At 37.9% G+C, this 288358-nt stretch overlaps 2 protein-coding genes across 2 annotated transcripts in view; both read right to left on the bottom strand.

The window, feature by feature from the left end:
- The window catches only part of RCHY1 (ring finger and CHY zinc finger domain containing 1), a 55307-nt gene extending 51525 nt beyond the window's left edge, over positions 1-3782 (bottom strand). Inside the window, exons 1-2 of the mRNA XM_053703309.1 lie at positions 3670-3782; positions 1067-1186 (exon numbers count right to left, since the gene is read on the bottom strand). Of these exons, the coding sequence (XP_053559284.1) occupies positions 1067-1186; positions 3670-3747 (198 nt within the window). The 5' untranslated portion in view covers positions 3748-3782. The remainder of the gene's footprint in view (positions 1-1066; positions 1187-3669) is intronic.
- A 50876-nt stretch (positions 3783-54658) lies between these two features.
- Positions 54659-263511, bottom strand: CDKL2 (cyclin dependent kinase like 2). The gene is made up of 13 exons (XM_053703308.1): positions 263403-263511; positions 249120-249319; positions 160509-160703; positions 149469-149647; positions 148279-148391; positions 146264-146403; positions 142469-142557; positions 131675-131804; positions 118944-119245; positions 115154-115247; positions 93992-94127; positions 89750-89856; positions 54659-54949 (listed from the first exon to the last, which is right to left on the bottom strand). The coding sequence occupies exons 2-13, from the start codon at positions 249285-249287 to the stop codon at positions 54890-54892; spliced, it is 1713 nt and encodes a 570-aa protein (XP_053559283.1). The 5' UTR covers positions 249288-249319; positions 263403-263511; the 3' UTR covers positions 54659-54889.
- Between the last annotated feature and the right edge of the window lie 24847 nt (positions 263512-288358).

Raw genomic sequence — 288358 nt, 5'->3', positions numbered from 1 at the left:
TTTCTTGCATGAGTAAGACACATTTTAAGGAAGATTGTGTATTAGACCCACACCGACATTTACTCACAACAGAGATTATGCTCCTTGATTGATCTAATTGTTTCAGATGAGACTGTTGTTGCCTCTCAAATGAAGTCTTAGGGCAATAGCCATGTGGGGTTATTAAAGGATAAGACTATCTTTGGACATATACATATTATTAAAGGAGGATTGAAAACCACTTTCTTTATTTTATATATATATATATATATATATATATACATACATATATATATATATATATATATATATATATACATACACATACATATATATATATATATATATATATATATATATATATATATATATATACACACACATACACATATACACACATATATACATATATTAGTTTTGATAGGTAAATAAAAAAAAAAAACAAGGCTTTATTTCTGTTTAAAATATAGTGCTTTAACAAAGTATTAGTTTAAGGGTGTGCACACTTATGCAACCATTATTTTATTTTTTATTTTTACTTCCCTCCACCTAAAAGATTTTAGTTTGTTTTACAATTAAGTTGTACAGTTTATAGGTCACATTAAAGGTGGAAAATGTTCTGAAATTATATCTCTTTGTCTCGTTTTTTTTTTACATCACAGAAACATGACATTTTAACAGGGGTGTGTAGACTTTTTATATCAACTGTATGTAACATGTAACCCAACGTTTAGTATCCCTTTAACATAAAGCATTTTAGTGAACTCTCCTTAATGAGATACACAGTTCCCAAGGTAAAAAAAATCCTTTAAAAACAATCCCTGAGGGACTTTGTAATGCTGACAAGGAAACTTATAGAATCTTGCAAGACCAGAGAGCTTTAAAGAATCGGGCCCATAGTGATTCCCCATCGTCCTGCCCTCTGATTTCACAATAACATGTATGCATAATTTACAGTTGGAAGATAGCATGTAAATGCCAACATATAAAATGACTCTAAAATTATCTGTGCTGTTTAGATGTCCTCATATTTAAATTGGCAACATTTTCAGCATTAAACAGTGCAGAGCCAGAGACACATACTTACATTCTGAATGAATTTGCATTTTACACACTGAACTTGAGTTACTTTAAATCGATCCATCTTATGAGTTTCTTTGCTGTCATGGCAGAGGCGACAGGTATAAAACTTACCACAGCAAGGAGCCTGAAATAGAATTGAATTTATGAGAAACAACAATTTTTTACAAAATTTAACAATGATGAAAATAAGAACTTTTTTTCGATGCATTTGTACTGTCTGTACACATATACAAGTTTGCTTAACTCAAAGTTAAAGAGACAGTGTACAGTAAAATTGATTCCCCTTAAAGTGTTTCTAATTACTTGAGAAACAAGCAGCAGACTATAAATGTATATGAAATTGCTCCTTTAAGTTTATTTTTGATATGGAATATATGGCTGTGTTCTTTGACACCACAACCTATTAAAATAGCTTGAACTTACAGATATATCAAATCTTATTTAATCACTTTATATACACAAATGCTTCACTATCATAGCTCTGTCTTTATATCAAAGACAAATACAGGTAGCCCTCAGTTTACGCCGGGGTTAGGTTCCAGAAGGAATGGTTGTAAATCGAAACCGTTGTAAATTGAAACCCAGTTTATAATGTAAGTCAAAGGGAAGTGAGGGAGTTAGGTTCCAGGCCCCTCTCAAAATTGTCATAAGTAACACCTAAACATTATTTTTAAAGCTTTGAAATAGAGACTTTAAATGATAAACAGCATTTTAAACCTAATAAAATAATCACACAACACAGAATATATAATTAAACTAAGTTAAATGAACAAAAACATTTGCTAAACTGCATTATAAACCTAATAAAATAATCACACAACACAAACTTTACTTGCATTTTTCTGCAAACAGTTTTTTCTATGCATTTCAATCTGGACTGATTTATAGTCAGGAAGATATTGTTCCTTTGAAAACTGCTCGATAGCTCAGGTCTAGTTATACTGATTCATTTTAGCTTGCTTGGCTTGCATATCTTTGCTGCAACACAAGCGGACAGCTCCACCTACTGGCTATTCTCAATGCTCTGAATCGGCTTAAATTGAACCGTTGTAAACCGAGGGCCACCTGTACATAGAGAGAACAATTAAAAATTAACAATTACTTACCTCTGCTACCTCCCACTGGGAGTGTAATTCTTTAACTGCCTACTATACATAGCTTTTTTATAGCCAATATATTGACATTTCAATATAGGTGGGGATACCAAGGCAAATGCAGCTATTTCAAATGACAAAATAAAAAGGTAAAATGTGCTATTTGTAAACAATTTAATACACTCCAGCAGATAAAATGGAAAAGTGGGAACAAATTAAAGGGTGAAAATGGTTACAGTACACTGGCCCCCCATAAAATACTATAGTAATGGTTACATTACTCATGTTACATGTGCAAACATACAGTAACTACAAACCAGATTTTTTTTAAAAAAACGTCATGTTTACCATCACTTTAAAGGGACATAAAACCCCAAAAATGTCTCATGTTTTAGGTAGAACATAAAATTATAAACAACTTTCCAGTTTACTTCTATTATCAAATTTGCTTCATTATCTTGGTATCATTTGTTGAAGGAGAAGCAATGCACTACTGGTTACTAACTCAACACATGGATGAGCCAATGACAATCGGTACATATATTCAGCCACCAATCAGCAGCTAGAACCTAAGTTCTTTGCTGCTTCTGAGCTTTAATAGATAAACCTTTCTGCAAAAGGATAGCAAGAGAAGAAAGCAAATTAAATAATAGAAGTAAATTGGAAAGTTGTTAAAAAATTGTATGTTCTGTCTAAATTGTGAATGTCTAATTATGATTATACTGTCCCTTTAAGGCAGTGATTTTTAACCTTTTTTTTACCGTGGCACACTTTTTTACATTAAAAAATCCTGTGGCACACCACCATCCCAAAATTTCATATGCAATAGGAGTATATTTTTGCAATAGGAGTGCCTCACCTAAGGCAACAGGCATCATCAACACACAAAGGACAATTCAGGTTAGAGTCTCATGAATACTTTTTAAGAGGGCTCCTCTAAAACTCCTCCACTGATAATATATAAGGTGTACAAGCAGGAAAGTGTTTTAATTGTAGCCAAATGCTTCAGGAAAAATATGTATAACACACTTTATGCTAAAAATAACAATCTTGTTGCATTAATTAGCATCTAAACAGAATTATATTTAAATTATTATTTATGCACGTTTCGAACACGTTTATTCGAAATATACACGTGACCCATATCATGTGAATTCGCAAATTGTATACGCCAAAAAAACTGGTTTATAAGCACGCAGCACTGTATATCAGCAAATGTATCCGTGGCCTATACGTGTATAATGTTTACGCCTGTTACAGAGAAGAAGCTCACACGTAATAATAAAAAAAAACATTTAAACGTTGCCAGCAAAAAATAATAATCACAAACATAAAATGTGGCTGACAGAGAAAACAGAAGCGGATAAGTGCAGTGTAGGTCAAAGGGAAAGGGTACTTTAGGATCAGTGGAGCCCAGCAGACAGTATACTTCTGTAGTAATACTGACACCAGACTACAGAGTCTATTATTGACCACACTCTGTCACCTCCCTAGATACCAGCGTATAGCTCACCCTGAGCAAGCAGCCCCGCGAATAATGCTCGCAGCCGTCTGGCACCCCCGGTATTCCTTCCTGACACACAGAAGCCATGTGTGTGACTGAACTGAGGAAACGGAAACTTGAGGGAGGAGACATGGACGCTTGTGAAATACCCAACCAGCTTTCAGACGTCTCAGACAGTGTTGCTGCAGCTGTACAAAAATATGTTGTGTTTAGGACGGTATGATATGCTCGCTTCTCGTTCGTTCTTGTGATACACAAATATAATTTCAGCAGGCTGAGGGAGATTGTGCGGTGCTGTGGGGTAATAAACCTTTTTTGTTTGCAGGTTGGGTAGTCAAGCAGATAGGTTGTAGTGTAGTGCGGCAGAAATTGTCAAGTTAGCTCCTTATTCGGCCAGCCTCTTATTCGAATGCTGAAGTTAGCTTACTATTTACTAGCATCCTATTCAGGATAGCTTCTTGTTCATAAAAAATAATTATTTATTAAACATCAATTACCAAAGTTAATATGATATTAATCATGAAATTTGGTACCAAACGTGGCACCATAATTTCCATTCATTTCAATGGGAAATTCTGAATAAGGTACCAATTTTTTACTCTTGGCTCACTCACATTTGGCTTGTTTTATACTAATTGGGCATCCCTCTATACAAGAAAAAGTGGTAAAATCTTAGTTTAGCGTTCTAAATTATTTTCTCAGCCATATCTTATTATTTTCCTACAAAAACATAATTTATGTAAGAACTTACCTGATAAATTCATTTCTTTCATATTAGCAAGAGTCCATGAGCTAGTGACGTATGGGATATACATTCCTACCAGGAGGGGCAAAGTTTCCCAAACCTCAAAATGCCTATAAATACACCCCTCACCACACCCACAATTCAGTTTAACGAATAGCCAAGAAGTGGGGTGATAAAAAAGTGCGAAAGCATATAAAATAAGGAATTGGAATAATTGTGTTTTATACAAAATCATAACCACCACAAAAAAGGGCGGGCCTCATGGACTCTTGCTAATATGAAAGAAATGAATTTATCAGGTAAGTTCTTACATAAATTATGTTTTCTTTCATGTAATTAGCAAGAGTCCATGAGCTAGTGACGTATGGGATAATGACTACCCAAGATGTGGATCTTTCCACACAAGAGTCACTAGAGAGGGAGGGACAAAATAAAGACAGCCAATTCCTGCTGAAAATAATCCACACCCAAAATAAAGTTTAATGAAAAAACATAAGCAGAATATTCAAACTGAAACCGCTGCCTGAAGTACTTTTCTACCAAAAACTGCTTCAGAAGAAGAAAATACATCAAAATGGTAGAACTTAGTAAAAGTATGCAAAGAGGACCAAGTTGCTGCTTTGCAAATCTGATCAACCGAAGCTTCATTCCTAAACGCCCAGGAAGTAGAAACTGACCTAGTAGAATGAGCTGTAATTTTCTGAGGCGGAGTTTTACCCGACTCAACATAGGCAAGATGAATTAAAGATTTCAACCAAGATGCCAAAGAAATGGCAGAAGCTTTCTGGCCTTTTCTAGAACCGGAAAAGATAACAAATAGACTAGAAGTCTTTCGGAAAGATTTAGTAGCTTCAACATAATATTTCAAAGCTCTAACAACATCCAAAGAATGCAACGATTTCTCCTTAGAATTCTTAGGATTAGGACATAATGAAGGAACCACAATTTCTCTACTAATGTTGTTGGAATTCACAACTTTAGGTAAAAATTCAAAAGAAGTTCGCAACACCGCCTTATCCTGATGAAAAATCAGAAAAGGAGACTCACAAGAAAGAGCAGATAATTCAGAAACTCTTCTGGCAGAAGAGATGGCCAAAAGGAACAAAACTTTCCAAGAAAGTAATTTAATGTCCAATGAATGCATAGGTTCAAATGGAGGAGCTTGAAGAGCCCCCAGAACCAAATTCAAACTCCAAGGAGGAGAAATTGACTTAATGACAGGCTTTATACGAACCAAAGCTTGTACAAAACAATGAACATCAGGAAGAATAGCAATCTTTCTGTGAAAAAGAACAGAAAGAGCAGAGATTTGTCCTTTCAAGGAACTTGCAGACAAACCCTTATCTAAACCATCCTGAAGAAACTGTAATATTCTCGGTATTCTAAAAGAATGCCAAGAAAAATGATGAGAAAGACACCAAGAAATATAAGTCTTCCAGACTCTATAATATATCTCTCTAGATACAGATTTACGAGCCTGTAACATAGTATTAATCACAGAGTCAGAGAAACCTCTGTGACCAAGAATCAAGCGTTCAATCTCCATACCTTTAAATTTAAGGATTTCAGATCCTGATGGAAAAAAGGACCTTGAGACAGAAGGTCTGGTCTTAACGGAAGAGTCCACGGTTGGCAAGAGGCCATCCGGACAAGATCCGCATACCAAAACCTGTGAGACCATGCCGGAGCTACCAGCAGAACAAACAAGCATTCCTTCAGAATCTTGGAGATTACTCTTGGAAGAAGAACTAGAGGCGGAAAGATATAGGCAGGATGATACTTCAAAGGAAGTGATAATGCATCCACTGCCTCCGCCTGAGGATCCCGGGATCTGGACAGATACCTGGGAAGTTTCTTGTTTAGATGAGACGCCATCAGATCTATTTCTGGAAGTTCCCACATTTGAACAATCTGAAGAAATACCTCTGGGTGAAGAGACCATTCGCCCGGATGCAACGTTTGGCGACTGAGATAATCCGCTTCCCAATTGTCTATACCTGGGATATGAACCGCAGAGATTAGACAGGAGCTGGATTCCGCCCAAACCAAAATTCGAGATACTTCTTTCATAGCCAGAGGGACTGTGAGTCCCTCCTTGATGATTGATTTATGCCACAGTTGTGACATTGTCTGTCTGAAAACAAATGAACGATTCTCTCTTCAGAAGAGGCCAAAACTGAAGAGCTCTGAAAATTGCACGGAGTTCTAAAATATTGATCGGTAATCTCACCTCCTGAGATTCCCAAACTCCTTGTGCCGTCAGAGATCCCCACACAGCTCCCCAACCTGTGAGACTTGCATCTGTTGAAATTACAGTCCAGGTCGGAAGCACAAATGAAGCCCCCTGAATTAAACGATGGTGATCTGTCCACCACGTTAGAGAGTGTCGAACAATCGGTTTTAAAGATATTAATTGAGATATCTTTGTGTAATCCTTGCACCATTGATTCAGCATACAGAGCTGAAGAGGTCGCATGTGAAAACGAGCAAAGGGGATCGCGTCCGATGCAGCAGTCATAAGACCTAGAATTTCCATGCATAAGGCTACCGAAGGGAATGATTGTGACTGAAGGTTTCAACAAGCTGTAATTAATTTTAGACGTCTCTTGTCTGTTAAAGACAGAGTCATGGACACTGAATCCATCTGGAAACCCAGAAAGGTTACCCTTGTCTGAGGAATCAATGAACTTTTTGGTAAATTGATCCTCCAACCATGATCTTGAAGAAACAACACAAGTCGATTCGTATGAGATTCTGCTAAATGTAAAGACTGAGCAAGTACCAAGATATCGTCCAAATAAGGAAATACCACAATACCCTGTTCTCTGATTACAGACAGAAGGGCACCGAGAACCTTTGTAAAAATTCTTGGAGCTGTAGCTAGGCCAAACGGCAGAGCCACAAACTGGTAATGCTTGTCCAGAAAAGAGAATCTCAGGAACTGATAATGATCTGGATGAATCGGAATATGTAGATATGCATCCTGTAAATCTATTGTGGACATATAATTCCCTTGCTGAACAAAAGGCAAGATAGTCCTTACAGTTACCATCTTGAACGTTGGTATCCTTACATAACGATTCAATATTTTTAGATCCAGAACTGGTCTGAAGGAATTCTCCTTCTTTGGTACAATGAAGAGATTTGAATAAAACCCCATCCCCTGTTCCGGAACTGGAACTGGCATAATTACTCCAGTCAACTCTAGATCTGAAACACAATTCAGAAATGCTTGAGCTTTTACTGGATTTACTGGGACACGGGAAAGAAAAAATCTCTTTGCAGGAGGTCTCATCTTGAAACCAATTCTGTACCCTTCTGAAACAATGTTCTGAATCCAAAGATTGTGAACAGAATTGATCCAAATTTCCTTGAAAAAACGTAACCTGCCCCCTACCAGCTGAGCTGGAATGAGGGCCGCACCTTCATGTGGACTTAGAAGCAGGCTTTGCCTTTCTAGCTGGCTTGGATTTATTCCAGACTGGAGATGGTTTCCAAACTGAAACTGCTCCTGAGGATGAAAGATCAGGCTTTTGTTCTTTGTTGAAACGAAAGGAACAAAAACGATTATTAGCCCTGTTTTTACCTTTAGATTTTTTATCCTGTGGTAAAAAAGTTCCTTTCCCACCAGTAACAGTTGAAATAATAGAATCCAACTGAGAACCAAATAATTTGTTACCCTGGAAAGAAATAGAAAGTAGAGTTGATTTAGAAGCCATATCAGCATTCCAAGTTTTAAGCCATAAAGCTCTTCTAGCTAAAATAGCTAGAGACATAAACCTGACATCAACTCTGATAATATCAAAAATGGCATCACAGATAAAATTATTAGCATGCTGAAGAAGAATAATAATATCATGAGAATCATGATGTGTTACTTGTTGCGCTAAAGTTTCCAACCAAAAAGTTGAAGCTGCAGCAACATCAGCCAAAGATATAGCAGGTCTAAGAAGATTACCTGAACACAGATAAGCTTTTCTTAGAAAGGATTCAATTTTCCTATCTAAAGGATCCTTAAACGAAGTACCATCTGACGTAGGAATAGTAGTACGTTTAGCAAGGGTAGAAATAGCCCCATCAACCTTAGGGATTTTGTCCCAAAATTCTAATCTATCAGACGGCACAGGATATAATTGCTTGAAACGTTTAGAAGGAGTAAATGAATTACCCAATTTATCCCATTCTTTGGAAATTACTGCAGAAATAGCATTAGGAACAGGAAAAACTTCTGGAATAACCACAGGAGCTTTAAATACCTTATCCAAACGTTTAGAATTAGTATCAAGAGGACCAGAATCCTCTATTTCTAAAGCAATTAGTACTTCTTTAAGTAAAGAACGAATAAATTCCATTTTAAATAAATATGAAGATTTATCAGCATCAACCTCTGAGACAGAATCCTCTGAACCAGAAGAGTCATCAGAAACAGAATGATGATGTTCATTTAAAAATTCATCTATAGGGAGAGAAGTTTTAAAAGATTTTTTATGTTTACTAGAAGGAGAAATAACAGACATAGCCTTCTTTATGGATTCAGAAACAAAATCTCTTATGTTATCAGGAACATTCTGCACCTTAGATGTTGAGGGAACTGCAACAGGCAATGGTACATTACTAAAGGAAATATTATCTGCTTTAACAAGTTTGTCATGACAATCAATACAAACAACAGCCGGAGGAATAGCTACCAAAAGTTTACAGCAGATACACTTAGCTTTGGTAGATCCAGCACTAGACAGCGATTTTCCTGTAGTATCTTCTGACTCAGATGCAACGTGAGACATCTTGCAATATGTAAGAGAAAAAACAACATATAAAGCAAAATTGATCAAATTCCTTAAATGACAGTTTCAGGAATGGGAAAGAATGCCAAATAACAAGCTTCTAGCAACCAGAAGCAATAAAAAATGAGACTTAAATAATGTGGAGATAAAAGCGACGCCCATATTTTTTAGCGCCAAATCAGACGCCCACATTATTTGGCGCCTAAATGCTTTTTGCGCCAAAATGACGCCACATCCGGAACGCCGACATCTTTGGCACAAAATAACGTCAAAAAAATGACGCAACTTCCGGCGACACGTATGACGCCGGAAACGGAAAATAATTTTTGCGCCAAAAAAGTCTGCGCCAAGAATGACGCAATAAAATGAAGCATTTTCAGCCCCCGCGAGCCTAACAGCCCACAGGGAAAAAAGAGTCAAATTTTTGAAGGTAAGAAAAAAATGATTAATTCAAATGCATTATCCCAAATATGAAACTGACTGTCTGAAAAATAAGGAAAGTTGAACATTCTGAGTCAAGGCAAATAAATGTTTGAATACATATATTTAGAACTTTATAAACAAAGTGCCCAACCATAGCTTAGAGTGTCACAGAAAATAAGATTTACTTACCCCAGGACACTCATCTACATGTTTGTAGAAAGCCAAACCAGTACTGAAACGAGAATCAGCAGAGGTAATGGTATATATAAGAGTATATCGTCGATCTGAAAAGGGAGGTAAGAGATGAATCTCTACGACCGATAACAGAGAACCTATGAAATAGACCCCGTAGAAGGAGATCACTGCATTCAAATAGGCAATACTCTCTTCACATCCCTCTGACATTCACTGCACGCTGAGAGGAAAACCGGGCTCCAACTTGCTGCGGAGCGCATATCAACGTAGAATCTAGCACAAACTTACTTCACCACCTCCATCGGAGGCAAAGTTTGTAAAACTGAATTGTGGGTGTGGTGAGGGGTGTATTTATAGGCATTTTGAGGTTTGGGAAACTTTGCCCCTCCTGGTAGGAATGTATATCCCATACGTCACTAGCTCATGGACTCTTGCTAATTACATGAAAGAAAATTGGCGTGGGGGTTCAGATGAGGGCTACGAACAATGCTGCAATGTTTGTGTCTCCAGGAACAAAAAAGGGGAGCCCTATTTTGGGGTGTAAAGTCCCTGTTTTCCCCATAGACTTTACACAGCCAGCCAGCTCTGCTTACCTACATGGATACATCGGGGCATATTTATCAAGCTCCAAATGGAGCTTGATGCCCGTGTTTCTGGCGAGCCTGCAGGCTCGCCAGAAACAGCAGTTATGAAACAGCGGTCATAAAGACCGCTGCTCCATAACCCTGTCCTGCTGCCCAAAAAGGTATAATCTATACAAAAAGAGTACATTTACACCTCAGGTACATAACAGCAGTCTAGACACATTCATGAAATTGGTTATGTCTGACATTAAAGAATTAGAAACAAAAGTAACCAAGGATAGAAAAAGGAAAAACTTGAATTTATCTAAGGTTGAACGAGAGGCCATTAAAACTATTAAACAAAAAGATAATTAAATCATAATTAAAAGAGCGGACAAGGGCGGAGCCACCATAGTCCTAGATAAAGAGTATTACATAAATGAGATTCTGACACAGCTACAAGATACTGCCACTATCAGAAATTAGACACCAACCCTATTTTTAAGATCCAGAAAGAAATTAAACGTATTATTACCAATGCCATTAGAGCAGGTATCATTGATAAAACAATGGGAGAATATTTGTATAGAGAACATCCAAGAACCCCCATTTTTTATACTGTACCTAAAGTACATAAAAATATGCAAAGTCCTCCGGGGCGTCCCATAGTCTCCAATGTTGAATCTGTATTCTCTAATATTGCTGTTTTTTTGGATAAATTGCTGCAACCGTATGTAGAAAAAATGTCCTCATACATTAAGGATACAAGTGATTTTATCAGTAAATTATCCACATTAGAATTAGACTGCTCCAAATGCATAATTTACACACTAGATGTAAAGAGTTTATACACCTCAATAAAGCATGAGAGTGGCATTGGTATAATAAGACAAATGTTAATAACATCAGGGGAATATAATTTGCAACAAATTGATTTTTTTGAAGAATTACTGAGAGTGGTGTTATTTTACAATTATTTTATTTTCAGGGACTCTTGGTATATACAAAAGAAGGGAACGGCCATGGGGTCTAATGCTGCCCCATCATATGCCAACCTTTACATGAATTTTTTTGAAGAAAAATGTGTTTATAGTAACCAGCTCTTTCAGAAGTATGGCGCCACCTGGTTGAGATTTATAGATGACATCTTTGGCATATGGTGGGGCAGCAGGGACTCCCTGGTCCGCTTTGTGGATAAGATCAATCATGAGGTAACAGGCCTGGAGTTCACTTTAAATTTAAGTGAAGAAAGGATGGTGTTTCTAGACACTGAGATATACAAAAAGGGTACTGAATTGAAAGTTGATATACATTGCAAAGAAACAGATCGCAATACCCTTTTAAGGTATGATAGTTTTCATAATAATAGGTTAAAGGACTCATTACCTAGGAGTCAACTTGTTAGGGTGGACAGAATTGTCAGTGAGCAAGAAATCAAAAAAATCAGGTTTAAGGAAATGGGCAAAAAGTTTCTAAATAGAGGGTATCCTGCAGTGCTTATTAATCAAGAGATACAAAATGTACATAAAGTAAGGGATAAAGATAAAGCAAGACAAGCTAAAGATGACAAATTAATCTTCATATCCCAACACAATGAGCACAGTAATAAGATATCTAAGATTATAAGAAGGCACTGGCATATCATCCAGGAGTGTAATAAAGAGATAAATGTATTGCAGAATAAACCAATTATGGCCCACAAGCGTGTTAAAAATCTTGGAGACTTTCTAGTAAAATCTGACTTAGGATCTAAACGACCAAATAAAGAAAGGTACATCACTGAGAGGAATGTTGGTTGTTATCCATGTTTAGGGTGTGGTAATTGTAATTCTGTTATCAAGGGCAAGGAATTTGTACACCCTATAAATGGTCATAAATTTAAGTTGAAATCACATTACACATGCGAATCCACATATGTGGTATATATAATTAAATGCCCATGTGCCCGTATCTATGTAGGTGAAACGACCCAAAGCATGAGAAATAGACTCAATCAACATAAGTCCAATATTAGAAAGAAAGACGATAAGGCTCCTGTAGCTTGCCACTTTGTGGAATTTGGCCATCAAATTAGCCAACTTCGTTGGCAAATAATAGATCAAGTGGGAGTGCTCAGAGGAGGAGGTGACAGAGAAATGTTTCTGAAACAAAGAGAGGCATTCTGGATCCACAAGTTGGATTCTATGTACCCTAAGGGGTTAAATAGAGAATGGGATCTGTCGGTCTTCCTCTGAGCAAACTCACTGACAATATGATGTTAAAAATCATCTTATTTTATGTCTGAGTTCCCCTCTACTTATACTCTGGATTGTTTTATCATGAGTGTATTCCTAAGGTTTAGGGTTATAAATCAATTAATAGTTTATGCAGGATAATTTTTATATCTCGTTCTCTGGAGGATTAAAATAAAGAAGTTATACATTGTAAAAAATAAGTGTTTTGCTTAAAGGCTGTAAATTAGAAGAGTTGCAAAATCGAGATGTAATTATATTTCTGTAAGTGTACATCTGCTTTTTACCTGTGTTTTGTAATTTACCTGTTCTTTGTGTAAATATATTGTTTTTATTTTTTGTGTCTCTATCTATGGATGGCAGAATCTACATACTTAAATCACAATTGTATATATATGTATAAATAAGAGATGAAAAGGTTAATCCAAGCACAAGGTGTGTTACTTTGGATCCTGAATGTGATTGGTTGACACTGCCTTTAAATTAAGAGACAGGTGCATTACTGTGTATGCATGATTAAGAGACTGCAGTCTCGAAACGTCGCATACCTGTCTTGTATGCTTTTAAACATTTAATAAAGAAGATTCCTTTTATTACATTGGTGCTGTGGACAGTTTCGTTTGTTTGACATTGTGGAGCTGGAGGTCGCCAGCTTGACCAATTTGCACCAAAGCCTAGGAAGGCATTGCCCTGTGCCGGTCTCATCTTACAGTGCTCTGAGCAGGCGGACAGACATCGCCGGAAATTAACCCGATCAAGTACAATCGGGTTGATTGACACCCCCTGCTGGCGGCCCATTGGCCGCGAGTCTGCAGGGGGCGGCGTTGCAATGCTGAATACGGCGAGCGTATTGCTCGCCGTATTCAGCGAGGTCTGTCGGACCTTATCCGCACTGTCGGATCAGGTTTGACAGACCTTGATAAATAGAGGCCATTGTATCAAACCCTCAGCCTACATCTTTTTATACATTTGTAACTATTTACTGTACACCGACACTTAAAGCAGCCCTCTCAGTAACAACTGTACAAACTGCTGAGGAAATAATGTTCACACAGCCCGTAAAGGGCAGGATAGCACCTGGTCACACAGTCTTAAATGGACAGACAAAAAAAACCACACAGCCTTGAAAGGGTCAACTAGCACCACACGCACACAGTCTTAAAGGGACAGATCGCAGTAATGTTCATGCAGCGCAACCTTAAAGGGCAGCTCGACACCTGCACACAGAGCCTTAAAGGGACATATCACCGTAATGTACACGCAGCGCAACCTTAAAGAGCAGCTCGACACCTGCGCACAGAGCCTTAAAGGGACAGATCACCATAATGTGCACGCAGCGCAACCTTAAAGGGCAGCTCGACACCTGCGCACAGAGCCTTAAAAGGACAGATCACTGTAGTGTAAGGCGCTGTGCTTTGTGTGTGGATGCATACTATCGCTCTCTTTAAAACTATGCGTTTAACCACTAAAGAGTGTGTGTGCCTGTACCTTAAAAACTGTGTGTGCAGGTGCCAAGCTGCCCTTTAAGGTTGCGCTGCGTGAATATTACGGTGATCTGTCCCTTTTAGGCTGCATGCGTGTGGTGCAAGTTGTCCTTTTAAAGGCTGAGAGTGCTCTGTGTGTTTGTGTGCGTGCACGTGCCACTGTCCCGTTAAGACAGAGCGTCTCTTTAAGGCTGCGTGCATCACATGGGGATGCATACTATCGCTCCCTTTAAAACTGTGCGTGTAAACTCCCTAAAAGGTTGTGTGTGCCTGCCCCTTTAAGACTGTGAGCAGGTGCCAAGCTGCCCTTTAAGGTTGCGCTGCGTGCACATTGCAGTGATCTTTCCCTTTAAGGCTCTGAGCGCAGGTGTTGAGCTGCCCTTTAAGGTTGCTCTGCATGCACATTACGGTGATCTGTCCCTTTAAGGTTCTGTGCGCAAGTGTCGAGCTGCCCTTTAAGGTTGTGATGCATGTGCATTACGGTGATCTGTCCCTTTAAGGCTGTGTGCGCAGGTGTCGAGCTGCCCTTTAAGGTTGCGCTGCGTGCACATTACGGTTGACCCTTTCAAGGCTGTGTGGTTTTTTTGTCTGTCCCTTGGTGCTATCCTGCCTTTCTTTCATGTAATTAACAAGAGTCCATGAGCTAGTGACGTATGGGATATACATTCCTACCAGGAGGGGCAAAGTTTCCCAAACCTTAAAATGCCTATAAATACACCCCTCACCACACCCACAAATCAGTTTTACAAACTTTGCCTCCAAGGCAAGGGAATTATATGTCCACAATAGATTTACAGAGATGCAAGTCTCACAGGTTGGGGAGCTGTGTGGGGATCTCTGACGGCACAAGGAGTTTGGGAATCTCAGGAGGTGAGATTACCGATCAATATTTTGGAACTCCGTGCAATTTTCAGAGCTCTTCAGTTTTGGCCTCTTCTGAAGAGAGAATCGTTCATTTGTTTTCAGACAGACAATGTCACAACTGTGGCATACATCAATCATCAAGGAGGGACTCACAGTCCTCTGGCTATGAAAGAAGTATCTCGAATTTTGGTTTGGGCGGAATCCAGCTCCTGTCTAATCTCTGCGGTTCATATCCCAGGTGTAGACAATTGGGAAGCGGATTATCTCAGTCGCCAAACGTTGCATCCGGGCGAATGGTCTCTTCACCCAGAGGTATTTCTTCAGATTGTTCAAATGTGGGGGCTCCCAGAGATAGATCTGATGGCCTCTCATCTAAACAAGAAACTTCCCAGGTATCTGTCCAGATCCCGGGATCCTCAGGCGGAGGCAGTGGATGCATTATCACTTCCTTGGAAGTATCATCCTGCCTATATCTTTCCGCCTCTAGTTCTTCTTCCAAGAGTAATCTCCAAGATTCTGAGGGAATGCTCGTTTGTTCTGCTAATAGCTCCGGCATGGCCTCACAGGTTTTGTTATGCGGATCTTGTCCAGATGGCATCTTGCCAACCATGGACTCTTCCGTTAAGACCAGACCTTCTGTCGCAAGGTCCTTTTTTCCATCCGGATCTGAAATCCTTAAATTTAAAGGTATGGAGATTGAACGCTTGATTCTTGGTCAAAGAGGTTTCTCTGACTCCGTGATTAATACTATGTTACAGGCTTGTAAATCTGTATCTCGAGAGATATATTATAGAGTCTGGAAGACTTATATTTCTTGGTGTCTTTCTCATCATTTTTCTTGGCATTCTTTTAGAATACCGAGAATTTTACAGTTTCTTCAGGATGGTTTAGATAAGGGTTTGTCCGCAAGTTCTTTGAAAGGACAAATCTCCGCTCTTTCTGTTCTTTTTCACAGAAAGATTGCTATTCTTCCTGATATTCATTGTTTTGTACAAGCTTTGGTTCGTATAAAACCTGTCATTAAGTCAATTTCTCCTCCATGGAGTTTGAATTTGGTTCTGGGAGCTCTTCAAGCTCCTCCGTTTGAACCTATGCATTCATTGGACATTAAATTACTTTCTTGGAAAGTTTTGTTCCTTTTGGCCATCTCTTCTGCTAGAAGAGTTTCTGAATTATCTGCTCTTTCTTGTGAGTCTCCTTTTCTGATTTTTCATCAGGATAAGGCGGTGTTGCGAACTTCTTTTGAATTTTTACCTAAAGTTGTGAATTCCAACAACATTAGTAGAGAAATTGTGGTTCCTTCATTATGTCCTAATCCTAAGAATTCTAAGGAGAAATCGTTGCATTCTTTGGATGTTGTTAGAGCTTTGAAATATTATGTTGAAGCTACGAAATCTTTCCGTAAGACTTCTAGTCTATTTGTTATCTTTTCCGGTTCTAGGAAAGGCCAGAAAGCTTCTGCCATTTCTTTGGCATCTTGGTTGAAATCTTTAATTCATCTTGCCTATGTTGAGTCGGGTAAAATTCCGCCTCAGAGAATTACAGCTCATTCTACTAGGTCAGTATCTACTTACTTTTACTAAATTCTACCATTTTGATGTATTTTCTTCTTCTGAAGCAGTTTTTGGTAGAAAAGTTCTTCAGGCAGCGGTTTCAGTTTGAATCTTCTGCTTATGTTTTTCGTTAAACTTTATTTTGGGTGTGGATTATTTTCAGCAGGAATTGGCTGTCTTTATTTTATCCCTCCCTCTCTAGTGACTCTTGTGTGGAAAGATCCACATCTTGGGTAGTCATTATCCCATACGTCACTAGCTCATGGACTCTTGTTAATTACATGAAAGAAAACATAATTTATGTAAGAACTTACCTGATAAATTCATTTCTTTCATATTAACAAGAGTCCATGAGGCCCACCCTTTTTTGTGGTGGTTATGATTTTTTTGTATAAAGCACAATTATTCCAATTCCTTATTTTATATGCTTCGCACTTTTTTTCTTATCACCCCACTTCTTGGCTATTCGTTAAACTGATTTGTGGGTGTGGTGAGGGGTGTATTTATAGGCATTTTAAGGTTTGGGAAACTTTGCCCCTCCTGGTAGGAATGTATATCCCATACGTCACTAGCTCATGGACTCTTGTTAATATGAAAGAAATGAATTTATCAGGTAAGTTCTTACATAAATTATGTTTTTAAAGCTGTGTGAACATTATTTCTCAGCAGTTTGTACAGTTGGTACTGAGAGGGCTGCTTTAAGTGTCTGTGTACAGTAAACAGTTACAAATGTATAAAAACCTGTAGGCTGAGGGTTTGATACAATGTATCCATGAAGGTGAGCAGAGCTGGCTGGCTGTGAAAAGTCTATGGGGAAAACAGGGACTTTACACCCCAAAATAGGGCTCTCCTTTTTGTTCCTGGAGACACAAACACTGCAGCATTGTTGGTAGCCCTCATCTGAACCCCCAAGCCAATTTTTGTAGGAAAATAATGAGATATGGCTGAGAAAATATTTTAGAACGCTAAACTAAGATTTTACAGAAAAAGTTAAAATTAGGTTGAGCCAAATTATATTGATCATTTAATACGGCAACAAACTTGGCACCTTAGTATCCATGCATTTCAATGGGACATTCTAAATAAGTAACCAAGCTTTTACTCTATTAAAACCAACTTGGCTCACTCACATTTGGCTTGTTTTATACTAATTGGGCATCCCTCTATATAAAAAAAATTAAATCTAGCCTGAGCCAAATTATATTGATCATATAATATGGCACCAAACCTGGTACCCTAATTTCCATGCATTTCAATGGGAGATTCTGAATAAGTAACCAAGCAATTTACTCTATTAAAACCATCTTGGCTCACTCACATTTTGCTCGTTTTATGCTAATTGGGCATCCCTCTATATAAAAATATTAAATCTAGCCTGAGCCGATTGATATTGATCATATAATAGGGCATCAAACCTGGTACCCTAATTTCCATGCATTTCAATGGGAAATTCTGAATAAGTAACCAAGCAATTTACTCTATTAAAACCATCTTGGCTCACTCACATTTTGCTCGTTTTATGCTAATTGGGCATCCCTCTATATAAAAATATTAAATCTAGGGGGCGTGTCCAAGCAGCGGCTCTAATCAGCCGCATTTTCTGGAGCTCTGGGTGAGTGGGTTATAAGCCGCTCAATATTAACTCACAAATACAGCTTTCAACAAAAATGCAAGTTAATTTGTGCACCTAAGCACTATACAGATCGTTTCAACGACTCTCAGCTGTACGAATGATCCCAGAGGTGGAAACGGACAATTGTGGCCTGTACTAGCGGCGAACACACAGGCAGCGCTTCCCCCCCGGCTGTCCGGGGTGTTTCACCAGAAACAAACCTAAGATAAACCCATCTTATCATACTGCAGCCTTCTCAACATTTCTTTGGTTGTCCCGGCTGAATCGGCCATCCGTATACGCCAGATAACAAGAAAAAGAAAGGAAGGGAAAGGTGTAAAAATGTCGTCGACTGCAGTAGACACGAGGAATGGCACAACCCTAGCATCAACAGATCGCACACTGCTTAAATTAGAGTTGCTGTTTCAGAGATCAATAGATAAGGCTCCATCGGAGCAGGAACTGCTCCACCTGATGCAGAAAATCCCACCGACATTACCGAAGCATCCAGTGTTACTACAACTAAAGACCCCGGAGTGCGGGCTGCCCTTGGGGCCCGGGAGGGCCGCGCAACTAAACACACAGCTGACACTGTGAGACCGCTGGGGGAGAAAGAATCACAAAGAAACCATCTCACTCATCGCCGGACATCCTAAGGCACAACAGGCTTGCCCTCATCTCTGGCTTAGCATCTGTGCAACTCTCTCCCGCGACTCACGCCATAAGAACAAGCCATGATCTTACCAACAATAAAGGTATGCTGGTACATACTCTTGAGATGCCACCCCCAAGGGGACCCCCTGACATGGCAAAATCACTTTCTTCACCCTTATCGAGGGCCGGGTCTGGTCGGGTGCCCCAGGGTCTTGGGGGGGGGCCTCGGCGAGCCGTGACTTCAATGCTCTGTACAAACAAGACTGTGATCAGATCGCTGCTTACCTTGCAAGGTCCCATAGAGACTTGGAGCATTTCCCCTGTGCCATTCGATACATCATGGCACTCAAAGGTGTCAAGCACGCCACTAAGCATAGTTTATTATGCCTAATTTTTGTCCAACAGTTGAATTCTGAAACGGTAAATGTGTTGCCCTTTTGGGCCCCTAAATCTAGGCATGCTTATTGTGTTTGACATACCTAGTCTATAGGCAATAGAATGTTTTGCAACTTCCCCACACTGTTCACAATATGAAAACCATGTTTATCAAGGTATTGTTTGGGCTAGAGCCTTATGAATTTTGTTTTTCTAGTAATGCTGCATAACAAGTCATTAGTCTTTGAATTGCCCTAACTACTTTACATACAAACATGTCAGTGGTATTCCTTTATCCACTTATAGTTATAAACTACATGTCACATAGAGTAGCTCACTCATCTTGCACTGCCTGTGGCCGAGGCGGTGTGGGACAAATATATGCATAAATCCAACAGACATGGCTGCTAATTTATCAAGAGGAGCCACCATACCCATTCAGGGGAGCTCAGCTTCAGCTACCTTTAGGTTTAAGTTACCACTAACATAGGATACAAAAGATGGGGTAGCAAATATTAGTACATCTGAAGGTTGAAATAAGTAATTACCTGTTATGTTAAAGATGTTGCCTTACCTCACGCCACTTAATCAAGTTCTGGTTGTTTGTAGTATTTTTCTTTTTGTATGTTTTTTTCTCTTTGTATTATTCATCTATATCAAGTCTGACCTTATCTTAGAAATATTTATAAAGACTGCAATTTTCTAACAATCAGTCAGCTACCCCTATAATATCAACTTTGACTTCCTTATTTAGCGAGATCCAAAAGAGGTCTCTACAACTGGGGTATGGAAAGAACACCCAGCAAATACAGCCCATATGTCCTGCTTTTGGATATGAACAGTTGAATGAGTGAAATCACAGGAAAAAGGACTTGATTTATTTACCTATGAAGCAACTTGCAGTATATGCATATGTATCTACATTTTGTTTGAATTGCTGAATTTAATATTTGCTGTAAACTATTACATTTTTTTTTCAATAAAGCTCTTTGAAAATCAAAAAAAAAAAAAATATATTAAATCTAGCCTCAGCCGATTGATATTGATCATATAATAGGGCACCAAACCTGGTACCCTAATTTCCATGCATTTCAATGGGAGATTCTGAATAAGTAACCAAGCAATTTACTCTATTAAAACCAACTTGGCTCACTCACATTTGTCTTGTTTTATACTAATTGGGCATCTCTCGATATAAAAAAATTCAATCTAGCCTGAGCCAAATGATATTGATCATATAATATGGCACCAAACCTGGTACCCTAATTTCAATGCATTTTAATGGGAGATTTTGAATAAGTAACTAAGCTTTTACTCTGTTAAAACCATCTTAGCTCACTCACATTTGGCTTGTTTTATGCTAATTGAGCATCCCTCTATATAAAAAAAATATATAGCCTGAGCCAAATGATATTGATCATATAATATGGCATCAAACTTGGCACCCTAGTATCCATGCATTTCAATGCGAAATTCTGAATAAGTAACCAAGCTTTTACTCTATTAAAACCATCTTGGCTCACTCACATTTGGCTTGTTTTATGCTAATTGGGCACCCCTCTATATAAATAAAAACCAATCTAGCCTGAGCCAAATTAAATTGATCATAAAATATGGCATCAAACCTGGCACCCTAGCATCCATGCATTTCAATGGGAAATTCTAAATAAGTAACCAAGCTTTTACTCTATTAAAACCATCTTGTCTCACTCACATTGGCTTGTTTTATACTAATTTGGCATCTCTCTATATAAAAAATTTCAATCTAGCCTGAGCCAAATGATATTGATCATTTAATACGGCATCAAACCTGGCACCTTAGCATCCATGCATTTCAATGGGAGATTCTAAATAAGTAACCAAGCTTTTACTCTATTAAAACCAACTTGGCTCACTCACATTTGTCTTGTTTTATACTAATTGGGCATCTCTCGATATAAAAAAATTCAATCTAGCCTGAGCCAAATGATATTGATCATATAATATGGCACCAAACCTGGTACCCTAATTTCAATGCATTTTAATGGGAGATTTTGAATAAGTAACTAAGCTTTTACTCTGTTAAAACCATCTTAGCTCACTCACATTTGGCTTGTTTTATGCTAATTGAGCATCCCTCTATATAAAAAAAATATATAGCCTGAGCCAAATGATATTGATCATATAATATGGCATCAAACTTGGCACCCTAGTATCCATGCATTTCAATGCGAAATTCTGAATAAGTAACCAAGCTTTTACTCTATTAAAACCATCTTGGCTCACTCACATTTGGCTTGTTTTATGCTAATTGGGCACCCCTCTATATAAAAAAAAACCAATCTAGCCTGAGCCAAATTAAATTGATCATAAAATATGGCATCAAACCTGGCACCCTAGCATCCATGCATTTCAATGGGAAATTCTAAATAAGTAACCAAGCTTTTACTCTATTAAAACCATCTTGTCTCACTCACATTGGCTTGTTTTATACTAATTTGGCATCTCTCTATATAAAAAATTTCAATCTAGCCTGAGCCAAATGATATTGATCATATAATACGGCATCAAACCTGGCACCTTAGCATCCATGCATTTCAATGGGAGATTCTAAATAAGTAACCAAGCTTTTACTCTATTAAAACCAACTTGGCTCACTCCCATTTGTCTTGTTTTATACTAATTGGGCATCTCTCGATATAAAAAAATTCAATCTAGCCTGAGCCAAATGATATTGATCATATAATATGGCACCAAACCTGCTACCCTAATTTCAATGCATTTTAATGGGAGATTTTGAATAAGTAACTAAGCTTTTACTCTGTTAAAACCATCTTAGCTCACTCACATTTGGCTTGTTTTATGCTAATTGAGCATCCCTCTATATAAAAAAAATATATAGCCTGAGCCAAATGATATTGATCATATAATATGGCATCAAACTTGGCACCCTAGTATCCATGCATTTCAATGCGAAATTCTGAATAAGTAACCAAGCTTTTACTCTATTAAAACCATCTTGGCTCACTCACATTTGGCTTGTTTTATGCTAATTGGGCACCCCTCTATATAAAAAAAAAACAATCTAGCCTGAGCCAAATTAAATTGATCATAAAATATGGCATCAAACCTGGCACCCTAGCATCCATGCATTTCAATGGGAAATTCTAAATAAGTAACCAAGCTTTTACTCTATGAAATCCATCTTGTCTCACTCACATTGGCTTGTTTTATACTAATTTGGCATCTCTCTATATAAAAAAATTCAATCTAGCCTGAGCCAAATGATATTGATCATATAATACGGCATCAAACCTGGCACCTTAGCATCCATGCATTTCAATGGGAGATTCTAAATAAGTAACCAAGCTTTTACTCTATTAAAACCATCTTGTCTAACTCACATTGGCTTGTTTTATGCTAACTGGGCATCTTCTGAAATTCACCAGTTTTACTTTCATCTTATTTACGTACATTGGGGTTACATGAAAAAAATACATACACAATAATTAAAGTGTGCTATAACACAGCCTGGTTCCACATGAATATTGTTTGACTTAGAAGCATGATGACAATGCATCTGAGAGCAGTCGCTTTATTCCTTTACACTTATCACTACATTTGGATATTGGTTATGACACAAGGTAAGTAATTTATTGGCATTAAAGGGCCAGTAAACATAGAAAATAATGTTATATAATTATATAACATTATTTTCTATGTTTACTGTCCCTTTAATATTTATCTAACAGTGCTTTACAAACAAGCCTTTTTTAAATCACGTTTATTAATTTGATCAGGTGTATATCCTATGGTATTTAATTATTTTAAAAGGCATTATAATAAATTCAAGTACACAGTATGGCAATATGTATCCTATGAGAAGCATGTTTACTAGCCATAAAGGTGTATTTTTTTACTGACATTCTTATTAGTTAATGCTATATAATAGGGTTGCACCAATACCATTTTTTTAAGACCGAGTACAAGTATCGATACTTTTTTCAAATATTTACCGATACCAATTACCGATCCTTTTTTTTGTGTCGTGACAGTTTATCAAGTACAATACAGATTAATGATTTAAGATCGCTTATTTATAATTATGAACTGTATCTCAAAAGACATTTTGAAATAATAAAACAGTTTTATGTGCTTGTTGTCACAAAGTTCACAGAACATGTTTATAAATAAAAATATTACAATAACATATATGAATAATAACAACAATAAATAACAGCTGCAGCAGCTGGGTCTGGAAAGCTACAATTTAAAGGGGTGATTACTGGATGCAATTGGGTTGTAGGGTGCCTATATAACTCATCAATCTGACATTTGTACTTAAAGGGCCATAATACCCATATGTTTAAACACTTGAAAGTGATGCAGCATAGCTGTAAAATGCTGTCTAGAAAATATCACCTGAACATCTCTATGTAAAAAAGAAAGATATTTTACCTCAAAAGTTCCTCAGTAGCCACCTCCCATTGTAAAGGATTTCTAAGCAGCATTTTAGTATGTTTGTCCCGGGACATCCGAAGGGACTAGCATCGTGCACTCTCATATTATTTCACCAATCAGGTAAAGGAAGCTTACTATGAAATATCATTGAGTTAAGTCAAATCTCATGAGATCACAGTAAGAGTTCATGACCTCAGCACTGCTGATGCTGATTGGCTGCTGTTCATTTCTTCATTTTTTTAATTTTTTTTACCTGCAGCTGGGAGCTGCTGAGTATAACTTTTTACACAGATCTTACTCTGCTGAGCTGAGGAAATTGTGAGGTAAAATATCTTCCTTTCTTACATAGAACTGCTCAGGTGATATTTTCCTGTCAGCTTTTTACAGTTATACTGCATCAGTTTCAAGTGATTTAGCATATGAGTATTATGTCCCTTTAATACAAAGTAATATACAGTAATTTAATTCTGAAAATAATATTGGGGAAGGAGTATCCCAGTAATACCCTTTGAGAAAAATGGGGCATTTGCATTCTACTGACTCAACAGAAAATAGGGCTGGTTTTCATATTTTTTCAGGGCTGCTTTTTATTCCCAGTCCAGCCCTGGCTAAGAATGTTCCTCAGAGTACAGCATGTTTTGAACATAATTGTGCGAGATGAGAACTAGCAGTATAACAGGCAAGCTAGCAATTAGAATCATTTTTCAAAAGTTAGTGGCAAGTTCATATTAAGGAACAGAAGCATCTCTGCATGTTCAGCTATAAGTCTTTTCTGCTATCAGGGATGTTTGACGCTAAGCTGAACAGTTTTTCACTTTTCACACTACTGCATGGGTCAGAAAGATATTTTTGGGCCATTAACTCTCAGTTTATTAACTGCCCAGTACTTCAGGGGTTTGTCTGAATGAGGTACAGTGATCTCTCCCAGGTAGGCTTCCAGCTGTATAGTAGCAGCTTTTGGAGCACTGCTCTGACATACAATAATACAAATAACAGCCATTTGTATTGGCAGAACAGAAGTGAACAATTTTTTTTTTTTTAAACTTTTTTTATTGAATTTTTACAGGGGAACCTGGACAACGCCACATAGCATTATACAATATCAAACATCATAAGGCAAGTTGTAGGCAGCAAAATGCAGTCTTAGCAACGTCATAGAGTCCACTTGGAGGCCAAAAAGTCTTTTCATGAACCATGTGGGGCGGCCAAGCCCTCTGCATTATTATAACATGTAAACAAAACAACAATTAAAGCAAAACACAACAAAATCAAAAACAAGAAATAACCACTGGTATTGATTGGTTTGAAGACCCAGCATTTTTAGGTATAACTGAGCGCATTGAGGGAAGGGAATAGGGGGGAAACAATTCAGGAGGTACTGACTGCACAACAACCAAGTTGCTTATTAACACACATGTAAGATCTTTCCTATAGGCATGTAGTATTGTGCCTATTCAGGCCCTCCATATGGAACTATAGTGCTTGCGCTCTGCAATCAAATAGATAATTGGGTGGTATACTTTCAGCCATAAAGGTAAGCAATGTTAATACCATGTGACATATAAATATATGTATGCATCGACGGATGGTCTTGGTCACTAATCTTGGGTCTAGTCAGACAAGCAGTGGTCCATTCATTGCGTCTGTCATGTGAAACGTTAGCTAAACCTGTTATATCGTGTCAACTTCAGAACTCGTCAGGCACCAACGGCCATGGAGATTTTCATTAAGCATAAATGTATGTTGGAAAGGACCCAGGAGTCTTTCCTGTATTCCTCTCGGTAAATACAGTATGTATGGTTCCCACTTGTTTAAAAATGTTTTTATTCTGGCCTCGCGGTCTCCGTGTACATCTACCTGTTCTGTCAGGAGCTGCTGATACAGTACGTGAGTTAGTTTTTTGAAAGGAGGTTCCCTATTCTTGGCCCAATATTGTAACATTAATTTTCTGGCCATAAGTATGACTAGATTGAAAAACTTTTTATGTCTAGAGGGTATGTCAATGTCCTGAAAGAATAGTATGTTTGCTGCGGCCAGTGTTATATTGGTCTTAAGCACTATTGTCAACCAGAATTTAACTTTGCTCCAGAATCTCTGCATTTTAGGACAGTCCCAGACTAGATGTATCAGGTCAGGGGTGGAGGCCATGCATTTGGGACATATATTTAACGCATCTGTAATCCATTTCGCTCTAAGTTTGGGCGTTATGTATGCTTGGTGTAGAAATTTTACCTGTGTTTCTCGTAGATTCGAAGACAGGGTAGCTGCTCTAACAGCTTGTATGCTATGTGTGATGTGCTCTTGCGTAACTTCAGGGATTCTTTGTCCTTGCCATTTAGTCACTATGTCCTGCATTGTTTGTGTATCATTGTGTGCTACAATTAGTTTATAAATAGGCGTGATGGAATGTATTCCCTGGGAGGCCAAATTACAAAGTGTGACAATTTTAGTCTGGGTCTTATCTAACAATGGTAAGCCCTCAGGCAGAAGGTTCTGGACATAATGTCGACTTTGAAAATAAGCAAATCTATGCGTGTTGGGGAGAGTGTATTGCGCTTGAAGATCTGAAAAAGGAAGTACCTGGTGTGTGGTAGGGTTAAGCAATTGCGCCACCATCTTTAGCCCCTGACGTTCCCAGAGTTTAAAAACAGCCGTTGTGTATCCTGGTATGAAGTCAGGATTGCCCTGTAGTGGTAAGTATTTGCTGAATGTAAACTCCATTCCCCATGTTTTGCAAAGTTTAGTCCAGGCCCTCAGCAGGTCCCTAAATAATATGTTTTGTTTTACATGCTGGGGGAGGGTTGAAAGCCGGGTGTGTGGCAAGAAAATAACGGGCTGAAAAGTCAGTTGATAAGCGCTCAGTTAGTTATACAACAGGGGTTTCCTCAGGGCAAAAGCTTTTGCCCTGAGGAAACCCCTGTGCTTTCTGGCTGTCACGTGGGGGGTGAAACGTACGTCGGCAGTGACGTAGGAAGTGGAGATGGACGTGCATGAAGGACAGATCGCTGTGGCGTCCACGCTGTGCTAAACCTAGCATGATGGCGAATTGAAGCCTATTCATACACAGAAACCAATTGGAAATTCTATCACAGGAAGCTAACACACGGTTGTATAACTAACTGAGCGCTTATCAACTGACTTTTCAGCCCGTTATTGTTTGGATATCAGAGGGTGTTTTGATGCACCATTTGTACACACGGCTCCAAGTTATGGGACATACTTAAGCTATTTAAAGGGTGATCTACCTACACCGCTATATTAACCACTTGTGTACAATTTCTTTACTTCTATCTGGCATTTTATGCATCAAGTATAATGGGTTCAAAATGCTCTTTATTTATCATCAGTATATATGCAACTGTGAAAGACGAAAAAAGATTTGTTTTGGGGTAGTCCTAACATAGATCCAGAAAGCAATTATTCATGACACCGGATACCTTTAACTTTTGGTGGTGCCCGCTGAATACTGGAGTTGTTATCTTCTATCCCCATAACTTTTTCTTGTCTTTAAAAATTATTGTATAAATTAACATATGCATATTGCTTAGTGTTTATCTTTACAGTTAGTCTGTATACTCTGGGGTTAAGAAACATAGATCCTGATTCATTATAACATGACACCTGATAACTCTCATATAGCTGGTGGTGCCCGCTGTTACTGGAGTTGTTTCATTGGCCCCCTACAGACTATACTGCTCTCTTTGAAATTATTTTAAGGAGGTTTATTGCACAATTTGGCCAAATTTAGGTAAGGTGCACATTATTTAAGCATTACATCTTACACTTTATTCAGTCTTTTAAGTGTAATTTGCTTGTTGTCTAATTTATACATGAGCTGTCCTGACATAGATCCTCAATGATCACTATGGTGGCAGATTTTACGCTTACACGTAACCACCCACTAGTGGAGATGTTGTCAGTATAGACAGCTCATTTCTTTTTAGCTTTTTTGTTTTGCTCTGTGTAATCTACAATAAAACTGCACAGTGGAATCTGTGCTAATGCATTTGTCCAATCACGTTTCCTGATTCATTGGTTCATGTGTTTTTTCATTGGTTGGTATTTTTCTGACTTACATAGACTCTGGGTGACATATGGGAATGTGGTGAACGAGTTTAGATCACACTTACTGCTATCTAGCGGAGCTTAGAATTTTGCTGAGCTATTTATAAATAAAAAATATGTGCTGAAATCCCTGTCTATTTTTATAGCAACCTAATTGCGGTTGCTGTATAACTTCCTCTTTTTTATATTGAATATCTAAATAATTTAAGGGTCTGCACATTTGCTATTTTTCCTTCATATAAGGTTTTGTATCACCTGGGCGTTGCCATATAGTCCAAGGTAAAGAATTTAATTTTGGCTTTACTAGCCTCCCTTTCCCTATCTTATCGTTACTTATATTCAGGTGGTATAATTTATTAGTGTCAATATGCAAGTGGATCCCTAGATAAGTGAAAGTTCCTGAGGTTACTTTTAAGTCAGTACCTTGTAGTGGGTTTTTTTGGGAGTTAAGTAGCCATGTCAGTTCGGATTTATCCGTATTAACTTTGTAGCCTGTGAATTTGCCAAATTCGTTTAGTATGTGTAACAAGTTGGGTACATTGACATGTGGGTTGGGGACATACAACAGAAGGTCGTCAGCATAGAGGGACAGGTGTACGGTTTGCCTATGAATTTTTAGGCCTTCGCTGCATTGACGGATATAACATGCTAGTGGCTCTATTGCTAAGTTAAAGAGTAAAGGGGACAGGGGGCAACCCTGTCTGGTCCCTCTCTCCAAGAGAAATGATGGGGATAACTGGCCATTAATAATTATAGAAGCTGATGGTGATGCGTACAGCTGTTGGAGTATGTTAAGAAAGTTTCCAAATATGCCAAATTTTTCCAAAGAAGTGTACAAGTGATCCCACTCTATTCTATCAAACGCCTTCTCGGTGTCAATGGCTAGAAGGCAGGCGTCAGTGTTGGGTTTCTGTGAAACTGTGTAGTGCTGGTTATTATAGTGGGATATGACGGCTAGCGTCTTTCTGATATTGATCACTGAAGTGCGGTGTTTGATGAAACCAGTCTGGTCAGGATGTATGACTTCCGGTAATAAAGCTGCCAACCTGTCTGCTAAAAATGTTTTGAATAATTTATAGTCGCTGTTAAGCAACGATATCGGTCGGTATGAGGAGGGTTGTGTATGGTCTCTGTTTGGTTTCGGGATTATGCAAATGTTAGTGTCTGTGAATCTCTCATCTGGAATGGATTTCCCTAGTAGGTAGTTAGAATATGTGATGGCTAAGGTTGGGGCTATGTCTGTGCTGAGGATCTTATAGTATTCAATCGGGAGGGCGTCAGGGCCTGCTGCCTTCCCTATTTTCGAGTTTCCAATAGCACGTAGCACCTCTTGTACATGTATGGGAGAATTAAGGCTGTTTCTTTGAGTATCCGACAGCCGGGGTACTGTAACCTTTTGCCAAAACGTGCTCTTGTCTTCCCCACTTATATTCTGTCTAGTATATAGGGATTTGTAATAGGCTGTGAACACGTGCATAATATCTTTAGTGTCTGTCTTGAGATGGTCCCCCGATTTAATTGCGGTTATAATGGACTTGGGCGTGTGGAGTCTCACCAAGTTTGCTAAGAGTTTACCAGCCTTGTTGCCATGACGGTAAAACCTGCCTTGCCTATGTAGGTTAAATTTATGATCAAGAATCTGCAAGTGTATCTTTGTCCTTTTTAACAGTGTAGTATCTTTGGCGGTTTAACTCCGTGGGGTGAGCTAGGTAAGCGTTATAGGCAGTAGTTAAATCTGATAGGAGCTGTGTCTGTCTTTTGAGATTTAAAATGATGGGCTGTGTATGCTGTGATTTTGCCCCTAATGACCGCCTTGGAGGCATGCCAAAACAGATCCGGATTTGTGCTGTGCTGCTCATTATCAAAAGTGTATTCTAACCAGTATGCCTTCAGATGTTGTCTAAAGTCTGCATTGGTATATAGCTGGGAGGGAAACTTCCATGACTGCTTGTGGGATTCTGCTCTAAAAGGCTGAAGCGTTAATTTTATGGGGGCATGGTCTGAGATCGTAATTGGAAGGATAGATGTGCTCAGTATGCTGGGAGTGATTTGAGGGGAAGTAAGAAAATAATCTATTCGGGAGAGGGTGTGGTGCGTCTTAGAGACACATGTGTAGTCCCGCTGGTCTGGATGTTGAGATCTCCATAGGTCGTGTAAGCCCAATCCATCTCTAAACATAGCTATAATTTGCGTTTCTTGTTTGTGTTTAAAGTGGGTATCCTTTTTGGTGCCAAGGTGGGATGGGTCAAAAAATCTATCCAATGGATGGGCTTGCGCCATATTAAAGTCTCCCCCTACTATTACTGGCGAGTCAGAGTGTTGGGCAAGAAGTGATTGTAGGGATGCCCAGAAGGTCTGGTCAGAGTGATTTGGACCGTACACATTGCACAGTTGGAAAGTGTGAGTGTGGACATGTAGTGAGGTGAAAATATAGCGTCCCTGTCTATCTATTTTTGTGTTGGAGAAGGTCACCGGCAAATTTTTCCGTATTAAGATTGTCACTCCACGTTTCCTCCCCTCCGACGGTGAATACATAATCTGCCCCACCCATCTAATCTTTAATTTTTCATGCTCCTCTGCAGTGAGATGCGTTTCCTGCAGAAACGCTATGTCCGCATGTATAGAGTTAAGGTATTGGAGTATTCTGCTCCTTTTGGCTGGGGATGTTATGCTCCCTACATTCCAGGACACTACATTAATGTTTGCAGTCATAAGGTTAATTGGGGGCGAGGTAAAGTCAGCGAGGGTGTCTGGTGGTGGGGAGCCAGGTCAGTGACCCTAACAAAAGTTTGGGGGTATTTGGGCCAAATGTCTGGAAAAAGGAAGTGGAGAACGCAAGTGCTGTTGTTCGTGTGCCCTTGTGTGTGATGTAATAACGGAAAAGACTCACAGACATCTTTAGTAAGCGGTCGTTGTGGAAAGATTTTGTCTTTACTGTCAGACCATCCACCGTGCACAGCCACACTGATTCCTGCTAGAGACAAAAAATGGTTAATGCATGTACCAGCTTTAGGATGAGTAGGTAGGGAACATATCTGTAGCAATAAATTACAAAGAGAAAAAAGGCTAATGCACGTACCAGCTTCAGGATGAATATTTAGGGGGCACTTCTGTAGCAACAAGTTACAAGGAATACTCGTCACCAGACACCAAAGATTAAAGAAGCGGGTCTTGACATAACTGAGGTCGAGCATATACACCATATAGAGGGTAATAACATAAACAACATAAATAACAACAACAACAATAACAGTTTTAACTAGCCCTTTTCCCAATGGAGCAGGGGTAACTGCCCCAGGAGCAAAGGTATCAGCATGAATCTGAAAGAAAGATTTCCAGAGGTCATTGACAATACTGTCAGTAGCAGCATGAGGGGGGTCTCTTGTTCCCCAATCTTGGTGCTTGCATCTAGGACCTTTTGTCCAAAGAAGAGTCTTTCAAGTGTCCTTAAGTGTTACCAACTTATGATTCCGCTTGGTGTTTTTCTGCATCTAAGAAGGCTTTTAGTTCTTTGGGGGAGCGGAAAAACTTGGCACCTCTGGGAGTTTGTAGTCGAAGCTTTGCGGGATATAAGAGTGCAACTTGTCTGCCTTCCTCATATAGCTGAGAAAAGTAAGGGGCAAATTCCTTACGCATCTTTGTTACCTCCGCAGAAAAGTCTTGAAATAGTAAGAGTTTTTTCCCCTCAAACAGAACGTCTGCATTCAATGATCTGTAGACCCTTAGCAGCGTGAGCTTTTCTTGGTAGTTTAAACATTTAAAGATGACCTGTCGGGGATTTGCTGAAGTAGTAGTGGAGAGCCCATTATCTGGACCAATACGATGGGCTCTTTCCACATCCAGTGGGAGGCGGTCAGGGTCTATGCCCAATAGCCTAGGAAATGTCAATGCTGTGAACTCCAATAAGTCTTTATTTTTGATATTTTCAGGGACACCAATTATACGAAGATTGTTGCGTCTACTACGGTTCTCAAGGTCCTCTACCTTGTCCTGCAGAGCTTGATTTTGGCGTAATAATTGCCTGATAGAGGTAGTAGTGTTGTTCTGACGATCTTCCATGTCCGAAATTCTCTGTTCTGCCTGGTTCATCCTTGCAGAAAATTGTCGCACTTCGCTAGTCAAAGTGTCCATACCGGCTTGGAGAGATTCCATCTTTGGTAGAAAGAAAGATTTCAATTCCTGTAGTAGATTTGTTGAGTCCCCGGTAGTTAGATGTGAGGTATTCGGCGATGGGGGATTTTCTATATGTATCTCTGCAGTATGACGTTGTCTCCTGTCTGATTGTTTGGACTTTGAAGACATTGTGCTCACCGATGAACCGGAGAGGGGTTTGAAGTATTTATCAACCTTCATATGAGGTTCAATGAGCGAGAAAATAGTAGTGTTTGAGTTCAGGCAAATATTTAGACCTAGAAGTTGGCACCAGTAGGTGGCGCTGTTGCGTTAGAATTGGAGGATGTTTTAAGAATTATATGAGATTTGCAGTGCCATGTGATAGATCTAGCAAGATGTAATATAGCTAAAAGTTGTCTGTCTCATTCTTAACATCTCAATATTAAGATTTTCCCTGCAGATCATCAGCTGGTGAATGCAGACTTGATTGTGCTGTACTTTGAGGTAGTTATTAGAGTGTTCTATGGCAGAGTTGTACCACTTTATGCCTCTTCTCAGACAAGGCAGGGTGGTGTGATTAAAGCTGCTGGTCACAGTTTGCACAACTCATGGGGCTGCATATCATGTTTAATAAGTATCTTGTTTATAGTTTCCTTGAACCACAGGTACTCAATGTGCTGTTCAGTCCCTGCTTCTATCTGTGAGCTGTTGCAACTTTAGGGTGTGGGTCTCTGCAGGAAAGGTAATTAAGTCCCCAGACTTTCAACAAGTTTGTGCTGCGCTGTGTCTCCTCTTAGATAATGCAAGTTGGTGCAATTAAAGCTGCTTGTCACAGTTAGCATAACATATGAAGCTGCATAGAATGTTGAGTAGCTATCTTATTTATGGGTTCCTTAAGACAGAAGTTCACAAAATACCGGCCTGTCTCTGCCCCTATCTGTGAGCTAGTGATGTGTTAAGGTATGAGCCACAGCAGGAAAAGTTACATAAGTCCCCTAGATATCAGAAAATATTTCGCTGTGTTGTGCTTTCTCTTAAATGAGGCAGATTGGTGTAGTGAAAGCTGCCTGTCACAGTCTGCACATCACACAAGGCCACACAGCATGCTTAATAAGCGTCTTGTCTTTTTATCTTTTTTTTTGTTTGTTTTGTTTTTGGGCCAGTATGATTCCCTGAGACAGAGGTTCTCTGTATGTTTATCTGACACTGTCACTATCTGGGCAGTTATTACCGGTCGCGTGGTCCTCTGCGGTGCTGTAGCGACTACTCAGACTTCTCTGCAGTTTCCCTCTGTGCCGGGTCAGTTCTAGTGCTTCGCCAAAGCTAGGGCAATTACGGAGATAGGGAGGGCTCTTCCAAGATGGCACCCGCGATTTTTGTTGTTTGCGCAGCGTGGCGCAGTATCAAATGTCTCCCGGGGCAAGGGGGCGGTGTGTCGGCCCTTCACGATCCTCTCCTGGCCGGTTGGGGTTCTCTGGGCAGCCACCCAACAAGGCAATGTCGTGGGAAAAAAACAGCTGGCAGCAAAAAAATAGCATTTATACAGAGCTGGTTTACGGAGCTCTTTCCCTTTGCTGCCAGCCGCTAGCTCCGCCCACCGGAAGTCCGAAGTGAACAATTTTTAGTTAAGTCTCCACTCCAGCTTAAAATGAAATGGGAACATGAAAAACGCTACAAAATGGCGTATGGGTAGGAATTGGAGGTATCGGTTTAAGTATCGGTGCATTTGAACGAGTACAAGTACTCATGCAAATACTTGGTATCCGCACCGATACCGATACTAGTATCGGTATCGGTGCAACCCTACTTTATAACCATATCTACTTGTAAATCATGTCAGTTATTATTATTATTAATAATATAATAATAATTATTATTATTAATTTTAATATTATTATTATTATTAATATTATTATTAATAATAATAATAATAATAATATCAGTGTTTTCCCAGGATCTATTGAGTGGGCACACCACCTTACTGATTATACTGACCAACCAGCTAAAATTTAAACCAATATTAAGATAAAATTAGCTATTATTTTTTTCAATGTGGTTTTGCACAAATAACTATTAAATAAATTGATGTTAAATTTTGTGACTAATTTACACTTTGGACATCTTCAGTAACATTTATAAATGACAGAAAATTCTGTAATATTGTAAAGTATTAATCTGCCTTCACCTGACTACTTCATAAGGCCTCCCAGCTGGCAAAATTTTGTGGAGAACACAGAATATTATAATTAAACATAACAATTGGTAGTAATAATGAACATCTTCACAATGAATTCTCAAATAGTTGTTACTACGGTGTGTGATTGTGGTTCCTGATACAGCCCATAGCCATATTGATAGCTTCAACTGTTATCAAGACCATTTTTTTTTTTATTAATAATAATTTTTATTGAAGTCGTGAAACAATGTTACAAACAAGATTCGTCCAAAAGTCACAATAACACAGGGCCAGGTTATACATTGGTATCATACGAGTATTACGGATAATAACATAGGCTGTGGCTCCCTTTATTAACAAAAATGATTTAGCTAAGCGAGCAGTGGGGCTATCATCATAGCGTGTGGATCTATATCTAGTGTTGTAATCATCTGTGAAAGGATATTAACGTCTGCCCTATGGGATAAACATGAAGGAGTAATATCAGCAGGCGAATTTAGTTACCGTATGACAAACGGGTCTGGACTAAGGGACTTCTTTTTTATATGTCACCTAAGATATGTTCCCCATAATGCTAGAGGGCCACTTTTTGGCACATATAATCAAATGCAATTAGTATGTGGGGAAGGAGCTTATGACTTGGCAACTCTTGGGCCGTAGTGTATAGGGGGGGAAGGAATACAGCGGGCAAGAGCCGCTCTTATTAGTGAGGGGGGGGGGCAGAGCCTCGCACAGAGACCCAACAGAGTAATAAGGGGAGTGAAAGGGGGACATATGGTAATGAGAGAGAGGTAATTTCACCTTAAGGTAGGCATTTGCAGAGGGACAGGGGTACTGCGAGTCCTTCATATTAAGTTTATACCAAGCGTTACCTGTACTATAGTATCCATCAAAATAAGAGCATTGCAAGCAAGTATAAGCTAAAATAGTGCAGATCTAAGATTAAACAACCCTGATTACTTAAAACTAGTCACAATCGTCCCCACTGTATCGGCCGCCGACAGAGGGGCTACAAGTGACCAAATAAGTCTTGATGAACACTATGTTACACTGTTGTTTCTACTAGGTATAGCTGAAGCAAAAAAAAAAACAAAAAAAAAACCCCTGTAAATTATGTACATACAGTAGAGCATAGGGTGTCTTGTTCAGAAAGAGCTGAAAAGAATGCAGTAGTTTGTTTAGATAAGGATCGCACATAGGATTCCCATAGGTTTTACTAAGCAAAGCATCTTACTTTAGCTAGTCTAGGGTCAGACCTCCTATATACTAATAATAAATGAGCTAAAGATATAAAGAAACTGTTATATTGACTCACTATAAGATACATAACAAATATAAAAGAAGAGAGATCAATAAAATATTTTGATGATCAGTAAACTCCAGTAAACCCTGATTACCTTGAGAGTTCTAGCCAGCTCCAGTTTTCAGAGCATTTATAATATTATCATAGATAAAGCTGTAAGAGTCTTAGAGATGTCTGTTGAGGAAACCTCTGTAAGGTATACATACTAACTGTGTTTTGCAACAGGAATAAGCGTTTCATCATACTATACATGACCCTAATAAGGATACATGCGCAAGGCTCTTAATAAAGGTAAAATAGGGTGTATCTGAGCAAAATAAGAACAGATCATTTCTGGGGTGCCTTAACTAAAATAAGAGCATACCTTGAAATCAATTAAAGGTGGTGCAATCTACCCTATTTGTGGTTTTAACATATATTGTGACCATTTGTTAGCAATTCAACAAAATCAAACAAGAAATTATAAACAGAAATGCGTCCCACATGATGTATGGAGGAAGGTCTGAGTTCCATATCCGACTCCCGTAGCAAGCAGGCCTGAGGGAGAAGCAGTGGGTTGCAGCTTTTAGACACGTAAGGGACCCATCATGGGCCATTTATGAATAGTACCTTGTAAAGGACAGTAGGTCATCAGAACTCCTTGATATATTAGAATCCCCTTGTATCTCTGGTATGTGTCACTTTCGGTGCTCTTTCTCTGGAACCAGTTTTGCAGGATGTGAGTCAGTTCATGGTGTAATGATGAGATAGATATGTTTTGATGGACTTTAACATCGAGTGATGTGGAACAAGAATATGTATGTGCGTAAATCAAGCCAAGGTAATGTAACTCTGGAGTGCCATGTTCCATATGCTCCCCAGTCCATACCGAACAGGCATCTTGTAGAGATAATCTTACGGCTGTTAGGTTTATGATACAAGGAGAGGATGTGTAAGCCTTGCCTTCTTCACTGCCTAAACCTTTCTGAGATAGCTGCGCTTTAGGACACGATCCAGACTGCTCCATTACCATTACATTTCCGATCGATATCTGTACGGGCTTTTCTGGGACCGGGAAATTAGGGCAGCCCTCTGCAGCCGCAGATCGGACTGTAGTTATTAGGTCAACAAATTTGTCAGCCATGTCACGTTAAAATGCATTAAGTATGTCATGTAGGGTCAAGTAGAACTCCTCCATTGTGTTTAGTGGTGTCCAAGCCGTTAAGATAGCACTTGTCTGAGATGCAAGATGGCGACTTTTACTAAGCATCTCTCATACCCTGTATGCCAGCTGCTGGTTTCGCCTAGTCAATGTCTTTCCACATTTGGCCCCTTTCTTGTGTATAAATGCGTACCTCTCTTTATGTCCTCGGGTGTGCCGTGAGCTCTGGGAGATGGAGGAAGGAGGCTATTCACGGGCTTTGACGCTATAAGCCACGGTCGGGAGAACCACTGCTGTCAAGTTGAAACTGGCCCCTTATTAATTTTCAGTATGACCTGCTCTATGCTCTAGGGTGGTAAGTGATGGGCGAGATGTTTTTCTCCAACATTGGTGTGTCCGGTCCACGGCGTCATCCTTACTTGTGGGATATTCTCTTCCCCAACAGGAAATGGCAAAGAGTCCCAGCAAAGCTGGTCACATGATCCCTCCTAGGCTCCGCCCACCCCAGTCATTCTCTTTGCCGTTGCACAGGCAACATTTCCACGGAGATGGTTAAGAGTTTTTTGGTGTTTAAATGTAGTTTTATTCTTCTATCAAGTGTTTGTTATTTTAAAATAGTGCTGGTATGTACTATTTACTCTGAAACAGAAAAGGATGAAGATTTCTGTTTGTAAGAGGAAGATGATTTTAGCAGACAGTAACTAAAATCGATTGCTGTTTCCACACAGGACTGTTGAGATGAAGTAACTTCAGTTGGGGGAAACAGTTAGCAGTCTTTTCTGCTTAAGGTATGACTAGCCATATTTCTAACAAGACCATGTAATGCTGGAAGGCTGTCATTTCCCCTCATGGGGACCGGTAAGCCATTTTCTTAGTTAAACATAAAAGAATAAAGGGCTTCAAAAAGGGCTTAAAAACTGGTAGACATTTTTCTGGGCTAAAACAATTGCTTTACTAGGCATATTATGCAGATTCTAACTAATTATTGGTATTATAATCTTGGGGAACGTTTAGAAAAACGGCAGGCACTGTGTTGGACACCTTTTTCAGATGGGGGCCTTTCTAGTTATAGACAGAGCCTCATTCTGGGACTGTATAGGGGTTAAATGTAAAAACGGCTCCGGTTCCGTTAATTTAAGGGTTAAAGCTCTGAAATTTGGTGTGCAATACTTTTAATGCTTTAAGACACTGTGGTGAAATTTTGGTGAATTTTGAACAATTCCTTCATACTTTTTCACATATGCAGTAATAAAGTGTTTTCAGTGTGAAATTTAAAGTGACAGTAACGGTTTTATTTTAAAACGTTTTTTGTGCTTTGTTGACAAGTTTAAGCCTGTTTAACATGTCTGTACCATCAGATAAGCTGTATGTATGAAAGCCAATGTGTCTCCCCATTTAAATTTATGTGATAATTGTGCCATAGTGTCCAAACAAAGTAAGGACAGTAATGCAACAGATAATGATATTGCCCAAGATGATTCCTCAAATGAGGGGAGTAAACATGATACTACATCATCCCCTACTGTGTCTACACCAGTTATGCCCACACAGGAGGCCCCTAGTACATCTAGTGCGCCAATACTTATTACCATGCAACAATTAACGGCTGTAATGGATAACTCCATAGCAAATCTTTTATCCAAAATGCCTACTTATCAGAGAAAGCGCGATTGCTCTGTTTTAAACACTGAAGAGCAAGAGGACGCTGATAATAACTGTTCTGACATACCCTCACACCAATCTCAAGGGGCCATGAGGGAGGTTTTGTCTGATGGAGAAATTTCAGATTCAGGAAAAATTTCTCATCAAGCTGATCCTGATGTTGTGACATTTAAATTTAAATTAGAACATCTCCGCGCACTGCTTAAGGAGGTGTTATCTACTCTGGATGATTGTGACAATTTGGTCATTCCAGAGAAATTATGTAAGATGGACAAGTTCCTAGAGGTTCCGGTGCCCCCCGACGCTTTTCCTATACCCAAGCGGGTGGCGGACATAGAAAATAAAGAGTGGGAAAGGCCCAGCATACCTTTTGTCCCCCCCCCCTATATTTAAGAAATTATTTCCTATAGTCGACCCCAGAAAGGACTTATGGCAGACAGTCCCCAAGGTCGAGGGGGCGGTTTCTACTCTAAACAAACGCACTACTATTCCTATCGAAGATAGTTGTGCTTTCAAAGATCCTATGGATAAGAAATTAGAGGGTTTGCTTAAAAAGATTTTTGTACAGCAAGGTTACCTTCTACAACCAATTTCATGCATTGTTCCTGTCACTACGGCAGCGTGTTTCTGGTTCGAGGAACTAGAAAAATCGCTCAGTAAAGAATCTTCGTATGAGGAGGTTATGGACAGAGTTCAAGCACTTAAATTGGCTAACTCTTTTGTTTTAGATGCCGCTTTGCAATTAGCTAGATTAGCGGCGAAAAATTCAGGGTTTGCTGTCGTGGCGCGCAGAGTGCTTTGGCTAAAGTCTTGGTCAGCGGATGTGTCTTCCAAGACAAAATTGCTTAACATTCCTTTCAAAGGTAAAACATTATTTGGACCTGATTTGAAAGAGATTATTTCAGACATCACTGGGGGAAAGGGCCACGCCCTCCCACAGGATAGGTCTTTTAAGGCTAATAATAAGCCTAATTTTCGTCCCTTTCGCAGAAACGGACCAGTCTCTAATTCTGTATCCTCTAAGCAAGAGGGTAATACTTCACAACCCAAACCAGCCTGGAAACCAATGCAAGGCTGGAACAAGGGTAAGCAGGCCAAGAAGCCTACCACTGCTACCAAAACAGCATGAAGGGATAGCCCCCGATCCGGGACCGGATCTAGTGGGGGGCAGACTTTCTCTCTTTGCTCAGGCTTGGGCAAGAGATGTTCAGGATCCTTGGGCGCTAGAAATAGTTTCTCAAGGTTATCTCCTGGAATTCAAGGAACTACCCCCAAGGGGAAGGTTCCACAGGTCTCAATTATCTTCAAACCAAATAAAGAGACAGGCATTCTTACATTGTGTAGAAGACCTGTTAAAGATGGGAGTGATACATCCAGTTCCAATAGAGAACAAGGAATGGGATTTTATTCCAATCTGTTCATAGTTCCCAAAAAAGAGGGAACATTCAGACCAATTTTGGATCTAAAGATCCTAAACAAATTTCTCAGGGTACCATCGTTCAAAATGGAAACTATTCGAACGATCCTACCTACTATCCAGGAAAATCAATTTATGACTACCATGGATTTAAAGGATGCGTACCTACATATTCCTATCCACAAGGAACATCATCAGTTCCTAAGGTTCGCTTTTCTGGACAAGCATTACCAGTTTGTGGCACTTCCATTTGGATTAGCCACTGCTCCAAGGATTTTCACAAAGGTACTAGGGTCCCTTCTAGCGGTTCTAAGACCAAGGGGCATTGCAGTAGTACCTTACTTGGACGACATCCTGATTCAAGCGTCATCCCTGTCAAAAGCAAAGGCTCATACGGACATCGTCCTAGCCTTTCTCAGATCTCACGGATGGAAGGTGAACAAAGAAAAAAGTTCTCTGTCCCCGTCAACAAGAGTTCCCTTCTTGGGAACAATAATAGATTCCTTAGAAATGAGGATTTTTCTGACAGAGGTCAGAAAATCAAAACTTCTAAGCTCTTGTCAAGTACTTCATTCTGTTCCTCGTCCTTCCATAGCGCAGTGCATGGAAGTAATAGGATTGATGGTTGCAACAATGGACATAGTTCCTTTTGCACAAATTCATCTAAGACCATTACAACTGTGCATGCTCAGACAGTGGAATGGGGATTATACAGACTTGTCTCCGACAATTCAAGTAGATCAAAAGACCAGAGATTCACTCCGTTGGTGGCTGACCCTGGACAATCTGTCACAGGGAATGAGCTTCCGCAGACCAGAGTGGGTCATTGTCACGACCGACGCCAGCCTAGTGGGCTGGGGCGCGGTCTGGGAATCCCTGAAAGCTCAGGGTCTATGGTCTCGGGAAGAGTCTCTTCTCCCGATAAACATTCTGGAACTGAGAGCGATATTCAATGCTCTCAGAGCTTGGCCTCAACTAGCAAAGGCCAAATTCATAAGGTTTCAGTCAGACAACATGACGACCGTTGCATATATCAATCATCAGGGGGGAACAAGGACTTCCCTGGCGATGAAAGAAGTGACCAAGATAATTCAATGGGCGGAGGATCACTCCTGCCACTTGTCTGCGATCCACATCCCAGGAGTGGAAAATTGGGAAGCGGATTTTCTGAGTCGTCAGACATTCCATCCGGGGGAGTGGGAACTCCATCCGGAAATCTTTGCCCAAATAACTCAATTATGGGGCATTCCAGACATGGATCTGATGGCGTCTCGTCAGAACTTCAAGGTTCCTTGCTACGGGTCCAGATCCAGGGATCCCAAGGCGACAATAGTAGATGCACTAGTAGCACCTTGGACCTTCAACCTAGCTTATGTATTCCCACCGTTTCCTCTCATCCCCAGGCTGGTAGCCAGGATCAATCAGGAGAGGGCCTCGGTGATCTTGATAGCTCCTGCGTGGCCACGCAGGACTTGGTATGCAGACCTGGTGAATATGTCATCGGCTCCACCATGGAAGCTACCTTTGAGACAGGACCTTCTTGTTCAGGGTCCATTCGAACATCCGAATCTGGTTTCCCTCCAACTGACGGCTTGGAGATTGAATGCTTGATTTTATCAAAGCGTGGGTTTTCAGATTCTGTAATAGATACTCTGATTCAGGCTAGAAAGCCTGTAACTAGAAAAATTTACCATAAAATATGGAAAAAATATATCTGTTGGTGTGAATCTAAAGGATTCCCATGGAACAAGATAAAAATTCCTAAGATTCTATCCTTTCTACAAGAAGGTTTGGAGAAAGGATTATCTGCAAGTTCTCTGAAGGGACAGATCTCTGCTTTATCTGTTTTACTTCACAAAAGACTGGCAGCTGTGCCAGATGTTCAAGCATTTGTTCAGGCTCTGGTTAGGATCAAGCCTGTTTACAGACCTTTGACTCCTCCCTGGAGTCTAAATCTAGTTCTTTCAGTTCTTCAAGGGGTTCCGTTTGAACCCTTACATTCCGTAGATATTAAGTTATTATCTTGGAAAGTTTTGTTTTTGGTTGCAATTTCTTCTGCTAGAAGAGTTTCAGAGTTATCTGCTCTGCAGTGTTCTCCGCCCTATCTGGTGTTCCATGCAGATAAGGTGGTTTTGCGTACTAAGCCTGGTTTTCTTCCGAAAGTTGTTTCCAACAAAAATATTAACCAGGAGATAGTTGTACCTTCTTTGTGTCCGAATCCAGTTTCAAAGAAGGAACGTTTGTTACACAATTTGGACGTAGTCCGTGCTCTAAAATTCTATTTAGAGGCTACTAAAGATTTCAGACAAACATCTTCCTTGTTTGTTGTTTATTCTGGTAAAAGGAGAGGTCAAAAAGCGACTTCTACCTCTCTTTCCTTTTGGCTTAAAAGCATTATCCGATTGGCTTATGAGACTGCCGGACGGCAGCCTCCTGAAAGAATCACAGCTCACTCCACTAGGGCTGTGGCTTCCACATGGGCCTTCAAGAACGAGGCTTCTGTTGACCAGATATGTAAGGCAGCGACTTGGTCTTCACTGCACACTTTTGCCAAATTTTACAAATTTGATACTTTTGCTTCTTCGGAGGCTATTTTTGGGAGAAAGGTTTTGCAAGACGTGGTGCCTTCCATTTAGGTGACCTGATTTGCTCCCTCCCTTCATCCGTGTCCTAAAGCTTTGGTATTGGTTCCCACAAGTAAGGATGACGCCGTGGACCGGACACACCAATGTTGGAGAAAACAGAATTTATGCTTACCTGATAAATTACTTTCTCCAACGGTGTGTCCGGTCCACGGCCCGCCCTGGTTTTTTAATCAGGTCTGATGAATTATTTTCTCTAACTACAGTCACCACGGTATCATATGGTTTCTCCTATATATATTTCCTCCTGTCGGTCGAATGACTGGGGTGGGCGGAGCCTAGGAGGGATCATGTGACCAGCTTTGCTGGGACTCTTTGCCATTTCCTGTTGGGGAAGAGAATATCCCACAAGTAAGGATGACGCCGTGGACCGGACACACCGTTGGAGAAAGTAATTTATCAGGTAAGCATAAATTCTGTTTTCTCTATTTCTGCATGAGCCTTCTTATGTAGATTTAGGAATATTAGCCTGGTAGGCCACAGAGCTTTTCTCTTAATGCGGCCATACTCGTTGGCATGCGGCTCCGCCCCCTTTTATTTGTTTTTAATATAAAACATGTTTTCTTTATATTCCAATTATTTAAATTTATTCTATTTTTTTTTTTAATGGATATTCCTGTATTGAGTAAACTTACTTTTTCTCTTCAGATCTCTGCAGGTTTTTACTTGCACATCAGTTAAGTAGATGTTCATATTAACTACATTTTATTATTATGATATTGTAAAGTTCTACCAAATTTTTAAAAAAGAAATACAGATACCTAAAACAGACTAAATAAAATAAATTAATACAGTAGAAGGATGGAACTGTAGCTTACAATCTATAGAGCTTAAAGTTTACAAATATATATATATATATATATATATATATATATATATGTTACCGCTAAAGTGCGGAATCAGTTAATGTGCACATTACCTAGGTAATCTGCAGATTAACTGATTTGCTCAGTTAAAGTGCGGAATCCGCACTTTAACTAGGTAATGTGCACATTAACGGCTTCAGTGTCGTTAAAGTGCATATTTTTGAGAGGGGTGGAGGTTTGATACACCTGCATAGCCCGCAGAAACTTGCTGTTTTTCTGTTGAGCAACCTGAGGTGAAATCATTCTCACCCGAGCTGGAACATCTTCTTGGCCGTTATTGGCTTGCGGCTATACCGCATTCTGCCTGACAGTCTATGCTAAGAAGTGAGATAGCAGGAAACACAAACATAATACTGAGCTTAAGGCAGCTGAGTGCAGGAGACCGGCTACTGTTATCCGCTTCCTTGGCTGCTACGATACACAAAAAAAAGCTGGAAAGGATACCGCAAGTGACGTGCTCACAGAGTACAATAATTCTGAGGTGGTACGGCTGACACATTTTCTCTGGGTATAAAGTGTGGTAAATAAAGGCACACTTAAAGAGGGGATCTTAGTAGCACTAAACAATATAAGGCAATGTGCTTGGCAGCGTTGATATAAATGTATGGGACATTTCTGGACTAACTTGAAGCTACATGGGGAATTGTTCTGACAGATAATAGAGGTCATGTTATAAGCCTTCTTCTAAAAAAACAAAAAAAAGACTAGCAATTACCTAGAAATATCTTAAATAATAGTTGAGTTTAACAAAATAAATAAAGAACAGAATGTTCCGATTTCGGCCGAGGGCAGATACGCTCCAGAGTGCTCTGTTCTAATCAGAGCCTCGGGCGCCGCAACTGCCTCTGGGAACCTTACCATGGGTCACAGCCCACACATCTTGAAATTCTCTGTCTGGGAAATTATCTATCTATCTATCGAATCTATCTATTTAATATAGATTCAATAGATAGATAGATAATTTCCCAGACAGAGAATTTCAAGACATGCTTTTTTAGACTGCTATTTCATGTGGGCCATATAAATAACATTGAGCTCTCTCCCGTGGGTGTTGGATGACACTGCACTAATTGGCTAAAAATTAACATTTTTAGCCTAAAATGCAAGTCAATAGATAATAAATAAATAGCCATGTGATCAGGGGGCTCTCAGAAGAGGCTTAGATACAAGGTAATCACAGAGGTTAAATGTATATTATTATAAACATGTTGGCTGTGCAAAACTGGGGAATGGGTAATAAAGAGATTATCAATCTTTCTAAATAATTAACATTTTTGAGTTGACTGTCTAAAAATAGCTATTATTTTTTTAAAATTTTTTTGTTTGTTTCAAAACATTTACTGCCATTTCCCAAAACGCAACTATGTAATTAAGGTAGCAGAAATGTTTTACATTTTTAATTGTCTTATAAATGATGTATAAATAGTTGAAAGAAACATGCAAACAATTAACTGTATGTAATGAATGTGTATAAAAAAGTGTTGCACCATCTAAGATAATTTTCTTAATGTTAAGTGTAAGCATTTCAAATGTGAACCTTCACTTATTATTTAATTAAAATCTTGTCAGCAGCCTTGATGTGGTTAAATAAAAGTCTAGACATTTATTATAATTGATAGTATTACATCACCTTCATGCACAGCTTTCAGCAAATTTTAACCATGTCTAAATGTTATGTACTATCTTCTAGTTTTGACTTAAGAAAAATTATACAGTACATATTCACAGTTGCAATTGTCAGTGTCAATTAATGTCTTTCTAATTTTTTTGGTATCTTTTGTTGGAAAAGTTTTAAGTCATGCTAAATTCTTTATTGCTGTCGTGTTGCACTCGAGTAACATAACCTTCATCTTGTAATATGAACGATGTTTAGCGCCTTTGTGATATCCATTGAAAGTATAGGACGCGCTAAAGGGATGTCGACCATGCTAAACATTCTCTGTTTTTTCAGTTTTACCATTGGCTTGGAATACCAGATTGCATACTAATTCTAAGCCTATATTGTATAGTGTTAATAAATAACCATTTTTAACTTTAAAGTATCTAGGCAAAGGTATTTGACATTTGGTCTTTAACCTTATGTTATATTGACAGTATTCTTTGAAGAAAAGTGACTTTTCTCTTTACAATTTCCCAAATGTCTTTTGGTTTATATTTGTCAGAGAGGTTGGTGAAGTATTTTTAAATTGAGAAGTCTGAATTTAGTTTCTAGTAAATTAAATATTCATTAGTGTTTCATCAACCATGTGATATCTACAGAGCCATGTTCGCCCCTCATTTGAAAGAGGAGTCTCTTGTCTCTCATATTAGGGCCCTTATGTGCCTATTAATTTGGAATCAGTGGTCTCATGGCTGTATGGATTTATGTTTTACAGGCAGAAAACCCTCCCAAAATTATTACTCTTATGTCTGGTGTCTAAGAGGTCAGAAAATATATTTTTCACTTTTTCTAAGTGTTTATCAGAGAGGCAAATGACCCATCCCTATTTCCAATGACATTTCACATTCTCTAAATTGCTTATAAGGTATTGATCTTACATTCACAAAGGCACTATCCAGTTTAGAAATTCAATAATGCAGACAAAAGCACTGTAAAACACACTGGCCTAGATTTAGAGTTTGGCGTTAGCCGTGAAAACCAGCGTTAGAGGCTCCTAACGCTGGTTTTAGGCTACCGCCGGTATTTTGGAGTCACTCAAAATAGGGTCTAACGCTCACTTTCCAGCCGCGACTTTTCCATACCGCAGATCCCCTTACGTAAATTGCGTATCCTATCTTTTCAATGGGATTTTTCTAACTCCGGTATTTAGAGTCGTTTCTGAAGTGACAACTAACGACAAAACTCCAGCCGCAGGAAAAAAGTCAGTAGTTAAGAGCTTTCTGGGCTAACGCCAGTTTATAAAGCTCTTAACTACTGTACTCTAAAGTACACTAACACCCATAAACTACCTATGTACCCCTAAACCGAGGTCCCCCCACATCGCCGACACTCGAAAAATTTTTTTTAACCCCTAATCTGCCGACCGCCAACTACGTTATCCTTATGTACCCCTAATCTGCTGCCCCTAACACCGCCGACCCCTGTATTATATTTATTAACCCCTAATCTGCCCCCCTCAACGTCGCCTCCACCTGCCTACACTTATTAACCCCTAATCTGCCGACCGCAAAGCGCCGCCACCTACGTTATCCTTATGTACCCCTAATCTGCTGCCCCTAACACCGCCGACCCCTGTATTATATTTATTAACCCCTAATCTGCCCCCCTCAACGTCGCCTCCACCTGCCTACACTTATTAACCCCTAATCTGCCAACCGCAAAGCGCCACCACCTACGTTATCCTTATGTACCCCTAATCTGCTGCCCCTAACACCGCCGACCCCTATATTATATTTATTAACCCCTAATCTGCCCCCCACAACGTCGCCTCCACCTGCCTACACTTATTAACCCCTAATCTGCCGACCGGACATGATCGCTACTATAATAAAGTTATAGAATCAGAATCAAGTTCAATCCGATTGGCTGATCCGATCAGCCAATCAGATTGAGCTCGCATTCTATTGGCTGTTCCGATCAGCCAATAGAATGCAAGCTCAATCTGATTGGCTGATTGGATCAGCCAATCGGATTGAACTTGATTCTGATTGGCTGATTCCATCAGCCAATCAGAATATTCCTACTTTAATTCCGATTGGCTGATAGAATCCTATCAGCCAATCGGAATTCGAGGGACGCCATCTTGGATGACGTCATTTAAAGGAACTGTCATTTGTCGTTCAGTCGTTCAGCCAGGATGGATGTTCTGCGGTAGAGGTCTTCAGGATGCTGCCGCTTCGCTCCGGATGGATGCCGCTTGGATGAAGACTTCAATCGGATGGAAGACCTCTTCTGGCCCGCTTGGATGAAGACTTCAGCCGGATCATGGACCTCTTCAGCCCCCCGCTTGGGCTTGGATCAGGACATCGGAGGAGCTCTTCTGGACCGATCGGTGAACCTGGTATGGTGAAGACAAGGTAGGATGATCTTCAGGGGCTTAGTGTTAGGTTTATTTAAGGGGGGTTTGGGTTAGATTAGGGGTATGTGGGTGGTGGGTTGTAATGTTGGGGGGGGTATTGTATGTTTTTTTTTACAGGCAAAAGAGCTGAATTTCTTGGGGCATGCCCCGCAAAGGGCCCTGTTCAGGGCTGGTAAGGTAAAAGAGCTTTGAACTTTAGTAATTTAGAATAGGGTAGGGCATTTTTTTATTTTGGGGGGCTTTGTTATTTTATTAGGGGGCTTAGAGTAGGTGTAATTAGTTTAAAATTGTTGTAATATTTTTCTTATGTTTGTAAATATTTTTTTATTTTTTGTAACTTAGTTCTTTTTTATTTTTTGTACTTTAGCTAGTTTATTTAATTGTATTTATTTGTAGCAATTGTATTTAATTAATTTATTGATAGTGTAGTGTTAGGTTAATTGTAGGTAATTGTAGGTAGTTTATTTAATTAATTTATTGATAGTCTAGTGTTAGGTTTATTTGTAACTTAGGTTAGGATTTCTTTTACAGGTAAATTTGTAATTATTTTAACTATTTTAGCTATTAAATAGTTCTTAACTATTTAATAGCTATTGTACCTGGTTAAAATAAATACAAAGTTACCTGTAAAATAAATATAAATCCTAAAATAGCTATAATATAATTATAATTTAAAATGAAGACTAACAAAAGTGTACTAAATACTCATACAAAGTTCTTTATAAGGATATGTGTGTAATTTTCGAAATCTTCGATCTTCTATTTTCCTTTGATCCTCATATAGAAAGAGAGAAAGAAATGCCACATAGCGTGATTCTGTGATTATTCAAGATGCAGAATGCGTGTTTACAAATGCTTACTCACATGAGATGGAGCTATAGCCTAGCTCAGGTTTATGCGCACACCCGGTATTATACTGTTGGGTAAACAGTTGCTTGAGCCGGATTTAGGTAAAAAGATTTATTAAAATACAAATGTAAAAAGCGTCACAAGGGCTGCAAAAAGCACCAAATATACATAGGGTTGGCAATACAATTAAGTAGTTGCTCGCATTGAGCTTATACACAGTACTAGAAACTTAGGTCAGGAGTGCAGAAACTTAACCACACAACCTTTCCATTCAGAGTCCAGCATATGTTGCTCTCCTTACTGGTGTGCAGAATCTTGGAAAGACGCCAAGGGTAAGAAACAATGTATCCGACGTACGTTTCGCAAAGGAGCTTTTTCAAGGAAAAAGCTCCTTTGCGAAACGTACGTCGGATACATTGTTTCTTACCCTTGGCGTCTTTCCAAGATTCTGCACACCAGTAAGGAGAGCAACATATGCTGGACTCTGAATGGAAAGGTTGTGTGGTTAAGTTTCTGCACTCCTGACCTAAGTTTCTAGTACTGTGTATAAGCTCAATGCGAGCAACTACTTAATTGTATTGCCAACCCTATGTATATTTGGTGCTTTTTGCAGCCCTTGTGACGCTTTTTACATTTGTATTTTAATAAATCTTTTTACCTAAATCCGGCTCAAGCAACTGTTTACCCAACAGTATAATACCGGGTGTGCGCATAAACCTGAGCTAGGCTATAGCTCCATCTCATGTGAGTAAGCATTTGTAAACACGCATTCTGCATCTTGAATAATCACAGAATCACGCTATGTGGCATTTCTTTCTCTCTTTCTATATGAGGATCAAAGGAAAATAGAAGATCGAAGATTTCGAAAATTACACACATATCCTTATAAAGAACTTTGTATGAGTATTTAGTACACTTTTGTTAGTCTTCATTTTTTATTATTTTATCACATTTATTTCACATTTTGTTTCATTCTTGTGATATCATGGTATTTATTTTCATAATTATAATTTATATTGTAGCTATATTAGGATTTATTTTACAGGTAAGTATTTAGCTTTAATTTGGAATAATTTATTTAATAAGAGTTAATTAATTTCGTTAGATTTAAATTATATTTAATTTAGGGGGGTGTTAGTATTAGGGTTAGACTTAGCTTTAGGGGTTAATACATTTATTAGAATAGCGGCGAGATTCGGTCGGCAGATTAGGGGTTAATAATTAAAGTTAGGTGTCGGCGATGTTAGGGAGGGCAGATTAGGGGTTAATACTATTTATGATAGGGTTAGTGAGGCGGATTAGGGGTTAATAACTTTATTATAGTAGCGCTCAGGTCCGGTCGGCAAATTAGGGGTTAATAAGTGTAGGCAGGTGGAGGCAACGTTGTGGGGGGCAGATTAGGGGTTAATAAATATAATATAGGGGTCGGCGGTGTTAGGGGCAGCAGATTAGGGGTACATAGGGATAATGTAAGTAGCGGCGGTTTACGGAGCGGCAGATTAGGGGTTAATAATAATATGCAGGGGTCAGCGATAGCGGGGGCGGCAGATTAGGGGTTAATAAGTGTAAGGTTAGGGGTGTTTAGACTCGGGGTACATGTTAGAGTGTTAAGTGCAGACGTAAGAAGGGTTACCGCATAGCAAACAATGGGCTGCGTTAGGAGCTGAACGCGGCTTTTTTGCAGGTGTTTGGTTTTTTTTCAGCTCAAACAGCCCCATTGTTTCCTATGGGGGAATCGTGCACGAGCACGTTTTTGAGGCTGGCCGCGTCCGTAAGCAACTCTGGTATCGAGAGTTGAAGCTGCGTTAAAAATGCTCTACGCTCCTTTTTTGGAGCCTAACGCAGCCTTTATGTGGACTCTCGATACCAGAGTTATTTTTATGGTGCGGCCAGAAAAAAGCCGGCGTTAGTTTTTCGGGTCGTTACCGACAAAACTCCAAATCTAGGCCATAGTGTTTAGTGAACTAGCTATTCACCATTTTACCAGCTCCATTGTAGTGCATAAGGTATACAAAACAAAGGACAATTAATAAATATTAAATCTTAAAACGTATACAATTTAAGGGCCAATTTAAGCGTATCCTAGTGTAGCTCTAGATTTGTTTGTACTTACCTTATCTGGGCTTCCTAAACGATCTATGTATACAACCTATTAACTTTTACCATAAACCAGTTGCGATATAAAATATATCTCTTCTAGGTTCGTTTTATTGTTTTTGACATGTATACGTTTTAAGATTTAATATTTATTAATTGTCCTTTGTTTTGTATACCTTATGCACTACAATGAGCTTAATAACTAAATGTATTTAGTCAGCTCTGCCAATAATGATTATGGATGCTTCGGCATCTGAACATTTGCCATAGCAACGGTCATGTGACCGCGAATGTTACCAATCAGAGTCTCTGTGAGATGGGGGCGTGTCGCCGCTCCGCTCTATAGGGACTTAGTTTAGAAGCAGACGGTAATCTCCTCTGATGAAGAAGGTCGTGTATGACAGAGACCTTTGAAACGCGTCAGGAGCACAGTCTGCTAAATCTGTCTATTTCTTGGAACTGCTGAGCTGTGAATTCTCATATTATCGTATTGAACTACTACGTTATACTAACCGTTCTGGTTCTGCAGGTCTATTTAGACCATTGTATATGCTGATCATTACCTCATAATATATTGAGGGCTTTTATGTGAGTTGAATACTTGAAATAAATTTATATGTGGTGTCAACTATCAAACAGAGTTGCACTATTATTTTCTATTTTTCTATCTCACTCATTTATGGCCATTTGAGATAAAGACCATAGGAGGATCAAGCAGCAAGCATCCAAACCCCTGGGAGCCAGAAAAAGTTTTACTTGCACTGTGCGACACTTACCTCATTTCGATTGAGGTTGAGGAGTGTAAGTAAAACCCCCTCAGGGGGAGCTTTAATTCTCTGGGCACTGGGGACTATTGGCACATGAACTTTTTCCAGAAGCACTTTGTGGACACTATTACCTCACTTTATGTATAATTTATGATTTGTATTTTGACATTCTGTATTTTAGTTCTTCAATTGTACATTTGATGTTTTTATAGATAAGCTAAATGCCAACTGTTCTGATATAATTGTTCTATATTACTGTTTGACACTTTAAATGTGTTTAGTGAACTAGCTATTCACCATTTTACCAGCTCTTCTATTTTTGAAATTATCTATCTCAATTTTTTTAGTTAAATTAATGACTGTATCCTGAGATTTCTTTTAATCTGGCCCTCTACAATTTAAGTATAGGGTAGCTATTTAGTGTTTACTTAATCCTTTTGGTCTCTTACTATTGGAGCTTAATATATATTCTCATTTCTGGGTTATATAGTTGACGGTGCGCCTTTCTCATTCTACTGTCCCCCTTGTTTTTATCCTAAATTACTTGTATTGAATCTGGGGGTATTGGGGTACCTCCTTTTTCAATAGGTAGTTTGAGGCGGCACCATGTTACTATTTAATCTTTATTTTGGTTTGGTCCAGTAGATTCCATTTTTTGCGCCATACTCACAACCATTTTTTGTTTTATTATATATATATATATATATATATATGTATATATTTATATAAAGCAAGGTTCGCTGGTACTCACTGGATATTCAAAAATTACGAGGTCTTCATCCTTTCCTCAGGGCACCCTTTAAAAGTTAGAATAGCAGAACATATATATAATATTAATAAAGGTAACAAAAAACATCCACTGTCATTACACGTTGAGAAAAAACACAATTGCTATTCCAAAGATATTGATTTTATTGGAATTGCAAAGGTGACACCTCATTGGAGGGGTGGAGATACCGTGAATGTGTAGATTGGAGATTAATTGGATATTTGAATTGGAAAGTTTAAGACCAAATGACCTCAATCATGATTTTGAGATCTGCCATTTCCTCTCACCTATTCAGACCATTTTCAGTACTAGTTTTTTATATATAAAAACTTTCTAGGTTATTTTGAGCGCATAGTCCAGTTTTATTGTCTACACAAATATATAATACTAGGTATATATTTTTATTATATTTGTTTTATAAGTATATTAATGGACTACATATATGGCCGCTGGATAATGAAGGACTACAAATATGGTCGATTACAACGAACAGAAAGTGACACATCATACCAGAAATTACGTATACCGGCAATGATGCAAATCAGGGAAGCGGAAGTAGAACGGGAAATACGGCGAAGAACGTCAAAAAATAGGGAACCAATAGGGAACAGCAAGGGAAGTTAAATACTTGGTAACAGCGAGTAGAATGTATCCTTGAAAAAGCCTTAAAAGGCGAAACACGTGTCGGAACAGTTATTATTCCTGTGCTAAATGAAGGAACAATAAGGTATAAAAAAATATTTTTTATCCCCTTAGATATTTGGGGAATTTGATACAAAATATGTACCATTTATATCCTGATATGCACATATTGGAATGTATGTTTTTTTTAACAATAAATATTTTTTATTAAGGATTAACTATTGATATTATATTAATGTAATCCACAAAGTTTATTGTTTTATATTTTGTTTATCACATTTGGATTTTTTTTAAATCGTGATTTATCATATATTACACTAATAACAATATATATTTATGATGACAAATTCATACTGTTACTAATATAGGTTGGAATACAATAGAGCCATATTGTACCCCATCGCTGTCTCTGAAATTTGTAAATAATACTTAGATTAAATTCGGAAGTAATTATACTTTGAGCAGAATGATAACAACTCTAATAGAAATTCCAATGGTGGACCAATATAGGTAGTTTGTAACAATGCTCTTCTTACCACTTCAATTCCATTTTCTTGAGGTATGATGTTATACAGACTGTTAACGTCAGCTGTCACAAGAAGCATATTGTCACTTATAAGTAGTGATGTCACAAACCTAAAATTTTGCGTTTGCGAACGGCGGACGCGAACTTCCACAACTGTTCGCGAACGGGCGAACTGGGCGAACCGCCATAGACTTCAATAGACAGGCGAATTTTAAAACCCACAGGGACTCTTTCTGGCCACAATAGTGATGGAAAAGTTGTTTCAAGGGTACTAACACCTGGACTGTGGCATGCCGGAGGGGGATCCATGGCAAAACTTCCATGGAAAATTACATAGTTGATGCAGAGTCTGGTTTTAATCCATAAAGGGCATAAATCACCTAACATTCCTAAATTGTTTGGAATAACGTGCTTTAAAACATCAGGTATGTACACTACTGTTACACCAGATATGAGTTGCACTGGGGTGACACTGTGCCCTGGCAGGCAGGCACTTAAACGCACACGTGTGAAGGAAACTGACTGCTATTATTTAGCACAGTCAAAAAAGTGTTGTTTTTTTTAAATCTACACTACTGTTACACCACATATGAGTTGCACTGGGGTGACACTGTGCCCTGGCAGGCAGGCAGGCACTTAAACGCACACGTGTGAAGGAAACTGACTGCTATTATTTAACACAGTCAAAAAAGTGTTGTTTTTTTTAAATCTACACTACTGTTACACCAGATATGAGTGGTGGCACTGGGCAAGTGGGCACAGTATACGCTGTGAGCCTGACACACACGCTGACAGGCAGGCAACTGCAATTAGATTACACAGGGAAAAAAAAAAAAAAGCATTTTGGGGTGCTGTCCTTACAGCAGAGATCAGATGAGTCCTTCAGGACTGTAGTGGACACTGAATACACTAGCCTAGCTATAGATTTCCCTACTAAATCAGCAGCAGCTACACTGTCCCTCCTCTCACTAACAATGCAGCTTCCGAATGAATCTAAAATGGATGCTGTCCAGAAGGTAGGAGGGTCTGGGAGGGAGGGTCTGCTGCTGATTGGCTGGAATGTGCCTGCTGACTGTGAGGTACAGGGTCAAAGTATTACTCAATGATGACGAATAGGGGGCGAATCGAACATCGCATATGTTCGCCCGCCGTGGCGAACGCGAACATGCTATGTTCGCCGGGAACTATTTGCCGGCGAACAATTCGCGACATCACTACTTATAAGGTCAGAGTTATTGATAATTAATTCTGCTATTTCTGCAGAATCCCTCATAAAGGATCTCATATTTTTCACACAAAGTTGAAGGAAGAAATCAATATATTTGGCAAGGATGGAGAGAAAGGATTCAATGATTTTTTTATTTAAAAGAAAAATAAATTAATTAAAAAGTTTGGATTTTAGAATAAGTTTGGATTTTAGAATAAGTTTGGATTTTGGAATTACAGATTTGGGAATTTGTAACTATACATTAAGATAAACTGTTATACTTATATACAAATGATTCACATCAATATTAATACAGGGTTAAAAAGTATATAGAATATGACAAGGTATTTAAACAGACAAGGCTATACTGTATACATATATGTCTAATTATGTGTGGGATGTGCAGTCATAGGAGGCAGGTGAGGCACTATTTTACAGTGTACTGTTCCTTTAACTTGCTTTATACCCAGGACTGATATGGCAGTCTGAACAGTTATACCATCAAACATCAAAAGCAGAGAACACATTTTATTTCAAGAATGGAGATTTATCATTTACATGAACTTCCTTTGCTCATTTGTTCATGTTTGGGTACAGCTGATATTGTAGAGAACATTTCCGGATTAGTTTTTGTTCTGCAGCATGCTATTGAAGTGCATCCAAAGAGACCTTGCTTTATAAGGTAAAACCATTTGTCTAACCAGCTGGGAAATGATCACAGGTACTGTGCATAGTTGAAGATAGAGGCGTCTTCGTAGCAACAGCTGGATATGTATGGTTCAACTTTTAAATGAAATTAAGTAAAAGAAGCAAGTCCAGTAATTTCACAGCTTTATTGCACAGAAAAAATAGAAGAGAATAATGTGTGGCTAGTGGATAATAATACAATGTTTTTCTACACAGAGCAATAAAGCTGTACAATTTTGTATCCAAACGTAAGGTCCTCATTGATGTAGTGAATTAGCATGGGCCATGTGTGTTTAGCTTGTTTCATGTATATAATGTTGCAGCAACTGAATCTCAAATGAGTCATTTTAGTGCACTATTACTGCTCCACAGAAGGGAAATTAGATTCTGATGAATCTTGCAATGTATTTCCCAAAACCTGTAAAATACATAAATTGTTAATGTTGTTAATAAAGTTGAAACAATGCATCATGTTGAAGTCTGATATTTGAATACATTTGTGCACATGAGCAAAATGCATGCTGTACACTTTCATGAAGAGAAATGTTAAAAAAAAAAAAAAAAAAATCACAATTGTGTCTCATTTAAAGGTATAGAAAGGTCAAAATTGAAATGTGCATGAGTGTGTTTCAATTTGAGATAGAAGCACTTATGCACTTCCATTGGCAACAATGCACATATGCTGTAAGGGCCCGTGCACCAGTATTAAAAAATGACACCTCCTTAGAGAGTCAGCAATGACTTGTATGACGTAGATTAAGTATCACAGGCACAATTCACACCGCCACCAGCTCCCTGAGCTAGAATACTGGTGTACAGGCCCTCACAGCATATGTGGGTATGCCGCTGAAAAAAAGAAGCATTTTTTTGCTAATGGAAGTATATTGCAAAAATATGCAATCATGCACATTTTAATATTTCTATCCCTTTAATGATCAGTTTAATCAAATAAAGGATTGTTTTTACAAACAGTAGCTTAACATCCCTGTGTCAAACAACTGACACTTTTAGGGAAAATAGGGAAAAGAAAACATGTGCTTTGAGATATTTGTACATTTTCAAACACATTTATATTGTTTAAAACTTTATCATAAAATTAGGTGCATTATTCAAATTTATTAGGCCTTTATGTTTTTTTGTGGTAGTGAAATGATAGATCACTATATCCTCTAACCATATTCAACTGGTATTTGTAATATAACTGTATCCTGGTAACAAATTCCCATGGGAATGTCTTCTGTGATCAGCACTTTTCTTGATGATGAATTACAATTTTTTACTATGGGGCGATTTATCAAGCTGAGGTGGACAGGGGCGCATATACGCGCACCTGTCCGCCGCAGCTTACCTCTGGTGGTCTAAATTCTCCTGGAGGAATTCATTATTGCACATGAGCGCTATTTTAACCTCTTCGCCAAACAAGAGGTGGCGAAGAGGTTAGCAAAGCAGCGGTCTGAAGACCGCTGCTTGTTAAATACGGCATGCAGGTTCTCATGTGAAAGCCTGGCGAAAGCCTTTGATAAATCGACCCCCAAGCCCTCATATGTTTTACTCTGAAGATTTCAAAATATGTTGAGACTTTCTTCTGTGATCAGTATTGTTCTTCACTATTGGTGTTTTACAATGTTCTGTAATTAACCTTCACCCATTTTATTCTGAAGTATTGTCAGTAGTTACCCTTTAGCTAAGACAGGTACATGGATTTTCTCATGTTAACATAAATTATAAATACACAGTATTTGAGAGTAATAGACATCTTGCTTGGTAAAAGAAACATATAATATATTTTTCAAACGTATAGGACAAAAACAAGGCTCAGGGCTCAATGTAGTATATTGGTTCTATGGTCCCAAATAAAAATAAAGTACAAATTAAGACTTCAAAACTCCCTGCCCATGAAGAAATCATAAAAATCCACTGCTGGATAGGTCACACCCTCCACAAGCCAACGTCAAACATTACCTGGAATTTCCTGACCTGGAAACCTGTAGGGAAAAGGAAAAAGGAAGACCAAGAAATACCTTGCCCCAAGGCATTGAGGCTGACTACAAGGAGATGGGCTACACCTGAGTAAGACTGAAAGAAAAGACCAAGACAGAGATAGTTGGAAAGTCCTGGTTTACGGCCTATACCACAGAGGGGTAATAGGCATAAGTAAATCAGTAAGTAAGTAACAAATTACAAGCTTTAAGGCCTCAACATTCGATTACAGAAAGTGGGGCAAGTTTGAAGCTTAAAACATAGATCTGTACTCTTATTAGCTGAAACTAAGGAACAAAGTAAAATCTATTTTACAGCATTTAAATAAAACAAGAAAGGTTCACAATATAAACATTAAAGCATCTAATATATAGAAACTAGACTAGGCCCGAATAGAAAAAAATTGGAATTGAGATGAACAGTTTTAGATACTAGACATAGGAATTTGTTTTAGGACATATGTAAAAAAAAAATGTTTAATATTATTTGCATTCATCAAAAAATAATAAACTGTCCTTTAATGAAAAAACAAACAAATGAATAAATGAATGCATGTGACAAAAAATGTAATAGATTCTTCTGTACAGTTAAAGGGATGCTGAACCCACTTTTTTTCTTTCGTGATTTAGATAGAGCATGACATTTTAAGCAACTTTCTAATTTACTCCTATTATCAATTTTTCTTCGTTCTCTTGCTTTATTTGCAAAAGAAGGCATCTAAGAGGGTTTTTTTGGTTCAGACCTCTGGACAGCACTTTTTTATTGGTGGATGAATTTATCCACCAATCAGCAAGAACAGTTTGGCTAGCCTCATAGGTTCAAAACAGTTTGGCTAGCCTCATAGGTTCAAATTCTCCAATCCCCTTATTAGCTTTGTGGCCCTTCTCTGAACTTTTTCTAGTTCTGCAATATCTTTTTTTGGGATCGGTCCCCAAAACTGCACTCCATACTCAAGGTGAGGTCTTACCAGGGCTTTATATAGTAACAGAATTATGCTTTCCTCCCTTGAATCAGTGCCTCTTTTAATACATGCTAGTATCTTATTAGCCTTTGAAGCCGCTGCCCTGCATTGTGCACCCATCTTTACCTTGTTATCTATTACTACTCCCAAATCCCTTTCCTCCTCTGTTTGGATAAGTCTTGTCCCATTTAAAAAATACGTTGCCTGCTTATTTTTACTTCCAAAATGTAGAACCTTGCATTTTCCCATATTAAATCTAATTTTCCATTTACTTGCCCATACTTCTAATTTTTGCAGATCCCTTTGTAATGAAAGTTCATCCTGCTCTGACCTAATGACCTAACTTAACTTAGTATCAACTGCAAAAATAGAGACGTCGCTATTTAATCCTTGCTCCAAGTCATTTATGAAAATATTAAAAAGAACAGGGCCCAGTACTGATCCCTGGGGGACTCCACTGATTACCTTTGTCCAATCTGAGTATGATCCATTTACTACTACTCGTTGCTCCCTATCTTTTATCCAGTTATTTATCCATGATCTTACATTTTCAGATATTCCCAGTCCCTTAATTTTGTGCATTAATCTCTCATGTGGCACTGTATCAAATGCCTTTGCAAAATCTAAGTATATCACATCAACTGATTCCCCTTTATCTATATTTTTACTTACTTCCTCGTAGACTCTAATTAGATTAGTTTGACATGATCTATTTCTCCTAAAACCATGCTGATTAGAACTCATAATCTTGTTTACACGAATATGCTCATCAATATAATCCTCTGGATATCACTTTTTAATTGGTGGATGAATGTATCCACCAATCAGCAAGGACAATCCAGGTTGCTCACCAAAAATTGGCCCGCATCTAAACTTAGATTTTTGCATTTCAAATGAAGATACCAAGAGAATGAAGAAAATAATATTGATAATATGAGTAAATTAGAAAGTTGCTTAAAATGTCACGCTTTATCTGAATCACAAAAGAAAAAATTTTGGTTGTGTCCCTTTAAAGAGACAGTCAACCCAAATAGCGTTTTCATTTATACATATAAACTTGCCCTGGATCATCATTTCTCAATGTAGCCCATTTTCAAATATATAGAGTTTGTCAGTAAAATCACTTTTTGCGCTGCAGCCGTTTCATAATGTCCGTTAAGCCCCTCCCCTTTTACGTCAGCAGTGACATCAGCAGGTTCTTGTAACTTGACGTAAAAGTGGAGGGGCTTAACAGACATTTTGAAATGACTGCAACACAAAAAGTAAGTGATTTTACTGACAAACTTAGGGTTAGACTTAGAATCCTTTGCAATTAATTTTTCATTTTCAATTTTGGCTAATTTGATTGCTTTTTTGCATGCTTTGTTACATTCCTTATAATTATGGAATGTTGAGTCTGCCCTACGTTTTTTCCTAATTTCTCTTAACACATTTTTATTTAGCCACATTGGCTTTGATTTTTGATTTTGAATTTTATAACCATATGGTATTTTTTGATATGTATATTTATTTAACAACGTTTTAAATATTATCCATTTATCCTCTGTATTTTTATTACAGAATACATTGTTCCAATTTATATTTAATGATTTCCTTAAATCGTTGAATTTTGCTTTCTTAAAATTAAAAGTCTTCGTTAAACCTTTGACACTGCTTATGAAAAGAGATTTCAAATGTGACCATGTTATGATCACTGTTACCCAAATGTTCTTTGACTTCTATGTTATGATATTATATCTGTATTGTTTGATAGCCCTAAATCCAATATAGCTTTACTCCTAGTTGGCTCCTCTATTAATTGTGAAAAGAAGTTATCTCTGAAAACATTTAAAAATCTATCCCTCTTAGCTGAATTACTAGTTTCAAAAAAGAAAAATGATATTTGTTGTGCTGCTGGCTGTTTGTTTTGCTAACAAAAATCCTGAAATATATCCTTAATGAATATAAGAAGAAACAAAAACACATTCTTTTTTGTGAGGAACAATTTGTACAACATGAATTTTGTTGTCTGTGCACGTCTATTAGATACTGTTATATATGCTAAGCATTCTGGATACTAAAGAGCATGACTGAATTTAGAAGTAGGTAACATCAAATTAAGCTAATATTAAAAGGTCTAATATAAGTATGTATAAACCTCCAGTATAGCAGCTCAACTATGATAGCTATATAAAGAATAGAAACAACTGAATAGTAGATGTCCCATGAATGCTTTGTGGTGCTTCAGAATCCAATATGCTAATCACATTAATTGTATAGACTGGTTAACAATTAAGAGGGTGCCTATAAAATGCCCAATCATAGCTTATTATTGTCACAGATACCTAAAGAATGCAGCCATAATAATCAGAACTGGATATAAAAAAGGTGTGTGACAAACAGCTGCCATAATCTTCCATTAGAATGTTGTCTGGACGATGCCATAATAGTGTGCATATCATATAAAAAACATGGAAAGTACCTTTAATAATTGATCATAAAGCAGAACCTTTCTCAATAAGTCAGTGGTAAATTCTGTGCATTATAACTCATGACACATGAAACATGATTAATACACTCCGTTATGACTATACCTGGCATGGACTTTTGTGTGAAGAAATAGGAACCTCTAGTGGTATAAATAAAGAGCATAAGGAGCAAGTGTATGTAAGTGAGTCGGTTGAGCCTTGAGTATCATCAACCATAAATATCCCCATGCATTATACAAGAGTCAGAACATTTGAGTTTTTAACCCATAAAAAAAAAATTATACAGGTATTTGCAAAGAAAGTATCTGGAAGAGGTAGCTCTTAACACTAACAATCATTTATTTTGTTTTGCGTCTAACCGAAAAGGTTTTATTTTACTAGTAACTGATTCTCAGATATTCCTAGACTGCTATGCATTTTGAGAAGAAAATTCTTAATAGCAGACGCACCAGAACACTAATTAATTCACTTTTTTTCTCTATCTTCTTGTGTGGGTAATTAGGGGAGGGATTAGTTTCACATGTGTGGGCCTACAATATAAATTTAGCTAATTAACTCTGTGAGCCTTGTTCTGTGGGGCTTGCTGCATTCAGTTTCTCTGTGTTAAGTAAGGTTCTCCGTATAAGTATAGAGTTAAAGAACTAAGGGAGTTTTTAAATTGTTTGCTGTGTAAGGTGTGCAGTTTTAAACTTAAATTTAACTGTTTGGGTTGTTTTGTTTTTTTAAAGGGACAGTCTACACCAGAATTTTTATTGTTTTAAAAGATAGATAATCCCTTTATTACCCATTTCCCAGTTTTGCATAACCAACACAGTTATAATAATATACTTTTAACCTCTGTGATTATCTTGTATCTAAGCCTCTGCAAACTGCCCCTTTTTTCAGTTCTTTTGACAGACTTGCAGTCTAGCCAATCAGTGCCTGCTCCCAGATTACTTCATGTGCACGAGCACAGTGTTATCTATATGAAATATGTGAACTAACACCCTCTAGTGGTGAAAAACTGTTAAAATGCAATCTGAAAGAGGTGGGCTTCAAGGTCTAAGAAATTAGCATATAAACCTCCTAGATTAAGCTTTCAACTAAGAATACCAAAAGAACAAAGCAAAATTGGTGATAAAAGTAAATTGGAAAATTGTTTAAAATTACGTGCTCTATCTGAATCATGAAAGTTTATTTTGGCCTAGACTGTCCCTTTAAGCTTACTTTTAACTGATTCTTTTTTTTCTATCTTCATGTGTGTGTAATTAGGGGAAGGATTAGTTACACCTGTGTGGGCCTGCACTACAAATTTAGCTAATTAAAGGGACAGTCAAGTCAAAATTAAACTCTCATGATTCAGAAAAGGCATGCAATTTTAAACAACTTTCAAATTTACTTTTATCATCAACCTTACTTTGTTCTCTTGGTATTTTTTTTATTTGTTTTTAAGCTAAACCTGGGTGGGCACAAACTTATTTCTAAACTGCTGAAGACTTCCTCTTATCTTAGTCCATTTTGACAGTTTTCACAGAAAGACAGTGCTAGTTCATGTGTGGAGCTATTTATGAGTCAGCACTGATTGGCTAAAATGCAAGTCTGTCAAAAGAACTGAGATAAGTGGGTAGTCTGCAGAGGCTTATATACAAGGTCATTACAGAGGTAAAAAGGATATTAATATAATAGTGTTGGTTATGCAAAACAGGGGAATGGGTAATAAAGAGATTATCTATATTTTTAAACAATAAACATTTTCAAGTAGGCTGTCCCTTTACCTCTGGGAGCCTTGCTCTTTGGGCCTTGCTGCATTCAGTTTCTCTGTGTTAAGTAAGTTTCTCATTTAGATATAGAGTTAGCAAATAAGGGATTGGAGTAACCAGGGGTGAAAATAAAACAGAATTTATGCTTACCTGATAAATTACTTTCTCCAACGGTGTGTCCGGTCCACGGCGTCATCCTTACTTGTGGGATATTCTCTTCCCCAACAGGAAATGGCAAAGAGTCCCAGCAAAGCTGGTCACATGATCCCTCCTAGGCTCCGCCCACCCCAGTAATTCGAACGACGGACAGGAGGAAATATATATAGGAGAAACCATATGATACCGTGGTGACTGTAGTTAGAGAAAATAATTCATCAGACCTGATTAAAAAACCAGGGCGGGCCGTGGACCGGACACACCGTTGGAGAAAGTAATTTATCAGGTAAGCATAAATTCTGTTTTCTCCAACATTGGTGTGTCCGGTCCACGGCGTCATCCTTACTTGTGGGAACCAATACCAAAGCTTTAGGACACGGATGAAGGGAGGGAGCAAATCAGGTCACCTAAATGGAAGGCACCACGGCTTGCAAAACCTTTCTCCCAAAAATAGCCTCCGAAGAAGCAAAAGTATCAAATTTGTAAAATTTGGCAAAAGTGTGCAGTGAAGACCAAGTCGCTGCCTTACATATCTGGTCAACAGAAGCCTCGTTCTTGAAGGCCCATGTGGAAGCCACAGCCCTAGTGGAGTGAGCTGTGATTCTTTCAGGAGGCTGCCGTCCGGCAGTCTCATAAGCCAATCGGATAATGCTTTTAAGCCAAAAGGAAAGAGAGGTAGAAGTCGCTTTTTGACCTCTCCTTTTACCAGAATAAACAACAAACAAGGAAGATGTTTGTCTGAAATCTTTAGTAGCCTCTAAATAGAATTTTAGAGCACGGACTACGTCCAAATTGTGTAACAAACGTTCCTTCTTTGAAACTGGATTCGGACACAAAGAAGGTACAACTATCTCCTGGTTAATATTTTTGTTGGAAACAACTTTCGGAAGAAAACCAGGCTTAGTACGCAAAACCACCTTATCTGCATGGAACACCAGATAGGGCGGAGAACACTGCAGAGCAGATAACTCTGAAACTCTTCTAGCAGAAGAAATTGCAACCAAAAACAAAACTTTCCAAGATAATAACTTAATATCTACGGAATGTAAGGGTTCAAATGGAACCCCTTGAAGAACTGAAAGAACTAGATTTAGACTCCAGGGAGGAGTCAAAGGTCTGTAAACAGGCTTGATCCTAACCAGAGCCTGAACAAATGCTTGAACATCTGGCACAGCTGCCAGTCTTTTGTGAAGTAAAACAGATAAAGCAGAGATCTGTCCCTTCAGAGAACTTGCAGATAATCCTTTCTCCAAACCTTCTTGTAGAAAGGATAGAATCTTAGGAATTTTTATCTTGTTCCATGGGAATCCTTTAGATTCACACCAACAGATATATTTTTTCCATATTTTATGGTAAATTTTTCTAGTTACAGGCTTTCTAGCCTGAATCAGAGTATCTATTACAGAATCTGAAAACCCACGCTTTGATAAAATCAAGCGTTCAATCTCCAAGCCGTCAGTTGGAGGGAAACCAGATTCGGATGTTCGAATGGACCCTGAACAAGAAGGTCCTGTCTCAAAGGTAGCTTCCATGGTGGAGCCGATGACATATTCACCAGGTCTGCATACCAAGTCCTGCGTGGCCACGCAGGAGCTATCAAAATCACCAAGGCCCTCTCCTGATTGATCCTGGCTACCAGCCTGGGGATGAGAGGAAACGGTGGGAATACATAAGCTAGGTTGAAGGTCCAAGGTGCTACTAGTGCATCTACTAGGGTCGCCTTGGGATCCCTGGATCTGGACCCATAGCAAGGAACCTTGAAGTTCTGACGAGACGCCATCAGATCCATGTCTGGAATGCCCCATAATTGAGTTATTTGGGCAAAGATTTCCGGATGGAGTTCCCACTCCCCCGGATGGAATGTCTGACGACTCAGAAAATCCGCTTCCCAATTTTCCACTCCTGGGATGTGGATCGCAGACAAGTGGCAGGAGTGATCCTCCGCCCATTGAATTATCTTGGTCACTTCTTTCATCGCCAGGGAACTCCTTGTTCCCCCCTGATGATTGATATATGCAACGGTCGTCATGTTGTCTGACTGAAACCTTATGAATTTGGCCTTTGCTAGTTGAGGCCAAGCTCTGAGAGCATTGAATATCGCTCTCAGTTCCAGAATGTTTATCGGGAGAAGAGACTCTTCCCGAGACCATAGACCCTGAGCTTTCAGGGATTCCCAGACCGCACCCCAGCCCACTAGGCTGGCGTCGGTCGTGACAATGACCCACTCTGGTCTGCGGAAGCTCATTCCCTGTGACAGATTGTCCAGGGTCAGCCACCAACGGAGTGAATCTCTGGTCTTTTGATCTACTTGAATCGTCAGAGACAAGTCTGTATAATCCCCATTCCACTGTCTGAGCATGCACAGTTGTAATGGTCTTAGATGAATTCGTGCAAAAGGAACTATGTCCATTGTTGCAACCATCAATCCTATTACTTCCATGCACTGCGCTATGGAAGGATGAGGAACAGAATGAAGTACTTGACAAGAGCTTAGAAGTTTTGATTTTCTGACCTCTGTCAGAAAAATCCTCATTTCTAAGGAATCTATTATTGTTCCCAAGAAGGGAACTCTTGTTGACGGGGACAGAGAACTTTTTTCTTTGTTCACCTTCCATCCGTGAGATCTGAGAAAGGCTAGGACGATGTCCGTATGAGCCTTTGCTTTTGACAGGGACGACGCTTGAATCAGGATGTCGTCCAAGTAAGGTACTACTGCAATGCCCCTTGGTCTTAGAACCGCTAGAAGGGGCCCTAGTACCTTTGTGAAAATCCTTGGAGCAGTGGCTAATCCAAATGGAAGTGTCACAAACTGGTAATGCTTGTCCAGAAAAGCGAACCTTAGGAACTGATGATGTTCCTTGTGGATAGGAATATGTAGGTACGCATCCTTTAAATCCACGGTAGTCATAAATTGATTTTCCTGGTTTCCATTTTGAACGATGGTACCCTGAGAAATTTGTTTAGGATCTTTAGATCCAAAATTGGTCTGAATGTTCCCTCTTTTTTGGGAACTATGAACAGATTGGAATAAAATCCCATTCCTTGTTCTCTTATTGGAACTGGATGTATCACTCCCATCTTTAACAGGTCTTCTACACAATGTAAGAATGCCCGTCTCTTTATTTGGTTTGAAGATAATTGAGACCTGTGGAACCTTCCCCTTGGGGGTAGTTCCTTGAATTCCAGGAGATAACCTTGAGAAACTATTTCTAGCGCCCAAGGATCCTGAACATCTCTTGCCCAAGCCTGAGCAAAGAGAGAAAGTCTGCCCCCCACTAGATCCGGTCCCGGATCGGGGGATATCCCTTCATGCTGTTTTGGTAGCAGTGGTAGGCTTCTTGGCCTGCTTACCCTTGTTCCAGCCTTGCATTGGTTTCCAGGCTGGTTTGGGTTGTGAAGTATTACCCTCTTGCTTAGAGGATACAGAATTAGAGACTGGTCCGTTTCTGCGAAAGGGACGAAAATTAGGCTTATTTTTAGCCTTAAAAGACCTATCCTGTGGGAGGGCGTGGCCCTTTCCCCCAGTGATGTCTGAAATAATCTCTTTCAAATCAGGTCCAAATAATGTTTTACCTTTGAAAGGAATGTTAAGCAATTTTGTCTTGGAAGACACATCCGCTGACCAAGACTTTAGCCAAAGCGCTCTGCGCACCACGACAGCAAACCCTGAATTTTTCGCCGCTAATCTAGCTAATTGCAAAGTGGCATCTAAAACAAAAGAGTTAGCCAATTTAAGTGCTTGAACTCTGTCCATAACCTCCTCATACGAAGATTCTTTACTGAGCGATTTTTCTAGTTCCTCGAACCAGAAACACGCTGCCGTAGTGACAGGAACAATGCATGAAATTGGTTGTAGAAGGTAACCTTGCTGTACAAAAATCTTTTTAAGCAAACCCTCTAATTTCTTATCCATAGGATCTTTGAAAGCACAACTATCTTCGATAGGAATAGTAGTGCATTTGTTTAGAGTAGAAACCGCCCCCTCGACCTTGGGGACTGTCTGCCATAAGTCCTTTCTGGGGTCGACTATAGGAAATAATTTCTTAAATATAGGGGGGGGAACAAAAGGTATGCCGGGCCTTTCCCACTCTTTATTTACTATGTCCGCCACCCGCTTGGGTATAGGAAAAGCGTCGGGGGGCACAGGAACCTCTAGGAACTTGTCCATCTTACATAATTTCTCTGGAATGACCAAATTGTCACAATCATCCAGAGTAGATAACACCTCCTTAAGCAGTGCGCGGAGATGTTCTAGTTTAAATTTAAATGTCACAACATCAGGTTCAGCTTGATGAGAAATTTTTCCTGAATCTGAAATTTCTCCATCAGACAAAACCTCCCTCATGACCCCTTGAGATTGGTGTGAGGGTATGTCAGAACAGTTATCATCAGCGTCCTCTTGCTCTTCAGTGTTTAAAACAGAGCAATCGCGCTTTCTCTGATAAGTAGGCATTTTGGATAAAAGATTTGCTATGGAGTTATCCATTACAGCCGTTAATTGTTGCATGGTAATAAGTATTGGCGCACTAGATGTACTAGGGGCCTCCTGTGTGGGCATAACTGGTGTAGACACAGTAGGGGATGATGTAGTATCATGTTTACTCCCCTCATTTGAGGAATCATCTTGGGCAATATCATTATCTGTGGCATTACTGTCCTTACTTTGTTTGGACACTATGGCACAATTATCACATAAATTTAAATGGGGAGACACATTGGCTTTCATACATATAGAACATAGCTTATCTGATGGTACAGACATGTTAAACAGGCTTAAACTTGTCAACAAAGCACAAAAAACTTTTTAAAATAAAACCGTTACTGTCACTTTAAATTTCAAACTGAAAACACTTTATTACTGAATATGTGAAAAAGTATGAAGGAATTGTTCAAAATTCACCAAAATTTCACCACAGTGTCTTAAAGCATTAAAAGTATTGCACACCAAATTTCAGAGCTTTAACCCTTAAATTAACGGAACCGGAGCCGTTTTTACATTTAACCCCTATACAGTCCCAGAATGAGGCTCTGTCTATAACTAGAAAGGCCCCCATCTGAAAAAGGTGTCCAACACAGTGCCTGCCGTTTTTCTAAACGTTCCCCAAGATTATAATACCAATAATTAGTTAGAATCTGCATAATATGCCTAGTAAAGCAATTGTTTTAGCCCAGAAAAATGTCTACCAGTTTTTAAGCCCTTTTTGAAGCCCTTTATTCTTTTATGTTTAACTAAGAAAATGGCTTACCGGTCCCCATGAGGGGAAATGACAGCCTTCCAGCATTACATGGTCTTGTTAGAAATATGGCTAGTCATACCTTAAGCAGAAAAGACTGCTAACTGTTTCCCCCAACTGAAGTTACTTCATCTCAACAGTCCTGTGTGGAAACAGCAATCGATTTTAGTTACTGTCTGCTAAAATCATCTTCCTCTTACAAACAGAAATCTTCATCCTTTTCTGTTTCAGAGTAAATAGTACATACCAGCACTATTTTAAAATAACAAACACTTGATAGAAGAATAAAACTACATTTAAACACCAAAAAACTCTTAACCATCTCCGTGGAGATGTTGCCTGTGCAACGGCAAAGAGAATGACAGGGGTGGGCGGAGCCTAGGAGGGATCATGTGACCAGCTTTGCTGGGACTCTTTGCCATTTCCTGTTGGGGAAGAGAATATCCCACAAGTAAGGATGACGCCGTGGACCGGACACACCAATGTTGGAGAAATATATTATATTTTTAAGTTAAACCTTTTAAGAATGTGTGAGAATCTCATTCAGTGTACAGCTTGCCACCTGTTTGCATCACTGGAGCAGCCACTTTAGGGATCATATGTCTGGGGCAAGTGTGAGAAAATTGTCTCTTTCGAAGCTTGTATTAAAGTTCTGGAGACAACACTGCATTCAATTCAGACACTTGAAACGGATATGACTGAGCAGACTGTTCATGGTTCTAGCAGTGGGAATGGAGATGATTCAAATGAAGAGACTCCAGGAAGTAGCTGTGTCACAGTTAGAATGGGTAGTAAAGGTTAGCGGAACAGACAGGCAAGTTCTGAGCTGGTACACCCCAATAGATTTGCTAGATTGAGTGAAGATGTTGGAGATATCAGGGGTGGCAATGTCAAAGATTGCTGTTCTGCCTAATATAGTGAACAGTCCTTCAGTCATGGAAGTGGAGCATACTATAGAAGAGGGGCATGCAAGTCTGGGCCTGGGGGGGGGGGGGGGGTCAGTCCAAACATAACAGTCTCTGTATATGACACACCTAGAATATCTCAAAGAAGGGAAATGTCACATTACAATGTTTGGAGGAAATCGAACACAAAGTAGCAGCAGAAGATATTAAATGTATGACAACAAATGCAAGAAGCATGACGAGTAAAATGGGGGAGCTGGGGCTCTTAGTTGCAGAAGAGGACTAAGAAATTATCAGTATAACTGAAACCTGATGGGATGAGTCACATGACGGGGCAGTTAACGTAGAGAGTTATACTTTATTTAGGAGGGACAGGAGTAATATAGGGTGGAGGAATTTGCATACATATTGAACCTGACCTTAAACCTTCAATAAGGGAAGATATTTATAATAATACAGGTGATAATGTAGAGACCATGTGGGTTGAAATAAATAGTGGAGAAAAAAATCCTAAAAAAATATTTCTCGGAACATGCTACAAGCCCCCCCAACATTAGTGATATGGAGCAAAATCAACTACTTATGCAAATAGGAAAGACTGCTAATGATACCAGCCCTGCTTTATGGGAGATTTTAACTACCCTGTTCTTTTTAATATTTTTATTAATAACTTGGCGCAAGGAATAAATAGCAACATTTCTATTTTTAAAGATGATACAAAGTTGTGTAAGGTCATTAGGTCAGTGCAGGATGAAATTGCTTTACAAGTGGATCTACAAAATTAAGAAGAATGAACAGGTAATATTGTACCGATTTTGGGGTTAGTGTGGTTTTTTTTTTTTTTTTTTTTGTTAGGGATTTTTTATTTTAATGGGCTGAAAAAGAGCTGAATGCCCTTTTAAAGGCAATGCCCATACAAATGCCCTTTTCAGTTTTTTTTAGTTAGGTTTTTTTTATTTTGGGGGGGTGGGAGTTTGTAATGTTAGGGGGTGTTGTAATTTTTTAGCAAGAACACAATTTATACTTACCTGATAAATTTATTTCTCTTGTAGTGTATCCAGTCCACGGATCATCCATTACTTCTGGGATATTCTCATTCCCAACAGGAAGTTGCAAGAGGACACCCTAACTGTCATAGCCAGTCATTCGACCGAAAACAAGCCGAGAAAGGAGGAACCATAGGGTGCAGTGGTTACTGTAGTTAAATTTAAAAATTACCTGCCTTAAAATGACAGGGCGGGCCGTGGACTGGATACACCACAAGAGAAATAAATTTATCAGGTAAGCATAAATTGTGTTTTCTCTTGTAAGGTGTATCCAGTCCACGGATCATCCATTACTTGTGGGATACCAATACCAAAGCTAAAGTACACGGATGAAGGGAGGGACAAGGCAGGAACTTAAATGGAAGGAACCACTGCCCGTAAAACCTTTCTCCCAAATATAGCCTCCGAAGAAGCAAAAGTATCAAATTTGTAAAATTTTGAAAAAATATGAAGCGAAGACCAAGTCGTCGCCTTGCAAATCTGATCAAAAGAAGCCTCATTTTTAAAGGCCCAAGTGGAAGCCACAGCTCTAGTGGAATGAGCTGTAATCCTTTCAGGAGGTTGCTGTCCAGCAGTCTCATAGGCAAAGCGGATTAAGCTTCTTAGTCAAAAAGAAAAAGAGGTTGCCGAAGCCTTTTGACCTCTCCTCTGTCCAGAGTAGATAACAAACAAAGCAGATGTTTGACGAAAATCTTTAGTAGCTTGTAAGTAAAACTTTAAAGCACGGACCATGTCCAAATTGTGTAACACAAGGATGGGACAACAATCTCTTGATTGATATTCTTGTTAGATACCACCTTAGGTAAGAACCCAGGTTTGGTACACAGGACTACCTTATCCGTATGAAAAATCAGATAAGGAGAATCACATTGTAAGGCAGATAGCTCAGAGACTCTACGAGCCGAGGAAATAGCTACCAAAAAAAGAACTTTCCAAGATAAAAGCTTGATATCTATGGAATGAAGAGGTTCAAACGGAACTCCTTGAAGAACCTTAAGAACCAAGTTTAAGCTCCATGGTGGAGCAACAGGTTTAAACACAGGCTTGATTCTAACTAAAGCCTGACAAAATGCCTGAACGTCTGGAACATCTGCCAGACGCTCAACTAGCTGACAATCCTTTTTCCATACCTTCTTGGAGAAAAGATAATATCCTAGCAATCCTGACCTTACTCCATGAGTAACCCTTGGATTCACACCAATAAAGATATCTACGCATACCTTATGGTAAATTTTACTGGTGACAGGCTTTCGTGCCTGTCTTAAGGTATCAATAACTGACTCGGAGAAGCCACGCTTTGATAAAATCAAGCGTTCAATCTCCAGGCAGTCAGCCTCAGAGAAATTTGAAACAGGACCTTCTACTTCAGGGTCCTTTCAACCATCCAAATCTGAGGCAGAGACCATGGTGGAAAGGATGACATGTCCACTAGATCTGCATACCAGGTCCTGCGTGGCCACGCAGGTGCTATCAGAATCACCGATGCTCTCTCCTGCTTGATCTTGGCAATCAGTCGAGGGAGCAGAGGAAACGGTGGAAACACATAAGCCAGGTTGAAAGACCAGGGCGCTGCTAGAGCATCTATCAGTGTCGCCTTGGGATCCCTGGACCTGGATCCGTAACACGGAAGCTTGGCATTCTGGCGAGATGCCATGAGATCCAGTTTTGGTTTGCCCCAACGATGAATCAGTTGTGCAAATGCCTCCGGATGGAGTTCCCACTCTCCCGGATGAAAAGTCTGACGACTTAGAAAATCCACCTCCCAGTGCTCTACACCTGGGATATGGATAGCTGATAGGTGGCAAGAGTGAATCTCTGCCCAGCTAATTATTTTTGAAACTTCTAACATCTCTAGGGAACTTCTCGTTCCCCCTTGATGGTTGATGTAAGCTACAGTCGTGATGTTGTCCGACTGAAATCTGATGTACCTCAGAGTTGCTAACTGAGGCCAAGCCTGAAGAACCATGAATATCGCTCTTAGTTCCAGAATATTTAATGGAAGGAGAGACTCCTCCTGAGTCCACGATCCCTGAGCCTTCAGGGAGTTCCAGACTGCACCCCAACCTAGAAGGCTGGCGTAACAATTGTCCAATCTGGCCTGCGAAAGGTCATACCTTTGGACAGATGGACCCGAGATAGCCACCAGAGAAGAGAATCCCTGGTCTCTTGGTCCAGATTCAGTTGAGGGGACAAATCTGTGTAATTCCCGCTCCACTGACTGAGCATGCATAGTTGCAGCGGTCTGAGATGTAAGCGTGCAAACGGCACTATGTCCATTGCCGCTACCATTAAGCCGATTACTTCCATACACTGAACCACCGAAGGGCGCGGAATGGAATGAAGAACCCGGCAGGAATTTAAAAGCTTTGATAACCTGGACTCCGTCAGGTGAATTTTCATTTCTACAGAATCTATCAGAGTCCCTAGAAAGGAAACTCTTGTGAGTGGGGATAGAGAACTCTTTTCCTCATTCACTTTCCACCCATGCGACCACAGAAATGCCAGTACTACGTCCGTATGAGACTTGGCAATTTGGAAGTTTGACGCCTGTATCAGGATGTCGTCTAAATAAGGGGCTACTGCTATGCCCCGCGGCCTTAGGACCGCCATAAGTGACCCTAGAACCTTTGTAAAGATTCTTGGGGCTGTAGCTAATCCCAAGGGAAGAGCTACAACTGGTAATGCCTGTCTTAAAAGGCAAACCTGAGAAACCGATGATGATCTTTGGTATCGGAATGTGAAGATAAGCATCCTTTAGATCCACTGTAGTCATATATTGACCCTCCTGGATCAGTGGTAGGATGGTACGAATATTTTCCATCTTGAACGACGGAATTTTGAGGATTTTTTTTAAGATCTTTAGATCCAAAATTGGTCTGAAGGTTCCCTCTTTTTTGGGAACTACAAACAGATTTGAGTAAAAACCCTGTCCCTGTTCCTCCTTTGGAACTGGATGGATCACTCCCATAACTAGGAGGACTCGTACACAGTGTAAGAATGCCTCTCTCTTTATCTGGTGTGCAGATAATTGTGAAAGGTGAAATCTCCCTTTTGGGGGGGAAGCTTTGAAGTCCAGAAGATATCCCTGGGATATAATTTCCAACTCCCAGGGATCCTGAACATCTCTTGCCCACGCCTGGGCAAAGAGTGAAAGTCTGCCCCCTACTAGATCCGTTCCCGGATAGGGGGCCGTTCCTTCATGCTGTCTTAGAGTCAGCAGCAGGCTTTTTTACCTGCTTACCTTTTTTCCATGTCAGGTTTGGTCTCCAGACCGTCTTGGATTGAGCAAAAGTTCCCTCTTGTTTATTATTAGAGGAAGTTGATGCCGCACCTGCCTTGAAGTTTTGAAGTTTCACGAAAATTAGACTGTTTGGCCCTAGATTTGGACCTGTCCTGAGGAAGGGCATGACCTTTTCCTCCAGTGATATCAGCAATAATCTCCTTCAACCAGGCCCGAATAGGGTCTGCCCCATGAAGGGAATCTAAGGGAAGCTTAGATTTTGAAGTCACGTCAGCTGACCATGATCTAAGCCATAGCACTCTGCGCGCCTGTATAGCAAAACCAGAATTCTTAGCCGTTAGTTTAGTCAAATGAACAATGGCATCAGAATAAAAGAATTGGCTAGCTTAAGTGCTCTAAGTTTGCCAAGTATGTCATCCAATGGAGTCGCTACCTGTAAAGCCTCTTCCAGAGACTCAAACCAGTACGCCGCAGCAGCAGTGACAGGGGCAATGCATGCCAAGGGCTGTAGGATAAAACCTTGTTGAATAAATATTTTCTTAAGGTAACCTCTAATTTTTTATCCATTGGATCTAAAAAAAAAAAAAAAAAAAAAAGCACAACTGTCCTCGACAGGGATAGTAGTACGCTTTACTAGAGTAGAAACTGCTCCCTCCACCTTAGGGACTGTCTGCCATAAGTCCCATGTGGTGGCGTCTATTGGAAACATTTTTCTAAAAATAGGAGGGGAAGAGAACGGCACACCTGGTCTATCCCATTCCTTATTAATAATTTCTGTAAACTTTTTAGGTATTTGGAAAAACATCAGTACACACCGGCACTGCAAAGTATTTATCCAGTCTACACAATTTCTCTGGCACTGCAATGGTATCACAGTCATTCAGAGCAGCTAAAACCTCCCTAAGCAACACGCGGAGGTGTTCAAGCTTAAATTTAAATGTAGAAATATTAGAATCAGGTATCTTTCCTGAGTCATTAACATCACCCACTGACTGAAGCTCTCTTTCCTCAGCTTCTGCATATTGTGAGGCAGTATCAGACATGGTTCTTAAAGCGTCAGTATGCTCTGCATTTTGTCTCACCCCAGAGCTATCTCGCTTACCTCTAAGTTCAGGTAGTCTGGCTAATACCGCTGACAGTGTATTATCCATGACTGCCGCCATGTCTTGTAAAGTAAACGCTATGGGCGCCCTAGATGTACTTGGCGCCATTTGAGCGTGAGACCCTTAAGCGGGAGTCAAAGGGTCTGACACGTGGGGAAAGTTAGTTGGCATAACTTCCCCCTCGTCAGATTCCTCTGGTGATACATTTTTTAAAGACCGAAAATGATCTTTATTGCATAAAATGAAATCAGTACATTTGGTACACATTCTAAGAGGGGGTTCCACCATGGCTTTTAAACATAATGAACAAGGAGTTTCTTCTATGTCAGACATGTTTATACAGAATAGCAACGAGACTAGAAAGCTTGGAAAACACTTTAAATCAAGTTAACAAGCAAATATAAAAAACGGTACTGTGCCTTTAAGAGAAACAAATTGTCAGAATTTGAAAAACAGTGAAAAAATGCAGTAAATCAAACGAAATTTTTACAGTGTGTATAATAGGCTAACAGAGCATTGCACCCACTTGCAAATGGATGATTAACCCCTTAGTTCAAAAAAACGGATAAAAAAAACCCCGAAATAGACGTTTTTTAACAGTCACAACCAACTGCCACAGCAAGCTGTGGCCCTACCTTCCCCAATAAACGACTTTGGAAAGCCTTTGGGCCCTTAAGAGATGTCCTATAGCATTCAGAGGGCCTTTGAGGGAAGCTGGATGTCACAGTTTGTAATTTTAACTGCACCAACTGTAACTTTTATACTACAACAGTGGAAATTGTTTCTAGTCAAAATTTAAGCCAGCCATGTGGAAAAAACTAGGCCCCAATAAAGTTTTATCACCAAAGCATATATAAAAACGATTAAACATGCCAGCAAACGTTTTATATTGTAAATATCATAAGGGTATTACCCCTGGGAGTAAGCATGATACCAGTCGTTATTAAATCACTGTATTCAGGCTTAACTTACGTTAATCCGGTATCAGCAGCATTTTCTAGTGTTTTCCATCTCTGGAAAAAAATATAACTGCACATACCTGATAGCAGAATAAACTGCATGCCATTCTCTCGCTGAAGTTACCTCATCTGTGTAATCCCCTCAGACATATGTGAGAATAGCAATGGATCTTAGTTACAACCTGCTAAGATCATAGAAACCTCAGGCAGATTCTTCTTCTATTTACTGCCTGAGATAAAATAGCACAACTCCGGTACTATTTAAAAATAACAAACTTTTGATTGAAGAAAATAAACTAGCTATATTTAACCACTCTCTCCTACAACATCCTTGATTGTTGAGAGTTGCAAGAGAATGACTGGCTATGACAGTTAGGGGAGGAGCTATATTACAGCTCTGCTGTGGGTGTCCTCTTGCAACTTCCTGTTGGGAATGAGAATATCCCACAAGTAATGGATGATCCGTGGACTGGATACACCTTACAAGAGAAATGTTTATTTAATGTTTTAGTTAGTGTCAGCGATTTCAGGGAACTGTGGTTTAGAGGTTAATTGGTTTAGTTAGTGTTGACGATGTCGGGAAACGGCGGTTTAGGGGTTAATAGGTTTATTTAGTGTCAGCGATGTGGGGGAGTGGCGTTTTAAGGGTTAATAGGTTTAGGTAGCAATATGGGGGGACGGCGGTTTAGCGGTTAATAGTTTTATTTAATGTCGACGATGTGGGTGGCGGCGGCGGTTTTAGATAATTTTGTTTCTGCAATCGCCAGCATATTAATTATGTTAAGTTAAATAGTTTTTTCAGATTTTTTCTTTTTTTCGAAACCATTCTATATTCATATGCACTCTTCTATTCTAAACTTCAGAATAGAATAATGCATATGAATAAAAAAATGGATCCGAAAAAATGATTTAACTTAACATAAATAGTTTGCTGAAACAAAATTATTTATTTAACAAATGAAAACGAAACAAAATGTTTAGCGTTGCACATGTCTACTAATAAGATACTAGCATGTATTAAAAGACACATTGATGCAAGAGGAAAGCATAATTCTGTCGCTATATAAATCCCTGGTAAGACTTCACCTTGAGTATAGAGTGCAGTTATGGGGATTAATCTAAAAATACATTACAGACTTAGAAAAAGTTCAGAGAAGGACCCCCAAAACTAATGAGGGGAATGGAGAATTTAAGCTGTGAGGAGAGGTTAGCCAACTGGGTCTGTTTTCTCTAGAAAAAAGGCGCTTGAGAGGTGACATGATTACTTTATATAAATGTATTCAAGGCCCATATACAGAGATGGCAGAAGCTCTGTTTATTCCAAGAAAATTGTTTGTGACAAGAGGTCACAATCTAAGGCTGGAGGAAAGGAGATTTAATCTTGAGCATTTTTTGCACTGCATGAGCAATCAAATTGTTATATGCATTGCCTAAGGAGGTAGTAAATGTCAATACCTTTCTGGCTAGAAACAGAATTCAGGGATATGATTGCTTGTGTTAAATAGGTCACTTTTTATAGTTTGAACTTGATGGACTTCTGTCTTTTTTCAACCTCATTTACTATGTTACAAATAATACTCCTGAGCTTTCGCCTTCATCTGTACAGAGTGTAAATATTATTTTTGTAAGGTAGGAGAAAAAAGACAAAATTATTGCCTTCTGCCGTCTTTGTATTATTATAAAATAAAATCTGAAGTGTAATTCTTATCTCAAACTGCAATGTGACCTTCTTTGGCTCTTGTGTTTGGGAAACACCAACTGATTTAACAAACATCCCACAAATTGAAAACTAACTCTGGATATGGAAGCAAACAAAATATAAATATGAAAGCTTTATACAAATATATGAGCCAAATTACAAGTGGCGTGCTTGAGCGACAACACCGGCAGAAGTAAAGATTTTTAGAGTGCGGGTTAGTACGCATGTTAGAAGTTGAAAGTAAAACTTTTGCGCACAAGTGAAACCTGCAGCTTGCTAACTTCAGGACTTTGAATATAGCAACTGTGCTTATTTATTCTCTACATAGGCTTCAATGTAGAGCGCAGAAAAAAAAAAAAAACTATCGCCTAGATTACGAGTTCTGCGTTAGGGTTAAAAAGCAGCGTTAAGGGGTCCTAACGCTGCTTTTTAACGCCCGCTGGTATTACGAGTCAGGCAGGAAAGGGTCTACCGCTCACTTTCTTTCCGCGACTCGAGGCTACCGCAAATCCCCTTACGTCAATTGCATATCCTATCTTTTCTAAGGGATTTGCCTAACGCTGGTATTACGAGTCTTGGAAGAAGTGAGCGGTAGAGCCTCTACCGACAAGACTCCAACCGCAAAAAAAAGTCAGTAGTTAAGAGTTTTATGGGCTAACGCCGGAACTTTTAACTACTGTGCTATAAAGTACACTAACACTCATAAACTACCTATGAACCCCTAAACTGAGGCCCCCCCCACATCGCAAACCCTATAATAAAATTTTTTAACCCCTAATCTGCCGACCGGACATCGCCGCCACCTACATTATAGCTATTAACCCCTAATCTGCTGCCCCTAACATCGCCGACAATTATATTATATTTATTACTCCCTAATCTGCCCCCCCCCCAAAGTTGCCGCCACCTACCTACACTTATTAACCCCTAATCTGCTAATCTGCAGACTGGACATCACCGCCACTATAATAAATGTATTAACCCCTAAACCGCCGCACTCCCGCCTCGCAAACACTATAATACATTTTATTAACCCCTAATCTGCCCCCCCTAACATCGCCACCACCTACCTACAATTATTAACCCCTAATCTAACTTTATTATAGTAGTCGCCGCTACTATAATAAAGTTATTAACCCCTAAACCTAAGTCTAACCCTAACACCCCCCCTAAGTAAAATATAATTTAAACAAACTAAATTTAATAACATGAAATAAATTATTCCTATTTAAAACTAAATACTTATCTATAAAATAAACCCTAATATAGCTACAATATAACTAATAGTTACATTGCAGCTATTTTAGGATTTATATTTATTTTACAGGCAACTTTGTATTTATTTTAACTAGGTACAATAGCTATTAAATAGTTATTAACTATTTAATAGCTACCTAGTTAAAATAATTACAAAATTACCTGTAAAATAAATCCTAACCTAAGTTACAAATACACCTAACACTACACTATCATTAAACTAATTCAATAAATTACCTACAATTATTTAAACTAAAATACAATTAAATAAACTAAACTATAATACCACAAAAAACCCCACTAAATTACAGAAAATAAAAAAAATTACAAGAAGTTTAAACTAATTACACCTAATCTAAGCCCCCTAATAAAATAAAAAAGCCCCCCCAAAATAATAAAATGCTCTACCCTATCCTAAATTACAAAGTAATCAGCTCTTTTACCAGCCCTTAAAAGGGCTTTTTGTGGGGCATTGCCCCAAAGTAATCAGCTCTTTTACCTGTAAATAAAAATACAATACCCCCCCAACATTACAACCCACCACCCACATACCCCTACTCTAAAACCCACCCAAATCCCCCTTTAAAAACCTAACACTAACCCCCTGAAGATCTCCCTACCTTGAGTCGTCTTCACTCAGCCGAGCCGAATTCTTCATCCAATCGGGGCAGAAGAGGTCCTCCATCCGATTGAAGTCTTCATCCAAGCGGGGCAGAAGAGGTCTTCCATCTGATTGAAGTCTTCATCCAAGCGGAATCTTCTATCTTCATCCATCCGGAGCAGAGCGGCAGCATCCTGAAGACCTTCGACGCGGAACATTCATCCTGGCCGACAACTTCCCGATGAATGACGGTTCCTTTAAATGACATCATCCAAGATGGTGTCCCTCGAATTCCGATTGGCTGATAGGATTCTATCAGCCAATCGAAATTAAGGTAGGAAAAATCTGTTCCGATTAGCCAATAGAAAGGGAGGTCAATCCGATTGGCTGATTGAATCACAGGTTGTTAGTAGAGTTGTTAGTAGAGATGGGAAGGATTGGGATCAACTGCTACCTTACTTATTGTTTGCAGTCCGTGATTTTTCTCCTTTTGAACGGTCGACATCCGAGAGGTATGTTGGACATACTAAAGGAAACTTGGAAGGAACAGGGAGTACCAGGTACTAATATGGGGCAGCATATAGAGAAAATGCAGGAGCGAATGGCTCAAGTTTTCCCCCTGGTTCACCAATATATGGAAAAAGCTCAGGATACTCAAAGATTTTATTATAATAAGAGTGCTACTGTAAGGGAATTTAAACAGGGTGACAGGGTAATGGTTTTGGTTCCTACAGCTGAGAGTAAGCTTTTGGCTCATTGGCAGGGACCTTATGAAATTATAGAAAAGGTAAGCCCTGTGAATTATAAAGTTAGTCAGCCTGACCGACGTAGGAAAGAGCAAATATTCCACATAAATCTTCTTAAGCCATGGAGGGATAGAGAAACATTACTAGCCCAGTTAGATAATACCGGGGCTGAGCCTCAAGTCTCAGAACAAGTAGTGACTATTTCACCAGAGCTAACACCTGAACAAGTAAAGGAAGTTAAGGAAATGGTGGAGAGGAATAAGGATATTTTCTCGCCTATGCCAGGCAGAACACAAGAAATTGCCCATGATATTGTTACTGAGCCTGGAGTAACACTTAAATTAAAACCATACAGGATTCCTGAGGCAAAAAGAATGGCTGTACGAGCAGAGGTTAGGAAAATGCTTGAATTAGATGTGATAGAAGAATCACATAGTAATTGGTCCAGTCCAATTGTTTTGGTACCTAAACCGGATGGTTCTATTCGATTTTGTAATGATTTTAGGAAATTAAATGAAGTGTCAAAGTTTGATGCCTACCCAATGCCACGGGTTGATGAACTGATAGAGAGGCTAGCTAAGGCCAGATTTATTTCTACATTGGATTTAACAAAAGGGTATTGGCAGATACCCCTCACTAAGCATGCCCGAGAGAAAACTGCCTTTGTAACCCCAGATGGTTTATTTCAATATAAGGTGATGCCCTTTGGTCTCCATGGAGCTCCAGCCACTTTTCAGTGGCTCATGGATAAATTATTAAGACCCCATGCACACTATGCCGCTGCATACTTGGATGATGTCATAATCCATAGCACAGACTGGGACTCTCATTTGCAGAAAGTAGAGGCAGTGGTAGACACCCTTAGGAAAGCTAGATTAACTGCCAACCCCTCCAAATGTTTTCTTGGATTGGCAGAGGCTAAGTATTTAGGTTATGTAGTGGGAAGGGGGTTAGTGAAACCCCAATTGAACAAGATAGGAGCTATACAGAATTGGCCCAGGCCTCTTAGGAAGAAACAGGTTAAAGCCTTCTTGGGAATTGTTGGCTACTACCGCAGGTTCATACCCCATTTTGCAACCAGCGCTGCTCCTCTCACAAACCTAATTAAAGCCAGTAGTCCAGACACAGTAAGGTGGGACAGAGAGGCAGAGGAGGCCTTTATGGACCTTCGTTCAACATTGTGTGAGCAACCGTCCTCGTGGCATCTGACTTTGATAAAGAGTTTTTCTTACAGACAGATGCCTCTGAGGTCGGTTTGGGTGCTGTACTGTCACAGTACATAGGCGAGAAAGAACATCCAGTGCTATATCTAAGCAGGAAATTGTTGCCTCGAGAACAGCGCTATGCTGTTATAGAAAAAGAGTGCTTAGCTATTAAGTGGGCTATGGAGACTCTAAAGTATTATTTACTGGAAAGGCGCTTCACCCTTGTCACTGACCATGCTCCGTTAAAATGGATGCACACCAACAGAGATAGAAACTCACGAGTCACTAGATGGTTTTTGTCCTTGCAACCATTTACTTTTGTAGTGAAGCACAGAGCTGGTTTGCTCCATGGTAATGCTGATGCACTGTCTCGTGTGCATGGGCTTCTTGCAGCAGTCGCTTCACACACTGGTGTTGCGCTGGGGAGGGGGATGTGTGACAGGGTGAGAGAAGGAGTGTATGTTAGCAGGAGATTGGAAAGGTCACTTTTCCCTTCTAACAAAGTGTTAATTTGTTAGTAGCTCACCACAGCTGATTCTGGTTAAATCATTTGGATCCTTTATAAGCAGTTCTGTAGAGGGAATCAGTGTCTCATTGTGCAGGCTACTCCAGAGAGGGAGGATTTGAGACCTTGCTGCATGTCTGAATTTATAGCTGGTAGAAACAAGAGACTGGTGAGCAAACTTTGTTCTATTCTGCTTATTTTGATTTGTTTTGTTAACTGGGATCAGCTTAGCTGCCCAGTACTGGCTAGTAAGGAAATATTGCATGTATAGTTAGTCTCCTAAAAAGGAGTAGGCTTTTGTTTGTTTTATGTTTGTTTTAAAGGGGAAGTACACCCCATGTTTAAGACTGCTGATAAAAATAAAACAGCCTAAACCACTATATTTCATGCTGAAGTGACTATTCCTGCAAGGGTTTTGTCACACTATAATGTAGGTAGCGGCGACGTTGGGGGCGGCCGATTAGGGGTTAATAATTGTAGGTAGGTGGCGGTGATGTTAGGGGGGGCAGATTAGGGGTTAATAAAATTTATTATAGTGTTTGCGAGGCGGGAGTGGCGGCGATGTCCGATCGGCAGATTAGGGGTTAATAAGTGTAGTTAGGTGGTGGCGACGTTGGGGGGGGGCAGATTAGGGGGTAATAAAACATAATTTATGCTTACCTGATAAATTTATTTCTCTTGTAGTGTATCCAGTCCACGGATCATCCATTACTTGTGGGATATTCTCCTTCCCAACAGGAAGTTGCAAGAGGATCACCCACAGCAGAGCTGCTATATAGCTCCTCCCCTAACTGCCATATCCAGTCATTCGACCGAAACAAGCCGAGAAAGGAGAAACCATAGGGTGCAGTGGTGACTGAAGTTTAATTAAAATTTAGACCTGCCTTAAAAGGACAGGGCGGGCCGTGGACTGGATACACTACAAGAGAAATAAATTTATCAGGTAAGCATAAATTATGTTTTCTCTTGTTAAGTGTATCCAGTCCACGGATCATCCATTACTTGTGGGATACCAATACCAAAGCTTAAGTACACGGATGATGGGAGGGACAAGGCAGGAACTTAAACGGAAGGAACCACTGCCTGTAGAACCTTTCTCCCAAAAACAGCCTCCGAAGAAGCAAAAGTATCAAATTTGTAAAATATTGAAAAGGTATGAAGCGAAGACCAAGTTGCAGCCTTGCAAATCTGTTCAACAGAGGCCTCATTTTTAAAGGCCCAGGTAGAAGCCACAGCTCTAGTAGAATGAGCTGTAATTCTTTCAGGGGGCTGCTGTCCAGCAGTCTCATATGCTAAACGGATTATACTCCGAAGCCAAAAAGAAAGAGAGGTTGCCGAGGCCTTTTGACCTCTCCTCTGTCCAGAGTAAATAACAAACAGGTGAGATGTTTGGCGAAAATCTTTAGTAGCCTGCAAGTAAAACTTCAATGCATGGACTACATCTAGATTATGCAAAAGACGTTCCTTCTTTGAAGAAGGATTAGGGCATAATGATGGAACAACAATCTATTGATTGATATTCTTGTTAGAAAGCACCTTAGGTAAAAACCCAGGTTTTGTACGCAGAACTACTTTATCTGAATGAAAGATCAGATAAGGAGAATCACAATGTAAGGCAGATAACTCCGAGACTCTTCGAGCCGAGGAAATAGCCATCAGAAAAAGAACTTTCCATGATAGAAGTTTGATATCAATAGAATGAAGGGGTTCAAACGGAACCCCTTGAAGAACTTTAAGAACCAAGTTTAAGCTCCATGGGGGAGCAACAGGTTTAAACACAGGCTTAATTCTAACTAAAGCCTGACAAAATGCCTGAACGTCTGGAACTTCTGCCAGACGCTTGTGTAAAAGAATAGACAGAGCAGAAATCTGTCCCTTTAAAAGAACTAGCTGATAGTCCTTTGTCCAAACCCTCTTGGAGGAAGGACAATATCCTAGGAATCCTAACCCTACTCCATGAGTAATTCTTGGATTCACACCAATGAAAATATTTACGCCAAATCTTGTGGTAAATTTTCCTGGTGACAGGCTTTCGTGCCTGTATTAAGGTATCAATTACTGACTCGGAGGATCAAGCGTTCAATCTCCATGCAGTCAGTCTCAGAGAAAGTAGATTCAGATGATTGAAAGGACCTTGTATTAGAAGGTCTTGTCTCAGAGGCAGAGTCCATGGTGGAAAGGATGACATGTCCACTAGGTCTGCATACCAGGTCCTGTGTGGCCACGCAGGCGCTATCAATATCACCAATGCTCTCTCCTGTTTGATTTTGGCAATCAGACGAGGGAGCAGAGGAAACGGTGGAAACACATAGGCCAGGTTGAAGAACCAAGGCGCTGCTAGAGCATCTATAAGTGCCGCTTCTGGGTCCCTGGACCTGGATCCGTAACAAGGAAGCTTGGCGTTCTGGCGAGACGCCATGAGATCCAACTCTGGTTTGCCCCAACGATGAATCAACTGAGCAAACACCTCCGGATGGAGTTCCCACTCCCCCGGATGGAAAGTCTGACGACTTAGAAAATCCGCCTCCCAGTTCTCTACCCCTGGGATATGGATCGCTGATAGGTGGCAAGAGTGAGTCTCTGCCCAGTGAATTATCTTGGAGACTTCTGACATCGCTAGGGAACTCCTGGTCCCCCCTTGATGGATGATGTAAGCCACAGTCGTGATGTTGTCTGACTGAAATCTGATGAACCTCAGTGTTGCTAACTGAGGCCAAGCTAGAAGAGCATTGAATATTGCTCTTAACTCCAGAATATTTATTGGGAGGAGTTTCTCCTCCTGAGTCCATGAACTCTGAGCCTTCAGGGAGTTCCAGACTGCACCCCAACCTAGATGGCTGGCGTCTGTTGTTACAATGGTCCAATCTGGCCTGCGAAAGGTCATACCTTTGGACAGATGGACCCGAGATAACCACCAGAGAAGAGAATCTCTGGTTTCCTGATCCAGATTTAGTAGAGGGGACAAATCTGTGTAATCCCCATTCCACTGACTGAGCATGCATAATTGCAGCGGTCTGAGATGCAGGCGCGCAAATGGCACTATGTCCATCGCCGCTACCATTAAGCCGATTACTTCCATGCACTGAGCCACCGTGGGGCGCGGAATGGAGTGAAGAACACGGCAAGCATTTAGAAGTTTTGATAACCTGGACTCTGTCAGGTAAATTTTCATTTCTATAGAATCTATCAGAGTCCCTAGGAAGGAAACCCTTGTGAGAGGAGATAGAGAACTTTTTCTTCGTTCACTTTCCACCCATGCGACCTCAGAAATGCCAGAACTATCTCTGTATGAGACTTGGCAATTTGAAAGCTTGACGCCTGTATCAGGATGTCGTCTATGTAAGGAGCCATCGCTATGCCTCGCGGTCTTAGAACCGCCAGAAGTGAGCCCAGAACCTTTGTAAAAATTCTTGGGGCTGTAGCCAACCCGAATGGAAGAGCTACAAACTGGTAATGCCTGTCTAGAAAGGCAAACCTCAGGAACCGATGAGGATTCTTGTGGATCGGAATGTGAAGGTTAAGTCCACTGTGGTCATGTACTGACCCTCTTGGATCATGGGTAAAATGGTTTGAATAGTTTCCATCTTGAATAATGGAACTCTGAGGAATTTGTTTAGGATCTTTAGATCCAAAATTGGTCTGAAGGTTCCCTCTTTTTTGGGAACCACAAACAGATTTGAATAAAACCCCTGTCCTTGTTCCGTCCGCGGAACTGGATGGATCACTCCCATTACAAGGAGGTCTTGCACGCAGCTTAGGAATGCCTCTTTCTTTATCTGGTTTGCAGATAATCTTGAAAGGTGAAATCTCCCTTGTGGGGGAGAAGCTTTGAGTCCAGAAGATATCCCTGAGATATGATCTCCAACGCCCAGGGATCCTGAACATCTCTTGCCCGTGCCTGGGCGAAGAGAGAGAGTCTGCCCCCTACTAGATCCGTTGTCGGAAAGGGGGCCGCTCCTTCATGCTGTCTTGGAGGCAGCAGCAGGCTTTCTGGCCTGCTTGCCCTTGTTCCAGGACTGGGTAGGTTTCCAGGCCTGCTTAGATTGAGGAAAAGTTCCCTCTTGTTTTGAAGTAGAGGGAGCTGATCCTGCACCTGCCTTGAAATTTCGAAAGGCACGAAAATTAGACTGTTTGGCCCTTGATTTGGCCCTGTCCTGAGGAAGGGTATGACCCTTACCTCCAGTAATGTCAGCAATAATTTTTTTCAAACCAGGCCCGAATAAGGTCTGCCCCTTGAAAGGAATGTTAAGTAATTTAGACTTTGAAGTCACATCAGCTGACCAGGATTTAAGCCATAGCGCCCTACGCGCCTGGATGGCGAATCCGGAATTCTTAGCCGTTAGTTTAGTCAAATGAACAATGGCATCAGAAACAAATGAGTTAGCTAGCTTAAGTGTTCTAAGCTTGTAAATAATTTCAGTCAATGGAGCTGTATGGATGGCCTCTTCCAGGGCCTCAAACCAGAACGCCGCCGCAGCAGTGACAGGCGCAATGCATGCAAGGGGCTGTAAAATAAAACCTTGTTGAAAAAACATTTTCTTAAGGTAACCCTCTAATTTTTTATCCATTGGATCTGAAAAAGCACAACTGTCCTCAACCGGGATAGTGGTACGCTTTGCTAAAGTAGAAACTGCTCCCTCCACCTTAGGGACTGTCTGCCATAAGTCCTGTGTAGTGGCATCTATTGGAAACATTTTTCTAAATATAGGAGGTGGGGAAAAGGGCACACCGGGTCTATCCCACTCCTTACTAATAATTTCTGTAAGCCTTTTAGGTATTGGAAAAACATCAGTACTCACCGGCACTGCATAGTATTTATCCAGCCTACACAATTTCTCTGGCACTGCAAATGTGTCACAGTCATTCAGAGCAGCTAATACCTCCCCAAGTAACACACAGAGGTTCTCAAGCTTAAATTTAAAATTAGAAATCTCTGAATCAGGTCTCCCCAATTCAGAGACGTCACCCACAGACTGAAGCTCTCCGTCCTCAGGTTCTGCATATTGTGACGCAGTATCAGACATGGCTCTTAAAGCATCTACGCGCTCTGTATCTCGTCTAACCCCAGAGCTATCGCGCTTGCCTCTCAATTCAGGCAATCTGGCTAATACCTGTGACAGGGTATTATTCATGATTGCAGCTATGTCCTGCAAAGTAATCGCTATGGGCATCCCTGATGTACTTGGCGCCATATTAGCGTGCGTCCCTCGAGCGGGAAGCGAAGGGTCCGACACGTGGGGAGAGTTAGTCGGCATAACTTCCCCCTCGACAGACCCCTCTGGTGACAATTCTTTTATAGATAAAGACTGATCTTTACTGTTTAAGGTGAAATCAATACATTTAGTACACATTCTCCTATGGGGCTCCACAATGGCTTTTAAACATAATGAACAAGTAGTTTCCTCTGTGTCAGACATGTTTGTACAGACTAGCAATGAGACTAGCAAGCTTGGAAAACACTTTAAACAAAGTTAACAAGCAATATAAAAAACGTTACTGTGCCTTTAAAAGAAACAAATTTTGGCAAAATTTGAAATAACAGTGAAAAAAGGCAGTTACACTAACAAAGTTTTTACAGTGTATGTAACAAGTTAGCAGAGCATTGCACCCACTTGCAAATGGATGATTAACCCCTTAATACAAAAAAAACAGATTAACAAAACGAAAAATATGTTTTTTAAACAGTCATAACAACTGCCACAGCTCCTACTTTTGAAGCCTTTTGAGCCCATCAGAGATGTCTTATAGCATGCAGGGGACTGCTGAGGGAAGCTGAATGTCAGAGTTTGTAATTTTAACTGCACCAACTGTAACTTTTATACTATAACAGTGGAAAGCCTCTGTTTCTAGCAAAAATAAAGCCAGCCATGTGGAAAAAAACTAGGCCCCAATAAGTTTTATCACCAAAGCATATATAAAAACGATTAAACATGCCAGCAAACGTTTTATATTACACTTTTATAAGAGTATGTATCTCTGTTAATAAGCCTGATACCAGTCGCTATTAAATCACTGCATTTAGGCTTAACTTACATTAATCTGGTATCAGCATCATTTTTCTAGCAAGTTCCATCCCTAGAAATATGTTTACTGCACATACCTTATTGCAGGAAAACCTGCACGCCATTCCCTCTCTGAAGTTACCTCACTCCTCAGAATATGTGAGAACGGCAATGGATCTTAGTTACTTCTGCTAAGATCATAGAAATAACAGGCAGATTCTTCTTCTAATGCTGCCTTTGATAAAACAGTACACTCCGGTACCATTTAAAAATAACAAACTTTTGATTGAAGTTAAGAAACTAACTATAATACACCACTCTCCTCTTACTACGTCCATCTTTGTTGAGAGTTGCAAGAGAATGACTGGATATGGCAGTTAGGGGAGGAGCTATATAGCAGCTCTGCTGTGGGTGATCCTCTTGCAACTTCCTGTTGGGAAGAAGAATATCCCACAAGTAATGGATGATCCGTGGACTGGATACACTTAACAAGAGAAATATAATATAGGTGTCGATGATGTTAGGGACAGCAGATTAGGGGTTCATAGCTTTAATGTAGGTTGCGGCGGTGTCCGGAGCAGCAGATTAGGGGTTAATAGTATAATGCTGGTGTCAGCGATAGTGGGGGCGGCAGATTAGGGGTTAATAAGTGTAAGATTAGGGGTGTTTAGACTAGGGGTGTTAGGTGTAGACTTAGAGAGTGTTTCCCCATAGGAAACAATGGGGCTGCGTTAGGAGCTGAACGCTGCATTTTTGCAGGTGTTAGATTTTTTTTCACCCAGCTCAGCCCCATTGTTTCCTAAGGGGATATCGTGCACGAGCACTTTTTTCCAGCTTACCACTACCGTAAGCAACGCTGGTATTGCGGGTTGAAGTGGAGCTAAATTATGCTCACCGCTCCCTTTTCTGAGGCTAACGCAGCCATTCAGACAACTCGTAATACCAGCGTTGTCTTAAAGGTGCGCTGGGAAAAAAGGCTTGTTAGCACCACGGGTCTTTACCGACAAAACTCGTAATCTAGGCGAAACATTTTTACAGTATCTATAATAATTATTTTTATATTTTGTATGTAATATTTATGCACCTAATTCTTCATGTTCGCTAACCCGACACCACGTTAGACTTAAACAGTGTGCAACCTGAAGCACGTTAGGCATATTTTACATTCCTATGTTCTTTACATAGCAAAAAAAAATTATTTTTATTTTAAAATATATATTTATATATTTATATATGATAATGTTAATGTTAAATATATATCTATACCTATATCTTTACCTATATATCTATATGCAATAGTACACAATTGTCCACAGCACCTTATATTTCCAATTCTTTAGTAGGACAGATAAAAATAGAGTGATGTTTCGGGGGTTAATACCCCTTAATCATGCATGATTAAGGGGTATTAACCCCAAAGCGTCGCTCTATTTTTATCTGTCCTAATAAAGAATTGGAAATATATGGTGCTGTGGACAATTGTGTACGATTGGATCTACTTTTGGGAGAATAGGCAGTTCTCCTGTCTTCATGAGCACAAATACCTGTTAGTGCTGTTCCAGCTTCAAAGTTTTGTATATATCTATATGAATATATACAGGTATAGATATATACAGATATGTATATAGGAATATCATTTTAAAAATACAAAGAACATTTTCCCCTATATAAAGAACAATGGAATGTTAAATATTAACAGTAAATACACAGTAAAACACATTAAATAATATGTATATATATATATATATACAGGCCTCAAAATTTCCACTCTTTACTAGCCATTGGCGAGTGGAAATTTAATGGCGGCGAGTAAAAGTTAGTGAAAAATGTACACTCCTATTGCAGCATTGACAAACATACATTTTGGGCTATGTGCTAAACATATTATCTGAAGGGATATTATATATCCTAGAAAGGGCAAGGATATGGTATTCCTCTAGGGCTGTAGGAACCCCATTAGTGCTTAGACTGTTACTAATGAGAGGGCAAATGGGGAGCAGAGAGAGAGAAAGATTGGAGACGAAAAGTAATAGTAAAGAAGATAGCTTTAGGAGAGAGTGGAGAAAAAAAAAAAGAAAGAGTAACAAGATATGAAAGAGGGGAAAGAAAAGATATGGCCCTAGAGATAAGGGAGAGGGTAAAAAGAGAGATTGAAGATAGAAGGGAGGAGAGATAGATAGTTAAAGGGACACTGAACCCAATTTTTTTATTTAGTGATTCAGATAGAGCATGCAATTTTATGCAACTTTCTAATTTACTCCTATTATCAATTTTTCTTCGTTCTCTTGCTATCTTTATTTGAAATAAAAGCCATCTAAGCTTTTTTGGGTTAAGAACTCTGGACAGCACTTTTTGATTGGTGGATGGATTTTTTCCACCAATCAGCAAGGACAACCCAGGTTGTTCACCAAAATGGGCCGGCATCTAAACTTAGATTCTTGCATTTCAAATAAAGATACAAAGAGAATAAAGAAAAATTGATAATAGGAGTAAATTAGAAAGTTGCTTAAAAATTCAGGCTCTATCTGAATCACGAAAGAAAAAATTTGGGTTCAGTGTCCCTTTAAGAGAGAGAAGGAAGAGATGATAATTATTAAAAAGAAAATCTCCAGGTCTGCAATGACCTTCCATGACTGTCAGGACTCTCTCCACTCTCTCACTTCAACAACTTCCTATCTCTATCCAGCTTATGTCTTACCCAGAACCGCCAAGTTGATGTTGCTTACTGCTATGCACTTATTTTTGTTAAAATTACTGTATGTAGCATTATTTAATTTTTCTAAAATAACAAATATTAAAAATGACTGCATAATAATGTGTTTCACAATGGCTAAAGATACACAAAGAGGGGGTGGAGTAGTGGATGTGGTGTGGGTAGGCTCAGAAGTGGCGAGTAACATTTTGGCCTGGCTAGTAGCTTACAACCTGAAATTTTGAGCCCTGTATATATATATTTATTTATTTATTATAGCCCTTTGCAGTCAAATACATGGTCATATACATATACCTTTGAACCCTTCTAAATATTTGTTATCAAAATTATAAATTAATATTATATATATATATATATATATATATTAATATTAATTATTTTATCCCTAACCCTTTTACGTGAGGTCTTCAGTCACTCTAAACCGACGTGTGTTAAATTTGATTGTGCTGGAGAAAATGCGTTTACTTACAACTTGTAGTTTGCATACAAATTAAAGCACCTGCAAAATTTAAATATTGCGCAATCGAATGCTAGCGTGCCACTTGTAATCTAGCCCTATATGTGTTAATATGAATATTAATTATTAATTAAACAGTAGTCATCTTGCAATTACATTTTTTTTTCAATGCAATACAGTTATAATCCACCTGCCAGTGGTTTTATCTAAGCAATAAACATGAGAAGTCTATAAAGTTAACCTGTGGCAAGGCTGTACTGGAATTATGAAGATCGATCATCCCAAGTAATGGCATCCGGCACTCCTGTGTTGTTTTGTTCTCTTTCTTCACTACTTTTGAACTGCGGACTATAGAAATAAAAATCACATATTGTTTGATGCAATAAACCAATGACTTATTAGGACTATTAATAGAAATCAGCATACATGGTTTTGTGTCTTACAAAAGAGCTATATTAATCCACATGGAAAAATAATGAATTATATTGAATTAAGATGGTATAGGAGGCGACAGAGGAGGCTGATTATTTTTTTTTGAGGGGAAACAGAGGTTATTGTGGGTAAAATCTTGTAACTTTCTTTATTGCTCTAAAAGAAACAATTCACAGGAGTTAGCGTTCAATATCCACTTGCACCTTGGGTTAATCTAAAGACACCCAGTGACATGGCTTAAAGGGACACTCAAGTCAAAATTAAACTTTCATTATTCAGATAGAGCATGCAATTTTAAACAACTATCCAATTTACTTCCATTAACAAAATGTGCACAGTCTTTTTATATTTAAACTTTTTGAGTCACCAGCTGCTACTGAGCATGTGCAAGAATTCACAGAATAAGCGTGTATGCATTTGTGATTGGCTGATGGCTGTCACATGATACGTGTATGCATTTGCGATTGGCTGATGGCTGTCACATGGTGCAAGGGGAGTGGAAATAGACCTAACTTTTAAATAAATCTTCTACTCATTTGAAGTTCAGACTAAGTACTATTGCATTGTCTTGTTATCATGCATTTCTGGATTAGGCAAATCTACTGTGTTGACTGGTCCTTTAAACTGGCATTATTCTGAATATAAATAACGGGACGTGAAAGCAAAAATGTTATTTTCATGATGGAGACAGAATACAGTTTTTACATTTTTTTTAACTTTGTTCTCATGGTATTCTTTGTTGTAAAGCATATCTAGGTAGGCAGCATGCACGTCTGGAGTCCAATATGCTTTTAACCATGTTATTAATTTCTGAACACTAGATGGCGGTAGTGTTTATACAATGTATAACTGTTGAATCCTATTTTCCAAAACTCCCTGCAGGGTAGACCTGTGTATCTCTGGAGGGCAGTGCCTGGATACCGGTGTGATTTGTAAATTAGAAGAGAGAAAGAGGTATCATATGGCACACTGAAATTGAGAGCCTAAATTAGCAAAATTTGTTGTAGGCAAACACAAGAACGAGTAATAATAAAATATAACTTTTATTCATTTGTTTATTAAAAATAAAAAGAATGTTTATGTGTTTTAAAATAGGGTATTACTTGAAGTAGGTAGGTGTTTAAGTGAACAAATCATTATGGTAAGGAAATTGTCCTATATCTATATCATCATAGGAGCAGTATAAATGATTTACAGAGACACATAATGTATCATATAACATGTGCTACGTTTACTATTGAAAAGTACAATTGTAACACTTAACACTGGTTGTATTGGTATGAAGCTTATACATTGGAGCTACAAATGATCCCTAGAATGACATGAACTGTCATAGTAATTCAAAATAAAAAAGTAATATCCCAAAGATGGAACATACTATTTTAAACTCATTAAAAATAGCTCCTCCTGAGAAAAAGATCAAATATTATCTTGGTAGACAACTATAATATATTAGTCATATGAGCAAAAAACTATGGGGTCTATTAGTGGATTAGAGAGTTACCATGTGTAAAGGAGGTAAAATTACCCAAATGTAACGAGAATCATATGAACGTAGGTATAGCACTGTGATTATATAGCATTATGTAGCTCAAAATAACCGCAATTAAATTATTTAGCTGTGATTTTACTCTATTGTACTAAGTTGTACTGATATTGTATGACAGTGTGTAACACACCAGATTTGGCTATTTGTTAAACCCACTTTAACGTTATTGTCAATATACCACTCTCCCAGATATAATGAGAGCCCACAAGTTTTTTTTAAAAAAAAGCTGATTAGGCCAACAACATATTAAATACCCATAAGTAAATCTTTTTTAACAAAATCATTTCTCAAGAGAAGCAGTGCGAACGCCTAATGCGCGTTTCACCAACTGCTTTGTCAAATCACAGCTAAATGAGTAGCGATTATATTGAGCTATATATCACTATACAATAGCGTTAAACTGGTGGCTAAGAAACACGGTCAATCTGTGTAACACTCTATTAGATACTACCGGTGATATATATTACCATAGTGTAAAAACTGTGATTAATTCAATAATAGTTACTTTGAATGGCTAAAGAAGTAATGATTATATCGAGCAATATCCTGCTACATATCCTCTATAGTGTTGAATTGGTGGCCCAGTGAATAAATGGCTAATCAGTTAATACCTTGTTAGAGACTACCGGTGGCATATATATATATATATATTACAATAGGGCCAAAATTGTGAATAATTTAATCGCGGTTATTTTGAGCTACATAATGCTATATAATCACAGTGCTATACCTACGTTCATGTGATTCTCGTTACATTTGGGTAATTTTACCTCCTTTACACATGGTAACTCTCTAATCCACTAATAGACCCCATAGTTTTTTGCTCATATGACTAATATATTATAGTTGTCTACCAAGATAATATTTTATCTTTTTCTCAGGAGGAGCTATTTTTAATGAGTTTAAAATAGTATGTTCCATCTTTGGGATATTACTTTTTTATTTTGAATTACTATGACAGTTCATGTCATTCTAGGGATCATTTGTAGCTCCAATGTATAAGCTTCATACCAATACAACCAGTGTTAAGTGTTACAATTGTACTTTTCAATAGTAAACGTAGCACATGTTATATGATACATTATGTGTCTCTGTAAATCATTTATACTGCTCCTATGATGATATAGATATAGGACAATTTCCTTACCATAATTATTTGTTCACTTAAACACCTACCTACTTCAAGTGATACTCTATTTTAAAACACCTAAACATTCTTTTTATTTTTAATAAACAAATGAATAAAAGTTATATTTTATTATTACTCGTTCTTGTGTTTGCCTACAACAAATTTTGCTAATTTAGGCTCTCAATTTCAGTGTGCCATATGATACCTCTTTCTCTTTCTCTCTTCTAATTTACCTACCTAGGTACCTCTTCAACAAATAGTATCATGGGAACAAAGCAAATTAATAGAAATACATTTGAAACTTTTTTAAATTGTATGCTCTCTAAATCACAAGACAATTTTTGGGTTTTATATCCCTTTAACGTTGCATAAGGATCTCCTTGTGCAACCTGTCAATCATTAGTTTGTGGTGTTTTAAATGATGACTGCTGCTTCTTAAAGGGGCATGAAACCCAATGTATTTACTTTCATGATTCGGATAAAGCATATTTAAAACAACTTTCCAATTTACTTCTATTTTCACATTTTCTTTGTTCTTTTGGTATCCTTTGTTGAAAAACATTCCTAGGTAGGCTCAGGAATAGTTAGCTGTTGTATGGCTTTACATACATGTCTCTTGTCATTGGCTCACCTGATGTGATCAGCTAAAATTGGATGCTCTATCTGAATCAGGAAAGAAACATTTTAGGTTTCATGTCCCTTTAACTTGTAGTAAGCAGGCTCACATGAGGGAATCTGTCCCACAAGGGCTCTAAAGTGGCTTACACAACTTGTTAAATTGAGCCCAAGGTGTGTGAAAGTTAAAGTTCTCTTCACATGTTTGGTATACTGGCTAGAAACAAATAATTTAAATGTAATATATTACAGATGAAACACAGCTGGTCTTAAAGGGACACTAAACCCAATTTTGTTCTATCATGATTCAGATAAAGCATGCAATTTTTAAGCAACTTTCTAATTTACTCCTATTATCAATTTTTCTTCGTTCTCTTGCTATCTTTATTTAAAAAGCAGGAATGTAAAGCTTAAGACCCAACCCATTTTTGGTTTATGTTTGCTTATTGGTTAGCCAAATGTAGCCACCAATAAGCAAGTGCTATCCAGGGTGCTGAACCTAAAATGGGCCAGCTTCTAAGCTTTAAATTCCTGCTTTTTAAATAAAGATAGCAAGAGAACAAAGAAAAATTGATAATACGAGTAAATTAGAAAGTTGCTTAAAATGTCATGCTCTATTTGAATCATTAAAGAAAAAAATTGGGGTTAGTATCCCTTTAATTATTACTGATTGCTGCACCCACATATTATTTGATGAATATATGTAATATTTTTAGTGCTGTGAGATACTGGAAAATTAAAACAATCAAACTGCTTACCACTGTACAGTGCCCCACCATCCACTCCTTTTAGTTCAGGCAGGTGACCATAGGTAAGCTCAGGAAGTTTCTTATCAGCCTTGGAAAACTCCCATCTTTTCTTGCTTATTTGAAGGGGACTCTTGTCATTTGTAACCTATTATCAATCAAGACATGACTTGAATTCAAATATAATTGAAGATATAATCTGATCGCTTGAATTTTAAAATAAGTATTATATGCTGAATTTTAATTATATATTGCTCAATTAACCCTATGAGGCCTATTTATCAAATGTCTGTCGGACCTGATCCGACAGTGCGGATCAGGTCCGACAGACATCGCTGAATGCGGAGAGCAATACGCTCTCCGTATTCAGCATTGCACTAACAGCTCACAAGAGCTGCTGGTGCAACGCCGCCCCCTGCAGACTCGAGGCCAATCGGCCGCCAGCAGGGGGGCGTCAATCAACCTGATCGTACTCGATCGGGTTGAATTGTGGCGATTCCTGTCCGCCTGCTCAGAGCAGGCGGACAGGGTTATGGAGCAGCGGTCTTTAGACCGCTGCTTCATAACTGCTGTTTCTGGCGAGTCTGAATACTCGCCCGAAACACTGGCCCATTCGGAGCTTGATAAATGGGCCTCTATGGCACAATACACATTTTAAAAAGATAAAACAAATCTTCCATGTGTCTTATTTTCAGAATACAAACATATTGCCACAAGCTTGTAAATAGATTGACTTACAGTCGCCTAGATTTAGAGTTTTGCGGCCAAAGGGGTGCGTTAGCTAAGCGTGTTTTTTTTCCCCCGCACCTTTTAAATAACGCTGGTATTTAGAGTTCTCTGAAGGGCTGCATTAGGCTCCAAAAAGGGAGCGTAGAGGCATATTTACCGCCACTTCAACTCTCAATACCAGCGTTGCTTACGGTAGCGGCTAGCTTGAAAAACGTGCTCGTGCACGATTCCCCCATAGGAAACAATGGGGCAGTTTGGGCTGAAAAAAAACCTAACACCTGCAAAAAAGCAGCGTTCAGCTCCTAACGCAGCCCCATTGTTTCCTATGGGGAAACAGTTTCTAAGTCTGCACTTAACACCCTAACATGTACCCCGAGTCTAAACACCCCTAACCTTACACTTATTAACCCCTAATCTGCCGCCCCCGCTATCGCTGACCCCTGCATATTATTATTAACCCCTAATCTGCCGCTCCGGACACCGCCGCAACCTACATTATCCCTATGTACCCCTAATCTGCTGCCCACAACATCGCTGACACCTATATTATATTTATTAACCCTTAATCTGCCCCCCCCCCAATGTTGCCGCTACCTTACCTACACTTATTAACCCCTAATCTGCCGACCAGACCTCGCCGACACTATAATAAATGTATTAACCCCTAAAACGCTGCACTCCCGCCTCGCAAACCCTATAATAAATAGTATTAACCCCTAATCTGCCCTCCCTAACATCTGCGACACCTAACTTCAAGTATTAACCCCTAATCTGCCGACCGGACCTCGCCGCTACTCTAATAAATGTATTAACCCCTAAAGCTAAGTCTAACCCTAACCCTAACACCCCCCTAAGTTAAAACATAATTTATGTAAGAACTTACCTGATAAATTCATTTCTTTCATATTAGCAAGAGTCCATGAGCTAGTGACGTATGGGATATACATTCCTACCAGGAGGGGCAAAGTTTCCCAAACCTCAAAATGCCTATAAATACACCCCTCACCACACCCACAATTCAGTTTAACGAATAGCCAAGAAGTGGGGTGATAAGAAAGGAGCGAAAGCATCAAAAATAAGGAATTGGAATAATTGTGCTTTATACAAAAAAATCATAACCTCCACAAAAAAGGGTGGGCCTCATGGACTCTTGCTATGATATGAATTATGAAATTAATTTATCAGGTAAGTTCTTACATAAATTATGTTTTCTTTCATGTAATTAGCAAGAGTCCATGAGCTAGTGACGTATGGGATAGCAGATACCCAAGATGTGGAACTTCCGCGCAAGAGTCACTAGAGAGGGAGGGATAAAATAAAGACAGCCAATTCCGCTGAAAAAATAATCCACAACCAAATCAAAAAGTTTTAATCTTATAATGAAAAAAACTGAAATTATAAGCAGAAGAATCAAACTGAAACAGCTGCCTGAAGTACTTTTCTACCAAAAACTGCTTCAGAAGAAGAAAAAACATCAAAATGGTAGAATTTAGTAAAAGTATGCAAAGAAGACCAAGTTGCTGCTTTGCAAATCTGATCAACAGAAGCTTCATTCCGAAAAGCCCAGGAAGTAGAAACTGACCTATTAGAATGAGCCGTTATCCTTTGAGGCGGGGACTTACCCGACTCTACATAAGCATGATGAATCAAAGACTTTAACCAAGATGCCAAGGAAATGGCAGAAACCTTCTGACCTTTCCTGGAACCAGAAAAGATAACAAATAGACTAGAAGTCTTTCTAAAACCTTTAGTAGCTTCAACATAATATTTCAAAGCTCTTACTAAATCCAAAGAATGTAAAGATCTCTCCATAGAATTCTTAGGATTAGGACACAATGAAGGGACAACAATTTCTCTACTAATGTTGTTAGAATTCACAACCTTAGGTAAACATTTAAATGAAGTCCGCAACACCGCCTTATCCTGATGAAAAATCAGAAAAGGAGATTCACAAGAAAGAGCAGATAACTCAGAAACTCTTCTAGCAGAAGAGATGGCCAAAAGAAAACAAAATTTATGCTTACCTGATAAATTCATTTCTCCTGCAGTGTGGTCAGTCCACGGGTCATCATTACTTCTGGGATATTATCTCCTCCCCTACAGGAAGTGCAAGAGGATTCACCCAGCAGAGCTGCTATATAGCTCCTCCCCTCTACGTCACCTCCAGTCATTCGACCAAAGGACCAACGAGAAAGGAGAAGCCCAAGGGTGTAGTGGTGACTGGAGTATAATCCAAAAAAATTTTAAGCCTGCCATAAAAAACAGGGCGGGCCGTGGACTGACCACACTACAGGAGAAATGAATTTATCAGGTAAGCATAAATTTTGTTTTCTCCTGTTAAGTGTGGTCAGTCCACGGGTCATCATTACTTCTGGGATACCAATACCAAAGCAAAAGTACACGGATGACGGGAGGGACAGGCAGGCTCTTTATACGGAGGGAACCACTGCCTGAAGAACCTTTCTCCCAAAAACAGCCTCTGAAGAAGCAAAAGTGTCAAATTTGGAAAATTTGGAAAAAGTATGAAGAGAAGACCAAGTTGCAGCCTTGCAAATCTGTTCAACAGAAGCCTCATTCTTAAAGGCCCAAGTGGAAGCCACAGCTCTAGTAGAATGAGCTGTAATTCTTTCAGGAGGCTGCTGTCCAGCAGTCTCATAGGCTAATCGTATTATGCTACGAAGCCAAAAAGAGAGAGAGGTAGCCGAAGCTTTTTGACCTCTCCTCTGACCAGAATAAACGACAAACAGGGAAGACGTTTGACGAAAATCCTTAGTTGCCTGTAGATAAAATTTCAGGGCACGGACTACATCTAGATTGTGTAGCAGACGTTCCTTCTTCGAGGAAGGATTAGGACACAAAGATGGAACAACAATCTCTTGATTGATATTCCTGTTAGTGACCACCTTAGGTAGGAACCCAGGTTTAGTACGCAGAACTACCTTGTCTGAATGAAAAATCAGATAAGGAGAATCACAATGTAAGGCAGATAACTCAGAAACTCTTCGAGCCGAGGAAATAGCCATTAAAAACAGAACTTTCCAAGATAACAACTTGATATCAATGGAATGAAGGGGTTCAAACGGAACACCCTGTAAAACATTAAGAACTAAGTTCAAACTCCATGGCGGAGCAACAGTTTTAAACACAGGCTTGATCCTAGCTAAAGCCTGACAAAAAGCTTGAACGTCCGGAACTTCTGACAGACGTTTGTGTAAAAGAATGGACAGAGCTGAAATCTGTCCCTTTAGAGAACTAGCGGATAACCCCTTTTCTAAACCTTCTTGTAGAAAAGACAATATCCTTGGAATCCTAACCTTACTCCATGAGTAACTTTTGGATTCGCACCAATATAAGTATTTACGCCATATTTTATGGTAAATCCTTCTGGTAACAGGCTTCCTAGCCTGTATTAAGGTATCAATAACTGGCTCAGAAAAACCACGTTTTGATAAAATCAAGCGTTCAATTTCCAAGCAGTCAGCTTCAGAGAAGTTAGATTTTGATGTTTGAATGGACCCTGGATCAGAAGGTCCTGTTTCAGAGGTAGAGACCAAGGCGGACAGGATGACATGTCCACTAGATCTGCATACCAAGTCCTGCGTGGCCATGCAGGTGCTATTAGAATCACTGATGCTCTCTCCTGTTTGATTCTGGCAATCAATCGAGGAAGCATCGGGAAGGGTGGAAACACATAAGCCATCCCGAAGGTCCAAGGTGCTGTCAAAGCATCTATCAGAACCGCTCCCGGATCCCTGGATCTGGACCCGTAGCGAGGAAGCTTGGCGTTCTGACGAGACGCCATGAGATCTATCTCTGGTTTGCCCCAACGTCGAAGTATCTGGGCAAAGACCTCCGGATGAATTTCCCACTCCCCCGGATGAAAAGTCTGACGACTTAAGAAATCCGCCTCCCAGTTCTCCACTCCCGGGATGTGGATTGCAGACAGGTGGCAAGAGTGAGACTCTGCCCAGCGAATTATCTTTGATACTTCCATCATTGCTAGGGAGCTTCTTGTCCCTCCCTGATGGTTGATGTAAGCTACAGTCGTGATGTTGTCCGACTGAAACCTGATGAACCCCCGAGTTGTTAACTGGGGCCAAGCCAGAAGGGCATTGAGAACTGCTCTCAATTCCAGAATGTTTATTGGAAGGAGGCTCTCCTCCTGATTCCATAGTCCCTGAGCCTTCAGAGAATTCCAGACAGCGCCCCAACCTAATAGGCTGGCGTCTGTTGTTACAATTGTCCAGTCTGGCCTGCTGAATGGCATCCCCCTGGACAGGTGTGGCCGATAAAGCCACCATAGAAGAGAATTTCTGGTCTCTTGATTCAGATTCAGAGTGGGGGACAAATCTGAGTAATCCCCATTCCACTGACTTAGCATGCACAATTGCAGCGGTCTGAGATGTAGGCGTGCAAAAGGTACTATGTCCATTGCCGCTACCATTAAGCCGATCACCTCCATGCATTGAGCTACTGACGGGTGTTGAATGGAATGAAGGACACGGCATGCATTTTGAAGCTTTGTTAACCTGTCTTCTGTCAGGTAAATCTTCATTTCTACAGAATCTATCAGAGTCCCTAAGAAGGGAACTCTTGTGAGTGGAAAGAGTGAACTCTTCTTTTCGTTCACCTTCCATCCATGCGACCTTAGAAATGCCAGTACTAACTCTGTATGAGACTTGGCAGTTTGAAAGCTTGAAGCTTGTATCAGAATGTCGTCTAGGTACGGAGCTACCGAAATTCCTCGCGGTCTTAGTACCGCCAGAAGAGTACCCAGAACCTTTGTGAAGATTCTTGGAGCTGTAGCCAATCCGAATGGAAGAGCTACAAACTGGTAATGCCTGTCTAGAAAGGCAAACCTTAGATACCGGTAATGACTTCTGTGAATCGGTATGTGAAGGTAAGCATCCTTTAAATCCACTGTGGTCATGTACTGACCCTCTTGGATCATGGGCAAAATTGTTCGAATAGTTTCCATCTTGAACGATGGAACTCTTAGGAATTTGTTTAGGATCTTTAAATCCAAGATTGGCCTGAAAGTTCCCTCTTTTTTGGGAACTACAAACAGATTTGAGTAAAACTCTTGTCCTTGTTCCGACCGCGGAACTGGATGGATCACTCCCATTAATAAAAGATCTTGTACGCAGCGTAGGAACGCTTCTCTCTTTATTTGGTTTGTTGACAACCTTGACAGATGAAATCTCCCTCTTGGGGGAGAGGATTTGAAGTCCAGAAGGTATCCCTGAGATATGATCTCTAACGCCCAGGGATCCTGAACATCTCTTGCCCAAGCCTGGGCGAAGAGAGAAAGTCTGCCCCCTACTAGATCCGGTCCCGGATCGGGGGCCCTCGATTCATGCTGTCTTAGGGGCAGCAGCAGGTTTCCTGGCCTGCTTGCTCTTGTTCCAGGACTGGTTAGGTTTCCAGCCTTGTCTGTAGCGAGCAACAGCTCCTTCCTGTTTTGGTGCAGAGGAAGTTGATGCTGTTCCTGCTTTGAAATTACGAAAGGAACGAAAATTAGACTGTCTAGCCCTAGGTTTGGCTTTGTCCTGAGGCAGGGCATGGCCTTTACCTCCTGTAATGTCAGCGATAATCTCTTTCAACCCGGGCCCGAATAAGGTCTGCCCTTTGAAAGGTATATTAAGCAATTTAGATTTAGAAGTAACATCAGCTGACCAGGATTTTAGCCACAGTGCTCTGCGTGCCTGAATGGCAAATCCGGAATTCTTAGCCGTAAGTTTAGTTAAATGTACTACGGCATCTGAAATAAATGAGTTAGCTAACTTAAGGGCTTTAAGTTTGTGTGTAATCTCATCTAGTGTAGATGATTGAAGTGTCTCTTCCAGAGACTCAAACCAAAATGCTGCTGCAGCCGTGACAGGCGCAATACATGCAAGAGGTTGCAATATAAAACCTTGTTGAACAAACATTTTCTTAAGGTAACCCTCTAATTTCTTATCCATTGGATCTGAAAAAGCACAGCTATCCTCCACCGGGATAGTGGTACGCTTAGCTAAAGTAGAAACTGCTCCCTCCACCTTAGGGACCGTTTGCCATAAGTCCCGTGTGGTGGCGTCTATTGGAAACATTTTTCTAAATATCGGAGGAGGTGAGAACGGCACACCGGGCCTATCCCACTCCTTAGTAACAATTTCAGTAAGTCTCTTAGGTATAGGAAAAACATCAGTACTCGCCGGTACCGCAAAATATTTATCCAACCTACACATTTTCTCTGGTATTGCAACTGTGTTACAATCATTCAGAGCCGCTAACACCTCCCCTAGTAATACACGGAGGTTTTCCAGCTTAAATTTAAAATTTGAAATATCTGAATCCAGTCTGTTTGGATCAGAACCGTCACCCACAGAATGAAGCTCTCCGTCCTCATGTTCTGCCACCTGTGACACAGTGTCTGACATGGCCCTAATATTATCAGCGCACTCTGTTCTCACCCCAGAGTGATCACGCTTGCCTCTAAGTTCTGGTAATTTAGCCAAAACTTCAGTCATAACAGTAGCCATATCCTGTAATGTGATTTGAAATGGCCGCCCAGATGTACTCGGCGCTACAATATCACGCACCTCCCGAGCGGGAGATGCAGGTACTGACACGTGAGGCGAGTTAGTCGGCATAACTCTCCCCTCGTTGTTAGGTGAAATATGTTCAGTTTGTACAGATTGACTTTTATTTAAAGTAACATCAATACAATTAGTACATAAATTTCTATTGGGCTCCACTTTGGCATTAGCACATATAGCACATGTATCTTCCTCTGAATCAGACATGTTTAACACACTAGCAATAAACTAGCAACTTGGAAATGCTTTTCAAGTAATTTACAATAATATGAAAACGAACTGTGCCTATAAGAAGCACAGAAAAAATTATGACAGTTGAAAATAAATAAGTTATAGCATCAAATCTTTGTAAGAAATATACAATTTTAGCAAAGGATTGTTCCCATTAGCAAAGGATAACTAACCCTGACAGCAGAAAAAAATACACAATAAACGTTTTTTATCACAGTCAACTACAATCTTCACAGCTCTGCTGTGAATGATTACCTCCCTCAAAACAAGCTTTGGAGATCCCTGAGTTCTGTAGAGATGAACCGGATCATGCAGGAAGAAAATGAACTTCTGACTGAGTTTTTTGATGCGTAGTAAAAGCGCCAAAAATGGCCCCTCCCCCTCACACATAACAGTGAGAGAGATCAGTAAACTGCTTTAATTTAAACAAAACTATTGCCAAGTGGAAAAAATAGTGCCCAAAACATTTTTTCACCCAGTACCTCAGAGAAATAAACGATTTTACATGCCAGCAAAAAAACGTTTAACTTCAATAAATTAATTGTTATTTAAAACCTATTGCAAGTCCCTGCAAAATAGGTTAAGTCTATGCATACAGTATAAATCCAGTGAAGTACCATTCCCCAGAATACTGAAGTGTAAAATATACATACATGACAGCCTGATACCAGCTACATCTACTGCATTTAAGGCTGAGTTTACATTATAACGGTATGGCAGGATTTTCTCATCAATTCCATGTCAGAAAATAATAAACTGCTACATACCTCTTTGCAGATTAATCTGCCCGCTGTCCCCTGATCTGAAGTTTACCTCTCCTCAGATGGCCGAGAAACAGCAATATGATCTTAACTACTCCGGCTAAAATCATAGAAAAAACTCAGGTAGATTCTTCTTCAAATCCTACCAGAGAATGAATAACACACTCCGGTGCTATTATAAAATAACAAACTTTTGATTGAAGGTAATAAACTAATTAAAATCACCACAGTCCTCTCACACATCCTATCTATTCGTTGGGTGCAAGAGAATGACTGGAGGTGACGTAGAGGGGAGGAGCTATATAGCAGCTCTGCTGGGTGAATCCTCTTGCACTTCCTGTAGGGGAGGAGATAATATCCCAGAAGTAATGATGACCCGTGGACTGACCACACTTAACAGGAGAAACAACACTTTCCAAGAAAGTAATTTAATATCCAGAGAATGCACAGGTTCAAACGGAGGAGCCTGTAAAGTCCTCAGAACCAAATTAAGACTCCAAGGAGGAGAGATTGACTTAATGACAGGCTTGATATGAACCAAAGCCTGTACAAAACAATGAATATCAGGATGATTAGCAATCTTTCTGTGAAAAAGAACAGAAGGAGCAGAGATTTGACCTTTCAAAGAGCTTGCAGACAAACCCTTATCCAAACCATCCTGAAGAAACTGTAAAATCCTAGGAATTCTAAAAGAATGCCAAGAGAATTTATGAGAAGAACACCAAGAAATGTAAGTCTTCCAGACTCGGTAATAAATCTTTATAGACACAGACTTACAAGCCTGTATCATAGTATTAATCACTGAGTCAGAGAAACCTCTATGACTAAGAATCAAGCGTTCAATCTCCATACCTTCAAATTTAATGATTTGAGATCCTGATGGAAAAATGGGCCTTGAGATAGAAGGTCTGGCCTTAACGGAAGTGTCCAAGGTTGGCAACTTGCCATCCGAACGAGATCCGCATACCAAAACCTGTGAGGCCATGCTGGAGCCACCAGCAATACAAACGAACGTTCCATTAGAATTTTGGAAATCACTTTTGGAAGAAGAACTAGAGGCGGAAAGATATAAGCAGGTTGATAATTCCAAGGAAGCGACAACGCGTCCACTGCTTCCGCCTGAGGATCCCTGGATCTGGACAGATACCTGGGAAGTTTCTTGTTTAGATGAGAGGCCATCAGATCTATTTCTGGAAGTCCCCAGATTTGAACAATCTGAAGAAATACCTCTGGGTGAAGAGACCATTCGCCCGGATGTAACGTCTGGCGACTGAGATAATCCGCTTCCCAATTGTCTACACCTGGGATGTGAACCGCAGAGATTAGACAGGAGCTGGATTCCACCCATACAAGTATCCGAGATACTTCTTTCATAGCCTGAGGACTGTGAGTCCCACCTTGATGATTGACATACGCCACGGTTGTGACATTGTCTGTCTGAAAACAAATAAACGATTCTCTCTTCAGAAGAGGCCAGAACTGAAGAGCTCTGAAAATCGCACAGAGTTCCAAAATGTTGATTGGTAATTTCGCCTCCTGAAATTCCCAAACCCCCTGCGCTGTCAGAGATCCCCATACAGCTCCCCAACCTGAAAGACTCGCATCTGTTGAGATCACAGTCCAGGTTGGGCGAACAAAAGAGGCCCCTTGAATTAGACGATGGTGATTCAACCACCAAGTCAGAGAAGATCGAACATTGGGATTTAAGGATATTAATTGTGATATATTTGTATAATCCCTGCACCACTGGTTCAGCATACAAAGCTGGAGAGGTCTCATGTGAAAGCGAGCAAAGGGGATCGCATCCAATGCAGCAGTCATGAGACCTAGAATTTCCATGCACAAAGCTACCGAAGGGAATGATTGAAACTGAAGGTTTCGACAAGCTGAAACCAACTTCAGACGTCTCTTTTCTGTTAGAGACAAAGTCATGGACACTGAATCTATTTGAAAACCCAAAAAGGTAACCTTTGTCTGAGGAATCAAAGAACTCTTTGGTAAATTGATCCTCCAACCATGTCTTTGAAGAAACAACACAAGTTGATTCGTATGAGATTCTGCAGAATGTAAGGACTGAGCAAGTACCAAGATACTGTCCAAATAAGGAAATACCGCAATACCCTGTTCTCTGATTACAGAGAGAAGGACACTGAGAACCTTTGAAAAGATCCTTGGAGCTGTTGCTAGGCCAAACGGAAGGGCAACAAACTGGTAATGCTTGTCTAGAAAAGAGAATCTCAGGAACTGATAGTGATCTGGATGAATTGGAATATGAAGATATGCATCCTGTAAGTCTATTGTAGACATATAATGCCCTTGCTGAACAAAAGGAAGAATAGTCCTTATAGTCACCATTTTGAATGTTGGTATCCTTACATAACGATTCAATATTTTTAGATCCAGAACTGGTCTGAGGGAATTCTCCTTCTTTGGTACAATGAATAGATTTGAGTAAAACCCCAGACCCCGTTCCAGAACTGGAACTGGCACAATTACCCCAGCCAACTCTAGGTCTGAAACACATTTCAGAAATGCCTGAGCCTTCACTGGGTTTACTGGAATGTGTGAGAGAAATAATCTTCTCACAGGCGGCCTTACCTTGAAACCTATTCTGTACCCTTGTGAAACAATGTTCTGAATCCAAAGACTGTGAATCGAATTGATCCAAATATCTTTGAAAAATCATAACCTGCCCCCTACCAGCTGTGCTGGAATGAGGGCCGCACCTTCATGTGGATTTGGGAGCTGGTTTTGACTTTCTAAAAGGCTTGGATTTATTTCAGACTGGAGAAGGTTTCCAAACGGAAACCGTTCCTTTAGGGGAAGGGTCAGGCTTCTGTTCCTTATTCTGACGAAAGGAACGAAAACGATTAGCAGCCCTATATTTGCCTTTAGATTTTTTGTCCTGAGGCAAAAAGGTTCCTTTCCCCCCCAGTAACAGTTGAAATTATAGAATCCAACTGTGAACCAAATAATTTATTACCTTGGAAAGAAAGAGAAAGCAAAGTTGACTTAGAAGTCATATCTGCATTCCAAGATTTAAGCCATAAAGCTCTTCTAGCTAAAATAGCTAAAGGCATATACCTGATATCAATTCTAATGATATCAAAAATGGCATAACAAATAAAGTTATTAGCATGTTGAAGAAGTTTAACAATGCAATAACATTATGGTCTGACACTTGTTGTGCTAAAGCCTCCAACCAGAAAGTGGAAGCTGCAGCAACATCAGCCAAAGAAATAGCAGGTCTAAGAAGATTACCTGAACATAAATAAGCTCTCCTTAGAAAGGATTCAAGCTTTCTATCTAAAGGATCCTTAAAGGAAGTACTATCTGCTGTAGGAATAGTAGTACGTTTAGCAAGAGTAGAGATAGCCCCATCAACTTTAGGGATTTTGTCCCGAAATTCTAATCTATCAGATGGCACAGGGTACAATTTCTTAAACCTTGGAGAAGGAGTAAATGAAGTACCCAGACTATTCCATTCCCTAGAAATTACTTCTGAAATAGCATCAGGAACTGGAAAAACTTCTGGAATAACTACATGAGGTTTAAAAACTGAATTTAAACGCTTAGTAGATTTAGTATCAAGAGGACTAGACTCCTCCATATCTAATGCAATCAACACTTCTTTAAGTAAAGAACGAATAAACTCCATCTTAAATAAATATGAAGATTTATCAGTGTCAATATCTGAAGCAGAATCTTCTGAACCAGATAGATCCTCATCAGAAACAGATAAGTCAGAATGATGGCGGTCACTTAAAAATTCATCTGAAATATGAGAAGTTTTAAAAGACCTTTTACGTTTACTGGAAGGAGGAATAACAGACAGAGCCTTCCTAATAGAATTAGAAACAAATTCTTTAACATTAACAGGGACATCCTGAACATTAGATGTTGAAGGAAAAACAACAGGTAAAGGATTATTACTAATGGAGACACTATCTGCGTTAGAAAGTTTATGACAACTAACACAAACTACAGCCGGAGGAACAGTTACCAAAAGTTTACAACAAATGCACTTAACTTTGGTAGAACCAGCATCAGGCAGCGTCTTTCCAGAAGTAGATTCTGATCCAGGGTCAGGTTGTGACATCTTGCAATATGTAATAGAAAAAACAACATATAAAGCAAAATTATCAAATTCCTTAAATAACAGTTTCAGGAATGGGAAAAGATGCAAAATAAACAAGCCTCTAGCAACCAGAAGCAATGAAAAAGTGAGACTTAAAGGGCTACTGTAAGTAAATATTTTCTATGCCTGTTACTAACTAACTACCTCAAATACGCTTTTTATCAATAGCATTTCATTAACATATCTCTACCGTATATCAGAAATCTTGTCTGCAAATTTAATTGTTTTCCAAACCCACTCCGTGGGTATCCTTTGCTCTGTACCAATCCGTTTACAATACCTAGGTTTCAAAATGGCGCTTTAAACACAATTTCATTGGTTTAAATATTTTGAACACACAGTGCTGAAAATAGTGGGCAGGATAACGTGACATCATCGGGGAATAAAATATATAACTTTTATAATGTTATGAAACTTAGTTTTGGAGAAAATATAGGTCAGTAGGTTTTAATTAATGTTTATTAACTTTAATATGTTAGTTGTTTGGCTTAAAAATTATAACAGAAAGTAATCCTTTAAATAATGTGAAAAAAGGTGGAGACCAGAATGACGCCCACATTTTTTGGCGCCAAGTATGACGCCCACATTATTGGCGCCAAATACAACGCCCATATTTTTAGGCGCCAAGTATGACGCCACATCCTCTGACGTAAAAAGCGACGCCCACATTTTTTGGCGCAAAAAACGTCTGTAATACACATATGTCAAAAAATGACGCAACCACAAACAAACTTCCGGCGTCAACTATGGCGCCGGAAATGACAGAATTTTGCGCCAAAAACGTTTTCGCCAAGAATGACGCAATAAATTGAAGCATTTTCTGCCCCCGCGAGCCTAACAGCCCGCAGGGAAAAAAAGTCAATTGAAAATTTTTAAGGTAAGAAAAAAATTATTTATTCATATGCATTATCCCAAATAATGAAACTGACAGTCTGAATGAAGGAATACTGATTATCCTGAATCATGGCAAATATAAGTTTAAACACATATATTTAGAACTTTACATATAAAGTGCCCAACCATAGCTTAGAGTGTCATAAATAAAATAAGACTTACTTACCCTAAGACACTCATCTACATATAGTAGATAGCCAAATGGTATATAAGAGTATATCGTCGATCTGAAAAGGGAGGTAGGAGAAGAAATCTCTACGACCGATAACAGAGAACCTATGAAATAGATCCCCTAGAGGAAGACCATTGTATTCAAATAGGCAATACTCTCTTCACATCCCTCTGACATTCACTGCACTCTGAGAGGAAAACCGGGCTTCAGCCTGCTGCGAAGCGCATATCAACGTAGAATCTAGCACAAACTAACTTCACCACCTCCATGTTAGGCCAAGTTTGTAAAACTGAATTGTGGGTGTGGTGAGGGTGTATTTATAGGCATTTTGAGGTTTGGGAAACTTTGCCCCTCCTGGTAGGAATGTATATCCCATATGTCACTAGCTCATGGACTCTTGCTAATTACATGAAAGAAATATAATTTTATTCTAACTAAATAAATTATTTCTTATTAAAAAAATTAATCCTATTTAAAACTAAATACTTACCTGTAAAATAAACCCTAATATAGCTACAATATAAATAATAATTACATTGTAGCTATTTTAGGATTTATATTTATTTTACAGGCAACTTTGTATTTATTTTAACTAGGTACAATAGCTATTAAATAATTATTTACTATTTAATAGCTACCTAGTTAAAATAATTACAAAATTACCTGTAAAATAAATCCTAACCTAAGTTACAATTAAACCTAACACTACACTATCAATAAATTAATTAACTAAACTACCTACAATTAAATCAACTAAACTAAATTACAAAAATAAAACAAACACTAAATTACAAAAAATAAAAAAAAGATTACAAGAATTTTAAACTAATTACACCTACTCTAAGCCCCCTAAAAAAATAACAAAGCCCCCCAAATAAAAAAATGCCCTACCCTATTCTAAAATAAAAAGTTAACAGCTCTATTACCTTACCAGCCCTTAAAAGGGCTTTTTGCGGGGCATGCCAAAGAAATCAGCTCTTTTGCCTGTAAAAAAAACATACAATACCCCCCCCCTACATTACAACCCACCACCCACATACTCCTAATCTAACCCACCCAAACCCCCCTTAAAAAACCTAACACTAAGCCCCTGAAGATCTTTCTACCTTGTCTTCACCCAGCCTGGTACCATCCGATCTGTCCAGAAGAGGGTCCGAAGTCTTCATCCTATCCGGCCAGAAGAGGTCCTCCAGAGGGTCCGAAGTCTTCATCCTATCCGGCCGGAAGAGGTCCTCCAGAGGGTCGGAAGTCTTCATCCAGGCGGCATCTTCTATCTTCTTCCATCCGGAGCGGAGCGGGTCCATCTTGAAGCAGCTGGCACGGATCCATCCTCTTCTAACGATGTCCTAACAGCGAATGAAGGTTCCTTTAAATGACGTCATCCAAGATGGCGTCCCTCAAATTCCGATTGGCTCATAGGATTCTATCAGCCAATCGGAATTAAGGTAAGAAAAATCTGATTGGCTGATTGAATCAGCCAATCAGATTCAAGTTCAATCGGATTGGCTGATCCAATCAGCCAATCAGATTGAGCTTGCATTCTATTGGCTGATCGAAACAGCCAATAGAATACGAGCTCAATCTGATTGGCTTGATTCCTACCTTAATTCTGATTGGCTGATAGAATCCTATCAGCCAATCGGAATTCGAGGGATGCCATCTTGGATGACGTCATTTAAAGGAACCTTCAATCGCTGTTAGGACCTCGTTAGAAGAGGATGAATCCGCGCCGGCTGCTTCAAGATGGACCCGCTCCGCTCCGGATGGAAGAAGATAGAAGATGCCGCCTGGATGAAGATTTCCGACCCTCTGGAGGACCTCTTCCGGCCGGATAGGATGAAGACTTCGGACCCTCTTCTGGACGGATCGGATGGTACCCGGCTGGGTGAAGACAAGGTAGGAAGATCTTCAGGGGCTTAGTGTTAGGTTTTTTAAGGGGGGTTTGGGTGGGTTAGATTAGGGGTATGTGGGTGGTGGGTTGTAATGTTGGGGGGGTATTGTATGTTTTTTTTACAGGCAAAAGAGCTGATTTCTTTGGGGCATGCCCCGCAAAAAGCCCTTTTAAGGGCTGGTAAGGTAATAGAGCTGTTAACTTTTTATTTTAGAATAGGGTAGGGCATTTTTTTTATTTTGGGGAGCTTTGTTATTTTTTTTAGGGGGCTTAGAGTAGGTGTAATTAGTTTAAAATTCTTGTAATCTTTTTTCATTTTTTGTAATTTAGTGTTTGTTTGTTTTTTGTAATTTAGTTTAGTTGATTTAATTGTAGGTAATTGTAGGTAGTTTAGTTAATTAATTTATTGATAGTGCAGTGTTAGGTTTAATTGTAACTTAGGTTAGGATTTATTTTACAGGTAATTTTGTAATTATTTTAACTAGGTAGCTATTAAATAGTAAATAACTATTTAATAGCTATTGTACCTGGTTAAAATAAATACAAAGTTGCCTGTAAAATAAATATAAATCCTAAAATAGCTACAATGTAATTATTATTTATATTGTAGCTATATTAGGGTTTATTTTACAGGTAAGTATTTAGCTTTAAATAGGATTAATTTTTTTAATAAGATTTAATTTATTTCGTTAGAATAAAATGATATTTAACTTAGGGGGGTGTTAGGGTTACGGTTAGACTTAGCTTTAGGGGTTAATACATTTATTAGAGTAGCGGCGAGGTCCGGTCTGCAGATTAGGGGTTAATACTTGAAGTTAGGTGTCGCAGATGTTAGGGAGGGCAGATTAGGGGTTAATAAAACTTATTATAGGGTTTGCAAGGCGGGAGTGAGGCGGTTTAGGGGTTAATACATTTATTATAGTGGCGGCGAGGTCCGGTCGGCAGATTAGAGGTTAATAAGTGTAGGTAAAGTAGCAGCGACATTGGGGGGGGGCAGATAACATAAATATTATGTAGGTGTCGGCGATGTTAGGGGCAGCATATTAGGGGTACATAGGGATAATGTAGGTGGCGGCGGTGTCCGGTCAGCAGATTAGGGGTTAAAAAATTTTATTAGAGTGGCGGCGATGTGGAGGGGGGCCTCGGTTTAGGGGTACATAGGTAGTTTATGGGTGTTAGTGTACTTTAGAGCACAGTAGTTAAGAGCTTTATAATCCGGCGAAAGCTCTTAACTCCTGACTTTTTTCTGCGGCTGGAGTCTTGTCGGTAGAGGGTCTACCGCTCACTTCAGCCAAGACTCTAAATACCAGCGTTAGGAAGATCCCATTGAAAAGATAGGATACGCAATTGGCGTAAGGGGATCTGCGGTATGGAAAAGTCGTGGCTGGAAAGTGAATGTTAGACCCTTTCCTGCCTGACTCTAAATACCAGCGGGCGGTTAGGGCCCCTTAACGCTGGTTTTGATGGCTAACGCAGAACTCTAAATCTAGGCGAGTGTTAGTCAGGTAAAAGTGCATTTAATAGAAAAGTATATATACAATATGTATAAGGTAAGAGGTATAGCTGAATTGTGTTTTATTATTTTTCATTATTTTGAAATTGCATTTAAATGGCTGTTGGATTTTGTGTGATCTCAGAACTAAGCTGCCATCTCATTGTGTTAATTAATAATTTCATGACAATTTTACAACTTCCATTCTGTGTTACAAACACACCAGAATTTCTAGCTGTCTTTCAAGCTTATCATAATTCATGTCTTGGGCTGCTGTGTTAAAAATCCCCCACCAGTTTCACAAATTTGCCTATAAATGTTTTAAATATTTAAAATTTGCTGCAAATTCATTAAAAAGTCAGGAAATTTTAAAGCAAACTTTCACTAAACTGGAAGAAACTCTATTTACAGATGTCCAAGAACTTCAACAAAGGTAAGATTAAGGAGCTTCTTTAAAAGTCAAGTTTTTTTTAGGGTTTTTTAGTAACTTAGGAAGAGTTGTGTGTCTGGGGATATTTGCAGACGGACATGAACTGTTATATCATTACTTAAATTATTTACCCCTGACATTAAAGGGACAGGCTAGTCCAAAATAAACTTTTATCATTCAGATAGAGAATGTAATTTTAAACAATTTTCCAATTTACTTTTATCACCAGTTTTGCTTTGTTCTCTTTGTATTCATAGTTGAAAGCTAAACCTAGGAGGTTCATACGCAAATTTCTAAGCCCTTGAAGGCCGACTCTTCTCTCAGGGCATTTTTTTTTTTTTTTTTTTTTAATATTTTTTTTTTTATTGAAGTCGTAGTCAAATACAACATATACAAAGTATGCCCGAAAGATTTACAAATAGATGTATACATAGTACCATGAGCAGAGTAATATATTCACATATTTCAAGCGTAGTTATCAAATGCAGGCTGTCCAATAAGGAGACTTCAGTTTTATCATAGAGTATATTAACAGTAACAGAAGCAAAAATGAACCTCTCCCAGCTAAATAAAAGAAAAATTAAGGTATCTACTCATATAAGAATAGGGCTAGGGGGAGGGATAGCTCTAAAGTTTTATGGGGAAGGGGGATGCAGCGGGCAAGAGCCGCTCAATATAAAATAGGAGGGGGGAGGGGGGGGGCGGAGCCAGATAGTATGTGAATTTGGTAAATGTACTAAGGGTTTAGAGCTTGTAAGTACTTTATTAAACAGATTTATAACGATATTATTTAGAAACATCTAAGTAGTGTATTTTTCGTCTGGAAACGAACAAGCTAAGCTCTCTATCACCATGTATACTATTAAGTATTATATATATGTCTAAGATCAAGCTCATTAATTCAAATATTATGCTGAGCCATGCCTTCCCAGTGAACACGGCCCAGCAGTGTCTACAATATCCAAGAGTGAGATTATAAATCATGCTGTTGCAGGTAGAGGAAAAGACACATGACATAACCCTGGTGTATAACAGCATGAAATTTTAAATTTAAAGTTACTGGTATATTTTAAGGTTGAAATATAGGATATTTTTAAGAATAAGTAGACCAATTCTGAATCAGTAAATATTGAGCTATGTCCAAAAATTGACTAAGTTAAATATTACCTATAATCACAACTAAGGGCTTAATTAGTCTTATAGGAACATATTATATAGGTGTCCTTTATGCTGAGACAGGGGGACAGAGCTTTGTTGTAAACATATATCTTTAGTTTCTATAAATATGCAAAACTAACACACACAACCATTAAATAAAACTATACTATAATATAGCAGCTGCATGACACTTCTGAGCCTTCTATACCTTAATAGTTGCAGCAGAGTAAATAATACCTTCAGCCAGCCAGACATAGGATAATAGAGCAGGGATCAGTAATGCTCAGTTCATCAAATATGAAAATACTTGTGTAGAGCTTATAAGTTAACAGTGACTAGCTAATATTATAAGCATTACAAACACTTCAAATAAGGGGTAATATGAGAACAAAGTTAAATTAAGACCATGTGGATATAATAAAACACCACATCAGACATGTTAATCATATCGCATTAATGAGGGTAAATTTTGCTAGGTAACATGACTCCCAGCAAAATACCAATACACCACTCATTCTTCTAAAAAACTAACTCAGTCTAGGAAACCAAGGGATCGTAGAGTACAACAAGAAATTAAAATCCTAAACATGTTAGAACTAATATCTCAAAAGGGACATATGAGAAATAGCATCAACTGTGCAACTAAAAACCATGAGACTGATGGAGAATGTGATAAACATGAGTCAATAACCAAGAACTAAACATGTTGTTTAAGATAAAGTTGCTTTCATTAAGGTGTCATAATATAGTTATCTTAAAGGAACTGTCCAGCTAATTTGCTAAGGTTCCAGGGTTTTAAAATAAAGCTGTGCTTGCAGGGCCAGCAAGGAAAGAAGAGTCCCCTGTAATATAGGGCATTATCACACTGAAAAGTAAAATTTAACAGCATACAGTATGACAAATTAGGGCTTTGCATATAAACCTCTAGTAAAGCCATCAATCAGGAAAAACTGCAGCATTTAGTAAGTATGTCTTTGAACTTTTGTTTGGCAATATAAAAGTGCATCTGCTAACAAATTGTAGGGTATATGGTTGCATAAAATATCCAATGAGTCTATGATGTAAACGCACAACTAATAACCATACCAGCCTGTTCCACAAAATTTTAGGTGCAGAGTATTGCCCAGCATACAGTTCCACATGTTGCTCGTTGTAGTGGCCGCGGGTATGTCTCTGAACACTTGTATCTTACCGCCTGGATCAAATGTGTCTTCCATCTGACCATAAGAGGTTGTAAAGGACATTAGCCAGGTGCACGACCACCAACTCAGCCCTTCCATCTCCAAGAGAAGGTCAATGCGTCCGCCCAGTCCCCCAGCTGTACCCGAATGTGCATAGTTTGACGGGAATGGCTTCCAGTAGATTGTAGTCGATAGCGATATAGATTGTGCTGCTACGTGTCCCTGAAACTTCCCTGGTGCTGCTGAAGCATTTTCAGTGTGCGCGGAAGATTGCACCGTGTCATCGAAGCATAAATTTGCTCCGGAAGCCTTAGGTAACTCATGTTCCCCCTGTTCCACTTGTTTGCTCCGTCTGGCTTCTAATGGGTCATAGGCAAGGTAAGGGTCAGTTGGTGGGAGAAAGGGTGGACCTTCATTAGTTTGAAGAGCGGTCGAACATGCCTTATAGTGCTGGTCTAGGCGGGTGGACATATCCAGTAGGAGAGAAATGACTAGCCTCAGGGTGTCTGGCTGGCATACTGTGTCATCGGAACCCTCCATGTTGCTACAGCAGGCTGCGTGTCTTATGATTTTATGTAGCTTAGCTGTGTGGATCACTATTGTTCAGATGCCATCCGCTCTCATAGTAGTGATAATGGGTCCTGTGTCCGCGCTAAGTATATAGCAGAAAGTCAAATCTCCACGCTGAAATTAGATCCTTGATGCTTGCGGCTGAATTCTGTGCCCATGCGGCAGCTTTAGTATAGATATCTCTGGCTAAAGTTCGTCTTTCTGGCCACCAAGACTGATGTAGAACTCGGCTTATGATATAGGTTACAATGAGAACTAGTTGGAGTGTCAAAGTTATAAATATAATTACCAAAAAGTCTCCAAAAATAAAGTTTAATGCCGGAGCCCTCACAGCATGCGTCTAATCAGCTTAGTAGTCAGCTCCGCCCCCCCCTCTCAGGGCATTTTTAACAGTTTTTCACCACTAGAGGGTTTTAGTTCATGTGTGACATATAGATAACACTGTGCTCACACACGTGGAGATCCAGTGAGCCAGCTCTGGTTGGCTAAAATGGATGTCTGTCAAAAGAGCTGAAATAGGGGGGCAGTTTGCAGAGGCTTAGATACAAGATAATCACAGAGGGAAAAAGTAAATTAATATAACCGTGTTGATTATGCAAAACTGGGGAATGGGTAATAAAGGGATTATCTATCTTTTTAAACAATAACAATTCTGGTGTAGACTGTCCCTTTAATATTTTACATTGTTGTGCTAACAATGTGACTGCCAGGTGAAACAAATGATGCTGCATTATTGCCTTTTATGAAGCAGACCATGCAGGAACTTCATTGGCTATAAGTAAGACAAACACACACTAATGCTCAGAAATATGTTCTGCCTAGGGGACTAGATGTCTAAATCCAGCCAAGTAATTCTAAGGAGATCTAATGTCTACATATAATAATACTTCAAAACTATATTCCTAAAAAATAGAATTAACTATCAGTGATTGATTCCATAGGACCTCACCAAACTTGTACGGTTTTGATTGTAATGGCTTCCTGGAGAATGTTTGCTTGGTTTTCTGAAAGGGCTTACATACATTTTTCCTTTCTCTTCTCCTCTGTAACATAAAAAGATATTGGGGAGAAAAACATTTGAGAAATAAAAGTATATGGCCTTGATTACAAGATGAATACTAAAAATGCAAGTGCTATGGTGCATTAATACTACTGGCAAACAGTCCCTAAAGCTTCCATGCTGCGAGCATTTTTTTTTTTTTTTGCTTCTATTATGAGCCAATGGTTAATGTTTCTGATGCAAGTGTTAGTTTTGTGCTGCTGCAGTCAGAATGCCCAGATGTTGAAAGCCTTAACTTACCTGTGCACTGTGTGTAACTTTATATTTTTGATTCAGCTTATTTGTGTGAGGCAAAATATGAACATTTTCTCTTAGAGATGGTTCATCTCTCTTTTTTTAGGTATAAAATGTATGTTCCTAAAGCATTCAGCATGTTTGTAGTTATTAGTTTGCCCTGAATTTCAGAACTTGTCATGTGAGTCAGATGTACTTTACTGTAGATGTTTTGGTGCTTGCTGGACTATGCAGGTCAAGAAAATAAAGGGTGTAGATGGGGAGAAGTTGGATTTCTTGTGTGAGTGGTCTAGGTGGTATTGTGTGTGAGGGCTATGCGGTCTTGTGTGAGGGCTATGCGGTCTTGTGTGAGGGGGCTAGGTGGTCTTGTGTGAGTAGGCTAGGTGGTCTTGTGTGAGGGGGCTAGGTGGTCTTGTGCGAGTAGGCTAGGTGGACTTGTGTGAGAAGGCTAGGTGGTCTTGTGTGAGGGGGCTAGGTGGTCTTGTGTGAGGGGGCTAGGTGGTCTTGTGTGAGGGGGCTAGGTGGTCTTGTGTGAGTGGGTTAGGTGGTCTTGTGTGAGAAGGCTAGGTGGTCTTGTGTGAGGGGGCTAGGTGGTATTGTGTGAGGGGGCTAGGTGGTCTTGTGTGAGTTGGCTAGGTTTTATTGTGTGAGGGGGCTAGGTGGTCTTGTGTGAGTAGGCTAGGTGGTATTGTGTGAGGGGGCTAGGTGGTCTTGTGTAAGTAGGCTAGGTGGTCTTGTGTGAGGGGGCTAGATGGTCTTGTGTGAGTAGGCTAGGTGGTCTTGTGTGAGTAGGCTAGGTGGTCTTGTGCGAGGGGGCTAGGTGGTCTTGTGTGAGTAGGCTAGGTGGTCTTGTGTGGTCTGGAGGGGGTCAGGAATGTATGAGTGTCCTAACTGCCTGTATTTGACTTTACATTACATTTCTGGGAGGTGATGGTTGACTTTTGTAAATATTGTAATGTTGGCCTACATTCACCAATCATGCCGATATGAAAGAGAATTATAAAACTATATCACAATAGGGTTAAAATTTAAAATACACAAAATTGTTCCATAGATTTGTGGCAAGATTAGCTGTGTAATGTGTTCTATAGTAAGTAAATGCTTTGTTAGCAAAATTATAATATTGTCCATGCCCATTTTATGATATGATATAATATGATGTAAACAGGCTTAAGACCCCCTTGGTGAATGTTACCAAACAGACAACTGATTATATCTCCTGTGGATTCATCCATGTGAATAAATGCAGTGGGAAGAATAGCCTGGTTTTCTTTACTTCTGAACATTGCAAGAAACCACATTACAAAAACTAAAAGGATGTAATTGAAAAAACTTCTTTAAATCCCAATGCATTCTTTTAGTTCCAGTTTTCATGCACATTTAAAGGGACAGTAAACTCAAAATGAAACTTAAATTTACTGGATAGCACATTTAATTTTAAACAACTTTTCAATTTACTTCTGTAATCAATTTTGCTTAGTTCTCTTGGTATTGTTTGTTAAAGAGTAATCCCAAGGCAAGCTCAGGAGCGTGCATGTGTCTCTAGACATCTGGCAGCAGAGTTTGCAACATTGTTTATAGCAATGTTATACATAGTGGCAAATACTGGTGCCATAGACTGTTAAAGACACATGGATGTTACTAAGCTTCTATCAGCCTACCTATACAGGGAGTGCAGAATTATTAGGCAAATGAGTATTTTGACCACATCATCCTCTTTATGCATGTTGTCTTACTCCAAGCTGTATAGGCTCGAAAGCCTACTACCAATTAAGCATATTAGGTGATGTGCATCTCTGTAATGAGAAGGGGTGTGGTCTAATGACATCAACACCCTATATCAGGTGTGCATAATTATTAGGCAACTTCCTTTCCTTTGGCAAAATGGGTCAAAAGAAGGACTTGACAGGCTCAGAAAAGTCAAAAATAGTGAGATATCTTGCAGAGGGATGCAGCACTCTTAAAATTGCAAAGCTTCTGAAGCGTGATCATCGAACAATCAAGCGTTTCATTCAAAATAGTCAACAGGGTCGCAAGAAGCGTGTGGAAAAACCAAGGTGCAAAATAACTGCCCATGAACTGAGAAAAGTCAAGCGTGCAGCTGCCAAGATGCCACTTGCCACCAGTTTGGCCATATTTCAGAGCTGCAACATCACTGGAGTGCCCAAAAGCACAAGGTGTGCAATACTCAGAGACATGGCCAAGGTAAGAAAGGCTGAAAGACGACCACCACTGAACAAGACACACAAGCTGAAACGTCAAGACTGGGCCAAGAAATATCTCAAGACTGATTTTTCTAAGGTTTTATGGACTGATGAAATGAGAGTGAGTCTTGATGGGCCAGATGGATGGGCCCGTGGCTGGATTGGTAAAGGGCAGAGAGCTCCAGTCAGACTCAGACGCCAGCAAGGTGGAGGTGGAGTACTGGTTTGGGCTGGTATCATCAAAGATGAGCTTGTGGGGCCTTTTCGGGTTGAGGATGGAGTCAAGCTCAACTCCCAGTCCTACTGCCAGTTTCTGGAAGACACCTTCTTCAAGCAGTGGTACAGGAAGAAGTCTGCATCCTTCAAGAAAAACATGATTTTCATGCAGGACAATGCTCCATCACACGCGTCCAAGTACTCCACAGCGTGGCTGGCAAGAAAGGGTATAAAAGAAGAAAATCTAATGACATGGCCTCCTTGTTCACCTGATCTGAACCCCATTGAGAACCTGTGGTCCATCATCAAATGTGAGATTTACAAGGAGGGAAAACAGTACACCTCTCTGAACAGTGTCTGGGAGGCTGTGGTTGCTGCTGCACGCAATGTTGATGGTGAACAGATCAAAACACTGACACAATCCATGGATGGCAGGCTTTTGAGTGTCCTTGCAAAGAAAGGTGGCTATATTGGTCACTGATTTGTTTTTGTTTTGTTTTTGAATGTCAGAAATGTATATTTGTGAATGTTGAGATGTTATATTGGTTTCACTGGTAAAAATAAATAATTGAAATGGGTATATATTTGTTTTTTGTTAAGTTGCCTAATAATTATGCACAGTAATAGTCACCTGCACACACAGATATCCCCCTAAAAAAGCTAAAACTAAAAACAAACTAAAAACTACTTCCAAAAATATTCAGCTTTGATATTAATGAGTTTTTTGGGTTCATTGAGATCATGGTTGTTGTTCAATAATAAAATTAATCCTCAAAAATACAACTTGCCTAATAATTCTGCACTCCCTGTATTTACTGTTAACAATGGATGTAAAAGAAACAAAGCAAGTGTGATAATAAAAGTAAATTGCAAAGTTGTTTAAAATCACATGCTCTATTTGCATCATGAAAGTTTAATTTTGACCTTATTGTCCCTTTAAGAACTAAGAAGAAAAAAGCATAAAGAGAAAAAAAAAAAAAAAAAGAGTACAGCAAAACATGATACACTAAATATTTTCTGGGTACCTTAAAGTAATGTGTCCTGAGCCGCATACACCAGTAGTGTTGGATGTCACATGAGGAGATATGGCAGTAAGGCTGTAATTCATTGATGATATGATGCCACCATGGTTCCTATGATGTTCCAGAATGTTGTTGGATTCTTTTAATGTCATATGAGGGATTGTCCTATTCTGAAGTGAAGCAGCGTTGTATAAATTGCTGGTAACAGAATATCCATCACCTTTATCTGCTTTCTCATAGTCATTTTTCAATACTTTTATTTTTAAAACTTTAGGTTCCTTTGCTTTGGAATCAGTATTATAATCCTGGAAATTAAATAAAATTATTATAAGTAAAATTAAAGAATCTTTACCACTTGAGGAATTTTTGTTTATAAAGCTAAGTAGATTTTCCATATCATAGCCCATGTCCTTACATAACACTCAGCAATGAAGGATGTCCATTTAAAGGGACAGTCTAGTCCAAAATAAACTTTAATAATTCAGAAAGAGAATGTAATTTTAAATAATTTTCCAATTTACTTTTATCACCAATTTTGCTTTGTTCTCTTGGTATTCTTAGTTGAAAGCTAAACCCAGGAGGTTCATATGCTAATTTCTAAGCCTTTGAAGGCCGCCTCTTCTCTCAGGGCATTTTGACAGTTTTTCACCACTAGAGGGTGTTAGTTCATGTGTGTCATATAGATAACACTGTGCTCATGCACGTGGAGTTCAGGTGAGCCAGCTCTGATTAGCTAAAATAGATGTCTGTCAGAAGAACTGAAATAAGGGGGCAGTTTGCAGAGGCTTAGATACAAGGTAATCACAGAGGTAAAAAGTGTATTTATATAACAGTGTTGGTTGTGCAAAAATAGGGAATGGGTAATAAAGGGATTATCTATATTTTTCAACAATAAAAATTCTGGTGTAGACTGTCCCTTTAAGTAAGGGAAGGCAAAAGACCCAAAGCCTAAAACTCCATCTTTTCATACCAGTATGAGATTCTCTCCCCCCCCCCCAACACACACACACTCTTTAATTACCTGCTGTCTTTTTCTAACAAAAGGAGAATATGCTTGTGGAATGTTACAAAGAAACATGAGTCAAAATATGGACATCTCTGAATGATTTAATTGTTGGTTATCTTGACTCACCCTAGTAGAATTCACCAGCAAAGATTTACCAAACAGTAATAAAATCTAAAGGGTGAGCAGGTAACAAGTCAATAATAATGCTGAAAAAGTAAAAAACAAATATTCTGACTCAAATACATCAAGAAAAACTTTCCCTTGGTAATTTGAAACATCCCATAAAAACGAAAACACTAGCAAACTGCAAGAAATCTAAAGGTTGTGTAAAGTATCTTCCAACCTCCACCCACATTATTAAACTAAAATGTAACAAATAATAAAATGAAATTATACAGGGAATGAGTCAATAGGCAAACTACATTCAACATTCCAGCTACAGAGAACAAAGACCATTTTATGCTAAAGTGGGAAACTGAACTCAATGTCACCTGGGATCAGGCAGATTGGAGTTAACATAATAAAAAGATGAAGCTATGAATAATAACGTACGCAGAGCAGGGCTAGCAGTGGACCGGACCCACTCAAACTCATAATAGCACTATTGATCATTTGCGATAACCTTTTCTCCAATTACCTAAGGGAAGATTGTTTATGAGTATCAACACTTGACATCAATATGTTTACTGTTTGTTTTTTGCTTCTTAAACATGTGATAGATAGATAACCAATCTATCATAACTATAGAGAACCTACGAGAGAATGCAATTCATAATTGACTACAGAGAACGTACAATTGACAATTTGTAAATCCTTCTTTATACATTGATTACCTGTGAATATCTTTTCTGTTTGTTTGTTTGTTTGTTTGTGAAAATACAGAAAATCTCAATAAAAATTATATAAAAAAAAAGAAATAGAAAATAGGAAGGGGGCACATTTCAGTGCCTCTAATGAAAAAAATAAATGAACACACGTTTTACATTTTCACAGTTCAGAAAAGTGTTACGAACATTTATTAAAGTACCAAATAGAACAGCACATCAAGAATAGTCTAGGAACAAAAAAAAAGTCTAAATGTGCGTCAATGTACAGGTCACTAATCAAAAGAGCATTAGATATGAAAGTCTAAAAGCTCATCTATGTGGCATTATGGGAAAAAACTGTATTAGGAACTGCTTATATTTTGTAGGTATTTAAAGGGACCATGTACTGCAAAATTGGTTTTCCCTTTATGTGTCTCCAGTGACTTGTTATACCAACTGCAGAATATAACATGTCAGGGTACCTGTGAAGTAACATTAAATAAACTACAGATATACCACATGATTTGATTTTTCATTTTAGCTAATATCTAATTTAACATGAATTGGTCTCACTATGACCCCTGCCCCACCTCACTGCTGCTTAAGACAAGTGAGAACAAAGGGAAAATATTTGGTTCAATTAGTGAAGGCAGTTTATTTCAAAGAGATTTTTATTACATGGCTCTCTTTCAAGTTTGATTTCCTTATCTTTCCTCTATGTAATAAAAGGTTCCAGAAAAAGAAAAAAAGGGTCCATTATCCAATTCCTTCAAATATAAAAAATTACTTTATTAGGGGTCATTTTAAAAATAGAGGTAAGGAGTAAAATCCAAACATACAGAGCCAGTGCAAAGTCTGACCGGTTTCGGTCGAAAGACTGTAATCATAGACATAATTAAAAACAGCTGTTCATACCTTAAGAAGGAAACAGAGCATTCTTATTGGTTAAAACATAAACAAATCAATGGCTGAGTATTAACAAAACAATGGGAGAGGACACACGTAGGTTAACTATTCATATGCTGGAGGAGTGGAAAATAACATAATGGGGTTCAAGGTTAGCTAGTATAAATTGATAGAATGGAGCAAATGGTTAAAGCATCATATACACAAAGATGAAATGAAGGAAAAACATATATCAAAAGTGTCAAACAAATTATACTCTGTCAAAGATAAACATAGACACATATGAAAAAGGTTACATATCCCTTCAGCTGTGCATACACCAAATCACTCATTAAGGTATGAACAGCTGTTTTAAATTATTCAACAAACAAAAGGGGTTAAACCATCCCTCAGTGTACCCATAAGATGTGAGCATAGAGCAGTTGGTAATATATGTATTTGCTTAGTATACTTCCAGTTAGAAATGAACATTCACAACGTAAAGTCTTCAAAAGACACCTTTTTAGGCACTTACGTTTTCTGTTGTTGTGTATAAGTGATCACCGGAAGCCTCGACTCCTCAACGTCCTGTTACTCCAGCCGCTCCCCACTGGGCTCACTCCCAGCGTCTCACCTGTTCCATAGACGGATTGCTGCCTCAAAAGCGGCTATTCGCCAATACTGTGCCGCATCCAAATTACCACCACTGCATGAGCCCTATGGGTATCCTTGGTGAATAAAACGATACTTTATTCCAATCTTCAGGTAAAACATACAAACAAACCACTGGCAAGTGTAACCGCCATATTTAAAATTCAAAGAGCTACAACCTCAGCCCTACTGACGTCACTGGCGCGTTTCAGGATTGCCCCGTAATCATAGTTAACATCCAGGTGCCGAGGAGATCTTTTTAAAGAAGTCGTTACAGGTGAATGCTCAATGATGTTTCTACAACAATTTGGATTGGCTACTAAACATGACGTTTACTTTTATACACAAATATATTAAAAATTGTGTATTAAATAGCTTCACTGGCATAACTAGATTAACAGACTTATTTCCTTAAGAAACTAATACCAAGGTAAATCAAACTTCAGAAATAAATGTTTGTAAAAATACACTTGTTCATAAATAAAAGCACATTATGTCTGTCCCTCATGTATGAATACATAACCCCAAACAAATATATAAATACATATAAATATAACAATGGGCCCTATACAGAGGGATGGACATGTTACAGTATAACCACAATGTTTGTCAATTGGCTGTCTAAAGTGCCGCTATCAGGCTTAAAATGGTTATCATTACTTTATTCTATTTTAGACTATTTTAGAAGTCCATCTGTACTCTGGGTTAAACAGCCTCATAAATCACAGAGGAAAATGAGTTGACCAATTAAAGAAATGTACCACGGGCCATCTTACAGAGGAACAGACACTATTTAGACCAATATTTAAACAAACATTGCAGCTAAAGGTGTAACATTGTAATAATAATAATGTAACAAATGAAGTGTGAATAAACATTACATTTTGATTTACTTGTTAGAGCAGGGGTGTCAAACTCATTTTAGTCGCGGGCCATTTTCCATACAAGTACAACTCACGTGGGCCGCACACTACCTACATATCTTGTCATTGCTAAACAGTGCAGTGGCATTTGCTATAACTGTATACATTTCAAAAGATTGTGTTCTGTAACTCCTAATTAACTTACTCTGGCTTGAGGAAATGTGCTCTAATGCTTTTAAGAAGGTGAGACACACGCTCCACGTGCGACCCACTGTTTATAATAGTGATAGACATACCTGTTGTACATAATATAAAATAAATACATAGAAATATATATAAAGTATGTGATTTTTGTTAAAGAGAAAATGATGGAAAGGAATGGACAGAAATGATGTGGGAAATCAGTGCTACCATAGTAATGAACTGCATGTGTTAAAGAAATCATTATGCACTTATCTGTCTTTTTCTTTTTAATAACGTATGTTTTAATGTATGTGCATCCCTAACAGTAAGCGCACTCGCTCTTTAAGTAATAAGCATATTATAATTAATATTTTTCATGGAGGTGGCGTGGGCCGCACAAAAGTAGGTTGAGGGCCGCATGAGGCCCGCGGGCCGCAAGTTTGACACCCCTGTGTTAGAGGGTTTGTACTATTATTCATAAAGAGATACTTATCCTGTCCTTACTCATAGAAATAAATGGACTGTTCACCCCTATGTGAAAAAAATACAAAAATACAATGAATTTACGGCCGTGATAGTACCGGGGGCAGAAAAATATAGCATATAGCAGAAACACTATGAAATCTTTCATTGCTATTAGGCAACAGAAACTCTTCTGAGGTTTTCATAGATCTTATGGCATCAAAAATAATACCTTAAGTGTAAATAATTATTTACATTTAATAAAATTGCCCCAGCTTGATTTATTTATATATTTGTTGGATTATATATATATATATATATATATACAAGAGATAGTAAGTGACTAGGAGTGGAGACATAGACCGCCTAGACAATTACACCCTATTCCCAATGGTTAATCAAATCAAAGGTGGAATTAAACCCTTTGGGAATTCTGGTTTTCTCTCAGTTTTTGTGTTAACAGAACACATTCTTTCTTGTAGGTATCATAATTCGTGCAATTGCGTTTAATCCTTACAAACTGTCCCTTTGCTATCGCAAAAGGGACATGGGCTGGATGGTTACTCTGAGCATGTAGCAGCGTGTTTTTAGAAATAGGTTTCCTATATAGCTCACTTTCAACAGGCTTGTTATTTTTCCCTATCAGGGATTAACTATTTGGATGTAACCCTGATAGGGAACAATAACAAGCCTGTTTAAACGTCATGTTTAGTAGCCAATCCAAATTGTTGTAGAAACATCATTGAGCATTCACCTGTAACGACTTCTTTAAAAAGATCTCCTTGGCACATGGATGTTAACTATGATTACGGGGCAATCCTGAAATGCGTCAGTGACGTCAGTAGGGCCGAGGTTGTAGCTCTTTGAATTTTAAATATGGAGGTTACACTTGCCAGTGGTTTGTGTGTATGTTTAACCTGAAGATTGGAATAAAGTATCGTTTTATCACACTACATTGGAGCCAGACTGGGTGCTTTTTTTTTAATTTTTCTAAGCCTCTATTCACCAAGGATACCCATAGGGCTCATGCAGTGGACACCCAGACTGGGTGCTTTTTTTTTTGTTTTAAATTATGTCTATGATTACGGTCTTTCGACCGAAACCGTTCAGACTTTGTACTGACTCTGTATGTTTGGATTTTACTCCTTACCTCTATTTTTAAAATGACCCCTAATAAAGTAATTTTTTATATTTGAAGGAATTGGATAATGGACTCTTTTTACTCTTTTTCTGGATGCTTCATTTTTGCGGATTTACAGGGGTCCGCTTAATTAAAGGAGTTTTTTCATTTATCCTTTCCTTGCTAATCAGCTTTAGCACTTCCACCAATAGTATACGCAAGTTACTGTGGCACCAACCGCAAGTCTCTGCGACATCATCTGGTCTTTACTTCCGGTTACCTGGTTTCACAGCGCGCAAGATGAACGGCGTCTAATAAAGAGCTGCTTTTGGACGCTGCCACGGATAAGCTGTGCTTTGCTACTGCCGGGACCGATAGGACCGCTGCTTCCAGACATCGCTTTGTGGGGGTGAGTGAGGAATATACGCTACAGTTTGTTGCTAAACACTATTCTGCCTGTCCCAATACCGGCTATTGGTGCATAAGTTACAGGTTGTTTTGCTGCCTTTTTTTCCCTCACACTTAGCCTGTGCAAGGTACAGGAGTGTATAGAAGTATAGGTCAGCAAGGAATAAGTGTATATGGTTTCTGTTAGCTCTGTCTATGGATTAAACTTCAATAAGTCTAAACCTCATAATGAATTGAAAGCCTGGTAAAGATATTGGATTTGTGGATCTTCTTTGCTTAATTATAGCGGAACCAAGCCCCTGCATAGCTATTGCTCATTCACTTTTTTATGTTCATCTCTTTTGATTAGTGTAATAAAAGGTTATCAGGTAATGACCTCATGTGGAGATATACAGACAAAAAGAGGCTGCTTCTTGGGTGGTAACTAGCCATAGAACAAGCTATTATGCTATTGTTCGTTCCCAGGTTGAACGCTTCTATCTTTTTATTTATGCAAGTTATGACACTTCGGGAAGTCTCCCTAAGTGTGATGCGGGAATCCAGACGTGGACCCGTTGCTCAGTGTGCCTAGAGGGATATGGCTGCACCTCACTGACGAGTCCCACAATAGGCCGAAACGTACGTCTGGGGTTTTACTATTTCTCTTGTTCAGAGAGGGATTGCCTGGTATTTCGGGACTGGACTGTGCTGTGAAGTCAGGATCAGACTGATATGCTTCAGGAAAGTTCTTCTCTGTGAAAGGCACATGTTGAGCAAAAAGAGGCTGCTTCTTGGGTGGTAACTAGCCATAGAACAAGCTATTATGCTATTGTTCGTTCCCAGGTTGAGTGCTTCTATCTTTTTATTTATACAGACATAATGTCTGAGATGGACCTTTGAGGCTTAAAGTGAAGGTCAATTTTCATCAATGAGTGCCCGGTTTTTAAAAATACTTTTTAAAACAGGGGCACTTTCATTGATGAAAATTAACATTGCACTGGATTTTAAGAAATACTTACCTTTTTCTCCTGCAAAACCGGATCGCCGATCTCAGCCTCAGTTCCTCTGTAGTGACGTCAGAAATGACAAAAACCGGCTTCCTCCAATCATGGCTTGCACCCCAGAGCGTCCAGCTCGTGATGCCTGGCTGTGATTGGAGGAAGCCAGTTTCGTCATTGCTGTTGTCTACAGCAGGAAGAAGAAGGAGGGAGATCGTCGATCCGGCTTTGCAGAAGTAAAAGGTAAGTATTTCTTAAAATCCAGTGCAATGTTAATTTTCATCAATGAAAGTGCCCCTGATTTTAAAAGTATTTTTAAAAACCGGGCACTCATTGATGAAAATTGACCTTCACTTTAAGTGTATGCAGAGAAAAAAAACAATCTTACAGGGGGAAGTGACTATTCACACTCTGATACAAATTGGTACCTGCTGATACACAAAGCTCAGACATACATCTAAATGGAAAATAGCAGGAGAAAGCTGAAACACATGTTGCATTGTAACTTTGAAATTTATTTTTAAAGTAAAACATGTTTAAATTTCAAGTAAAATATACCTTGGTATAAAAATATAATTGTGGATCTGAGATGAAGCCTGGCAGTAACATATTAGATAAATATTTGCTGAACTTAATAAGTAACTATATAATCAATGTAAATTGTTTATTAAACTTGTTTCAAAATGGATAACATATTTTTATATTTTCAGGCATCTAATAAGTACATATATAATTGGTGCTATAAATAATATCATTTGTTTTATACATTCAGCAAAAAATGTACAGATATGCCATATTTATATTAATATGGGATAATAGTCTAGTATAGATAATTATGTGAAATTACATCTGATTACTGATCTCAAAGTATGTATGTGATATTAAGATGATCACTGAGAAAGTAATTGAGCCCATGATGAAGGTATTATAACCCTTTTAAATCTTTTCATAAGAAAATATGATTTCTAAACACATTTTAAGATATAAGTGGAGTATATTCATGTTTAATCTTGAAATACTAAGGGTAAATAGTATGACATAATCCAATACACATGGAACATGTGGTTTGTTAATACTGTAAGATAAAGTATATTTAATAAATATTTTAAGGTTAGATATTAGACTATTAGCAGTGTTGATCATGAGACTGCATTTTCTGGTTATCTGCTGCCACCAATAGTTCAGAAATGGTATGACAGCCAAACAAATTGACTATTAGAACATATGCAAATCTAAATAAGCCAATCAGGGAGGCGTCTCCCAACTAACCAATCAATGCTCAGATCCAAGGGTGAATCAGGGACAAGCTCTGGAGGGCCTATCAAACTCTTGTGGGAATGATTAAAGAAAAGGAGGAGGGATTCTTTATTTTTGAATAAAGACCCACACTCACAGTAGACAAAGGACACACAGACACAAAGAAGCATAAGTTTTTGGAGAGGAAAATACACAGGCTTTGTGCCAAGTATATTCTCTGCCATTTTGAGACACTTTCTTGAATAAAGGAAGATAACAATTTTGAGGCCTGTACCTTTGCGCATAGTGGATAAATCCTTCTTAGATGACGCACAAGAAGAAACGGAACATTCAAAGGTATCTTGTTGCTACAGTTAAATTGCAGCTAATTTAAAAGAACATATTTGGTGTTTTACGTTATATCCATAGTCCTATGTAGTCTTAGCTAGTCACATTAATGCTAAATAATTTTACTTACTAGATAAAGGTCTTTTGTATTTCACTAAGTCAGGCTTATTATTGCTATATATATATTTTAGAATTTGCCTTATTGTAGCTAAATAAGAGGTTATTTCAGCTCAGATAAATTGGCATATCAATTGGATGTTAAAGTATCTTGGTATATTGTTTATCTAAACACTGTGAAGTTAGCGGTCCATATTCTGGTATTTTATTGTGGTATTTTAATGTGATTCATTAAGAGTAAGGTTCATTTTAAAGGTATATTTTTTTTATGACCTGTGGTATAGAATATTATAACAGAATAAACGTGTATAATTGATTCAAAGCTAGTCTCTACTTAATATATTTCAATGTGTTTATAAATTTAACTAATCTCAAGAATTTAGGAATAAATATTAATTTCAATTGTTCCGTATATACATTTTTATTGGAGGTTATTTTAAAGAATAATATAAATAAATTATATTTATTATAACCCTGTTATATACTGGCAAACATACATATATATATATATATATATATATATATATATATATATATATATATATATATACATATACAGTTGTATGCAAAAGTTTAGGCACCCCTGACAATTTCCATGATTTTCATTTATAAATAATTGGGTGTTTAGATCAGCAATTTCATTTTGATCTATCAAATAACTGAAGAACACAGCAATATTTCAGTAGTGAAATGAGGTTTATTGGATTAAAGGGACAGTCTACACCAGAATTTTTATTGTTTTAAAAGATAGATAATCCCTTTATTACCCATTTCCCAGATTTGCATAACCAACACAGTTATAATAATATACTTTTATCCTCTGTGATTATCTTGTATCTAAGCCTCTGCAAACTGCCCCTTTTTTCAGTTCTTTTGACAGACTTGCAGTCTAGCCAATCAGTGCCTGCTCCCAGATAACTTCTTGTGCACAAGCACAGTGTTATCTATATGAAATATGTGAACTAACACCCTCTAGTGGTGAAAAACTGTTAAAATGCAATCTGAAAGAGGTGGGCTTCAAGGTCTAAGAAATTAGCATATGAACCTCCTAGGTTAAGCTTTCAACTAAGAATACCAAGAGAACAAAGCAAAATTGGTGATAAAAGTAAATTGGAAAATTGTTTAAAATGACATGCTCTATCTGAATCATGAAAGTTTATTTTGGCTTAGACTGTCCCTTTAACAGAAAATGTGCAATATGCATCAAAACGAAATTAAACAGGTGTATAAATTTGGGCACCCTTGTCATTTTGTTGATTTGAATACCTGTAACTACCTAGCACTGATTGGAACACACAATTGGTTTGGTGAGCCCATTAAGCCTTGAACTTCATAGACAGGTGCATCCAATCATGAGAAAAGGTATTTAAGGTGGCCAATTGCAAGTTGTTGTTCTCTTTGACTCTCCTCTGAAGAGTGGCAACATGGGGGCCTCAAAACAACTCTCAAATGACCTGAAAACAAAGATTGTACAACATTATGGGGTTTAGGGGAAGGATACAAAAAGCTATTGAAGAGATTTAAGCTGTCAGTGAGGAAAATATTGAGGAAATGGAAGACCACAGGGACAATTCTTGTTAAGGCCAGAAGTAAAATATCGGAGAGGCAAAGGCAAAGGATAGTGAGAACGGTCAAAAACAGCCCACAGACGACTTCCAAAGACCTACAACATCATCTTGCTGCAGATGGTGTCACTGTGCATCGTTCAACAATTCAGCGTATGGGAGAGTGAGGCAGAAGAAGCCTTTTCTGCACACACGCCACGTCACTTGAGGTATGCAAACGCACATTTGGACAAGCCAGCTTCATTTTGGAAGAAGGTGCTGTGGACTGACGAAACAAAGATAAAGTTATTTGGTCATAACAAAGGGTATTATGCATGGCGGCAAAAGAACACAGCGTTCCAAGACAAACACTTGCTACCCACAGTAAAATTTGGTGGATGTTCCATCATGCTGTGGGGCTGTGTGGCCAGTGCTGGTACTGGGAGTCTTGTTTAAGTTGAGGGTCGCATGGATTCCACTCAATATCAGCAGATACTTGAGAATAATGTTGAGGAATCACAAAGTTAAAGTTATGCCGGAGCTAGATATTTCAACAAGACAACGACCCAAAACACTGCTCAATATCTACTCTGGCATTTATGCAGTGGAACAAGTACAATGTTCTGGAATGGCAATCCCAGTCCCCAGACCTGAATATCATTGAAAATCTGTGGGGTGATTTGAAGCAGGCGGTCCATGCTCGGCAACCATCAAACCTAATTGAACTTGAGATGTTTTGCAAGGAGGAATGGTCCAAAATACTTTCATCCAGAATCCAGACACTCATTACAGGTTATAGGAAGCTAATTTCTGCTAATGGAGGCTCTACTAAATATTATTGAGATATTTCTGTTGGGGTGCCCAAATTTATGCACCTGTTTAATTTCGTTTTGATGCATATTGCACATTTTCTGTTAATCTAATAAACCTCATTTCACTACTGAAATATTACTATGTCCTTCAGTTATTTGATAGATCAAAATGAAATTGCTGATCCAAACATCCAATTATTTATAAATGAAAATCATGGAAATTGTCAGGGGTGTCTAAACTTTTGCATATGACTATATATATATATATATATATATATATATATATATATATATATTTATATATATATATATATATATATATATATATATATATATATATATATACACAGGTAGCCCTTAGTTTACGCCGGGGTTAGGTTCCAGAAGAAATGGTTGTAAATCGAAACCGTTGTAAATTGGAACCCAGTTTATAATGTAAGTCAATGGGAAGTGAGGGAGATAGGTTCCAGGCCCCTCTCAAAATTGTCATAAGTAACACCTAATACATTATTTTTAAAGCTTTCAAATGAAGACTTTAAATGCTAAACAACATTATAAACCTAATAAAATAATCACACAACACAGACTTCACTTGCATTTTTCTGCAAACAGTTCTTTCTATGCATTCCAATCTGGACTGATTTATAGACAGGAAGATCTTGTTCCTTTGAAATCTGCTCGATAGCTCAGGTCTGGTTAAACTGATTAATTTCAGCTTGCTTGCATTTGCTGCAACACAAGCGGACAGCTCCACCTCAATGCTTTTCAATAGCAGTCACATGACTGGAAAAAAGGTTGTTATTCTGAAACGATGTAAATTGAACCGTTGTAAAACGAGGGCCATCTGTGTATATATATATATATATATATATATATATATATATATATATATATATATATATATATACACACATACAGAACATACAGTATAGGTGGCAGATTCAACAGGTAAAAGCAGCTATTTCAAACGACAAAATAAAGGTAAATGACCTAATTGTAAACAATTTAATACACACCATCAGGTAAAATTGATCATTGGGAACACATTAAAGGGGAGACAAATCACAGTACATGCCCATTTAAATACAGGGTTACCATAGGAAATAGAACCTACTGTCTCCAACCTTTCCCTCTCTACTACTACAAGGTAAAATAATTAAGTATTTTTCTTCAAAAACAAAAGTTGTTTTTGTTTAGTAAGAAACAATTCTACCCAATACTAGAAGAAATGTGAATAAAGCCCCCTGTGGAAGTTCTTATTCCAATAATAACCATTTATTTTAAATGTACAATTATTTAGAACATATTTAAGTTACCTGTATTACCAGTGCTTTCTTGTCTCCTGAAAAATCTTCCTTTTCTTTCTTGTAGATTTTGCTTTTCCTTGGATATAATGGGACGTCCTTAGACAGCCTCTGATTCTTTGCACTAATATCCTGGGAAAACCTTGAATACGTTTCAGACACATGCACTAGTTAATGAAATGCTAATTTGTTTTCTAAGATATAAAAACGCAATACATTTTTCTTTCATGGTTCAGAGAGAAAATACCATTTTGAACAATCTTTCCTTTAATTCTATTATCAAATTTTGTTCACTCTCTTGGTATCCTTTATTGAAGGAGCAGCATTGCACTATTGGGAGCTAGCTGAACATATCGGGTGAAACAGTGACAAGAGGAATATATATACAGCCACCAATCAGCAGCTAGTTCTATGCAGCGCATTACTGCTCCCGTGCCTACCTAGGTATGCTTTGCAACAAAGAATACAAAGTGACAAAGCAATTCTGATAAAAGAAGTAAACTGAAAAGTTGTTTAAAATTGTATACTCTTGCTGAATCATAAGTTTAATTTTGACTTTACTGTCCTTTAACCCCTTAAGCCATTGCAACGTGTATATATATATATATATATATATATATATATATATATATGTCATGCGGTACTTTGCCTATCATGTCGCAAAAACATAATTTATGTAAGAACTTACCTGATAAATTCATTTCTTTCATATTAGCAAGAGTCCATGAGCTAGTGACGTATGGGATATACATTCCTACCAGGAGGGGCAAAGTTTCCCAAACCTCAAAATGCCTATAAATACACCCCTCACCACACCCACAATTCAGTTTAACGAATAGCCAAGAAGTGGGGTGATAAAAAAGTGCGAAAGCATATAAAATAAGGAATTGGAATAATTGTGCTTTATACAAAATCATAACCACCACAAAAAAGGGCGGGCCTCATGGGACTCTTGCTAATATGAAAGAAATGAATTTATCAGGTAAGTTCTTACATAAATTATGTTTTCTTTCATGTAATTAGCAAGAGTCCATGAGCTAGTGACGTATGGGATAATGACTACCCAAGATGTGGATCTTTCCACACAAGAGTCACTAGAGAGGGAGGGACAAAATAAAGACAGCCAATTCCTGCTGAAAATAATCCACACCCAAAATAAAGTTTAATGAAAAACATAAGCAGAAGATTCAAACTGAAACCGCTGCCTGAAGTACTTTTCTACCAAAAACTGCTTCAGAAGAAGAAAATACATCAAAATGGTAGAATTTAGTAAAAGTATGCAAAGAGGACCAAGTTGCTGCTTTGCAAATCTGATCAACCGAAGCTTCATTCCTAAACGCCCAGGAAGTAGAAACTGACCTAGTAGAATGAGCTGTAATTCTCTGAGGCGGAGTTTTACCCGACTCAACATAGGCAAGATGAATTAAAGATTTCAACCAAGATGCCAAAGAAATGGCAGAAGCTTTCTGGCCTTTTCTAGAACCGGAAAAGATAACAAATAGACTAGAAGTCTTTCGGAAAGATTTAGTAGCTTCAACATAATATTTCAAAGCTCTAACAACATTCAAAGAATGCAACGATTTCTCCTTAGAATTCTTAGGATTAGGACATAATGAAGGAACCACAATTTCTCTACTAATGTTGTTGGAATTCACAACTTTAGGTAAAAATTCAAAAGAAGTTCGCAACACCGCCTTATCCTGATGAAAAAATCAGAAAAGGAGACTCACAAGAAAGAGCAGATAATTCAGAAACTCTTCTGGCAGAAGAGATGGCCAAAAGGAACAAAACTTTCCAAGAAAGTAATTTAATGTCCAATGAATGCATAGGTTCAAACGGAGGAGCTTGAAGAGCTCCCAGAACCAAATTCAAACTCCAAGGAGGAGAAATTGACTTAATGACAGGTTTTATACGAACCAAAGCTTGTACAAAACAATGAATATCAGGAAGAATAGCAATCTTTCTGTGAAAAAGAACAGAAAGAGCAGAGATTTGTCCTTTCAAGGAACTTGCGGACAAACCCTTATCTAAACCATCCTGAAGAAACTGTAAAATTCTCGGTATTCTAAAAGAATGCCAAGAAAAATGATGAGAAAGACACCAAGAAATATAAGTCTTCCAGACTCTATAATATATCTCTCTAGATACAGATTTACGAGCCTGTAACATAGTATTTATCACAGAGTCAGAGAAACCTCTTTGACCAAGAATCAAGCGTTCAATTTCCATACCTTTAAATTTAAGGATTTCAGATCCTGATGGAAAAAAGGACCTTGTGACAGAAGGTCTGGTCTTAACGGAAGGGTCCACGGTTGGCAAGAGGCCATCCGGACAAGATCCGCATACCAAAACCTGTGAGGCCATGCCGGAGCTACCAGCAGAACAAACGAGCATTCCTTCAGAATCTTGGAGATTACTCTTGGAAGAAGAACTAGAGGCGGAAAGATATAGGCAGGATGATACTTCCAAGGAAGTGATAATGCATCCACTGCCTCCGCCTGAGGATCCCGGGATCTGGACAGATACCTGGGAAGTTTCTTGTTTAGATGGGACGCCATCAGATCTATTTCTGGAAGTTCCCACATTTGAACAATCTGAAGAAATACCTCTGGGTGAAGAGACCATTCGCCCGGATGCAACGTTTGGCGACTGAGATAATCCGCTTCCCAATTGTCTATACCTGGGATATGAACCGCAGAGATTAGACAGGAGCTGGATTCCGCCCAAACCAAAATTCGAGATACTTCTTTCATAGCCAGAGGACTGTGAGTCCCTCCTTGATGATTGATGTATGCCACAGTTGTGACATTGTCTGTCTGAAAACAAATGAACGATTCTCTCTTCAGAAGAGGCCAAAACTGAAGAGCTCTGAAAATTGCACGGAGTTCCAAAATATTGATCGGTAGTCTCACCTCCTGAGATTCCCAAACTCCTTGTGCCATCAGAGATCCCCACACAGCTCCCCAACCTGTGAGACTTGCATCTGTTGAAATTACAGTCCAGGTCGGAAGCACAAAAGAAGCCCCCTGAATTAAACGATGGTGATCTGTCCACCATGTTAGAGAGTGTCGAACAATCGGTTTTAAAGATATTAATTGAGATATCTTTGTGTAATCCTTGCACCATTGATTCAGCATACAGAGCTGAAGAGGTCGCATGTGAAAACGAGCAAAGGGGATCGCGTCCGATGCAGCAGTCATAAGACCTAGAATTTCCATGCATAAGGCTACCGAAGGGAATGATTGTGACTGAAGGTTTCGACAAGCTGCAATCAATTTTAGACGTCTCTTGTCTGTTAAAGACAGAGTCATGGACACTGAATCCATCTGGAAACCCAGAAAGGTTACCCTTGTCTGAGGAATCAATGAACTTTTTGGTAAATTGATCCTCCAACCATGATCTTGAAGAAACAACACAAGTCGATTCGTATGAGATTCTGCTAAATGTAAAGACTGAGCAAGTACCAAGATATCGTCCAAATAAGGAAATACCACAATACCCTGTTCTCTGATTACAGACAGAAGGGCACCGAGAACCTTTGTAAAAATTCTTGGAGCTGTAGCTAGGCCAAACGGCAGAGCCACAAACTGGTAATGCTTGTCCAGAAAAGAGAATCTCAGGAACTGATAATGATCTGGATGAATCGGAATATGCAGATATGCATCCTGTAAATCTATTGTGGACATATAATTCCCTTGCTGAACAAAAGGCAAGATAGTCCTTACAGTTACCATCTTGAACGTTGGTATCCTTACATAACGATTCAATATTTTTAGATCCAGAACTGGTCTGAAGGAATTCTCCTTCTTTGGTACAATGAAGAGATTTGAATAAAACCCCATCCCCTGTTCCGGAACTGGAACTGGCATAATTACTCCAGTCAACTCTAGATCTGAAACACAATTCAGAAATGCTTGAGCTTTTACTGGATTTACTGGGACGTGGGAAAGAAAAAATCTCTTTGCAGGAGGTCTCATCTTGAAACCAATTCTGTACCCTTCTGAAACAATGTTCTGAATCCAAAGATTGTGAACAGAATTGATCCAAATTTCCTTGAAAAAACGTAACCTGCCCCCTACCAGCTGAGCTGGAATGAGGGCCGTACCTTCATGTGGACTTAGAAGCAGGCTTTGCCTTTCTAGCTGGCTTGGATTTATTCCAGACTGGAGATGGTTTCCAAACTGAAACTGCTCCTGAGGATGAAGGATCAGGCTTTTGTTCTTTGTTGAAACGAAAGGAACGAAAACGATTATTAGCCCTGTTTTTACCTTTAGATTTTTTATCCTGTGGTAAAAAAGTTCCTTTCCCACCAGTAACAGTTGAAATAATAGAATCCAACTGAGAACCAAATAATTTGTTACCCTGGAAAGAAATAGAAAGTAGAGTTGATTTAGAAGCCATATCAGCATTCCAAGTTTTAAGCCATAAAGCTCTTCTAGCTAAAATAGCTAGAGACATAAACCTGACATCAACTCTGATAATATCAAAAATGGCATCACAGATAAAATTATTAGCATGCTGAAGAAGAATAATAATATCATGAGAATCATGATGTGTTACTTGTTGCGCTAAAGTTTCCAACCAAAAAGTTGAAGCTGCAGCAACATCAGCCAAAGATATAGCAGGTCTAAGAAGATTACCTGAACACAGATAAGCTTTTCTTAGAAAGGATTCAATTTTCCTATCTAAAGGATCCTTAAACGAAGTACCATCTGACGTAGGAATAGTAGTACGTTTAGCAAGGGTAGAAATAGCCCCATCAACTTTAGGGATTTTGTCCCAAAATTCTAATCTGTCAGACGGCACAGGATATAATTGCTTAAAACGTTTAGAAGGAGTAAATGAATTACCCAATTTATCCCATTCTTTGGAAATTACTGCAGAAATAGCATTAGGAACAGGAAAAACTTCTGGAATAACCACAGGAGCTTTAAATACCTTATCCAAACGTTTAGAATTAGTATCAAGAGGACCAGAATCCTCTATTTCTAAAGCAATTAGTACTTCTTTAAGTAAAGAACAAATAAATTCCATTTTAAATAAATATGAAGATTTATCAGCATCAACCTCTGAGACAGAATCCTCTGAACCAGAAGAGTCATCAGAATCAGAATGATGATGTTCATTTAAAAATTCATCTGTAGGGAGAGAAGTTTTAAAAGATTTTTTACGTTTACTAGAAGGAGAAATAACAGACATAGCCTTCTTTATGGATTCAGAAACAAAATCTCTTATGTTATCAGGAACATTCTGCACCTTAGATGTTGAAGGAACTGCAACAGGCAATGGTACTTTACTAAAGGAAATATTATCTGCATTAACAAGTTTGTCATGACAATCAATACAAACAACAGCCGGAGGAATAGCTACCAAAAGTTTACAGCAGATACACTTAGCTTTGGTAGATCCAGCACTAGACAGCGATTTTCCTGTAGTATCTTCTGACTCAGATGCAACGTGAGACATCATGCAATATGTAAGAGAAAAAACAACATATAAAGCAAAATTGATCAAATTCCTTAAATGACAGTTTCAGGAATGGGAAAGAATGCCAAAGAACAAGCTTCTAGCAACCAGAAGCAATAAAAAATGAGACTTAAATAATGTGGAGACAAAAGCGACGCCCATATTTTTTAGCGCCAAATCATACGCCCACATTATTTGGCGCCTAAATGCTTTTGGCGCCAAAAATGACGCCACATCCGGAACGCCGACATCTTTGGCGCAAAATAACGTCAAAAAAATGACGCAACTTCCGGCGACACGTATGACGCCGGAACGGAAAAGAATTTTTGCGCCAAAAAAGTCCGCGCCAAGAATGACGCAATAAAATGAAGCATTTTCAGCCCCCGCGAGCCTAACAGCCCACAGGGAAAAAAGAGTCAAATTTTTGAAGGTAAGAAAAAAATGATTAATTCAAATGCATTATCCCAAATATGAAACTGACTGTCTGAAAAATAAGGAAAGTTGAACATTCTGAGTCAAGGCAAATAAATGTTTGAATACATATATTTAGAACTTTATAAACAAAGTGCCCAACCATAGCTTAGAGTGTCACAGAAAATAAGATTTACTTACCCCAGGACACTCATCTACATGTTTGTAGAAAGCCAAACCAGTACTGAAACGAGAATCAGCAGAGGTAATGGTATATATAAGAGTATATCGTCGATCTGAAAAGGGAGGTAAGAGATGAATCTCTACGACCGATAACAGAGAACCTATGAAATAGACCCCGTAGAAGGAGATCACTGCATTCAAATAGGCAATACTCTCTTCACATCCCTCTGACATTCACTGCACGCTGAGAGGAAAACCGGGCTCCAACTTGCTGCGGAGCGCATATCAACGTAGAATCTAGCACAAACTTACTTCACCACCTCCATCGGAGGCAAAGTTTGTAAAACTGAATTGTGGGTGTGGTGAGGGGTGTATTTATAGGCATTTTGAGGTTTGGGAAACTTTGCCCCTCCTGGTAGGAATGTATATCCCATACGTCACTAGCTCATGGACTCTTGCTAATTACATGAAAGAAACGTGTATATATAGGGATCAGGGGGTGGGAGGTGTCAGGTGGGAGGGTAATCAGTATTCAGACACTATAGGGCCGATTTATCAAGGGCCGAATGCCTGATGCCCCTGTTTTCATGCAAGCCTTCAGTCTCGCGGGAAACAGCAGTTATGAAGCAACTCCTTAACTGGTCCTCTGCCTCTGAGGCTGCAGACATCAAGCCTCCTGATCCAATACGATTGGTTTGATTGACAACCTCTGCTAGCGGCCGATTGGTCGCAAATCTGCAGGGGGCGGCATTGCACAAGCAGTTCACCAGAAATGCTTGTGCAATGTTAAATGCCAACAGCGTATCCCTTTTAAATGGGCATAACACATGTTGCAAGTACTAACCTTTGTTTTTGCCTTTCAGCAGATAAACATTATCAAGTGTGAACATTTTAAAAACAGGTTAATACCTTGTTTTCTGCAATTGTTTTTTAATGGCGGAAGGAGCCAACCCAGACTTGTTACTGTAGTAAACAAGGTTTGCGCTGTCATTTTGTGAGCAAAACTTATCTTCTCCTACCCTTGAAGCTTGCAGTGTGCTTTTCCAAATCTCATAATTGGAAAAAACACATTCTTCAGAGTTAAAGGGACAGTCAACTAAAATTTTGTAATTATTTAAAAAGATAGATAATCCTTTTATTACCCATTCCCCAGTTTTGCACAGAAAACATGGTTATATTAATACACTTTTTACCTCTGTGATTACCTTGTATCTAAGCATCTTGTGACTGCCCCCTGATCACATGACTATCTATTGAATTGCATTTAAGCCAATTAGTGCTGTGTTGTTAGAATCCACGGGCGTCAGCACAATTATCTATAAGGCTCACATGAACTAGCTTCCCCTGATGTGAAAACCTAATACAAAGCATGTGATCATGGGGCTGTCTTAGTGTCTTAGGGACTTAGAAACAGACAGAAATTTGGAGGTTTAAAGGTTATAAAGTATATTAATATAACAATGTTGGTTGTGCAAAGCTGGGGAATGGGTAGAAAAGGCGTTATCTATCTTTTAAACAATAACAATTTTTGAGTTGACTGTCATTTTAAGAAGAGGAAAAGGGGAAAATTAAATTATGAAAGCATATTGCAAAGTTGTTTTAAATACACATGAATAAAAACGTCTATCATTCATATGAAAAAAACATTACCTTAATATGTTAAAAAATAAAATTTTACATTGAAAGGTTAAAGGGATAGTAAACCCAAAAACTTTTTAAATCTTTATTAAAACTTCATTATTTATGTGACATATTTCAAATAAGTACCTGTTAATTTTTTTCACTCGTTTTCTAATTATTCTTCATCTAAGATCTTTAATAGTAACGCATGCGCATTTTGGCCCCTCAGTCCTAGCATGACCGTCACTATTCTGGCACAGGAAGCAGGGCGGACTTCATGATACTTAGTGACATCAACGTTGGTGGGAGTGGCGCACCAGAGCGCTGAAGATTCACGGAACACAAGCAGATTGGGGAATCATCTGTGTTATTTTACTAGAGGTAAGTATAATAAGTACCCCTAGGCTAACGAGCAAGTTGATTTGATCTTAGTAAAAGGACGTTACCCCTAGACTATCATTTTTTTAACCCCTAGAAAAACGAGCATGTTTTTTTCTTATAAGGCAGTGACTTATAAGAGTGACTAACCAGCAATTATTTTTAACCCCTAGACTAACGAGCAATTATTTTTAACCCCTAGACTAACGAGCAAGTTGTTTTGTTCTTACAACACTCAGATTAATCGCAGGAGCTGCAAAGATTAAAAGCAATAGCAAATTCAGATGTTAATAATTAACTTTAGTCGCATCAGAATTTGCTATTGCTTTTAATCTTTGCAGCTCTTGCGATTAATCTGAGTGTTGTAAGAACAAAACAACTTGCTCGTTAGTCTAGGGGTTAAAAATAATTGCTCGTTAGTCTAGGGGTTAAAAATATTTGCTGGTTAGTCACTCTTATAAGTCACTGCCTTATAAGAAAAAAACATGCTCGTTTTTCTAGGGGTTAAAAAAATGATAGTCTAAGGGTAACGTCCTTTTACTAAGATCAAATCAACTTGCTCGTTAGCCTAGGGGTACTTATTATACTTACCTCTAGTAAAATAACACAGATGATTCCCCAATGTGCTTGTGTTCCGTGAATCTTCAGCGCTCTGGTGCGCCACTCCCACCAACGTTGATGTCACTATCATGAAGTCCGCCCTGCTTCCTGTGCCAGAATAGTGACGGTCATGCTAGGACTGAGGGGCCAAAATGCGCATGCGTTACTATTAAACTAATTATATGCGCATGTGGACCGCCATGATGTTTCTACCTAGGTAGAACATCATTATAGGGTCCACATAATGTGATAAAAATGGGCTTGGCAATATAAAGATATTTGATTTAGAATAACTAGAAAACGAGTGAAAAAATTTAACAGGTACTTATTTGAAATATGTCACATACATAATGAAGTTTTAATAAAGATTTAAAAAGTTTTTGGGTTTACTATCCCTTTAAAGCAATCGTAAAGTTAGTTTTCCTTATTGATATATATGTAAATCGGTTTGCATAAATATTTATATGTGTACCTTTCAATTAAAATTTATTCAGACCTGAAATGGTCAAATTCGTTCAGCTATAGGTTTCCTTAACCCGCTCCACCACTGCAGGCCCACTTGGAAGTACACAATTTTTCTAGCGGTGCCGTTACATCTAGTCAAAACATGACAAAAGGCATAGCTTTATGCTCGCTGCATGGCTTGCAAGAAGATTGGTTTAATGGTGAAAACAACACTACTAGTAAAATTGTGTACTTCTAATCAGTAAGGAAACTTACACCTGAACAAATTTAACCATTTCAGGTCTGAATAAATTTTAATTGAAAGGTACACATATACATATTTATGCACACTGATTAAATATATATTGTTAAAGGGACACTGAACCCAAAATTTTTCTTTTGTGATTCAGATAGAGCATGAATTTTTAAGCAACTTTCTAATTTACTCCTATTATCAAATTTTCTTTATTATCTTGGTATCTTTATTTGAAATGCAATAATCTAAGTTTAGATGCCGGCCCATTTTGGTGAACAACCTGGGTTGTCCTTGCTGATTGGTGGAAAAAATCCATCCACCAATCAAAAAGTGTTGTCCAGAGTTCTTAACCCAAAAAAGCTTAGATGGCTTTTATTTCAAATAAAGATAGCAAGAGAACGAAGAAAAATCGATAATAGGAGTAAATTAGAAAGTTGCTTAAAATTGCATGCTCTAACTGAATCACAAAAGAAAAAAAATTGGGTTCAGTGTCCCTTTAAGGAACACTAAGTTTACCCCCTTCATGCCAGGTGCATAGGTTTCACATCTGAACATTTGCTTGAAAAACAGAATACGCAACAGTTGATGAAATCTCATGATTTCAAGGCTAGGATCAAATCATGTGGGACTGCCTGTGCTGCTAGGCATGCCCCCAGTCTGATTTTAATTCCAGGAAAGAAGTAGGCTGCTGGATGCCATATAAGGTAGGGTGTTTCATGCCGTCCTAATGGCGTTAAAGACCAGTGCTGTTAGGACGCCATGGAATGCCCTAATGGAGTGAAGTGGTTACGTTTTGATTTTGGAACTAACAGGAAGTGCCTGTTTGTACACAGCTGGTCTTCTTTACATAGAAGACTCCCACAGCTTTATAGATAGAAATTGATAAGCTACTTACAAATATAAACATAAAAAACATGTTTATTATTCAGCAAAAAAAATAACCTGCACTGAATTAGTTAGGCTGTAAAAACTTAAAGGGACACTGAACCCAAATTTTTTCTTTCATGATTCAGATAGAGCATGCCATTTTAAGCCACTTTCTAATTTATTCCTATTATCAATTTTTCTTCGTTCTCTTGCTATCTTTATTTTAAAAAGAAGACATCTAAGCTTTTTTTTTTTATTCAGAACTCTGGACAGCACTTTTTTATTGGTGGATGAGTTTATCCACCAATCAGCAAGAACAACCCAGGTTGATAACCAAAAATGGGCTGGCATCTAAACTTACTTTCTTGCATTTCAAATAAAGATACCAAGAGAATGAAGAAAATTTGATAATAGGAGTAAATTAGAAAGTTGCTTAAAATGTCATGCTCTATCTGAATCACAATAGAAAACATTTGTGTACAGTGTCCCTTTAATCAAAAGTTATTTGTTTCAAATTTTATTTTGTTTAGAATTCTGGTAATGAGGACAAGTATAATATAAAACGTTAAGCTACTACCCACTTTTCAGAGAAGCCATCTTTTATAAAAAGGTCATGTTGCAGAAGGTCCATGCAGGACGGCCTCTTGTCAGGATCAATTTCTAAACAGTTCTGCAAAATAAAATGAAAATAATTATTTCTTTTTTACAAATATGCTCAACTAAAAACACTGTGAAGTTAAACATTGTATAAACCCTGCAGATTTTTATTATAATGTGTCATCTAGTATAAATATTATTAAATAAGCGCACTTTCATGCTGCCAATGTGTGCACATTTTTGGTGCATATATTCATATTATTAATATATTTTACCTTATATTACAGTTGCAAAGAACTTCAATACAAGCCTATAACCTTGGGCTTCATCAGTCTTATAATTGGATATGATAAGCTTATTAAAGGGATAGTAAAGGCAAAATTAAACTTTCATTAATTAAGGCAGAGTATTCAGTTTTAAGCTACTTTCCAATTTACTTCTTTTATCAAATGTGCTTCTTACTCTTGGTATCCTTTGTTAAAAACATATCTAGGAAGGCTCAGGAGGAGCAATGCACTACTGGTAACTAGCTGCTGATTCGTGACTGCCAGACCCAGGTTGCCGGTTGCCATAGCCCTGCCCGACCCTGCACAGGCAGCACATCAAAAACAGAAGCGGCCATTCTTAGGCAGCCGGGCTGGCCCTCACCCTACCTATCCCTCTGCTGGATGAGCCTCGATCCCTCAAGGTAGGATCTGCAGCTCTTACCTGGGGGCCAGGCCAGCCCCAGCAGAGAGTATGTCTTTCTGGAGGCTGCAGAGGTTGGGCAGTGGGTGGCCTTTTTTTGCTTCTGGGTATATGCGCACCCCTCTGTAGTCACCCAAGTTACTTGTCTTTCACCAGCGAGTCCGACCTTCTTCACAGAACCACTGCACTTCTCCATTATATTATACATCTATCACCATAGTCCATATGTGTATATGATCTACCACTAGCTTGGTGTCTGTGTGGATAGATAGATAGATCCAACAAAGAAGGCTAAATCACTCTCTGGGTTTAAATCATTTAACATTTTTATTTAATGACATTTAGGGGTAGTGCACCCCTTCCTTTATATATATATATATATATATATATATACAAAAGGCAGGTAGGTGAAGTGCACTCTCACTGACAAATGGGCATCTTTAAGGGTGCTGGTGAAAATCAAATATAAAAAACAAAAGGACCACACTCACTGGTTTTTGCAGCAGGAAAACAATGGTTTTAGTCCAAAGGTGACGTTTTGGACTGCCTAACCCCTTCCTCAGACCAAACCAAAACAGCAACACAAACAGAAATTTAAACATAATAGATCCTAACCCCCAAAGGGAAATTGTGCCCAGACCAACCATAACCATGGTAACCCGAAAAAGTGCATACTAATTGTATATACCAAATCAAATAACGTTATATGCTCAAATTTAATGAGTGAAAGCAAAAGGCAGAGAGTTGAACACAGTGTGTTGTGAATAAAAAACTATGTATCATGATCATAACAAGAAAACAACGGTTCTGAAAAGCAGAATGAGACTCAAAAGACACCAGTTTTCATAACAGCTTTCTCTAATCAATACAGGGAGGTCTGTTCAATTGTATGGAGGAATCTCCCTATATTGATGGGTGATAAAATTCTAAAACGAATGGTAGCTAATGGTTACAGATGTGTATATAGAAAAATGTTTCACTTGGAAACATCCTTTCCCCTATTCTTCTGAAATCAGATACGACTAGAAGTTCCTGGCTGCACTTTAAAGGTACCGGTTAAAGGGACAGTCTAGGCCATAATAAACTTTCATGATTCAGATAGAGCATGTAATTTTAAACAATTTTCCAATTTACTTTTATCACAAATTTTGCTTTGTTCTCTTGGTATTCATAGTTGAAAGTTTAACCTAGGAGGTTCATATGCTAATTTCTTAGACCTTGAAGGCCACCTCTTTTCAGAATGCATTTTAACAGTTTTCCACCACTAGAGGGTGTGAGTTCACGTATTTCATATAGATAACACTGCGCTCGTGCACGTGAAGTTATCTGGGAGCAGGCACTGATTGGCTAGACTGCAAGTCTGTCAAAAGAACTGAAATAAAGGGGCAGTTTGCAGAGGCTTAGATACAAGATAATCACAGATGTTAAAAGTATATTGTTATAACTATGTTGGTTATGCAAAACTGGGGAATGGGTAATAAAGGGATTATCTATCTTTTAAAACAATAAAAATTCTGGTGTAGACTGTCCCTTTAAGTGTGGGAGATGGAGGTGCAGATCATGTGACTACATTAGTGTTACTAATGAATTTCACTCATGTGTCACAAGGGAAATATTTGAAACAAAAGGATGCATTAACTATACCAGTACTTTTGTCATTTATGTCACTGAATGTACTCAGTGCTCCCACAAGTATGTAGGGAGAATGACCCGGGAGAATTAATTAGACATTAATCCTACATTTCAGGTGAAGTTACCTGTTAAGCTATATCTAGGCACTAGAAAGAGAGTACAGTTTTAAACAACTTTCTCATTTACTTCTATTATCTCATTTGCTTAATTCTCTTGATATACTTTGCTGAAAAGCCTATCTAGATAGGCTCAGGGGCTGCTGATTGGCTGCTGCACATAGATGCCTCATGTGATTGGCTCACACATGTGAATTGCTATTTCTTCAGCAAACGATATCTAAGGAATGAAGCACATTAGAAAATACAAGTAAATTGGAATGTTGTTTAAAATTGTATTCCCTAGTTGAATCATGAGAGAATGCTTTTGGGTTTAGTGTCCCTTTAACTCTGAGTTCGATATTATTAATTATTGGGAATAATTTCCATTGTAAGCTGTGATTCATAAGTATCCCTGCTCAATTTTTATTTTGAACTAGATTTATTCATGCAATATGATTATATTACTCTTTGAGGCCCATTTATCAAGCTCCGTATGGAGCTTGAGGGCCCGTGTTTCTGGCGAGTCTTCAGACTCGCCGGAAACGCAAGTTATGGAGCAGCGGTCTAAAGATCGCTGCTCCCTAACCCTGTCCGCCTTCTCTGAGCAGGCGGACACTAATCGCCACAATTCAACCCGATCGAGTATGATCGGGTTGATTGACACCCCCTGCTGGCGACCCATTGGCCGCGAGTCTGCAGGGGGCGGCATTGCACCAGCAGCTCTTGTGAGCTGCTGGTGCAATGCTGAATACGGAGAGCGTATTGCTCTCCGCATTCAGCGATGTCTGACGGACCTGATCTGCACTGTCGGATCAGGTCCGCAAGACCTTTAATAAATTGGCCTCTTTGTCTTGGTTCTGAGTATCATTCTGAGTCGGCTTTCCATCCATTTGGGGAATAAAGGTTAACATAGCCTCACGCTACGATGTGTTTCTATCTCTTCCTTTTGAGGAACACTGCATGAACTGTTTGTATTTGTAGGACTGTTACCATTTTCATAAAAGACTCATCTACTTTGGTTAATATCCAGCATATTCATATTATTATTTTATATATGTGATTCTAGCCAAAAATATGTCAGTCTAACCATAATTTATAATCAGCATTTTGCCTGGGTCCTATTTAATGGGTCCACCACCAAGATGCCACTAAGACTTTGTCCAATCCCTAAAACCATAACATTTCGGTGATTCTTCATGCTCCATCACAGTTGCAGGTATCTGAGCACATAGTTAACCATATGGCATAGAGCAATCGGCAGATCCTTACTTTTACAAAAAAAATAGCCAAAAACTGCATATTGCTGTAAATTTATGATACTATTAAAAAAAATAAAAAAATGAAGTTACTTTTGCACATTACCTTGGCTAAATCTATTATTGCGGGAGAGAGCTTGGGATATCGCCTTTCAAGGGGTTCAACTTCCTTTATATCAGGCAAAGTAACACCAGCAAATAATGGATTCCTATAAAACATTTCCTGATGTCGGGGCGTTAAATTACCTGCAACACATAATTATGTTATCAGTGACTAATAAAGAAAGGAAAACATTTACTGTAGATCAAGTTTTCATTAAAAACATTACTATTTAGCAATCACGGGAAATGTAGCATGAAACTATTATAGTTGCACATTTAATTTGGTGTTGCCAAAAGACTGCTCCACATTCATAATGTTTTAATATTGTATTTAGTTAACACGCAGTAGAATGTGTTTGTTTAGTTGAACGTCGGATACAGGGCTAGATTACAAGTGAGGTGCAAACATTTTTGCGCAAGTGATATTGTCTTTTCGCAAGCATTTTCAATTGCGCTGATATTACAATTTAAGCAAAATCGTTACCGTGATCTCAGAGTTGTGGTTAACTGTTTTCCGAAACTAAAAAGTGTCACAAATTATATAAAAAAATGCATAAGTACAGTTACACTCATAATAACACAATCTAATACAAATTATTACAAAATATATTGCACAAAAAAGTTATAAGGGCTCAAAGATATGAGATCTTGCGTGCTGCCAAAGTACTTTAACATAGAGATACATAAAGATCCATTGCTAACGATATATTTGTATGTATATAGATATGTTTAACTATGTATTTACTGTAAATATTTCACATTCAAATGTTCTGTACATAGCAGAATATGTTCTATGTATTTACAAATAGATATTTCTACATATATCTGTATATATCTATATCTATATATAATTATATATATATATAATCATATATATATATATATATAAAAATATACTGTATATCTGTTTCAAAAAACATCAGATATATGTAGAAATATTTAATTATAAATAAATAGAACATATTCCATTATGTTAAGAACATTGGAATATGACATTTTCATATCGGGATAGCGCAATTGCGATAATGCTATAGTGAGAGAGAGTGGGGTTTTTTTCCACTTTTTTTCTCCATTGATTTCTATAGGGGAATGTGAAAACACAATTCCGGTTTTTGAATTTCGTCTTTAAGCGGGATTTGGGTTACCATTGGAGAAAAAAACGTTTACTTCCAACTTGTAATACCAGCACAACCTGGCAAGTGCAAAAATGAAAATTCTAGCGAAAATGCAAAATAACGATCCACTTGTAATCTAGCTCAGAGTATTTTTCCCTTGCTTAAATTTTCATAAATTTAAGACCAACATTATAAGAGTGTCCTATGGTCCGTCAAAGGTTTATAAAATATACATTTTTTTTACTGTTTTCTTGATGATATTGGTATTATCTTCCTTGATACACAATAGGGTTTGACAATACAATAAAATAGTTAATGGAAATCACAAATATTGTCTTAGCCAAAAAGTATAGTTAGTATTTTGCTTATGTGGACTTGAAATACAAATCTGATATCCTGGATAATAGGTTGCAAAAGAAATATTGTATAATGCATTAAGGCCATTTTAGGAAAGTGAAAAGTATGCATAACTACTGGAATGCCACCTGTAAATAAAAAAGATTTAACACTACATAGTCCTTTAACAAGTCTTTTTAATTATCTGTTCTATTGAGAAGATATGGCTGCTTCTTAAACCCTCCTATTTGTGCTTCTTACTCATTACAAAAATCTATCATGAGGGTATAACCGTGTACTGTAGAAATTTGCTGGGGCATTTAAACTCTATGGGTACGTAAAGGTCCCTAAACATTTTGGTGAGTTTGCAGACAAAATGGTGAGTGGTGGAATTTTGTAAATATTAGTAGTATGTGTAATTCCATTTGATTAAGGGTTTACTTTTCTACTCCTAGTCAAAAACCCTAAGCCAGAGTTACTTTCCTGAAACAATTCCTTTTGACTAAATGGTAAAATGTAAGACATGGTACTCATCTATTCATATGAAGACAATCAAGTAGCATCTTACCTTGGCACTTAACAATGTGGTATAGTTGGTCAATATCTGAATCGCCTGGAAAAAGTGGGTCTCCTGTAAGCATTTCTGTCACCAGACAGCCTATTGCCCAAACATCCACAGCTCTAAAGAAAAGGAACCAAATGTCATTAGTTTCATAGAAGCATATCTGTAAAGGCCCATTGTTTGTTCCTAATGTGTAGGCTTAATTATAGACATTCAACTCCATGGCTATGAAACAATAGTATTTAAACATAACTGATGATCAAATTACTTGTGCGGCTGCATGGTCAGTGAGTTAAAGTGAAAGTAAATCCTAGCGTTGTAAAAACGCTAGGATTGACTTTTGAAACAAATAAAGTGGACTTTCATTCATGAAGTATAAGATACTTCATGTAGAAAGCTCCTTTATTTGTTTTAACTGATCCCCGATTTTAGCTGCTACAGCAGCCCACGGCTAAAAAATGTTTTTGCTAAGAGGTGACGTGTTCACCTCTTAGCCAATAGCCTTGTGGTAAATCCAGCTCCCATGGGCGCCAAGCCAGATTTACTGCACAGCTATTGGCTAAGAGGTGAAAACGTCACCTCTTAGCAAAAAGATGTTTGAGCCGTGGGCTGCTGTAGCAGCTAAAAATGGCGATCGGTTAAAACAAATAAAGGAGCTTTCTACATGAAGTATCTTATGTAAAAGGCTAGGATTTACTTTCACTTTAATACACTGACATTCCAAACACCTTCTTTAAAGGGATAGGAAAGTCAAAATTAAACTTGCATGATTCATACAGAGCATGTCATTTTAGGGCACTTTTAAATTCACTTCTGTTTTCAAATGGTATCTGTTCTATTGGTATCTGTTGTTGAAAAGGAATATGTACATATTATCCTACACTAGTGGTAGCAAGCTGGTGATTGGTGCCTGCACACACCTGGATCTTGTGATTGGCAACTAGATGTGGTCATCTTGCTCCATGTAGTGCATTGTTGCTCCTTCAGCAAAGAATATCAAGAGAATGAAGCAAATTTGATAACAGAAGTAAAGTGGAATATGGTTTAAAATTGCATGATCTGTCTAAATCCTGAAAAAAAATATGTGGCTTTCATGTCTCTGTAAATAAATATTTATGTGTATTTGATGGAGCTTGCAAAAAAGTCAAATGGCGTGTCATTAAGCACTAGGAGGTTGTTATCTATTGGTTCCTTACTTGCCATATTTGATGTCTCCAACCAACAGTTCTGGTGCCCTGTACCACCTTGTAGCTACATAGTCAGTATAAACTTCCCCAGGAGCTGCTAATGTGCGTGCAAAACCAAAGTCACAAACTTTTACTACCCCTGAATGTGATACCAAAATGTTTTCCGGCTTAATGTCTCGATGGATAATCTGAAAAAAAATCAAAAAAGTAATCAGAAATCTAGAAATTAAATACAAAATAAGTCTTCTTAAAGTGAATGTAAATATTGATGATAAAGTGCCCGTTTTTTAAAATTTTTATTAAAAAACAGGGGCACTTTAATTCATAAAAATTTACATTTCACTTGTGTTGTGAAAATACTTACCTTTTAATCTTGACAGCCGCTGCATCGCTTCCTCCGCCCGTCGCAAAGTCTCTTCTTGGGTCTAAAATGAGGAATCCGGCTTCCTCCAATCACGGCATTGAATCAGACACTGATTCCCCAGGGGGGGAAGCTGTGATTGGAGAATGACCGATCCGTCATTTCTGACGTAGGAAGAGGCTTGCGACGGCCGGGGGAAGCTGGAGCGCCTGTCAAGATTAAAAAGGTAATTATTTTCACAACATGAGTGAAATGTAAATTTTTATGAATTAAAGTGCCCCTGTTTTTAATTTACATTCACTTTAAGGAAAACATTTTAAGGTGTTCATGTAAATTAATTAAAAAATAATTTGTTACCTCCAGTCTATAGTTATTTTGTCATACTAGTGAATGTATCTAACTAGGTCCAGCTTATACAATGGGTTAGTCTTGTTACCTTGTCAGGTCAGTGAGATGGTAGGACTTTGTCCTTAGAAATTTTAAAACTTGAAACAACATTGGGTAAAAATTCTGGAACTCTTTCTAATACCACATTGTCCATCATTCGAACGTAATATTGTTCTACAAGGACCTGTCTTGTGGAATCCATTGTCATGTGACCATGCTGCAGTTACAGGTAATCTATCTTTTTGAAAAAGAAGCCTCACGCAGATGGGAAAATGGTGCCGCATGTACACCAAATTATTTACACTTATTATGACAAAAACACTGTGTAAAAGGTCTTAGTTTGGATTTATCATCCTTTATCATTATCTGCATATGCTGTGGAAATTGATCAAACTTTTATCCAAAAAAATATGTTACAGAGAATAATTATTTTCTGTGCAGTAAATAGTCATTTTTTAGGTTTAAAAATATATTAAAATGGGGGTTTTCTACCAGGGTGTCATGACAGTTATCTAAATTAGCTCATCTAGAGTCTTATAGGAGAGCATTACACAACATTTTAGAATTGAATTGAAACACTAATATATATTTGATCCTTGTTTACACTGGAACTCTGTCTTTGGTAAGACTTACAATAATGTGTGCATGTGAAATGTGTAAGTTATCAGGTTAGCTGAATCAGTGGGTATGTGGTTATTCATAAAATTGTTTGTCACACACATGTAGATACATTGGCCTCTAGTTATCAACGTGTCTACTTTACCTGCCTTCTCCGCCCCAATACGCCCGCCTAAGCTCGCCTACCATCGCCGCCGCGGACCTGACAAATTTCGCCAAAGTTATCAATAAATCTGTCAAAAAGCCGCGCACCAAGTACGGGGTGATGAGCAGCGGACTGTGATAGTTATCTCTCATCCGATCTCGCTGCTCTTCGGCTTTTTGACAGCTTTATTGACAAGCTGTCCCTAAGCACCCACACTAACTACACTGTTCTACCCCCTATACCGGCGCCCCCCGGAGCCCCCCCGCAACTAAATAAAGTTATTAACCCCTAAACCGCCGCTCCCTGACACCGCTGCAACTATAATAAATGTATTTACCCCAAAATCGCCACTCCCGGACTCCGCCGCCACCTACATTATACCTAGTAACCCCTATCCTGCCCCCCTATACCGCCGCCACCTATAATAAAGTTATTAACCCCTATCCTGCGGATCCCGGACCTCGCCGCAACTAAATAAATAGTTTAACCCCTAAACCACCGCTCCCGGACCCCGTCGCAACCTATATTAAACTTATTAACCCCTAATCTGCCCCCTACACCGTCACCACCTATAATAAATTTATTAACCCCTATCCTACCCCCCCCTACACCACCGCCACTGTAATAAAATTATTAACCCCTAACCCTAACACCCCCCTAACTTAAATATTAATTAAATAAATCTAAATAATATTTCTCTTATTAACTAAATTAATCCTATTTAAAACTAAATACTTACCTTTAAAATAATCCCTAATATAGATACAATATAAATAATAATTATATTGTAGCTATCTTAGGATTTATTTTTATTTTACAGGCAACTTTCAATTTATTTTAACTAGGTACAATAGCTATTAAATAGTTATCAACTATTTAATAGCTACCTAGTTAAAATAAAGAGAAATTTACCTGTGAAATAAAAACTAACCTAAGTTACAATTACACCTAACACTACACTATACTTTAATAAATTAATCCTATCATTAAATTAATTAAATAAATTACCTACAAATAACTACAATTAAATTAAATTAAATAAACTAACTAAAGTACAAAAAATAAAAAAAGCTAAGTTACAAAAAATAAAAAAAATAAGTTACAAACATTTAAAAAATATTACAATAATTTTAAGCTACTTACACCTAATCTAAGCCCCCTAATAAAATAACAAAGCCCCCCAAAATAAAAAAAAATCCCTACCCTATTCTACATTAAAAAGTTACCAGCTCTATTACCTTACCAGCCCTTAAAAGGGCCTTTTGCGGGGCATGCCCCAAAGAAAACAGCTCTTTTGCCTGTAAAATAAAAATACAACCCCCCAACATTAAAACCCACCACCCACATACCCCTAATCTAACCCAAACCCCCCTTAAATAAACCTAACACTACCCCCCTGAAGATCATCCTACCTTGAGCCGTCTTCAGCCAGCCGACCACCGATGGAACCGAAGAGGAGATCCGGAGCGGCAGCAGTCATCATCCAAGGGGCGCTGAAGAAGTATTCCATCCAATTGAAGTCTTCATCCATGCAGCGTCTTCAATCTTCATCCATCCGGAGCAGAGCGGAGCCATTCAGATGAGCCGACGCGGAGCCATCCTCTTCTTCCCGACGACTAACGACGAATGAAGGTTCCTTTAAGGGACGTCATCCAAGATGGTGTCCCTTCAATTCCTATTGGCTGATAGGATTCTATCAGCCAATCGGAATTAAGGTAGGAAAAATCTGATTGGTTGATTGAATCAGCCAATCAGATTGAAGTTCAATCCGATTGGCTGATCCAATCAGATTGAGCTCGCATTCTATTGGCTGTTCCGATCATTCTATTAGCATAGACCATCTATTTTCCCTTCATACTTTGGAGCTGCTACTAACCTATGGAAAACTGCCAACAGGCCAGAACTAACAGAATGCAAGAATAAAAAGCTTGGCAGATACAGCTTAAAGTGTAAAGGATGATCCTAAATTGTACTTTACCACATTTTTGTTATTATGTAAAACACAGAATCTCATCAAAACTCATCATCAGTCTTCTATACCAAAAAGGTATAACATAATTTATGTAAGAACTTACCTGATAAATTAATTTTTTTCATAGTGGCAAGAGTCCATGAGCTAGTGACATATGGGCTATACATTCCTACCAGGAGGAGGCAAAGTTTCCCAAACCTCAAAATGCCTACAAATACACCTCCCACCTCACTCACAGCTTAGTTTAACGAATAGCCAAGAAGTGAGGTGTATAAAAAAGGAGTAAAAAGCATACAAAAAGAGGAACTGGAAAAAATAATGTGCTTTATACAAAAAAAAAATCATAACCACAAAAAATAGGGTGGGTCTCATGGACTCTTGCCACTATGAAAGAAATGAATTTATTAGGTAAGTTCTTACATAAATTATGTTTTCTTTTATATAAGTGGCAAGAGTCCATAAGCTAGTGACGTATGGGATATAATACCCAAGATGTGGAAATCCACAGAGTCACTAGAGAGGGAGAGAAAAATAAAAACAGCTAAATCCGCTGAGAAATAAATTCCAAAAATAATTACGTTTTCTCAAAAAATAAAAAAAAACTCAAATCAAAGGCATTAGAATCAAGCTAAGACAACTGCCTGAAGAACCTTTCTACCAAAGGCTACTTCCGAAGAAGCAAACACAACAAAATGGTAAAATTTAGAAAATTTATGCAAAGAAGACCAAGTTGCGGCTTTGCAAATTTCATTCTTGAAAGCCCAAGAAGTGGCAACTGATTTAGTAGAATGAGCTATAATTCTCTGAGGCAGAGACTGCCCCGCCTCCAGATAAGTTTTGTGATCTAAAGTCTTAAACAAAAAAAGAGAAATAACAGAGGCTTCTGACTTTTCTTGGAGCCAGAACAAATAAACTAAAAATCTTTCTGAAATCTTAAGTAGCCTCAACATAATATTTCAGAGATCTTACCACATCCAAAGAATGTAAAGACCCTTAGGATTAGGACACGAAAAAGAAACAACAATTTCCCTATTGATGTTGATAGAATTCACAATTTTAGGCAAAAATATAAATGAAGACTGCAACACAACATTATCTTGATGGAAAATCAGATAAAGAAACTCACAAGAGAGAGCAGACATTAGAGAAACTTTTCAAGCAGAAGAGATAGCCAAAAGAAATAACACTTTACAAGAAAGAAATTAATGTCCAGAGAATGCATAGGCTCAAAATGAGGAGCCTGTAAAATCTTAAAACCAAAATTAGGACTCCAAGGAGGAGAAATAGATTAAAAAAACAGGTTTAATATAAAACAAAGCCTGAACAAAACAGTGAATATCAGGAAGTTTAGCAATCTTTCTATGAAATAAAACAGAAAGAGCAGAAATTTGTCCTTTCAAAGTATTTGCAGACAAAACCTTATCCAAACCATCTTGAAGAAACTATAAAATCCTTGGAATTCTAAAAGAATACCAAGAATAACCACGAATTGAACATCATGAAATATAGATTTTCCAAACCCGAAAATAAATTCTCCTTGAAAGAGACTTACGATTCTGCATCATAGTGCTAATAACTGAGTCAGAGAAACCTCTATGACTAAGCACTTAAGCGTTCAATTTCCATGCCTTCAAATTTAGAGATTTGAGATCCAGATGGAAAAAAACAGCCCCTGAAACAGAAGGACTGGCTTTAAGGAAAGTGGCCAAGACTGGCAACTGGACATTCTGACAAGATCCTCACACTGTAACCTGAGAGGCCAAGCTGGTGCTATCATAAACACATATGATCGTACCATTATGATCTTGGAGATTACCCTTGGAAAAAGAGCCAGAGGTGGAAAAATGTAAGCAGGTTGGTAAAAAAGCAAGGAACTGCTAGAGCATCCACCATCTCCACCTGAGGATCCTTGGACCTGGAAAGGTATCTGGAAAGCTTCTCGTTTAGATGAGAGACCATCAGATCTATTGCTGGAAGACCCCACATCTGAACAAGATGAAAGAAACACATCTGGATGGAGAGAGATAAAGTCTGATGGTTGAGATAATCTCCTTCCCAATTGTCTACACCTGGGATATGAATCGCAGAATTTAGACAAGAGTTGGATTCCGTGCAAGAAAGTATACAAGATACTTCCTCCATAACTGAAGGACTGCGAGTCCCTCCTTAATGATTGAGATATACCACTGTTGTGATATTGTCTATTTAAAAACAAATGTAAAAGTTGTCTCTTACATAGAGACTACGCCTGAAGAGCCCTGAAAATAGCATGGAGTTCTAAAATATTGATTGGTAACCTCACCTCCTGAGGTTTCCAAACCCCTAGTGCTGTCAGAGACTGTCAGACACCACCCCGACCAGAAAAACTTGCATCTGTTGAGAATACAGACCAGGTAGGATGAACAAAATGAGGCCCCCTGAACAAGGTGATAGTCCAACCACCAAATCAGAGGTAAAATAATGTTGGGATTTAAGTATATCATTTGTGATATCTGAAAATAATCCCTGCACCTATGGTTCAACATGCAAAGTCATAGAGGCCTCAAATGAAAACGAGAAAAAAGGATCGCACATGATGCTGCAGTCATAAGACCTAAAACTTCCATGCACAAAACCACTGAAGGAAATAATAGAGAGTGAAGGTTTTAGACAAACTAAAATTAACTTAATTTGTCTCTAGTCTATTAGAGAAAGAACCATAGATACTAAAATCTATCTGGAAACATAAAAAGGTGACCGTTGTCTAAGGAATCAAAAACATTATTGTAAATTGATCCTCCAACCATGTCTTGAATAAACCACACTAGTTGTTTCAAGTGAGATTCTGCTAAATGAAAAGATCAAAGCTAGTACCAAGTATCACCCAAATAAGGACACATCGCAATACCTTGCTCTCTGAATACAGATAGAAGGGCACCAAGAATCTTTGAAAAGAATTTCTGAGCTACTGCTAGCCCAAAAGGACAGGCGACAAATTGGTAATGCTTATCTAGAAAAAAGAATCTCAGAAAACAATAGTGGTCTGAAAGAACAAAAAATAAGCGTCCTGTAAGTCTATTATGGACATGAAGTAACCTTGCTAAACAGAAAGGCAAAATAGTCCCTATAGTCACCATCTGGAAAGCTGGGACTCTTACAAAACAATATAAAAATTTTAGATCCAGTATTGGTCTGAACAAAAAAAAAAATTCTCTTAGGACAATGAATAGATTTGAATAGAAAACCTAAACTCCGTTCCTGCAGAGGAACTGGAACCATCACCCCTGAAAACTCTAAATCTGAAACACATTTCAGAAAAACCTGAGCTTTCACAGAGTTTGTTATAACATAAAAAAGAATCTTCCCATGTAAGGTTTTTATTCTGAAATCTAAACGACACCCCTGAGAAAAAATAATATTCTGAATCCACTGATTTGAACAGAAACTGTCCAAACGTGTTGAAATAAATACAATCTGCAATTTTTTAAAACTTTAAAAATATAAAGTGCCAAATATAGCTGAGAGTGTCTTAAAAAAAAGATATATACTTACCTGAAGACACCCATCCACATATAGCAGACAGCCAGACCAGTACTGAAAATTATAAGCAGAGGTAATGGTATAGAAGTATAACGTCGATCTGAAAAGGGAGGCAGGGGAGGAATCCCTGCAACCGGCGATAACAGAGAGCCTTTGAATAGATTTCCCATGGGTGAAACCATAAAATCAACAGGCAATACTCCCTTCACATCCCTCTGACAAACACTGTACTCTGAGAGGAATTGGGCTTCAAAAATGCTTAGAAGCGCCTTTCACAGAAGAAATCAAGCACGACTTGCTTCACCATCCTCCACCGAAGGCAAAGTTTGCAAAACTAAGGTGTGAGTGAGGTGGGAGGTGTAGTTGTAGGCATTTTGATGTTTGCCCCGTCCTGGTAGGAATTTATATCCCATACGTCACTAGCTCATGGACTCTTGCCACTTACATGAAAGAAAATAATAATAATAATTTGATAATGGAAATTTCTTTGCTCTATCTTTAAAGATACATCAAACACTATAAGATTGTAATATTAAAAGTTTAATTATGTGTAGTTAAAAAAAACCTTTGTATTATACTTTCATCATTTATTTTGTCCCATTTCCTGTAATTCAACTCTGAAAATTGTTGTGTTTTAAATTCCATTGTTTCTATGAAGTAATGGATGCAATGTCTGAACTTAAAGGGACACTAAACCCAAAACATTTCTATCATGATTCAGGTAAAGAATACAATTTTAAACATCATTCCAATTTACTTAAGTTAGATATCCTTTGTTCAAGAAATAGCAATGCAAATGGATGAGCCAATCACATGAGGCCTCTATATGCAGCCACCAATCAGCAGCTACTGATTCTATCTAGATATGCTGTTCAGCAAAGGATATCAAGAGAATGAAGCAAACTAGATAATAGAAGTAAATTAGAAAGTTGTTTAAAATTGAATGCTCTTTCTACATCCTGAAAGAAAAAAAGTTTGGGTTTCATGTCCCTTTAAAGGACCAATAAATACAGTAGCTTTACATAGTCAACAACTGCAAGATAACAAGACAATGCAATAGCACTGAACTTCAAATGAGTAGTAGATTTTTTTTCTGATAAATTTTCAAGTTTTGTCTATTTCCACTCCCCCTGTGTTATGTGACAGCAATCGGCCAATCACAAATGCATATACGTATATTCTGTGAACTTTTGCACATGCTCAGTAGGAGCTGGTGACTGAAAAAAGTGTAAATATAAAAAGACTGTGCACATTTTGTTAATGGCAGTAAAACAGAAAGTTGTTTAAAATTGCATACTGTATCTGAATCATGAAAGTTTCATTTTGACTTGAGTGTCCATTTAAAGTTTGCTTTTAAGTTTGTTTGCTTTGAATAGAACATTATGTGTAGCGTGTATTTATTTTTTAATATCCCTTTAATTTTGACTTTACTGTCGCTTTAAAGGGACACTCAAGTCAAAATAAACTTATGATTCAGATAGAGCATGCAGTTTTAAGACACTTTCCAATTTACCGCCATTGTCAAATTTTGCACATTCCTTTTATATGCACACTTTCTGGGGAACAAGATCCTACTGAGCATGTGCACAAGCTCATAGGGTATACGTATACTAGTCTGTGATTGGCTGATGTCTGTCACATGATACAGGGGGCTGGAAAATGGTAGAAAAAAAATAAATTTGTCAGATAAGAATCTACTGCTTATTTGAAATTCTGAGTAGGTGTTAAATCATTGTCTTTGTGCACTTGTTAATTATACAATTGTACTGCATTCAGTGGTCCTTTAATTAATAGGCAATTTTTGCTGAATAGAAAAAATATGTATTGGACAAAATTAGAAGTAAGGTTGGAAACCTTGTTAACCTTGGTTGGATAATAATGTTCGAAAAAATATTACAAAGGTAGATTAATTATTATGCTATGGTTGATGAACATTAAGAAGATGGATTAGTTTGCAGTGAATGATGCATCACATTCCATCAATGTAGGCTCTGTTGAAGCATGTATCCCGATAATTATGCACATAATCTGTGAGCAGAGAGCCAAGATATACAAAAGCAGATTATAGATTTTCTGCAAAGTAATACACTGTAATACGTCTGTAAGATATAATGACTTAGTAACTAAACTATTATTCCATTGTAAATGTTAAAATCTGCTTTAGCACAATACATAGCTATGACCCAAACATCTTTAGTTTTAACAAAATCTCCACTTATGTCACAAATTGTCTTTAGCGTTCTAGAGTCAATGGCCCCAATTTATCAAGGTCTGACAGTGCGGATCAGGTCCGACAGACCTCGCTGAATACGGCGAGCAATATGCTCGCCGTATTCAGCATTGCACCAGCAGCTCACAAGAGCTGCTGGTGCAACGCCGCCCCCTGCAGACTCGCGGCCAATAGGCCGCCAGCAGGGGGGTGTCAATCAACCCGATCGTACTCTATCGGGTTGATTTCCGGTGATGTCTGTCTGCCTGCTCAGAGCAGACGGACAGGTTATGGAGCAGCGGTCTTTGTGACTGCTGCTTCATAACTGCTGTTTCTGGCGAGTCTGCAGGCTCGCCAGAAACACGGGGCATCAAGCTCCATTCGGAGCTTGATAAATATGCCCCAATCTCTTTCTATGTATCAAAAACTGTAAAGGTGTCCTGGAGTGGCCATATAAATAGTTTTTTCTTTACTTGTGTGCACAATTTAGCAAAACGTGCCACTTTGCTATATCATGCGCATATTTTCTTAATTGGGTTAATAAAACATGATCACAAATAAAAATGTGCTCAAACTTTCACGAATATAACACACAAAGTACTACAATACTACAATGTGTACACATTGTAGGAAACTGAGAGTTACTCTGCAATTCAATATATAGTTGCAAACTATACCCTAACTCACATGCAACCCCTTTTCTTATTTAGCAATACTCTGAAATTGCTCTGAAAAGTATAATGTGCTAGTTTGATTTACAAAAACATTTCATATTTGCAACATCCTTCTGTCACGTTATATTGTTAATGTTTTGCAATTAAAGGGATACTGAACCCAAATTTTTTTTTCATGATTCAGATAGATCATGCAATTTTAATCAGCTTTCTAATTTACTGCTATTATCCATTTTTCTTCATTCTCTTGGTATCTTTATTTGAAAAAGCAGGAATGTAAGCGTATGAGCCAGCCCATCTTTGGTTCAGCACCTGGGTAAAGCTTGCTTACATTTAGCCACCAATCAGCAAGCGCTGCCCAGGTGCTAAACCAAAGATGGGCCGGCTCGTAAGCTTACATTACTGATTTTTCAAATAAAGATACCAAGAAAACAAAGATAAATTTATAATAAGAGTAAACTAGAAAGTTGCTTAAAATCGCATGCTCTATCTGAATCATGAAAAAAAAATTGTGTTCAGTATCCCATTAAATAGCAAAAAAGTTAAATGTAATAAAAAATGGAAGTTATCGAAGTTCACATTTAAATCAAGAAAAAATATTTATTGACAAGTACTATGTGCAAGTTTGATTTACAAAACATTTAAATTTTGCAACATCCTTCTGTCACCGTATTTTGTTAATTTGCCTTGGTGCAATTTTTTGGGGACCCCCCAATGGTAACTCAGTAGTAAGCAATAGTAATAATATACATACTGCTCTGTGTAATAATTAATTATAATTATGAGTATAGACAGATATAATAATATGGACCAACAACCTGCACTAATAAAGTTCCCCTGCATTAGGATTGTACACTTTCTGCCCATGCCTATGCATAGACTGGTTGTAAAGGGCCCCCACAGCACTTGGGCCCTAATGCACCGATTGTATTTCTGCCCCTGAATTAAAATGCATGATATTTATTGTGTACTTTAAATTTGTATTCAAGACATTTCTGTTACAATGCATTTATACAAGAGAGGTGAAGGTTTTCATTGTACACTGTCAAACACATTTAATTCCGACAGAGAAAATAAATAAGGCTACAAGTATCAGACATTTTTCAAAATTTGACTTTAAAAATAATCAAAGTATACTCTTGAAAAAGTCATGTTTTTACTTACATTGTGACTGTGGCAAAAACCTATTCCTCTAATGATCTGAAATAAATACTTTCTAACTCTGTTGAAGTCCAGTCCATTTGGAAACTGCTCAAGATCATCTAGTACTGTACGATCAACAAATTCAAACACCAAATACCAGCGCTTCTTTTTCTTGCACACTTCTAAAAGATTTACCAAGTTTTCATGCCGTAGTTGCTGTGAAGAAATGAGAAAATATGTGTTTAAAATTTAAAAAACATTTTGATAGACAGAATGTTTAAAGGGACACTGAACCCAAAATTTTTCTTTCGTGATTCAGATAGAGCATGAAATTTTAAGCAACTTTCTAATTTACTCCTATTATCAAATTTTCTTCATTTTCTTGGTATCTTTATTTGAAATGCAAGAATGTAAGTTTAGATGCCGGTCCATTTTTGGTTAACAACCTGGGTTGTCCTTGCTGATTGGTGGATAAATTCATCCACCAATAAAAAAGTGCTGTCCAGAGTTCTGAACGGAAAAAAAAGCTTAGATGCCTCCTTTTTCAAATAAAGATAGCATGAGAACGAAGAACATTTGATAAAAGGAGTAAATTTGAAAGTTGCTTAAAATTGTATGCTCTATCTGAATCACAAAAGAAAAAAATTGGGTTCAGTGTCCCTTTAATGAACTCTGTGACATAATCATGACTTTATTAGAGGGATACAAAACAGTGCTTCTTTATATGTAAATATGTTAAATCAAAATAAGCATAAAAAGAAACAGATTGTATAAAAAACATCAAACAACTTACTTGTTTTCATGCAAACAGCACTTAGAAATTCTCAATGAAGCCACTGCCTACAGCTAGATAAGAGCTGACATTTGGACAACTTAAGTTGCATTCTGCCACTTCTGAGCATGGGCAAATATTAAGTTTAAAACTAAATAAAAGGTCAAATCAATTTAACATGATAAATAATGTATATTGCAATGATTTATATTACATATAAGCCACTGTTTGGTGCTTTTTTATTACAACAAGGAAACAGACTGTTACATATCCCTTTACAGAAAGGGTGATTCATTCATGGATTTGCTAGGCCTATGGCTCTTATCTGCCGTCAATATCTATGTTGCTGTGTTTAAATGACTAACATAAACCCCTTTGTTCTCTTTTAAATTGGTTCTAGCATTTTACATTTTTAAGGTTTCCTCTTCTCACTCATGCTGAGAGTGCTGGCAATGACACACAGGATGATATCACTACAGCTCAGTGGATTTCAGTAAGAGTCACTCATATATACTGCAAAAATTATTTTAGTACATATATTACAAGGTTTGTTAAATATGGTTTATAAACCGAAATGAAAGGATACAGTAATTTCTAGGTAGCAGCAGATATTTTAGCAGTTAACATTAATACAATATTAAAACTACACATTCTTCTGGCAGGAATAGCAGCATTTAGAGATACAAATCATATGACACGTTTTTAGTACATCTTCAACTTTATGAAGTAATCTGTGAGATTAAGCAACAATGTATTATATAGATTTAGGCCTAGATTACAAATAAAGCGTAAAAATGTTAGGGTTATGGTGCGCTAACATTGCTAGAGTGCAATCCATAGCGGTTTAAATTTTACTCTCATATTAAAAGTTGAAAGTAAAATATTAGCAATTTAGCACTCGATTGAAACCCTAGGGAATACGAACATCTGTATGTCGGATAGCACGGATGTGCTAAATCGCTCACATAATAGACTTCTGTGGGAAAACACTGAAAAACGAATTCAAGCTATCGCTCAAGAGCCAAGCAGAAGGTGTGCTAAGCCTAAAATTTACTAAACCGAAGGTTAAATAGTGGAGTTCTTCACTAGCATTAAAATTATGCTTTAAAATATATACAGTATATATATATATATATATATATATATATATATATACACACACACACATACAGTTGTGCTCATAAGTTTACATACCCTGGCAGAATTTATGGTTTCTTGGCCATTTTTCAGAGAACATGAATGATAACACAAAAACTTTTCTTTCACTCATGGTTAGTGTTTGACTGAAGCCATTTATTATCAATCAACTGTGATTACTCTTTTTAAATCATAATGACAACAAAAACTACACAAATGACCCTGATCAACAGTTTACATACCCCAGTTCTTAATATTGTGTATTGCCCCCTTTAACATCAATGACAGCTTTAAGTCTTTTGTGGTATTTGTGGATGAGGCTCTTTATCTTCTCAGATAGTAAAGCTGTCCATTCTTCCTGGCAAAAAGCCTCCAGTTCCTGTAAATTCTTAGGCTGTTTTGCATGAACTGCACATTTGAGATCTCCCCAGAGTGGTTCAATGATATTGAGGTCAGGAGACTAATATGGCTACTCCAGAACCTTCACTTTATTCTACTGTAGCCAATGACAGGTCGACTTGGCCTTGTGTTTAGGATCATTGTAATGTTGGAATGTCCAAGTACGTCCCATGCGCAGCTTCCGGGCTGATGAATGCTAATTTTCCTCCAGTATTTTTTGATAACATACTGCATTCAACTTGCCATCAATTCAGACCAAATTTCCTGTTCCTTTGTAGCTAACACATCCCCAGAACATCAGCGATCCACCTCCGTGTTTCACAGTAGGAATGGTGTACCTTTTATCATAGGCCTTGTTGACTCCTCTCTAAATGTAGCGTTTATGGTTGTGGCCAAAAAGCTCAATTTTGGTCTCATCACTCCAAATGACTTTGTGCCCGTCTCTGTGCTGTTTGGCGTATTGTAAGCGGGATACTTTGTGGCATTTGCGTAGTAATGGCTTTCTTCTGGCGACTCGACCATGCAGCCCATCTTTCTTGAAGTGCCTCCTTATTGTGCATCTTGAAACAGACACACCACATGTCTTCAGAGAGTCCTGTATTTCAACTGTAGTTATTTGTGGGGTTTCCTTTGCATCCTGAACAATATTCCTAGCAGTTGTGGCTGAAATTTTAGTTGGTCTACCTGACCGTGGTTTGGTTTTAAAAGAACCCCTCATTTTCCACTACTTGATTAGACTTTGAACACTGCTGATTGGCATTCTCAATTCCTTGGATATCTATTTATATCCCTTTCCTGTTTTATACAGTTCAACTACCTTTTCCCGCAGATCCTTTGACAATTCTTTTGCTTTCCCCATGACTCAGAATCTAGAAACGTCAGTGCAGCACTGGATGAAAGATGCAAGGGTCTGTCAGGAGTCCAGAAACTCATTGACCTTTTATACACACACACTAATTACAAGCAAACAGATCACAGGTGAGGATGGTTACCTTTATAGCCATTCAACCCCATTTGTGTCAACTTGTGTGCATGTTATCAGGCCAAAATCACCAGGGTATGTAAACTTTTGATCAGGGTCATTTGGGTAGTTTCTGTTGTCATTATGATTTAAAAAGAGTAAACACAGTTGATTGATAATAAATGTCTTCAGCCAAACACTAGCCATGAGTGAAAGAAAAGTTTTTGTGTTATCATTCGTATTCTCTGAAAAATTAGCACAACTGTATATACAGTGTATGTAAGTATATATATATATATATATATATATACACTGTGTATATATACTTTATTTTAAATAAATGTTTTAACAGTTATTTAAAGGTGACAAGGTGTTAAAGGTGTTTCGTCCTCCCTTAGCGCCTTGAGACCCTCACGGCACGGGTGATTAGTTTGCGCTTTACAAGTACCCAATAGATAGATAGATAGAAACTGGGATGGGTTCAAAGGTGTATATGCATGTGTGTGGATGTGTATGTGTGTATGTAAGTGTATGTGTGTGCACATATCTATGTACACACATACAAATACACGCATATACATATACACTTTTGAGCCCTTTCCAGTCCAACACCATGTCCATATACCATATTCCTTTAAATCACTGTTCAGATATTGATTTAAATAATAATACTTTAAAGGGACATTAAACCCAAAAAATATCTTTCAATATTCAGATACAGAATACAATTTTAAAACAGTTTCCAGTGTACTTCTATTATCAAATTTGCTTTGTTCTCCTGTTATTCTTTGTTGAAGGGATACCTAGGTAGGTAGCGTGCACATGCCTGAAGCACTACATGACAGGAAATAGTGCTGCCATCTAGTGCTCCTGCCTATGTATAACATTGTTGCAAAACTGCTGCCATATTGTGCTGTAGACACATGCACACTCATGTGCTTACATCCCAGCTTTTTAACAAAGGATAACAAGAAAACAAAGAAAATTTGATAACAGAAGTAAATTGGAAAGTTGTTTAAAATTGTATGTTCTATCAGAATCGTGAAAGAAAAATGTTGGGTTTTATGTCCCTTTAATATGTACTTCATGTTATTATATTATACATGCATTTATGCTTTACTTGAGGCCTCCAAAAAGCTCTAAAGTTTTCAGCACTATTATGTGTTGTGCCTACACGGAATACATAACTCACCACTTGTAATATAAGCAATGATAGCGCACCCTGCACTATCCATTGAAAGTATATGGTGCGAGGTTAAGTGCAACTAAGTGCTTGATTTTTTATTTTCACCAAACCCATTATACACTACTGCAAATAATTAACAGGTGGCACTCAAACAAGTTCCAAGGCAAAAGGGTTGGAGCAAGCTGTGACAAATGCTTACCAAATGAGGTATGGAGGATGGGAGCTACTCCTCACATAATCAGATCTGTATTGCTGCCAGCTTTCACTACCCCATAAACCAATGGTTTACAAACCTGTCCTCCCTAACAGGCCACATTTTGAGGATAGCTGAACAGAGCACAGGTGAAGCAATCAGCTGATGAATAAACATAGTTATTTTACCTGCTCTCATCCAAGGTAATCCTGAAAACCTGGACTGCTGGGGAGGCCTGAGGACAGGTTTGAAAACCAGTGCCCTAATCATAGGTTTAGGGCACTGGTTTTCAAACCTGTCCTCAGGTATAGAGAGCACCCAGCTTCCTCCCATGACCACTAACTGACTCCCACACACACTTGATTGGCCAATGTGAGATAAAAAAGATCTATTTTGTACTGGGATAAAAAAACATAATAGAATATGTGCACTACACTCTTGTACCTGAAAATATGTAATATGTTTGTTGTTTATGCTGCAAATAAAGGCTATAATACAAAAAATCTCAATCACCTATTTATTAAAGGGACAATGAAGTGAAAAAAAATAGATCATGCAGTTTTAAAGACACTTTCCAATTTTCCAGTTTACTTCCATTATCAAATTTTGCACAGTCTTTTTAAATTCACACTTTCTGAGGAACCTACTGAGGATGTGCACAAGCTCACAGGGTATATGTATACTAGTCTGTGATTGGCTGATGTCTGTCACATGATACAGGGGGCCGGAAAATGGGAGAAAAAATAAATTTGTCAGATAAAAATTTGAGTAGGTGTTAAATAATAGTCTTTTTATTATGCACTTGTAAAAGGAACACTGAACCCAAATGTTTTCTTTCGTGATTCAGATAGAGCATGCAATTTTAAGCAACTTTCTAATTTACACCTATAATCAATTTTTCTTTGTTCTCTTGCTTTCTTTATTTGAAAAAGAAGGCATCTAAGCTATTTTTTTGGTTCAGACCATGGAAAGCACTTGTTTATTGGTGGGTGAATTTATCCACCAATCAGCAAGAATAACCCAGTTTGTTCACCAAAAATGGGCCTGCATCTAAACTTACATTCTTGTATTTCAAATAAAGATACCAAGAGAATGAAGACAATTTGATAATAGGAGTCAATTAGAAAGTTGCTTAAAATTGCATGTTCTATCTGAATCACAAAAGAAAAAAAATTGGGTTCAGTGTCCCTTTAATTATGCGATTGTACTGCATTGAGTAGTCCTTTAGGTGGTAAATTGGCAGCCTTACAGTTTCTATTTTGTCAGATGCACACACACAGTTTTGTTGTTGTTGTTAGTATCAAATGTCAGCTATTTCTGTTTATTATTTCTGACAAAAAGATCTGTGTCTGAATATTACGTGTGGCAAAATGTCAGACAATTTCTCGCAGTCTCCATAGATACCATACACAATAAAAGAAGCATCAATGCCGCCCATTGACATGATATTGTTAATTTGCCAATTTGACAAGAAAACCTCTAATCACAGCAAGCAACACTAATTACAGGTAACTCTTCCAAAATGCATTTCTCCTTCAAGCAAACAAAAAAAAAAGTTTTTGTTTAGATTTTTTTTTATTGATCCAGCAAACATTTTTCAAATAATGTATCTTTCAAAGATGGGGCAAATTATATCATTACAAAAATACTGTTGAATGTGCTTTTTAGAGCAATAAGACAAAAGGGATGATGAAAATTAATCCCATATGAATGTCTGTAACAGTTAAAGGGACACTGAACCCACATTTTTTTCTTTTGTGATTCAGATAGAGCATACCATTTTAAGCAACTTTCTAATTTATTCCTATTATCAAATTTTCTTCATTCTCTTGGTATCTTTATTTGAAATGCAAGAATGTAAGTTTGTTCTTGATGATTGGTGGATAAATTCATAAACCAATAAAAAAGTGCTATCCAGAGGTCTGAAACAAAAAAAGCTTAGATACCTTATTTTTCAAATAAAAATAGCAAGAGAACGAAGATAATTGATAATAGGAGTAAATTACAAAGTTGCTTAAAATTGCATGCTCTATCTGAATCACAAAAGAAAAAATTTGGGTTCAGTGTCCCTTTAATTTGTAAGTAACCAGTGTATGAGATTATATTACATTTTAAGGGATAGGAAAGTCAAATTTAAAATTGCACGATTCAGCTAGAGCATATTATTTTAAGACACCTTCAAATTAATTTCTATTTTCAAATGTACTTTGTTCTCTTGGTAACCATTGTTAAAAAAAAAATATTTGTACATATCCTACACCAGTGGAAGCTAGTTGGTGATTGGTGCCTAAACACATTTGTCTCTTGTGATTGGCTGACAAGATGTGTTCAGCTAGCTCTCAGTAGTGCACTGATGCTCCTTCAGCAAAGGATATAAAGGGAATGATTTCAAGCACATTTGATAACAAAAGTAAATTGTAAAATTACTTAAAATGGTATGTTCTATCTGAATCATGAAATAAAAAAAATTAGTTTTATGTCCATTTAAGGGAACAGTAAAGTCAAAATTAAACTTTAATTTAAAGGACATACAATTTAAAAAAAAACAGTTTCCAAATCGTTTTTGTTCTTTTGGTATCCTTTGTTGAAGAGTAAACCTAGATAGGCTCATATGAGCTCAATGTTTGTAGCAATGTTATACATTGTTGCAATCACTGATGCCCTAGAGTGCTAAAGACAAGTGCAAGCTCCTGAACCTACCTAGGTTTACTTTTCAATAAAGAAATACCAAGGGAACCAACACATTTGATAACAGAAGTAAATTGGAACATTTTTGAAAAGTGCATTCTCTACCAGTATCATAAAGGTTTAATTTTAACGTAACTGTCCCTTTAATACGCCTCTACTCAATTGACTTTATTTCTCATTTTACAATCTGTCATTTCTTTGCTGCAGAAGTGTAAACCATACACAAACAACATGTTTGTAAAACTTCTTTATCCATGCAAGCATATCCAGTACAGTCATGCTTCATCTGCAGCATTTAAAGCGTGTTGCCTAGGTTTAAGGGGAAGAGATGCCTGTCAGAAAAATACACGGTGGTTATGGAACAAAATAGAACAAACCATCTAACAAGAAAATCTCAACTATGCAGGTAACAAAGTGTAAGCTGGAAAAAAAAAACAATTTGCTAAACATTTACTAGTTTGATCAAGTTTCCTCCTTTTTATTGTTCAGTAACTAACTTTAATTTGCACTCTACAATATAATTTAAAGGTACAATAAACTAAATTAATTTTAGTCTGAATGATTAATTCAAAATAAACATTATCCTGAGGACAATTTGCAGATATATTTTTATAAAATTATATAATAATAAGTTGTATAAGTGTCCATAATGCAGTGCGTGCTGCCATGTTGTAAGGTAGGTTTTCTCCTGCTGTGGCCAATTAGGGGCAGTTATAAATGTGTCACTAAAGTGTGCAGCCAATGACTGTGTGGAATATAGCAGTGTGGGTCCTGCAGTTCCACTTTTAACAGAATAAATCATTAGAAAAGGGGGAGGGGATAAATAATGAAACTATATTGCAAAGTTGTTGTTTTTTTATGGCATATAATTAAACATTTTATATTACAAGCTCAAAGTGCTTAATTTCCCTTTAATTATTCAGGAGTCAGTATGTCAATTGTTGTCCAATCAGCGGTCTCCCTATATCACACATTTGTTGTAGCTAGAACACTGATTGGAGAACAATTCAAACCTTTAGCTCACAGAAAAATTGACTTTTAAAGTGGCCGGCGGAGAGTGTGGGGTATTTGAATTTCATATCTTTATTAAAAGCAAGTTCTAGCGCATCTTTATTACATCTGATGAATTAAACTTCATCTAAAATATCGCTAACGTTCTGGATCTGTTTCTAAAAGGGGAGAGATTACCACCACTTTAAACACTAAGGGCCAGATTATGAGTGGAGTGTTAACAGTTACGCATGAGCAAAAAGGGTATTATCGTGGGTGTTTGCGTGCACCCGGTTTTCCACTCGTATTACAAGTTGAAAGTAAATGTGATCGCTTCAGTGCAATTGAAGTTAACACTCTTTGGGATAGCGAAACAAAAAATGCATTACAAATTACAGTTACACTCATAATAACACTATCTACTAAAAATTATTCTAAAAAATTGCACAAAAAAAGTTATAAGGGCTTAAAGATATGAGGTTTCAGGTTTAAGAAAAAAAGGCAGGCTAAGGGCTTTAAAATAGAGATACATACATATACATGTCTAAATATATATATATATATGTTGTCATGGTAGCGAAGCACCTCACAACTAAACTGGCTAACGTCCTGTGCAGACCGACAGAGAATGCTGAAGATAGACTATATTTATTTAAAACAACAACTATTGAGGGAGGAGCTAGCCAGCTAATGAAGCAGCAGCACTTGTGAAGAGCTCTGTGTTATATACTCCATTAAACTGATAAAAAGTGCTTTTTGAGACCTAATAAAGCCTTAAAAGGATAAGGAGCAACATCCCCAAGCAGAGGATTATCAATACAAGGAGCCTTTTTTAAGATTGGGAAAAACGGAACTCAATCCGGTTTTGAGAACCAGAACAAAACTAGGAAACCCCCCGGCTTCGGCCTGCACTGGATCGAAAGGCCTCACGAAAAGTTCTTTAAAGATCACCAAACTACCTAAGGTCAGTGTAACAGATGCGGTCAAGCACTAGTGGGTCTAATTGACATCACAGCTAAGAGAAAGGGGCACTTTATAAAGCAGAGCCCTGGGCCTATCCACATTTTCGGCCGAAACTGGGTGGGGGAGAGACATTCAAGACCCTGCATCATAACTCTTTAATAACTGGAGAGGTGTCCCAAGGTGGGCCTTCCATTACAGGAAGATAGGCTCAATTGAAACAGAGAAAAAGCCCATTGTGATTTAGGCGCCAAACACCATTTTAAAGGCACTTTTTCTCTTCTTGGAAAAGGTGGGGTTGGCACATTATATATTGAGGGGGCCAGAGAGGTTTAGTGCAGCAAGAGCCATTAATAACAGCACATCATCCTAATTACAAGTGTGGAGAAAGACTTTTGAACTAGGTGCATTTCCATGCTGCAGCACAATAATATCACAGCTACCATCCCCCACTCAGGCTTTCATTTAAAGAGTATTTGCAACTTTGCTCCCCAACTTTATCAGGCAAACACATCTAGAGACTATAAGGAGAGACACTGAATTAATCAGTCCTGGAGAGTTGAGGCGGTCAGAAACTGCTTTGTTTGGCTACTACTGATTAACAGTTTTGGAGAAATATCTACAGCAGACACTAGCACTCTCTCCCCACCCCTTTCCTGCCAGTCCCAGTACTGGTGGGTCATATCCAAGATACCCTCTCCGTGATGGTCCTGTGAGGACAGCTTCCCTGGGGAGTTGAGTGCTTTATTTTTGCAACTGCTCATATTTTGGACTAAAGTGAAGCATAATTACCATCCTACATGACGATCATCTAACACATGGTCCACAGATAGGGTAATACAGTACTCACAGGGGCTATTTCCACTCGCTGATCTCTCATCCTCTAGCCTAAAGGCCTTTGGGCACCAAGGAATACAGGAGAGTTATATTTAGCCGGCCCTGACACACAATACCCTACTCAGACCCTCTCCATCAGTCCAGATACTTCGCCCACTATTGCAAGTTTTTGCAGAGGAAGACATGATGTGGGACTAAATGGTTAATGGATGAACCTTTCGGACATGACTGAGTAGATAATAATATAGGTGGATCTCTAAAAAAGATTTTGGGCTGTGAGGCTGCTATATTGGCAACAAAGTGGTATTGTTCTATGCAACAGAAGCTACAAAACCACTAAGCAGGTTCTATACAGAATAAATTTCAGTTTTTCTGTTTGTTTCTCTCTTCTCTCTATTAATACATAATTCCTAACAGTGCCCTCAATATGAAAAGCCGTACGCAGTCAGTCAAAGAGTGTTTATCAAAATCACAACAGAAAAAGAAACTAGCTATGTTAGATTCCTCTCAACAGATGGAACCAGTTGAAGATATAGCGGATTCCTCTCCGTCTCCGCTTAAGTCAAATACCTCAAACGAGGCCCTTTTAAAGCAAATAAAACAAATGTTTCATGAGGAAATGAGATCAGCCTTATCAGAACTAAAGCAAGATATCGCAGATATAGGTGAAAGAACTTCGGCTATAGAAGATAAAGTTGATGAAATAGTAGAAGAAATCCCGGAACTACAGGCCACAGTAAGCTCCCAACAAGCTCAAATACAGAAATTGGAAGATCATCTGGAGGATCTGGAAAACAGATCGCGCAGATCCAACATCCGCATACGCAATTTACCAGAAAAATATAACAATCTCTCTGATACTGTAACTCAGATCTTCCAACAGTTATTGCCGGATGAGGAGACATCATTTCTCCTTATGGACAGAGTACATCGGGCTCTAACCAAGCCTCCAACTCCGGGAGCTCACAGAGATGTTATAACAAAACTCCATTATTATCACATCAAAGATAGAATCATGCAAGTTGTCCGAGGAGTTCAAGAAATCACCTAGGCCTAGATTTGGAGTTCGGCGGTAAAAGGGCTGCTAACGCTCCGCGGGCTTTTTTCTGGCCGCACCATAAATTTAACTCTGGTATCGAGAGTTTAATCAAATGCTGCGTTAGGCTCCAAAAAAGGAGCGTAGAGCATTTTTACCGCAAATGCAACTCTCGATACCAGAGTTGCTTACGGACGCGGCCGGCCTCAAAAACGTGCTCGTGCACGATTCTCCCATAGGAAACAATGGGGCTGTTTGAGCTGAAAAAAAACCTAACACCTGCAAAAAAGCAGCGTTCAGCTCCTAACGCAGCCCCATTGTTTCCTATGGGGAAACACTTCCTACGTCTGCACCTAACACTCTAACATGTACCCCGAGTCTAAACACCCCTAACCTTACACTTATTAACCCCTAATCTGCCGCCCCCGCTATTGCTGACCCCTGCATATTTTTTTAAACCCCTAATCTGCCGCTCCGTAAACCGCCGCAACCTACGTTATCCCTATGTACCCCTAATCTGCTGCCCTAACATCGCCGACCCCTATATTATATTTATTAACCCCTAATCTGCCCCCCTCAACGTCGCCGACACCTGCCTACACTTATTAACCCCTAATCTGCCGAGCGGACCTGAGCGCTACTATAATAAAGTTATTAACCCCTAATCCGCCTCACTAACCCTATCATAAATAGTATTAACCCCTAATCTGCCCTCCCTAACATCGCCGACACCTAACTTCAATTATTAACCCCTAATCTGCCGACCGGAGCTCACCGCTATTCTAATAAATGTATTAACCCCTAAAGCTAAGTCTAACCCTAACACTAACACCCCCCTAAGTTAAATATAATTTTTATCTAACGAAATAAATTAACTCTTATTAAATAAATGATTCCTATTTAAAGCTAAATACTTACCTGTAAAATACATCCTAATATAGCTACAATATAAATTATAATTATATTATAGCTATTTTAGGATTAATATTTATTTTACAGGTAACTTTGTAATTATTTTAACCAGGTACAATAGCTATTAAATAGTTAAGAACTATTTAATAGTTACCTAGTTAAAATAATAACAAAATTACCTGTAAAATAAGTCCTAACCTAAGATATAATTAAACCTAACACTACCCTATCAATAAAATAATTAAATAAACTACCTACAATTACCTACAATTAACCTAACACTACACTATCAATAAATTAATTAAATACAATTCCTACAAATAAATACAATTAAATAAACTAGCTAAAGTACAAAAAATAAAAAAGATCTAAGTTACAGAAAATAAAAAAATATTTACAAACATAATAAAAATATTACAACAATTTTAAACTAATTACACCTACTCTAAGCCCCCTAATAAAATAACAAAGCCCCCCAAAATAAAAAATTCCCTACCCTATTCTAAATTAAAAAAAGTTACAAGCTCTTTTACCTTACCAGCCCTGAACAGGGCCCTTTGCGGGGCATGCCCCAAGAATTTCAGCTCTTTTGCCTGTAAAAGAATAAATACAATACCCCCCCCCCCCAACATTACAACCCACCACCCACATACCCCTAATCTAACCCAAACCCCCCTTAAATAAACCTAACACTAAGCCCCTGAAGATCTTCCTACCTTGTCTTCACCATACCAGGTTCACCGATCCGTCCTGAAGAGCTCCTCCGATGTCCTGATCCAAGCCCAAGCGGGGGCTGAAGAGGTCCATGATCCGGTCAAAGTCTTCATCCAAGCGGGGCAGAAGAGGATCTTCCATCCGATTGAAGTCATCATCCAGGCGGCATCTTCGATCTTCTTCCATCCGGAGCGAAGCGGCAGGATCCTGAAGACATCCAGCGCGGAACATCCATCCGGACCGACGACTGAACGACGAATGACTGTTCCTTTAAGGGACGTCATCCAAGATGGCGTCCCTCGAATTCCGATTGGCTGATAGGATTCTATCAGCCAATCGGAATTAAGGTAGGAATTTTCTGATTGGCTGATGGAATCAGCCAATCAGAATCTAGTTCAATCCGATTGGCCGATCCAATCAGCCAATCAGATTGAGCTCGCATTCTATTGGCTGATCGGAACAGCCAATAGAATGCGAGCTCAATCTGATTGGCTGATTGGATCAGCCAATCGGATTGAACTTGATTCTGATTGGCTGATTCCATCAGCCAATCAGAAAATTCCTACCTTAATTCCGATTGGCTGATAGAATCCTATCAGCCAATCGGAATTCGAGGGACGCCATCTTGGATGACGTCCCTTAAAGGAACAGTCATTCGTCGTTCAGTCGTCGGTCCGGATGGATGTTCCGCGCTGGATGTCTTCAGGATCCTGCCGCTTCGCTCCGGATGGAAGAAGATCGAAGATGCCGCCTGGATGATGACTTCAATCGGATGGAAGATCCTCTTCTGCCCCGCTTGGATGAAGACTTTGACCGGATCATGGACCTCTTCAGCCCCCGCTTGGGCTTGGATCAGGACATCGGAGGAGCTCTTCAGGACGGATCGGTGAACCTGGTATGGTGAAGACAAGGTAGGAAGATCTTCAGGGGCTTAGTGTTAGGTTTATTTAAGGGGGGTTTGGGTTAGATTAGGGGTATGTGGGTGGTGGGTTGTAATGTTGGGGGGGGGGGTATTGTATTTATTCTTTTACAGGCAAAAGAGCTGAAATTCTTGGGGCATGCCCCGCAAAGGGCCCTGTTCAGGGCTGGTAAGGTAAAAGAGCTTGTAACTTTTTTAATTTAGAATAGGGTAGGGAATTTTTTATTTTGGGGGGCTTTGTTATTTTATTAGGGGGCTTAGAGTAGGTGTAATTAGTTTAAAATTGTTGTAATATTTTTATTATGTTTGTAAATATTTTTTTATTTTCTGTAACTTAGATCTTTTTTATTTTTTGTACTTTAGCTAGTTTATTTAATTGTATTTATTTGTAGGAATTGTGTTTAATTAATTTATTGATAGTGTATTGTTAGGTTAATTGTAGGTAATTGTAGGTAGTTTATTTAATTATTTTATTGATAGGGTAGTGTTAGGTTTAATTATATCTTAGGTTAGGACTTATTTTACAGGTAATTTTGTTATTATTTTAACTAGGTAACTATTAAATAGTTCTTAACTATTTAATAGCTATTGTACCTGGTTAAAATAATTACAAAGTTACCTGTAAAATAAATATTAATCCTAAAATAGCTATAATATAATTATAATTTATATTGTAGCTATATTAGGATGTATTTTACAGGTAAGTATTTAGCTTTAAATAGGAATCATTTATTTAATAAGAGTTAATTTATTTCGTTAGATAAAAATTATATTTAACTTAGGGGGGTGTTAGTGTTAGGGTTAGACTTAGCTTTAGGGGTTAATACATTTATTAGAATAGCGGTGAGCTCCGGTCGGCAGATTAGGGGTTAATAATTGAAGTTAGGTGTCGGCGATGTTAGGGAGGGCAGATTAGGGGTTAATACTATTTATGATAGGGTTAGTGAGGCGGATTAGGGGTTAATAACTTTATTATAGTAGCGCTCAGGTCCGCTCGGCAGATTAGGGGTTAATAAGTGTAGGCAGGTGTCGGCGACGTTGAGGGGGGCAGATTAGGGGTTAATAAATATAATATAGGGGTCGGCGGTGTTAGGGGTAGCAGATTAGGGGTACATAGGGATAACGTAGGTGGCGGCGAGTTGCGGTCGGAAGATTAGGGGTTAATTATTTTAAGTAGCTTGCGGCGACGTTGTGGGGGGCAAGTTAGGGGTTAAGAAATATAATATAGGGGTCGGCGGGGTTAGGGGCAGCAGATTAGGGGTACATAAGTATAACGTAGGTGGCGGTCGGCAGATTAGGGGTTAAAAATTTTAATCGAGTGGCGGCGATGTGGGGGGAGCTCGGTTTAGGGGTACATAGGTAGTTTATGGGTGTTAGTGTACTTTAGGGTACAGTAGTTAAGAGCTTTATAAACCGGCGTTAGCCAGAAAGCTCTTAACTCCTGCTATTTTCAGGCGGCTGGAATCTTGTCGTTAGAGCTCTAACGCTCACTTCAGAAACGACTCTAAATACCAGCGTTAGAAAGATCCCATTGAAAAGATAGGCTACGCAAATGGCGTAGGGGGATCTGCGGTATGGAAAAGTCGCGGCTGAAAAGTGAGCGTTAGACCCTTTAATCACTGACTCCAAATACCAGCGGGCGGCCAAAACCAGCGTTAGGAGCCTCTAACGCTGGTTTTGACGGCTACCGCCGAACTCCAAATCTAGGCCCTATGAAGGCCACAAAATACAAATTTTTGCTGATTTATCGCCTATTACTTTGAGGAAAAGGAGAGAATTCAAACCAATAGTAGCAGCCCTAGCCAATGCCCAAATCAAATATAGATGGGGATTTCCTTTTCGATTGTCCTTCACAGTAGACAAAACATCTTTTTCCTGTGCCACAGTTGAGGAAGAACAGTCGATTTTGAACAAACTTCACATTAGTAGAGGAACACCTCCTCCAGCACAATCACCCAAACCTCAGCGAAAAGCTCTGACACGTACCTGGACACCAGTTCTCAAAAATAGGAAAACTCCAAGGAGAAATCATGATTCGGAAAGCCCAACCTGAGTCGAAGAGACAATTTATAAGTATTCTTTCATGTCCCCAAACGGGGGAGTCAGAGACCTCATTGGATTTTTCTTATGGGGGTTAACTCAAGAATCTTGTCACAATTGATGAGATCTGACTCAGAACTCCTGTGTGTCATTGTTTAAATAGTTAGTAAGGATTAGTCAGAAAGAGATCCACCTTTCATTCATTCATTCACTCATGCATTTGGGTCATTCCAATGATTCAAATGTTGGACATTTCTGAGACATGTATCTAATGTGCTGATATTATATGTCCGAAGTTCATATTGTTTTTCATGTTCTTTATTATTTTTCATGATGTTTTGTTCTTTAACTTTACAGGATTCCTATTGCTAGTTATGACCAATACTGGTTCATTGTTGTTTGTTTTCTTGTTGTTTGAACTAATTGACAAATGTTTTTCCACCTCGACTACTTGTGCACTACAAGCAGGTAAACCTATGCCTTCACGTACATTTCAAAAAGTGGCTGATAGATCTGTATTTGCTGGGGGAGGGAGACCCAGCCGAACTGCAGTTGGTGAGTCTTTCAACATGTGTAATGAGAACATCTTTCACAGGACTAAGAAATGTCTTTAAATATAGTCTCTCACAATGTTAGAGGGTTACATTCAAATGTTAAGAGACGTAAGGCGCTAGACACATATAAATCCCTGAAGGCCCACATAATCTTATTACAGGAAACCCATTTTACAAAAGTGAAAACCCTGAAGTATTGGGATAGAGGTTTCTCCACCCAATTCCATGCCACATGCCAATCTAAAAAATGCGGAGTGTCCATCTTAATCCACTCAGACCTAAATTTCAAAGAAGATGAGGTAATAATAGATAAGTCGGGCAGATTTATTATTGTTAAGGGCAGAATACATGACTCACATGTAATTCTTGGCAACATATATGCTCCCAATGAGTCTCAAGCCCTTTTTATGTCTAAGATAGGTAAATTGCTTACTACTTGGAAGAAATCAAGGCTAATCATAGAGGGAGATTTTAATTTGGTACTTAATTCAGAATTAGATAAATCATCAATCCCACACAAACCTTCTTCCCAAAACTCTAAAAAACTCATGTATGACTTTCTATTAGATCATAATTTGGTGGACAGCTGGAGATACATCAACCCGAAAACCAGAGATTACTCATTTTACTCTAGTGTACACAATGTGTATTCTAGAATTTATTATATTCTACTTAGCCAGATCATGACTCCTTTGATAATGGCTTCGGATATTTTGCCTGCAACATGGTCGGACCATAATATAGTGTTGACAAGAATATCTGGCTTGATTGACCCTTACAGGGGCAGAAGCTGGACAATAAATCCAACTTTATTTAGAGACAAAGTTTTCACACAAAGTTTTCCGACAGAAATAGCACACTTTTTAGAGACAAACCATGACTCAGTGACTAATCCTATGCATATATGGGGGGCACTAAAGGCCTTTGCGAGAGGCATCTTGATAAAAGAATCCAATAAGCAGAATAGGGGTTATGTAGCACAGATTGAGCACTTAAAACAAGATATACAGAATCTGCAATCCCAACATCATTTAACACATGATGACAGGACATTCAGATTGTTGAAAGACAGAAAATATTCACTAGATAAGTTGCTGACAAGCGAGGCAACCAGATCCTTGAAACTTGTGGATGCTCAATATTTTATACAAGCTAATAAACCGGACAAGATGTTGGCTTTTAAATTAAAAGAAATATCTAGGATAACTTCTGTCCCACAAATTCAAACATCGAATGGACAGGTTTCTAATCACCCGCAGATCATTGCGAATACTTTTGCCCAATATTATCAAAAACTATACGCTATACCGACACAAGGTAACCCACTTGATTTAGCCTTAGATACCAATAATTTTTTGCAGGCCTGTAAACTACCTAAAATTGAGGAGGGAGACTTAGATAAGTTGAACACGCGAATAACTACTCAAGAAGTGAAACAAGCAATCCGTAGTCTAAAGATTGGGAAGGCACCTGGTCCTGATGGATACTCGGGTATTTTTTTATAAAACACTTATGCAAGATATTAGCCCCATCTTAGTTACAATATTTAACCATATGCTAGAAGGTGGAGAGATCCCTAAGGAACTTCTAGAGGCTCGTATATCAGTGTTGCCTAAACCTGGAAAATGCAAGCAACTTTGTAAAAATTACAGACCTATCTCGTTAATTAACTTAGACATTAAATTGTTTACCAAAATCCTGGCAGTCAGGCTAAATGATATTCTCCCAAAACTTGTCCATCAAGACCAGGTGGGATTTATTCGCAACAGGGAGGCTCCAGATAACATTCGGAAGGTAATAGATCTCATAGATTACTCATCCAAGCAGGCTGTGCCTTCTCTGTTTCTTTCCCTGGATGCAGAGAAGGCATTTGACCGTGTAAGATGGGGCTATTTGGACTTAGTATTAAAACATATGGGCTTTAAAGGAAATTTTTGTGCGGCTATTTCTACAATATATTCTAACCCTTCTGCCTTTATTAAAATAGCTGGGTATAAGTCTTCATCTATAACAATTCTTAATGGAACCAGGCAGGGCTGCCCTTTACCACCACTACTATTTGCACTATGCATCGAACCATTAGCAGCCAGCATCAGGCAAAACGTAGATATTACAGGCATTAAAATACAAGACCAGGAACATAAGATCAGCCTTTTTGAAGATGATGTTATTCTGTCTGTCACTAAACCTATTATCTCTCTCCCCCTAATATACTCGACTATTGGCAAATTTGCCAATATCTCGGGTTACAAGATTAATAATGATAAATGTGAGGCTATTAGTGTACATCTTCCAGAACACACTAAAAAACTTTTAACACTGAATTTTGACTTTACTTGGTCTGACAGGGGTATGAAATACCTGGGCATTAACATTCCAAGCAATCTGGATCATCTATATAAACTAAACTACATACCTTTGTTCACGCACATTAAAAATTTACTATCCAGATGGAACAAGCTTAATATCTCCCTATATGGCAGATTGACTTCGGTCAAGATGACAGTTCTGCCTAAAATTCTATATCTTTTTCGGTCATTACCTATAAATGTACCCACCTCAACACTACAGAAAATACAAAAAGACATACTAGCTTTTATATGGAAATACCAAAGATCTAGAGTAAACAAACAAACCCTTAGTAGACATAAGGTGGGAGGAGGGATGGGGCTGCCGGATTTAACATCCTATTATTACGCGGCTAGAATGGCACAATCCACCCTGTGGCATAATCATTTAGATAAAATCCAATGGGTAAAGATAGAATCAGACATGATGAAGACATACCCTATTTATAAACTCTTGTGGTCTAAAAAAAAAAGATAGACCCACTAATTGGAGATCCTTTATCACCATAGCACATATATTGATAATGTGGGACACCTTGACAACCAAATACCCCTTGCTTCAGAGGGGATCGAAAGCGACCCCGCTGGTAACGTTATCCACTAGTTATTACCAAGATACACAGGAGAAATGGGCAAACAAGGGACTATATTGAATTGCAGATGCTCTTGAGGGGACTAAGGTTATAACTTTCCATCAGTATGCTGAACTCAAAAGGTCGGGGGTTGCCAGTTGGTTTCACTACCTTCAGTTGAGAGCCAGGGTAGCTGAAGTTCTAGATACCGATAAGATGTCTGCTAGTTCTTATGTAGAGAGGTTGTGCCTGGCCACCAGTAGGATTAGAGGAGCAATCTCCGACCTTTATATTCAATTCAATACACCTCCTAAGTTAAATAAATTACCATTCATGATAAAATGGGAGTCTGAATTAAATTTCACCTGGTCAGCAGAAAAGTGGTGTGACACTCTCAGGTCTGGCACTTCTTTTTCGATATGTGCCCATTTAAAAGAAAATTTCATAAAAGTGGCATTCCGATGGTACTTTCACCCCTCCAGAATACATAAGATTCAGGCTAACACAAATTTTTTACGAGGTTGCAATGAAAGAGGGACATACTCCCATATGTGGTGGCATTGTTGTCATGTAATTAATATATGGTCCCAAACGTCATCTCTTCTGAGTGAAATTTTGGAAAGACAAATTAATTTATCCCCTACTCAGGCACTGCTACATGAACCCCTACCAGGTCTGAATTCAAGAGTTAATAAATTAATAGCACTTATCTGTACGATAACTAAACTAAACATAGCTAGATACTGGAAGACATCGGTGCCATCATTTTTGTTAATCAAGAATAAGATTGATTTCTACTATCAGATGAGTAGTGCCTCTGCAGACATACTAGACAATAAGGAGCAATTTTTGAGGATATGGGAACCCTGGATAATGTACTCCAAAGCTAGAAATAGAAATAGACAGCAAAGATTCAGAACACCTGACTAAAACCAAAAGAGTTATGAAGTGGGTGCCCCCCTGCCTCTCCCGCTCCTGCCCAGCTTGTCTGGGTGGGTCACATCCCATTACCCTTCCCCTCCCTTTGGGATGTATCCAGTCTCCCCTGGGGCAGGGGGGGGTGATAGATAGAGCACCATGGGTCTTCTTACTGGCTGGGTCCCCTCCTCCACAGGGTTTTGAGAGGTTATTACTGATAATAATATATTATGCTTAATTTGTGCTTTTGTATATGAGGTATGTGTAACCATGTTCAATGACTTAAAATTTAGCAGAGATGGAATTCTTTGTCAAATGTAAATTATACACTGTAAAACTCAATAAAAACTTTTGTTCATTAAATATATATATATATATATATATATGTACATATGTATTTATATGTGTATATATGTATTTACAGACATGTATACACATATAAACACATAAATACATATGTTTACATATAAATACATATATATAAGCATTGGAGCCCTTTGCAGTCAAGTAGATGAAAACATGTAAAAGCATATTTATGCAATATTCTTTTTTAATAAAGCTTTACTATTGTGTATTTACTGCAAATATTTCGCATTTCAATGTTCTTCACATAGTAGAATATGTTCTATGTATTTTTAAATATATATTAAATATATATTCCTATATATATCTGTACATATCTATACCTAAATATAATCAAAACCTATATAGGTAAAGTATAAATATATGTATGTGCAAAAAACATCAGATATACATCGAAATATGTATTTATGAATAAATAGAACATTGGAAATGTGAAATATTCATATTTTCATGTCGTTTTAGCGCACTTGGGAATATGCTATTGGGTTTGTACATAAGTAGGGTGTTACATTTTTTCCACTTTTTTTTGCTCCATTGACTTCTGTCGGGGAATATGTTATCACGTGTGTGACATTCTAAGTTCGGCTTTTTGTGCGCATTGGGTTAGCGCACAAGTAAAACGTATTTACTTTCGACTTGTAAAATAAGTGTTACCCAACGCGCGCAAAAAGCTTTCTTCTAGCGGAGTTAACGCTTGAGCGGGAGTGTTAAATACCGCTCCACTTGTAATCTGGTTGTAATTACATTTTATAAGCATAGTATTGAGGGTATTCCCCACCTCCCTCTAATCATGGGTGCTGCCATATTGAAATCTACCTTTGGCGACACTTATAATTAGAGGGAGGTGTATCATATTTATTTAATGTCCCTTTACAAGTATAGAAAAATGCAAGGCACATTGAACCAGTAGCTATTTTTTTTTGCAAATTAACCTACCTTGAAGGTGCAATAATTAACACCAGTGAGGGATGCAACATCTTTGTCATCCTTGGGTTTAAAGGATCAGTAAAAAATACATTATAGGCTGATACAATGATTATACTGAATGTAATATATATGACAACATTTTAAAAGGTGTCATATTTCTCCAACGATGAAAACTTGAAATGCAACTGATCATCATATTAATTTGTCTTTTTACCTAAACTTACCTTATAAACTACTGTTTACTCTGTAATATTATTTAAAGGGATACTAAACCCAATTTTTTTCTTTAATGATTCAGATGAAGCATGCGATTTTAAGCAACTTTCTAATTTACTCCTATTAGCAATTTGTTCTTCGTTCTCTTGCTATCTTTATTAGAAGAGCTTAGGAGCAGGCTCATTTTTTGTTCAGAACCTGGGTAACGCTTGCTGATTGGTGGCTAAATGTAGCAACCAATCAGCAAGCGCAACAAGGGGCACTGAACCTAAAATGGGCCGGCTCCTAACCTTTACATTCCTGCTTTTTAAATAAACATAGCAAGAGAATGAAGAAACATTTATAATAGGACTAAGTTAGAAAGTTACTTAAAACTACATGCTCCATCTGAATCCTGAAAGAAAAATTTTGGGTTTAGTATCCCTTCAAGTTTAATAAGCTGATGTAGCAGTGAATATCTATCCATATTATGGTATTCTACTATATTTAGCCAGAAAATTACAAAATAACATGTAAGTGGAATCTTTCTTTGTATAATCAAGTTTTATGGTTTCTTTTGAACTTTGGGTGAAAAAAATTCTGTGCATTTAAACAGCTGATCAATACCTCCTGTCACGGAGGAGAGGGAATTAACATTTTTGTTTTATTATGATGAGAAAATGAAAGATTGCCACCATTTCTTACTAACAAAAAGATATCTCCTGACCTCAAAGCCTCCATTTAAAGGCTACAAACCTTAAAAAAATGAAATTTATGCTTACCTGATAAATTTCTTTCTATCCGGATATGGAGAGTCCACAACGTCATTCAATTACTAGTGGGAATATCAAGGAGGAGGCAAAGAGCACCACAGCAAAGCTGTTAAATGTCACTCTCATACCCATAATCCCCAGTCATTCGACCGAAGAGAAATGGAAAAGTAATAACACAAAGGTGAAGAGGTGCCTCAGGTTTAGTCAAACATAACTGTCTTAATAAAGGGTGGGGTCATGGACTCTCCAGAAATAAAGAAATTTATCAGGTAAGCATAAATTCCATTTTCTTTCCTAAGATATGGAGAGTCCACAACGTCATTCAATTACTAGTGGGAACCAATACCCAAGCTAGAGGACACAGAATGAACAGGGAGGGAGAACAAGACAGACAGACCTAAACAGAAGGCACCACCGCTTGAAGAACCTTTCTCCCAAAAGAGGCCTCAGCCGAGGCAAGAGTATCAAATTTGGAAAAAGTATGCAGAGAGGACCAAGTTGCAGCCTTGCAAATCTGTTCCACAGAAGCTTCATTTTTGAAAGCCCAAGAAGAGGAGACAGCCCTAGTGGAATGAGCTGTAATTCTCTCAGGAGGCTGCTGTCCAGCAGTCTCATAAGCAAAATGAATTATACTTCTCAACCAGAGGGAAAGAGAAATAGCAGTAGCCTTTTGAGAAATAAACAAACAGGACAGAAGACTGGCGAAAATCCTTAGTCGCCTGTAGGTAGAATTTTAGAGCACGCACAACATCCAAGTTGTGCAACAGACGTTCTTTATTAGAAGAAGGATTGGGACAGAGAGAAGGAACAAAAATTTCCTGATTAATATTTCTGTCCGAAAACACTTTAGGAAGAAACCCCAATTTAGTACAAAGAACCGCCCTATCCGCATGAAAGATAAGGTAAGGTGAATCACACTGCAAAGCCGAGAGTTCCGAAACTCCCCGAGAAATAAGAAACAAAACCTTCCAAGATAGCAACTTAATATCTATGTAATGCATTGGCTCAAATGGAGCCTGCTGCAAAACTTTAAGAACAAGATTAAGGCCCCAAGGAGGATCGACAGGTTTAAACACAGGCCTGATTCTGACCAGGGCCTGACAAAAAGATTGAATATCTGGCACATCCGCCAGACGCTTGTGTAACAAAACAGATAATGTAGAAATCTGACCTTTCAGAGAACTGACTGACAACCCTTTCTCCAGACCTTCCTGGAGAAAAGACAAAATTCTAGGAATCCTGACCCACACCAATACAGGTATTTACGCAATACCTTATGGTAAATTTTTCGAGTAACAGGTTTGCAAGCCTGGATCATGGTCTCAATGACTGACTCAGAAAATCCACGCTTAGACAGAACTAAATATTCAATCTCCAAGCAGTCAGCTTCAGAGAAACGAGATTTGGATTGAGGAATGGACCCTGAGTTAGAAGGTCCTTCCTCAGAGGCAACCTCCAAGGTGGCCAAGATGACATCTTCACTAGGTCTGCATACCAGATCCTGTAAGGCCATGCAGGAGCAATTAGAATTACCAATGCTCTCTCCTGTTTGATACAAGAAATAACTTGTGGAACAAGCACAAACAGAGGAAACAGGTATGCTAGACCGAAATCCCAAGGAACCGCCAGAGCATCTATCAGAGCGGCCTGAGAATCTCTTGACCTTGAACCGTACCTTGGAAGGTTGGCATTCTGCCAAGAAGACGCCATCAGATCCAACTCCTGCACCCCCTATTTGAGTGTTAACCTGGAGAACACCTTCGGATAGAGAGCCCACTCCCCGGATGAAATGTCTGTCTGCTCAGGAAATTCGCTTCCCAGTTGTCCACTCCAGGAATGTGGATGGCAGATAGACAACAATTGTGAGCTTTTGCCGACTAAATAATCTGTGCCACTTCCTTCATGGCTAAGGAACTCTGAGTTCCTCCCTGGTGATTGATGTAAGGCACTGAGGTGATGTTGTCCGACTGAAACTTGATAAACCGGGCTAAGGACAATTGAGACCAAGTCATCAGAGCATTTTAAATTGCTCTCAATGCCAAGCTATTTATGGGGAGAGCAGACTACCCCGAGTCCATAGTCCCTGTGCCTTTACCAAGTCCCAGACTGCTCCCCAGCCTAGCAGGCTGGTGTCCGTGGTCACAATCACCCAGGAAGGTCTCTGGAAGCATATGCCATGAGACAGATGGTCCTGAGAAAGCCACCATGGGAGAGAGTCTCTTGTCTATCCTCTGAGACAGATCCGAATGGTCTCCATTCCATTGTCTGAGCATGCATAATTACAGAGCTCTCAAATGGAATTGAGCAAAGGGAATGATGTCCATGGAAAGGACCATCAGACCAATTACCTCCATACATTGAGCCACGGATGGCCGAACAGTAGACTGTAGAGAGAGGCAAGAGGAGAGAATTCTGGATTTTCTGACCTCCGTCAGAATTTTTTTCACAGATAGGGAATCTATTATGGTCCCTAAGAAAACCATCCAGGTAGCTGGAACAAGGGAACTCTTTTCCAGATTCAATTTCCAACCGTGGGAACGTAGAAAAGACAAGAAGATCTCTGTATGAGAGTTTGCTTGTTGAAAAGATGGCACCTGAATCAATATGTCGTCCAGGTAGGGCACCATTGCAATTCCCCGAGACCTGATTTCTGCCAAGGGAGCCCCCAGAACCTTTGAGAAAATTCTGGGAGCTGTGGCAAGGCCAAACGGAAGAGCCACAAACTGAAAGTGTTTGTCTAGAAAGGCGAATCTCAGGAATTTGTGATGATCCCTATGATTGGGAACATGAAGATACGCGTCCTTCAGGTCTATGGTGGTCATGAACTGACACTCTTGGACCAAAGGAAGAATGCAATGAATGGTTCCCATTTTGAAGGACGGTACCCTGAGAAACTTATTGAGGCACTTTAGGTCTAAAATGGGTTGAAAAGTTCCCTCTTTTTTGGGCACCACGAACAGATTTAAATAGAATCATAGACTCTGTTCCCTTACTGGAACTGGAACAATCACTCCCAGGGAGGAAAGGTCCTGAACGCAGTTCAAGTATGCCTCTCTTTTTAGATGGTCTGCAGATAATCTTGAGAGGTGGAATCTGCCCCTGGGAGGGAAAGTTTTGAATTCTATTTTGTAAACCTGAGATACTATGTCCACAGCCCAAGGACCTGGGACATCTTGTCTCCATGCTTGACAAAACAGGGAAAGTCTGCCCCCCACTTGATCCAATCCCAGACCAGGGGCCAACCCTTCATGCTGACTTAGACTCAGCTCAGGGTTTCTTTGATTGCTTCCCCTTATTCCAAGACTGATTGGACTTCCAAGAAGACTTGGACTGCTCCTGCTTGGAAGAGGGAGAGGAAGACTTTTGACCTTTGAAGTTACGAAAGGAATGAAAATTACTTTGACGTCCTTTGAGTCTGTTCTTGTCTTGCGGTAGACAAAACCCTTTTCCACTCGTAATATCAGAAATTATTTCTGCCAGACCAGGTCCGAACAAGGTCTTACCCTTGTAAGGAAACACCACACCAAAAGCTTGGACTTAGAGGTAACATAAGCTGACCAAGATTTTAGCCACAATGCCCTGCGGGCTAGGACAGTGAAGCCAGACATCTTGGCTCCCAGACTAATAACTTGCATGTTAGCATCAGAAATAAAGGAATTGGCTAGTTTAAGAGCCTTAATCCTATCTTGTATCTCCTCCAATGAAGTCTCTACTAAAATTGATTCAGACAAGGTGTCGCACTAATAAGATGCCGCACTTGCTACTGTGGCAATACAAACTGCAAGTTGCCATTGAAGGCCTTGATGAACATACATCTTCTTCGAATAAGCTTCCAGCTTTTTGTCCATGGGATCCTTAAAGGAGCAGCTATCCTCTATAGAGATTGTAGTTCTATTAGCCAGAGTAGAAATAGCCCCTTCAACTTTAGGCACCGTGCGCCAAGAATCTTTAATGGAGTCAGCAACAGGAAACATCATTTTAAATACGGGAGATGGAGAGAAAGGAATCCCTGGCTTCTCCAATTCCTGTGAAATAATCTCTGTCACATGGTCTGGGACAGGAAAAACTTCCATAAAGGAAGGAACATCATAGTATTTATTAAGTTTACTAGACTTCTAGAAACCTTACTATCTGAATGTCTAATTTTCCTCTTCCGTTTTACCAGCATAGGAAAAGCAGATAATGCCAAAGATACCGCAGAAGATACCTGTGCAGCAAAATCTGCAGGCAAATAAACTCCTCCAGGAGGCTGAGAGGAACTGCATGGAACTGTATGTGATGCCATAGAGGCTTGGGACATTTGAGGAGAAAGCTGTGGCATTGCCTGAACAGCATCATCCTGAGAGACATTGGGCTAAGCGGGCAACAATTTATCTTTAAATTGAAGTGTTCTAGCTAAGCATGCAGCACAGAATTGCACAGGCAAAACAATATGTGTCTCTAGGCATAACAAGCATTTGTCCATATTACTAAATAAAAAAATCCCCAAATTGTAGAAATTCTTTAAATACACTGTCACTTTAAGAATTTTTAATACCACAGCCACTTAACGTTATGCAAAAATTATTTAAAAAAATAAATCATTCAGCCACCCTACACCTCAGACAGGCTGAGGTGCCTTACCGTAACACTTATACACAATTTGGCTGCAAGAAGTGACACTGAAGAGACTGAAAGCAGCAAGTAAAAGGCGCACGTATCCCTCTGCCTACAACACCGGAGCTAAATTTATACAAACTCTCAAGCATTCTGTCATTTAGCCTGTTCTAGCTAAGCAAGCAAAGAAAACCAACTGTCAAATTTTAAGTTTATACATAAATCCCTATATAAAACATAAGCCCCACACACATACTAATAAAGTATTTTAACAAAATTAGCCCAAAGAGGAAAAACATCCCAATAAAGGGAAGATTAACCCCTAGTCTCAACATACATAATGTGCCTGCCCACTGCCAAAGAGAATCCTGTATAAAGGATTTTAAAAATGTCCCCATCTACCGCATATGAAATATTCTTCTGAAGTGCAAGTCTTCAAGACCTAGAAGACAAAAGCACTTACCTGCAGTCTAGCTGTCCGGCAGGAAGACAGCTCACAAGGCGTGAACGGACACATACTCCTTAAAGAGACCTGTAGAAAAAGAAAGAACAGAGTAACCAACTCTGGCTTTATGTACTATGGACAGCAATGTGTTAGGAAACAAAGCAAGGACTACCTCACAACTTCCTAACTGCTTAAAAGCCACCACTACTCTACTGAAGAGATTGACGTGGACTCAGCTAAATCCAAATCCTTGCTTGCAGGGAAAAGTACCCGAAAAAGGAATTCATTTCTTCAAATACCAAACTTCACCTCCTCCATTGACAGAGGCAAAGAGAATGACTGGGGATTATGGGTAGGGGAGTGACACTTAACAGCTTTGCTGTGGTGCTCTTTGCCTCCTCCTGCTGGCCATGAGTGATATTCCCACTAGTAATTGAATGACGTTGTGAACTCTTCATATCTTAGGAAAGAAAGTGGCCTTAGCCATTACACTATGGGATGAGCATCATCGTAAAACCCAGAATTAATATAAAATGGCATAAATTGAACAATAAAATAAAAAATGCTCAAAAATGAAGTTGGGCTATAAATATCAAAAGAAAAATTCCAAAATCAAAATAAGAAAAAACAATAAACAAAGTACAAAGGTATGTGCTCACAGCAGTGTGCATCTCATCTTAATCAAAGTCATTGGTCAACATCTGCAAATCATTGTGCTAAAGAATCTTACAAACACAGTTGTCTGCACAATAACACAACAAATAACACAACAAATATTGGCACTTTTGTGACCCAAAGTAAAAGCATTTATATTGATTCAGCATGAGCAATGATCTTCTGAATTTTGTTAAAAGTAAGTATAATATATTTTATCTGTTAATAACATTTATAAATTTCACCTTAAAGTTAAAAAAAACGCTAAGATTTACCATCACTAAAAATCAAGGGGAGTTTAAGTGATCAGATCTAAAAAAAGATGCTAAACTCACCCTTTCTGTGCTGTTACACAGAGCTAAACTCAGCAGCTCCGTTCGCACACAGCACATCGGTCTTTTACCAATGAGGTGCTGCTTGCATCTCTTAACCAATAGCCGTGCGTGCATACAGTTGACATGCACGACTATTGGTTCAGAGGTGCAAACGTCACCTAATTAAAGGAGATCGATGTGCTGTGGGCAGCCGGAGCCACTAAGTTTAATGATGTGCAACAGCACAGAAAGGGTGAGTTTAGCACCCTTTTTTTTTAGTTCTGATCACTTAAACTCCCCTTGACTTTTAGTGATGGTAAATGCTAGCATTTGGTAAACACTTGGATTTACCATCACTTTAAACATTTATTAAAAAAATAAGATCATGCTACCACAGATGAAAGTATTAGACACAACTGCTAATAATTAATTGTTTATCTGCATCTAGAAAGGTGAACTTATTGCGCAATGCCGTAACTTCTCTGCAACACTGACTTTAAGACTGGGATACATGTCATGGCATGTTCTTTAACCACACTTAAAAAAAAATATATACGGAAAAACACAGTGAAGCAGAGCAGACAATATCAGATTACAGACCTTCAGGTTGCAGCAGTTAATAATTATATGTTAACTAGGTATTTTTAGGATCATGGTTAAAGACAGCTTACATGTGTATGACAATTTCTATGAGTATATCATTAACTGATCTCTCAATAAACTGTTACTTAATTCTATTTTTAAAAGTCTGATTATGCAACAGAGAAAGCTATTTCTTATTTTGTATATATAGAGAGAATAACTCATGGTGTAGCCCATATAAAGGTATAAATATATATTTGTGCAAAAAAATATCATATATACTGTATATATATATATATATATATATATATATATATATCTATAGAATACTAAGTCAAGTGCACTCTCACGGACAGTATCACAAATGCCAGGGTGCTAGAATATGGGTAATAATACAGTAAACAGAGGACAGCACTCTCTGGTCTTAAATACAAGTGTAGATTTAATTGCAGTGAAGTTTTGGGGAATTTCGGGGTCTGAGGAAGGGGAGCATTCCCCGAAACGTCACTGCAATTATATCTACACTTGTATTTAAAGGGACAGTCTAGGCCAAAATAAACTTTCATGATTCAGATAGAGCATGTAATTTTAAACAATTTTCCAATTTACTTTTATCACCAATTTTGCTTTGTTCTCTTGGTATTCTTAGTTGAAAGCTTAACCTAGGAGGTTCATATGCTAATTTCTTAGACCTTGAAGCCCACCTCTTTCAGATTGCATTTTAACAGTTTTTCACCTCTAGAGGGTGTTAGTTCACATATTTCATGTAGATAACACTGTGCTCGTGCAGGAGAAGTTATCTGGGAGCAGGCACTGATTGGCTAGACTGCAAGCCTGTCAAAAGAACTGAAAAAAGGGGCAGTTTGCAGAGGCTTAAATACAAGATAATCACAGAGGTTAAAAGTATATTATTATAACTGTGCTAGTTATGCAAAACTGGGGAATGGGTAATAAAGGGATGATCTATCTTTTAAAACAATAAAAATTCTGGTGTAGACTGTCCCTTTAAGACCAGAGAGTGTTGTCTTCTGTTATATATATATATATGTGTGTGTATTTAAGAATAAATAGAACATATTCTTGCATGCGAAGAACATTGGAATGTGAAATATTAAGATATATGAGAAGTTAAGAGATAAATTAGATGAAATCGAAAATCATACAAGAAGAAATAATATCAGATTGGTTGGTCTCCCTGAGTCAGTTCCATCCCACCATTTGATTGAATTTGCTGAAAAAACTTTACCCTCAATTTTGGTCTTAGAAAATAATCCATATACATTCCAAGTGGAAAGAGCACACCGGATGGGTATAAACAATCCGATTCTTCAGAACCAGCATAAATCTAGAGTTGTTATAATTAAATATCTTAGCTTCCAGGCTAAAACCAGAATCTTAAGAGCATATAGGAATATACAGAATCTGATATTTGAGGGGAAGAAAATTCTCATATTTCAGGACTATTCAGCAGAACTGTCAAGGCGCAGGAAACAATTTTCTGAAATTTGCCAGAGACTGGTTAGAGAAAAAAGATCTTTTGCATTATTGTTCCCAGCCAAATTGAAAATTCAACAAGGAGAGGTCTCCCATCTCTTTTTTTCCCCTGCTGAAGCAACACGATTCCTAGATCAAGGGTCAAATGTAGATGAAGGATGAACTCTGTTGCTCTTAAAGATTAATATAAGCAAGACAATAATAAGAAATATGGCTTGTCTAGATAGCTTCGAAAGTAATGTACTACCACAGCATGTATATGAGAATATATATAGACATCACTTTACTGCACTAATAGGATGAAATCACAAGTAGTATGATATCACAGTAGTTTAAAAACAAGAATGTCTTTAATAAGAATGTGTGTTACACAGAATTTTGATATTGGTATTTTATAATGTATGGGTTTAAAAAATTTAAAAATGGATATATATTCACAGAGCGGTAAGGGAGACACAAAATTTATAGATACTGTCGAATATAAAGAATTGTTATATCAAATGTATAGGAATATAGCACTTAAATCAATAGTAGGTCATCACAATAATATAGAAGTAAGTCTATGCTGTATACGGAATTTTGATAATAAAAGGGTTAAGAGGAAAACTTTTACACAAAGAAGAGAGAAAGAAAATAAAGAAAAACACATAAGGTCTTTTGACACACATATATTTGTAATATTCACATACAAGATTGGTTCACTTGATAAGAATTATGAGGAATTTAAATATACAAATCAAGATGGTTTTTTTTGGGAAATATTCTTTAATATATATAAGTATAAGTATTAGAGATAGGGGTATAAGGGTATATCATACACAATGCAGAGATATATATTCTATATTTTATGAATTGGATAATATTAAGGGTAGAACTTATACACAGGGGGAGGATATAGTATATATATATTCAACACTAATTTGCACTATTTTTTATATTTATAATTTGAGGATGAATGCAAAAAAAATCAGGAAATGTCCATGGTATATATATACATATCATTATGCAACTAAGAGGGGTATGGGAACTAATTAGTACTATAGGATGATTTATATGAGAATATTTTTAAGAACAAACAATGACTAAGACAAATAAACCTAGATATAACACATTTAAGTCCCCCTTGCTTGAGACAAGATGGTAAAAATTATTACGTGGAATGTGGGGGGAATTAATTCCCCCATTAAACGCAAAGCTGTATTGAGCCATCTTAAAAAATTAAAGGCCGATGTTGCCTGCATACAAGAAACACATCTAACAGACAAAGAGCATATTAAATTAAAAACTGATTGGGTCAAGGAAGTTATATATTCGTCATATAACAGTTCATCATCTGGGATTGCCATACTATTCCATAAAAAATTGCAATATGAAATAGAGAATATATATATAAAGATAAACAGGGTAGATATTTAGTACTAAATTTAACAATTAATGGATTAAAATACAAAGTTTGTAATGTATATGGCCCAAATCAACAGGAAAATAAATTTTGGCTCAATATACAAAAACTTTTACAAAATCAAGCTAGACATGAGATAATAATGATGGGCAATTTTAATATAACTCCTAATCCAACAATCGACAGGAAAATAACAAAAACAGCCAGAAATGTCAAATCTAGACATAATTATGAAAAAAAGAATATACAAATGTTATGCGAAAATCTGGGGATGGAGGACACTTGGCGAAAAAAAAATCCTGATGTATCCGAGTATACACATATTTCACGCTCTAATAGTGCAATGTCAAGAATCGACTATTATCTTATCTCTTATAAATTAAATAAATATGTAGAAGATATTAAAATATTACAACATAGTCTATCTGATCATACACCGGTGTTGTTATCTTTGGAAAATAGGAAAAATTATGGCAATGTTAATAACTTTAGATATCCTAAACATTTATATAAATCAGAGCAATGGACAAAATTCCTAGAGGAAAAATGGAATGACTTTGAAACAAATAATAAACAACACCGCTTAAAACCACAATTATTTTGGGAAACATCCAAGGCGGTTATGAAAGCAGAAATGATCGCCCAATTAAAGTATATTAAAAATAAAACTCAAAAGGAAGAAGTAAGGATTAATAACCAGATAGAATGTGCCTATATACAATATAGATCAAATCCAACAACTCAGAATAGACAGGCATATTTTAATATGAAAAAAGAAAGGGACATTAAAAATTTAGAGAAAGCACAGGAAGAACTGAAAAATAGATCAGCAAGATACTATAGATGGGGTAATAGATCAGGCAAGTCGCTTGCAAATTTATTAAGAGAACCAAAATCAAAAAACTTTATAGCTGCAATAAAGGATAGAGATCAAATATATCAGGATACAGGGAGTATTATAGAATGTTTTAAGAAATATTATCAAAGTCTATATAAATCCCAAGGAAATAATAATCTTAAACAGCAAGAACTATGGAACCAGATTAATATACCACAAATTAGCGAAGACCAAAATAGGATACTGAATGAAAGTATAACAGAAAAAGAAATAGAGAAAGTGATACATAATCTATCTTTATCTAAAGCATCAGGCCCGGATGGATTACCAGCAGAATTTTATAAAGCTATAACATCTAAAGTGGTTAATCCATTACACCAATGCTATAGAACAATATATGAGGGGAAAGAAGGATTATCACCCACTTTTAAAATAGTCAATATGATAGTTATTCCCAAACCTGGGAAAAACCAGTTAGAAACCCAATCCTATAGACCAATCTCACTAACAAATGTCGACTATAAAATATTGATGAAAATCTAGGCAAACAGACTTAATACAATCTTACCCTCCATTATATCAGAGGAGCAGGCAGGCTTTATGAACGGGAGAACATCAGTTAGACATATAAGGAATATTTTACATACTATTCAGAAATATTGGAAAGGGGATGATCGATCTGGTCTGTCGGAGGCCTTCTTACTGTTATTAGATGCTGAGAAGGCCTTCGACAGAATAGAGTGGGATTACCTATTTTATACCATGGAAATGGGAAATATCAAAGGTCAATTTCTTCAATATATTAGATCAATATATACGCCAACAGATGCATATATATGTATAAATGGAAATACATCTACTCCTATTCAGTTATATAGAGGCACACGTCAGGGGTGCCCTCTATCCCCGATGTTATTCAATATAGCCCTAGAGCCACTTATACATCTTTTGAAAAAGATATTGCCTGGTATTCAGATTGGGAAAACACATCTACATATAGCTGCATTTGCATACGACTTACTGTTATATGTATCTGACCCTGAAGTCTATGTAGATCAAATTATAGAAAGTATTTCTTTATTCAGATACAATTCAGACTATAAGATTAATATGAAGAAATCACAGATGTTATGGCTATATAAAAAATAAAAAAATAAAAAATATGTATTCAAAGAAGTAACAGAGTCTATTAAATATCTGGGAGTGATAATAACAAAGGACCCTAATAAACTATATGAACTTAACTTTTCACCGATAATTAGAAATATTGTAAAAGATCTCAAAAGATGGCAAAACTTAAATTTAAATCTAACAGGTAGAATTCATGTAATTAAAATGTCTATTCTACCAAAGACAATATACCCTATTCATATGCTACCATTAAGAATCCCGGTAAAAGATCTTAAATTGATTGATAATGTAATAAGAGGTTTTATATGGAAAGGAAACAAATCAAGAATCAGTATTTCTAAGTTACAAATGCCCGCAAAAAAACTTGGCTGGGGGCTTCCGAATATAAAATACTATAACTGGGCGGCATTAGCTAGATATAGTATTGAATGGATAATAGGGATAGAGAAATATGTTAATATGGAAATAGAGCAAGAACTGATTAAACCCCTATCTATAGCATACTTACCCCATGCAGAGACTCCTGAAATTCCCAAGGATATCAGAAATCATATAGTATTTCGGGACTCCTTGGTAATATGGAAACTTATAAATAAAACTTTGGGGATAAATTACAAATATTCACGATATATCCCTATTACAGGCAATCCCAAATTTCAAATGGGTAATAATTACCCATTTTGTATATGGGGCAAATATGGAATTAACAAGATAGGAGATATATTAAATAATAATAGCAACGAGATCTACTCACCTCAAGAAATATATGATAAAAAAAAAGTTAAAGTCGATAATTATATCTACTATTTTCAGATTGTATCATACCTAAAGAAAGTTTTACGAGATTCCAAAAGTAAATGTGATAAAAACCAAATAATGTAATTTTGTGAGTCTTATGAAAAAGGTAATCACAAACTAACTAATATATATAATAAAATAATTGATATCTCAGTGGAGAGAAATAGTATCAAAATGGTAGGTAAATATAATCAGTTAATAGGCATGGAAAATACAAAAGAGCAATTATACTGTAGCGTGAAAATAGCTAAGCAAACAACATATGCAAGTGATTTGAGAGAATCACAGTATAGAATTATACACAAGGATTATGTAACATCAACTAAAAGAGCGAAATGGATAAAAGGTGAGCCCCCATCCTGCCCAAAATGTTCATATCCATCCCCAGATTTGTCGCATTATTTTTGGGAATGCCCGAGGATTTCCCAATTCTGGTCCCAGGTAGCATACTGGATATCGAATATAATTGGAATAAACATTAAAATCGATAAACAAACAATTTTTCTTCTCCAAAATCGAAATCAAAAGGCTATGCAATATAAATTATTTATTGCTATGGTAATAATATTAGCTAGGAAGATAATCACAAAATTATGGACAGTGAGAAAGTATCCATCCATCAGTAATTTAAAGAAAAAACTGTGGCAACAATTAATAATAGAAAAATATGATGTCATTGCTGACATCAAGATGAGGAAAATAACATTCATGAATAAATGGGAACAATATATAAAGACCTTAAATCAGGAAACGCAAAATTTGATATATAAAGGTATAACAACAAATAATTAGTATATATAATGAGTTATAATTTAACTGTCGCTTAAAGGATAACAAGAAGGGGTAGTTGATATTCTAGCTCCTCCATAGTTCTTCCTTTTTATATGAAAATGTAAAATCTCTTGTGAAGGGTATCAATATTTGTGTCCTCTGAATCCGTATAAACGGAATATATTAAGTGTTAAAAAAAAAAAAAAAAAAGATTGCACATGTCATGAAAATTATATGGTAGCAGTTTGAAAGAATGTTTGTAACAAACAATATTATACATATAGGGCCAGGTTACGAGTGGAGCACAAACGTTTGCGCCTGAGCGATATTCTGTTTTCGCGTTCGTTTGCACACAGGTTAAATTGCGCTGGTATTACAAGCTGAAAGTAAACCTGATTGCTTGAGCTTAATTCAAGTTAACGCTCATCGGGTTAGCATAAGCTCAGAACTGTGGTTAACTGTTTTGTGAAAAACAAAAAGTGTCAAAAAACACACCAAAAATACATTACAAAGTACAGTTACACTCATAATAACACCATCTAATAAAAATGATTAAAAAAATATTGCATAAAAAATGTATAAAGGCTCAAAGATATGCGGTTTCAGGTGTTAGAAAAAAAGGCTGGCAAAGGGCTTTAAAGGGACACTGAACCCAATTTTTTTCTTTCGTAATTCAGATAGAGCATGCAATTTTAACCACCTTTCTCATTTACTCCTATTATCACATTTTCTTCATTCTCTTGGTATCTTTATTTGAAAAGCAAGAATGTAAGTTTAGATGCTGGCCCATTTTTGGTGAACATCCTGGGTTGTTCTTGCTGATAGGTGGATTAATTTAACTGACCAATAAACAAGTGCTGTCCAGTGTACTCAACCAAAAAATAGCTTAGATGCCTTCTTTTTCAAATAACGATAGCAAGAGAATGAAGAAAAAACATAATTTATGTAAGAACTTACCTGATAAATTAATTTCTTTAATATTGGCAAGAGTCCATGAGCTAGTGACATATCGGATATACAATCCTACCAGGAGAGGCAAAGTTTCCCAAACCTCAAAATGCCTATAAATACACCCCTCACGACACCCACAATTCAGTTTAACGAATAGCCAAGCAGTGGGGTGATAAAGAAAGGAGTAGAAAACATCAACAAAGGAAATTTGGAAATTATTGTACTTTATACAAAAAATCATAACCACCATAAAAAGGGTGGGCCTCATGGACTCTTGCCAATATGAAAGAAATTAATTTATCAGGTAAGTTCTTACATAAATTATGTTTTCTTTCATGTAATTGGCAAGAGTCCAAGATGTCGAGTCTTCCACTCAAGAGTCACTAGAGAGGGAGGGAATAAAAAATAAAAACAGCCATATTTCGCTGATAAAATTAATCCACAACCCAAAAAAAATAAGTTTATTTTCATTTTTGAAAGAAAAAAACTTAAATCAAAAAGCAGAAGAATCAAACTGAAACAGCTGCCTGAAGAACTTTTCTACCAAAAACTGTTTCCGAAGAAGCAAATACATCAAAACGGTAGTATTTAGTAAATGTATGCAAAGAGGACCAAGTCGCCTCTTTGCAAATCTGATCAACTGAAGCTTCATTCTTAAAAGCCCACGAAGTGGAGACTGATCTAGTAGAATGAGCTGTAATTCTCTGAGGCGGGACCTGACCTGACTCCAAATAAGCTTGATGAATCAAAAGTTTCAACCAAGAATCCAAGGAAATAGCAGAAGCCTTCTGACCTTTCCTAGGACCAGAAAATAAAACAAATAGACTGGAAGTCTTCCTGAAATCTTTAGTAGCTTCCACATAATATTTCAAAGCTCTTACCACATCCAAAGAATGTAAGGATCTCTCCAAAGAATTCTTAGGATTAGGACACAAGGAAGGGACAACAATTTCTCTAATGTTGTTAGAATTCACAACCTTAGGTAAAAATTGAAAAGAAGTCCGCAAAACTGCCTTATCCTGATGAAAAATCAGAAATGGAGACTCACAAGAAAGAGCAGATAGCTCAGAAACTCTTCTAGCAGAAGAGATAGCCAAAAGGAACAACACTTTCCAAGAAAGTAGTTTAATGTCCAAAGAATGCATAGGCTCAAATGGAGGAGCCTGTAGAGCCTTCAGAACCAAATTAAGACTCCAAGGAGGAGAAATTGATTTAATGACAGGCTTAATACGAACTAAAGCGTGTACAAAACAGTGAATATCAGGAAGTATAGCAATCTTTCTGTGAAATAAAACAGAAAGATCAGAGATTTGTCCTTTCAATGAACTTGCAGACAAACCCTTATCCAAACCATCCTGAAGGAACTGTAAAATTCTAGGAATTCTAAAAGAATGCCAGGAGAATTTATGAGAAGAACACCATGAAATGTATGTCTTCCAAACTCTATAATAAATCTTCCTAGAGACAGATTTACGAGCTTGTAACATAGTATTAATCACTGAGTCAGAGAAACCTCTACGACTTAGAACTAAGCGTTCAATTTCCATACCTTCAAATTTAATTATTTGAGATCCTGGTGGAAAAACGGACCTTGAGATAGTAGGTCCGGCTGTAACGGAAGTGGCCAAGGCGGGCAACTGGACATCCGAACCAGATCCGCATACCAAAACCTGTGTGGCCATGCTGGAGCCACCAGCAACACAACAGACTGTTCCATGATGATTTTGGAGATCACTCTTGGAAGGAGAACTAGAGGCGGGAAGATGTAAGCAGGTTGATAACACCAAGGAAGTGTCAGCGCATCCACTGCTTCCGCCTGAACATCCCTGGACAGGTATCTGGGAAGTTTCTTGTTTAGATGAGAGGCCATGAGATCTATCTCTGGAAGCCCCCACATCTGAACAATCTGAGAAAACACATCTGGATGGAGAGACCACTCCCCTGGATGTAAAGTCTGGCGGCTGAGATAATCTGCCTCCCAATTGTCTACGCCTGGGATATGCACCAAAGAGATTAGACAGGAGCTGGATTCCGCCCAAGCAAGTATCCGAGATACTTCTTTCATAGCTTGGGGACTGTGAGTCCCACCCTGATGATTGACATAAGCCACAGTTGTGATATTGTCTGTCTGAAAACAAACGAACGGTTCTCTCTTTAGCAGAGGCCAGAACTGAAGAGCCCTGAGAATTGCACGGAGTTCTAAAATATTTATTGGTAATCTCGCCTCTTGAGATTTCAAAAACCCTTGTGCTGTCAGAGATCCCCAAACAGCTCCCAAACCTGAAAGACTCACATCTGTTGTGATCACAGTCCAGGTTGGGCGAACAAAAGAAGCCCCTTGAACCAAACGATGGTGATCTATCCACCATGTCAGAGAGTGTCGTACATTGGGATTCAAGGATATTAATTGTGATATCTTTGTATAATCCCTGCACCATTGATTCAACATACAAAGCTGTAGAGGTCTCATGTGAAAACGAGCAAAGGGGATCGCGTCCAATGCTGCAGTCATGAGACCTAAAACTTCCATGCACATAGCCACTGAAGGGAATGACTGAGACTGAAGGAGCTGGCATGCTGCGACCAATTTTAAACGTCTCTTGTCTGTTAGAGACAGAGTCATGGACACTGAATCTATCTGGAAGCCTAAAAAAGGTGACCCTTGTCTGAGGAATCAAGAAACTTTTGGTAAATTGATCCTCCAACCATGTTTCCGAAGAAACAACACTAGTTGATTCGTGTGAGATTCTGCAGTATGTAAAGACTGAGCTAGTACCAAGATATCGTCTAAATAAGGAAACACCGCAATACCCTGTTCTCTGATTACAGATAGTAGGGCACCCAGAACCTTTGAAAAGATTATTGGAGCTGTTGCTAGGCCAAATGGAAGAGCAACAAATTGGTATTGCTTGCCTAGAAAAGAGAAACTCAGAAACTGAAAGTGTTCTGGATGAATCGGAATATGAAGGTATGCATCCTGCAAGTCTATTGTGGACATATAATGTCCTTGCTGAACAAAAGGCAGAATAGTCCTTATAGTCACCATCTTGAAAGTTGGTACTCTTACATAAAGATTCAAAATTTTTAGATCCAAAACTGGTCTGAATAAATTTTCTTTCTTTCGTACAATGAATAGGTTTGAATAAAACCCCAAACCTTGTTCCTGAGGAGGAACTGGCATGATTACCCCTGAAGACTCCAGATCTGAAACACACTTCAGAAAAGCCTGAGCTTTTACTGGATTTACAGGGATGCGTGAGAGTAAAAATCTTCTCACAGGAGGTCTTACTTTGAATCCTATTCAATACCCTTGAGAGACAATGCTCAGAATCCAATGATTTTGGACATATTTTATCCAAAAATCCTTGAAAAACCTTAATCTGCCCCCTTCCAGCTGAGCTGGCATGAGGGCTGCACCTTCATGCGGATTTAGGGGCTGATTTTGGTTTCCTAAATGGCTTGGATTTATTCCAATTTGAGGAAGGCTTCCAATTGGAAGCAGATTCCTTGGGGGAAGGATTGAGTTTTTGTTCTTTATTCTGATGAAAGGAACGAAAATGGTTAGAAGCCTTAGATTTACCCTTAGGTTTTTTATCCTGAGGAAAAAACTCCTTTTCCCCCAGTGATAGTTGAAATAATAGAATCCAACTGAGAACCAAATAAATTATTACCTTGGAAAGAAAGAGATAGTAATCTAGATTTAGATGTCATATCAGCATTCCAAGATTTAAGCAACAAAGCTCTTCTAGCTAAAACAGCTAAAGACAAGGATCTAACATCAATTTTGATCATATCAAAAATGGCATCACAAATAAAATGATTAGCATGTTGCAGTAAGCGAACAACGCTAGATATGTCAGAATCCAATTCGTGTTGCGCTAAATTTTCCAACCAGAAAGTTGATGCAGCCGCAACATCAGCCAAATAAATAGCAGGTCTGAGAAGATGACCTGAATATAAATAGGCCTTCCTTAGATAAGATTCAAGCTTCCTATCTAAAGGATCCTTAAAGGAAGTGCTATCTTCCATAGGAATAGTGGTACGTTTAGCAAGAGTAGAAATAGCCCCATCAACTTTGGGGATTTTTTCCCAAAACTCTATAGATTTTGCTGGTAAAGGATACAATTTTTTAAACCTTGAAGAAGGAATAAAATAAGTACCTGGCTTATTCCATTCCCTAGAAATTATATCAGAAATAGCCTCAGGAATGGGAAAAACCCCTATGGAAACCACAGGAGGTTTAAAAACAGCATTTAAACGTTTATTAGACTGAACGTCAATAGGACTGGTTACCTCAATATCCAAAGTAATTAACACTTCTTTTAATAAAGAAAGCATATACTCTATTTTAAATAAATAAGTAGATTTGTCAGTGTCAATGTCTGAAGAAGGATCTTCTGTTTCAGATAGATACTCATCAGAAGAGGATGAATTATTATGTTGTTGGTCATTTGAAATTTCATCAGCTAAATGAGAAGTTTTAAAAGACCTTTTACGTTTATTAGAAGGTGGAAATGCAGACAAAGCCTTCATAATAGAATCAGAAACAAATTCTTTAAAATTTACAGGTATATCATGCATATTAGAAGTTGAAGGAACTGCAACTGGCAATATACTATTACTGATGGAAACACTATCTGCATGTAAAAGTTTATCATGACATTTGGTGGAATAATTTCTACAACTTTACAACAAATGCACTTAGCTTTGGTAGAACCGATGTCAGGCAGCAATGTTCCAGCAGAAACTTCTGAGGCAGGATCAGATTGGGACATCTTGCACAATGTAAGAGAAAAAAAAACATATAAAGCAAAATTATCTATTTCCTTATATGACAGTTTCAGGAATGGGAAAAAATGCAATAGCATAGGCCTCTGAAAGCAAAAACCAAGAGGCAAACAAACAAGGGGTATTGAAATAATGAAAAATATTTGGCGCCAAATATGACGCACAACGTAACGTAAAGTCTTTTTTGGCGCCAAAAATGACCGGATATGACACACTTACGTCACTAATGCCGCCGCCGTGTGAAAGGTCTCAGCGTCACGTATGACGCCGGAAATGACGAAGTTGCATCATAAACTTACTTTTTCGCGGCAAAAAAATTTTTGCGCAAAGAATGACGCAATAAAGTTTAGCATTTGACGCACTCGGGGGCCTAATACCCGCAATTACAAGAAGTAGTTAATTGAAAAAAGACTAAACCCCAGGTAAGAAATACATTTCTTAAAAATGTTTACATTCCCAAATATGAAACTGACAGTCTGCAGAAGGAAATACATGAACCTGACTCATGGCAAATATAAGTACAATACATATATTTAGAACTTTATATAAATGCATAAAGAGCCAAACCATAGCTGAGAGTGTCTTAAGTAATGAAAAAATACTTACCAAAAGACACCCATCCACATATAGCAGATAGCCAAACCAGTAATGAAACAGTTATTAGTAGAGGTAAATTGAGAGTATATCGTCGATCTGAAAAGGGAGGTAGGAGATGAATCTCTACGACCGATAACAGAGAACCTATGAAATAGACCCCCGTTAGGGAAATCATTGTATTCAAATAAGTGATACTCCCTTCACGTCCCTCTGACATTCGCTGTACTCTGAGAGGAATCGGGCTTCAACAATGCTGAGAAGCGCATATCAAAGCACAAACTTACTTCACCACCTCCATAGGAGGCAAAGTTTGTAAAACTGAATTGTGGGTGTGGTGAGGGGTGTATTTATAGGCATTTTGAGGTTTGGGAAACTTTGCCCCTCCTGGTAGGATTGTATATCCCATACGTCACTAGCTCATGGACTCTTGCCAATTACAAGAATGAAGACAAATTGATAATAGGAGTAAATTAGAAAGTTGATTAAAATTTCATGCTCTATCTGAAACAAAATTGGGTTCAGTGTCCCTTTAACATAGAGATATATACATATACATGTCTAAAGATAGATGTATGTATATATAAATGTCTATATATGTGTACATATGTATTTCTGTAACACATAGACATATATATATATATAAGTGCATTGGAGCCCTTGGGGCTGGTATCTGGAGCATTGGTGCTGGTATCTGAAGTGAACGCGCAATCTGAACACGACCTCGCATTTGCAATGCGTTCACGAGAGCATGCTTCCATAGGCTGTAATGGCAGCCTTGTTCTCATGCCATGAGACACGGCATGAGAACTAGCGCAGCGACAGGGGTAAGTCACGCAGTGATGGGCAGCAATTATAAATATATATATATATATATATATATATATATATATATATATATATATAAAACTACAGGGAGTGCAGAATTATTAGGCAAGTTGTATTTTTGAGGATTAATTTTATTATTGAACAACAACCATGTTCTCAATGAACCCAAAAAACTCATTAATATCAAAGCTGAATATTTTTGGAAGTAGTTTTTAGTTTGTTTTTAGTTTTAGCTATTTTAGGGGGATATCTGTGTGTGCAGGTGACTATTACTGTGCATAATTATTAGGCAACTTAAAAAAAAACAAATATATACCCATTTCAATTATTTATTTTTACCAGTGAAACCAATATAACATCTCAACATTCACAAATATACATTTCTGACATTCAAAAACAAAACAAAAACAAATCAGTGACCAATATAGCCACCTTTCTTTGCAAGGACACTCAAAAGCCTGCCATTCATGGATTCTGTCAGTGTTTTGATCTGTTCACCATCAACATTGCGTGCAGCAGCAACCACAGCCTCCCAGACACTGTTCAGAGAGGTGTACTGTTTTCCCTCCTTGTAAATCTCACATTTGATGATGGACCACAGGTTCTCAATGGGGTTCAGATCAGGTGAACAAGGAGGCCATGTCATTAGATTTTCTTCTTTTATACCCTTTCTTGCCAGCCACGCTGTGGAGTACTTGGACACGTGTGATGGAGCATTGTCCTGCATGAAAATCATGTTTTTCTTGAAGGATGCAGACTTCTTCCTGTACCACTGCTTGAAGAAGGTGTCTTCCAGAAACTGGCAGTAGGACTGGGAGTTGAGCTTGACTCCATCCTCAACCCGAAAAGGCCCCACAAGCTCATCTTTGATGATACCAGCCCAAACCAGTACTCCACCTCCACCTTGCTGGCGTCTGAGTCGGACTGGAGCTCTCTGCCCTTTACCAATCCAGCCACGGGCCCATCCATCTGGCCCATCAAGACTCACTCTCATTTCATCAGTCCATAAAACCTTAGAAAAATCAGTCTTGAGATATTTCTTGGCCCAGTCTTGACGTTTCAGCTTGTGTGTCTTGTTCAGTGGTGGTCGTCTTTCAGCCTTTCTTACCTTGGCCATGTCTCTGAGTATTGCACACCTTGTGCTTTTGGGCACTCCAGTGATGTTGCAGCTCTGAAATATGGCCAAACTGGTGGCAAGTGGCATCTTGGCAGCTGCACGCTTGACTTTTCTCAGTTCATGGGCAGTTATTTTGCGCCTTGGTTTTTCCACACGCTTCTTGCGACCCTGTTGACTATTTTGAATGAAACGCTTAATTGTTCGATGATCACGCTTCAGAAGCTTTGCAATTTTAAGAGTGCTGCATCCCTCTGCAAGATATCTCACTATTTTTTACTTTTCTGAGCCTGTCAAGTCCTTCTTTTGACCCATTTTGCCAAAGGAAAGGAAGTTGCCTAATAATTATGCACACCTGATATAGGGTGTTGATGTCATTAGACCACACCCCTTCTCATTACAGAGATGCACATCACCTAATATGCTTAATTGGTAGTAGGCTTTCGAGCCTATACAGCTTGGAGTAAGACAACATGCATAAAGAGGATGATGTGGTCAAAATACTCATTTGCCTAATAATTCTGCACTCCCTGTATATACTTAGATATTCATATATTAACATGTATATAAGCATAAACATATATATTTACAGGGAACACACAGTTCCCATAGACCGCCATGTAAAGGCACTTTTTAGTGCTGTTTTTTTTTCCTAACAACCCACACTCGCCACTTTTAACCTCCAAAAAGACCCTTTATTTTGGGAGCATTTGGGGCACTTTTAGAAAATTAACCAGAGATTTGAGATCTGGTTAATTTTCATAACATTTAGATTGTAAGTTCCCACGGGAACAGGGCTCCCAATTCCTCCTGTTTTTGTTTGTTAAATTTTGTCTGGTGTCTCATATTGTACTGTCCTTTTATCTTTGTTACCTATGAACAGCGCTGCGGAATCTGTTGGCGCTTTATAAATAAAGAATAATAATAATAACGCTAATTGTTATCGCGAGCTTGGTTATTTATCGTTCACCTGCAAATGGGTGAAATTGTGTGTGTGTGTGGGTGCATGATAAATAAGCTCTCCACATGTAATCTAGCTCAAAACCAACAATTTAATATACACAAATAAACCTGAAAATGCAATTTCTCATACATTTTATACTCTGCAGTTGGTATAAAAAGTCATTGAAAACACATTAAAGGGACAGTCTACCATAGAATTGTTATTGTTTTAAAAGATAACTTATCCCTTTATTACCCATTCCCCAGTTTTGCATAACCAACACAGTTATATTAATATACTTTTTACCTCTGTGATTACCTTGTATCTAGGAACCTTCTTCCAGCCCCCTGATCACATGACTGTGACTGTTTATTATCTATTGTCTTGCATTTAGCATTGTTTTGTGCTAGATCTTAAATAACTCTCTGTGCCTGAACCCAGTGTTATCTATATGGCCCACGTGTACTTTCTGTCTCTTTGTGTTGAAAAGAGATTTAAAAAGTCTGTGATAAGAGGCAGCCCTCAAAGGCTTAGAAATTAGAATATGAGCCTACCTATGTTTAGTTTAAACTAAGAAAACCAAGAGAAAAACATAATTTATGTAAGAACTTACCTGATAAATTCATTTCTTTCATATTAGCAAGAGTCCATGAGCTAGTGACGTATGGGATATACATTCCTACCAGGAGGGGCAAAGTTTCCCAAACCTCAAAATGCCTATAAATACACCCCTCACCACACCCACAAATCAGTTTAACGAATAGCCAAGAAGTTGGGTGATAAGAAAAAAAGTGCGAAAGCATAAAAAATAAGGAATTGGAATAATTGTGCTTTATACAAAAAAATCATAACCACCACAAAAAAGGGTGGGCCTCATGGACTCTTGCTAATATGAAAGAAATGAATTTATCGGGTAAGTTCTTACATAAATTATGTTTTCTTTCATGTAATTAGCAAGAGTCCATGAGCTACTGACGTATGGGATAATGAATACCCAAGCTGTGGATCTTCCACGCAAGAGTCACTAGAGAGGGAGGGATAAAATAAAGACAGCCAATTCCGCTGAAAAATAATCCACATCCAAAACAAAGTTTAAATCTTATAATGAAAAAAACTGAAAATATAAGCAGAAGAATCAAACTGAAACAGCTGCCTGAAGTACTTTTCTACCAAAGACTGCTTCTGAGGAAGAAAACATATCAAAATGGTAGAATTTAGTAAAAGTATGCAAAGAAGACCAAGTTGCTGCTTTGCAAATCTGATCAACCGAAGCTTCATTCCTAAATGCCCAGGAAGTAGAGACTGACCTAGTTGAATGAGCTGTAATCCTTTGAGGCGGAGTTCTACCCGACTCAACATAAGCATGATGAATCAAAGACTTTAATCACGATGCCAAAGAAATGGCAGAAGCCTTCTGACCTTCCCTTGAACCAGAAAAGATAACAAATAGACTAGAAGTCTTCCGGAAATCTTAGTAGCTTCAACATAATATTTCAAAGCTCTAACTACATCCAAAGAATGCAACGATCTTTCCTTAGAGATCTTAGGATTAGGACACAATGAAGGAACTACAATTTCTCTACTAATGTTGTTAGAATTCACAACCTTAGGTAAAAATTTAAATGAAGTTCGCAAAACCGCCTTATCCTGATGAAAAATCAGAAAAGGAGACTCACAAGAAAGAGCAGATAATTCAGAAACTCTTCTAGCAGAAGAGATGGCCAAAAGAAACAAAACTTTCCAAGAAAGTAATTTAATATCCAGCGAATGCATAGGTTCAAACGGAGGAGCTTGAAGAGCCCCTAGAACCAAATTCAAACTCCAAGGAGGAGAAATTGACTTAATAACAGGTTTTATATGAACCAAAGCTTGTACAAAACAATAAATATCAGGAAGAGTAGCAATCTTTCTGTGAAAAAGAACAGAAAGAGCAGAGATTTGTCCTTTCAAGGAACTTGCAGACAAACCTTTATCCAAACCATCCTGAAGAAACTGTAAAATTCTAGGAATTCTAAAAGAATGCCAAGAAAAAAGATGAGAAAAACACCAAGAAATGTAAGTCTTCCAGACTCGATAATATATCATCCTAGATACAGATTTACGAGCCTGTAACATAATATTAATTACGGAGTCAGAGAAACCTCTATGACTGAGAATCAAGCGTTCAATCTCCATACCTTCAAATTTAAGGATTTGAGATCCTGATGGAAAAAAGGACCTTGCGATAGAAGGTCTGGTCTTAACGGAAGAGTCCACGGTTGGCAAGGAGCCATCCGGACAAGATCCGCATACCAAAACCTGTGAGGCCATGCTGGAGCCACCAGCAGAATAAATGAACGCTCCTTTAGAATTTTGGAAATCACTCTTGGAAGAAGAACTAGAGGCGGAAAGATATAAGCAGGATGATACTTCCAAGGAAGTGACAATGCATCCACTGCTTCCGCCTGAGGATCCCTGGATCTGGACAGATACCTGGGAAGCTTCTTGTTTAGATGAGAAGCCATCAGATCTATTTCTGGAAGTCCCCATATTTGAACAATCTGAAGAAATACCTCTGGGTGAAGAGACCATTCGCCCGGATGTAGCGTTTGGCGACTGAGATAATCCGCTTCCCAATTATCTATACCTGGGATATGAACCGCAGAAATTAGACAGGAGCTGGATTCCGCCCATACAAGTATTCGAGATACTTCTTTTATAGCCAGAGGACTGTGAGTCCCTCCTTGATGATTGACATATGCCACGGTTGTGACATTGTCCGTCTGGAAACAAATGAACGACTCTCTCTTTAGAAGAGGCCATGACTGAAGAGCTCTGAAAATTGCACAGAGTTCCAAAATGTTGATTGGTAATCTCGCCTCCTGAGATTCCCAAACCCCTTGTGCTGTCAGAAACCCCCATACAGCTCCCCAACCTGTCAGACTTGCATCTGTTGAGATCACAGTCCAGGTTGGAAGAACAAAAGAAGCCCCCTGAACTAAACGATGGTGGTCTGTCCACCACGTCAGAGGGTGTCGAACAATCGGTTTTAAAGATATTAATTGAGATATCTTTGTATAATCCCTGCACCACTGGTTCAGCATACAGAGCTGAAGAGGTCGCATGTGAAAACGAGCAAAGGGGATCGCGTCCAATGCAGCAGTCATAAGACCTAGAATTTCCATGCATAAGGCTACCGAAGGGAATGATTGAGACTGAAGGTTTCGACAAGCTGAAACCAATTTCAGATGTCTCTTGTCCGTCAGAGACAGAGTCATGGACACTGAATCTATCTGGAAACCTAAAAAGGTTACCCTTGTCTGAGGAATCAACAAATTTTTTGGTAAATTGATCCTCCAACCATATTCTTGAAGAAACAACACTCATAAAAGACTGGAAAGGTTCTTTCTATTGAAAATGAGCAAAGGGAATTGAATCCAATGCTGTGGCCATAAGACCTAAAACTTCTATGCATATATAGCAACTGAAGGAAATAATAGAGACTAAAGGTACCGACAGACGGAACCCAATAAAATTGTCCCTTGTCTGATAGAGACAAAGACAGTGACATAAACTATCTGGAAACCTAAAAAAGGTGACACTTGCATGAGGAATCAAGAGCTTTTGAAAAAAAGATCCTCTAACTATGTCCTGAAGAGCAAAGTGAATCATATGAGATTCCGCATCCTCAGAAAATAATCTGAATGAAAACAGAAAAATGAAAATATGCATTTATTGTATCTAATTAAAACAAATAATGCTATCAATGACCATAAAAAGGCAGAATAGTTTGAATAAAACTCCAAAACCCAGTTCCTAAAAAGGAACTGGAAGAAATACCCCAGAAGATTCCAGGTCTGAGCAGCGCTTGAACCCCATGGGTGCCCAGCCATGCTTCAACAGTACCCAAAATATATAGGACAGAAACACACTTAAAGAAAGTGTTAGCCTTACTGGAATAAAATCAAAGAAATTTGGACCAAATAGAAGCAAATAAATTTCAAAGAAGTCTTAACCTGCCCCTTACCAGCCAAGCTGGAATACGGCATGTACATCGCAATATTAGGGAGCTGATTTTGAACTGAAAAATTTCCAATTATAAACATGTTACTTGGGAAAGAACTCAGGAATTCGTTCCTTAATAAGAACAACCAAACTAGTATAAGCTTAAAGTTTTAGTCTTAGAACTCAATCTTGAAGCCCAGAGTAACAGTTAAGAATTGAATCCAATTATAAAACAAATAATTGATTATCTTAGAACAAAAGAAATATGGATTTTTTTAAAAATCACAAAATTCTTCTAGCTAAAATAGCTAAAGACATAGATTAACCCTCATTTGCGAAAATATTCAATAAAATGAAGACACAAATGTAATTATTAGCATGATAGTCCATTTTAAAGGACCAGTCAATACAGTGGACTTGCATAATCAATAAATGCAAAACAACAAGACAAATGCAACAGCACCTAGTCTAGTAAATGTTGTCCCTTTAACAATGCTAAAATAAATCATAATCTGATACTTGATCTTAAAGTAAACAGAAAAAATGAAGCAATTGCAATATCCAAATAAATCACAGGACCAAGAAAAGTACCTGAAACTAAATAATTTTCCATAAATAAGATACAACTATCTAAAGGAAAATAAATACTATTTTGCTATAGAAACAATAGCATAATTAGTAGGAGTAGAGATAGCCCCAATAAATTGGAGAACCCTCCAAATTGAATTTAACTGCTGGCAAAGAATATAGTTTAAAACCTTTGAAGAAGGAATAAAAGAAAATTCTCAGCCTATTCCATTCCCTAGTATGGGGAATTGGAAAGAAAACCTCTGAAAACACAGAAGAATAAATAGGCAGAAATAGTGTCAGCTAGTCTTAAAGAACTAATTACCTTAATATCCAAAATAATCAACACCTTTTCAACAAAGAACAAATGTACTTTAATAATAAAAAAATAATAAAAAAGTAGATTTGTTAGTATCAATATCTGATGAAGAGAATTTCTGAAAGAGAAAAAAACATCATCAGAGAAGGATAACTCAGTATGTTGTTGGTCATTTGAAACTTCAATAATTAAAAAAGAAGTGAAAAAGACCTAAAAATTTTATTAGAAGGCACAAAGTCAGACAAAGCCTTTAAAATAGAATCAGAAAAATATTTCTTATAAATCTTCTAAATATTTCTTGTACATAAGATGTAAGAATGGCAATATATAAAGCATAAATACTAATGGATTCTGCATGTAAAAGTATATCATAATAACTTATTACAAACCATAGCTAAAGATAAACATTTATAACATTTAAAATAAATGAACTTAGCTTTGTTAGAACTGAAACTCAGTTAAGCGTTTTTCCAGAAGTGGCTTCTGATTCAGGGTCAATCTGAGACATCTTGCAATATGTAATAGAAAAAACAACATATAAAGCAAAATTGATCAAATTCCTTAAATGACAGTTTCAAGAATGGGAAAAAAATGCCAATGAACAAGCTTCTAGCAACCAGAAGCAATAAACAATGAGACTTAAATATTGTGGAGACAACAATGACGCTCAAATTTTTTAGCGCCAAAAAAGCCGCCCACATTATTTGGCGCCTAAATGCTTTTGTCGCCAAAAATGACGCCACATCCGGTAACGCCGACATTTTTGCGCCAAGAAAGTCAGCGCCAAGAATGACGCAATAAAATGAAGCATTTTCAGCCCCCGCGAGCCTAACAGCCCACAGGAAAAAAGTCAAATTTTAAGGTAAGAAAAAATTGATTGATTCATATGCATTATCCCAAATATGAAACTGTCTGAAATAAGGAACGTTGAACATCCTGAATCAAGGCAAATAAATGTTTAAACACATATATTTAGAACTTTATATAAAAGTGCCCAACCATAGCTTAGAGTGTCACAGAAAATAAGACTTACTTACCCCAGGACACTCATCTACATGTAGTAGAAAGCCAAACCAGTACTGAAACGAGAATCAGTAGAGGTAATGGTATATATAAGAGTATATCGTCGATCTGAAAAGGGAGGTAAGAGATGAATCTCTACGACCGATAACAGAGAACCTATGAAATAGACCCCGTAGAAGGAGATCATTGAATTCAAATAGGCAATACTCTCTTCACATCCCTCTGACATTCACTGCACACTGAGAGGAAAACCGGGCACCAGCCTGCTGCGAAGCGCATATCAACATAGAATCTAGCACAAACTTACTTCACCACCTCCATGGGAGGCAAAGTTTGTAAAACTGATTTGTGGGTGTGGTGAGGGGTGTATTTATAGGCATTTTGAGGTTTGGGAAACTTTGCCCCTCCTGGTAGGAATGTATATCCATACGTCACTAGCTCATGGACTCTTGCTAATTACATGAAAGAAAAATCAAATTTGATGATAAAAGTAAACTGGAAAGTTGATTAAAATGAAAAGTCCTATCTGAATAATGAAAGTTTAATCTATACTAGACTGTCTCTTTAAGGGAAAAGCAATTTTATTGTATACTGTCCCTTTAAAACAGAAGTTGAACTCAATTAAACTTACAACCTTGGAGAGATAAGTCTTTTACCTTTTTATCATAAATAACAAGAGCGCCTCTTTATCCAAGCTCTGATTAGTTAGCAACAACAAGATTTAAAATTGGATTAAGATTTTTATTGAGGGACAGATCTCAACCACTGATATTTGTATTAAAATGTAAAACCCTATTTTGTGTTTTGTTTTAATGAGCATAAAGTCAAATACTTTTTTCTATGCCGTTGAATTGACATTGTTTTTGTATTTTTGTTTTTCTAACTTATTTGTACGCATTTTTAAACTTTGCTATGACCATATTAATATGTAGCACTGATTAAAATAATATATATTATATATATATATCTATATACAGGTAGCCCTCAGTTTACGCCGGGGTTAGGTTCCAGAAGGAATGGTTGTAAATCGAAACCGTTGTAAATTGAAACCCAGTTTATAATGTAAGTCAATGGGAAGTGAGGGAGATAGGTTCCAGGTCCCTCTGAAAATTATCAAAAGTAGCACTTTATACATTACTTTTAAAGCTTTGAAATGAAGAGCATTCTAAACCTAATAAAATAATCACACAACACAGACTTCACTTGCATTTTTCTGCAAACAGTTCTTTCTATGCATTCCAATCTGGACTGAGTTATAGACAGGAAGATCTTGTTCCTTTGAAATCTGCTCGAAACCTCAGGTCTGGTTAAACTGATTCATTTCAGCTTGCTTGGCTTTGCTGCAACACAAGCAGACAGCTCCACCTACTGGCTATTTTAATAAATGCACTGCTTCTCAATGCTTTTCAATAGCAGTCACATGACTGGAAAAAAAGGTTGTTATTCTGAAACAGTGTAAATTGAACCGTTGTAAAACGAGGGCCACCTGTATATATATATATATATATATATATATGATATAAAAACTAGTAGGCAAGTGTCAATATGTAAGACTAATTACTCATTAACAAAATTAAAATACCAGACTTCAAAATCCTAGAATAGTCACTATAAAAAAATAAATAAATTATGCAAACTAAAAATATATTGCACATGCTCACTAATTCAGCAGCATTCCTGAAACATTCATAAAAGAATCAAAAAGAGCACATAAATTATTATTATTAATGTTCATGTGAGGATAAAAAATATTTCAATTTTTTTTGTTCTAAATATCTAGAAAAAAACACTACTAAAAAAAAACCTACTAAACCAATTTACCAGCATAAACCACATCACAAGCTTTCACAAGAGTCACCAGCAGCCATTGATAACCCTGTTAAGTTTAACAAAAATCCTTTAAGATATGTAAGGTTTCCTACAACATTAACTTCTTTTTTTTTTATTTTAAATATCTTAAAATTACTGAACTAACTGTAACTTCTAGAGTTAAAAATATTTAAAAACTAAGCCTTATTAATAAAACTCCATTTGAATTTAGACTATGACTGCACTATTGGCAGTAATGATATAAGTATATAAATATATTTATATTTGAATTAGTCACATATATTCAGAGGCGTAACTAGAAACCACAGGGCCCAGGTGCACGAATCTAAAAAGGTGAATTTGATACATATTTTTTTTTAATTTTTTTTTAACATTAACACAAAAAAAAATGTGAATCAGATTACGTCTGCAAAAGGAGGTACCCTGTGCCCACAGTCTGTGAGATGGTCTGGCCCCATATTACTGTATATAGTGACACTGTTTAACCCACCAGTACTGTATATAGTGAGTTAGTAACACAGTCTGTTATCTGCCGGTGAGATGGCTGGCCTGACCCTACCCGCCCCAGTACTTAATGAAGTGACCACAGTAGTCTGTGACATGGTCCAGCCCCCCCCCCGTACTGTATACAGTGGTACTGTATAGTGACACTGTTTCCCCCCCCCCCATGCTGTAATAAGAAGGTCTGTAATTTGCTGGTTAACACACACACACACACATAAATGCATAAATACACACACAGTCACATACATACTTACTCACACACACACACACACACACACATACATGCATAAATACACACACAGTCACATACATAAAGTACATACACACACATACATGCATAAATACATACACAGTCACATACACACACACACATACATGCATAAATACACACACAGTCACATACATATAGTACACACACACATACATGCATAAATACACATACATACATACACACACACACACACACACATACATGCATAAATACACACACAGTCACATACATACATACACACACACACATACATGCATAAATACACACACAGTCACATACATACATACATACATACACACACACATACATGCATAAATACACACACAGTCATATACATACATACATACACATACATGCATAAATACACACACAGTCACATACATACACACACACACACACACACACATGCATAAAAACACACACAGTCACATACATACACACACATACATGCATAAATACACACACAGTCACATACATACATACACACACACATACATGCATAAATACACACACAGTCACATACATACAGTACATACACACATACATGCATAAATACACACACAGTCACATACCTACATACGCACACACATACATGCATAAATACACACACAGTTACATACATACTTACACACACATACATGCATAAATACACACACAGTCACATACATACATACACACACATACATGCATAAATACACACACAGTCACATACATACAGTATATACACACACACACATACATGCATAAATACACACGCAGTCACATTCATACATACACACACACACACATACATGCATAAATACACACACAGTCACATACATACATACACACACACATACATGCATAAATACACACACAGTCACATACATACAGTACACACACATACATGCATAAATACACACACAGTCACATACATACATACATACACACACACATACATGCATAAATACACACAGTCACATACATACATACATACACACACATGCATGCATAAATACACACACAGTCACATACATACATACACACACACATGCATGCATAAATACACACACAGTCACATACATACACATACATGCATAAATACACACACACATACATGCATAAATACACACACAGTCACATACATACAGTACACACACATACATGCATAAATACACACACAGTCACATACATACATACATACACACACACATACATGCATAAATACACACAGTCACATACATACATACATACACACACATGCATGCATAAATACACACACAGTCACATACATACATACACACACACATGCATGCATAAATACACACACAGTCACATACATACATACACACATACACACACACACACATGCATAAATACACACACACACACATAAACACAGGGGGTAAAACAGAAACACTAACCCCTGTAGTCAGAGACAGAGACACTAGTGAAGCATCATGTCACACTCACATCATATCAGTGCAGGCAGTGGCAGGTCAACATTTTTTATTGGGCTCTTTTTTTAAGCTGGGCCCCCACCCTCGGGGGCCTAGTTGCGACCTCTGCAACTTTATTACTGTGCTGTTGTGTAATATTAATATAATGACATAAATAATACAAAAATAATGTTAATATAATATTAATTTTACATTTTTATGATTAAACCATGGATATAAAAATCCTAAAATCAATACAATATACACAAATTATAAGAATCAATATAAATTTGTGTAATTTTATAACTATTATATTGACGGAAACAGTTTCAAAGTATTTCATAATTAATTATATCAGGACCACTCAATGCAGTAGAATTGTATAATTAAGAAGTGCATAATAAAAAGACAATGATTTAACACCTACTCTGAAATTCAAATAAGCAGTAGATTTTTTTTCTGACAAATTAATTTTTTCCTCCCATTTTACGGCCCCCTGTACCATCTGACCAACATCAGCCAATCGCAGACTAGTATACATTTACCCTGTGAGCTTGTGCACATGCTCAGTAGGATCTTGTTTCCCAGAAAGTGTGAATATAAAAAGACTGTTGATAATGGAAGTGAATTGGAAAGTGTCTTAAAACTTCATATTTATTTTGACTTGAGTGTCCTTTTAAAATGTGTGATCACAAATGTTAGTTATTCATACCCCTTCAAACATACAGCATTTAAAATAATTGTTTTAAATAAAAAAGAAACAATATTTTATCTGACTGGGTGCCAATGAGGCAATAGCACATTGTAACCACAATGTTTTGGAATTATATGTAGTTGTAATGCCAGGAAAAATAAATACAAATAGGTATCCCTAAAGTGCAAGGATAAAAAGCAAGACGTATTATCTGCGTCATGAAGCCTCCTGGGTTCTGATTATCAATTGGTAATAAAGCTTCAGAAGTAAAAAACACATAAATTGTATTCTTAAGAGAATTTATAACGTATGTCAAAAACTGTATAAAGTTTTCTTTTAACCCTTTCGTGACAGGGTTAAAGTGCCTACATCGGAACAACTGTACCGATGTAGACAAATTGAAACTACATGATCGTGCATACGATCGCGAGATTTCAATTATTGGATCGCATCTGGGGGGCGTCCCTACAACCCTAGGAATGCCCTCCAGACCGCGATCAAATCCTAGAAGCACAGAAGGCTTCAGGACAGCCGTTAGCTACAACGTTTTATTCCGTCATAACGGCTTTAAAGCCCAGTGTAATTATGACGGAATAGAACGGCATAACGGCATTAAAAGGTTAAAAATGAAGCATTACGTTTGTCAGTAAACAAAACAATAAACATCAGCTATATTCCTGCATTTCATTCCTTCCCACATGCTTATATATCTGTTCTGGGGCTGTCTGGCTGTTTTATCTCTACTTTGCTACCTTCCTGTCTATTTCACTGGCTTTTCTGTTTTCTCTCTTTTTCTCATTGTCCACTATTGTCTCATTTTCCTTTTTTAAATGATACACAAGTTTTTTGTGTTTAAAGGGACAGTCAACCCAAAATTGGTTCTAACTCATATATATATAAAGTTGCAACCGATCATTATTTTTAAATGTTGCCCAATTTTCTACCATATATCGTTAGCATGTAAAAAGATCTACTATTTTCGGCTCTGCTGTTTTAAAATGTCCACCTGCCCCCTCCCCTATTTCGTCACCAGCAGTCTGTGATCGCAGTAAGTTAATGATATATGGTAGAAAATTAGGCTACATTTGAAAATAATAATCGGTGCAACTTTTATGTATGAGTTAAAACCAATTTTGGGTTGACTGTCCCTTTAAGTATACGCAATAATTCACTGTGTTACAGCAGATCTGCATATAAAATAAATGTTTTAAATGTATTTTGTTAGAAAAATATGCATTGTTTTGCAGTCCTGGCATACACACATTCAAAATACTACTGAGTATTTTCTGCACATATTAACCAGTCACTGTGCAGCACATAGGAGTATTAGGTTTCTGTATTCCATGGAATGCCCTTCAGTCAATCTGGAAGGAGTGGAAAACTACAATTTTCAGAGTTTAACTACAGGAAAAGAAGGTGAAATACATAATAAAAAAGTGAAAGTCAACAATTGTTAATTATGGTAAACATTTCATGGGGAATACAATTTTGATTTCAATGTTCCTTTAAGACATAGCCTTCGTAATAGCTCCTTCTTCATTACAGGGTTATCTACCATACAGCCCCATTTTCCAAACTGAATTCCACAGATGTTTAAACATGGGAAATGTTTTCAGAAATCCCTTAAAAAATGATTATTAGGTATTAAAAAAAAAAATGTATGCTTACCTGATAAATTTCTTTCTTTCCGGATATGGTGAGTCCATGGCTTGAGTAATATGTTGGGAATATCACTCCTGGCCAGCAGGAGGAGGCAAAGAGCACCACAGTTAAACTGCTAAGTATCACTCCCTTACCCACAACCCCCTGTCATTCGACCAAAGGGAAATGGATAAAAATAATAATAATAAATAGTATTAATATAGCACCTTTCTCTCAATGGGACTCAAAGCGCTTTCTCTCAGAATTAACCAAATCGACAGCTGAATAATAGTTATTATTACCCAATTTAATGGCAATAATTTTATCAACCTTGGAAGGATGAAGGGCTGAGTCGGCCCTGCCAGGAGTTAAACCTGTGACCTTGGATCTTTTAAACAGGCTTTTTTGTAGTCAGGGTATTTACCAACTGAGCTACCTCACCAGCCTCGTAGTAACATAAGGTGTAGAGGTGCCTGAGGTTATAGGTTATAGAGGTGCCTGTCTTAAAATAAAGGGTAGGGCCGTGGACTCACCATATACGTAAATAAATAAATTTATCAGGTAAGCATACATTTTGTTTTTCTTTCCTAAAATATGGTGAGTCCACGGCTTGAGTAATTACTGTTGGGAACCAATACCCAAGCTAGAGGACATGGATAAATAGGGAGGGACAAGACAGGCAGTCCTAAACAGAAGGCACCACCGCTTGAAGAACCTTGTTCCCATAAGAAGCCTCAGCCGAGGCAAAAGTATCAAATTTGGAAAATTTGGAAAAAGTATGTAGAGAAGACCAAGTTGCAGCCTTGCAAATTTGTTCTACAGAAGCTTCATTTTTGAAAGCCCAAGAAGAGGAAACGGCTCTTGTGGAATGAGCCGTAATTCTCTCAGGAGGTTGCTGTCCAGCAGTCTCATGAGTCAAACGAATTATACTTTGTTACCAAAAAGCAAACGTAGTAGAAGTAGCTTTCTGACCTTTACGTTTCCCAGAGAGGACTGGCAAAAATCTCTAGTCGCCTGTAAGTAGAATTTAAGCACACGTACAACATCCAAATTGTGCAACAAACATTTTTTGGAAGAAGAAGGATTAGGACACAGAGAGGGAACAACAATTTCCTGATTGATATTTCTATTAGAAACAACCTTAGGAAGGAAACCTAACTTAGTACGAAGAACCACCTTATCGGCATGAAAATTAAGATAAGGGAAATCACACTGCAGTTCCGAGACTCTTCGAGCAGAAGAGATAGCAACAAGAAACAAAACCTTCCAAGATAACAACTTAATGTCTATGGAATGCAATGGCTCAAACTGAGCCAGCTGTAAAACTTTAAGAACAAGGTTAAGGCTCCAAGGAGGAGCAACAGACTTAAAGACAGGCCTGATTTTGACCAAGGTCTGACAAAAAGATTGCACATTTGGCCCATCTGCCAAACATTTATGTAGTAAAACTGATAAAGCAGAAATATGACCCTTCTGGGTACTGACTGACAATCCATTCTCCAGGCCTTCCTGAAGAAAAGATACAATTCTAGGAATTCTAATTCTACTCCAAGAGTAGCCCTTGGATTCACACCAATAAAGATATTTATGCCATATCTTATGGTAAATCTTTATAGTAACAGGCTTGCGAGCCTGAATCATGGTCTCAATGACCGATTCAGAAAAAACACGCTTAGACAGAATTAAGCGTTCAATCTCCAAGCAGTCAGCTTCAGAGAAACGAGATTTGGATGAAGAAAGGGACCCTGAATCAGGAGGTCCTTCCTCAGAGGTAGTCTCCAAGGTGGGAGAGATGACATCTCTACTAGGTCTGCAAACCAGATCCTGCGAGGCCACGTAGGGGCTATAAGAATCACAGATGCCCTCTCCTGTTTGATACAAGCAATGACTCGTGGAAGGAGAGCAAATGGAGGAAACAGCTATACCAACCTGAAAACCCAAGTAACCGCCAGAGCATCTATCAGAATGGCCTTTGGATCTCTTGACCTTGAACTGGACCTTGGAAGCTTGGTATTCTACAAAAAAAAAACAATGCTAACAATAAAGTGATTTTATTTTTTTAAATAAGACTTTTGTTCCACAGACTTTTATTCTTCTATACCTGCTCTGTTAACCGTTGACAAAGGTTAATTCCCCGGCTTACCATTGACTGTGTTCTTTGGAACATTTGAACACAGCATTGTGGTGTAAGGACTCAACACCAGATGTCGAGTGCCTTCCAGCCCAAGGGAGCAACAGCCACGCACGGACATCAGATCCAGAAAGTGCAAGAGTGCGAGTTAGCTGGACGACTCATAAGAGTCCAAGAGGCACACTTCTCAAGTGTCTGGAAGTTTGTAAGTACAGTTCTACTTGTGCATACGGCGTGTCTTTTACTACTGATTGTGCACTATGGTGCCTTCTTTGTTTAATTTACAAGCTTGGTATTCTGACGGGATGCCATCAGATCTAACTCCGGCAACCCCCATTTGAGGACTAAGTTGGTAAACACCACCAGATAAAGTTCCCACTCCCCGGGATAAAAAGTCTGTCTGCTCAGAAAATCCGCTTCCCAATTGTCTACTCCTGAAATGTGGATGGCAGATAGACAGCAATTGTGGGTCTCTGTCCACTGAAGAATCCAAGTAACCTTCTTCATGGCTAAGGAACTCCGAGTTCCTTCCTGGTACAACATCCAAATTGTGCAACAAACATTTTTTGGAAGAAGAAGGATTAGGACACAGAGAGGGAACAACAATTTCCTGATTGATATTTCTATTAGAAACAACCTTAGGAAGGAAACCTAACTTAGTACGAAGAACCACCTTATCGGCATGAAAATTAAGATAAGGGAAATAAGAGTCCAAGAGGCACACTTCTCAAGTGTCTGGAAGTTTGTAAGTACAGTTTTACTTGTGCATACGGCGTGTCTTTTACTACTGATTGTGCACTATGGCGCCTTCTTTGTTTGTTTAATTTACAAGCATGGTATTCTGACGGGATGCCATCAGATCTAACTCCGGCAACCCCCATTTGTGGACTAAGTTGGTAAACACCACCAGATAAAGTTCCCACTCCCCGGGATAAAAAGTCTGTCTGCTCAGAAAATCCGCTTCCCAATTGTCTACTCCTGAAATGTGGATGGCAGATAGACAGCAATTGTGGGTCTCTGTCCACTGAAGAATCCAAGTAACCTTCTTCATGGCTAAGGAACTCCGAGTTCCTTCCTGGTGATTGATGTAAGCCACAGAGGTTATGTTGTCTGACTGGAACCTGTTAAACTGGGCTGAGGACAAGCCAATAGAGCATTGTAAATCGCCCTCAACTCCAAGATGTTGATGGGAAGAGCAGACTCCTCCCACGTCCAAAGGCCCTGAGCTTTTAACAAGTTCCAGACTGCTCCCCAGCCCAGCAGGCTGGCGTCCGTGGTCACTATCACCCAGGAAGGTCTCCGAAAGCATGTGCCCTGAGACAGATGTTCCTGAGAAATCCACCACGGGAGAGAATACCTTGATGACTGATCTAACTCTGTTCTCTGAGATAGATCCGCATGGTCGCCATTCCATTGTCTGAGCATGCACGACTGGAGAGCTCTCAAATAGAATTGAGCAAAAGGAATGATGTCCATGGAAGCCACCATCAGACCGATTACCTGCATACATTGAGCCACTAAAAGAAGAGCAGTAGCCTGAAGATAGAGGCAAGAGGAAAATATTTTGTTTTCCTGACCTCTGTCAGAAAAATCTTCATCAATAGAGAATCTAGTATGGACCCTAAGTACACTACTCTTGTAGCAGGGGAAAGTGAGCTTTTTTCCAGATTCACGTTCCATCCGTTGGAACGAAGAAAGAACAACAATATCTCTGTGTGAGATTTTGCTTGTTGAAAAGATGGTGCCTGAACCAATATGTCATCCAGGTAGGGTGCCAGAGCAATTCCACGAGGACAGATCACTGCCAAAAGAGCCCCCAGAACTTTTGAAAAAATTCTGGGAGCCGTGGCTAGACCAAATGGAAGGACCATGAACTGGAAATGTTTGTCCAGAAAGGCAAATCTCAGGAATCTGTGATGGTTTCTGTGAATAGGAACATGAAGATATGCATCCTTTAGGTCTATAGTTGTCATGAACTAACCCTCTTGTACTAAAGGAGGAATGGAGTGTATAGTCTCCATCTTGGAGGATGGAACTTTGAGAAACTTGTTTAAACACTTCAAGTTTAGAATGGGACAGAAAGTTCCCTCTTTTTGGGGAACCACAAATAGGTTGGAGTAGAACCCTAGACCCTGTTCCTGCACTGGAATTGGAACTATCACTCCCAGGGAGGAAATATGTTGTATACATTTCAAGAGCACCTCTCTCTTTATCTGGTCTGCAGATAATCTTGAGAGAAGGAATCTGCCTCTGGGAATTGCAATTTAAAGTCTTGAATTGCAATTTGTAACCCTGGGATACTATGTCCATAGTCCAGGGATCTGGGACATCTCATATCCAGGCTTGAGAGAACTGAGAAAGTCTGCCCCCCACCTGATCTGATCCTGGATTGGAGGCAAACCCTTCATGCGGATTTGAAATCAGCTGCAGGTTTCTTTAATTGCTTCCTCTTGTTCCAAGACTGATTGGGTTTCCAAGAAGACTTGGATTGTTCCTGCTTGGAAGAGGAAGGGGAAGGATTTCCTCTGAAGTTATGAAAGGAACGAAAATTACTCTGACATTCTTTAGGCCTATTCTTCTTATCTTGAGGTAGAAAAACATAATTTATGTAAGAACTTATGTAATATATGGGGGTGTATGAGAGAGTAGGAAATATTGCTGAAAAGTTAATTCTGGTGCCACCCTTGATAATGAATAAGAACGTAACAAACAGAAAGACAGGATTTAAAACCATATATTTACCTTAGACTAGGCGTGTTGTTTATGGTGTTCACTTTATATTGTGTGATTGGACCAAATACAGTGTTTTCACTGAATGTGATATGGGACAATAAATTTTATATATGTAACACATTCTTTGTGTGCCTGTGTTAATTCCCTTGCTTTTTCAAACCATTAATATATGGTTTGAAATCCTGTCTTTCTGTTTGTTACGTTCTTATGTAAGAACTTACCTGATAAATTAATTTCTTTCATATTGGCAAGAGTCCATGAGCTAGTGACGTATGGGATATACATTCCTACCAGGAGGGGCAAAGTTTCCCAAACCTCAAAATGCCTATAAATACACCCCCCACCACACCCACAATTCAGTTTAACAAATAGCCAAGAAGTGGGGTGATAAGAAAGGAGCGAAAGCATCAACAAGGAATTGGAATAATTGTGCTTTATACAAAAAAATCATAACCACCACAAAAAGGGTGGGCCTCATGGACTCTTGCCAATATGAAAGAAATTAATTTATCAGGTAAGTTCTTACATAAATTATGTTTTCTTTCATGTAATTGGCAAGAGTCCATGAGCTAGTGATGCATGGGATAGCAAATACCCAAGATGTGGAACTCTGGGAAAAAGAATCCACAACCCAAATCAAAAAGTTTTAATCTTTATAATGAAAAAAACTGAAATTATAAGCAGAAGAATCAAACTGAAACAGCTGCCTGAAGAACTTCTCTACCAAAAACTGCTTCTGAAGAAGAGAAAACATCAAAATGGTAGAATTTAGTAAAAGTATGCAAAGAAGACCAAGTTGCTGCTTTGCAAATCTGATCAACAGAAGCTTCATTCTTAAAAGCCCAGGAAGTAGAAACTGACCTAGTAGAATGAGCCGTAATCCTCTGAGGCGGGGATTTATCTGACTCCAAATAAGCATGATGAATCAAAAGCTTTACCCAAGATGCCAAAGAAATGGCAGAAGCCTTCTGACCTTTCCTAGAACCAGAAAAGATAACAAATAGACTAGAAGTCTTTCTGAAATCTTTAGTAGCTTCAACATAATATTTCAAAGCTCTAACCACGTCCAAAGAATGTAAAGATCTTTCCAAAGAATTCTTAGGATTAGGACACAACGAAGGGACAACAATATCCTACTAATGTTGTTGGAATTCACAACTTTAGGTAAAAATTTAAAAGAAGTCCGCAAAACCTCCTTATCCTGATGAAAAATCAGAAAAGGAGACTCACAAGAAAGAGCAGATAATTCAGAAACTCTTCTAGCAGAAGAGATGACCAAAAGAAACAATACTTTCCAAGAAAGTAATTTAATGTCCAGAGAATGCATAGGCTCAAACGGAGGAGCCTGTAAAGCCTTCAATACCAAATAAAGACTCCAAGGGGGAGAAATTGGCTAAATGACAGGCTTGATACGAAACAAAGCCTGTACAAAACAATGAATGTCAAGAAGATTAGCAATCTTTCTGTGAAACAGAACAGAAAGAGCAGAGATTTGTCCTTTCAAGGAACTTGCAGACAAACCCTTATCCAAACCATCCTGAAGAAACTGTAAAATTCTAGGAATTCTAAAAGAATGCCAAGAAAATTTATGAGAAGAACACCATGAAATGTAAGTCTTCCAAACTTGGTAATAAATCTTTCTAGACACAGATTTGCGAGCCTGCAACATAGAATTAATCACTGAGCCAGAGAAACCTCTATGACTAAGCACTAAACGTTCAATCTCCATGCCTTCAAATTTAATGATTTGAGATCCTGATGGAAAAATGGACCTTGAGATAGAAGGTCTGGCCTTAACGGAAGTGGCCAAGGTTGGCAACTGGACATCCGAACAAGATCCGCATACCAAAACCTGTGTGGCCATGCTGGAGCCACCAGCAGTACAAATGAACGCTCCATTATGATTTTGGAAATCACTCTTGGAAGAAGAACTAGAGGCAGAAAGATATAAGCAGGTTGATAATTCCAAGAAAGTGACAACGCATCCACTGCTTCCGCCTGAGGATCCCTGGACCTGGACAGATACCTGGGAAGTTTCCTGTTTAGATGAGAAGCCCTCAGATCTATTTCTGGAAGCCCCCACATCTGAACAATCTGAAGAAACACATCTGGGTGAAGAGACCATTCTCCCGGATGTAAAGTCTGGCGACTGAGATAATCTGCTTCCCAATTGTCTATACCTGGGATATGGACCGCAGAGATTAGACAGGAGCTGGATTCAGCCCATGCAAGTATCCGAGATACTTCTTTCAGAGCTTGAGGACTGTGAGTCCCACCTTGATGATTGACATACGCCACGGTTGTGACATTGTCTGTCTGAAAACAAATAAATGGTTCTCTCTTCAGAAGAGGCCAAAACTGAAGAGCTCTGAGAATCGCACGGAGTTCCAAAATATTGATTGGTAATCTCGCCTCTTGAGATTTCCAAACCCCCTGCACTGTCAGAGATCCCCAGACAGCTCCCCAACCTGAAAGACTTGCATCTGTTGAGATCACAGTCCAGGTTGGATGAACAAAAGAGGCCCCCTGGACCAAACGGTGGTAATCTAACCACCAAATCAGAGATAGTCGAATATTGGGATTTAAGGATATTAATTGTGATATCTTTGTATAATCCCTGCACCATTGGTTAAGCATACAAAGCTGAAGAGGTCTCATGTGAAAACGAGCAAAGGGGATCGCGTCCGATGCTGCAGTCATGAGACCTAAAACCTCCATGCACATAGCTACTGAAGGGAATGACTGAGACTGAAGGTTCCGACAAGCTGAAACCAATTTCAGACGTCTTTTGTCTGTTAGAGACAAAGTCATGGATACTGAATCTATTTGTAATCCTAAAAAGGTTACCCTTGTCCGAGGAATCAAGGAACTTTTTGGTAAATTGATCCTCCAACCATGTCTTTGAAGAAACAACACTAGTTGATTCGTGTGAGATTCTGCAGAATGTAAAGACTGAGCAAGTACCAAGATATCATCCAAATAAGGAAACACCGCAATACCCCCTCTCTGATTACAGAGAGTAGGGCACCGAGAACCTTGGAGCTGTTGCTAGGCCAAAAGGAAGAGCAACAAATTGGTAATGCTTGTCTAGAAAAGAGAATCTCAGGAACTGATAATGATCTGGATGAATCGGAATATGAAGATAAGCATCCTGTAAGTCTATTGTGGACATATAATGCCCTTGCTGAACAAAAGGCAGAATAGTTCTTATAGTCACCATTTTGAATGTTGATATTCTTACATAACGATTCAAAATTTTTAGATCCAGAACTGATCTGAAAGAATTCTCTTTCTTTGGAACAATGAACAGATTTGAATAAAAACCCAGACCCCATTCCATATATGGAACTGGCACAATTACCCCGGATAACTCCAGGTCTGAAACACACTTCAGGAAAGCCTGAGCCTTTACTGGGTTCACTGGAATGCGTGAGAAACTTCTCACAGGCGGTCTTGCCTTGAAACCTATTCTGTACCCTTGAGAAACAATGTTCTGAATCCAATGATTTTGGATTGAATTGATCCAAACATCCTTGAAAAATCGAAGTCTGCCCCCTACCAGCTGCGCTGGAATGACGGCCGCACCTTCATGCAGACTTGGGGGCTGGTTTTGATTTTCTAAAAGGCTTGGATTTATTCCAGACTGGAGAAGGCTTCCAATTGGAAAACGTTCCTTTAGGGGAAGGGTCAGGCTTCTGTTCCTTATTCTGATGAAAGGAACGAAAACGGTTAGCAGCCCTAAATTTACCCTTAGATTTTTTATCCTGAGGCAAAAAAGCTCCCTTCCCCCCATTCACAGTTGAAATTATAGAATCCAACTGAGAACCAAATAATTTTTTACCTTGGAAAGATAGAGATAGCAACGTTGACTTAGAAGTCATATCCGCATTCCAAGATTTAAGCCATAAAGCTCTTCTAGCTAAAATAGCTAAAGACATATACCTGACATTAATTCTAATGATATCAAAAATGGCATCACAAATGAAATTATTAGCATGTTGAATTAGCTTAACAATGTTATACACATTAGGATCTGGTACTTGTTGCGCTAAAGTTTCCAACCTAAAAGTTGAAGTTGCAGCAACATCAGCCAAAGAAATAGCAGGCCTAAGAAGATGACCTGAACATAAATAAGCCTTCCTTAGATAAAATTCAAGCTTCCTATCTAAAGGATCTTTAAAAGAAGTATTATCTGCCGTAGGAATAGTAGTACGCTTAGCAAGAGATAGCCCCATCAACTTTGGGGATCTTTTCCCAAAACTCCAATCTATCAGTCGGCAAAGGGTACAGTCTCTTAAACCTTGAAGAAGGAGTAAATGAAGTACCCAGACTATTCCATTCCCCAGAAATTACCTCTGATATAGCATCAGGAACTGGAAAAACCTCTGGAATAACTACATGAGGTTTAAAAACCGAATTTAAACGTTTACTGGTTTTAATATCAAGAGGACTAGTCTCCTCCATATCTAATGCAATCAACACCTCTTTTAATAAAGAACGAATATACTCCATTTTAAATAAATATGAAGTTTTGTCAGTGTCAATATCTGAGGCAGAATCTTCTGAACCAGGTAGATCCTCATCAGAGATAGATAAATCAGAATGCTGTCGGTCATTTAAAAATTCATCGAATTTATGAGAAGTTTTAAAAGACCTTTTACGTTTATTAGAAGGTGGTATAACAGACAGGGCCTTCTGAATAGAATTAGAAACAAATTCTCTCACATTAACAGGAATATCCTGAACATTAGATATTGAAGGAACAACAACAGGTAATGGATTACTACTAATGGAAATATTGTCTGCTTTAGAAAGTTTATCATGACAACTAACACAAACTACAGGAACAGTTACCACAAGTTTACAACAAATGCACTTAGCTTTGGTAGAACCGACATCAGGCAGCAGCATTCCAGAAGTAGATTCTGATACAGGGTCAGATTGAGACATCTTGCATTATGTAAAAGAAAAAATAATATATAAAGCAAAATTATCAATTTCCTTATATGACAGTTTCAGGAATGGGAAAAAATGCAAACAGAATAAGCCTCTGGAAACCAGAAGCAAAAATACATGAAGACTTAAAAAATGTCAAAAGTCTGGCGCCAAGTATGATGCCCACAACTGAAAAAATATTTTTTTGGGGCCAAAAACGTCTGCAACAAACACAAGCGTCATAGATGATGCAACTACGTGAAAATTTTCTGCGCCAACTAAGACGCCGGAAATTACAAAAAAACGTCAACAAATGTCTCGCGCCAAGAATGACGCAATAGATTATAGCATTTTTCGCACCTGCGAGCCTAACAGCCCGCAATTTAGAAAAAAAAGTCAATTTATTTTTTCATATGTGCATTTCCCAAAATGAAACTGACAGTCTGTAAAAAGGAAATATACTGATAAACCTGAATCATGGCAAATATAAGTACAAACATTATATTTAGAACTTTACATTTAAAGTGCCAAACCATAGCTAAGAGTGTCTTAATAAAGGAAAACATACTTACCAAAAGACACTCATCTACATAAAGTAGATAGCCAAACCAGTACTGAAACGAGAATCAGTAGAGGTAATGGTATATAAGAGTATATCGTCGATCTGAAAAGGGAGGTAGGAGAAGAATCTCTACGACCGATAACAGAGAACCTATGAAATAGATCCCCGTTAGGATGACCATTGCATTCAATAGGTAATACTCCCTTCACATCCCTCTGTCATTCACTGCACTCTGAGAGGGACCGGGCTTCAGCATGCTGAGAAGCGCAACGTAGAAATCTAGCACAAACTTACTTCACCACCTCCATAGGAGGCAAAGTTTGTAAAACTGAATTGTGGGTGTGATGGGGGGTGTATTTATAGGCATTTTGAGGTTTGGGAAACTTTGCCCCTCCTGGTAGGAATGTATATCCCATACCTCACTAGCTCATGGACTCTTGCCAATTACATGAAAGAAAGACCCTTTTCCACCCGTAATATCAGAGATAATTTCTGCCCAACCGGGTTTAAACAAGGTTTTGCCTTTGTAAGGAATTGCCAGAAGCTTGACTTTAGAGGAAACGTCCGGAGACCAGCATTTCAACCATAACGCACTGCGGGCTAGGACTGAAACTATAAGTTTTAGCTCCTAGTCTAACAACCACCTGTAAAATGGCATCTGCAATAAAGGAATTGGCCAACTTAAGAGCTTTAATCCTATCTTTAATTTCATCCAAGGAAGTCTCTACTTGATGAGAATCAGACAAGGAGTCGAACCAATAAGATGCCACACTAGTCACGGTGGCAATAAACACTGCAGGTTGCCATTGGCTACCTTGATAAACATAAATCTTTTTCAAATAAGCCTCTAGCTTCTAGTCCATTGGATCCTTAAAAGAGCAGCTATCCTAAATAGAAATATTGGTTATCTTAGCCAGAGTGGAAATGGCCCCTTTAACTTTGGGTACAGTATACCAAGGGTCTTTAATGGAGTCCTCGACAGGAAACATTTTCTTAAAAATGGGAGACGGAGAAAAAGACCCCCCTGGTTTCTCCCATTCCTATGAGATAATCTCCCTAGCACGGCACAGGAAAAACCTCCGAAGTGGAAGGTTCATCAAAGAAACTACTAAGTTTACTAGATTTTTGTAGGAGTGACAACGACAAGGGTATCAGAAGCATCTAAAGTAGCTAAAACCTCCTTTAACAATACACAAAGCTGTTCAAGCTTAAATCTGAAGGATACCACCTCAGTCTCAGAAGAAGGAATTATACTGTCCGAATCTGAGATTTCATCCTCAGAAAGTCCCAATGTATCTTCCTCATTAGACTTATGAGAAAGGGTAACTGAGGACAGGCACCCTACTTTCTGAATTTCTAGATTTCCTCTTGCATTTTCCCTGTAATCTGGGAATGGCAGCTAATGCCACAGATACAGCTGAAGATACCTGGGCAGCAATTTCTGCTTTTAAATAAACTCCACTAGGAGTTATAGCGGAACTGCAGGGCACTGCATGTGATGCCATTGAGGCTTGGAACGTAGCAGGAGAAAGCTGAGATATTATTTTAACAGCATCATCCTCAGAGACATTAGGCTAAAAAAATTATCTTTATTTTGCAAGGTTTTCTTGACACATGAAGAACAAAATTGCATAGGAGCTGCAATTTGTGCATCTAAACATAATAAGCATGAATTCATGAGAGCAGGCTCTTGCTCCATATCAGACATGCTGTGAAACAGTAAATAAACTTGTACAGATAAGTTTCAAAGATTTTAATATTCAATTAAAAATAAGCTAAGGAAAAAAACTTTAAATTTTATCCCAAATTAGGATCGATCCCCAGCTAAAATTACGTGAGAAAAGTTAAGGAAAAACATTTAATAAACCTCAGATAAACTTCTAAAATACCCCTCAGGCAACCCCACACCTCAATTACTGAAGTGCCTTAACGCTACTAATTAACACCGGATCACCCAGAAATGGAGAAAAACAACTTTTTCCTCAGAAACGTTATGAAGTAAAGCCGGTCATGTGACCGCAACTGCCAAGCTCAAATTACTGCTGCGACACAGAAAGGCACTAAAAATAGTACCAGAAATAACTGTTTTTTCAAACCGGACAGTTTAAAATGTTGCATCGTTTTATTTTGAAGCAAAGGGGAAATGAATAAGCTGCTGAAATAGAAAATTCAGCCTTACTTTCAGCTTAAACTTGAATTGTTTTATCAAGTAAATATGTGTCAGAAAATAAAGCCTAATAAAACATGTTACCCTTTCTTTTTAAAAGAGTTTAAATGTTAGTCTCACACATGCTACAGTGCCTGCTTCATGCCCCAGTGTAACCCATACAACAGGATTATCTATGTCCCAGTAAAAAAGCAGTGTCTTTTAATTTGTTAAGTGCATGGTCTCCCCATCTGGAAGAAAAAGCACTTGCCTGCTCCGCTGTCCGCCATGTAGACAGTTACAAGGTATGAGAAGACATAGTTCTTCACAGAGACCTTTGAAAAAGAAAGAACAGAGTAGCCAACTCTGGCTTTCTAAACTAGTGGCTTTAAAGCCACCACTACCCGGCTGCAAGGAATGAGGTCGAATACGGCTATACTCCAAAACTTGCTTGTAGATTAAATTTAAAAAAATGTTCAGATACCTAAACTTCACCCCCTACATGCACTGAAGGCAAAGAGAATGACTGGTGGTTGTGGGTAAGGGAGTGATACTTAGCAGTTTAAAGGGACAGTCTAGTCAAAATTAAACTTTCATGATTAAGATAGGGCATGCAATTTTAAACAACTTTCCAATTTACTTCTATTATCTAAATTGCTCAATTCTTTAGATATCCTTTGTTGAAGAAATAGCAATGCACATGTGTGAGCCAATCACACAAGACCTCTATGTGCAGCAACCAATCAGCAGCTTCTGAGCATATCTAGATATGCTTTTCAACAAGTGATATCAAGAGAATGAAGCAAATTAGATAATAGAAGTAATTTAGAAAGCTGTTTAAAATTACATGCTCTTTCTAAATCACAAAATAAAAAAATTGGGTTTCATGTCCCTTTAACTGTGGTGCTCTTTGCCTCCTCCTGCTGGCCAGGAGTGATATCACCAACAGTAATTACTCAAACCGAGGACTCATCATATTTTAGGAAAGAAAAATTAGCGTAGTCGCAATCGCCAAGGTGTTGGGTTTCGCTCATGCGCAAAAGTTTTACTTATAATATTTCTGGTTGTGTTTACACTTGAACCACTCCACTTGTAATGTAGCCCTAAACTGGACTGCATTTCTTATTTTCTGTAGTGTACTTTCAAATAACTCATAATTTAGATTTTATATTTTTACATATTTTTAAAAATGTGTGGCCTACATCCCTCATGTTGTCATAGATCTTTTGATAGTTGACATACCAATCTATTGCTGCTTTTAGGACTAAGTGGCCCACATGGAAAATATACTTAAATCCTGATGATAATTTGATTTAATTTTAACTTTGGTACAATATGAAAATGTCTTTCAGCTATGCGATATCTTTAATGGCGAATGGTGCAGTTTAACAAATGTCTAAAGTCACAAATAATAAAAAACATAGATTATGAGTTGTGCGTTATGAGCGTTGTGGCCCATAACTCATTATTTTCCCTAACGCAGCCATTACGAGTCTTGTCGGTATAGGTGTACCGCAAGCCTTTTAGCCTGTAACGCAATGTCAGTACCGCACTCATAAAAATTACGTTTTTTAATGTGATTCCCATAGCGCCGGTATTACGAGTTTTGTGTTCTGGCTAAAAAGTGAGCGTTACAGCCTAAAACAACAAGATCCGTAACGCCATCTAAAGTCAGTAGTTATGAGTTTTACGCTACAAAACTGTAACATAAAACTCATAACTAATGTGTTAAAAAGTACACTAACACCCATAAACTACCTATTAACCCCTAAACCGAGGCCCTCCCACATCGCAAACACTAAATTAAATTTATTAACCGCTAATCTGCCACTCCCAACATCGCCGCCACTAAGAAAATGTATTAATCCCTATTCCCTGACATCCTCACCACTATACTAGTTATTAACCCCTAAACCGCCCGCCCTTCCACATCGCAAACACTATTTAAATATTATTATCCCCTAATCTGTCCGCCCACATTGCCCCCACTATACTAAAGTTATTAAGCCCTACACCGCTGCCACTATACTAAACCTATTAACCCCTAAACCGCAAGCCCCCCACAACGAAATATACTAAACTAAACTATTAACCCCTAAACCGAAAGCCCCCCACATCAAAATAAACTAAATTAAACTATTTGCCCCTAAACTAAACTGATATAATAATTAAACTAAAATTAAACTAACTACCAATTAAATTAAACTAAACTATACATTAAAAAAATTCTAACACTACTCTAAAAATTACAAAGTATCTAAATACAAAAACAAAAAAATACTAAGTTAGAAAAAATAACAAACACTAAATTATGGAAAATAACAAACGAAATTATCCAAAATTAAAAAAGAATTACACCTAATCTAATAGCCCTATCAAAATAAAAAAGCCCATCCAAAATAAAAAAAAAACCCTAGCCTACAATAAACTACCAATGGCCCTTAAAGGGACACTGAACCCAAATTTATTATTTTGTGATTCAGATAGAGCATGCAATTTTAAGCAACTTTCTAATTTACACCTATTATCAATTTTTCTTCGTTCTCTTGCTTTCTTTATTTGAGAAGGAAGGCATCTAAGCTATTTTTTGGTTCAGAACCATGGAAAGCACCTTTTTATTGGTGGGTGAATCAGCAAGAACAACCCAGTTTGTTCACCATAAATGGCCGGCATCTAAACTTACATTCTTGCATTTCAAATAAAGATACCAAGAGAATGAAGACAATTTGATAATAATAGGAGTCAATTAGAAAGTTGCTTAAAATTGCATGCTCTATCTGAATCATAAAAGAAAAAATTTGGGTTCAGTGTCGATATCAGCTCTTTTAACTGTAACCCCCCCCCCCCACAAAAAAAACCCTAACAGTAAAACCCACCATCCAACTAACCCCCCAAAATAAAAAACCTAATTCTAAAAAAACCCTGATGATCCATTTACAGTTTTTGAAGTCCCACTTGAATGATCTTCATTGTGGAGTTGAAGCCCTGATCCAGGTGGCGAGAAGTCTTCATCCAGACGGCCTCTTCAATCTTCATCCCAGCGGCGAAGTCCTGATTCAAGCAGCGAAAAGTCTTCATCCAGGCGGCCTCTTCAATCTTCATCCAGACGGCATCTTCTATCTTGTAGACTTCTCGCCACCTGGATCAGGACTTTAACTCTGGGATGAAGATCGTTCAAGCGGGACTTCAAAAACTGTAAGTGGATTGTCAGGGGCTTAGTGTTAGAATTTTTAAAGTTTTTTTTGGGTGTTTTTTTTTGGATGCCCATACAAATGCCCTTTTCAGGGCAATGGGTAGCTTAGGTTTTTTAGAATTAGGTTTTTTTATTTTGTGGGTTTGGGGGTTTGTAATGTTAGTGGGTGTTTCTATTTTTTTTCGTAAACAGAGCTCATTTCTTTAGGGCAATGCCCTACAAAAGTGCCTTTTAAGGGTCATTGGTAGTTTATTCTAGATTTGTTTTTTTATTTTGGGGTGTTTTTTTATGGGTATTAGAATATGAATCATTTTTTATTTTTGACAATTTGTTTGTTATTTTGTGTAATGTATAATTTTAGGGGGTGTTTTTTTTTAACAAAAGAGCTGTTTACCTTAGGGCAATGCCCTACAAAAGGCCATTTTAAGGGCCCCCAAAAGGTCCTTTAAAGGGCCCTTGGTAGTTTGGGGGGTGGGGGTTTGTATAGTGTTACAGGGTGTTTGTATTTTTTTTGGAGCAAAAGAGCTGTTTAACTCACGGCAATGCCCTACAAAATGCCCTTTTAAGGGGCCCCAAAAGGCCCTTTTAAGGGCCCTTGGTAGTTTGGGGGGTGGGGGTTTGTATAGTGTTAGGGGGTGTTTGTATTTTTTTTTGGGGGGGAAGAGCTGTTTAACTCAGGGCAATGCCCTATACAAAAGGGTATCAGAACAGGAATATTTTTTTATTTTTTATATATATATATATATATATATATATATATATATATATATATATATATATATATATTATTATTTTTTTAATGGTAGTTTTTTTATTTTTTGTAATGTTAGGTTTTAGTATAAGACAGGTTAGGTTTTATTTCACAGGTAAGTTTGTATTTATTTCAGCTAGGTAGTTAGTAAATAGCTAATAACTATTTACTAACTAGTCTACCTAGTTAAAATAAATACAAACTTACCCGTGAAATAAAAATAAAACCTAAGCTAGCTACAATATAACTATTAGTTATATTGTAGCTAGCTTAGGTTTTATTTCACAGGTAAGTATTTAGTTTTAAATAGGAATTATTTAGTTAATAATTGTAAATTTAATTTAGATCTAATTTCATTATGTTAAAATTAGGGGGTGTTAGGGTTAGGTTTAGGGTTAGGGTTAAGATTAGGATTACGTTAGGGTTAGGTTTAGGGGATAATATAGTTTAATTTAGGTTGTGATGTGGGGGGCTGGTAGTTTAGGGGTTAATAGGTTTATTTAGTGGTAGTGATGTGGGAGGCCAGAGGTTTAAGGGTTAACAACTTTATTTAGTTGCGTCGATGTTGAGGAGCGGCGGAATAGGGTTTAATAACTTTAATATAGTTGCGGCGATGTTGGGGTGCAGGGGAATAGGGGTTAATAACTTTAGTATAGTGGCGGCGATATTGGGAGCAGCACGTTAGGGGTTAATAATTTTATTGAGGTGGCGGCGATATCGGGAGTGGCAGATTAGGGGTTAATAACTGTAGGCAGGCATCTGCGATGTCGGGGGCAGCAGATTAGGGGTGTTTAGACTTGGGGTTTATGTTAGGGTGTTAGGTTTGAACTGTATTTTCTTTTTCCCCATAGACATCAATGGGGCTGCGTTACGGAGCTTTTGTTTCCGCAATCACAGGTGTTAGACTTTTTTTTTGCCGATTCTCCCCATTGATGTCTATGGGGAAAGCGTGCACGAGCACGTCAAACACAGTGCTTGTTTTTGGTGCGGTATGGAGCTCAAAATCTCCATATCACCCGCGCAAACTTTTGTTGCGTTCTTTACTTTACCTATAGCGCTCAGAAATCGTAATCTAGGTGATAGAAAATAATCAAATGACCCTAGCTCAATAAACACACACATATTTTTTTTTCTTTTTTTTTTTCTTCCTGACTGGTAATATCAGTGCTAAACAGAGTAACATGATGTGGTCATTCTGAATTTGGTTATTTTGGATTTCTATGGGCCAGATTACAAATGGAACATTATTTAACGCTCCCACTCAAGCTCTAACTCTGCCAGAAGTAAAAAGTCAAATTTACAATATCGCATGTACGATAAAGTATTGCCCCATACTAGAAGTCAATGGAGCAAAAAAGTCGGGGGAAAAAACCCTACTCGCGCAAATCCGATTGCATATTCTCAAGTGCGTATGCAAAACAGAAAGAGAAGCAGTCTGCCAGGAACGAACAGCAGCATCAATAGCTTGTTCTATGGCCCAGTTACCACCTGGAAGTAGCTTCTTTCTGCCCAATTGTGCTTTTCACAGAGGAAAACTTTCCTGTAGTATATCAGTCTGATTCCGCCGACATGGTCAGTCCAGCCCCGAAATACCAGGCAATTCCTCTCTGAACAAGGAACATGACAACCCCAGACGATCGTTTCAGCCTTCTGTGGGCCTCGTCAGTGAGGTGCAGCCATATTCCTCTTAGCACATTGGGCAAGGAGTCCACATCTGGTTTCCCCCATCACCCATAGGGAGACTATCCCCAGGGTCATATTTACATATTCAAAACAGAAAGAGAAGCAGTCTGCCAGGAATGAACAGCAGCATCAATAGCTTGTTCTATGGCCCAGTTACCACCTGGAAGTAGCTTCTTTCTGCCCAATTGTGCTTTTCACAGAGGAAAACTTTCCTGTAGTATATCAGTCTCATATTCTCAAGTGCGCTAAACTGACATCAATGTATGACATTGCAGAATATGTTCTATTTATTCATAAATACATATATATACTGTATATATACAGTATATATATATATTTTTTTTATAATGGTATTTTGGTACAATATACACCTATACCTATATATACTGTATATTTACATGATTATATATAGTTAGGTATAGATATATACATATAGTGATGTCGCGAACCTAAAATTTTCGGTTCGCAAACCGCAGACTCGAACTTCCGGTATTGTTCGCAAACGCGCGAACCGCCATTGAATTCAATAGGCAGGCGAACTTTAAAACCTACAAGGACTCTTTCTGGCCACAATAGTGATGGAAAAGTTGTTTCAAGGGTCCTAACACCTGGACTGTTGCATGCTGGAGGGGGATCCCTGGCAAAACTCCCATGGAAAATTACATAGTTGATGCAGAGTCTGCTTTTAAGCCATAATGGGTCTAAATCAACTAACATTCCCAAAGTGGCTGTCTCAAAACATCCCGGACAGAAGATAGATTGATAGTGATAGATAGGATAGATAGATATACATAGATTGATAGTTAGATAGAATAGATAGAAGAGAAATAGATATATTTGTTAGATATATAATTACCCTAATAAATTCTAATAATCAAACATGCGTTCTTGGACCCAACTAGCTTGTGTCAATTAGTACTTTTCTTAGCACTTTAATCCCTGTTCCCCCCCCCCCTATCGTGGGAGTTATATATGGCCTGCCAGATTACCCTGAAAAATTATAATAATAAGACATGTGGTCTGCTACCTATTTTAACGAGGTTGTGTTTTAAGTACTACCATTCGTAGCGCTTTAATCTCTGTAACTCCCCCTATTTGGTGAGGTCTATACGGCCTGGATGATTACCCATACAAAATATAATAATAAGACATCTGCTCTTGGTCTGCGACCCATGGTAACTATGTTGTGTTAATTAGTAATGTCCTTCGCATTTTAATAGCTGTTACTCATACTCACCCTATCGGTGGAGGTCTATATGGCCTGCATGATTACCCTTACAAAATATAACAACCAAACATATGTTCTGGGACCCATGGTAAGTAGGTTGTGTTATGTAGTACTGTTCTTTGCATTTTCATACCTGTTACAACACCAAATGGTGGCAGGTCTATCTGTCCTTCATGATTAGCTGCACCCAGAACCCAAAAAAAAGCCGAGTGGTCTTAGACTAACACCCATGGCTAACTCTGTTGTTTCAATTAGTACTATTCTTAGCACTTTCATCCCTGTTACGGGCGGTCTACATGGCCATCATGATTAGCCGAACAAAATACTACAATCCAAAATTTGCTCAGTCTTCATAGGCCCTTCATTGTCTGTATTTTGATAGTACAGTTCGTATTATTTTTATAGCTGATACAACACCGAATGTTGTCAGCTCTATATGGCCTGCATGATTAGCTGCACCCAATACAAAAATAAATCCAAGCGGTCTTGGATTAACACCCATGGCTAACTCTGTTGTTTCAAGTAGTACTATTCTTAGCACTTTCATCTCATCATCCCTGTTACTTCCAGGACTCTCGGTGTTGGTGGTCTACATGGCCATCATGATTAGCCTAACCAAATACTACAATCCAACCTTGGCCCAGTCTTCCTAAGGCCCTTCATTGGCTGTATTTTGGTAGTACTGTTTTTATTAGTTTAATAGCTGATACGACACCGAATGTTGTCAGCTCTATATGGCCTGCATGAATAGCCGCACCCAAAGCCAAAAAAAAGCCAAGCGGTTTTGCACTAACACCCATGGCTAACTCTGTTGTTTCAAGTTCTACTATTCTTAGCTCTTTCATCTCATCATCCCTATTACTTCCAGGACTCTCGGTGGTGGTGGTCTACATGGACATCATGATTAGCCTAACCAAATACTACAATCCAACCTTGGCCCAGTCTTCCTAAGGCCCTTCATTGGCTGTATTTTGGTAGCACTGTTCTTATTAGTTTAATAGCTGATACGACACCGAATGTTGTCAGCTCTATATGGCCTGCATGAATAGCCGCACCCAAAGCCAAAAAACAGTAGGCTATGTATGTCGGATACACACACGCCTGATAGAAAATACTATTAGATTACACTAGAAAAATGATTGAAATTATTTTTTTGGGGGGGGGAATTAAAAAAAGGTTAAACACATATGAGTCGTGGCTCATAGACTAGGGAGGGCAGCAAGTAAACACAGTAGGCTCTCTATGTCAGCAAAACACACAGGCTGGATAGAAAATTAGATTTGATTACACTAGCAAACAAATTTAAACTTTTTTTTTTTTATATTAAAATTAAGGTGAAAGAAAAATAGATATGAGTGCTGGGTGGCTGCCTGGCACAGACCAATTAACCAAAAGACTGAAAAAAAAAGAGGTATATTAATGCTGAGTGAGCCTGACAGACACAGGCATGATAGTAAATGTAATTAAATTACACTAGAAAAATATTTTTTTGTGTTTTTTTTAAATTACAAATAATGTTATAAACAGATATTAACACTGCTGGCTGCTGGCTGGAACCAGAGTATATGCTGTGTGACACTGGCCTGATAGAAAATGAAAAAAAATTACACTAGAAAAATAATTATATTTTTGGGTTAGTTAAATTTAAACTAATGTTGTTAGGGAGATATCAGTGGTGGCAGTAGTCACAGCATATGCTGTGAGCCTTAAACACACAGCTGAAAGCCAGGCAAATGCTAATAAAAAAAAATAAATAAAAAAAACGGCACGAAATATAGCCCTAAAAAGGGCTTTTTGGGGTGCTGTGCTTGCAGCAGAGATGAGTGGAGTCCTTCTGGACTGTAAATACACTAGCCTAGCTATGTTTTTACTATTAATGTCAGGAGCGAAAACACAACACGTCCTCTCATTAAAAAAGCAAGGTCGTTATGAGTCTAAAATGGCGGATTCCGAGTAGCTGGGAGTGTCTGTGAGGGAGTGTCTGATGTTGATTGGCTCTAATGTGTCAGGCGGCTGTGACATAAAGGGTCAAAGTTTCCACAATGATGACACATAGGGGCGGATCGAACATCGCCATGTGTTCGCCCACAAACGCGAACGCGAACAAGCTATGTTCGCTGTGAACCGTTCGCGGGCGAACAGTTCGGGACATCACTATTACATATACATATATATATATATAAGCAAAAGGAAGTGATTGTGTGTCTCAAATGTAACAATATAAGCATTCAAGTGATAGTCTTATTATATAAGAACCCCTAGTAGCGATCGCCCAAGCACTTCCAAAAAGTCCACAAATACAAGTGTATGAATGGATAAACAGTCCCAAACAGGTATATCAGGCGTTCACAGATCGTCTCCTATTTATCAGATAAACTCTGAATAGCAGTTATGGGTCTTATGGATCTCACAAACTTAATGCTTCCATAGCCATCTGTGTAATTTATACCGCTATGCGGTTGTGCCCACTTACCACTGCTACAAGGGAACGCCAGACACCCCGTATCCGTTCAAGTCCTCACTGATTCAAGGCCCGCTCTCATTCCGGTTTTCTACCCGGCAAACTTGCTCCTGCAATCTCCGTCTACAGACAGTGCTGTGAAGGACGCTGTTGTTGCGTCTGTGCGTGTGTGGCGTACCACGTGTCGAGGGTCATCCAATGAGGTTAAGCGGATTCCTTAGCTGGGGTATGATGGTCTGTAGTGATCCAATAGGAAGTCTAGCTGTCCACGCTAGTTTAGGGGTATCATACGGAGCATACAAAAACCACTGAGCACCAATGCTTAATCCTGATAGAATATTGAAATGTCAAAAAACGAAGTTAAAGCAATTGGTGCAAAAAGCGGTTAAAAAGTAAATTTATTCGTGTAGTCACACAATTAAAACATGGGGGTAGTGAAAAAAGCAAACAATTTAGGCAACAAAAATGAGCACAAAGTTGGTTGCTGACATGTTTCGGCACACAGCCGTAATCATAGCTAAAGAGTACACCTGTTACCAAGTTTAAGTACCCTACCTCTGATTCTAATAGGTTAAAAACAAACATGCTCAAATTAACTCATTAGAGTAACATATTAATGTATCCAGCCTTGGGATTACAAGAATAACCTTATTTAGTAGTATAAGTGCCTATTGTTCAAAATTGAACTATTTTAACACTAAGCCAATTGCCTATACCAGCTTTTTATAATATTATGACCAATATATAAAAAGGAGTAGTTAGCTTTAAATTTTAAACTGTATTTACCTAACTTGGTTTTTAAATAAATGAAAAATTCTTTTACACAGATATCTATATGTGGTATAAGGCAATAACTGATAGTGGGGATTTGAAGATAATTAGAATGAACTTATAATAAGAATATTAGATATGAAAACATGATAATAATTAATTGGTTGTTAAACATTATAAATTATAAAAGGTCTAACTCTCCTTATTTCCAGCTATAGATAGAATGGGATTTTATTAATCTATAGATTGGTGTTCTTTTATTATTTAGAAAGAACACAATTTAATCATAAATTGACTGAGAGAAGACATTATTTTTATTATTGTTTACTTCCAATAATTAATTAAATCATATTCAGAGTTCATTCCTTGGGGAACTCTTGTCCCAAGTTTAAATATCCAAAACATCTCCCTCTTGCCCAGCAATTTGTCTCTATCACCTCCCCTTGGAGGTGTATTCACCTTCTCTATTGCTTGCCAGCGAAAGGTAGATAGGGATTTATTATGCTTATTAGCAAAATGCTGGACAAGAGGGGTAGTAGCTGTACCTGAGCTAATTGTAGATAGATGGTTTCTCATCCTTGTGTTTACATCATTTGAGGTGAGACCTACGTATTGTATGGAACATTCAATGCATGTGATAACATAAATCACATAAGGAGTAGTGCAGTTCAGGCAGGATTCTATCTGGAATCTCTCACCTGTACTCGTGGATTGAAAGCTGTCAGTAAAGAGAGCAAATTCACACGGTCTGCAGGATCTCTTTCCACACCTAAACATGCCTTTGTGTTGTAACCATGTACTTTTTGGTGTGTTTTTGGAAATACAGGAGGGCGACAGAATATTGCCCAAAGTCTTACACTTCCTATAAGAACATTTCAGGCCTAATTCTACACTCTCTGTGAGATGATCATCAGCAGCCAGTAATTTGAAGTGTTTCTTTACAATTCTACATATGTCACCATATTGAGCGCTGTATTCGGTGACAAAATATGACCCATTAGCCTTAGATGTTTTAATATGGTCCTGTTGTGTATTGTTACTCAGAAGCTTTTTCCTGTCCAGTCTCGCTACTTGATATTCTGCTCTATCAAGGACTTTATCTGAGTAACCTCTCTCTTTTAAACGTTGTCTCAGTTCAGTACTTTGCCTGACAAAAGCTGCCTCCTCCGTGCAGTTTCTCTTAAGTCTAACGAACGGTCCTTTTGCAACTGCAAAAGGAACATGCGGTGGATGGCAGCTTTTGGCGTGCAACAGTGTGTTCCGTGTGATCGGTTTACGATATGTGTCACATGTTATTGAACCATCATCATTTCCTTTAATGTTGAGGTCCAAAAAGGAAATGTTTTCACTGTTATGTTCAAAGGTGAACTTTAAACCCAGTTTATTGTCATTAATCTTAGTGATAAAGCTCTCAAGTTCTCTTATAGTGCCTTTCCAGATTAGAAGAAGGTCATCTATGTATCTCCTGTAAAACACAATATTAGCCTTAAATGTGTTTTGATCTCCAAAGATGTGGGACAGCTCCCACCATCCCATATAGAGATTGGCGAATGATGGCGCAAATTTTGCGCCCATTGCTGTCCCACATCTCTGGAGATAGAACCTATCTTCAAATTTGAAGTAGTTATGTGTCAGGAGATACATAGTGACCCTCTCAACAAATTCAATAAGTTCTTTAGAAAAATCAGTGAAATTGTTCAAAAAATACATGATGGCCTCCACGCCCTTATCATGTGGGATTGAAGAGTAAAGAGATGCTATATCTATTGTAACCCATCTATAAATCTCTTTCTCCCATCTTTCACTTTCAAGTAAGTTGATAGTATGTTTAGTATCTTTCAAATAGCTATGCAATTGAACAACCAAAGGGTTCAAAATCGCATCTAGCCACTCTGAAAGGTGCTCAGATATAGAGCCAATCCCACTTATGATAGGACGACCTTTAACGTCCTCCAAACTCTTATGTACTTTTGGTAGATGGTGGAAGATGGGCACAACTGGGTATTTAACAAATAGAAAATCACCTGTAGATTCATCTATGTGCCCATCCTCCAACCCATCATCCAAAATTTGCTTGAGAACTCTCTGATACATATGAGTTGGATCTCCTTGTAGAGGGACATAGTTGTTTAAGTCTTGTAGCTGGCGTAAGGCCTCTTTGATATAATCAGTCCTATCCATTATTACTATAGAACCCCCCTTGTCAGCTTTACGAATAGTAATATCATCCATTAGTTTTAGCTCATTCAGAGCCCTTCTTTCCTTTTTAGACAAATTATTGGATGAAGTGGTATTTTCACTTAAAGCTATAAGATCTTTCTCAACTCTTTTAAAGAATGTTTCCAATATAGTACCTCTATATTGTATGGGGTAAAACTCAGAAGGGGGTTTAAAACCACTAAATTCATTTCTGTGTTTAGGGCTGGAATCTATGTGACTCTCAGAGGCTAGGATATTAAGGGTATTAACATCACAAGCTTCTTTAAACCCAATGTCCTGGGTCTCCAGAACACTAGGACATTCTGATTGTCCACTGTCCCTTTCATCTACCTGATTTTTAGTAAAGAATTTCCTTAGGGTTAGATTTCTAATCAATTTATTTAAGTCTAACATGGTTTCAAAGACATTAAATGTGTTTGTTGGAGAAAAATTCAAACCCAAACTCAAAACTTTGATATGCTCTTTAGTGAGTGCTCTTGAAGACAAATTTATTACATTATTCATATGTATTTCGCATTTGTTTTGTTTTTCCTCTGAGGATATCTGGCTTGCTCGTGACCTATACCTGTTTTTTCTGGAGCCACATAAAAAACCTTCTCAAACTCTGTTTTATCTTGATTGGCTTGACTAGTTTGTGGGGTCATAACATATTTAGATCCTTTATTAGTTGGTTTAACCTGGGAGTTACTTTCTTGAAATTTAGCTCCCTGTTCATCATTACAAGCTATAGCCTGTTTGTTAGATTCCTGAAAATTCACATTACGACTGCTTTTCAGTATGCCAGTAGGAATGGTCTGGTCTTGATTATAATCATTTAACTGTCTCCCTTCTGTTGTATTAGTACTATTTGGTTTAGATGTAGATGCTGATTGATTGCTACTTGGTGACCTATTGTTCCTGCTATTTCATCTCACAGAGAGTGTAGAATTAGGCCTGAAATGTTCTTATAGGAAGTGTAAGACTTTGGGCAATATTCTGTCGCCCTCCTGTATTTCCAAAAACACACCAAAAAGTACATGGTTACAACACAAAGGCATGTTTAGGTGTGGAAAGAGATCCTGCAGACCGTGTGAATTTGCTCTCTTTACTGACAGCTTTCAATCCACGAGTACAGGTGAGAGATTCCAGATAGAATCCTGCCTGAACTGCACTACTCCTTATGTGATTTATGTTATCACATGCATTGAATGTTCCATACAATACGTAGGTCTCACCTCAAATGATGTAAACACAAGGATGAGAAACCATCTATCTACAATTAGCTCAGGTACAGCTACTACCCCTCTTGTCCAGTATTTTGCTAATAAGCATAATAAATCCCTATCTACCTTTCGCTGGCAAGCAATAGAGAAGGTGAATACACCTCCAAGGGGAGGTGATAGAGACAAATTGCTGGGCAAGAGGGAGATGTTTTGGATATTTAAACTTGGGACAAGAGTTCCCCAAGGAATGAACTCTGAATATGATTTAATTAATTATTGGAAGTAAACAATAATAAAAATAATGTCTTCTCTCAGTCAATTTAAGATTAAATTGTGTTCTTTCTAAATAATAAAAGAACACCAATCTATAGATTAATAAAATCCCATTCTATCTATAGCTGGAGATAAGGAGAGTTAGACCTTTTATAATTTATAATGTTTAACAACCAATTAATTATTATCATGTTTTCATATCTAATATTCTTATTATAAGTTCATTCTAATTATCTCCAAATCCCCACTATCAGTTATTGCCTTATACCACATATAGATATCTGTGTAAAAGAATTTGTCATTTAATTAAAAACCAAGTTAGGTAAATACAGTTTAAAATTTAAAGCTAACTACTCTTTTTTATATATTGGTCATAATATTATAAAAAGCTGGTATAGGCAATTGGCTTAGTGTTAAAATAGTTCAATTTTGAACAATAGGCACTTATACTACTAAATAAGGTTATTCTTGTAATCCCAAAGCTGGATACATTAATATGTTACTCTAATGAGTTAATTTGAGCATGTTTGTTTTTAACCTATTAGAATCAGAGGTAGGGTACTTAAACTTGGTAACAGGTGTACTCTTTAGCTATGATTACGGCTGTGTGCCGAAACATGTCAGCAACCAACTTTGTGCTCATTTTTGTTGCCTAAATTGTTTGCTTTTTTCACTACCCCCATGTTTTAATTGTGTGACTACACGAATAAATTTACTTTTTAACCGCTTTTTGCACCAATTGCTTTAACTTCGTTTTTTGACATTACATATATATATATATATATATATATATATATATATATATATATATATATATATATATGAATACTTAGAACTGGAATGTGGAATATATACAGTAAATACAGAGTATAACACTATCAAAAATGAATATTGTATAAATATGCTTTTTACATGTTTTCATCTTCTTAACTGCAAAGGGCTCCAATGCACACACACACATATATATATATGTCTATATATGTAAACATATGTTGTATGTGTTTATATGTGTATATATGTCTGTAAATACATATATACAAATATAAATACATAAACACATATGTACACACACACACACATATATATATATATATATATGGACATGTATATGTATGTATCTCAATGTTAAAGTAATTTACCTGCCTTTTTTTTCTAACACCTGAGACCTCATATCTTTGAGCCCTTATAACATTTCTGTGCAATATTTTTTTTAAATACTTTTTATTAGATGGTTTTATTATGAGTGTGTTTAACTATACTTTGTAATGTATTTTTGATGTGTTTTGAAACAGTTAACCAGAGCTCTGAGAATGAGGTAATCATTCTAACATAATTCATAATGGCGCTCATGCTTTTGTGTTGACTTTCAACTTGTAATGCGGTAAACCCAACGTGCGCAAACACCCATGACAAACCCCTTTTCGCTTGGGCATAACTGTTAATGCGTCACACGTAATCTGACCTTATATGTTTTATTTTTTTTCAGACCTACTCATGCCTTAATGATGGAAACCATATACCATTTGCATACTGTAAATAGTACACATAAGTTTAGATACATACAATAATAAACTAATAGCATGTTTCATTCATATTTATGTCTATATGAAAAGGCACATAGTCACAAAGGCAATAGATCACGAAGACAACAATTTATATAGTATTATTCTAAATAAATCTACTCTGTTTAATATGTTTATTCTGTTATTATTATTATAATTATTATTACTATTACTGTAAAATGTATAAGCAAGTGTAACTTGCATAATGTATAACATCTAATCTATAGAAAAACCCAAGGTAATCAATATTTTCATGATCTACTTTACTGCTGGTGTTATTATCTGTAAAGCAGCAAATTACTTGTATAATATATGTCTATTAAAATAGTATCTTGGTGCTATGAATTGTATTCCAGCCACATTAGTATATTAGAAGTTATATCATGGTAACATTTTGATTGAAATAGATGGAACTACCAGTACTGACAATTATTTCAGTTCAACAGGAAGAAAAAAAATCATAAGGTACAAAGGTTACACTGCTGAGTGATGCTGACAATCTGATACTTCGTCAGCTGCACAGAGGTGACATGCCATGACTGAGAGAAGCAATGACACAAGTAATAGATCCGTTGTATCATGAGCTCTCATACAATTAGATGATCCAAACTTAAGATATTTATACAGAAACATCACCCTGCACACCTTTAATCATTATGATTATTATTATTTTGATATAACTTTCCACTTTTTTCTTAGAAAATTGATTTTATTATCTTTAATAAGCAAGATTCCACACTTGTCCTCCATTTTGTGGGATTGTCACTGTGTATTTTCCATTATTTATGAGTCAGTTTCTTTAAAAGAATCTTGGTCCCACCCAGATCCTACCCAGGACTGACCAAACCCTGGATTTACGTAGCTTATCCACCAGGCTGAGCAATACCTGTCCCAGGGTCCACTCAGTATCACCACATATAGCACAGACTTTACCCACTGATGCTTAAACGTTGTAAGTGCCTGAAAACAAGTTGAGAAACTCCCTTTATCTTTCCCATATAAGCTATAAACAAATCTATATTTCCTTTATGGCAATTATCTAATAATGACAATGACATCCCAACTGTCCCCCTCAATAGCCATATGTCCTGATTTGTGGAATATCCCTTAGTCCTGCCCATAAATTGCATAGACACACCCATAAACCACATAGACACACCCACCAACTGCCCATATACTACCATGATTCAATCTACTATCCAGCCATGACTTTGCTCCTTTTCAACACAGTATTGCCCACAAAACAACAATGTCCCCTCAACCTCCTCTGTCACAAATGTTGTGTGGTATGCAACATTACTGATATGCATTCTTTTAATATGCATTCTTTTAATACGTTGTGTTTTCTTAAGCCCGATGAATAGCTGTATCCAGCTCAACAAAGAGTAGTAATCAGTAAATAAGATATACTAAAACCTGATATTTTTACTATAAACCTGTAAAATACTTTATATAGTCTTCTATGTATTTTAAAAAATATACCCTTACAATACCTTAAAGGGACAGTGTACTGTAAAATGTTCTCCCCTTTAACCCCTTGTGCCATATGGACGTAATGTGATTGCATAGTACCTACATCCAGCAAAAGGGTTGCATGTTGCGGTGCCTGCTGTCAGCTTAGACAGCGAGTCTGCCTTCATATGGTAAGTAAGCACTGATCATGCTCTCTTAACATATGAAGTCAGACTGCTGAATGATAGTGGTGGGAGGGAAGGAGGAGGTGGGTGGGCTGCCTAGCGCAGGAGGGGGTAGGAGGGGTGGGGTTCCCTACACTACATCAATGGATGTCAGTGGAATGGATGTCAGTGGAGAGGGAGGGATTGGGCCCCATACTACAGAAAAATATCAGCTGGGGGGAGGGGGCCCTACACTACAGATTTTTTTTAATGAATAGCAAAAAAATAAGAATAATTTGTTACTGGCGGACTACTATGGGAGGAGGCTTAGAGAGCTGGTTGGGGGGATCTGGTAGGTGGGAGGGATCTCTACACTTCAGAAATTAAAAAAAAAAAAAAAAAAAATAGATAAATAAATGAAAGCCCTAAACTGCATACTGGCAGTCTATCTGTGTCAGTGATAGTGATATCTACACTACAGCAAATATTAAACATTAAACATAACTGATTAGTCCCTTCACTGCCAGGAATTTCAGAAGTCCGGTGTACAGCTGCAATTAGCAGCCTTCTAATTGCCAAAAACTAATGGCAAAGCTATACATGTCTACTGTTTCTGACAAAAAGGATTCCAGATAAACTTTTACAACCATTTATTTTATGACTTGAGTAGTTGTGTGTAAATAATTTCAGCCAGAAACCCAAAGTCTGCAAAAGGTAACGATTTTTATATGATCATATTTGATGGTCAAATAGTGGCATCAAATATACCAGAATGGGCCTAGATCAATACCTTGGGTTGTCTACTTTAAAAATACATATAACATTTTCATAAGTAAATAAAAAAAAAAGCTCTATTTCTGTTTAAACGGAATGATAGCAAAAATGCTAAAAAATTCTCTAGTACTTTGAGCAAGTTTTTCTCTGAAATTCCTGAAAGCAAAGGGGTTAATGTGTTCCCAATTATTAATTTTACCTGCTGGGGTGTATTACATTATTTACAAATAGATCCTTTACCTTTATTTTGAAATAGCTACTTTTTCCTGTTTAATCTGCCACCTAAACTTAAAATGTCAATATTTAAAGGGACATGAAACCCAAAAAATTTCTTTCATGATTTAGACAGAGCATAACATTTTAAATAACTTTTAAATTTCCTTCTATTATTTAATTTGCTTCCTTCTTTTGTTATCCTTTGCTGAAAGGTTTATCTAGGTAAGCTCAGGAGCAGCAAAGAACCTAGGTTCTAGCTGCTGATTGGTGGCTGCAAATAAATGCTGATTGCCATTGGCTCACCCATGTGTTCAGTTAGAAACCAGTAGTGCATTGCTGCTCCTTCAACAAATGATACCAAGAGAATGAAACAAATTACATAATAGAAGTAAACTGGAAAGTTGTTTAAAATTGTGTTCTCTATCTGAATCATGAAAGAAAATGTTTGTGTTTCCTGACCCTTTAAGCTATGTAAACAAAAGCCTGCAGAAGAAATTATACTCATGGGGGCCCATTTATCAAGCTCCGAACAGAGCTTGTGGGCCCCTGTTTCTGGCGAGTCTTCAGACTCGCCAGAAACACAAATTATGAAGCAGCGGTCTAAAGACTGCTGCTTCATAACCCTGTCCGACTGCTCTGAGCAGGCGGACAGGAATCGCCGGAAATCAACCCGATCGAGTACGATCTGGTTGATTGACACCCCCCTGCTGGCAGATCAGGTCTGCAACACCTCGCTAAATGCGGAGAGCGTATTGCTCTCCGCATTTAGCGAGGTGTTGCAGACCTGATCTGCACAGTCGGATCAGGTCCGCAACACCTTTGATAAATAGGGGCCATGGTGTGTGGGGGGGGGGGGGGGTTATATAAGTAGTGAAATGTTTATTTTCAACTGTTCCTTCTAAGTATTGGGCTTCCGTACACAGACAGAAAAAAAGGTAGGCAGCATCTGTGTATATAGAGAGTGATATAATAATGGGGTCTGATCTCTATCCAAGCTCAGCTAAGCTACATTTTAGACTCCGCAGCTGGTATAGTGAGTCTTTGGAAAAACATCCAGAGGTAACGGATTTCACAGTACACTGTCCCTTTAACTCACAGCAGCTTGCACGTGAGAAAACTTAAAGCAGCTTATAGGATAGCTACATGTTTACTTGCTGCTCTTTTGTATTTGTAAGAAACAAATGAGTTGGACGTCCCTTTAAAGCTAAAGCAACTATTTTAAAATGCATCTGTAATAAAGAGTCAAGATCACGATCTACTAAATTAGGTTCAGTAAGTAGCACTTACCTTCAACAGCTTGATTTCTCGCATTGCTATTTTTTTGACCATTTTGTCATCTTCACTTTCTAGAAATTTCTTAATAGCCACTATCCTTCCGTTTTCTTTATTTCTGCATTTCATTACCATCCCGTAGCTCCCCTCTCCCACAAGTCCCAGGTTTTCATACTTTTCCATTCTCTTTCACAGCAAAATGTTCACGGCAGGAACTGCAACAGAAAAGGTTCACTCAGTTATTGATCAATCTATCAATCCGTCTACGTATGTAAGTATATTCTACCATATGTTTTCAAATATATTTGCAGAAAATATATTTTTAGTATGAACAATATTTGAGTTGTAAATCAGGGACTTAGTGGATTGCAATCAATAACGCACTTGCACTGGGACACAGTCTGGTATTACAATTAGATGGCTCAAACAATTAAGCACAGAATCTTTAAAAAAAAATTTGTGCACCCTAAAAACTACTGATGTAAGGTGTTAACGCTTTAAAATATGCATAACAAAACACATGAAAAACATTAAAAATAAAGCATTTCAGATCTATTTGAATAAACACATTACATTTAAATAAATTATATATATATATATATATATATATATATATATATATATATATATATATATATACCGGTATATATATACAGTATATATATTTATATATATATATATATATATATATATATATATATACTGTATATATATAAATATATGATTTTTTTAAAGGAGAAGACTGCATCATAACCACATAGTATACCAGATAGCAAAGTTACTAAGTATTTCACCTTTTTTGAGGTGCTTTTGTGACATTTTACAAAAATGTCTTGTTACATTACTAAACAGTATGAATAACATCCATATATGCTAGGTAGAAACAATGGTATAAAAATAAAGCAAAATGTTAGATTATGTAAACTGATGTATTATATTACCAAATCGTTTGCAAAAACTAAAATAAAATTAACCTTCTGATTGGTTCATGATACCACATGGGTTTAAGGTGGTGACTCTGAGTTGAGGTGACTGGTTGATGAAGTATAACAGTATAAACAGTAACAAAAAGTTAAAATAACTGTAGGATTGAGCTGTTACAAGTTTAATTGCTGCAACTGAAAATAATCATAAAGTTTATAAAGATATGACGCAATCACATGGTCTGCGAATACAGCTAACTGAAACATTAGTTTTAATTGTCAGTTACTAACTGAAAATGCTCCAAAAAGTGATGCAATTCTATGTTCAAGTTTTCTTAAGCGTTTTTTTTTCCTAATCTTGAAAACATCCACAAACATTGACACAGTCCATACGCATTTGTAAGTGAATTGAAAAAGATCATTACACAAAAAAAGCATTTAAGCCTTTATTAATTAATTTCTTGACTTCTCTAGTGATTGTGGGCCAAGCACAAATGTTACAGCAAAATAAATAATAATAATCAGCAAAATAATAATAATAATCAGCAAAAATAGGCCCATTTTAAGGCAGAGCAGCCCACTCCCGCTTTAGCAGTATCCCAAAACTGACAAGTATAGTGTACTAGTTTGCTATACAAAAACATTTAACGTCTGCAACACCCTTCTGCCACGGTATGTTATAAATTGGTTGTTATTAAACAGTAAAAAAGTGAAATGTAATTAAAAGAACAGAAGCTATTGAAGTTCACATTTAAATAAAGAATAACCACTTTATTATACATCACCCTGTGTAGTCGCACTCTCTCAAAATATCAGGCACCTGAGTACTTGTCATCACACACAAGCTGTACTATCAGAGAGAAATAACACACCCAGACATGCACACACAAACGCACCCCAGACACCCACAATCGCACAAAACAGGAATCCACAGACATCAACAGGCAAAATCAAGAGAAGCTGTTTCTCTGTGACTGTCATCTTTCACCCTTGATTAGTCCACACCAGAGAATATGCACATGCACAGCCTTCCTGTACAAATATGATGGCACAGAAATGGGTCATGAGGCAGGACTAGCTCTAACCTCACACACAGACACAACAAGGCAGTGAGAAGCAGGACAGGGTTAGCCCTGTATCATTCGCATATAACAATGCTGACAACTGGGCAGGGCTAAGGCAACCAGCCCCAACCAGCAACTGACCCAATCCCACCGGGCAAATGTCCTGTATGCCCCCTAGGCTCAGTCCAGGGGGGTGATTTATTATGATGCGGGCGGACATGATCCACTGTAGTGGATCATGTCTGCACGACAGCATATAAAAATGCAGAAGCATTTCTAGAGGGTGTCAATCATCCCGATCATATCTGATCGGGATGATTGCTGTCTGCCGCCTCAGAGGTGGCGGATAAGTTAAGGGGACAGTCAACACCAGAATTTGTGTTGTTTAAAAAGAAAGATAATCCATTTTATTACCCATTCCCCAGTTATGCATAACCAACACAGTTATATAAATACACTTTTTACCTCTGTGATTACCTTGTATCTAAGCTTCTGCAAACTGCCCCCTTATTTCAGTTCTTTTGACAGACTTGCTTTTTAGCCAATCAGTGCTTCCTCCAGGGTAACTTCACGTGCATGAGCTCAATGTTATCTATATGAAACACATGAACTAATGCCCTCTAGTGGTCAAAATGCATTCAGATTAGAGGCAGTATTCAAGGTCTAAGAAATTAGCATATGAAGCTCCTAGAATTAGCTTTCAACTAAGAATACCAAGAGAACAAAGCAAAATTGGTGATAAAAGTAAATTGGAAAGTTGTTTAAAATTACATTCCCTATTGAAATCATGAAAGTTTTTTTTGGACTTGACTGTCCCTTTAAGGAATATACACAAAAAAGTGCTACCACAGCGCAACCCTATACAGTAGATGATTCAAGCTATTCCAAAATACAGCTCTCCATAATGGCTGTAAAAAATATGTACAGAAAGGGTTAAAACAAAAGGATTGGAACAGCGCTGGTGCAGCAGGAAAAATCAACCAGAGGGAAGATAGAGTTATAAACACACTTTATCTTAGGCAATAGTTATTTATTAATAAACACAATATTTATATTCAATATTTAAATACAATATGCGACCAGTTGCTATAAAATCACATATAAATCCTTAAAAAGTAAAGTGTACAAATAGTTCTCTAATCTGAATTAAAAAATCCTAACTTCTATATAGAACAATGAATAAGCAAGTCAACACCGTGTAAAAAGACTCTAAGATAGGATGTATAATCCTGGTAACACAGTTTAAACTTGTATGACAGTCCGTATAAAGTTAATACGTCTCTCCTCTTCACAGACCTGATAGCTGTGTTAATACCCTGCTACTCAGGCCTCCCACATTAGCGGATGAAGGGGAATTGGTTCTCCGTTTTGTTGGTAACAATATCAGGTATACAAATCCTCACTTTAATTTTCCTATGGAGTAGCGGTTCTTTAGACGCTTCCACGTCTCATGCTCTGTGAGATCCGTTTGTAATGGTTACCTGTTCTGTAACCTCCTGCATCACATGTGATGCTCCAGCCAATAGTTGCTGTTTCTGTTTCCTCCGTGTCACGTATGACGGTTCAGCCAATGGCCTCTAGTTATGAAGCCGTCTACTTTCCTGCATTCGCCGGCCCAATACGCTCGCCTAATCTCGCCTACCATCACTGCCGCGGACCTGAATACGTTCACCAAAGTTATCAAGAAAGCTGTCAAGAAGCCGCGCACCAAGTACGGAGTGATAAACAGCGGACTGTTGTTAACTGACAGTCATCGATCTCGCTGCTCATCAGATTCTTGGCAGCTTTCTTGCTAGCCTGTCACTAAGCACCCACACTAAACTACACGGTTTTACCCCCTAAACCGCCGCTCCCGGAGCCCCCCGCACCTAAATAAAGTTATTACCCCTTAAACCGCCGCTCCTGGACCCCTCCGCAACTATAATAAATGTATTAACCCCTAAACCGCCGCTCCCGGACCCCACCGCCACCTACATTATACCTATTAACCCCTAATCTGCCGCCCTCTATACCGCCGCCACCTATATTAAAGTTATTAACCCCTATCCTGCGGATCCCGGATCCCGTCGCAAATGAATAAATTGTTTAACCCCTAAACCGCCGCACCCGGAGCCCACCGCCACCTACATTACATTTATTAACCCCTATCCTGCCCCCCACTACACCTCCACCACCTACATTAAACTCATTAACCCCTAAACCGCCACTCCCGCACCCCACCGCAACTAAATTAAATGTTTAACCCCTAAACTGCCACTCCTGGACCCCGCCGCCACCTATATTAAACTTATTAACCCCATATCCTGCCCCCCTATACCGACGCCACCTATATTAAACTTATTAACCCCTAAACCTAAGTCTTACACTAACACTAACACCCCCTAACTTTAATATTATTTTAATAAATCTAAATAAAACTTACTATTATTAACTAAATTATTCCTATTTAAAAATAAATACTTACCTGTAAAATAAACCCTAAGATAGCTACAATATAACTAATAATTATATTGTAGCTATTTTAGGATTTATTTTTATTTTACAGGCAACTTTGTATTTATTTTAACCAGGTACAATAGTTATTAAATAGTTATTAACTATTTAATAACTACCTAGCTAGAATACTTACAAAATTACCAGTAAAATAAATACTAACCTAAGTTACAAATAAACCTAACACTACACTATCATTAAATTAATTAAATTAACTAAAATTACCTAAAATTAAATTAAATTAAATAAACTATAGTACAAAAAAAACAAAAACACTAAATTACAGAAAAAAAATACAAGACGTTTAAACTAATTACACCTAATCTAAGCCCCCTAATAAAATAATAAAGCCCCCCAAAATAAAAAAATGCCCTACTCTATACTAAATTACAAAGTAACCAGCTCTTTTACCAGCCCTTAAAAGGGCTTTCTGCGGGGCATTGCCCCAAAGTAATCAGCTCTTTTACTTGTAAAAAAAAATACAACCCCCCCAACATTAAAACCCACCACCCACACACCCCTACTGTAACCCACCCAAGCCCCCCTTAAAAAAAACCTAACACTAACGCCCTGAAGATCTCCCTACCTTGAGTCGTCTTCACTCAGCCGAGCCGAATTCTTCATCCAAGCGGGGGCAAGAAGAGGTCCTCCATCCGGCCGAAGTCTTCATCCAAGCGGGGCAAGAAGAGGTCCCCCATCCGGTATAGGGGGGCAGGATAAGGGTTAATAAGTTTAATATAGGTGGCGGCAGGGTCCGGGAGCAGCGGTTTAGGGGTTAAACATTTAATTTAGTTGCGGCGGGGTCCGGGTGCGGTGGTTTAGGGGTTAAACAATTTATTTAGTTGCAGCGGGGTCCGGGGTCCGCAGGATAGGGGTTAATAAGTTTAAGATAGGTGGCGGTGGTATGAGGGGGCAGATTAGGGGTTAATAACTTTAATATAGGTGGCGGCGGTATAGGGGGCAGCAGATTAGGGGTTAATAGGTATTATGTAGGTGGCGGCGGGGTCCGGGAGCGGTGGTTTAGGGGTTAATATATTTATTATAGTTGCGGCGGGGTCCGGGAGCGGCAGATTAGGGGTTAGTAAGTTTATTTAGTTGCGGCGGGATCCGGGAGCGGCGGTTTAGGGGTTAATATGTATAAAGTAGGTGGCGGCGGTGTAGGGGGGACAGTTTAGGGGTGTTTAGACTCGGGGTACATGTTAGGGTGTTATGTGTAGACACTACCATAGGAATCAATGGGATATCGGGAAGCAGCGAACATGAGCTCTCGCTGCTGTCAGACTCCCATTGATTCCTATGGGATCCGCCGCCTCCAGGGATTGAAAACCAGGTACGCTGGCCCGGAATAGTGGCGAGCATACCTGGTAGTAGTTTGATAACTACCAAAAGTAGTCAGATTGTGCCGAACTTGCGTTCGGAACATCTGTAGTGACGTAACCATCGATCTGTGTCGGACTGAGTCCAGCGGATCGTAGGTTACGTCACTATATTCTACTTTTGCCGGGCTGTAGGGCTTGATAACTATGGCGAATCAGCCTCACCACAAATACGCTGCGGAATTCCAGCGTATTTGCGGTTGATGACTTGATAACTAGAGGCCAATAGCTGCTTCTCAAAGTTGGCTTGTGGATATGAGCCCACGTAGGGTATTTAGATTAAATTATGCTCTGCGCAGAGATTCTTAGCCACTTAGACAGACACAGTCCTTTATTTGACGCGTTTCGCCTTATTACAAGGCTTTTTCAAGAAGAGCAGGGTATTAACACAGCTATCAGGTCTGTGAAGAGGAGAGACTTATTAACTTTATACAGACTGTCATACAAGTTTAAACTGTGTTACCAGGATTAGAGAACGATTTGTGCACTTTACTTTTTAAGGATTTTTAAGGATTTATATGTGATTTTATAGCGACCAGTCGCATATTGTATTTAAATATTGAACTTAAGTATTGTGTTTATTAATAAATAACTATTGCCTAAGATATAGTGTGTTTGTAACTCTATCTTCCCTCTGATTGATTTTTCCTGCTGCACCAGCGCTGTTCCAATCCCTTTGTCCCTTTAAGGAGCAGTGGTCTTTTGACGGTTTGCGTGGAAACTGTTGCATTTGCAGCATGTTAAATTGGTCCCATCATCTGCTAATAATAATGTAATCTTGTTTAATTTAAAACAAATCTAAAAAATCAAATTAAACATTCAGATAGAGCATGCAGTTTTAAACAACTTTCAATTTACTTCTGTAATCAAATTTGCTTTGTTCTCTCTGGGTATTCTTTGTTAAAAAGTAAAGATAAGTAGGCTGACAGGAGCTTTGGAGCGTTCATGTGACTATAGCAGTATATATGGCAGCAGTGTTTGTAGTAATGAATAAAAAATGTATAAACATTGTTGTAAATACTGCTCCCAGATGGCTAAAGACGCGTGAGCATTCCTGAGCTCACATAGGATTACTCATTAACAAAAAATACCAAGAGAACTAAGCAAATTTGATAATAAAAGTAAATGTGCTCTTTTCAATCCATTTAAGTTTAATTTTGACTTCACAGTCCCTGTGATCTCAAACAATTGGAAGAGCCAGGAGATACCTCCCACTTCTTTATGGAGGGTAAATGTAACTGAGCTCATATGCCTGGAAGAATACAGATCTAATAAATATCGGCTAGATTACGAGTTTTGCATTATGAGGGGTGCGGTACTTACTTGCACGTTATTGTCACCGCTCACTTTCCTACAGTGCTGGTATTACAGGTTTTCCTAAACCCGGCGTTAAAAGGCAAGAAGTGAGCGTAGAGCAAAATTGTGCTCCATGCCGCACTCCAATACCAGCGCTGCTTAAGTCAGCGGTAAGATGGTTGTACGTGCTCGTGCACGATTTCCCCATAGACATCAATGGGGAGAGCCAGCTGAGAAAAAGTCTAACACCTGCAAAAAAGCAACGCAAAGCTCAGTAATGCAGCCCCATTGATTCCTATGGGGAAACACATTTTATGTTTACACCTAACACCCTAACATGATCCCCGAGTCTAAACACCCCTAATCTTACACTTATTAACCGCTAATCTTGCCACCCCCGACATCGCCGACACCTGCATTATACTTATTAATCCATAATCTGCCGCCCCAACATCGCTGACACCTGCATTATACTTATTAACCGCTAATCTGCCGCCCCCGACATCGCCGACACCTGCATTATACTTATTAACCCCTAATCTGCCGCCCCCGACATCGCCGACACCTGCAATACTTATTTGCCCCTAATCTGCTGCTCCAGACATCGTCGCCACTATAATAAACATATTAACCCCTAAACTGCCGCACAAACACTAGTTAAATATTATTAACCCCTAATCTGCCGCCCCTAACATCATCGCCACCTAACTACATTTATTAACCCCTAATCTGCTGTCCCCAACGTCGCCGCTACTATTATAAATTTATTAACCCCTAAATCTAAGTCTAACCCTAACCCTAACACCCCCTAACTTAAATATAATTAAAATAAATCTAAAGAAAACCTACTATTAATAACTAAATAATTCATATTTAAAACTAAATACTTACCTATAAAATAAACCCTAAGATAGCTACAATATAACTAATAGTTACATTGTATCTAGCTTAGGTTTTATTTTTATTTCACAGGCGAGTTTGTATTTATTTTAACTAGGTAGAATAGTTACTAAATAGTTATTAACTATTTACTAACTACCTAGCTAAAATAAATACACATTTACCTGTAAAATAAAACCTAACCTGTCTTACACTAACATCTAACCTTACACTACAATTAAATACATTACATAAATTAAATACAATTACCTAAATTACAAAAAAAACAAAAACTAAATTACACAAAATAAAAAAAAGAAATTATCAGATATTTAAACTAATTACACCTAATCTAATAGCCCTATCAAAATAAAAAAGCCCCCCAAAATAAAAAAAACCCTAGCCTAAACTAAACTTCCAATAGCCCTTAAAAGGGCCTTTTGCGTGGCATTGCCCCAAAGAAATCAGCTCTTTTACCTGTAAACAAAAAAATACAAACAACCCCCCAACAGTAAAAACCCACCACCCACATAACCAACCCTTCAAATAAAATCCTAACTAAAAAAACCTAAGCTCCCCATTGCCTTGAAAAGGGCATTTGGATGGGCATTGCCCTTAAAAGGGCATTTAGCTCTTTTTCAAGTGCCCAAACCCTAATCTAAAAATAAAACCCACCCAATAAACCCTTCAAAAAACCTAACACTAACCCCCGAAGATCCACTTACAGTTTTGAAGACCAGACATCCATCCTCAACGAAGCCGGGAGAAGTCTTCATACAAGCGGCAAGAAGTTCTCAACGAAGCCGGGAGAAGTCTTCATCCAAGCCAGCAGAAGTGGTCCTCCAGACGGGCAGAAGTCTTCATCCAGATGGCATCTTTAATCTTCACCCATCCGGCACGGAGCGGCTCGATCTTCAAGACATCCGGGGCGGAGCATCCTCTTCAATCGATGTCTTCTTGCAGAATAAAGGTTTCTTTAAATGACGTCATCCAAGATGGCGTCCCTTGAATTCCGATTGGCTGATAGAATTCTATCAGCCAATAGGAATTAAAGGTGAAATAATCATATTGGCTGATGCAATCAGCCAATAGGATTGAGCTTCAATCCTATTTGCTGATCCAATACAGGATAACAGATATGTAAAGTTTCAGTAACAAAGTAAGCATACACAGGTATCAGGCAAGTCTGCTTGGCTTTCAGAAACCAGGAGAGCATATGCAGTTGCAAGGTAAGTATGCTTGATCTCTGGAACAAAGTGAGCATACACAGGTAGCAGGTAAGTATGCTTTATCTTAACAGGAACCAGGAACAAGGTTGAAAGTCAATAACTCAGCCCAGAGTGAAGGGGAGAGTGAGCTGTTATAGGAACTCCCACACCTCCAGGTGGGAATTCCAGTAATTAGGACATGTGACCATGTGTGCCTAGGGAAGCTTGCAGGAGGAGCAGATGGGTCTCGGCGTCCCTCCACATGGTACAGCAAGGCTTCAGAAGATACTCTTGTTGTTCACCAAGACCGGAGGGACCGGACCCTCAGTCCCTGACAATGTATCAAGAAAATAAGAAACAGGGCAGATTTTAAAGAAATGGGAATCAGGCGGGTACATATTTAGCCTCACTCATTAAGATTAAACAACTTAATAGAGGAGTCCCAGTAATACAAAAGTGGGATCAATTAGTTCTAATTTTTAAAGAGATAGCAGCAGAGTTTGCAGCATATTATTCTAAACTTTACACAACACAACCAATCCAATCTCAATTCCGGTCAAAATTTTGGGACACGGATTAACTCCCTAGATTGACAAAAAGAACAGATTAATAATATGAATGCCCCAATCTTACAAGATGAGGTGAAGATGACAAATAAATTGTTAGCTCTGGGGAAAACAGCTGGCTCTGATGGTCTTACTGTATAATTTTATTGATTATTTGCTGTCCATGTCTCTCCCACATTAACCTCCTTATTTAGTTTGTATTTTATGCAAAATCACAAAACATCTACTAACTTTTTCACTACAAACACCTCAGTTATTCATAAATCAGGCAGGGATCCCAGTCTACAACAATCTTATAAGCCAATTTCCCTTCTTAATGTCAACTATAAGCTGTTAATGAAATTATTAGATAATTAGCTAAAATATATTCTACCACATGTATTACATACAGATCAGACAGGTTTCACTACTCACTGCTCTTCAGTTACCAATCATCGCTGAGTTTTACATGCAGCAAATAGCATACTTATTAGTCAACAATATATTTTCTTCTGCCGTGCATCTTCAAAGAGGCACACATCAGGGGTGTCCACTATCCCTGTTCTTGTTTAATATAGCCCTAGAGCCTTTTGCTGTATATTTACATTCAATATTTCCAGAAATTGCCTTAAGGGACAGTCTAGTATAAATTTAACTTTCATTATTCAGATAGGACTTTTAATTTTAATCAACTTTCCAATTTACTTTTATCATCAAATTTGCTTTTTTATCTTGGTATTCTTAGTTTAAACTAAACATAGGTAGGCTCATATTCTAATTTCTAAGCCTTTGAGGGCTGTCTCTTATCACATGCTTTTTAAATCTGTTTTCAACACAAAGAGACAGAAAGTACACGTGGGCCATATAGATAACACTGTGTTCAGGCACAGGGGGTTATTTAAGATTTAGCACAAAATAATTCTAAATTTAAGGCAAAAGATAATAAACAGTCACAGTTATGTGATCAGGGGGCTGGAAAAAGGTTCCTAGATACAAGGCAATCACAGAGGTAAAAAGTATATTAATATAACTGTGTACCCAAGATTTTGGAAGCGGTTGATATGTTTGGGGAGTTTTCTGGACATAAAATAAATGTTCCAAAATCAGAAATTCTATGGTTAAACAAGAGAACTGATGGGCCACAGCATTCCTATCCTTTTCATATAGTCCACATTTATCTCACCTACCTAGGCATACATGTCTCAGCTAACCTACATAAATGGTATGACTATAACATGATTCCCATAAAATTCATCAAATTAAATTCGATTTGGCCAATTGGGGTAACTTGCCCCTATCCCTAATGTGGAGGGTACATATTTTTAAGATGTATGTCCTTCCTATTCTTTTTTGTATCTGATGCAGATGCTCCCACCCCTCTAAAAACAAAAAGACATTACAATTCTTAATGAGGCCTTCCACACTTTTTTGTCGAAGGAAGTAAACCACAGATTAGTCTTAATAAAGTCTATTTACCTTATTGGAAAGGTGATATTGGCATACCAAATGTCATGTATTATAATTAGACTTCTCTTGGAAAAATTTGCTTTGGACTGGTAGTTGGGTACACATTTTTCTAATACACATCGCGAAGATTTACAAACCCTTTAATATCATTGGTCTTTCTACCGCACGCACGCTTACAGATTCATCCTATGTTTAAAGATATTTTATTAGCCTGCCAATATTTAAGTAAACGTTTGTGGATGGAATGTTATAATTCACTCTATCTACTGATATGCGGAAATCCGAATTTGTACCTAGGTCTTTATATCCAGTGTTTCACACTTTATGGATTTAGGGATTGATAACCTTAGTAAAGTGTTAGACGACACGAATAATAGTGTTATGCCTTTTGATAGCTTATGCGGTTTTTACCCAATTTCTCAAAATCACATGTTTGCATACTTCCAATTACGTCATTATGTGAACCATGTTTTACATAGTTATGCAGGGTTCTGGGAAATATCTACGCTTATTAATATACAAACACTATTTCACATGGGCAGTTCTGCTATATCTCCAGTATACCAGGCTTTATGTCAGACACAGGTAACCAAATTTCAACATGATATGTTAAGAGTTTGGAATAAAAGAATAGAGATAGTGAATTCTATTGATAAAGTTTACACGAGTTTGTGTTTAGTGTCGTCAGCCACGTTGGAATCTCACATCAGGGTAATATATCGAGATTACCTCACTCCTGACAGATTGAGCAAATGGAGAAAAGATTTTAGTTTGTGGTAAGTGCTCCTATCCGGACCCAGACTTTTTACATTACTTTTGCCCCAAAGTTAGGAGGTCTTGAGGTTGTGTGTCTTTTCGGTTATCAAAGATAATCAATAACTCACTTAATATTACACTTCACAACATCTAATTTTTTGATCAATCGTTGGCTGGGAAAAGAGACGTTAAATTTATTGTCATATCTCTAATGTTGGCTAGAAAATATATCTTGTGTAGATGGTTACGTAGTGATACGCCTTCCATTGTGACTTTGAAACATGCCTTGTTGCAATATTTAGTTTGAGAACAATTTGATACAATGGCTGATGTCACGTTCAGAGTGCCCCAGGCAGATCCTAGTCCCCTTCAAAAACACAATTGATATGCTGGAGGAAAACCTCTGAATGGAGCGGAATATCTGGTAAGACTAGGATCGAGGGGTATAGCATAAAATACTTACTTTTGAGTATGCATGTAGTATTTTTGGCTTTCACTGATTGGTTAAATGTGTGTATTCATATTTTTGTTTTAACTCTTCAACTGTATAATTTAAAAAAAGTATAAGCATATGAGATACAATTACCCTTTATATGGTTTTATTTTCTCAGATAGGTACAACTTTAGCAACAAAGGATCAGCAAAGCACTACTGAGAGCTAGCTGCTTATTGGTGGCTGCACATATATGTTTCTTGTCATTGGCTCACCTTTTCTATCCAGCTAGCTCTCAGTAGTACATTACTGCTGCTTCAACAAAGGATACCAAGAGAATGAAGCAAATTAGATCATAGAAGAACACTAGAAAGTTGTTTAAAATGTTATGATGTTATTTGAATCTTGAAAGAAAAAGTTTGGAATTCGCATGCCTTTAAGTTATTGTGTATAGTTATAAAAAATTGCTTTAATGTCCCTTTAATCAACAGCAGAATTATTTTTTGCTCACGTTTACTTTGAACTGAAATTAATCCTGATGTATTCACATTTTTTTAAATGTTATTTTATAAATGTATAAAAGTTATTTTTGCCATTGTACAACAGGTAAAAAATATCAATGTCATGCAATAGACAGATGACCAGATATCACGATAGAACTTCTTCACATTACAACAATTAAAAAATCAACATACAGTTTACTACAAGTAATCACATGAAGACATCAAATATATGAACATTAGGCTGTGTTTCCCAAACTATAGTCTAATAGCCTACAGACAAACAGAAACACAATACTTCTTTTCATCACCCATCAACTCAAAAAAGCAATTCAGTAAACTATTAAGAACAAAAGAATGGTTTGTGGTCCATGTCAAGATAATCCTAATGACATGGCTCATAAATCTAGGGGAAGAAATTACTGTTGCCATAAATCATGGGATAGGTTGAATGAGTTAAACCTGTAATAAAAAATCAATTTCCTGTTCTTTAGATGATATACATTTTACCCATTTTGTATCTTTTAAAATAGTGGATAGGATCATATTTCAGCAATACATTTTATGGGACATTTAATCCTTGTAATTGTACTGTAAAATGTTTAGTTATGTATAGTAAAAAAAAACTTTGCAATATAGTTTCATTATTTATTTTATCCCATTATCCTGCTATTTAACACTGAAAATTATAGGCTTTCCAATTCTTGTTAAAAGTGGAAGTGCAGATTCCAGTACAGCTATAACCCACACATTAATTGGTTGCATACTCTAGTGACACATCTAAAATTGTCCACAGCAGAAAAATAAAAACTAGGTTACAACATGGCAGCACTCATTACTTCATAGACCTAAAACTGCATATATTTTTCAATATTTAAAAACTAATATAATTTAAACAAATATATCTGCATTGTATGTTCAGGCTGCTCTTTGTCTTTGATATTTTATTTTTAATATATTATTTTATCTAGCTTTTTTTTTATATTTTTAATGAGCGTTTAACAACTTTTTAGTAGCAAAAAATTCTCAAAGTAGAGATATTTAAAAAAAAAAAAAAAACATTAAAAATCATCTCCATATTTTCAGTATTCTATATTTTTTTTAAACAAATACTTTAAAAAATAATACAAGGTGAAAAAATATTTCAGTAGAGGACTCCAACAGCCTTTCTAATTCTAGAGTCATTCTTTAAAGCCAATAACCATAGGAATGCAGAGGGGTGTGTGAGCTTTTGCAAATAAGATATATAAAATAATGTACAATTAAATAGACAGACTATTTAGTAAATGTTTCATTGTTTCAACTACATGAAAGGTATAACGTTATACTAGTGTCCAAAACATATTCCTATTACTTACCTGAATGGTTATAGCAAGCATCTGTCCAGCCCGTTCAAGCCCAGAAGACAACACATCCATTGCTGACACATTATAGATTTATACCCACAGCATTTTTTTTTCAAGCATCTACCACTTTTAATTTTCAGAAAAGACTGAACATTAACAAGAAGCTGCTAAAAAAATGTTCTTATTAAAAAAAATAATAAGACAACTGTTAAGTCAATGTGATAAAAATGTGCTGCTATGTTTGTGAGAAAATCTATGCTTGGTATGAATCCAAAGTATGCTGATCCTCTCTGTACCTTTCAGTTCCAGTCAGCAAACAATAGTGAGAAATAGTTACTAGCTTTGTGTGTGATTGTGGCTGAGCTGGGGGAATGCTGGTCACCTAAGCAACTGCCCCCTGCGGGGAATACACACAGGAAACTCAAGAGCTGGTCTGCATTCATGCTGTCCTGCTAGAGGGAGAACAGGCTTCAGAGAAACACACAACATAAACAAGCTTAGCCAATGACACACTATGCACAGAAAGACTTCACATACACAGCATGGGTATGGTTATACATAGGCAAGAGGGGGAATCAATACATATACTTACAGTGCCAGGAGCAGAGATCAAATGGGGCTTCAAAGGTTCATCATCATTGCCAGATAGAGAAAAAAAAACACTAATGTATGTGGTATAGAACCTGCCATATCTAAACGTCAGAGGCACAGAACAAAAGATAGAGTTCTTATAGGTTACCCGTATATTTACAGAGCTGTCAAGTCACATTGTCACATAGAATGACACACAACTGTCCTCAAGATCATAGTTTAATTCAGCACTAATTTGATACTGGAATTTGTATAAAAGCACATATTGTAGTAGGAAAATGTAAAGGGTAATGTACAGTAGGTTTTGAATTTCACTTAGGAGAAACAGAATGACTGGCTAATAAAATATCATTGTATTCAACATAACTTGAATCAATTAAAAGGACTGATACTGCTGGCAGTAGATTATTTTTTTCGAAAACAGTTTTTGATCTGTCGGAAATTAAGGAACATAAAATATTCTAAAAATCGGTTTCTCTTTGCCTTTATAATAAAGGCAATATGACTACAATATTGATAACTACAGATGTGGCAAAAATGTATTTATTTGTAAAGTGCCCTCTCTGATTCCTTATTGATGATTACTTGTGGCTGGTACAGAGAGCACACTCACAAGCAAATACAGTACTGTATCACAATATATTTATTCATAATAATAATTAATACATATTGATTCATAGCTGTTTTCAAAGATAAAAGACAAACTATATTCATTTCTAAGAAACATATTTGGTGTTGTAACAAGTTAACACTGCAGATACTCTAGTTGTGTTGATATTATTATTATTGTCAGTTATTTGTAGAGTGTCAATAGATTCTGCAGGAATGATTCAGCCCATAAAGGCAAAGTACTGTAGTGTTAGGACCAGTCAAAATTGGGACACCTTGTAAGTTGGTGACTGGCTAAGCAGAATATGGCCGTATTGTGTGACTAAGATCAAAATTTTAATTAAAAAGCATAGATGTTTTTGCTGAAATGTATTGTTTATGTGCAATAGATGTGAATACCACCTGTTTTGTATATATATATATATATATATATATATATATATATATATATATATGTGTGTGTGTGTGTGTGTGTGTAAATATAGTATATACTGTATACACACACACACATATATATAAATATATACATATATACAGTATATATATATATATATATATATATATATATATATATATATATATATATATATATATATATATATATAACCTGAAAGATCAAATAAGCACTAACTGGGCTTCAGTCATCTGTGACAAAAAAAACTTTATTCTGTGACGTTTCGGGACACCAAACAGTCCCTTCCTCTGACAAACAACAAACAAAAAATGGCAGCCTTATAAAGGCTAGTGAAACCCTCCCCCAAATTGTGAACCAATGAACAAGATTAGTGTGTGAGGACAGAAGAGACAAGTCTTCTAATAGGACAGTGATACTGTTAAAACCCGCCTGATAGGCTAAGGACATAAGTGATTATAGTGAATAAGACTGTGTGTATTTGTGTAACCTTAGTGTGCATAAAATTAAAATTTTCTGGGTCCACAATATGTCAATCAGTAGTCTAATCAAAACTAAGCCATAATTAATGTGCAAAAAACGGAACATAAGCTTATATGTTTGCAAAACGTCTTTGACCAATCACATCTGTGCATACAGAGTCCCATCTGAAACCACCTATCAGCAACGGCCAAACAAAGACCGGTCACTAATCCGGCCCCCTTCTTTATCTACTACATGTAGTTATTCAGGTATTGAGAGCTCATATAAGAGTCAGACACAACCAGCACTTAGAATGTGTTTTGGATGATACAGATCAAAATGTCATGAATCAAGATCAAACCGTATGTGTAAAAACATAGATTAATAAAACTATATTAACTGGGCCATATGTTTTGACAACGGCACCGACGGCCAATAAAATATCACGATAGCAACACACCCCCTCATGCGCCTATCATAGTGTACGCTTAGAATGCCCGCCCACGTAGCTGATAGGCTGGGTGTCAACGCCCACTAGCCAATAGGAACGCCGCAATATCGGCACATAGTTCTAGGCTGCATCCTCCAATGAGGTGGAAATATTAAACCACATACCATAAATGCACCAATCAGCTATAAAGCACCGTGCAAAGTGTCATCCCACCTGTCAAATCTCGTAAACAACAGCAGTAATCGATAACACAGCGCCAACATAAACATAGAACGGACTATAAATATAAAGCCCACCATACGTATCAGAACCTGGCCTATCTCAAATATGAAATATGAAAGCCAATAGAAACGCCGCAATAACGGCACCTAATAATAGGTTACTTTCTCCAATGAGGTAAAACTATCAGACCATATACCCTAAATATACCAATCAGATATATATAAAAAAACATAATGAAATATAATGCAAAATTACCTCCCACCTGTCAGAAGCTAACATAAACCTAGAACACTAAAAAATATAAAGCCCAGCAACTACATCCGAGCCTACCCTATCAAAAATATAGTGATCAACATCAACGTTCTTACAACGCTCATCCGCAACAGCAAATCAGAATTAGAAACAGCGCTTCCATATAAAAACAAGTAACCAAGTCACCTACCCAGTGAGTATGTCAGGTCACATTCTCCATCTGCAAGAACAACAATACACAAACCGAAATGGTACAACATGTCCACACGGATATCATGCCTACAAATACCAAATACTCTCAAAGACAGGAACACTGCAGAAAAGCGGAGACAACAAAAACCTGCAAACACAAATATAAAACTCAAAATATAAAGAACTCCAAATATAAAAACCCCAAATATAAAAAAACAAAGACAAAAAGCAAAAAACAGTGCATCGTACATGGCAATACAATCCATCTATATCACACTGTTTCACAGAACATACTATATAAACTCACCAATTAAAGAAAGAGTTACCATCTCCTGAAGACAAAAAGGGTGGCCTAATATATCAAAAACAAAAACAAAAACGTTACACAAAAGAATGTCCACAGAAGGCACTAACCGAACCCCCTGTTATCCAACCAATACAGTAGAGCACAAGTCTCAAACATTAGGGTGAAAAACTATTATTAGGTTAAAAATTACATAAAGAAGAAGATATTCCAATCATATTTAGCACAAATATGTATCCAAAATACCCGGATATCATTGACAGATATTGCATCTGTCCAATACTCAACCAAATTGACAGTGGACCCAAAGAACGTGGAAATATTAAAATCAAAATTAAAAACACTAATATAATTACTAGAATGTAGACTACAGGAACAAAAATAACTGTACAAGGGAAGACCTAATCATATAAAGGTAAAGATGAACATGTCGTATGATATGACATTTAAAACTAAATACTTACCTAAAGAATAAACCCTAAACTAGCTATAATATAACTAATAGTTTTAAATAGGAATAATTTAGTTAATGATATTAATTTTATTTAGATTTATTTAAATTATATTTAAGTTAGGGGGTGTTAGGGTTAGACTTAGGTTTAAAGGGTTAATAAATTTAGAATAGTGGCAGCGACTTTGGGGGCGGCATATTTGGGGTTAATAAGTATAATGTAGGTGGCGGCAATGTTAGGGACAGCAGATTAGGGGTTAATAATATTTAACTAGTGTTTGCGAGGCGGGAGTGCAGCAGTTTAGGGGTTAATATGTTTATTATAGTGGCGGCGATGTCCGTAGCTTCAGATTAGGGATTAATCATTTTATTTTAGTGTTTGCGATGCGGGAGGGCCTCAGTTTAGGGGTTAATAGGTAGTTTATGGGTGTTAGTGTACTTTTTTAGCACTTTAGTTATGAGTTTTATGCTACGGCTTTGTAGTGTAAAACTCATAACTACTGACTTTAAAATGCGGTACGAATCTTGACGTGGTAGGGTGTACCGCTCACTTTTTGGCCTCCCAGGACAAACTCTTAATACTGGCGCTATGGAAGTCACATTGAAAAAAGCCTTTACCTAGTTAAAATAAATACAAAGTTGCCTGTAAAATAAAAAAAAATCCTAAACTAGCTACAATGTAACTATTAGTTATATTGTAGCTACCTTAGGGTTTATTTTATAGTTAAGTATTTAGTTTTAAATAGCAATAATTTATTTAATTGTAGTTATTTTATTTAGATTTATTTAAATTATATTTGTTAGGGGGTGTTCGGGTTAGGGTTAGACTTAGGTTTAGGGGTTAATAATTAACACTTTATTATAGTGGCGGCGACGTTGGCGGAGGCAGATTAGGGTTTAATACATTTAATATAGTTGCAGTGATGTTGGGGGGCAGATTAGGGGTTAATAACTATAATGTAGGTGGCGGTGATGTTGGGGGCAGCAGATTAGGGGTTCATAAGTATAATGTAGGTGTCGGCGGTGTCCGGAGTGGCAGATTAAGGGTTAATAATATTATGCAGGTGTCGGCGATGTCGGGAACGGCAGGTTAGGGGTTAATAAGTGTAAGATTAGGGGTGTTTAGACTCAGGGTTCATGTTAGGGTGTTAGGTGTAGACATAAAAAGTATTTCCCCATAGGAATCAATGGGGCTGCGTTAGGAGCTGAACGCTGCTTTTTTGCAGGTGTTGGGTTTTTTTTCAGCCGATTCTGCCCCATTGATTCCTATGGGGAAATCATGCACAAGCACGTTTAGCCAGCTGGCAAGATACAGAAGAAACAAACTATGGCACTACTATAGTTGTTGCCCTATTATATTGAATTATAATAGGCCTACAAAGTAGGCTAAAATATATCACATATATATATCTACTAGGGCGGGTGCTGTACACTAATAGAAATGCTACACAAGAAAAGGTTCAGTCCAGGACTGAAAAGGAGTGTACATATATAGCACTCAACAACTGAATGTGTAGGTAAAAATAGCTGATACTAGCATAGGTAGGAAATGATATAAATGTCTGTTGGAATTGTGTAAAACTTAACCTTTATTATGAAATTAAAAATAAATGACACTAACAAACCTAAATGGTTAAAAACACAGTCACGGTGTCGGGGTTAAGGACAGAAAACACAGGTGTATAGATATAATGCTACCACCTAATATTGGGATAGTATAGCAACAGGACCAAACATTCAATGAACATGGATAAAGGAAAGTCTCCTCAGATGGGTTAGGGTAGGATGGTATATATGTTATTCCAAATGGGTATATGACTTACGATGGAACATACACAGTACTTCACTGGTGTATTTATAGAATATAAGTTAAAGTCACCATTTGGCATGGGAGCACAATCACTGAAATAAGGTCACTAAATTCATAGAATATGTTTGTTAATTGTAGCATGAATTTATCTCAAATACAATTGAAGATCATAATGGTTCACATGTGTTTTTGTGTAAATTTTAGCCACCATGGGCCACCAGAGAACAGTAACAAAAAACCTGGTTACTGGACTGGTTGGAATTGTTTATTTATAGTAACACAACTTTCCTCATATAGGGGTGATAATAAGATAAATTATCCTGGGTCACCTCGGTTCTATTTGGACAATTGAATATTGATTATAATACCAAAGTGACACCCTCTAGGTATCTGGATATGTCACCCTCCACAATATTTATTACCAATGGGTAAACCAAGAAAATTGGTAAATAATTAATATAGAACAACCCTGTATCTATATTTATAGGGATATGAAAGTACCCCTTTATCAGTACATTGCTACTATGGCAGGTTTGTATATAGTTCCCCGTTTGAGAAAGGTGAAAAAATGTAGGTATAGGTCACATTCGCAGTGTGGCTACAATTACAAATTCTACGTGACTACAGTAAATAGCAATGTGCTGGTATTAATAAATCTTTAATCTACCGTTTTGAATGTTATTGCCCTATCCTTAGGAGAGTCCTATAGATATTCTAAATACAATCGCTCATGCTATTGGAAAATAAGAATAATGTATTGGCTAATACAAGTAGCTTGAGTGCTGTTTGTATATATATATATATGAAGAGATAGTCAGAGTTCTATCTGTACTTATAACGCAGATGCGTATATAATATTCTCAAAGCTTATATATTGGTATATATTGTTGTTTAGCTATTAATATTGCTTTAAGTGCTATTTACATATATAGCACAACGATAGTCAAAATACTATTTCTATATGTAGAGCAAAAGTAGTCACAGTATTGCCCTCTACTTTCCTTAATAAGCAAACGGATGGTACTCACTGGTCACCATTGTAAAATAACACAGTGTTCAGGCAGAGTACAGCCATTCTTAATATTACTTTCTACCCGGTTATTCTGTAGAACTTATGAGTTAAATAAAGTATAAGTTTTTAATTAATAAAGTATTTAAATTACCCCAGAACCGTAACCGCTAATTAAAAACTAACACACAAACACAACCGGAGCGAGACACTGTGTCTCTGCTCCCCCTAACATGTTTCGCCGGAGGCTTTTTCAAAGGTCCTTTGAAAAAGCCTCCGGCGAAACATGTTTTGAGCTTTGAGAATATTATATACGCAGCTGCGTTATAAGTACAGATAGAACTCTGACTATCTCTGCGCTTCATATATATATATACAAACAGCACTCAAGCTACTTGTATTAGCCAATACATTATTCTTATTTTCCAATAGCATGAGCGATTGTATTTAGAATATCTATAGGACTCTCCTAAGGATAGGGCAATAACATTCAAAACGGTAGATTAAAGATTTATTAATACCAGCACATTGCTATTTACTGTAGTCACGTAGAATTTGTAATTGTAGCCACACTGCGAATGTGACCTATACCTACATTTTTTCACCTTTCTCAAACGGGGAACTATATACAAACCTGCCATAGTAGCAATGTACTGATAAAGGGGTACTTTCATATCCCTATAAATATAGATACAGGGTTGTTCTATATTAATTATTTACCAATTTTCTTGGTTTACCCATTGGTAATAAATATTGTGGAGGGTGACATATCCAGATACCTAGAGGGTGTCACTTTGGTATTATAATCAATATTCAATTGTCCAAATAGAACCGAGGTGACCCAGGATAATTTATCTTATTATCACCCCTATATGAGGAAAGTTGTGTTACTATAAATAGAGAATTCCAACCAGTCCAGTAACCAGGTTTTTTGTTACTGTTCTCTGGTGGCCCATGGTGGCTAAAATTTACACAAAAACACATGTGAACCATTATGATCTTCAATTGTATTTGAGATAAATTCATGCTACAATTAACAAACATATTCTATGAATTTAGTGACCTTATTTCAGTGACTGTGCTCCCATGCCAAATGGTGACTTTAACTTATATTCTATAAATACACCAGTGAAGTACTGTGTATGTTCCATCGTAAGTCATATACCCATTTGGAATAACATATATACCATCCTACCCTAACCCATCTGAGGAGACTTTCCTTTATCCATGTTCATTGAATGTTTGGTCCTGTTGCTATACTATCCCAATATTAGGTGGTAGCATTATATCTATACACCTGTGTTTTCTGTCCTTAACCCCGACACCGTGACTGTGTTTTTAACCATTTAGGTTTGTTAGTGTCATTTATTTTTAATTTCATAATAAAGGTTAAGTTTTACACAATTCCAACAGACATTTATATCATTTCCTACCTATGCTAGTATCAGCTATTTTTACCTACACATTCAGTTGTTGAGTGCTATATATGTACACTCCTTTTCAGTCCCGGACTGAACGTTTAGCCAGCTCACTGCTACCGTAAGCAGCGCTGGTCTTGAGGTGAGATGTGGAACTAAATTTTGCACTTCACTCACTTTTTAGAGGCTAACGCCGGGTTGAAAAAAACCTGTAATACCAGCGTTGTTTGTAGGTGAGCGGTGAGCTGAAACTGAGCGTTAGCCCCGCACGGCTTTACCGACAAAACTCGTAATCTAGGTGATTGTGATTAACTGGTTATTCTGTCTCATTCATGGTACTGTAATCACACAAAAAATAATACATACAGCAGCACAAGTAAACATTTCTTTTATGCTATTTTAAGGTTTTATTTTGATCTTTACAAAGATTGCAATATTAATGAGTGTGCTAGAGACAGTATGTTTCACACAACTTAAAGGGACATGAAACCTACATTTTTTTCTTTCATGGTTTAGAAAGAACATGCAATTTTAAACAACTTTCTAATTTACTTCTATTATCTAATTTGCTTCATTCTCTTGCTATCCTTTGTTGAAAGCATATCTAGATAGGCTCAGTAACTGCTGATTGGTGGCTGCACATAAATGCCTTGTGTGATTGGCTCACCCATGTGCATTGCTATTTCTTCAACAAAGGATATCTAAAAAATGAAACAAATTAGATCATATAAGTAAATTGGAAAGTTGTTTAAAATTGCATGTTCTTTCTAAACCATGAAAGAAAAAAATGTAGGTATTCTCTATCTGAATCATGAAAGAAAACTTTTGGGTTTAGTGTCCCTTTAAGGACTAATTTATCCCATCTATTATGGTATTGGACACTTTTGAATTTCAATGCTTTGTATAATTTAGATTTTGAAAGCTTTATTTAAAGGAACAGTCTAGTCAAAAATAAACTTTTATGATTTAAATAGGGCATGTAATTTTAAACAATTTTCCAATTTACTTCTTTTATCGCCAATTTTGCTTTGTATTCTTGGTATTCTTAGTTGAAAGCTAAACCTAGGAGTTTCATATGCTAATTTTTTAGACCTTGAAGAGACCACTAGAGGGTGATAGTTCATGTGTGTCATATAGATAATACTGTGCTCACACATGTGGAGTTACCTAGGAGTCAGCACTGATTGGTTAAAATGCAAGTCTGTCAAAAGAACTAAAATAAGTAGATACAAGGTAATCACAGAGGTAAAGTGTATTAATATAACTGTGTTGGTTATGCAAAACTGGAGAATGGGTAATAAAGGGATTATCTATCTTTTAAAACAATAGAAATTCTTCTGTAGTCTGTCCCTTTAAACCAGGGGTATCTAACCTTTTGAAATCAGGTGATGCATTTAGAATTGTTCACTCCCAGTGGCAGTTACAAAATTCTAGAAATGCTATTCATTGAAAAATAAATACATATGTCCACTTTATAAAAACTTCATAGTAATTCTATTGTAAGGTAAGTATAATAAAACCTACATACATACAGACCTATAAATATATTCTGACATTGGATCCTTATACTTATATAGTAAAAAACAGTCAGTTGTAGAGAAGAAACAAACTTTGTGTGTGACAGACACAGGGATTATAAAGTAGTAATGTAAGAGGGGGAAAGTGTGAGTCAAATAAAAGCATTGGCAGTTGAATTAGGGGTTATAGGTCTTAGGCTGAGCGCACCCAGTTTTAAAACTAAAATCAATACCAGTACCCCAATGGTAACATACAGGGAGTGCAGAATTATTAGGCAAATGAGTATTTTGACCACATCATCCTCTTTATGCATGTTGTCTTACTCCAAGCTGTATAGGCTCGAAAGCCTACTACCAATTAAGCATATTAGGTGATGTGCATCTCTGTAATGAGAAGGGGTGTGGTCTAATGACATCAACACCCTATATCAGGTGTGCATAATTATTAGGCAACTTCCTTTCCTTTGGCAAAATGGGTCAAAAGAAGGACTTGACAGGCTCAGAAAAGTAAAAAATAGTGAGATATCTTGCAGAGGGATGCAGCACTCTTAAAATTGCAAAGCTTCTGAAGCGTGATCATCGAACAATCAAGCGTTTCATTCAAAATAGTCAACAGGGTCGCAAGAAGCGTGTGGAAAAACCAAGGCGCAAAATAACTGCCCATGAACTGAGAAAAGTCAAGCGTGCAGCTGCCAAGATGCCACTTGCCACCAGTTTGGCCATATTTCAGAGCTGCAACATCACTGGAGTGCCCAAAAGCACAAGGTGTGCAATACTCAGAGACATGGCCAAGGTAAGAAAGGCTGAAAGACGACCACCACTGAACAAGACACACAAGCTGAAACGTCAAGACTGGGCCAAGAAATATCTCAAGACTGATTTTTCTAAGGTTTTATGGACTGATGAAATGAGAGTGAGTCTTGATGGGCCAGATGGATGGGCCCGTGGCTGGATTAGTAAAGGGCAGAGAGCTCCAGTCCGACTCAGACGCCAGCAAGGTGGAGGTGGAGTATTGGTTTGGGCTGGTATCATCAAAGATGAGCTTGTGGGGCCTTTTCGGGTTGAGGATGGAGTCAAGCTCAACTCCCAGTCCTACTGCCAGTTTCTGAAAGACACCTTCTTCAAGCAGTGGTACAGGAAGAAGTCTGCATCCTTCAAGAAAAACATGATTTTCATGCAGGACAATGCTCCATCACACGCGTCCAAGTACTCCACAGCGTGGCTGGCAAGAAAGGGTATAAAAGAAGAAAATCTAATGACATGGCCTCCTTGTTCACCTGATCTGAACCCCATTGAGAACCTGTGGTCCATCATCAAATGTGAGATTTACAAGGAGGGAAAACAGTACACCTCTCTGAACAGTGTCTGGGAGGCTGTGGTTGCTGCTGCACGCAATGTTGATGGTGAACAGATCAAAACACTGACAGAATCCATGGATGGCAGGCTTTTGAGTGTCCTTGCAAAGAAAGGTGGCTATATTGGTCACTGATTTGTTTTTGTTTTGTTTTTGAATGTCAGAAATGTATATTTGTGAATGTTGAGATGTTATATTGGTTTCACTGGTAAAAATAAATAATTGAAATGGGTATATATTTGTTTTTTGTTAAGTTGCCTAATAATTATGCACAGTAATAGTCACCTGCACACACAGATATCCCCCTAAAATAGCTATAACTAAAAACAAACTAAAAACTACTTCCAAAAATATTCAGCTTTGATATTAATGATTTTTTTGGGTTCATTGAGAACATGGTTGTTGTTCAATAATAAAATTAATCCTCAAAAATACAACTTGCCTAATAATTCTGCACTCCCTGTAATATTGCAATCTGAGTGAGTCTTGCTTACACAAGTGTTGCCAAGGAGTCTTTACTATTGTTTAAGGTAACCCCTAATTACCATTACATTCTCCTAGTTTAAATACATTTCATGATTACTATGTTCCACTGTTTGGAAAGCACAGTGCTAACACTTTGATTACAAAACCATGATATGATCCACTATAAATGTATGTCACTATTGTCACCATGGAAATGAAAGGGCACAGGATAGAATTGCATGTGTCAGTTTGATACTATGGTTTACTCTAAATCAAGCAACTAGTATGGTTTGGCCAACTACGGAATTATGAGTTAAATTGGATGATCATTTGAAAAAGGAAATCCTTGGGTAAAAAAAACAGAAAATACATTTCTTACTATAGTGTGGTGTGTATGATCAAATAAGTTGATTTTGTTTAACCAATTTGCTTCTGGGAATTTCCTTGCCCAAAGTACCAGAGAATTTTTTAGTATTTTTGCTACCACTTACTAGAGATTACCTCAGTCATTATGAAGTAAGTGTACCGCTTCAGTGAGGGAGAGACCTCCAGTGAGATAGATGGTCTCTTATTGTCCTCCTTGTCTTTTGGAGTAAGGTAGAGACGACTCTTTGAAGTTTGTCTTGTGGGTTGGTAAAGTGTTGGTTATACCAGAGAGGAAAAAAAAGAAGCAAATAGTGCAATAACATTTTTTATTTTAAAACATATATTCACTTCTTAAGTACATTCACTCACATTTAAAAACCTCAAAAATCATGAGGTTTATGTTTAGCTTGTGATTTTTAAGTTGTCCTTCAATCTAGGTATTTTTAAATGTCCCACATATCTCTAAATTCTTGTCCCTAGTATAGAGCAAGAGGAGGGAGGACTTTCACTCTGAGGAAGAAGGATTATATACCTTTTGATACGAGTCAAGGACAGGATAACATTCCTAAAAGCTAAAGTCATGATACATATGTACACATTTTGGGACTTAATATTTCTGGATACCTCCTGTCCTATACTGGGTACAAGAAATTAGAGATATGTGGGACATTTAAAGATACCAGATTGAAGGACAACCGTAATAACAGGCTACACATATACCTTATGATTATTTGAGGTTTTTAAATGTGAGTGAATGTACTTAAGAAGGGAACATATGTTTTAAAATAAAAAGAATATTGAACTATTTGCTTATTTTCTTTCCTCTCTGGTATAACCCACCCTCTACCAATCCACGAGACAAACTTCCAAGCGCGGTCTCTACTGTTGTTTATCCTAGGTTACAATATCATTTATTATCTCAGCAGTAACCTAAGTAATGTTGATACGTCTTGTAATTATGAATATTAAATAATCCTTTGTTCAGATTAGTTATCTTTATAGACACAATGATTATATTTATGTAGTAAATATCATATTACTTATGGCCAATATAAGTATATCTATGCCGTTACAATTGTTCTATACAAAGCCAGTTCTAAAGATAACTCTACACATTAACCTTATTCACAATGAATCGCTTATTAAAATACCACAAATGAGAATACCAGAACAGTCTATAATCAACCAACAATTCTTAGTCCAATGCCGAAATATGGACTGCTAACTTAACAGTGCTTAGTTAACAATATAACAAGATACCTCACACAAATCTTATTAAATCTCAATGAATATAAGAGTATTTTCAGAAAAATATAATTGAACTATTTAGCCCACAAATGGTTATTATATAATTTCAATTAAACCAGCAGAAATTTAAATATACTAATAAATGCAATTTTTATAATATATCACAGTAGCTCCACAGACTTAATAAATATTAATGCCTGATTCTTTTCTCAATAGTAATTGTCTAAGCACTAGTATGCTTAATACATTAAATATATTGGTCTATTTAATACTAGCGACGTGACTATAAAAACATAATTTATGTAAGAACTTACCTGATAAATTCATTTCGTTCATATTTGATTTGATAGTTTAATTTTTACCTGGCAATTTTTTTTTCATCCTTTTTTCCAGCCCCCTGTATCATGTGACAGACATCAGCCAATCACAGACTAGTATATACGTATAGCCTGAGAGCTTGTGCACAGAAAGTGTGAATATAAAAATGCTGTGCAAAATAATGTAAGTAAATTGTTAAGTGTCTTAAAACTGCTGCTCTTTCTGAATCATAAAAGTGTATTTTTACTTGAGTGTCCCTTTAATAGACTTTACTTTTGTTATCAGAATTACTTTTTGGCTCACTAAATGTGTTCAGCTAGCTAGTGTTTCTGCACTAGTCTTTAAATATGTATTTAACCCATTTGCAGGAGTTAACCACATAGATATAGGCAAGCAATAATGCAACAATAAAATGCTCCAACACTTTAACACTTTTTATTGCACTTTTATGTCCCTTTAATTAACAGTCGGCTAGATTACGAGTTGTGCGTTAAGGTAAAAAAGCAGCGTTAACAGGTCCTAACGCTGCTTTTTCAAGCCCACTTTTTTGGGCTTACCGCAAACCTACTTACGTAAATTTTGTAAAGGCTTTTCTTTCATGTAATTGGCAAGAGTCCATGAGCTAGTGACGTATGGGATATACATTCCTACCAGGAAGTTTCCCAAACCTCAAAATGCCTATAAATACACCCCTCACCACACCCACAATTCAGTTTAATGAATAGCCAAGAAGTGGGGTGATAAGAAAGGAGCGAAAGCATCAACAAGGAATTGGAATAATTGTGCTTTATACAAAAAAGTCATAACCACCACAAAAAAAGGGTGGGTCTTATGGACTCCTGCCAATATGAAAGAAATGAATTTATCAGGTAAGTTCTTACATAAATTATGTTTTCTTTCATGTAATTGGCAAGAGTCCATGAGCTAGTGATGTATGGGATAGCAAATACCCAAGATGTGGAACTCCACGCAAGAGTCACTAGAGAGGGAGGGATAAAATAAAGACAGCCAATTCCGCTGAAAAAACAATCCACAACCCAAATCAAAAGTTTTAATCTTTATAATGAAAAAAACTGAAATTATAAGCAGAAGAATCAGACTGAAACAGCTGCCTGAAGTACTTTTCTACCAAAAACTGCTTCTGAAGAAGAAAAAACATCTAAATGGTAGAATTTAGTAAAATTATGCAAAGAAGACCAAGTTGCTGCTTTGCAAATCTGATCAACAACTGACCTAGTAGAATGAGCCGTAATCCTTTGAGGCGGGGGATTTACCCGACTCCACATAAGCATGATGAATCAAAAGCTTTAACCAAGACGCCAAAGAAATGGCAGAAGCCTTCTGACCTTTCCTAAAACCAGAAAAGATAAAAAATAGACTAGAAGTCTTTCTGAAATCTTAGTAGCTTCAACATAATATTTCAAAACTCTGACCACATCCAAAGAATGTAAGAATTCTTAGGATTTAGGACACAAGGAAGGAACAATAATTCCTGTTAGAATTCACAACTTGAGGTAAAAATTTAAATAAAGACAGTAAAACCACCTTATCCTGATGAAAAATCAGAAAAGGAGACTCACAAGAAAGAGCAGATAATTCAAAAACTCTTCTAGCAGAAGAGATGGCCAAAAGGAACAATACTTTCCATGAAAGTAATTCAATGTCCAAAGAATGCATATGCTCAAACGGAAGAGCCTGTTAAGCCCTCAGAACCAAATTAAGACTCCAAGGAGGAGAAATTGGCTTAATGACAGGCTTGATACGTACCAAAGCCTGAACAAAACAATGAATATCAGAAAGATTAGCATTTTTTTCTGTGAAACAGCACAGAAAGAGCAGAGATTTGTCCTTTCAAGGAACTTGCAGACAAAACCTTATGAAGAAACTATAAAATCCTAGGAATTCTAAAAGAATGCCAAGAGAAATTATGAGAAGAGCATCATAACTAAGATGTAAGTCTTCCAAACTCGATAATAAATCTTTCTAGACACAGATTTACGAACCTGCAACATAGTATTAATCACTGAGTCAGAGAAACCTCTATGACTAAGCACTAAGTGTTTTAATTTCCATACCATCAAATTTAATAATTTGATTTCCTGACGGAAAAAATGAATCTCAAGATATAAAGTCTGGCCTAAATGGAAGTGACCAAGCTTGGCAACTGGACATCCGAACAAGAACCATATACCAAAACCTGAGCGGCCATGCTGGAGCCACCAGCAGCACAAACGATTGCTCCATGATGATTTTGAAAAATCACTCTTAAAAAGAAGAACCAGAAGGAGCAAAAATATAGGCAGATTGATAACTCCAAGGAAGTGTCAATGCATACACTGTTTCCGCCTGAGGATCCCCGGACCTGAATAGGTACCTGGGAAGTTTTCTTGTTTAGATGAGATGCCATCAGAACTATTACTGGAAACCCTCACATCAGAACAATTTGAAAAAAAACAAAAAAAAACACATCTGGGTAAAGAGACCATTCTCCCGGATGTAAAGCTTGATTGACAGAGATAATCCGCTTCCCAATTGTCTATACCTGGGATATTGACCGCAGAAATTAGACAGGAGCTGGATTTAGCCCATGCAAGTATCCGAGATACTTCTTTCATAGCCTAAGGACTGAGAGTCCCAGCCTGATGATTGCCATACACCACAGTTGTGACATTGTCTGTCTGAAAAACAATAACGTCTCTCTCTTCAAAAAGAAGCCAAAACTGACGAACTCTGAGAATGCACGGAGTTCCAAAATATTGAATGGTAATCTCGCCTCCTGAGATTTCCAAACCCCTTGTGCTGACAGAGATCCCCAGACAGCCTCCCAACCTAAAAGACTCGCATCTGTAGTGATCAAGGTCCAAGTTGGATGAATCGAAGAGACCCGTAGAACTATATGATGGTGATCTAACCACCAAGTCAAAGATAGTTGAACATTGGAATTCAAAGATATTAAAAATGATATCCTAGAATCCCTGCACCATTAATTCAGCATAAAAAACTGGAAAGGTTTCATATGAAAATGAGCAAAGGGAATTGAATCCAATGCTGCAGCCATGAGACCTAAAACTTCCATGCATATAGCTACTGAAGGAAATAATAGAGACTGAAGGTTCCGACAAACTGAACCCAATATAATTGTCTCCTGTCTGTTAGAGACAAAGACATTGACACAATTTATCTGGAAACCTAAAAAAAGGTGACCCTTGTCCGAGCAACCAAGGATCTTTTGATAAAAAGATCCTCCAACCATGTCTAAGAAGAAACAACAAAAGTTGAATCATATGAGATTCTGCAGAACGAAAAGACTGAGCCAGTACCACGAGATCGTCCAAATAAGGAAACACTGAGAACCTTGAAAAGATTCTCAGAGCTGTCGCTAGACCAGAAGGAAAAGCAACAAAATGGTAATGCTTGTCAAAAAAAAAGAGAATCTCAGAAAATGAAAAATAATCTGAATGAAAACAGAAGAAGATATGCATCTATTGTATCTATTGTAAACAAATAATGCCCTTACTGACCAAAAAGGCAGAATAGACCATATAAACACCATTCTGAAAGAATGAACTCTTATATGACAAATCAAAAAGATTTTCTATCTTTGGGACAATGAATAGTTTTGAACAAAACCCCAAACCCTGTTCCTGAAATGGAACTGGTATGAATACCCCAGATAACTCCAGGTCTGAGCAGCGCCTTGAGACCCCAACGGGTAACCAGCCGCGCCTCACAAGTACCCAACACATACAGGTCTGAAACATACTTCAGAAAAGTGTGAGCCTTTACTGGAATAGCTGGAATATGCTAGAGAGAGAAAAACTTCTCACAGGCGGTTTTACTCTGAATCCTATTCAGTACCCCAATCTAAGAAGTTTGGACCGAATTGAACCAAACAAATTTAAAAAAGTCAAAACCTGCCCCTTACCAGCTAAGCTGGAATAAAAAAACCTCACCTACATGCAAATTTGGGGGGCTGACTTTGATCTTTTAAATAGCTTAAATTCATTCCATGTTGAAGAAAGCTTCCAATTATAAACATGTTACTTGGGGAAGAATTAGGATTTCGTTCCTTATTAAGAACAAACTAATATAAGCTTAAGATTTACTCTTAGAACTCAATCTTGAAGCAACAAAAAACTCCCTTCCCCAGAGTAACAGTTGGAAAAAATTGAATCCAATTGTGAACCAAATAATTGATTACCTTGGAAAAAAAGAAATATGAATTTTAGAAATCAAATTAGCATTCCAAGATTAAGTCACAAAGTTCTTCTAGCTAAAAATAGCTAAAGACATAGATTAAACCTCAATTGTGAAAATATCAAAAAAATGAAATTATTAGCATGTTGATCAACTTAACAATGCTAAAACAAATCATAATCCGATACTTGTTGCACTAAAGTATCAAACCAGAAAGTTGAAGCATTTGCAACATCAGCCAAATAAATTGCAGGCCTAAGAAAAGGACCTGAAATAAAATAATTTTCCTTAAATAAGATACAAGTTTCCCATCTGAAGGAAAAAATAAATACTATTTTCTATAGGAATAGTAGTATGTTTAGCAAGAGTAGAGATAGCCCCATTAACTTTTGGGATCTTCCTCAAAACTTTAAACTAACTGCCGGCAAAGGATATAATTTAAAAACCTTAAAGAAGGAATAAAAGAAGTCCCAGGCCTATTCCATTCCCTAGTATCATGAACTGGGAAAAAAAAACCTGAAGAAACCACAGGAGGTTAATGAGCAGAATTTAAATGTTAGCTAGTCTTATATCAAAAGAACTAGACTCCTCAATATCCAATATAATCAACACCTTTTCAACAACGAATGTACTCTATTTAAAAATAAAAAAGTAGATTTGTTAGTGTCAAATATCTGATGAAGTATATTCTAAATGAGAAAAAACATCATTAGAGAAGGATAATTCAGTATGTTGTGGGTCATTTAAAAATTCATCAACTAAATGAGAAGTTTAAAAAAGACCTATAAATTTTATTAGAAGGCGGGATGTCAGACAAAGCCTTTAGGATAGAATCAGAAAAACATTCTCATAGATTCCTAGATATATCTTGTACATTAGATGTAAAAAGAATAGCAATAGATATTGCATAAATACTAATGGACTCTGCATGTAAAAGTTTATCATGAAAACTTATTACAAACCATAGCTAAAGATAAAATTAATAACATTAAAATAAATTAACTTAGCTTTTGTAGGACTGATATCAGTCATCAGGAATCCAACAGTATTTTCTGATACAGGAACAGTTTTTGGAATATCTTGCAATATGTAATAGAAAAACAACATATAAAGCAAAATTATCAAATTCCTTAAATGACAGTTTCAGGAATGGGAAAAAATGCAAACAGAACAAGCCTCTAGAAACCAGAAGCAACTAAAAAGTGAGACTTAAATAATGTAAAAAAACTGGCACCAAGTATGACGCCCACATATTTTTTGCCACCAAAAAACATAATTTATGTAAGAACTTACCTGATAAATTCATTTCTTTCATATTAGCAAGAGTCCATGAGCTAGTGACGTATGGGATATACATTCCTACCAGGAGGGGCAAAGTTTCCCAAACCTCAAAATGCCTATAAATACACCCCTCACCACACCCACAATTCAGTTTAACGAATAGCCAAGAAGTGGGGTGATAAAAAAGTGCGAAAGCATATAAAATAAGGAATTGGAATAATTGTGCTTTATGCAAAAATCATAACCACCCCAAAAAAAGGGCGGGCCTCATGGACTCTTGCTAATATGAAAGAAATGAATTTATCAGGTAAGTTCTGACATAAATTATGTTTTCTTTCATGTAATTAGCAAGAGTCCATGAGCTAGTGATGTATGGGATAATGATTACCCAAGATGTGGATCTTTCCACGCAAGAGTCACTAGAGAGGGAGGGATAAAATAAAGACAGCCAATTCCTGCTGAAAATAATCCACACCCAAAATAAAGTTTAATGAAAAACATAAGCAGAAGATTCAAACTGAAACCGCTGCCTGAAGTACTTTTCTACCAAAAACTGCTTCAGAAGAAGAAAGTACATCAAAATGGTAGAACTTAGTAAAAGTATGCAAAGAGGACCAAGTTGCCGCCCCGCAAATCTGATCAATCGAAGCTTCATTCCTAAACGCCCAGGAAGTAGAAACTGACCTAGTAGAATGAGCCGTAATCCTTTGAGGCGGAGTTTTACCCGACTCAACATAGGCAAGATGAATTAAAGATTTCAACCAAGATGCCAAAGAAATGGCAGAAGCTTTCTGGCCTTTTCTAGAACCGGAAAAGATAACAAATAAACTAGAAGTCTTTCGGAAAGACTTAGTAGCTTCAACATAATATTTCAAAGCTCTAACAACATCCAAAGAATGCAATGATTTCTCCTTAGAATTCTTAGGATTAGGACATAATGAAGGAACCACAATTTCTCTACTAATGTTGTTAGAATTCACAACTTTAGGTAAAAATTCAAAAGAAGTTCGCAACACTGCCTTATCCTGATGAAAAATCAGAAAAGGAGACTCACAAGAAAGAGCAGATAATTCAGAAACTCTTCTGGCAGAAGAGATTGCCAAAAGGAACAAAACTTTCCAAGAAAGTAATTTAATGTCCAATGAATACATAGGTTCAAACGGAGGAGCTTGAAGAGCCCCCAGAACCAAATTCAAACTCCAAGGAGGAGAAATTGACTTAATGACAGGTTTTATACGAACCAAAGCTTGTACAAAACAATGAATATCAGGAAGATTAGCAATCTTTCTGTGAAAAAGAACAGAAAGAGCAGAGATTTGTCCTTTCAAAGAACTTGCGGATAAACCTTTATCTAAACCATCCTGAAGAAACTGTAAAATTATCGGAATTCTAAAAGAATGCCAAGGAAAATGATGAGAAAGACACCAAGAAATATAAGTCTTCCAGACTCTATAATATATCTCTCTGGATACAGATTTACGAGCCTGTAACATAGTATCAATCACAGAGTCAGAGAAACCTCTTTGACCAAGAATCAAGCGTTCAATCTCCATACCTTTAAATTTAAGGATTTGAGATCCTGATGGAAAAAAGGACCTTGCGACAGAAGGTCTGGTCTTAGCGGAAGAGTCCACGGATGGCAAGAGGCCATCCGGACAAGATCCGCATACCAAAACCTGTGAGGCCATGCCGGAGCTACCAGCAGAACAAACGAGCATTCCTTCAGAATCTTGGAGATTACTCTTGGAAGAAGAACTAGAGGCGGAAAGATATAAGCAGGATGATACTTCCAAGGAAGTGATAATGCATCCACTGCTTCCGCCTGAGGATCCCGGGATCTGGACAGATACCTGGGAAGTTTCTTGTTTAGATGAGACGCCATCAGATCTATTTCTGGAAGCTCCCACATTTGAACAATCTGAAGAAATACCTCTGGGTGAAGAGACCATTCGCCCGGATGCAACGTTTGGCGACTGAGATAATCCGCTTCCCAATTGTCTATACCTGGGATATGAACCGCAGATATTAGACAGGAGCTGGATTCTGCCCAAACCAGAATTCGAGATACTTCTTTCATAGCCAGAGGACTGTGAGTCCCTCCTTGATGATTGATGTATGCCACAGTAGTGACATTGTCTGTCTGAAAACAAATGAACGATTCTCTCTTCAGAAGAGGCCAAAACTGAAGAGCTCTGAAAATTGCACGGAGTTCCAAAATATTGATCGGTAATCTCACCTCCTGAGATTCCCAAACTCCTTGTGCTGTCAGAGATCCCCACACAGCTCCACAACCTGTGAGACTTGCATCTGTTGAAATTACAGTCCAGGTCGGAAGCACAAAAGAAGCCCCCTGAATCAAACGATGGTGATCTGTCCACCACGTTAGAGAGTGTCGTACAATCGGTTTTAAAGATATTAATTGAGATATCTTTGTGTAATCCTTGCACCATTGATTCAGCATACAGAGCTGAAGAGGTCGCATGTGAAAACGAGCAAAGGGGATTGCGTCCGATGCAGCAGTCATAAGACCTAGAATTTCCATGCATAAGGCTACCGAAGGGAATGATTGTGACTGAAGGTTTCGACAAGCCGAAATCAATTTTAGACGTCTCTTGTCTGTTAAAGACAGAGTCATGGACACTGAATCTATCTGGAAACCCATAAAGGTTACCCTTGTCTGAGGAATCAATGAACTTTTTGGTGAATTGATCCTCCAACCATGATCTTGAAGAAACAACACAAGTCGATTCGTATGAGATTCTGCTAAATGTAAAGACTGAGCAAGTACCAAGATATCGTCCAAATAAGGAAATACCACAATACCCTGTTCTCTGATTACAGACAGAAGGGCACCGAGAACCTTTGTAAAAATTCTTGGAGCTGTAGCTAGGCCAAACGGCAGAGCCACAAACTGGTAATGCTTGTCCAGAAAAGAGAATCTCAGGAACTGATAATGATCTGGATGAATCGGAATATGCAGATATGCATCCTGTAAATCTATTGTGGACATATAATGCCCTTGCTGAACAAAAGGCAAGATAGTCCTTACAGTTACCATTTTGAATGTTGGTATCCTTACATAACAATTCAATATTTTTAGATCCAGAACTGGTCTGAAGGAATTCTCCTTCTTTGGTACAATGAAGAGATTTGAATAAAACCCCATCCCCTGTTCCAGAACTGGAACTGGCATAATTACTCCAGTCAACTCTAGATCTGAAACACAATTCAGAAATGCTTGAGCTTTCACTGGATTTACTGGGACACGGGAAAGAAAAAATCTCTTTGCAGGAGGTCTCATCTTGAAACCAATTATGTACCCTTCTGAAACAATGTTCTGAATCCAAAGATTGTGAACAGAATTGATCCAAATTTCTTTGAAAAAACGTAACCTGCCCCCTACCAGCTGAGCTGGAATGAGGGCCGCACCTTCATGTGGACTTAGAAGCAGGCTTTGCCTTTCTAGAAGGCTTGGATTTATTCCAGACTGGAGATGGTTTCCAAACTGAAACTGCTCCTGAGGATGAAGGATCAGGCTTTTGTTCTTTGTTGAAACAAAAGGAACGAAAACGATTATTAGCCCTGTTTTTACCCTTAGATTTTTTATCCTGTGGTAAAAAAGTTCCTTTCCCACCAGTAACAGTTGAGATAATAGAATCCAACTGAGAACCAAATAATTTGTTACCCTGGAAAGAAATGGAAAGTAGAGTTGATTTAGAAGCCATATCAGCATTCCAAGTTTTAAGCCATAAAGCTCTTCTAGCTAGAATAGCTAGAGACATAAACCTGACATCAACTCTGATAATATCAAAGATGGCATCACAGATAAAATTATTAGCATGCTGAAGAAGAAGAAGAATATTATGAGAATCATGATCTGTTACTTGTTGCGCTAAAGTCTCCAACCAAAAAGTTGAAGCTGCAGCAACATCAGCCAATGATATAGCAGGTCTAAGAAGATTACCTGAACACAGATAAGCTTTTCTTAGAAAGGATTCAATTTTCCTATCTAAAGGATCTTTAAACGAAGTACCATCCGACGTAGGAATAGTAGTACGTTTAGCAAGGGTAGAAATAGCCCCATCGACTTTAGGGATTTTGTCCCAAAATTCTAATCTGTCAGACGGCACAGGATATAATTGCTTAAAACGTTTAGAAGGAGTAAATGAATTACCCAATTTATCCCATTCTCTGGAAATTACTTCAGAAATAGCATTAGGAACAGGAAAAACTTCTGGAATAACCACAGGAGATTTAAATACCTTATCTAAACGTTTAGAATTAGTATCAAGAGGACCAGAATCCTCTATTTCTAAAGCAATTAGTACTTCTTTAAGTAAAGAACGAATAAATTCCATTTTAAATAAATATGAAGATTTATCAGCATCAATCTCTGAGACAGAATCCTCTGAACCAGAAGAGTCATCAGAATCAGAATGATGATGTTCATTTAAAAATTCATCTGTAGAGAGAGAAGTTTTAAAAGATTTTTTATGTTTACTAGAAGGAGAAATAACAGACATAGCCTTCTTGATGGATTCAGAAACAAAATCTCTTATGTTATCAGGAACATTCTGCACCTTAGATGTTGAAGGAACTGCAACAGGCAATGGTACATTACTAAAGGAAATATTATCTGCTTTAACAAGTTTGCCATGACAATTAATACAAACAACAGCCGGAGGAATAGCTACCAAAAGTTTACAGCAGATACACTTAGCTTTGGTAGTTCCAGCACTAGACAGCGATTTTCCTGAAGTATCTTCTGACTCAGATGCAACGTGAGACATCTTGCAATATGTAAGAGAAAAAACAACATATAAAGCAAAATTGATCAAATTCCTTAAATGACAGTTTCAGGAATGGGAAAAAATGCCAATCCGGAACGCCAACATTTTTGGCGCAAAAGGACGTCAAAAAATGACGCAACTTCCGGCGACACGTATGACGCCGGAAACAGAAAAGATTTTTTGCGCCAAAAAAGTCAGCGCCAAGAATGACGCAATAAAATGAAGCATTTTCAGCCCCCGCGAGCCTAACAGCCCACAGGGAAAAAAAGTCAAATTTTTAAGGTAAGAAAAAATGATTGATTTAAATGCATTATCCCAAATATGAAACTGACTGTCTGAAAATAAGGAATGTTGAACATCCTGAGTCAAGGCAAATAAATGTTTGAATACATATATTTAGAACTTTATAAATAAAGTGCCCAACCATAGCTTAGAGTGTCACAGAAAATAAGATTTACTTACCCCAGGACACTCATCTACATGTTTGTAGAAAGCCAAACCAGTACTGAAACGAAAATCAGCAGAGGTAATGGTATATAAATAAGAGTATATCGTCGATCTGAAAAGGGAGGTAAGAAATGAATCTCTACGACCGATAACAGAGAACCTATGAAATAGACCCCGTAGAAGGAGATCACTGCATTCAAATAGGCAATACTCTCCTCACATCCCTCTGACATTCACTGCACGCTGAGAGGAAAACCGGGCTCCAACTTGCTGCGGAGCGCATATCAACGTAGAATCTAGCACAAACTTACTTCACCACCTCCATAGGAGGCAAAGTTTGTAAAACTGAATTGTGGGTGTGGTGAGGGGTGTATTTATAGGCATTTTGAGGTTTGGGAAACTTTGCCCCTCCTGGTAGGAATGTATATCCCATACGTCACTAGCTCATGGACTCTTGCTAATTACATGAAAGAAACATCTGTAATAAACACGAGAGTCAAAAATGACGCAACTACGTGAAAACTCATTGACGTCAGACAAACGTCAATCTCGCGCCAAAAAAGTCTTGCGCCAAAAATGACACAATAAATTCTAGCATTTTTTGCACCCGCGAGCCTAACAGCCCGCAATTTAAAGGAAAAAAGTCAATTGAAAATTTTAGGTAAGAAAAATATTTCATTCATATGCATTTTCCCAAAAAATGAAACTGACAGTCTGAAAGAAGGAAAATAAACTGATTGACCTGAATCATGGCAAATATAAGTATAAAACATATATTTAGAACTTTACATATAAAGTGCCA

This window comes from Bombina bombina, chromosome 2, assembly GCF_027579735.1.
Source record: "Bombina bombina isolate aBomBom1 chromosome 2, aBomBom1.pri, whole genome shotgun sequence".
Taxonomy (NCBI): Eukaryota; Metazoa; Chordata; class Amphibia; order Anura; family Bombinatoridae; genus Bombina; species Bombina bombina.
Note: the sequence above shows the minus strand (reverse complement) of the source record. Positions and strands in the feature narration are given on the sequence as shown.

What these genes read in the sequence shown, in the direction of transcription:
- CDKL2 (XM_053703308.1), bottom strand. Translation starts at nt 249,287, where the DNA reads ATGGAAAAGTATGAAAACCTGGGACTTGTGGGAGAGGGGAGCTACGGG. An exon ending in GTTTTTGCCACAGTCACAAT is followed by an intron (nt 149,648 to 160,508) that starts GTAAGTAAAAAC and finishes ATTTTTTTTCAG; the next exon opens with ATTATCCATCGAGACATTAA. An exon ending in GGAGACATCAAATATGGCAA is followed by an intron (nt 148,392 to 149,468) that starts GTAAGGAACCAA and finishes CCTTTTCTTTAG; the next exon opens with AGCTGTGGATGTTTGGGCAA.